This window comes from Hyperoodon ampullatus, assembly GCF_949752795.1.
Source record: "Hyperoodon ampullatus genome assembly, chromosome: 6".
In the NCBI taxonomy this organism is placed as follows: domain Eukaryota; kingdom Metazoa; phylum Chordata; class Mammalia; order Artiodactyla; family Ziphiidae; genus Hyperoodon; species Hyperoodon ampullatus.
In genome coordinates, this window is record NC_136919.1 from 82,097,229 (window position 1) to 82,385,586 (window position 288,358).

The 288,358-nt window shown below is 39.0% G+C and overlaps 2 protein-coding genes and 1 long non-coding RNA gene across 4 annotated transcripts; 1 reads left to right on the forward strand and 2 right to left on the reverse strand.

Moving 5' to 3' along the window:
• Positions 1-3,457: 3,457 nt before the first annotated feature.
• On the forward strand, positions 3,458-66,554 carry RORB (RAR related orphan receptor B; the record flags this gene model as incomplete). The annotated part of the gene is made up of 10 exons (XM_079706113.1): positions 3,458-3,497; positions 15,810-15,895; positions 20,109-20,250; positions 29,162-29,563; positions 46,395-46,516; positions 47,901-48,033; positions 50,769-50,876; positions 52,390-52,500; positions 55,461-55,573; positions 66,399-66,554. 10 exons carry the CDS (start codon positions 3,458-3,460, stop codon positions 66,552-66,554), a joined length of 1,413 nt encoding a protein of 470 aa, XP_079562239.1.
• Positions 66,555-68,289: 1,735 nt separating this feature from the next.
• Positions 68,290-93,875, reverse strand: LOC307054392. The gene is made up of 3 exons (XR_013810936.1): positions 93,808-93,875; positions 93,046-93,104; positions 68,290-68,404 (listed from the first exon to the last, which is right to left on the reverse strand). It is a non-coding gene; the product is annotated as an uncharacterized lncRNA (long non-coding RNA).
• Positions 93,876-102,578: 8,703 nt separating this feature from the next.
• On the reverse strand, positions 102,579-241,857 carry TRPM6 (transient receptor potential cation channel subfamily M member 6; the record flags this gene model as incomplete). Of its 2 annotated transcripts, none has more annotated exons than XM_079706381.1 (39): positions 102,579-103,050; positions 105,600-105,706; positions 110,181-110,232; positions 116,999-117,204; positions 117,961-118,043; positions 119,923-120,206; positions 122,446-122,511; positions 124,443-124,493; positions 127,344-127,369; positions 129,211-129,269; positions 130,595-130,686; positions 133,591-133,714; positions 137,485-137,597; positions 137,743-138,875; positions 146,596-146,728; positions 149,086-149,279; positions 152,991-153,105; positions 153,310-153,484; positions 155,384-155,635; positions 156,939-157,067; positions 160,435-160,581; positions 165,455-165,607; positions 169,964-170,192; positions 171,734-172,014; positions 173,808-173,942; positions 176,431-176,571; positions 178,382-178,435; positions 179,513-179,647; positions 182,659-182,759; positions 182,879-182,951; positions 184,998-185,121; positions 186,148-186,316; positions 190,862-191,033; positions 195,660-195,784; positions 201,020-201,233; positions 212,252-212,429; positions 219,374-219,412; positions 221,564-221,643; positions 241,825-241,857. In XM_079706381.1, 39 exons carry the CDS (start codon positions 241,855-241,857, stop codon positions 102,917-102,919), a joined length of 6,111 nt encoding a protein of 2,036 aa, XP_079562507.1. In that variant the 3' UTR covers positions 102,579-102,916. The 2 variants fall into 2 exon arrangements, with proteins under 2 accessions (XP_079562507.1, XP_079562506.1); XM_079706380.1 differs by lacking the exon at positions 241,825-241,857 and adding an exon at positions 241,243-241,572.
• Between the last annotated feature and the right edge of the window lie 46,501 nt (positions 241,858-288,358).

A 288,358-nucleotide genomic window follows, 5' to 3' on the forward strand; every position in this document is an offset into this window, starting at 1 on the left:
ATAGTTGCTGCCTACAGTGGAGTGGGGTGAAGGGAGAGCCATCCAGGAGGAGAGATCAACACCCTCTTGCCTCCAGTGATAATACTCCTAACCAGAGAAAAAGAAATCCAAACAGGACAAAGAAGGGACCTACACCAATGGAAGAAAACTCCAAAGTGGCAATTAAATGCCTGACATAGGGGATGAAGGGAAAGGTAGTAGATTACAGGAGAACAGGAAATCAAGAGAAGTTTCTTGGTTCAACATCCTTGTTCCTACACTAAAAGCCAATTATGATTAAATAAAGGGCAAAAAGAGGTAAGAGATATTTTTCTTAACCTGCTCTCATCTCTGCTAAGTAGCAGCAAGCAAATAAGTCAACATGCCCCAAAGATGAGCTATCAAAGTGAAACATGAGTTAAAGGAAATGGTGGGAGTAGGCGGTGAGAATTATATATGGTCCCCCAGTGCCACAGTCAATCAGCAGGAATACACTCACCCACTAACGGACTCCATACGTTTTATTGAATCTCTAGGAGACGTGGAGAGAAACACAAAGAGAGGGTTTTATCCCTAAGGAGCTTACAGTCAACGTGAAAGGTGAACAAATAAACAGGATTAATGAAGAACACCAGGACCAAATGATAGGGTAATCACTATGATTGGAGTGGGCAGGGGATGCTTTGCAGAGGTGATGGGTGTTGAGCTGGGTCTTCAAGAATAGGTCAGGTGTGGGTAGTTGGAGCGCAGTAGAGAGAGGCCCTCAGCAGCGTCGAGGAGGAGAGAGGAGTGTCATGGAAGAGGCTGAGAAGTGAGGAGTTTGGGGCAGACTTTCAAGGTAGATGGATGGATTTGGCCCTGGATCACAGGGTAAGTACCTGAACACAGGGCTGACCCAGGCTTCGAAAAGCCAGACTAAAGAGGAGAATGGGTTTGTGTTGTGGGCCCTGGAGGGCTGGAAAGTTTTTGATAAGGAGAGTGGTGTGATAACACTATAACTCTAGGTAAATTCCAACCATTTCTTCCTTTCTTTCCTGACCATACGTCCCGTATTCAGGCTGGATTCCCCCCTCGTGCACATGCTTCTATCTCCAATCCTGACCTTTGTTTGTGGGGCATGGGCATGCTCTGTGCATCAAGGTGCCATTGAGTCTGTTTCAGCGTTGTTTGGTACTAATTTCCTGGCTCGCCAGAGCAGGAGCTGGATTTTTTTTCAAGGCTCAGGAGGCATGAGGAGGTATAAGTTTCTAACCCAGGATTTGGCTTCCAGCATCCTATGAATGGTGCCTATAAATTTCGTTCCACGCAAGGTAGCATTTACTAACCTTTAAGTAGTTCACAGAGAACAATTCAGCCTCCCCATTCAAATGGTAACACATGAAACATTTGGTATCCCCCAAGTCTGTTTACTTTCTGGCTTAAAAAAAATAGTTCTGAGCTTCCCTGGTGGCACAGTGGTTGGGAATCCACCTGCCGATGCAGGGGACACAGGTTCGTGCCCCGGTCTGGGAAGATCCCACATGCCGCGGGGCGGCTGGGCCCGTGAGCCATGGCCGCTGAGCCTGCGTGTCCGGAGCCTGTGCTCCGCAGCGGGAGAAGCCACAACAGTGAGAGGCCCGCGTACCGCAAAAAAAAAAAAAAAAAAAAAGTGGTTCTAAATAGCTTTCTTACCTATCCTCATTACCAACAGGTCTTCTAAAGGCATTATTCCTGCTATTATATAGAAAATGACAATTATAATGGAAGAATTTAAATAGGATTAAACCCAAGGTTGTTTTTTTTGTTGTTCTTTCCTTTCTCTTTTTTTTCTTGGCTGCACAGTGTGGCATGTGGGGTCTTAGTTTCCCACCAGGGATCAAACCCGTGCCTGCTGCACTGGGAGCGTGGAGTCTTAACCACTGAACCGCCAGGGAAGACCCTAAACCCATAGGTTTTAAATACACACTGGAGTGCGAACTCCATCTTATTTGTTTCCCAGTGTCTAGTACAAATAATATTAATTATTAATTAATATGTATTGGCTGAATGAACAAATAATAACCAGAGTCAACAGCCAAAATGCATGTCTTGGAGATAAGCAAAGGCAAGAAGATTCATTTTCAAATATATTTGCTGAATTTCCAATATGTACCAGACACAGTGCTAAGGACTTTCACATTTCCTCCTCATACAACTCAAGTGGGCAGATGTTATGATCTTATGTTAGAGATATGTAACCTGAGGCACAGAAAAAGTTTAGTAACTTACCCAAGAATCCCAAACCAGATGTTCTAATTCAAATCTAATTCAAACTTCAAGCTTCTGTCCTTCAGTTTTTCCCACATGTATCTAATTATAGCAAATACCTGAGTGCTTACTACTCTAGCTTCTTCAAGTTCTCCTCAGAAGGTTCTGACTCAGTAGTTGGTGGGGGTCAGGAATCTATGGCTCTGGTGATTCTGAGAAACATTTCAGGGGTCTTCAGTCCCAGCTGCCCATTGGAATCATGTTGGCAATGTTTAAAAAGTCCACATGCCTTGGCCCTGCTCTAAACAAATCAACGGGAAGTAAGAGAGAAATCCCTAGGCCTCGATATTTTTTAATTCTCCAGATCATTCCAGTGGGCATCCAGAGCTGAGAACCACTGGGGTCAGCTCTGCTAGACTGACAATAATATTTAAGGGGTTTACCCAGCCTCCTCTAAGCACCTCTCCACCCCTTGCCTTTCTTCCCATATAGTGTGGGCCAGGAAAAAGCCGAGATACTTAAATGAAGAGAGGAACAGAAGGGAAGGAGATCAAGAAACCATTTGTGACAAGTGATTAGGGGAAAAAAATGAGAGCTGTCAAAAGTGGTAGGGGGAGGTGAGGGGTGAAGAGAAAGGTTTGAGATTCATCACTGAAACAATTTACTAACTCTAAGCAAAAGTTACATAAAGCTGACACTCATGTGAGCATATTGCTCTCAACTAAAGATCATGCTCTTTTCTATGGAAGTCAAAGCAATTTTTACAAACTCATATATTTATCCTTCCTCGTGACAAGGCTTGAAGATCAGAAATTCTGTCTGGGGACTTCCCTGGTGGCACAGTCGTTAAGAATCCTCCTGCCAATGCAGGGGACACGGGTTCGATCCCTGGTCTGGGAAGATCCCACATGCCGTGGAGTGGCTGGGCCCGTGGGCCATGGCCGCTGAGCCTGCGCGTCCAGAGCCTGTGCTCCGCAGCGGCAGAGGCCACAACAGTGAGAGGCCCGCGTACAGCGAAAAAAAAAAAAAAAAAAGTAAAACCAGTGTTCTCCCTCCTGCCTTCCTCGCCTGGGCAGCCCTTCACCCTCACTTAATGAAACGGAACAGGTGATGCCTTTAACTCCTCTTTCGTTTAATCTCATTAATGCAGTCTGTTGGGATTCTCATTGTAGGGTAACATAGGGACAGACGCGTTAGACCTCTAATGAAAAGTGCGATATTTTTCGATTAGACTTTTAATTGCTACGTCAAAATGTGTGAGGATGAGCTCAAAACCAAAGCTGAGGCCACTGGTGAGTTTTGCATTTTCTTCTTTCTTCTGACACTTAGCTGTACGAACTATCCTTCAGGCAAGACAGTAAGCGTTTATAAGCTCTCGGCAAAATAAAGTGATGGCTAAGTGCGGGAACAATAAAATATTTTCTGACTTGAGCATGTATATAATAAATAAGTCACTCAGGTTTTATTTTACACTGGAGAACATATTTGTATATAAATATTATTATATCCTAGAGCAAATTACCAAGCGCATAAGTTTTGAGACTGAATTCATGTGGTCGTCTGCCCATTACACTAACATGAGGTTAACAGTGTGAACATCCATGTCATAATTTTGTCGCTTTGATTTTAGCTATTGCCATTACTATTGTTAAGATCATTTTACTTTTGTAATTTTTTAAAAAAATTTCTTTATCAATATATTATGGCAGGCACTTTCTCATATGTAAGAAATCTGTTTTCAAAAAAATTCTATTTGGTTGAATGATTATTAACAGTCAGGTGAATTATGTTTGAGTTTTTCTTCTAAATTTTTTGTAAGTAAAGTAGTACATAGTTCCCTAAACACACATTATCTCATAACATAGAGAGATTTTTGAGCATTCACTTTAAAAATATTTCAGGTCAATATGGTGCATGATTTATTGCCATTTTTTTTGTTAGTACTAGAACAACAGTTGGAAATCTTAACATGTAAATTGATATAATTGTTCGTTTCAAATCATATAAGCCTAAAAGTTCAAAAAAAGTTACTAAGCAAATTAAAACTCCTAAAATATTATATTAACTCAGAAGTACATTTTCGCACAATGCTAGAGCTTCCTAGTGCCTGTGTTTTTAGAAAAGAATAGATATTGTTTCAAGGCAATTATTCACTGATTCCAAAATATATATAAAGACTTTATTCATGAAATAAGCCATTACCAGCAGATTGCAGTTCTGACATCAATGGAATCTTTAAACAACGATTTATCCTTCCTCTTGACAGATTTACTCAGGATATTGTTGCTATTGTTGTTTAGAAATTAATAACACTGGACGTATTAATGTCTATGTACTTAATCCTCTTTGGGTCTGAATTACAATTAGCAGAGGCTGACAGGTAAACTTAAATGTTCTGAAATTTCTCCCTTGATTTGGTGTTAAAAAAACAAACATGAATTTGTCTTCTATTGTAAAGTTACATAGAACACTTTAATTTTAGGAGCTTATACGTGTATGTGCACATACACACACACACACCCCTCATTTTTTAAATGAACTGTATGAACAAACGTGCCTTTACATTTTAAAGAGAACCAGATATTTTACTTTCCTCTTAAATTTTAGTGGAATTAAAAGAAATATTCCAGATTAAAGCTGCAGCTTTTTTTCAAGTTACTACGGTAGAAATTTTAGTGCTGTGCTTAGCAACTGGTTTTCACCAGTCTTTTTCCTCTATTATTTCCCCCAAAATAAATATTTCTGCTGCTTTGAAGTAATTCAAGCCTCTAAAGAAAATACTCAGAAAAACTCCACTTTTTCCTACCAATTTAGACCACCTGGTAGCATCAAAATGCCTTTGGTAGAAATTAATGTATAAGAAACACAGCTAACGAATGGAGCAGCCATAAACATCTCCATGCAAATGTTGTTATAAACTATCAAGCAATGATTATGAATTTGCTGCTTGTAGAAAAACAGTTCAAACGAAACTTGTGAAAATGAAAATTGAAAATCAGGGTATCTGTTCTTAGTACTTGGTCATCGTTGTTCACAGAACTCCCTCACCAGCTTACGTAAACACTGAATAAAGCTGTTAGGGATTACGTGCAGCATGATGGATCTGATGAGCTCAAAAATAAGATAGCTTGGGTCCTATAATGTTTAGGATTATGCTGGTAATCTCTTTAGGGAAAGTGTGCAGTATCAGCAGAAAGGCACTTTAGTCTTCAAGGGAGCCAGGCACTCATAATTCTATATTTGTTGGGTGGCTAAGCCTTTGCCTACCTTGATATAGGGCCTTTGTGATGTTTGGAATAGGGTGAAATTATAAGAAAGGGCTTACTGGAGTGACATCCCAAGTTATCATTTTACCCCTAAAATAATTTCTGGTGCTGCATACAGGTGAGAATATATTCGTTTAAATTCTAAGTGTCTCCTTTTTTGAAAAAGGCTGTCTATATAAGGATGAACTAAACCCAAACGTGCCTTTCTCCAACCTCTGAACTTGTTCTTGTCTCTAGAGATAAAATAAAAATTATGATTGTCTTTTCAATTCTATAATTTCTTTTCAAAATTCAATTCAGAAACAATGGAGACTGAGTTGCAAGTTTGCTAGAACATAAATGATATAAAAATGTAATTCTCAATGCAGATACTTACAATATATTTTTCTATTGTAGCACTATGTTAAAAACAGAATCAAATCTCTTGCAGTTAATCCAAAAAATGAGTTCCTAAAATCTGAGTTCTTATAGAATGATCACTGGTATCCAGGTGTTCTCCCATAAGTGAAAGATCTCTCATGTCATGTTGGAGTGCCCATTCAAATGAATTTTTCCCTACGTCAACCCTCTGATGGCAAAGAAAGTCTTTGGGGATAATGGTAGTGACTGTTCTTTTTCCATTTCATTCTCTCTCTCTCTCTCTGACACACACAAAACTGGTGTAAATATCTCACCTATGTTCTAAAGTTTGTTTATGTAATTATTTGCTGCATCCATGGCTAAGGGCATGTTTAAAAAACAGAAGCGTTTGTAAATATGTAAGAGGGATAAATTATAATACTGTTCAGTTTTTGACCATCCAAGCAGACTGTAGGACATTGTGAGCCAGTTAAATCAAGCTCTTATTACATTAGGAAGAAAAATGTTAACATGGTGCCAACATTCTGATCTTATATGGACGTCGTCCTCATGTGGGACAAGAATCCACCCAAGTATCTCATGCAAAGATGAGATGCCACGTCTATTTCACTAGGTTTCTCTTTTCAAGAACGAAGGCGTTGAAATTGGATTCTGATCACTGTATCTTAGACTATGTCCTTATCTTTGCCCCTGTAGTCTTGGTTTGTCTCTTTTTTAACACACTTCAAGAGATTTGGTCTTTCTTTACCACTAAGCAGGAAGAGACTTTTTTTTTTTCTCTTATTTTCAAGTTCTCTGAAAAACTTCTGAGAACTTCAGGAATGGTCTCTACCACATCTATCAATAGAAAGAGAGAAATAGTACTGTGTCCTTTCCACCCCACACTTCAGTTGCTTAGGGTTTTCTTGGTGTGTATGGGGGGCGGGGGAGTGTTAATTAGTCTTCCTGTTTCAACCTTTGAATTGTTTACCTTCAAATATATAATTTAGTGGCTTTATTTTTATATTTCTCAACCATGTCCCTGTTAATTGGCCTTTTCAAGTACTCTTGAAAATAATGTAATATAGGAACCACATCTTAGTGCACAGTGAACAGTGAAACTGGGTTGAACCACATGAAATCGCCAACGTTGACTATCTCCTTGCACAAAAGGGTGGCAAATTCATATGGTTCAATATGACATATGTGACTACAGATAAAAGCATGATTGTTTGATAACTCTAAAAGAATTCTGCTACTATTTATTTTTCATTTAACCCCATTAACTACCCTGTTTACTCTCTAAGACCCAGCTCAAAAGCCACCTCATCCATCAAATCTTGCCAGCTTTCCCCAGTTGAAATCAATATACTTCTTCCAGGTTTATTTTAGCATTCATCTCAGCCTGCCCTGTGTCGAGATTATGTAGACCTGTGTGGGGTTGTACAATCATTGTATTCACTTTGGAGACAGAAACTTGGTTTTGCACATATCTGTGGCCTAAAACAAATGCTTGCTCAATTGCCTTTGCTGGGGCTGTCTCAGAGGATTTTCACTACCTCCATCAAAAGAAGCACTTTGAGTAATTCAATTATTTCTAATAGTTAATAGAATTTTTAGTACAGTGTTAGATTTACAAAGTAATTGAGCAGAGTTCCATATATCCACCCACCCTCTCACATACAATTTCCTCTATTATTAATAGCTTGCATTAGTGTGATATATTAATGAACTAATTAGAATTAATTAGTGAACCAATACTGACACATTATTATTTACTGTAGTCCTTAGTTTACATTAAGGTTCACTCTTTGTGTGGTACTGCTCTGTGGATTTCTGTGAGTTTCAACAAATGCATAGACATGTATCCATCATTACAGTATCGTACAGCACAGTTTCACTACCCTAACAATTCTCTGTGTTTCACCTATTTATCCCCCAAACCTGGGACAACCACTGTTTTTTTTTTTTTTTTTTAACTGACTCCAGAGTTTTGCCATTTCCAGACTGTGATATAGTTGGAATCATACCATATGTAGACTGTTCAGACTGTCTTCTTTCACTTAGCGACATACATATAAGGTTCCTCCATATCTTGTCATGGCTTGATAGCCCATTTCTTGTCAGCACTGAATAATAACCCATTGTCTGGATGTGCCATAGTGGGTTTAGCCACTCATTTATTGAAGGATGTCTTGTTTGTTTCCAGTTTGGGGTGATTATGAATAAACTTGCCATAAACATCCATTTGCAGGTTTTTGTGTAGACATAAGTTTTCAGCTCACTTGGTAAATACGTAGCAGCACAATTGCCGAGTCATATGGTAACACCATGTGGCTGTGTAAGAAACTGCTAAACTGTCTTCCAAAGGGACTGTACTATTTTGCATTCCCACCAGCAACGAATTCCCTTTGTTCTGCATCCTCGCCAGCATTTGGTATTGTCAGTTTTTTTTAGATTTCAGTCATTCTAACAAGTGTGTTGTTTTAATTTGTAATTCCCTAATATAATATGACATTGAGCATCTTTTCATATGCTTATTTGCTGTCCATATATCTTCTTTGGTGAGGTGTCAGTTTTGATCTTTTGCCCAGTTTTTGAAGTTTAAGAGCTCTTTGAATATTTTGCATACAAGTCCTTTATCAGATACGTGTTTTACAATATTTTCTCTCAGTCTGTGACTTGTCTCTTCATTCTCTTAATGCAATTAGATTTTTAACATAGAAAAGCTGTATTTTTTCATCTTCTGAAAAGAGGCTTTTTTACTCTTTTGAATTTTTCTCCAGAGAATTAACTCTGCCTGGTCACTCTGAATCATCTGTGTGACCTGGTGCGTGGAGTTTCTCCATCCCTGCCCTCCTTCAGTGAAGGTGGTGCTGCATAAACTAGAATTTCCTATTGAAGTTTTCAGCTAAATGGAGACTAGAGAAAGGGGTTCAGAAACAAATTAAGGAACTAAAGAGAGACAAGTTTTTTCACTGCAGCACAATGACTGCTGTTTTCTTCTTTTTATAACTGGAAGAATTATCTATCAAAGAGGATGCATGTCTTTTTTTCTTATATAAAGTTCTCTTCACAGAGAGTTGGAGCTTGAGGGTAGATACCCTGAGAGTTAAATTGTAGAAGGTCTTTCCTTTCTCTCTTCCAGAACTTCTCAAATTTTACTCTGCATATGTATCACAGAGGTTCTCTTACAGTGCAGATTCTGATTATGTTGGTCTAGGGTAGGACCTAAGTGCCCACATTTCTGTCAAGCACCCAAGCCATGCCAGTGCTGCTGGTCAGGGACCACACTTTGAGTAGCAGATCTCAAGACAGCACTATGATAGAGGAGAGGAATGTGATGAGTATCCATCATTACTATTGAACTCTATGTTAACTAATCTGTTTTCGTGAGATGGGGCAGCATTCCAAATGTTTCATTTCCAGAATTACCATGGCTAGCTGAAATGAGTTCATTTCTGTTTCAAACACCGTTTGACCTTCTTACATTTAACAAAAGAAGTAAACTTGGTGCAATTCCACTTTTAAAATAGAAAAACTGTTTTTTAATCTTCTCAAGAGAGGCTTTTTCACACTGAGGATCCAGAGAGTGAGCTAGCATCCAGAACCCCAAGAGGGAGTCCACAGAAGAGGGGGGACACACTACCATGCAGTGTTGTAACATGAAGAAGATGTAGGCACAGCTGACAACCGTTAAATCTGCAAAGGAAACCGGTACACTGGATGTTCATTACAGTAACGCAAGATGTTTCTGGGAATACTCTGCCTTCTCTCTCTTCTGCCCTGGCAATTAATGACCAGAGTTTTTTATAACTAACCCTTCAATCGTCTTACTGCCTTTTGAACAAAAGAGAAATGCCTAAAAGACAATAGCAGAATGTGCTTTTCCAGAATCCTGTAAAGTTTTTAATTTCCCGTAATGCCAGCACAATTAAAAATTCCATCAATTCTCATAGTAGCTAAAACTGTAATTACCTGGACATCATAGAACATTTCTTTTCAAATTTGAATACTGCCCTGGGAGCTTGTTACAAAGCAAATTCTGATGCAGTTGGCTTGGGCAAGTCTTGATAGTCTGCATTTCTAACATGCTCACAGGTCTTGCCGATGCAACTGGTGTACAGATCACACTGTGAGTGGTCATGGGAGACATTAACTGCTTTCAACCTGAATGATGTCAGGTCCTACACACACATTATCTCATTATAATGAACACTTTGACAGGACAAGATGTACTTAATGGGAATTAATTCAAACATTATGAGTTTAAAACCAGGACGACTTACAAAAGTGTTTTGCTTTGCTTCCAAGGGGGATATTTAACTTATTATCAGTAATGCTACTAATGATAATACTAATTTCTGTCATTGTTCTCTGTTGGTCTTTGTTGGTCTCATTCTCTGTTGTTTCACTCTTCTGGGGAGTCAGAGTAAGCAAGCAACTCTTTAGGGGTAAATGCTAATATGCAAAAGATAAATCAACTCCCTTCGTGATAATCCTACCAATTATGCCTTTGGAAAAAATCATTTTTTGCCATTATCTTATGATAGTAATTTTTTTCTTACTGTAGCTTCCAATGATATACAGTGTAGCGAATTATAGTGATATAAAAATAAATGGTATCTTTAGATCATTCAGAAGCTGTCTATCAACTGAATAGAAAAGAAAGTTCACACAGACCACCACCCTGAATACTACAGAGAAGAGCTTGAGAAGAAAGGGTGACCCCAAATACTGATAGATGTGAGGGCATTCCAGTAGGAATTAGAGTACACTGAATTTCATGCACTATATTTGGTATTTAAGCAGGATGCTGGGATTAAGATACTCTGTGCCCTGATGAGATAAACGAGAACACAAACCTGATCCAATATCTGGAATCTTTTCAAATTACCACATAACATGGTATAAGGGCAAAGGCTCAAAGACTTTTACTTTTTTCCTGAGGGTCTCATTTTTCCACACTTTCATTCCACCCCAATCTTGGAGCTATTTTCTGATAAATCAAAGTTACAGTGGAACCAGATTTCAAGAATACCTGCTTTATCTTTTGGGGCTGTTGCTATGTGATATCACAGAGTTTTGTACCTAATAAAGGTAGATACTTAATCTGCCAGTGAGAGAGGAAAAGAGTACAGACAGGGATTTTAATTCAGATTTGCCACAGATGATACATGAGATACAATCTAAGTAGGAGATACAACTTGGGCTACTGAGACCATCTGCAAAAAGATTTTTAACCAAAATAGTCATCTGTATTGGAAATTTTTACATATGCAAATTGTGCTTCACTCAGACATTAAGAGTTCTTCCTGCACTGCCCACTTTTAGCATAACTGTAAAATTCTGGGAAGGAGGAACTGGCGGGCAAACCCAGTGTCCAGGAATGGGAGTTATCCTGGTTATGGGTAGATGCTTCATATTTCCCTTAAGAAAACAAAAGCCAGGAAATATAGAGAGAACTACTGGTCACTCCTTAGTATTTTCAGATTCTGGCCTTATCCCAGGATCTTATTTCCTTTGCAGTGGCTTACATGCTACAGAGAATTCCTTGTTAATAATTTGATTCATTTAATTCTCAATGGGAGCCTTTTATCATATAAGAATCACCAGGGGGCCTTTTTCAAAATACATATCCACTCCAGTCTTGAGATTTTGATTTCTTCTCCTCACCCCAAATATGGAAAATCAGTATCACTTAAAGCCTCTTTCGTAAAAGGGAGGGTCATATCTTTTGGTTGTACTGAAAGAAAAAAAATTAGGACTATTGCTTTAAGGAGTTATAAGAATTCTCTTTCAGGCTCCATAGAAAATATTTTAAAAGAAGTATGACCTGGACTCTGTCCTCAATGGATTTAAAATGGCCAGAATATAAAAACGGCCGGGTTGAGGTATAAGAGTTGGAATGGTAGGAAAGGAGAGCCATAGGAGCTCACACAGTAAAAAAATGTTCCCACCAACCAGAAAGTACGTAAAAGGTCCATTATTACTACCATTCCTTACGGACGCTTTTAACAGTTAAGGTATTTTGATGAATCAAAGTGATTCATTTTCTAGTTAACGCACTAGCCCGGATTAGTTTATTTAACCTTGATACCTGGTGTCACAGCTGGGGCTTCTGAAGGAGTAGAACTAAAGATATGTATGTTTTGAGAAGCAGGGAGAATGAAAAGCGTGGTGGCTTTGTGTGATGCTGTGTTAAGGGCCCCTCAGCAAGGAAGGGCCTTCAGGAGTACTCCAGGGTGAGAACTGCCATCTTCAAAGAGGGAGACAAATTTGGATTACTACTCTGCAATCGTTGAGTAGGACCTGCCTGCCAAATCAGGGGATATTAAGTTAGTTGTACTTCATGAATTATTCTAATATGAAGTTAAACATCAAATTATTTTAAATCTTCCCTGACACTCTTTGATGCTGTAAGAATATCGTTTCCAAATAAACAATATATGATTGCTTTTATAAACAAGAAAATTTAATTGGTAAATAAAAATTAACTACAGTCTCCACAGAGGCTTACCAATAGAAAAATGTAAGTGAAAGGACGATATAAGAAATTGAAAACCTGATAAATGAGCACATCTCAAGCCATCTCTCAGGGCATTGCAGCCCATCTAAATTTGTCTCACAGAGGCTATTGTTGGATTAATCTATGAGTCCAGCAAAAGTATGGAAGTTGAACTCCCTCCTCAGCCTCTATCACCTTCATTGTCACAGCTGGTGAGGTCCAAGCCACCAAATCCTCCCTAGATGTTCAGTTTGAAACCACGATAAATAGCTTGTCTCTAGATCTGCAGTCACCGAAAGACAATCGCACAGGAAACAATGACTGGTGTAATGGCAAACATTGGAGCAATAATGTGATGTGTTGTTGTAATTAGTGTCTGAAATACCCTCCTTGAAGATGTGCTTTATAAAATATATAGTGTGAACTGTGAATCTGTAGCTCAGAAGCAGTTTATTTTAAATGAGAGAAAAGGAAAAGGATTCGTACTTTAACTTATTTAAATTTATATTCACCTATAATAAACCTCAGATGATCTGTTCTGTCATAGTAGGTAAAAATGGTCATAGGTTTTCCAAACTGATAACCCCTTCCCACACAACAGGCTTACACATATATACTTTTAAGTGACTTCTTTCTCTTTAAAAATATTGTTAAAATGTTTATGGCTCTTCAGGATTACATGTTGAGCTAGAATTATAAATATGTATAAATATGCAGATGCTCTATCGAATCATTCCTTATCCCATTTGTATTTCCGAAGTTGTGTAAGATAACCTTTGTGGCTTTCCAGAACATCTTCTCACACCCCAGGGGGCAAATTACCTCTATTTTCACTTCCTTTAGACTTAGATTATTTTATAATTAAGAACTTATTGAAGCAGATTCTCCCCATGTGTAAGTTACTCCCTGGGGAGTAATTTATGCAAAGAGCACCTCTGACTTAATATCATATAAACCTAACAACTATACAATGGATACCTGGGATTTTTAGTCAATTTTGCAATCATTGTAAAAAATCCACAGTTGGAAAGGTTACACTGGAAAAAAAAAAAAAAAAGACAAAACCTGGTACAAAAAGCTTATAGTGTCATTTGTTTGGGTTTTTTAATGATTAGATTTTTTAATAAAGGAATAATAATGTGGCTTGTCATATTTTTTGTCCAGAAACATCAGAAATAATGATGTTTTTGATGGTGATGATGAAGATTGACATTTTGTAGCTCTTTACTATTTGCAGGGTACTTCCACATAAAATATCTCATTTAATCCTCACACCTCTATGAAGTCTGTCAGCTAAGCTTTACAAACCAGAAAACAAGATCAGAGATTTTTTTCTTGGTCATGGGCCCAATCATTAACAGATTAGGGACTAGAATCCAGGGGGACATAACAGAATAGAGTGACATCAAATCTCACATTTTTTTCATATCCCAAAATTTTGAAAACAAATCCTAGTTCATATATAAAATCAGAAGCAAATAGAAACACTTAGTCTAATAAGTATTTTAGTTGAATTTGTCTCTTCTCCTGATATTTTTATCATTATCTCTTTAACTGGTGCTATTGGAATAATATAGGAATTCAGAATTGTATTTGTATTTTATCTTTGTGAGAAGCAGAGAAAGGGTTACTGAATGAAATCTCAGGAAAATCAGCTAATTTCCCATCATCATTTCCCGAGTCACCTCAAGGGCATCATTAACCACCTAGATCCTCAGTTTTCTCATATGAAAAATAGGGACATAACTGAATTTTTTGCTTATAAAGATGATTTGAACTTACTGCGAAATATTTAATTTAAAAAAATTTAATGTGCTCCCCTAAAGCTAAGTATTATTTTTTTTAATGAAAACAATAAGAAAAAGAGGGTTATGTCTTGCATTTATTTGTTTTGTATATTCAAGGGTGAGAAACTGTAGAAAAGCATCCAAGTGGCAGATTGATGTATAAAGTATTTTGAAGCATATTTTGCATAATTATTTTAAATTGGGAGCAAGAATAGCAGATCTTCCTACTGTGTATAATTTTAACAACACTGAGAATACTATCAGTGACGTAGGAATTACTACATTCTAAATAAAGTTTATATCATGGATTCATCCATAACCTCAAAGCTGATGGCTTAAAATCATCTTTCCAAGAGGCTCTATACATGGGTGTCTACAAGACATGACACCAAATTGCACACATGCAAAATGGAAATCCCATGCCCCACCATATTCCACAAAGGAATTACCTTACCAACCAACCATGTATGTCAAACCTACTATTTAATCTTACACCCAAGGCTAGGAAGCTAGAAGTCACCTTTGATTCTTCATCAGTTTCCACCTCTGCATCCTGTCTTTCTTTTATCTTCTCACCTCTTCCATTGAGCTGTCTTTCTATTTGCTTCTTCCTCTCCATTTATCCTGCCACCGATGTAATTCACGCCTTCAGTTCCTAACACCCAGGTTAGGAATAGCCTTTTTTTAGTTAGTCTTCCATTTGTGTCTGGTTAACCTACCAAACTCACCTTTCTAAAGTACCCAAACCATCACTTTCATCATTTCTTCATTCATTTCTTTGATTCCTTATGGCCAGTGATGTCAGGTGAAAATTCCTCTGCCTAACTCCCAAGAGCTTGATAATCTGACATCATTCCCTCTATCCAACCCTATGGCCCAAGTTTCCATTAGAACCAAGTTGCTTGTCTCAGTGATCACAAGCCACAATCATTCGGGGCCTCCTTCATTCCATTCTGCTTGCAGAAATGCCTTTTGCCTTGTACTTCCTACACAATCTTCAAAATCAAAATGTCTTCATCTCCAATGAAATTATTTCAGTTCCTTTTGAAGTGATAGTACCCATATGCTTTATCATTTTTTCCCCTGATATCTCCATGTATTCATTTTGTTTTATTGATTAAATTATTAGCATCATTAGTATATCTTATCTTGTGTCAACAACCTTTATTATTTTAGTGGATATATAGATGCTTAATAAATATTGAACTGATTCATCATTGGCATTTTCACAAGTAATCATCCAACCACTTAATGTGTAAAGTCACCTCCACCCCTTCCAGTTTCCCTTATTTACTTATGTAAAATAATATTGAAATAAGGCAATGTGATCATTCTCAGTGACTTAATGTTTGAAGTGCAAAATAAGAAAACCAAAGCCACAGGTTCAAGGGATTTTTAAGTCACACTACATAAAGGTCAAGTTCAAACAAAGGAGAAAACTGTGAAAGCAAAAGTTTAGAAAACTTCTGGTCCCTGGTTATATTTTTAGTTTGAGGAAAACGAAACAAACAATGGTAAATGGATGCCCTTTACTTAGAAGAAGCAGCTGGGGGCCGTTCAAATAGAAGTGGGTGATCTCACAGGCCCACCCCCATCCTGGTGTCTTCAAACACTGAGCCATGGCGGGGAAAGGTGGGAAGGGAGATCTGAGGGCGAAAAGAAAACAACTCCGTAAGCTCAAAAATGTCTGTTTTCCCCTTTCAGCACAAATTGAAGTGATACCGTGCAAAATTTGTGGCGATAAATCCTCTGGGATCCACTACGGAGTCATCACGTGTGAAGGCTGCAAGGTATGGGACTTTAACTCAGTACTGCCAACAGCATCCACATTTGCCTCAGGCATCTGTGTACTTCACAGTGCAAGAGGTGACACCTTTTGAAAGGCCTGCTAAAGGATTCTTGTGCCTGCTGCGGACACTCAGGAATTCTTGCTTGGTGGGTGGGTGGGTTGATTTTCTGTTCTTTGGCCTTTTACGTTTTTGTCATTGTCTAACTCATCAGCAGGTGCTTAAAAATGGATTAATATTTAAAAGCTTCAATTATTCACATTTACAGAGATATAAATACTGATTTGCTGTTTTAACAGTTTTGTGTCCAGTAAACTCCAGCACATTTATATCAATATGAAAGGTTAAAATAAAGATTATAAGCTAATGGCCCTGTATTTATTTATCTCCTTGAGAAAGCCATCGAGATAGCAGTTGCAATATGCATGTGACCATCCTTTATTCTCATGTTCCAGAAAAATAAAAGAAAACTGGAAGCATGGACATGTTAAAAGTGGAGCAGATAATCTCTGATCAGTTAAAAATCATCTGCCCCAACTTCATCAATGAGGTCCTGAGGTCTAAACAAGATTATGTCATATGGCCAATGTCACTAATCTAGTTAGTGAGAGAACATGGCCAAAAGCATGTTTCTTTGTTTGTTTTTCATTCTCAGTCTGGTGTTCTCCTCCACAACAAATCCAACCAATTCTTCCAAAGACAAACTAATTCCTATGAGCAAGTTGATTTTTAAAACACAAAGCTGGAGGAATAGCAGTTAACATAGACTTAATCTGAAATAAGAGAAATTTGAAACTTAAGAGTAAATGTTTAAATTTAATCCTTAGAAGGAAAGAAAGGGTGAGAGACTAAATATCAAGGGGGAAATGAAAACAGTCCTGCAATTTTAAAGGGCAGTATGTAACCAGAACAAATGAAATGCAGCCATAGTCCAGGAGGGGAAAGTGATAGACTGGCAAAGTTATTGGCAAAAGCAATTATATTTTTGATCAAAGATGCAAGCAAAGTGAATCATTAATTTAAGGTCAGTAAACTGAAGGAGATGTGGCACAATCAAAAATTCTAAGAACCAACTTTAATCTTATAAGACATTCAGATATAAATGAAACAAAACGTACTGTAACTCAAATAGTCATGCTATGTGAAAAATTGGCAGTGTCTTCATAATAGTCTCAAAAATTATGATTCCTGGAATTGAAACTGGAGGGAAGAAAAGAAAAAGGACTAAATGAGAATAAAGTAGGGGAGGGATGCAGAGGGGGCCGAATAACATGAAATGTCCTAACCCGTCAACATACTGACTGGCTTTAGAGGTGATTAGCAATAATCCATCTTTGAACATCATGAGATGTGCCTTGTATTCTGTTCTTCTGCAGACCTATAATTAAGAATTGCATGTTATTCACCTTAATGCAAATTTTCAACTTATCACAAGAAACGTTAAAGCAAAATTATGAATCAGCAATTTTTTACCCTCCTAGAATAAGTTATTACTTCCTCTGGGCAGATAGACAAACAGTTTTCTTCATAAACACTAATAATTTTGTTTTCTTTTTTTTAACTTATTTTTAGATTGTTTTGGCCATGCCACGTGGCGTGCAGGATCTTATTCCCCCAACCAGGGATTGAACCCATGCCCCCTGCAGTGGAAACAGAGTCTTAACAACTGGACCATCAGGGAATTCCCCTAAATACTAATAATTTTGGAATCAGACACCTCTCCAGTGAAATCACTTCCACCGTGTTGGTTTATTATGCAATTTTAAGAGCTCTGGTCTAGTTTACACAGTACCCATGAAAAAAATGTTTTGTAGCTCAATGTCAAAGTGGAAATGTTTTGTGTTTCATTGTATAAAGCTGTATTTAGAAAATGTCTGATTTCAAAATATGAGGCTATGGTCATGTTAAGGAACTAAACATTTTAAGCAGTGATTTCCAAAAAAGATTTAACTACTGAACAAATATATTCCAACAGGTCAATAGCCAAGAACGAGTATTTAGGCTCCTGTCATCTTTTCTATTTAAAGAAGGAATCCAGGATTAAAGAACTTATGCTGTTATTTTGAAGCATATTCAGAGGTTTTAGTCAAAATGACACTGTACACCACACAACTTTTTTTTTTTCATGGAAAAACCCACATTTGTAAATATGCTACATTTTTCTCCAAATAGCAAACTCAAGAAATTCTGCTCAGAATAAGATATCAATGTCAGCACATTTAGTATCAACCTCTGAATTTTCATAATACTGTTTTCAGATCAACATAAACAACCCATTTTAAATAACATCATTTCCGCTTGTGCACTTATTCAAATTCCTTTTCATCCAATAAAAATTTAAAACAAAATTTCTTTTTCATGCCAGAAACTTCATTTGCAGTAATGAGCAACAGATAAGCAAGAAATGTCTCACAATTAATGTCAAATTGGCCTTAAATTAGGGCTGTAGCTGTGACTTCAAAAAAGTCTTTTCTGTCAACTCCTTTGCTAAGTGGCACTAAGAGTATCCATAGGTAAAAACCACACAATTCTTTTGTAAAATGTAAATCCCAAGTCATCTTCAGTCAAGACCGATGAGCTGAGGTTATGCCTTCTGACAGCTTTCACAGTATATGAAGTACATAATTTCAACCTCTGGGGGCTTAGATGTGATCTCTTGTTTAAGGGCTCCATGAGTTCATGCGAACTGGCCAATTGGATATCTTATTTTGCCACCACTGGTTCATTAAATAAATAATATGCATGTATCTGTGGGGGCAAAACTAGCTCTTGTTGTTGAATGGCTTGAGGATTACAACCACAAAACCAACTGGCACTCCTCTCTAAGGAGGTACTTGGCCACTCATCCTTTTCTGAGGCTTTTCATAAGGTTGGCCAAGCTCTGTTACAGTGCCTTGCCAAGCCATATGGAAGCCTGAGGCAAAAGGAAAATTGATAATTTTAATTCTGTTTTTATGTAAACTTTTGGGGAGTTTGCATTAATGTTGATTTTTAACATGTAAAATCAGTGTTAAAATGTTTATCCTGAGTACCACATCTTTTGGCAACCCTTAAATGTGTGACCAAGGTGATTGCCTCACCAGTCTCACCCTAGTCGCAGCCCTGCACTATCCTCCCATTGATAGTTGAGGAAACTGTTTGACAGAAGTCAGGTGACCTCTTCCAGGCCTCTGAGCGAGATGGGCATTGCGTGACCATCCTGGACCTTTTCTAGGCTTCCTCCTTCCGAGAGATGATAGTACAGGATATCTTTTCCTAAAATTTCTCTTGGTAAATCTATTTGTAGATCACTGCTTTGTTTGTAGCGCTTTGCACTTTTGCTGTATTGTAATTCAAGGACAAGGAGTGATGAGGGAAACTAATTAAATGGGTGAATGAATGGGTGAAGGATACTTTCATATCTCTGGAGAAAATGTTTATTTACCCCAGTAGGATTTTTGGTAAGATAACTAAGGTGGGTGGTATCCAAAGAATTTAAAAAAATAATAGACTCAGCTGTGGGTTTATTTATAAGGGTGATGTATGGTCCAAGGCAGTTCATTTTGTACCAGAAGGACCTAAACGTACTTGCATGAAGACCTCCTAGATCGCTACAGCCTGAGGCCAAGCAGAGAGCATTCATTCAGCTTTTACTTATTGTCTGTTTTCTACTGAGCAGTTTTTATACCATACTTCCTTTATTCAAAGATGTGGTTGACTCTAAGGTACATCACTGGTTAGAAAAACAACCTTCCAGATACATTCTGGCCAAATACAAAAATTTCCAAATGGATAAAAATGCATCTTAGAAACTAGGAAGATAGTGGCGCATATTGAACCCACACTACTCAGTACCCAGAGTTCCTCACTCCCACAGCACTTGACACACGCCTTTGTTATTGTCCCCATGAAGTTTTGTCATACGTGACACTCTCCTCTGCCACTCCCTTCCCACTGCTCTCTGGGGGGGCAGGAACTCTGTTCTGTTTTACTTTGCATAGAACAGCACAGATGTCTTTAGTACACATTGATTGAATGAATGATACCTTCATATCTCTGCAGAGAGTCCAAATTTTCCCCAGTAGAAACATTTGTAAGCAGTCCAAGGAGAGGTAGCCAAAGAATTTTAAAAAGTGAACTCAGTTAACGACGTTCACTGTAGAAAATGTAGCTATCATCTCTGTTAATGGTCGCTTCTTATAAATTTATCTCCCTCCCATTCTCTTTCTCCCTCTAGGGATTCTTTAGAAGGAGCCAGCAGAACAATGCCTCTTACTCCTGCCCGAGGCAGAGAAACTGTTTAATTGACAGAACCAACAGAAACCGTTGCCAACACTGCCGACTGCAGAAGTGTCTTGCCCTAGGAATGTCGAGAGATGGTAAGGCATCACCTTCCTACTTCTTACTTAAAGGCTTTCAAAATAGAGAGCTAGTGGGAAGCAGCCGCATAGCATGGGGAGATCAGCTCAGTGCTTTGTGACCACCTAGAGGGGTGGGATAGGGAGGGTGGGAGGGAAACGCAAGAGGGAGGGGATCTGGGGATATATGTATACGTATAGCTGATTCACTTTGTTATACAGCAGAAACTAACACAACACTGTAAAGCAATTATACTCCAGTAAAGATGTAAAAGAAAAAAAAAAGGCTTTCAAATGTATGCTTTTTTTTTCATTCAAAATTATTTAATTACAAGGCTGGATAACTGAAAAAGAATTTTCCATTAAAAACAATTTCAGAGCTAGAAAGTATAAATAGTATACTGGCTGACACGTATATGTCACTCTAGGGCAGTGACATGATTAAACAGAAATGGCTTGAATCTTATGGATGCATCAAATGGATGCTTTGCTGGAGTCTGTTTAAGCTGCTGGAAGAATTCTAGACAAAGGGATAAGAAGAAAAGAAAACCACATGCTGGCAGTGTATTAAGAGGAAAAGTAAGAGCAAATAAATATATAGTATTGCCTATAACATAGGAAGAAAGGAAAGACTTTTCTGTAGCTCATGGAGCAACCTGTGCTAACTAGGTTAGGTGGAAGCCACATAGTCCTAGATCTAAAGGTGACCACTTGTCCAAGTTTGCCTGTGAATGAGGGACTTCCTGGGATGTGAGATTTTCTGAGCTAAAACTGGAAAGTCCCAGGCAGACCTGGACCACTTGGTCACTGGGTAAGTCTGACTGGTGCACAAGTTGCTTGGTATGTGGAGATGCTAAGGAACAGACCTTGCTTCTGTAGGAAGCCCAGAAGCTCAATTAATGGATGTGGACTATTCAGAGGCATGATGAAGGTCAAAAAAGCTGTAGCAGAGCTCCATGTCTTAGAAGGGTTCTGTAGATGGTGTCCTTTGCAGAATAGACTTGAGTGTGTACTCCACCTTCACGCCCAATCCAAATGGGTGGCTTGGCACCCCAACTGAACTTCTTAGATTAATGAAAGAGGACAAATAAACTCACACAAAGAATTTCATCTGGCTTTATGTCCTTTTTTTTTTTTTTTTTTTGCGGTACGCGGGCCCCTCACTGTTGTGGCCTCTCCCGTTGCGGAGCACAGGCTCCAGATACACAGGCTCAGTGGCCATGGCTCATGGGCCCAGCTGCTCTGTGGCATGTGGGATCCTCCCGGACCGGGGCACAAACCCGTGTCCCCTGCATCGGCAGGCAGACTCTCAACCACTGCGCCACCAGGGAAGCCCTTTGTGTCCATTTTTAAGTTTTCATCTAAACGAATTCTTTCCCCACTGACGTTGGCCGTAGCACTCCTGTATTCGATTATGAGCAGCCCTGTGCCCTGGGGCCATTTCTGTCTTGTTCCCACTGTATCCTCAGGGTCTTGTTAAACGCAGGCACCTAAGTGTTGGTTGAATGAATCATGGAATTCTCTTTTACCTAGAGCCCGAGACACAGGCAAAGCCCCTGATACTCATTCTCTTTACATGAATCACTGTGGATTATGTGTCTCTGGTCACACTCCCTGTAATGAAGTTCAAGGTAGTGTGGACCAAAAAAGGAAAAAAAAAAAAAGAAATACTTCTAGATTTTAAAGAAATATAGAAAATTGGCATGCACTGTCTCTTGGTATAAAGGGATTTTATGAGTTATTGAATTAAATGCGGGCCTTTTAGTCATTTGGATAAATTTAGCTCTGCATAGATGGTATCTAAACATATACACTGTTTACTTCTTAGCTTGCATTCTCCAGATAGTTGCATCTTGAATTTTTGTTTACCATTTCTCTAATTTCCAGCCCACATAAACTTGTCTTGCACAAAAGTATACCAATGAGATATATTTAACCCCCAAAATAAAAAGAATCTGACGTTGAGCCTTCCAGTTTATAGGTGGCTTCTAAAGCTACAAGATGTAGGTTTCCAAAACTTTTCTATGTATTAGCTGATTTTGTTTGTTTGTTTTTCTAGATTTGCTAATCACATACATTTACTCTTAGGGTAAATTGTAGCCCTGTGTACTTGCACATAACTAAAGTGAAGAAAGTGGAGGGTGGAGGTTAAATGGTTTTCAGAATTTCTTTAGTGAAATTCTGTGGGAATTTGAGTTGATAATTTTGCACTTCATTTCTGTAATATGGAGGCAGCATAATAATTGACAGTATCTGAAAAGTTTCATTAATAATTCTACAGAGAGACTAAGCCATTGAGTATTTGCCTTTGTTGCTTCTTCCTACAATAAAAGGAAGTATCTATTTGGAAAGAGAGATCATGTGGGTCTGTGCTGGTGAACAAAATCATGAGCAAGGGATGGGCATATGGTCCAAGGCAGATTCAGTGACGTCAGCCCACAAAATCTAAGAGGTTGTCTGAATCTCATGACATAAAAGAAATATATTGTCGGGGTGGGGGTGGGGGCGGGGGTGGGGGCATGAGGATCATTTATGGATAGAGCCGCAGTCTATTCTCAAGGGGGAAGAAATTTACTACAGCATAAACTTCTGTGCAAGAAAAAGCAAGATAGTATCTAAGGATGCTGAGGATTAAGGATAATGATCCATCTTAATTTTAGGTCCAGAGACAATCTTGAGGCTTCCAGGGACATCTTTCAAAATGCCTCCTAAGCATGGCTTGTGTCAAATTAATGGTGAGGAGAAATGCTCAGGAGTGATAGCAGGGGCTGGGAATGAGGAGAAGAGGCTTCAGCAGAAGAAAAACATGATTCTCTCTAAGGGAAAACAAATTCTTCTTTACTGTTTATATAGAGGAAGTTTGTTATAAGCCTTGAATATATAGGGTACTTTAAACTAAACAAGTCACACTAATACCTGGGAAGCTAAACAGGTTTTATCTCCTGTTGATAAGTAATGCCTAGTATGTGGTATCAAAGGATTATGAAGCCCTGAGGTTATGGTTAATTACCTATGTCTAGTAAGGGCTCAAGAATAAGAGGTAGTATGTGTCCTGCCACTAATTTATTATACCTACCTTCTACTGAGGAAGTAGATATTTTCAAAGTGCTCTAGCAGTAGTACCAGTAGCCAAGGTTAAGATGCCCTCACACCTAACTTCTATATACACACCACCCAGCTTCCCTCTGACATAAAGTAGCATCTTCATTTTAATATTTGCATTTGTTTTCTGTCAGCTATGCCTGGCTCCAAGAATATTTACTTCACCATACCTGGTCACTAAAACAATATGACTGCTAGTAGATTGCTTGATATAACTGTTGACTCCGCTGGACTTTCATTCTCTCCTGAATTTCAGCTTCTATAGTGGTGTATTAGTCATGGGAGATATATGAGTAGACAACAAACTCAGCAGTAACAAATTTGTTCGAATTTAGCATTGGCAAAGAATCAAAAGTCAGATCCACTTGGAATACATTATGTGTATAAAAAGGTGAAGGTATTGCATGTATATGTGTGTGTGAAGTGACAGCATACATATGTGCACTGAATCTTCTCCACCATTGTATTTATTTCTTTCTTTAACTGGACCCTTCACAAATGTTACTTGCCGGAATCTTCAGTGTCATTTTATTAGCACTACCAAAAAAAACCCAGAAAATATTTCGGCATCAATAGGAAGATATTGCACCCCAAAGAAAAATCATTATACTCACCTTGCAGTAATGAAGTATGTGTCCTCCTAAGTGACATGCCTGTATGAAAAAATGGAAGCTGCCCTACATGGGCAGGTGTCACAGATTTAGCTTTCTTGTTATCCAGAATGGCATTGTCCAGTATGGTATCCACATGTTGCTATTTAAATTTAAGTTTAGATTTATTACAATTAAATAAAATTTAAAATTTAGTTCTTCAGTCACACTAGCTATATTTCAAGTGCTCAAAGCCACATGTGCCTTGTGGCTACCATATTGGAAAGTGCAGGAAGCATTCCATAATCACAGGAAGTTCTGTTGGAGAAGTGAAGGGGAAGAGAGAGAATATTTTAAAATTATGAATAGGGTTGGGTAGACTGAATCAGATTTTTTTCTACAAATCTTAAAGCACTATAAAAAGGCATAGCCTTGAAATTGTAAAGTTAAATTAAGACTAGTTTCCTTGATAAGTAGTGAGATATAAACATAAAGAATTTCACAGCCAAAGATAGTAAGATAAAATAATTTCCAAAAGGACTATGGAAAGTCATAGATGATAGTTCTACAACGGGGTTCCTCTTGACACCAAAAACATGGGTCTAGTTGTCATGTGGTAGGAAGCAGAAATCTTTGAAGAAGCATCATCTTTGTTTTATAGTTACTCCAAAAACTTCCATTCCATTTAGAATCCCACAATTCAAATAGATATGAAAAGATTTACAATACTTTTGCGTAAAATGGTTCTTTGCTAGTGTGGGATCAAAATTAGGGTTAAGAGCATATCATGAGCAAATACTATCATCACTGAATATTTATAAAGCACTTGCAATGTATACAAATTGTGCTAGTTTCTTTGAGAGCTAGCAGTTTAACAAGAGGCTGTCTCCATACTCAAGTGAATCTCGTTAACAGAATAATTCAAGTTTGAGAGGGTCAAACACTTAAAATATGTGCCATTCTAATTAATGGGTAGTGGTAAGAAGAATGCAAATACTTGAAAATATAATAGTAATATAGCCTTTGTTAAAATAGGCTCATGAAGTCATTTGTAGAGACATGGATGGACCTAGAGACTGTCATACAGAGTGAAGTTAAGTCAGAAAGAGAAAAACAAATATCATATATTAACGCATATATGTGGAATCTAGAAAAATGGTACAGATGAACCGGTTTGCAAGGTAGAAATTGAGACACAGATGTAGAGTACAAAGGTATGGACACCAAGGGGGGAAAGTGGGGCTGGGGGGTGGGATGAATTGGGAGATTGGGATTGACATATATACACTAATATGTATAAAATAGATAAGTAATAAGAACCTGCTGTATAAAAAACAAATTAAATTAAATGAAATTAAAAACATATGGGCTTCCCTGGTGGCGCAGTGGTTGAGAGTCCGCCTGCCGATGCAGGGGACACAGGTTCGTGCCCCGGTCCGGGAAGATCCCACATGCCACGGAGCGGCTGGGCCTGTGAGCCATGGCCGCTGAGCCTGCGCGTCCGGAGCCTGTGCTCCACAACGGGAGAGGCCACAACAGTGAGAGGCCCACATACCGCAAAAAAAAAAAACAAACCATAGGCCCATGAATACAATAAATGTATTTACAAATAGTGACAAGAAATTATTTTTATATCAGGAAAGTTCAGTAACTTTATTTTGCCAAGTACTATAATTTTTTCCCAAATATGTCACCACTTTTATTACAGGAAGGGGCATAAAACTGAAACACTGGCTCATCAGTGTTTCTGAAATGAATGGAAAATTGATTCTAAAATAGTATTATAGTCATTGTCAGCAAAGTCCTTGATTTAGGATGAAGCCTGATAATTCCAAAATGTTGTGGAGCTTTAAGTTTTTTCTCTGAAAATATTTAAATTGCTCAGTGACTTGATAAGTCAATGTTTTTTGGAAGAGACCTAGCTATTCACCATTGAGTGGGTTTTTGGGTGTTTACAGGGCAAAGAGCTTGGCAGCATCCTTATTTGACACTGTTAGCTTTGATTGTGAGGTCTTATGGTTAACAGCAGAATTCTGAACCTAAAATTGTTCAGTATAGGGTCTTGACTGGGCTCATTTCCATATCTGCTGTCAGCTACAGGTCAGTTCTACAGCTCTCCTGATTGTAGCTGGCCTTGCCTGAGATGGTTCTGCTCTGTTTCACATATCTTATCCTTCAGCAAACTAATGTAGGCATGTCCTTTTCATGGTGGGGCACTCAATCACACAAGCGCTTTTTAAGCCTCTGTTTGTGTCACATATGTCAATATCCCATTGGTCCAGAGCAGATCACATGACCCTGAGTCAAGGGGATGGAGCAGGATGCCTGCACAGAATGAAGGGGCACTGCAAATTTACATGGGGTAGAGCAGGCAAATAGGCAAGAAGCATCAGGGTTATTAACGCAGTCAACCTACTACAATGTGTATTTCACCTAAAGTGTATAGAAATCTAAAGCAAGGTTTAGGTTTGGAAAAAAGTTTAAAAAGAGCCACTACATTTTTGTCTCCATGTCAGAAGAGTTCCTCATTCTTAATTTTTTCTCCCTATAAATTTCAAATGAATAAATGCAAAACTATTCTACTAAAGTAAGTCAGAAAGTAGGTCTACTCCAGCCAAAACAAAAATCTTAACCTACAGCAGTAGACATAAATTTTGGATTCACCTCTCTGTCTCTGTCACAAAGAGCTGTTCCAAATCTACAGGAATGCAAAGGACAGGGGGTGAGCGAATGGAGAAGCATGTGACATTTCTTGGGGGGAAAAAGTTTTTTCTGAACCAAAACTTACCATGATTTATTTTTTTCGTATACTAAAAGGGTTTTTTCCCCCCTAGAGAATGATATAGAGTAAATTATTTGGAATGATAAAGATAGAAAGCTTTCTCTAAAAGCAACTACAGAATTCTGTCCATGGACAAGCTGAAAATACCACTGCAGTTAGGAAGCAAATATATTTGTCTCTGAGAAACAGAATTTAATGCCCTGTCTCTACAAAGTTAAACACAGTGATTCAAAATGCTATAAATTCCATACATATGTGTTAGCATAGTTATTTGTTTTTCTCTTTCTGACTTACTTCACTCTGTATGACAGACTCTAGGTCCATCCACCTCACTACAAATAACTCAATTTTGTTTCTTTTTATGGCTGAGTAATATTCCATTCTATACATGTGCCACATCTTCTTTATCCGTAGCCACATAGCACAGGGAGATCAGCTCGGTGCTTTGTGACCACCTAGAGGGGTGGGATAGGGAGGGTGGGAGGGAGACGCAAGAGGGAAGAGATATGGGGACATATGTATATGTATAACTGATTCACTTTGTTATAAAGCAGAAACTGACACACCATTGTAAAGCAATTATACTCCAGTAAAGATGTTAAAAAAAAAGAAAAAAAAAGAAATAAAGGAACAAAATCATTTAAAAAAATACCTATAAAAATGACAACTGAGGTGGAATGGGGAGTTTGGTCTGTATTAACCCAATTCCTTGTCTTTATTCAGAAAAATTAGTGGATAATTGACACTTGGTTTTCCTACTTAGGCAGTGTCAGAAAGCCAGAACACAGGTTTTTAAAGATTAAGGAGATAGGAAGAGTTTGGGCTGCTCTAAATCCATCCCTCACATCCACAATCCAGCAGGCAGAAAGGAGGAAAATGGCGAGCCTCAGGACACACACCTGCATGCAGCGCTTCCATCTACTCCTGTTATCCAGAGCTTCATCACAGAGACACACCTGGCAGTGAGGGAGGTTGGGAAATGTGGTCTCCATTCTGAACAGCCTATGCTCAGATAAACTTTGGTAGCTCTATAACCACTGGAAAGAGAAAATGAATATTGGAGGCATATTGGGAGGTAAAACGGCAGCTGTTTCACAACAAGAATCTCTTCTGTGGGCCCTTGGTGCTGGAGAGTTCTTAAGCACTTCACCATTTAGTCATTCTCAGAAGTTATTCTCATCAACTCTACTGACTGAGTCCAGAAATTGGACCTATTTCTACTCTCCATTTTCTTCTTCCCACATTCTCTGAGCTCCCACCACCAGCCAGTGACGGGAACAGTGTCACAAAAGAAAAGAAAGCAGAATCTCAAAAGGGGACCTCTAAGTTGACCATAGCCCCTACCATTAACATGAGCCGAACGACATCATGCTTGATGATTCAGATAAGGTGGCCCCTCGCCTCCGGACGCGCACAGTCTTAAATGGGAGTTGACAGCATGTGAGGAAAAATGTCTCGATCCGCAACAGTTCAGGAGGTTAAGCTCTATAAGAAACAATGAATTCAGATCAAAGCATCTTTGTATTACTCTATGACCACTGACAGAGCCTCTTTCTCCTTCTTCCTCAGGATGGTTAAGGATTTTTCCAGAAGAGGGGGGCAGTATAAAACCTGGGGACGGGGGCTTCCCTGGTGGCGCAGTGGTTGAGAGTCCGCCTGCCGATACAGGGGACACGGGTTCGTGCCCCGGTCCGGGAGGATCCCACATGCCGCGGAGCGGCTGGGCCCGTGAGCCATGGCCGCGGAGCCTGTGCTCCACAATGGGAGAGGCCACAACAGTGAGAGGCCCGCGTACCGCAAAAAAAAAAAAAAAAAAAAACCTGGGGACGGTAGAGTAAGAAAGGAAGGGTTACCATTGTCTCACTAGCTGGGTATCGTATTCACAAAATTGCTGTTTTCCAAAGATTGTTTTCATTTGATCCCAAAATCCAATCGAAGGCAAATGATGTGGTTTCCTTGAAATTGTGTTTCTCACTCTGCTTCACACCCTTGGTCTTACCCAGCATGCTATTTAGAAAATAGTGAAATAATAGGGTCCTATCTGGCAATGTAGAAATCCTAATGCTTAGGAGGGAAGCTAATAATGAGTGTTGGTCTACATTTGAATAGGTACTATGTGGTAGTTTGGGGTTTTTGTGAATTCTTCTTTTTCCCGCAAGTAAGAAAGAACGAGGAAATATGCCTTCTAACTTCGTGTCAATGAGAAATACATCTATAAGTTTGTACATTTCTTCCTCGCTTAGATTTAGTTCTCACTATGCACATAAACCAGTACAGACACCCGTGAATATAGCCTTTTATCAAATGTGGAGTGCAAACGAATGGACTCTTGGGCTATGGTACTGGGACTTGGTGCATTTTATGTTGAGGGGACAGCCGTCCATGAGCCCTTGGACTTGAGGTGGTTAATGCAAATGAGAAGCTCAAGCGCTGTTTTCTGCTTTTGTCTCCCACCCAGCTGTGAAGTTTGGGAGGATGTCCAAGAAGCAGAGGGACAGCCTGTATGCTGAGGTGCAGAAGCACCAGCAACGGCTGCAGGAGCAGCGGCAGCAGCAGAGTGGGGAGGCAGAAGCCCTCGCCAGGGTGTACAGCAGCAGCATCAGCAATGGCCTCAGCAACCCGAACAACGAGGCCAGTGGCACTTATGCCAACGGACACGTCATGGACCTTCCCAAGTCCGAGGGTTATTACAACGTGGATTCCGGCCAGCCGTCCCCTGATCAGTCAGGACTTGACATGACTGGAATCAAACAGATTAAGCAAGAACCCATCTATGACCTCACATCCGTACCCAACTTGTTTACCTATACTTCTTTCAACAATGGGCAGTTAGCACCAGGGATAACGATGACGGAAATCGGTAAGTGGAAATCTCCTTCCAGCTCATTTTTGGAAATTCTACTTTGAAATTGCCTTGGTCCTATTTAGTAAGATCATTTTCTTAGGTCTACGTTGAATTACTTGCATTTATGGCTTCTAGCGAGGAAACGAATTGATTTTAAAATATAGTCTAATAACTGTCACTGTTCCCATGGCCCATAAAAGTTTATTTCAAGCAAAGGAAGAAAGAAAAAATCATAAATAGAAAGATGCTATCTGTAAGGAACAGATGCTATCTGTTGAATTTGGGTTCATCACTGAAGGAAAAATGTTATTGGTATAAACAAGAAAATTTCAGCAAGTGTTCAAAGTGATGCTATTAAAAGTGAAATAGGACTTCCCACGTGGCACAGTGGTTGAGAGTCCGCCTGCCGATGCAGGGGACACGGGTTCGTGCCCTGGTCCGGGGAGATCCCACATGCCGCGGAGCGGCTAAGCCCGTGAGCCATGGCCACTGAGCCTGCACGTCCGGAGCCTGTGCTCCGCAACGGGAGAGGCCACAACAGTGAGAGGCCCACATACCGCAAAAAAAAAAAAAGTGATATAGCTAAGGGATATAGAAGCAGTATGTAGTAACTGAATGAACAGGGCTCCAACTCTCCATCTAAGATAACTGGGGACAAACCTCAGTTTCCTTCTGTGTAAAGGCAGAGGGGTAGACCAGAAGACCTCTAAGCCTCTTGTAAATCTGAATTCAAGAATTCTACATGGGAATAGAGTCTGAATGACTGGCAATAAAAAGAGTGTAGTCTGGAATGTTACAGAAGGACAACAAATAAGCCCCTCTGAGCAGGGCAAGTCCCAGGCACAGTTGCATCGGTTGCAGACCCTCCTGCTTCTGCAACGTCCTTCTTAAGGAGTGGTCTTCAAGAGTGCACTCTCTCTTCTGACCTGTCGCAGCTTTGTTTTACCCTGTTAAGCTTAGGAGTCTATTAACCGTCTAATCAGTTGATTTTATTAACTAATTGCCATAAAAATATGGATGTAGGTTTAACACATTACCCTCCTGGGTAACAGAGCTGTATGTTAACAGTAGCCCGGAGGAGCTAGCAGGCAGTGGCTACAGCAGGCTTCATGCAGTACTTAGTGCACAGGGAAAGCAGTGTGGAGCTCGGGAGTCTTTGAGGCTTCTTCACATCTTGCCCTGAGCAGAAAATAGTGGTTAAGAACCAGGCTACCTGAATTCAAATCCTGGATCTGTCGCCTGTTGTTTCTCAATCCTGGTTTGCTCATCTGTTTGTTTTTTTTTTCCCTCAAAAAACGTTAGCTCACAGATCACACCATTGTTGTAAGAATTAAATGAGTCAATACTTGTAAAACAGAGCCATGTTTGGCACTCCACAAGCGCTCAGTAACTCTGAGCTGTTCTCACTTGTTCACCACGTGTTCAATCACCTTCTCTGTCTAAACTGTGAGTAGGAGCCTAAAGCCTACGAGTGTTTTAAATAAAGTTGATGTGAACACATAACGAAGGACACGCCATATGTATCTTGGCTACTTCTACCATCTGGTTGAGGAAGAAGTGACGTGACACAGTTATAAAACCTGAAACGCTATTTTTCTCTCTTAGCAATTCAGCCTGTGGCAGGGAGTAAAGAAGTGGTTGACATAGCACCTGTGACGACATCCACAACTGAGAGACACAGAAAACTACACATCAGCTCTAATAACAAAAATATTCATTACGTTGCTCTCCTTAACCTGTGACTATGTCGCAGGCACTTCACACACATTTAATTTTCACAAGCATCTTATATGATAAGTAAAACTTACTCCCACTTTACAGATGTGGAAACAGAGGCTCAGAGATGTCTCATGACCTGCCCAGGGTCCTTTGGTTACTAAATGATAGAGCCAACTTCCATCCCAGGCTGTCTGATTCTGGAGTCCTTGTGCTTATCCATTATCCTGCTACTTGCTATGGGTTTAATATTCACAAACTGCATTGTCATTCGATAGGGGACCATCTGTTTAAGTGGAGTCACTAGATCTTTCCAAAAGGACATGTTAAAAGGAAAAGGAAATAGGCACCATTTTTTGCTTTTATCCTACTTAGTATCTAAGTTCCTGAGTTTGCTATTGATTGGGAACACATGTTTAAAACATACTGAAACAAAAACAATTGTTGGATGATCTGATCCATACCCAAAAAGGAAAGACTTCTAAGAATGCAGAAATCACAATTTCTTTGTGATTTAGAATCAGTAGGAGGTATTACAGAAAGAAAACTACTGCCAGAAACATCAAGTTCAAGTAACCCTACCCAGGTCATTCTCCTCCTGGCCTTGAGTCTATTCCTCTATGAACTAGAGAAACTCCAAATTCATCCAGATTTTCTACACAGACATTGACCCCAAAATGAACTAGCATTTATTTTTCTTACTTATTTCAAGATACTATTAGTCTTTAGAGATCTCTAGATCCGCCTTAAATTTCAGAGGTTTCTTCCATCAGACTTTCAGGGATGCAATTAGGTTGTCCTCCTAGGGCTCTCAAATTTAGCAGGCTCCGAAGCCTAAGTATTGCCTTGGTTCCCATTTTGTTAAAACGGCAATGCCATCTAGTGGACACAAACTCCTTCGAGTGTCGAATGGAGGCACCTATAAGAGCCACAGCAATGTGATGCACTGTGCTTTCCTGCACCATCCAAAAAACTGCCACTCATTTCACTAAAGCACTAAGTCCATAACAGTCTAACTGGGCAGGAGGGCATTAGTGGTGTAGTACAGCAGTTAAGAACTTTGGTTCTGGAGTCGGGCTGCCTGAGGTCAAAAGCTCATTGTTCCTTTTCCCTCAGGCAGTTAACCCAACCTGAGTCTCAGTTGTAAACCTGAGATAATAATAATCCCTACCTGTGTGTGTGGATTAAATGAGTTAATATTTGAAAATTCTTAGAACAGCTTCTGTCATGCATAAGCCTCATTATTATTATTATTATCAATATAATTGATATTATAATGGTATTAATCTCATTATTACTTAATAACATTATTGGTCATTACCTAATTACCTGTTATTGAGCCCCTAATGGTGCCTAGCAATATTCAACTCTTATAACAACCCTATTATGCCTGTTATATAATTGTTCGTATATCCATTTTACAGAGGAAAACATTGAGGCTCAGAAGTTACAAAACTTGTTAAAAGCAAAGTAAGCATGTGAACCCAGGTCAAAGTAACATCAAAACTATATCAGTTAAAATAGTTAAAAACTATTTTAACTATGTTTCTTCCCAGCAAACAAAGGGAGCCCCTCCCAAGTTAATGGCATTCCCACAACAAGACCTGCTTGGTGTTTGCTGCCTACCTGACGTCCTACTGGGGGCGCTACAAAGGAGCTTACAGAGGGTGCATGCTGACATTTTGACTTGAGTTGATTAACAAGGATCTATACTAATCTGGCTGGTGACAAGTTGTCATAGAAAGAAGCCTGTGCTGACAAAAAAAAAAAAAATAGAAAATGTGGGGAATTCCCTGGCGGTCAGTGGTTAGCACTTGGTGCTTTCTCTGCCAGAGCCCAGGTTCAATCCCTGGTCAGGGAACTAAGATCCTGCAAGCCACACTGTGCGACCAAAAACAATAAGGGAAAAAAGAAAATGTGATTTTAGCCACATTCTGACTGGGTGAATTGAGGCTATATCACACGAGATAATTTTTTAACCTCACTCTTGGCTGCTTCCTCTCGTTTCTGAGAGAACAATGAAATTGTACAACCAGATCATGATTCTGATTGGGCCATTGTAAAAGCAGATTTAAAAAAAAAAAAAAAAAACAGTTTTTGGATTAGCCCACAGAGAATACAGTCTTACAGTTTTGAAATTTTAATAAAAATCCATGTTTAAGAACCATAAAACATTACTAGCAACAGCATGCAGATCCCAAAAAGGCAATTAGTTGAGTGTTATGAGTCAGGAATATTCCCCCTGAAAAACCAAACTTGTCTTTCTAAAAGTGCACCAGAGGAACTACAGACTTCTAGGTTCAGGAACCCTAATAATAATACCTTATGGATAGACAGAAAATGCCTTCATGCACATTAGCCAATTTAAGCCTCCTACCAGTGCCTTCAGGTGGGAAGTGAAGAAATCATCCCATTGCTCAGATGAAGAAATTAAGGGTCAGAAAGAGTGAGTGATTTTCCCAGGCACAGAGTTAGTTAAGTGGTAAAACTTAAGTTCTTATGTAGCTCATTCTACTACTCTACACTTCCAGGCATTCTTTCAAAAACATATTCTTTTTTTTTTTTAACATGTTTATTGGAGTATAATTGCTTTACAATGGTGTGTTAGTTTCTGCTTTGTAACAAAGTGAATCAGCTATACGTATACATATATCCCTATATCTCCTCCCTCTTGCATCTCCCTCCCACCCTCCCTATCCCACCCCTCTAGGTGGTCACAAAGCACTGAGCTGATCTCCCTGTGCTATGCAGCTGCTTCCCACTAGCTATCTATTTTACATTTGGTAGTGTGTGCCAGGCACTCAAGGCAAGGAGAACATGGTTCCTGTCCTCACCGTCTAGGAGGCAGGCATGAAAATAAGTAGCTGCAGTTCAACACCATGTATTCTAAATACTGAGCATGATGATACCACAAACTCTCCTGCAGGTGAAGAAGACGGGGTGGGGGGGGTATTGCTTACTCTGTGCCATAGCTCTTATCAGGAATGTTTTATTCCCGTAGTCTTGGGACTCGAAAAGAAAATGTGGGTAAGCAAGGAGAAAAACATGAAACATTTCCAGAATAATATGCTTGGGTTTCTCAAAATCCCATAGGACAAAACACCATAAAATAAGAGAAGGGCAAAAGTAAGCTGCAAATTAATATTTAGGCATCAGGTTTAACTGGGTTTAGCAGGAATTTTACTTCAAGCTGGCATGGTGGAGGTGTTATATCTTTGCAAATAAAATTTTGCAGTGGTTGGTCGCAGGGAAGGGAAGCTGGCTATAGGAGGACTGGCAAACAAGCAGAGAGAGAAAATGGAAGGTCGTGTTTTTGCTCCCCCACTATAGCCCTCAGATGGGTTGGAGGATTCTGCAGGACTAATACTCTTAATGAAAGCTCATTTAAGCTCAAAGATGATTGACAGTGTATCCATGAGGTACCAGACAACAAGACAATTCAACCAGCCAAACAACATGCTTTTAAAAACAGGGGAAAAATCCATCAAATTAGTTTCAGCGTTAAGGGGATAGATTGCCTTTTACAAACATTATCTGAGTTTGCTGTTCAGTAATTTTCTCTCCAGATAAAGACAATGAAATCAATGAATTCATTGATCCCTCCTGGGTAATCTTAAATGTAGATTTATTTTCATATTCCTTTTGTGGTCTATTTATGGAGCCTGGAATTTTAAACACCAAAAATAGAAATAAACCTCTTTTTTTTAGCAAATTCATCTATTACAGAAGCTGAGTATTAATAGAGGAGATTACAAAAAGGGATTGGCCTAAAGGTGATGTAATCCCTGTAATGTACTATTTTTTTCATCAAGGCTACGTGGATACATAGAAGGTATTTCTAGTGCTGTTTTATTGGGGGAAATTCTGTAAAAGTTGATGGTGTTTCAGTTGTTATTTATTATTTATTAAGAACCCCAAGCAGGTGCTATGGTCATAAGACAGCAGCTTCAATGACATAGGCTTTTACAGGTAAATATTTTACAGCTGCCTAAACCTATTAAGCATATTCAACTACTCATTCAGAAATGGTACAGAGAATAAAATTTAACTCCAGCTATGTATTTCCTATGTCCTCTGGTGGCACCTTTATCAAATACAGGTAGGCATTCAATTTAGGAGCAAGTACCTAGTAAGTCATTAGACTAAACTAATGAGAAAAAGCATACAAGCAGTAAGGGACATGAAAATCCAGTGTCTTCTTTCTTTCTTGCCTTGAGGGAAGACATCTTGTGAACTTCCATCATCATCTGACACCCCTGTCACCTTCACCCAAACACAGGTCCTATGCAGGCAGTTTAGGGAAGGGACATTGAAATTGGGGCTCCTGATGGCTAGATCACATACTAGCCATGTGAACTTGTTCAAAATTAGTTCAGCTTTCTGGAGCTCTGTCTCTTCATCTGAAAAATAAGGCAGATGGGCTCAATGACATTGAAGGATTATGGTTCTCCCAACTCCTGGTGGGAGCTTTGGCCATGTGCACAAATATTCCCTTTGTTACAGCCACTTCCCAAGGAGAAGGGTAGGGTGGTGGAGAGGAGGGGAGGGGACTTACAGGCAACTAGGCAATCCTGACCGATGCTGAAACAGTTGTCTCAAGGAGTAGGACCACACTTGGCAATTTCCATGGGGTGGAATGACCCTGTCAGCTATAAAGTTAATAACCACAGTCACATCAGAAGTGTGCACCAGTCTCTTCTCTTCATCCACACTCTTAAAAAAAAAAAAATTAACATCAAGGACAGCCAGGAGCTGATCAATGAGAGGCTGGTGGCCAGTCTCAAACCATCCCTAGTTCACGTACAAAGTAAAGAGTGAGCCGCTGTATGGATACTTCAGGGCAAATCAACCTGTCCTCTCTGGCCCACTTCAACCTGACCACCTCCCCAAACCCCTCTTGAAAGAAAAAGGGGGACAAAACAATAAATATATGGTCTTGACTGAGCCCCAGGCCTACCCAGATCACCTTGGTCACTTGAGAGGGATTTACTTGACTCCTCTGAAATTTTCATACTACCTTGTTCTCTGCTTCCCATAGACTACATCCCAAGAGGCTGCTTATTTCCAGAATCGTGTCTTCTATCTCAAAAAAAAAAAGGAATTGCCCGAGTGTGGGGACTGGGCTAATCAATTCAATTTGTCACATTTCTGGGATCTTTACCATGGTCACAACTATAGTATTAACTAGTCCATGGCCATGAATTATTCTGGAGCATCCTGGGACAGAGGACACTGTAGTTCTTCCCTAGAGTCATTCAAATCCATATCTTTCTAGATATCCTTTAACAACTTGAAAAAGATGTCTTAACTCACCTAGTAATATGTTGTAGTCACTCTGCTGTCGTGCTCAGTGCAATGATTCTCCACAACTGGAATAAATGGCATAATGTATACAAAAGCACTTTGGGACCAGCAAGGCTCTAAACATATATAAACATGATTTACATTATAAGCAATACACGCATATATGCTCAGTTGAAGTACTTATAAACCTGCATATCTATTTATAGTAGCTGTATGCAGATTAACCACTACATGCTTGTACCTCTGTCAGTACAGCTTTCCTTATGTGCTAGCATTCACTGGATTAGGTAAATCTTTTAAATCACCTTTTCTATTTTGAGTTGAAATTATGCAAAACTGATCTTCCTCAGTAGACTTCCCCTGGAGATACTAGTTTGGGATTAATTTTTGACTCAGAATTCAGAACTTCCTAAGAAGATTCTAAAATCCACCAACCAAAAAAAAAAAAAAATGCTATTGGGAAGCTATTGGAAAACCAATTCCAATTTATGCACTCAGTTTCAAAAGCCATAGTAGATATGAAATATTCTGCAGTAAGGAAGAGGGAAGGAGATTTCATGAGGTTCTACCTATGACTTATTGAAGGAGGGAATGTTTATGCTTGTAAGACAATCTCTGAAGCAGCCCCACTGTTGACTAGTATTTCCCGCATTGCAAGCTTGACACTCACTCTTAGAAAGAGCTCTGAATCACTTTTCCCTTGCCTGGGATGAATAGGTACTGCTTTAGCCACATTTTCAAACACCTATTTTGGGAACAGCTGGTTGGGGTTAAAATGCCACATAGGCCATGGGACACAGAAATGTCAATTGATGGCCAGGTTGATGGAGCTTGATACACTTTGGTTTTCATTACCATGGTATACAACCAACTTAACAGGCTCTCTCTGCCAACCAGTACAGGATTTATTTCTGTGATATTTACAAATGTGGGGAAACCTGTTGGAAATGTTTCTAGCTGGAAAGACTTTTTGTTTATTTTATTTTAGGATGTAAGCTACAGATAAGGATATATGACGATATACCCTTACTACTGAGAAGAAATTTATTATTTAAATCTGAGCCCTATTTATGCAGACTATTGTGGAACTGCTATTTGGTTTTCAGACAGGTTTGCTCCAGGAACATTTGGTGCTAGACTATTTAGAAAACACTTATTTTAAAGCATTAGTCAATTAAATGTATTATTTCAGCAATCATTACTTTTAAAAATTTAGATTAAATGTTTGAAAATGTAAAAATTGCCTCCAAAGATTTCTCCTGAATTAGTTCTTCCTAAAGGTCAGAATTATATTGGCTACATTTCCAAAGGGGGGTAAGGTTGGGGAGGGATTGCTTCTGTTTAAATTAACGGTCAATCCATATGTCAACAAAATCCAAATAGTAAAGGTCAATCCTAATGATGGCCGTGAGCAATTTCTGTAATTAGGTTTTCATCATCTGTGACCCGCTAAGTGTCCTTTGGGTAATGTGTGGAGGTGTACTTTTTATTTTTTATTTTTTTATTTTTTTGCGGTACACGGGCCTCTCACTGTTGTGGCCTCTCCCGTTGCGGAGCACAGGCTCCGGACACGCAGGCTCAGCGGCCATGGCTCACGGGCCTAGCCGCTCCACGGCATGTGGGATCTTCCCGGACCAGGGCACGAACCCGTGTCCCCTGCATCGGCAGGTGGACTCTCAACCACTGCGCCACCAGGGAAGCCCAAAGGGGTGTACTTTTTAAAAGAGAGTAGGGAAATATTTTCGTGGGCTCTAGATTATCTTGTTTTTGTTTGTTCTAAGACACTTCAAGTACTTTTAAGACTGTGAGCTGTACTCCCACCTTCTGTAATTTGAAAGACTCTCCCTTGTGAGTCAAAAGAAAGAGACATTCCTATTTAGCCCCTTAGACTCAAGTTGCCGTGCTTTTACACAGCCCTTAGAAAGTATCACTGCTGCCAAATCTTTCTATGGATAGAAAATCAAACCCAAAGAAACTAAGACTTTAAAATGTTAAGTGACTTCCCAAAGGGCGTGAAGTAAAAGGCTCAATGGGTTCATATTGGCTTCCTCCATCCTACAAGCTGCTTTCCTTAAAACTCACCAATTCTAGGGCGTTGAAGTACGTTGATCTTTTCTGATTGTTCTGTGAGGGAGGTCTTTTACTATGAAAGTTAGCTTCAAAAGGTAATGTTTTTATACTATATTCTTAATTTCCTTAGCTAGTTTGAAGAAAGGGAACTGTAATTTCCCCAAAACTAGACATGCACTATTGCAATGAAACAAAACACTTGTGATCCAAGACAGCTTTCCATTATTAAATTATTAAGAAGGCACCCTCGTAGATAATTTGTTTTGCTGTGTATGATGTTTTTTCCTTTGGATATACTCTGCTTAAATACAAATGCCCTATGGATTCTTTCAGTTTTTTTCTTTCTGCTTTAGTTTCAGTTTTCTTACTTCCTATTAAAATGCTCTCACCTGAACTTCCTGAAATTTGATAAAATTTTAACCATTTTATTTATTAATCTGTTCATTCAGTCCTTTCCCAGATATTATTACTTGTAGTATTAATCTGATTTTTTTCACTGTTTTTCTCTGTTCATATTTTACTGAGTTGTGTTTTATCACATTTTCATCATTTTTATAGTTAGTAACAATCTTATATTTTGTTAATATATTTTTCTGAAGCACTTTTTTTTTTTTTTTTTTTTTTTTTTTTTTTTTTTTTTTTTTTTTTTTTTTTGCGGTACGCGGGCCTTTCACTGTTGTGGCCTCTCCCGTTGCGGAGCACAGGCTCCAGACGCGCAGGCTCAGCGGCCATGGCTCATGGGCCCAGCCGCTCCGCAGCATGTGGGATCTTCCCAGACCGGGGCACGAACCCATGTCCCCTGCATCGGTAGGCGGACTCTCAACCACTGCGCCACCAGGGAAGCCCCTGAAGCACTTTAAGAACATTTTGGTTCACATCTACATGAAGTAAAAATCAGCTATGCCATTCTCTGATGTAATAATTGGGAATAGAATTTGTTTGAAAATTTGAAGCTTTCCTAATTCACTGGTAAAAGAGCAATGAGTGGTTGGACATTGAAACGGAGCCAACAAATAAGTTATGGGTTATTTATGCCCCTAAATTCTTCTTTAAAAGATTTGAAGAACTTAAACGCTGAAAATATTACCTCCCTATTGAGGCTATGGATCACTAATAGATGGCTGTTTTAAGCTTAAATATTGATGTTTTTATGCTGGTAGCACAATTCTATTTATGCCCCCAAAATAATCGTCTCTAAATAGAGATTAGAAAAATCAGAAAGGTCTCGAAAGTAACATTGTCCTCTCTGACACTCATCTATTACACACTAACCAGCAGACTTGTTCTATTTAATGACCAAAAACTTATAAAACTGGTAGTCTGTTGTCAAAAAGACAAAATGCACACTTGGTTAAATGTTTCACCTTTAAACCAGTTGTTCTAATATATTAGAGTTACTGCCTCAGAGTGTGGATTCTGAGGAATCTTGATATTCTGAAAACCTAATGCAGGCACTTAAAACTTGCCTTGAGCAAGTCCATAGAGATATCCTGCCATTAATTCAAAGCAAATCCCCTAAGAATTCCCCTTTCACACTAGTAGTATAAACTAAACAGAGAATTGAGCAGTTCTCTAGATCCTTAAGGCAAGTGATAAATTAAAAATTCATTAATCATTTTGATTGAGGCTGAGATATAGTATTATAAGAAGAATACTTCCAAGTTTAAAAAAAAATCCCTTATGGAGGAAAATGAATAGGGGGTATAGTTCACCAAGAAGAAACCGTCCTTTCTCATGAAGAAAAAAAAAAAAAGGAGGGGGAGGAGAAAGAATTAGGGACTTCAGATGCAGCCCCCTCTAGTGCTATATATAGCTTTGAGTCTCAGCTTTCTCGCCTTGATACAGTTGGGCCACGGGTGCTCTTGGTAATAACACTGAAAGCAGCAGTTTTTAAAGATACACTCAACTTTCCCCGCTCCCAGGATGTGGGATTCTAATGAAACCACCCGTGCAATCCATGTCTGAGACACTGTAGCCTTTGGAGAGCGCCATTTGCTGAAATGTCTAGTGAGAGCTAAAATAAGCCCCTTTGGTGGAAAAAACCCGCTGAGTGGTTGAAATCAGAGCTGCAGAAGGTCACTTGCTATTTTAGTAGCTGCAAGCTGGTCCACATTTTATAACATTACAGTTATAAACAAGAAATTGTCACCTTACTTGTCAGTTTACTTACTTTTCACCAAAATAAGCAGATGTAACCTTTTGTCTACATAGTACTAGGCAATTTAGATGACTTCTTTCCAGACTTTGCTTTTCTATATGAATTAAGACTTAACAAAATTTATTTTTCATATATTTCTTTAATATTACTTCAAAATATTATTTTTACACAATTAATTTACACAAAATATTATTAACATTTACACATATCATGCACATCTCAACCACCTGTAAATACCTTAAGGAGGGATTTCCTTCCTACTTCTTTGATTTATTCCACAGATCACAGTGATGATTGATGAGGATCACAGTGCGGGGGAGGGAGCCAAAGTTGCAGAGAGAGACAGGAGACCCAACTAATTTCTGGAATTATTTAGATACAGTCCATTTGGAAATGAAGGAAGGAGGTTAGTTCCAGCCCCAGGGTTCTACAATTTTTGCACACACTATTGAGAATTACCATCAATTTTATTCTAGTTTTCCCTTCAAAAATTTAATTTCTCTCTTCTTATTGCCTGTCATAAGTGGATTTAAGATTACCCCTAAAGCTTCTAGGGAAGTCTAACAATTTTAACAATATTTTTCAATATTTTTCATCAAAAATGATAAAGTATATTTGCCTATATCAATTATTTTTTAAACCTCTTTATTGAGATATAATCCACATACAAAAATCTGTCTGTATTTAATGTCTACAACTTAATGAGTTTGGAGATAAGTATACACTCATGAAACCATCACCACAACCTATGCCAAAAACATATCTCTATATCAATTATTTTAAAGATTTCTAGGATTATTCTTTCATTTGAATCACATGTTGTCATTTCTATCTCATAAAGTTACTTAATACCTGAAGTTACAAATTCTATTAATTAGTTATAAGTCTTGGGTTCCAATAAGCCTTCCTTCAAGAATAGTATAAGGGTCAAAGTCTAAAAATAAAACAGCAATTTTATGGGGAAAAAAAGAGATGCAAGAGAAAGTGAGAGCAGGATATTTTTCATGAAATTAACAAATAGAAAATAAGGATCATGGACTTACTATTAACCTATAATTACACACCCAGTTTTCCCTTGCCAGCATCAGTGTTTACATTTCCCCTCATCATGACTGAAAAGGAATGACTGGACTGAGCATATACAATTGTTTTTCTCATTCCTTGTTGTTGTTTTATTAACTATCAAACAGCCCACATACTCTTAGTGAAATGGACAAAGCTCTGTCTCACTGATACATACAGAATCTTAACTACTGAGAAGATACAGCTGCATTTTCAGGTCCACTTAAGAAATCTCTAGCCTCATCCCTGGTCTCAGAAAAAGGAGAGTGTAGAGTCCATGGGCGTCACCTCTGAAGGTGGTTGAATTTCCCATTATTCAGTCATTATTCAGTCATATTTCTGTTGCACCCATTATCCCAGCACAGTGCGTGCTGACTCCTTCTTCAACATGTGCTTTCTGCAGCCCAAGCTGGTTAAAGGATCTGAAACTGGGCTCTGAGAAGCAACAGCAATCCAAATCAGGGAAACGGATGAAGGGTGTGCAATTGCCCAGAAAGATTCCATATCCCCTGCTCTTTTACCTCAGTCTTTTTGTCTGGACTTTCTCATGTGGTTGGTCCCTAGAGATGACAGCGTTTACTATTACCTTTTCTATTTTTCCAGGCAAGGACTCTTGAAAGTTCCTTTGGCTCCCAGCAGGAACTCTGCATACTGTATTCATTGTCTCTCCCTTTTGTCCCTTCTTTTTAAATCCTTCTCCCCTTTTCACAACTGCAGACTCTCAGTCCAAGCAGACCATCTCCTCTGATGTTCATGCATCTTTCTAATCGACAGAATGAGCCTTCAGGCCTCGCTCCCGAGGGACCAAGTCTAGCTTTACTGTGTGGTTTATTGACCCCCCAGCCTGAGCCTTGAGAGGGTCAAGCCAGTTTTTGCACGTGGCTCACCTTTGCACTGCAGACCCATGAAAGGAAGTGGAGAAGGATCACTCCTGCTACTGCTGCTACTGTGCCTTAGCTTTCATTGATATATGTCTTATGTCAAAAAGAGATTTGCCTTTTACTTCTCCCCACAAGGGTATGGGAAATAATTGCCCATGTTTAATGTTAAAGCCATCATGAGTGCTTAGGCTTTAAGATCATCAAACAAAGGGTCAGTCTCAGCTTTCTAAAATCCTTTGTCAAAGCAGAAAACGAGGGGACGAATGGATGGATGGATATTTTCAACATTATCTTTACTAACTCAACATTGGCTGAGTACCTACTATATTTAATTCTCTCTCTCTCTCTCTCTCTCACACACACACACACACACACACACACACACACACACACACACACCCTGCTGGTCCTATGCATCCTCCTTCAGAATTCTCCTGAATCTAGCCCCTCCACTCTGTCTCTGTCATTCTCACCTGTTCTAGAAGCTCCTCATATCTTGTATTTTTCACAACAGCCTGATTAATCTCACTTACTCCTTAATGCCATCTCATCTTCTTTGCCATGGCCAGTATCACCCTTTTAAAACAAAAAACTGACCATGTCACTCTCCTGCTTCACAGCTTCCACCAGCTCTTAATCGCCTACAGGGTAAAATCCAAACTCCGTGGCCATGCTTACGCAGCTGTTCCATCTCCAGTCAGTGTCTGTCCGTAGTCTCTTTCTCCCCATCTCTTCAATGCACTCTGTATTGCAAACACTACAGACTTTCTGCTGGAAAAGACATAGCTGATTTCAACACCATTTGTTAGCTCTGTAAAAATGGGTCTAAAGTCACTCACTCTTTCTGAACCTCACTTTTTTCCTCAGTCAAAGGGAAATTGTTTGTAAAAAGTAAGGATTGTAAAGATGTAAAGTTTAATGTCAGCAGTTATCTAGCTCAGAGCTAGTTTTCTCTCTGTGCCTTTCCATCATCCCCTCTACCTGAGGTCCGTCTTTCTCTTCATGTGACAAATTCCTGCCCAGACCCAGGTCAACAGGCATCTTCTCTGTGGATATTTTTCTGCCTTCTTCAGACTGAGTTAGTTACTTTCTTCTTTGGGCTTCCACAATAACTCAGGGCATTTGTTACATCATGATATGACATGATATTATTATAAGATCCTTTTAAAAAAAGAAAATGTCTTTTTTTAAACTCTGTACCTTAACTTGGTATATAATAGCTTCTCAAAAAGTATTTGTGAACATGTGAATGAATATATGAAGGCACTGTGCTGGGTTCTGCAGTCCATCTCTTGAAGAACTCACAATCTTGAAGGGTGTAGAAACATCCATTCAAATAAGCACAGTGGGAGTCTGACTGGAATAAAGGTTCAGTTGGGGGGTGGAATTAAAGTGTAATGGCAGCTGGCCCTTCTACGTGAGGACACTGGGAAGCAGGGAAACCTTCTAGAGGAATGGCCATCTGAGCTGAGTCCTAAAGCATCCATGTGGATTTAACTTTCAATTTTGCTTAATCTGCCCACATGTTTATTATGCCCACTCCTCATACCCCATAGAACCCTAAACTTTGGTGGCAGAAGGCCAGGGAATTCTTAAACCTTGGCCAGCAATTCTCAGGAGATATTGTAAAGGAACAGATAAAAAGTTTTTCATAGTGCAATTTTGAGTGCAATTGTAATTTTGCTTATAAACCCTGAAGCCTGTAAATTACTGACAAATCGGTGTATCTTTGAAAATGAAAACAGACACCAAGAAGATAAAGGTTTGAAAACTATAGAGCCATAAAAATCTTATGTTTTCATTATATACCTACTGAGGAATAGATATGTTTTTTTAAGAGTCTAAGTAATTAGACTGCCCAAATGAAATTGAAAGATGATGAACCATGACATACCAATCTATTTTAATATGTATAGAATATTTCCTGCCCTTTTTTACAACATAGGAGGATGTTCAATAAATTTTTGAATATAGGATTTTTTTAAAGAAAGGAGTTTTATAGCATGATAAGCAATGAAAGTCTAGAAATGCTCAATGCTGAATCCAATAGAGCATAGACATAATCATAAGTTAGCATTTTGTAGCATCTTCTACATCCATCAGTTTATAGTTCTGATTGAACAACTTTAATAAATATCAAAATATCTTCCTTCAGTAGCACTGATTCCAAAATTAAATAGCTCTGTTTCATCTCCACTGGGTGGTCAGATTCCTTCTCTGATGAAAAACTATGTAGAATGTCCTAATAATGACAATCGTGGCTACCATTTGTTCAGTGTTTATAATGTGCCAGGCAATGGATATATGAGATTTTTTTATTTCAAAGGTTCATTAGAAGCTTAAGCTTACATTTTTTATTCTCTACATTACTAAAACTCAATTTATTTCACTCCATATATACCAGAAGCTTAGCAAGGTAAAAAAAGAAAATGGTACCTACGTACTGCTTTGAGAATTATCCTGGAGAAATGAAATATTGCTATTTAGAAAGAACAGAAATTGCATTTAAAATGGCACCACCTGAAACACAAGAAAAACTCCATTTCTGTATGAGCCAAGAACAGTTACCAGGCAGAAAATTTGGTCATCTTTATTCTACTCACATCCCACTTACAGAATTCCTAAGTGCAGAATTCCAAGATGTCACCTTCACATGTTCAAATAGCAGAGGGGGGATTATGAGGGGACCTTCTGCCAGCTCTATCCAACTTCGGGGGACTCACTGCCGGTTGTTAAGGAGAGTTCTTATGTCTGGTTCTATTACTCAACTTCCATACCTCAAAACCCAAAATAATCGATATTTAAGATATAATGCTAAATACAACCCATTTGGAATAAATGGCCCCCCAAAACTGATTGTGTTTATTTATACTTTTTTTATGAATAAAACCATTTCCTCTTTTTTAGCTTTTTCAGGGAAATATTTTATCTTATGAAAAATTTGAAAGAAGAATATAAGGGCCCTCATGACCCAGCTTCAAAATTATCACCTCATGAGTCCATATAATTTCATCTCCCTCTCACATTATTTATGGAAGATATCTACATGGTTCCAAAGTCAAATCTACAAAAATAATACCATCAGAGAAGTCTGGCTTCTATCCCTGTGCCCCCATTCTCTTCTCTTTCCTCTATAGAAAACTATTTTTTTAGATTATTGTTTAATCCTCCCTTTTTAAAATATAAGCAACACATTTATATTTCAATTCCTCCTTTCTGAGAAAAACACTGAGGATCTAGTGATTTTCCAAATATTTTAAAGTTTTTGGAGTTTACACTGACTGTTACAGTGTGACAGGTGTCACAAGACTGTGAGTGGACTTTCAGGCCAAATATCAAGAAACATGGTATATGGTAATTTGTATTTATTTTAAAAATAAATATCTATTTGAACACTTTACAACTTTAAGACCCCAGTTTTGTGACCAAAAAGAAGAGGAAAAGGCAGTTAATTTTGATTAAAAGGCTGAAAATTGAAAAAAAGCAATAAAGAGTTTGTCTGGAGATTTTTAAATAGATAGTAATGTTAAAGACATGCTCATACAATTGGAGTATCTCCAAAAGGCATTCCTACAGGAAACACATCAACATCAGGTTTCTTTCCGCAAAGTGGGATTTTATTCACAAACCCTCAAATTGATATTCTTTCTCATAGATCGAATTGCGCAGAACATCATTAAGTCCCATCTGGAGACATGTCAATACACCATGGAGGAGCTACACCAGCTGGCGTGGCAGATCCACACGTATGAAGAAATTAAAGCGTATCAAAGCAAGGTACTCTGGGAAACTACAGGAAGGTTTTTCTGTGATTTCTCTGTTTCTGGCTTTTCCAACCTCTGCCCTGTTGACATTTCAGACTGGACAATTCTTTGTTGTAAGGATTGTCCTGCACATTGTAGGATGTTTAGCATCATCCTTGGTCTCCACCCACGAGGTGCCAGTAGCATCCCCTCACCCATAGTTGTGACAACCCAGATGTCTCCAGATGTTGCCAAATGTTCCCTGGGGGGCAAAACGACCCCGATTGAAAATCACTGCCCTATTTGAGTGACGGGGGAGACTGTGCCCACATCAGGTGATTTTAGGACATCTCATAGTGGTTTCTTGCAGCCAGGCAAGGAATAGAAGCAATTGAAAAAGTCACAGCAGGAATAATAGCTGCAAACTTACACTACAAAGATATGCAACAAAGCATTCTGAATGTTTTTTCTTGCCCTACATGTTTAAAAAGGACCAAAGGAAAAAGGGACAACTCACCCTACATTTTTACTGTTATTATTTTGATTATTTTGTGTCCATTAGAGAAGGTTTTAAGAGAAGGAATTTGTTGCTGTTTTTGTTGTTGCTGTTTTGACTCACATTAATTTTCTACAGGATTGAGATCCATAATCACAAAACCTACCGGTAAATGAAATTTTAATAAAATATATAAATGTGTCTATATATAAATATATGACTACAACATACTGATTTTTCCTCCAGTGGAATAATTAAATCTTGCCACTTTTATATGAATAAGGAGACAAAAGCATAGGTATTGTTATGGTCAATAAGAAACAGAATTAACACATCACTTGGATTTATGTTTCCCATTCCAAAGAAAATAACCCAAGGATCAAAATACATTTCCGGGGTTCTATATTACTTAAGAGAGTGATCTGATTTGATGCCTTTTCCCTTGAAATTTTTTTTGTACCAAAAAGCAGTCTCCCTAAGTTCTGGGAAAAGAACACAACATAAAAATATTACAGATTTAGTGTCTGTCAGGTACACGTGGAAATAATTTTGTGGAAGCCTGTGAGTGAAATTGCTATTCCTCAGTGTAAGAGTTTGATTTTACAAAATAGACTAAGAGCTTGAGTTTGTTTAGGTGAGGAGAAGGAGGCAGAATAATCAAGAAACTATAAATGTCTATCTTTTTGTACTATTGCACCATTTCCATTATTGTAGCCTCATTACTTTGATAATTGTGGTGTATCAAGGTTCAAAGAGGTCAAAGCAGTATCTTAGACAATACTGCCTCTCCTCTAAAGGTGGGTGAATTCCTACCATGGACCCCAGGTGACAGGTAAGCGCCAGTTAGGGCGACCTTGAGTATTTCACCGAGTCTCCAAGTTGTTCTCTGCTCCATGTACATTCTGTGTTTTCTCTCTTGAAGTCCAGGGAAGCACTGTGGCAGCAATGTGCCATCCAGATCACTCACGCCATCCAATATGTGGTAGAGTTTGCAAAGCGAATAACAGGCTTCATGGAACTCTGTCAGAATGATCAAATCCTGCTTCTGAAGTCAGGTAAGCAAGAAAATTCATGGGGGGCCTATTTTAGACCAGGTTGTGGTTGACCCTTAGCCTGCTGTTAGTTCTAGAAAATCCTCCATCCAACATGTAGCTCATTTTTACCACCCACGCTGTCAGCCAACTCCCAAAGGAAACTCTCAATAATAAAAATGCCCTGATAGTCATTCAGTTCCCCTTTGAAGTCAAATACAATTTTGCTTATTGAAAGTGGAGCTATTAATTGTGGAGGTTGAGATACCCAGCTTGACAGGCAGTGCTAGTAATTAGCGTGTCAAGGTGGCCGAATTGCTGAGCTGGCTCTAAAATGTACTACTTGCCTTCTGTTGGGGGGAAAAAAATCCAGGCTAGCTGAGCTCTGCCTCTGTGGTCATTTCCAGTCATTTTAATGAGGATAGCCTGCAGCCAGAATACACCGGGAGAAACTCACTCTGCTCTAATCCTTCCCCCCACTTCTCCCTCACACTCTGACACACACACACTGTCACTTACGAAGCAACTCAGGAAACTTTGCACATGATTGACTTTGCAGCTGCCATTATCCAAACAGGAAAAAAATAATGTATTTGTCTTTTTTGGCCCCCTTTGAAAATAGAAAATAAGAACCACTATGGTGTTCATGTGAACCTTCATGGTCCTGGGCTATAGCAAATAATAATAACATAATTTATATATATGCAATAATATATATATATATGTTTATGTTTACCTGTGACATCTCTTTTAATCTTGTGTGCTCAGTAATTATTTCCATTGTATAGAAGAGGAAGTAAAGATTCAGAGAAGTGAAGGGCTGTGTTCAATACCACATAGCCAGTATCTGGCAAAGCTGGCTTATTTTTTTAAATTAATTTTTATTGGAGTATAGTTGCTTTACAATGTTGTGTTAGTTTCTACTGTACAAAAAGAGGTGTGGAGAAAAGCTGCCTTTTGAACTTGAGCCAAATAATTATTCTAAGTTGCTGCTGCTTCTTTACCAGATGATTAAAGTTGGTGCAAATCTTGACTCAAACATTAACTTGATGTATTAGTTGCTGGATAAAAACAATCCCAAAACTTAGTTCAAACAACGATAATCATTTATTTTGCTTCCAAAGCTACAGTTTGAGCAGGGCTTAGCAAGGGACGGCTTGTGGTGTTCACTGAGGCAACTTGACTGAGGGCAGGAGGACCCACTTGCATACTGGCTCATGTACATGGCTGGCAGTTTGTGCTGGTTGACAGCCCAGAGTTCAGTCAAGGCTTTGGGCTCAGGGGGGCCTCAGTTCCTATCCTCCACAGACTGCTTGGACTTTCTCACAGCATGGTTGCTAGGTTTCAAAAGTTAGCATTTCAAGAGAGCCAGGCAGAAGTGTGTAGCATTTTTCTGGACTTAGCTTCAGAAGTCCCATAGGGTTACTTCCACTGCACCTGTTAGTCAAGGCAGTCATGTAGGCCCACCTGGGTTTAAGGGTAGGAGATATGGAATGCAGAAGAATGTAAGGGGTCAAGGGAAGTGCCTTCCATATTGTAGATAGTGAATAAATGGTACCTATTATTGTTTTTCTCAGAAAAGCATTATTTCAATTAATATTTGCAGATTCCTTCTTATGCGTAAGCCCCTATGCTAAGGTGACATATGAGGGAAAGCAGATACATCAGCAAAACAAAGAAGTAAAACACAGATATAAATATACATGGAGGCATTAAGAAAGGCACCAGGGGTACAGTTGGGTACAACATGGGTGTAGCCAAATCATCTATACGATGTTCTCATGCAAATTTCTGACTTCTGAGCCTGGGTGTCACCTTCCAACACACTGTGGGGCAAAAGCCCATTTCTCCAAAATGTGGAGAAACTTTGCAGTACTTGCTCAGGATGTCAGTAAATGTTCAGAAGGAAAAACAAAGGTAGTGAACTAATTCATTTAATAAATATTTATTAAGCACCTACTCTGTGCCAGAGACTTTTCTAGGTGATGGAGATATAACAGTGAATACAATAACCACAATTGCCTATGGCTGCAGATGAAGGTCCTGCCACCATTGGGCTAACAGAGAACTCAGAAATGTTAGGTCCATCAGGGTTGAACAAACTCCTTCATGTTGGGACTTCAACAGCCTTTGACCTGTGATTGTTGATTATAACTCCCTGGAGTGGATAATGTTCAGCCTTTTGCCAAAACTTATTTGACCAAGAAACCCTCATTTCAAAGATACCAGGACATAAATGGTACCCTCAAGAAACATCCTGAAGGTGTCCGTATTGAAGTCATTGTATGCAGAAATATATATGGAGTGTGTTAAAAACTGAAGGAGAGAACAGGTTACCCCAACAGCAAAACTTCTACAGAAGTTAACAGACTGAACTTACCTGCTGCAAATCTCCTTTCTGGGCCACTTACGATCACCAGTGAATTCAAGAGTTGCAACTAACCATTATCAGTCAAAAATTGGGGGGGGGGGGATGTATGCTTCTGAAGAAAATGTTTTTGCCCTTCATTTTAGTCACCTTTAAAGTATATTTTATCTTTAATTCTTCACGTAGACTGCAAGAGAGCTTTATATCTAACATAATTCTTTTTTACTTGGGAAGGAATCTTGAGGTGTTTCTGAATGTGTGTGTTTATGTGTCTATGTGTGTGTTTTAAAGTTTTTTAAAGTCTCTTGACCTATATGCAGTAGTAACCTCTCTCTCTCTCTCTCTCTATATATATATATATATATACACATTTGAAATTTTTTTCTCATAGGTTGCTTGGAAGTGGTTTTAGTGAGAATGTGCCGTGCCTTCAACCCATTAAACAACACTGTTCTGTTTGAAGGAAAATATGGAGGAATGCAAATGTTCAAGGCCTTAGGTGAGTTCACCTTTGATGATGACACAATTTTATTAACTACCATCAGTTTCTCCACTATAAGAAATGCCTTGATTCTCTAACATGACATAGTATCTCATTATTCAATAAGGGTTGGACTAGGGGAGCCTCCAGTGTTTCATCTAACTCCTCTGATTTTATAGTTGTGCCTCCAAATATAAAAGGAAGGAAAGAAACGTGGACCCTGTTGACACCAACATGCTTTATTCAGAAATCAACAAAAACTGATTCTAAAGAACTGGGATGCATTCTAGGCATTCTTTGTAGGATCAGCTTTTCTTTTACCTTCTAGCTTACTGCTTCACAAAGTATATTATGTAGACCACTGGTGGTCCATGGGTGACCTCTTAAGTTTCTTATGCAAACTTATAATCATTAGTTAAGATGCTTAAAAGAGGGGCTCTTTCATTTGTTTCGCACCCAGGGTAGTGACTTTCTCCCTGTTAATTCATGAAGTTCTGGGAGCCCAGATAGCGTGGCTGCCAACCAGCCCAAAATGATCCCCAGACCATTCTTGTGGGAGGGCAGGACAGAGTCAGTCTCTGGAAGTGTGTCATTCACATCCAGTCGTCAGTGCACGGCATGGAAGAACGTTAGCAAAGATGGGCTGGTGCCAGGAAAGGTTTTAACAATTGACAGTGCCATTTGTTCCATATCCTGCCCACGGACATCAAAGAAGGCCACTGTCCTTTCACCTTTTGTGCTGTCAGTTGATATGGTAGCCAATGGCAAATCCATCGGGGCTGGCAGTGTTTCCCTCCTGCAGCTGATATACCTCCATGTCATCTCCAAGGCTAGATTTTCAAGAAAGGAGGGAAAACCTTGGCAAGCAACTTGGGTATATTTCCAGCTTCATAAAATAAACATTTACCAAGGATCCGTGTAGGGATGAAGCATTATTTTGCCAGAATTCACAATGGCTAAGCAACTGACCTGCGAGTCATTCATTAGAAGGTAAACATAAATGAATGTTTGCTTCTCAATCGAATTTCCAGGAAATTACCAAATTGAAAGTCACCTCATCTCCATTCGCTTAGCTTGAGGCCCCTGGACATCCTACATTGCCAGTGACATCCTATAAGTGCCACTAAGACTGACAGCCCATGGCCCATTATACATGTTTAGGTTTTCTATGAATGCTATGTCTGTGCTAAAGGATCCCCAAATCACTAATATAAAATTTTTTAGTCGAAGCGTATTTCAAATTTACAAGATTAGATTGGGGTTATATATTCCCAGTTGGATATTACAATGGGTGCAAACCATTTCTATCTGCCTCTCATTGGTGATGTTGACTTTCATTACCTGGTCAAGATGTTGCCCAATTTTCTCATTCTATAATTACCACTAAATCATTTGTTATGGTCAGGAACTTAGAAATATTTTTTCTGTGTGCCTAATATGCAAATCCTTGAATAACTTCTTGATTATGGACTTTTCTTACTATTGTCCCATTCTGTTCAAGTATTTTCATTTAATTTGCCTTCTTTTATAGGTTCTGATGACCTAGTGAATGAAGCATTTGACTTTGCAAAGAATTTGTGTTCCTTGCAGCTGACTGAAGAAGAGATTGCTTTGTTCTCATCTGCTGTTCTGATATCTCCAGGTAGGGAGGTCTGAGGTCCTTACCTTTTTTTAAAAAAAAAAACTGTTTGTTTTGCTGTCTTTAACATGAATTGCATCTACCTAAGCCAAGGTGCTCTGAAGAAACTTTAAAGAACTATATTTTCTTTAGCAAGCTTGTGATATTTTTGGACAAGTCAAAGAAAAGTATCCTCAGGTTAATTTAAATATCAGTTTTGTCCCAAATGCAAGAGTAGGATGTGTGGTAAGGGTGACTCCAGATTCAGAAAAGCATAATCATTTCTTAACAGATAAATGAAGACAAATAGTGGCCTGAGCTATAACTAAGTTCTATTTTGATTTTAAGAATAAAGGACATAGACAAAAATGTCCAGTTAGGTGAGACTTAGTAGAAGTATACCTGAGTGTACAAGCCAGCATAGAGACTAAAAAAAGTAAAACATGTATTTTCTCCTCTTTAAATATCTCTGTCATCGGTTTTTCTATCCATATTAATGTTGGCGTTCTCACTTCAGGCAAATGCCTCTTTTTTTTAATGCAATATTAGAAGCTTTAAAAGGAGGTAAGGACAGCAGAGGAAAAAAATGGCTCTTACTAAAGACTGGTAAAGGAAGAATCTCCGATGTGGTGGTAGACGTTCTAGGACAGGCTCTGTCACCAGGTATCTGTGTGACCTTAAACACTTGACCCCTCAGAGCCTCAGTTTCCTCACCTGTAAAGTAAGAGGGTTGAGCTTCATAATAATAAACACCTCGTCTAGCTCTGAAATGCAGTAAACAGCAAAAAGTTTTCAAAGAAGGTATGGTATGACATTTATAGATCAAATAGCACTATAGCCATTGAAATTCTTTTTAAAAGTATATGCTGGCTTGAAACTGTATGGAATCCTAATAAATGCATGGTTCAACCAGAATGAAAAGTCAGAGTTGTTCATTCAGTCATCTGTTCAGTTAGATTTGGGGTCAGGGAATAGCGGTTTTATTGACAGTTCTCTATGAAAAGAAAGACACATTCCTGGTCATTTTTATGGTCAAGAGACTCATTCCTTCTATAGCCCGTTTATCTCTAGAGACTTGATCTTTTCTTATACCTAACATATTTTTCAGTGAGGCTGGAAGAAATTAATCTTCCCTGTGATGGGCCCTGTTGACATGTCTAGCTATGTCTACCCATAATACGGCCTTTACACTTTGTATCTGTTAGGCTTTATTTACTTATTTTATGAGGATTTTTATGAGGATAAATCTTATGAGGATTTTTTTAATCTGCTTCTGTTTTTTATTTAACTATTTTATCAAAAATAGAAATTAGTTATCAATTGGCATATCATTACTAACAGTTTCTTTTGTGGCTCTGTCTAAAATCAAGCTGTTCCTCCAGGCTTTTTCCTTTTTTTTTTTTTTTAAACCCTAGAAAGTTTCCCAGACTTGGCAGCACAAAGATAAATGGAAGAAGTGACAAGCAATATTTATTTCTGGTAGCAACCACCTGCCAAATAATTTTCCTCCTACCGTTTTCTCATTGCATTTGATTGCTCCCATTGATTATAGTTCAGGTGAAGATTAGTTCTAAACCTTTGAGTCCATGATGAGGGAGCTGGTTTCAGTCTGGTTCCTGCTTAATCAAAGGAAGCATTACAAAAGTCACTGTCCTCGTAGGTATGCGTGTGACAAGTCAGTAAATTCCCAGCAGCAAATATTTAAGACATGGTATATCAAATCTAAACAATCCATGAAGATATGCCCCAGTTGGACAGCAAGCCTGCTTCTTATGAGTTAGAAATCAGCTGAACTATGAGCCTTTTTCTAGGAAGAAATGCTAAAGCCATCAAACTCCACGGAGTTTGGAAGCATGATATTTAGCTTATTCTACCCAGTGGGGAACAGACCCACACTCAGAGGCTTCTGCAACTCCAAGATACCTTGTTTGCCACCCTGGCCTAGTGCCATATTCAAAAAGAGAGGAAAGACAGTATTCCAGCCTGTGTAGGCTCCATCGCATGCCAGACCCCACCCTTCCGCCCAAGTTCTTGCCATAATAGTTACTGTCTGTTCAGCTCCAGATAGTTTAGGGAAGGGAGAGGCAGGGGAACTTAATGTATTCTGATTGACAATTGTCACTGAAGGCTTTTGTGCTCACTTACGTAAGGGTTTGCTTAACTGTTGGCTAGACTTGTCCTGGCCCTGTCTAGGATTACAGAATCGAGTTTCTCAACTGACCTGAACTGTGTTCAGAAGGATCATGTCCAAGTTCTTTTCCATGAGTATTTGTTCAGCATTTGGAGACTCTAGGTGTCTCTTCATTGAAGTTTCAACCTTAGGCGTTGACACCGGGCTGAATTTTGTCACCATGGTATAAAGCGTCTAGGAAGAAAGGAAGGACGGAAGCAGGGAACAAAGAGAGGGAGGGAGGGAGGAAAGAAAAAAGAAAGGAAAGTGGGAAAGGCTAAAGGGAAGGAGGGATTATCCTATCTATTATTTAAACATTCAATATAGAAAAAGAGGACTCAGGATTAAATTTTTTAACTGATTCATGTTGATGCTATATAAATTATAACTTAGCTTATAAAAGGGAAGGGAGATTCTGAATTCCAAAAACACTCCTTTACAATAGGTTTTCTTCACTTCTGTAATTAATTCATTTCTTCACAAATCATTAACGTAAACTTTGAAAGAAAATTTAAGCATATGTCCAGAGAAAGAGTAAGAGATGTAAATTGTCACAGACAGTAAGACACATGGAGTTTCTTTGAACCATTGTGTCTTTACCTCCACCCTGATTCTGTATGTCAATGTATTATACATTACTGTCATCATAGAATTGCTTATAAAATATTTGTTTTAGAAGAATAATTACATGTCTTCAGAAGCAATTTGGAACTAATTTGAAATGGGCCTGGTACTCAGCACTTATATACATGTAGGTGAAATACAGCGAAGCTTACATTCTATCCCCTCCTTACCCATTCTTTCCCTTTGTCAGACCGAGCCTGGCTGATAGAACCAAGGAAGGTCCAGAAGCTTCAGGAAAAAATTTATTTTGCACTTCAACATGTGATTCAGAAGAATCACCTGGATGATGAGACCTTGGCAAAGGTAGGTCCTCAGGCCCAATGTCACTGAAAGAGCCCAGTGAGCTGAAGAGGGCTAGTCACATAAAGCAAGGGACATTTCTCAGCAGCAACAATTTCTGAAGATTACCAAAGGCTGCATAAATTTTGAGGTACACATTTTAAAAGGGAGACTAGGAAATTATAACAGATTGAGAGGACAATGACTTTCGTAGGGAAGGATGATACTGATGGCTCCGAACCACAGGTAGAGGAGGACAAATCAAAGACAAATCTTTTGTTTTGAAGAACAAAACCTTGAAGCAAGGAAACAAGTCTTCAAAAATCATATGTGGGGGCTTCCCTGGTGGCGCAGTGGTTGAGAGTCCGCCTGCCGATGCAGGGGACGTGGGTTCGTGCCCTGGTCTGGGAAGATCCCATATGCTGCGGAGCGGCTGGGCCCGTGAGCCATGGCTGCTCACAAAAAAAAAAAAAAAAACGTGAAGAAAGAGGAGACTTTGTGTCACTTGGGAGTCAGGTCCAGGCAAAAGAATGGGTAGATTTTTATTCAAAATGAGGAAGAACTATAAAATGACGAGAATTGGAGAACAGAGGGTAGACCACTGTGTGAAGAAGTGAGGTCCCTGTCATTGGTCGTATTCTTATAGATACTGCCTGGTTTCCTTTCAGGTATGTTGTAAATGACAGTCCTACCCAGAATCAAAGATTAGACTGATGTCTTGTAAATTTCCCTTCAACTCTAATCTCTTCAACTCTACTCTAGGATTCTTTCAAAATGAAGTATCTCAGGGGCAAAATGCATGGACCATGCTATCCATTTCGTGATTCAACTTAATTAAAAATAGTGATCTTTAAGAAGAATACTGAGAAAAGTTGTTTACCAAAGTAAAATGATCATAAGAGGACAAAGGAATTTTCTAATGATATTCAGTGTTATTTTTAGATTCTAAAGTATCTTAAATTTCTTAAGAATTGGAATTTTTTTAGAGGTTAAACAACTAGGAAATGGAGCCTATCCTTAGTTAAAGATGATAGGAATCCTACTCTTTATATTTTTATCATTAAAACCCTCCCACTCTGCTCTTGAAGTTCTTTATTTTAAAAAAGGGGGAAGACTCTGTTAGAGATACTATCAGATTTTACTTTGCACATACAGAGTACTGCTATAAAAAACCTCCATGAGTTAAATATGCTGCTTCATTATGGTAACATTTTGTTAAAATTAACACATCACTAGGAAGAACATTTCTACACTGTAGAGTGATAGTTCTCTTTGGTGCAACTTTTCACTTACCATGTGGGCAAGGACAAATCTCCTGCTCTCCACACCTCAGTTTTCTCCCAGGTAAGAGCAAAACTTCTATATACATAAGCAAAACTTCAGATACACTGGGCAGAAAACACAGTAATGTGGATATACGCATCTGTCTCTGTAATTGCTCCATAGCATATATGCATAAATACATCTGGTTAGTTAATGTGGGCAGGGAGGATGTTTCCTGCATTTGGGATCTCCCAAAGACTTTGGTTCCTATATTTACCACCCTAAAAATTAAGAACTTAATAAAATCCAGAGTTAGACAAAAGTTGTTGCTATTCTGCTTAAGGGGATCATCTTCTTGTCAGAAAACCGTGGTTTCATCATCTCTAAAAGGAAGATCATAATTTCTTACTGCTATAGAGATGTGTAGGTTCAAATGAAATATTTCCACTGCATAAATTCTAACACACTGTGACATGGTGATTATTACACTTCCCAAGAGAAGAACCCTCATGCTTATACCATTTTCTACCACCTGGTATCCTGGTGGTGGTCTGAGGTATTTGGGGTAGAAAGGGGAGAGAGAAATTGAAGATGAAAGATATTTAATAGCAAGAAAAAAAATTAAAACACCAAGTGAAGTCAGCTTAACTCTCTTTTCTCCATCCTTAGTGGGAAAAGTATACAATTCTTTTCTTTAAGTTTTTTAAAAGTTTTTTTTTAAGTATAATTAACATACATTCTTTAGCCTTAGGTGTACATCATAATGATTCAATATTTGTATATATTGTGAAATGAACACCACAGTAAGTCTAGTTAACATCCATTCAATTCTTTTCTTATGGAAAGAGAATGTTGCAAAGCTGGGAATCAGAGAAAGCATTAGGATTATTTCTTACATAAAACTCACTGGAGCCAGATGACAAAGCATTGCTTCCACTGATCATGTGTGGATATTGAGTTTTTGTGGGGACCCTTCGCTGTAACAGTCATCATTTTGATAGGATGTTCTGTGAACTAATGTGGAGGGACCATGAAAAGGAATGAGAACTGGATTCTCATTTATCCCAGCTCTGGACCGTGTGGTTTTGCATAAGTCACTCCATTTGTCTAAGTCTCAGATTCAACTGTCATGTCCTGAGGAAGGGAAGAGGGTGAGACAAGTCTCTTGAGTTCTGACTGCTTTAATACTTTAAGGACAAAGGTGCCATTGACATATAGGGACACCCTCTCACCAAACCCACACTCCCCAGAAGGAATAAATAGCTTTATTTAAACCTAAGAAAAACTATGCTACCCTCCCACAGATTCTTTTCATCTTTTCAGAAATTTCTTCTTTTCCTTCATAGTCCTGGAGCTCTTCTGCCTCCACAACGCCTCTAAAACAGTGACCCCTCTGGGGAATCTGGCGAACATCATGAAACTTATCTCTAGAAAAATGTGCACATACCCAACTGTTGTATTCAAGTCCAGCGGTTCAGGTTACATCCCCAGTAGGTGGGTAGATCTGCCTTCTGTGCAGTGTGCAAAGAGTGTTTATGCCACCGACCAGTTTGACCCTGAACAGGTGGAGCAGACTTAGGTGAGGTGCAGGGTTCAGACATAGTCATTATATTTCATCCTAAAAAAACTGTCTCCAATACACTTTCTGCATGCCCACTTCCTGAAATTAAAGTTCAAGTAGCAGTGCCTTATACTTTTGACCAAACCTGGACCTAGGGAAGATTTGAAATTCAGGAATTCTTATCCATTAACTAGAAGGAAGGTCTCAACCCCTATATGTTAATCAGTTTGTTTGTTTGTTTGGGGTAGGAAAAAAAACCCTATTAAAGAGTTTAGTTTCCTCTCCTCATGACCATAATAATAACATGTAGCATATTTATAATAAACCATCAGAACCACTGGCTGCTTAGTCACCTTGGACAAGGGACTTAACCTCTCTGTGCCTCAGTTTCCTTATTTGTAAAATGTGATTAAAGATAGTATCAATGTCATATGGTTATTTTAAGGACTAAATGAGATCAAATATAAGCAAGCTGCATGGTTCATCACAGATAGTATGTAAGTGCTGTTGTTGTAGTTGCTGTGGACAGAAGAAATTTTGTTTCGGCAGGGAAATATTTATCCAAGAAATGGGTATATTTGAGCTAATCACTGAAGAATGATAACTATTTCAAAAGATGGAAGTTAGGGGCTTAGGGAGGTGGAGTATGACATTCCAAGAGATGGGGGCAATGATATAGATGTAAGAAAGTATAAGGTATAGGCAGGCTATGAATAATAGTTAGATTTGGGTGGATCCTGGATTTAAGAAGTGAGGAAATGAGGTCACACTGGTCACTTTCACTAAAGCTCGTGGAAAAAAATACATATACATGTAATATGTATAGAATGTATGTGTATATGTATATGCATGTATACATATATATTTTTAAGCCATATGACTGGGGGAGGCAGCCCATCTGTTTTCTGGGCTTCAGTTTTCTTGTCTCTGAAATGAGGAGGTGGGACTGGCTGGTCGTTAAGTTCCCTTCAGTATAATATTCTTTGACTCTAAAAGAGAAAAATAAAGGTTCCTTCTGATGTCTTCTCCTGCCTTCCAGTGCTCTGTCCCGTGCGACAGTTTTAAGGACTCTTTAGATGTTCTGCCGCAACTCTAAGTGAATAAATAGAAGGATTTCTACAAGTCTTGCAGATTCAATTAGTTCTATGGTAATTGAATTTAGGGTGATATTCCAATCCCAAAGCTGTGAAGCATACACTGTTTATAAAGCCTGCGTCCAGGGGTCAGCATTCCCATCAGGCTTTCCGTTTCTAGCATAACAATAACAAAACTATATCATCAACAAGGGGAATTTGTCTTTCTACTGTAACAGTACCAGGTTACTAAATAAAAGCTTAGGGCTTCCCTGGTGGCGCAGTGGTTGAGAGTCCGCCTGCCGATGCAGGGGACACGGGTTCGTGCCCCGGTCCGGGAAGATCCCACATGCCGCGGAGCGGCTGGGCCCGTGAGCCATGGCCGCTGAGCCTGCGCGTCCGGAGCCTGTGCTCCGCAACGGGAGAGGCCACAACAGTGAGAGGCCCAATTAGCTAAAAAAAAAAAAAAAAAAAAAAAAAAAAAAAGCTTAGAAGAGGGAAGGCTTACACAGCCCTATTTTACACGTTAATAATTGAAATATTACCTGAAAGAAATCACTCCTGGTCACTCTCACTTTACTAGTGCTATTAAGATACAGATTTAGAAAAAAAAAAAAAAGCCATATTGACTCATAGATAGGGTCTATGGAGCGAGCACGGATTGAGAGATTAGTGAAAACTGCCAAGGGTCATTTACATTGATTTTCATTGCTTGCTCAGTGAGATCTAAAGAGACTATGTCATGATTAATAATGGGATGTTTTTGCCTGAAGCCTACTTATTCTTCGTTCAGGACACTAGGTGTCACATTAGAATTCCTAGTAGGTGGGCCTAGGGATTCATCAGTTTAATCTTAAACAACAGTCTGTCCAGTCAGCACTTAAGGGGTCCTAGTTCAGATGATGTGGCCTTGTGGTCTGAGCCTCCTTGTTCCCCTTCATATTTGGTTAGGAATTTGTTTTATATTTAAATTTTCTATACTTTCTTAAAGTATAACATACATGCTGGAAGTTCTTAAATCCTAAGTGTTTAGTTCAGTGAATCATCACAAAGTTAACATACCTGTGTAACCACTGCCCATGTAAAACTGGGCACTCCGGGAGCCCTGCTCAGGTTTCCTCACATGGTATATACACTGTAAAATAATGCAAGAGTCAAAATTATAAAAAAAACAGTTCAATAGATCATCCAAGTTTTAAAATTCCAAATCGATACTCAAGAAACACAGCTTTCTCATGGAATAGTTTTCTACTTCAACCTACATGTATATTGAGCATGTACTGTATGCCAGATGCAGAGAAGGGAAAGGCAAATAACACATGGTCTTGGCCCTTTAGCGGTTTCCTTGAGGGATTCCTGTGAGAGACCAGATTATTTCAATCCATTTTAGCCATTTATAGTTTGCTGGTATACACTACAGGTCCAACACCCAGAAATTTCAAGGGTTGTCCATCGGACTAATGGTCTATAATAAGAAGAGAGGTTTTGATGTTCCTCCTCACTCATCAAGTTGCAAGTCGATGTATTAGTTAGGACTCTTGGGTTACACATAACAGGAACCAGCTCACACCAGGTAAAGCAAAGAGAAAATAATAAACTAATGGAGAGAAATCTCATCTAAGGTAAAAAAATTCAGCCCCCATTCAGGAAACACTAGGACAAGGAATTAGGAAGCCTTCAGAATTCTCCATCTCACAAGTTTCTCTCTCTTTATGTATATCTACTTTATTCTTCTCCCTCTCTGAACACCAGTTTTCTCTGCTTCCCTGAAATATGGGTAGCTCTTAGCTCCAGCTCCTTAGGTCACTCATAGTTTCTGCTACATTTAGAAAGTAACTTGCTGGCTCACCGTCTGATTCCAAATTCCAACCCCAGTTAAACCAAATGTCCACTTCCACTTTAGTCAGCCATTCCCTGAGAAAACATGCCATACAGTGTGGATGCCAGCATGGAGTAAGGATGGTAAGAGAGGGCTGTGACCTGAACAGATACCTCCAATTTGGTATTAGAAATCTAGGCCAAGTGTCTAGGTTTAGCTGAACCCAAAAACCCAAAAAAGAAGTGAGTGGGGAATTTCCTGGCAGTCCAGTGGTTAGGACTCTATGCTTCCACTGCAGGGGGCACGGGTTCGACCCCTGGTCGGGGAACTAAAATCCCGCATGCCGCACAGCCAAAAACAAACAAAGAAAGAAGTGAGTGGACAAGAGAAATGGACGTATGTAACCTCACCTTAATGTGTCCTGTCTTTATCGGTGCTTCTGAAGTTTCTTCCACTTTGATCAAGCCATTGTTCACTTCCTGCTTCAGGTTGGAGGGCATCTTGATGGCCTGGAAGCCCACATGAACACAATCCTTAGTTTTCACCTCTGCATGTTCCATTCTTCCAACATCAAATGTACCAGCTATAAAATTGTGGATTTTCTCATAAAACCACCCTCTGGAAAGAAGCATAGGATTATTATCTCTTCTCCAACAGCTGCCTTTTCTTCTTGTAGACCCCTGTAGGTATAAGCTAAAGCTTCCTTCTTACAAGAAATGTTTATAAGAGAGAGATGAGTGTGAAAATGCCTTTTTATAGACCGTCTGTCTACTCCTGCTATGGAGATTATTTAAACATGAAGAAATTTCATGATGATTTGAAATCGACTGCCCCCTCCATCTCCAAGTGCTTCTGGATCACCACCCCAGCTGTTTAAAAAGTTGTTGAGCCATTAACTGCTGCTGAGGTGAGCTCCCTTTGACTTGGGGGTCCCCCAGCTGCAGTATATAATATTAATGAGCAGTAAGTGACTGCCTGATGCTTCCTCCACCAGGCCCTTCTGGGCTCTGACAAGTGCTACCGCTGCTTCCTCATGGCCTCATGGCCTCCTGGCCATGGTGCCTCCAGAGTGATGGATGCCCCTGGCAGCACTTCTATTCCCACAGCTAATTGGATGCCTTGAAATCAGCCCCTCCTGAGAGCACAGAGGTTGGGGAAGCTCTTTGTCTTTTTCGGTGTTCTTTGCTCAAGTGGTCCCAGTGCTCTATAACAAAAAGCATTTGTCACCATTCAACCCATTCTACAGATGAGCAACAGGATAGGATTGAAATCCCCTAAAAGAGGGAACTAGATCCTGAACCAGACTTTCTTAAACCTAGTTTTGGGAAGGAAAGAAGCAGGAGTCCATATTTACTTTCCCAAACCAAACCCGTGGTTAAATATTTCCAATAAATGAACAACGGTGGAATGATTTTGGCCATCCTCTTATACATTTAATTTTTCAACCACCCATTCTCTAAAGGAGCAGAAAACTGCTTTAAGAATTGTAATACATAGAATTCTACTTTATGAATCACAGTTTACTAAATGAGCAACTTACTTTAATTGCTACAAGAAAATAAAAATCAATATGATGTTGCTTTTCATTTCAATAAAAGTAAATGGCTGATTTTCCCCATGCATTAACCCACAATATACAGAGACTCAGTTTTGGGTGCTTGGTTAGCGGCTAAGCTGGTTTCTTGCCCTCCATGTTATTTGGCTGAACAAGCATGACCTTGACCATTTCTCTCCTTGAGGGAAGCATTATGTGGGAATGACACATGACATCTAACACAGATATTGCCAGGATGGGCCAGGCACTCCATAGATAGTTTGTGTTGACTCATTTAACCCTTACAACAACCCTCCGAGATAGGGACTGTCATAATGGACATATGACAGATAAGGAAGCTGAGAGGTTAAGTGACTTGCCCAAGATCACACAGCTGTAAATAGCAAGTCTGGGATTCAGACCCAGACAGTCAGGCTTGAAAGCCCATATTTTTATCACTAGACTAATTCTCTTTATGTAGTATTTGTGTCTCATAGGGAACTCAGGAAATTTCATTATTTGTCTCTCACCAAACTAACAGAACCAAACAAATGAAACCTTCCCTCCATGGCTCACGGGCCCAACCGCTCTGCGGCATGTGGGATCTTCCCGGACCGGGGCATGAACCCGTGTCCCCTGCATCGGCAGGCGGACTCTCAAGCACTGCGCCACCAGGGAAGCCTATGATAACTTTTTTATCGGCCTCCTGAAAAGAAGCTAACTTGACACCCCGTTACCGGGACTATTTCTAATATGATAAAGAATTTACTCATCAAAGAATTTACTTTGAAAAACAGTTGTAAATTTATGAGATTTGAACCTCTTAAACAGTATTTCTCAAAGTCTGTTCTATGGACCCAGTGCACCAGCATCCTCAGGATATTTGTTTCAAACATGAAATCTGAGCTCCACACCTAGACTTCGTGAAACAGAATCCCTAGGAGTGGATCCCGTAATCTGCATTTTTAGGAAGCACTCCAATGGTTCTGTGCACACCAAAGACTGACAAGCATTATAGAGTTGCATCTGGATGTTTTAGGAGCTCCACACATCATCAATTCAACTGCAGATGATTATAGAAAGCTTTCAAAGGCTCTCTGCGTTCAGTAGCTATTTCAGGGAGAATTGTAATGTGCAAGAAGTGTTCCGAAATTGTTGCAGTCTCCTTCTGTGTGAACCAGCTGGTTAAGAAAGCTTGAATAATTTCCCAAGGGACTCTAGTTAAAGTGGACACTTGTACACTCTTTACCTATGAAAATATAGAAAAGACATGGCTTTCCACCCTGGACTCAAAGGGAATCTTTCAGAATGGGATTCTGATAATTTTTCTTAAAACCCTTCGAAAGACCTTAGCAGAGACTATGAGACCTAGCATAATCTGACCAAGCAGCCTCCGCAGCTTTATCCTTGAACATGCTCACCCACAATGAACTTCCTTCAGTTCTAATAGCACCAATGATCCTGGAACATATTATGTACCCCCAGCCCCAGCATCTAGTTATCTATTCCTCTCCCTTCAGAGCCCAGCTTAAATGGTCCTTTCTCAGAAGTGCCTGCCTTGAAGCAGTCAGAGCATTCTATTATCTACCACTTGTCCTAGCATCATTCCTCCATGGCACTCACCAGTTTTTCGGTCTGCTTTTGACTGTGTGGTCACTTTATTCATCTGTCTTCCCCTATAGACGATAAGCAAAAACAGTACGGTTTTGTGAATTCTGGTGTCTAGTAGAAGTGTCTGCTACCAGTTTAAATACCTCATAATGTTGGAGAGAAAGTCCTGATTCTCAGTCTAAAATTTAACATCCATTCTATAAAGATTTCATGATTTTTTTTTCATTTCTATCCCTATCATTAAATAGCAGTGGAACTAGAAAGTCTGAACCCCAGGGCTTCCCTGGTGGCGCAGTGGTTGAGAATCTGCCTGCCAATGCAGGGGACACGGGTTCGAGCCCTGGTCTGGGAAGATCTCACATGCCGCGGAGCAACTAGCCCCAGGAGCCACAATTACTGAGCCTGCGCCTCTGGAGCCTGTGCTCCGCAACAAGAGAGGCTGCGATAGTGAGAGGCCCGCGCACCGCAATGAGGAGTGGCCCCCACTTGCCGCAACTAGAGAAAGCCCTCGCACAGAAACGAAGACCCAACACAGCCATAAATAAATTAAATAAATAAATAAATAAATAAATAGAATTAAAAAAAAGAAAGTCTGAACCCCAGACTTCTTTATGTGTTCTAGATCCCTTTAATGAATATGTCAACAAGTCTAATCCTGATGCTATTTTTAAAGTTGCTTATAGTGTGGTTATATAGTCATTAGTTGTTAAAAGGAAAGTTAATAAAAGAGTGGAAATTTCTGATTTTGAAAAGCCACAAAGTAACTAATTATCTGTTTCCTCCTTTACTTCAAAGGCTGAAATGGTTTCTTATTATTGAATAGGGTAGGGAGCCAGTGAGCCTAATTGGTGATTAGATGGGTTTTTACTTAATTTTATCATCACTTTCAAGTGTACCCTTGGTCAGCTGTATGAACTATCAAGTTTATTGTTTGTAAAAGTATTATCTATATGAGAACATTTCTTATTCCCACAGTAATTTGATCACAATGACATTTGGTCTTAAGCAATTTTGACACTGAATGATGGATTCTAAGTGTTCCAAAATTATAAATGTGTCAAAAGCTAGAATTGTTCAGAACCTAAGACCTAACAGCATTTAACAAACTGTGGATATTTTAAATTATTAAAACAGTCTTCTGGGTATTTAAACTCAAAAAATTACATTCTACATGATACTTATATATCAAAACCTAACAATTATAAGTGGATATTCTCCCATGAGTTTTTGAAACACCTCCTTAAGGAAGCTGAGTGCCAGTGACTTCCCAAATTCTCCCTTGATTAAATATAGGTTTCATTTTACTCATTACGGTGGGAAAGGATTAGAGAGCTACCGGCAAGCTAGTGACCTTGACAGAAAAGCAGTCCAGATCATTGTGAGTTACATGTCGTATGATTTAGGTTACACCTTCCAAAACTAAACAATCTGATATTCACATTATTAAAAAATCTATGGGAAATGATAGATAATAATATTAGCTAACAATTGTATTTCATGCCTACAGTATTCTTAACACTTTCACACGAATTTCCTCACTCAGTTTACACAACGACGCGATGAAGTACGTGCTACAAGTAAGCCCATTTTACAAACGAGAAAACTGAGACATAGAGGATGTCACAGCCACACGGCCATTTAGCTATTTTAGAACCAGGATTCCAACTCAGTCAGCCTGCCGAGAGAGCACCCCTCCTAACGATTAAACTAAACTACCTCCCATACCTACTTTATATAAGAACAGTGAATTAGGAAGCTTGGTCCTGCTTTCTTTCCCTCTCTTTATTTTCTCGTTAGAGAGTCAGGGAGGGAGGTGTTTTGTTTTGTTTTGTTCTAAAGGAGAAGCTGAAAGTGAGCCTTCTTTCTTTTTGAACATCTTTTTCCAAAGCCAGTTCCCTTCATCTGAGGCCAGGAAGGACACTGATTCAGGAGACAGAGCACTAATGAGCTTCCCCCTTTGTCTCCTTCCCTGTCTCTCCACTCTGCAGTTAATAGCCAAGATACCAACCATCACGGCAGTTTGCAACTTGCACGGGGAGAAACTGCAGGTATTTAAGCAATCGCATCCAGACATAGTGAATACACTCTTTCCTCCGTTATACAAGGAGCTCTTTAATCCTGACTGTGCCACCGTCTGCAAGTGAAGGTGACGAGCGAACTGTCTCATAGTCATGGAATGCAGCACCATTAAGACAAAAGCAATGTGTTCATGAAGACTTAAGGAAAATGTCACTACTGCAACATTAGGAATGTCCTGCACTTAATACAATTATTTTTCACCGCTACAGTTTGAAGAATGTAAATATGCACCTGAGTGGGGCTCTTTTATTTGTTTGTTTGTTTTTGAAATGACCATAAATATACAAATATAGGACACTGGGTGTTATCTTTTTTTTAATGTTATTCAGGTATGTCTGGGGAGACAACTGTTTATAGAATTTTATTGTAGATATATACGAGAACAGAGCAGTACTTTACATGATTACTTTTCCTGTTGATTGTTCAAATATAATTTAAGAAAATTCCACTTAATAGGCTTAACGATTTCTATGTTTTTAGATAGTTGATGCATGTATAAATTTGTAGCTGTCTTGGAAAGCACTGTGCATGTATGTAATGAGTATATAATATCTGAGAATATTATATATGACTATTACTTATACATGCACATGCACTGTGGCTTAAAATACCATACCTACTAGCAAAGGAGGTTCAGTCAGGCACGATTATGTTATTTACCTTGTGTTATATGTTACCTTTATGTTAGACAATCAGGATTTTGTTTTCCCAGCCAGAGTTTTCATCTACAGTTAATAGCAGAATGGTACCAATTCAGAAATGTCTACAAAGGAATAAATATAATGCATGACCTCTGTATAAAAACTCTGTTTCGATCAATGACATCAAAGCCTTGTCAAGATGGTACATATTGAGAAAAAAAAATAAGTATTTGGAGCCATTTTCCTGTTTTAAGAATTAGGCCACAGATAACATTGTGGAGTCCAGGGCTTTTCTGACCAAACAATAGATATTTCCACCAGGACACATAAAACAGTTTTTTTTCCTTTGGATTTCAAAGTTGTGAAAGAACCTTCATTTTGGTGCTTATTGTATCTTTAACAGAGAAATACAGTCTGTAGATTATGACCACCAGCAATTTTTGCTAATAAAATTAGAGGAAAAGAGTAGGTCAGAGCCCAGGGTCCTAATGCCATTTCATGTAAACATTTTTCTCTCTAACCATTTTTTTTCAAAGAAGAGGAAGAAAGAGAATATACAGAGTAAAGAAGTAGTTCTTTATGTTCATTCTCTTTAATAAGTTTGTTAGAAAAAGCAGCAATAAAGGGGGAGGCAGGACTTTCTATGTCCTTCTAGTCTGGGGTCTCTAATTTTTTCAACTCCAAAATGCTGTATTATAAAAATATAGCAAAACCTTGATAGATTAGAATAAAAGATCTGGGTTTTCTACAGAACTAATACACCTCAAAGCCAAAACTATTTCCTGTGCCGTTTGAAATTGCACCATCCATCTAGCCGGGGATTATTTTTTTAGCAACTTTTAAAAGTACAGAATGCAAGAGGTGAGATCAGGATTAGACAATTTGGATTTCCTAGTACTTCCTCACTTCTCCACTTGCTGACCAATCAGAGTGATCACCAGAAAAGCATAAATTCCAGGGAGTTTGTTCTGCCTGTGTTCTGGAGGCCTTATGCCTTTGGTCTCATTTGATCCAAAATAAGATTTTTTAAAAGGGAGCTAGAGAAGAGCTTAGTGTATAAGACAATGAAAATTATGATCTCCTGTAAGTGTAGCCTGGCCATCAACTCATGAAGACCTGCCCTTTTCTCCTTGTCCAACACACACACACAAATGCATACCTGCTTTGTGAAGTTTCCATCAGTGGAAATTTTGATTTTTTTTTTTTTTGATCTCTTATGCTCTCCTGAAGTTAGATGGTTGAGAGCCATCTCCATGATGCCACAGAACTGCAAACTGATGATCAAACAGTAGTGTTAGTCTTTGCTTTTAGAAAACAAGAGTCTTTGCCCACATCATGATTGATGAATTCCAAACCAATAGGGAAAAACAAAAAGGCTTTAAAATAATGAATCTTTCTCAACTACCGTTATATTCAATTAATTTAACTACATTGAACCAAATTACCTTCAGTGTCTAAGAAGACAGCTGTAGACTGCTTATTATGCTGCTACAGGGACTCAATTCTTTTTGGTGTAAATGTCACTCCTGCTAGCTCTTTGTATAAAGAATTAATTCCAAGAGTCATATTTCCTTCTAATGGAAAGATTACTTTACTGATTGCTAGGAAAACAGGGTAATGGAAGGCACTCAATTAAACCAAACCGTTTCCAAATGCAATGTATGTTTTATGATTGGCTTGTGATAGGCGATGCTTAATGTGTCTACTTGGTGTTCCCCTTTGAGCTTTGAACTTATGTCAAACTTTGTTTTCATTGTTCTGTTGGCCTAGTGTTTCCAATTGTCAGCCTGTAATTCCTGCTCAGTTGCAAAGGGAACCATTTGTTTCCTCCAGTTTACCTTAGAGGATTTAAATTGGCTCAATTGATGAAGTGGCTGAGAATTTCTCCTCCCCTGTCCCATGGGTGATATAGGAAAAAGATTGTTCCCCACATTTGCCTCAGGAGGTACTGGATTTGAATGTGTGTCGTTTCCACTAGTGCAAGCATTTCACTGGGACGGCATGAACCTTTTGAAGCTAGGGGACGGGAAACAGCTAGCAACTGAACCAGAACAAAATAGTGGAAACCAGTACACACTCAGCCCCGTTCAGTTGAGAAAAAAGATTTCCATTTTTCGCCACAGTTGCCAAATCTGTCCCTTGAAAGAGAGCCAAGTCATGTTTTCAGTGGTAACAAAGCACCTTTAAAAGCTGCCCTTTGAACATCTCCTGTGACTGCATCTCGAGGTATTTTGAAATTTCAGTTAAGAACAACTTTCTTTACCACACGCAATCTTTGTCCCTGCCCCATGAAGACTCATGAGTGGTTGCAACACATTCATGATAAAATGTGCACTGGAAGAAAGGACCCAGGATCTGTACTTTTCACTTCAAACTTCGTAAATGACAATCACTGCTTGATGCAGATGTTGCACTGTATTCACTCAGGGATGTTTTGTTTTTTTAAAAAAAAAAAAAAAAAGAAGAAGAAGAAAAAAAAGTACACCAAGAAGGAAGGAAAAAAAAAAAAAAAACAGGAAAATGACAACAAAATGTAAATGGCATGAATTAAATATGCCAGTGAGAGAACCTCTCTGACAAGGCTTTCAGACCAACGAGCAGTAACTTCATGTTGTAAGCTGAATTTACTTTCACTATTTGGACTTGCTGAAAAGTTGCTCATGAGTAGGAATAATTTAGTCTCATTTTCTAAAATCTGCTGAGAGCCAAATGATCCAGCTGACCCATCTATAGGAATATGTATCTCCCAGAGAACCCAAGCTTCCTATACAAGTCCTGAGCAAGCCATCTCAGTAGCATTCAATGAACCTGACAATGGAGGTGACCTGTGGTCTGTAAAAAGAAAGGCAAATTTTGGAGGCAATATAGGAGAATAAGGGATTCCACATCTGGCTTAACATCTCACATCTGCCCCAACTCTCCATGACTCAGGTCCTCTTTGTATTCCTTTTTCTGCAGCTCTTTTATCCCCAAAGACTGAAAGCTGAGGGTGGAGATGTATTCGACAAACATACCCTTTCTGGATTTCCCTTGTTTTAATAGTGTCTTCAGGGCTCTGGACTAAAGGACCACTGAGTAGGTGAAAACAGAGGATATAGTGGTCTCTTGGGTAGACTTCTTTGATAGAATCTAAGAGACTCTGGATATTAACAGTAGGTGCCAGGGAGGCATCAGTTCATTTCCTATCGTAGCTGCCTGTTCAACACATAACTTCATAGCAGTCAAGCTCAACTGCTTGGAGGAAACCTCACACATGGATAGTCAACTCAGGCTCACTTTCTACAGTCCCATGGGTACCAGACTTGACTGCAAAAGCAATTCTTGTGTCCCAAGGACGCAACTTAACAGCTTTTTCAAAAACATCAGTCAGCTGCAAATGATGTCAGTTTTGTTCCATGTTCTTTGTTTCCATTTATTACAGAAGCAAGGAAGAATTCTACTGCTATTGGAAATTAGAAGAAATAACTTTTTCACAATTCTTTTTTCTCTGTAAACTTTAGTTTCCAGTCGGTTACTATGATTGACAGTAAATTCAGGCAAGGATGTCTGTGCCCAGACAGAACCACCATTCAAGAGAACAGCAATAACTTTGAAGTGTGCATCTGTAGTCAAACTTTGCACAAAGTCCCTCTAAACAGAGGGGAAGGCTCACCATCTGCTTTAGGTGAAGTGGTATTTGATTTTCTGTTCCCAACTGCTAGTGCAAGCAGCAACCTGATATGGGAAACCACGTGGGTCTTTAGACAAGAGTTGCAAATACAACCATTTGGGGTTGGTGGTAGGGGAGTGTCTCAGGACACCAGAGGTACATGTTCATTTAAAGCAAAGGTTAAAAATTCCAAAGTCTAAAAGGGCCAGGGAGTTGATGCAAATGAGCTTGCCACTAGCAGACGGGTGGCAAGCTAGCAAGGAAATGCCCCAATGAAAAGGGGCATCCAACAGTCAGTTAAAGCTGAGGTATTGCTAAAGTTTCTAACTCTTATGCAGTCTCTTGAGTTGTAAATGTCAGTTGATTCAGAGCTTAGTGCAGACCAAACAAATATGTCTCTGGGCAGAAGGCGGTCCATGATTTGCAACCCCTGGTTTAAAGCAAAATCCAATCTAGGGGCCTGTTTGGCTGGAGCAAGTCTGTCCAGATACAACTCTGGATGATATCAGTCAGGGGTTAGGGGTCAGGAGATCTTGCTCTTCTGATTCTCAATTTCGTTTTCATATTTCACCATCACTGCTAGAATATATAGTAAGAGGTCATCTTTAAAAATGGCAAACAGTCTAAAAATGAAGATAATTTAATGATGGCTTATAAACGACACTTCCATCCGTTCTGCCCAAACTCCCAGCTTCATAGAGCCAGGTGGTCAGATTTCTTGCCACTTTTCTTCTGAAAGTCCAATGCACGATTTTTATGCTTTTGAGTCTCAGTGTGTTTCTTTAGATGTGTGGCTTCATTATCTACGAGTTCTTACTTTTCCCTTGGTTGTAGCTAAAGAATTCATTCGATAATCACAATAGCATAGTCCTCCATTGTTAGTAAGAGCAGGACCATGGACCCCTTTGCAGTGGATGGGGGTTGTCTGTTGGTGCACTTTTTTCCCAAGCTGCTGAAATTCCTCCAAAGTGAACCGGCCATAGTAATCTTTGCCTCCTGCATGACTGTAAGCACAACCTCCAGTGGATCAGACAGAGCAGCTCAGTGATTGTTCTTATGGCCAAAAATAAAGCACAAGTTTACCGGCATTGAATAAGCCCAGTTGAGGGAAGCCAGGGAATGTGCATCCCTGCTGGGCAGCATGATCCTTCTAGTAAACCATGCTCTTCGGGCAGCGGCTGGAGGGCATTTGCCCGCCTGGGTCACGATCAGATGCAGACACACATTAGGTATGTCTGAGAAGCTCCAGATCCCATCTCCAAGCACAGTACTGTCTGCTTCATCTGATTAACACACACACACAGAAATGAAAACTACACCTATAGAAAACTGAGTATGTATTGTAGAAATGTAGAGGAAAAATAAAAATATTTTTTCAAATGTAATTACTTTTAATATATGCTTGTGGAAGGTCTAATACAATGTATGCTGTCTCTGTAATTTTTTCTGTAAATAACCAGAGACAGTGAATACACTGATTTTTCTATGTCTCTGTTTAAGCATAAGACTTTGTAACGATTTTTTTAGAGGGGGAAAAACCAACAAAGAGCAAATATGTACTTGCTTCCTTTCTGCGTGTTACGTACTTCTCAGAAACTGGTTGTAACAGTTTAAGCATCTTGACTGGTCATTGGTGTTAAGTGTATACTTCTTTTTATAAGACAGCTGAGAAAGGGACAGGGCTGTCAATTAAATCTGCTCCAAAGAATCTGTATTGAAGATTGGCCTAAGACCTGCAAACTCTATCTGAACTAGACAACATGAAAAAGGAAAGTTTTTAAAAAATGTTGCCTAAGTCCTCTTTCCTCGTAGCAAATGGCTTAGTCCATATCCCTTCTGCATGGAATAGCTTAAGGAAAACAAACTCTGCTTTCTGATGAACAAAATATTTTTGTACACATTTATTTCGTATTAATAACCCCAAGGTCAGACCACTCATTCGCTGAAGCCATAACTGACCTTTACCAAATAAATGTTGTCAAGAACCTGGGGGAGGGCTGGGGAGAGACTGAGAGGGAGGCAAATTGAAGGTGTCATGAGCTGTAACAACACAGGCAGGAGCAAGTCTGATGAACCTGATGCTTTTCCTGCATCCCAAATACGAGTTTAAAAGGCTAGTATTTTATGATGACCGATTTATAATTTAAAAAAAAGATATTTAGATTTAAATGAGACTTTCCAATATTTTTGAAATCCCTGACAATAATTCCTTGCTTTTAGGGTTGAGAGAAATGATTTTCTTATACTTCCAACATTCAGAGATTTAATGTTTTTACCTTAGCTCCAGCTTACGCATGTAAAGTGGAGAGCAGCGCTGCGTGCTCCAGCGTTGAAACCATGTGCTGTTTGGGGCTTAGCTGTACCTACCGACCACTACTGCACCTTGAATGTGCAGCTTGTGTCTCTTGCTAGCATGCACGTCATTGCTGGCAGCGCGCACCAGGTGCATTGCCAGACGTATGTAAAATAAAAGTATGCACTCTAAAAAGCATAATAATTATTCTTTTTTAAAGGAATAATGCCTCCTATAGTCTTTGATTTTTCTGGAGCTTAATTACATTATTACATGTATTATTATTGGCCTACAGAGGCAAAAGGCAAACTACAAATAAACCCAGTGACATATATAGTTTTAAAATCTACAATTTTCTGATCTCTCTCTCCTTGTTTAATATGTAAGGCCTAATTTCTGTGTACGTGAGTAAAACTGCAGCCTGAGTCATTTAGGAAGTAAGCATTGAATTTTTTTATTATAAATATGCTAGAATAAAACAGCACTCCCTAACAATTAAAAACAGAGTTTTATATTACTTTAGAATGTAATAGGTTTTTGTCCTTATTTTATGTCCTGTAAATTATTAGTTGAATACTGTTAGCATTCCCTGATAATGCACACATGATTTCTGAATGTTTTCTGTAAATGACAATCAATGTTTATGAAGTTCCCTCCTTTAATGCTGAACAAAATTAAAAGAAGGAAAAGAAAGAAAGTCTTGCCTCGTTTTCTTTTTCTTACACAGGAAACAAGGAGGCTGTGAAGAAGATAGATTTGGCTTTGAAAACATTATTCCATGGGTTCCAACTCTCAGAGTTGCCCTTTTTCTAGTAAATACTGGGTAATTTTTTTCTGGAAATTCTTGTGTCCTCATGGACTTGGCCTGAGTTAGAAATGCTCATTGAGAAAAGACCCAGGCTTCATTCTAGCCAAAGAGCTTACCAAGTTGCAATTAAAATGAGAGCAACACTCTCAAAGATAATAAGTAAAATAAAGCTAATAGCCCTCCTTTCCTAGAACTTTCACAAAACAAAGCCCCTGCTAGCAGAATCATAAGCAACTCCTCTGCTGTTGAAGTACGTTACAGCAGGTTTGAAATACATCAGAGTTTTCAGATAATAATTAATGATTAAGTCTCTAGATCTGATTTTTTTTAAAACAAATCATCACCAAGCTGCTGCAACACCAGAATCAATGCTCACCAACATACGAATGCTCTGAGTCTTATTTGAAGCTGTAGTCAGAAGCGATTGAAGATAATCACAGACTCACAGTGATGTTTTAAAAAAAGCAGTTCTAAGAGGTGATGGCAATTTTTCAGGTGCTTGGTAGTTGTTGCAGGTTGGGGTTCCTAGAGCTGAGATGTTCTAAGAAAAGTAGTTTAAAGCAAGATTTAATAGATTTTAAAACTAAAACCACTGGCCCATATGACAGGATGAGCATCAGAAAGCTTTCTGTACAGTCTCTCCCAACTTTATTCTTTGGAACCAGTAGAAACCCTTGCAGTACGTATGTTTCAAGCAACTTCTCAGCTCAAAACATCCAGATCCCCTGTGGACCTGAAGCAGAACTGCACTGATGTTTCTGTTAGAGCACCACTTGTGTCCCTTGGTTTCTAAGATGGTCTTCAAGTGACCAGAGACATCAAGTACATCAACACAACCTATCCCAGGCTCGTGTGAATTGTCACCAATAGGTCATAGAACTCTTTACTATAAAATCATCTAAACTTTTTTCAGAAACCTAGATTTAAGCAGCATTGAAACTGAAAATGAAATTTACCATTTTTAAAATTTAGGTTGAACCACATAAGATGACAATTATTAACCTTTGATAGTGTTACCAAAATTATGAATTAAGCCCTTTTTGTGCACAAAGCTTTGTTTCATTCATAGATCCTCTTCTTTATTTAAGAGTAAGAACTGGTAACATGTTCCCATAATCACACTAGGCTCATGTGCATGAGGCATTTCAGGTATCAAAGGAGTAGCCAGGGTTTGGCCTCATACTCCAGTGGCAGCAGCTCCTTGACCAAAATAAAGGTGAGGTAGAAGTGAAGCAAACCCTCTAATGCCATCTTGGTAGGAAGGTGCCTCAGATTACCAAGCCACCATACTATAAAAGTTTTCTCTGTTTTCCAAACTTGAACTTGCTAAGCTTAAGTGGTTGAATAAAGATTATTCTAAGAGACTACAGAATTCTTGATGGCTATGCCTCACAGATCTTAAATCTCCCAAGTTCGTGGAGTAGGGCATGGCATAGTGCAAGCATACAACAAATGTGGCAACTATGTATTGGGGTCCATTCTCCTTTTGTAATTTTAGCTTCCCTACTATCTATTCCCTGTCATCTCACTGGTTTTGCCCTTGAGCAAATCATCCTCCAGCAGAGGCACCACATATAGACATGCTTTTTACACTGGCAAAGGGCATTGGAGAAATGCTCTTTCCCTTCCTTTCTCCAAAGATTTAACCAAAAGCAATAAGGGAAGGAGCCTGAGTGGCTAAAAAGCCTGGACTTGCCATGTCCCTCTCAAATCTCCCAGTCTGGTTACATCAGATGACAAAGTTTCAGTCGAAAAGAAGAGAATCTGGAGAACTGATTAATTCTTGAGCTATATCACTGCACAAGTAAGAAATTTTAGAGAAGGTACTACTTTTTAAGAGATGGAACTCATTATAGCTGTGACCATGTGTTCCTGTTGCCGCAGTCATAACAGTGGGCCAAATGTCATCTTAGTCACTGGATACTTTGCATGTGGCCAGAGATGAGGGAACCAAGAGAGAGCTTGCAGGATTACACAGTAGGTTTGGATGGGCCAGGCCTACCCACATTCCATGAGTAGGAATTAATCCCACAGAACCACATAACAGTAAAGGTTGGGAAATGTAGTCCACTTGCCTGCCCATGGGAAAGGGAAACCAGGTTGGGAACCAGTTAGCAGTCCTGACACAAATGTGAAAGGAGTCCAAGAAAACCTCTAATCTGATTTCCTATCAGATACTACAACAAACATTTATCAACAAATATTTATTTCCACTAATATATGCCAGACACTATGTACTGGGAATACAATTGTGAAGTATGACAGATACAGACTCTGCCCTTACGGAATCTAGGCTCTAGGTCCAAGAATGGTGGGTATACAAAAGGGTGAAAACTAAAACAAATAACTAGAAAAGATAAACTTTATTACAACTGTTACACTAGCTACAAAAAAAATTACACGGTGTTCATACAGGTGGTCACTTATTCTCTATTTAATTCTACTCTTGAACTCATTATCACCCATCATAGCCCATTCTGGTGTTTTCTGTTTTATTTTTTACAATGTTAATTATTTTATTAATTCCTTAATGGTGAGATAAAAATCTTCCTTCTCTTATCTTTTATCCCCAATTATAGCTAGCTCTGCTCATTAAGACTAAGCAAAGCAAGTGTATGTCTAGACCTATTTTGGCATATCAACACCTTAAATAAAATAGATATATCTTTCACTCCTCACTCCCAGTCTTCTTTTTTGCACATCAAAAATTATCTGTTACCCAAACATTCCCCACAATGTAATCTGCTCATAAAGACAAGTGTTGTTCACTTGAAGAACCTCATCAGAACAACCAATAACACAAATCAGTGACATGAGAATCAATCGGACATCCTGTATATATCAGTGATGTCAGTCATATCTGCATTTAGAACGTGGCTTTTACAGACACTTATGTTTTAAAATGTAGGGGTTTTAACTACTATTACTATTACTACTACTACTACTACTACTACTACCACTATGATGATGATGATGATGCAGGTATGATGAAGCAGGTTTGTTACTGACAGTTCCCAATTAGAGAAAAAAGAATGCACAAATAGACACACTTCTTCCTCTTATATAGTGTGCATTCCAATGATATTTTGTAATTTCCCACCTATTCAATGAGATGCTGACACTAAATTGATTTCAAGAAAATGAAGGTATTCCTCGAACATCTGTATATGAAGACAAGTCACACAATTTGTTCCTAATGCAAAGAAAAGGGGTCAAAGTAGCATCAGAAAATAACAGGGCACAGAGAAGAGAGAAAGTCATTTGAAGAAAGCTGTAAGAGGCATCTGAGAGGTAAATGGATTCAGTGGGAATTCTGGGATTCAAATATGGCTGCAATCCCAAACATACCTTCATCCTTCCATGCACTTTTCCCAGGGGCCAATGACCCACTTATGTATTAAACATGAAATAAGAGAATTTACAACACGTTCTCATAGCCAGCTAAAAATATTTGACCAGGAGGATGGAGAATAGAATTAATAATCACTTTATAGCTCCAAGTAGCAACAGAAGGGATTTGCCAAATGGCAGGGAAGTTTTACCTGGAGCTATGATCCATACCAAGCTACCATGTAGTATCGTTGAGAATTTGTTAACAACTTCTGTGTACTTCCCATCCTTGCCACACTTTACAAACAAACCTAAAGCCCTGCAGTTCTCTAACATGTTCAGGTAAAATGCCGCTTGCCCTTTCCCCTTTGGAAACAAAACATTTTAAGGTGGGATGGAGCTGATTAAGTGTTAGGGGTAGGTTAGTGGGGAAAGCGAAGTCGGGAAAGACTTTCCCCAAATAAATAGTAACTCTGATGACCTTCAGTCTGCAGAAACTTCAAATCCCACATCCACATCATTAGTCAGGGAATTCTTGTTCATTACGCAATGAAATTCCCTGTGCACAACCAGACAGATGATTAGATAAAAACATGACATGCGTAGAAACTTGATTTTTTTTTTTTTGGAGGGGAGGGGTGTCTTGTGCTTAAAGCCATTGAGCCCTAGGTGTTTCTAGTTTTTGGAAGAAAAGTTCATAAAAAATATTAGCTATTAAAATAATTCCCTCCCCCCAAATAACCTTTTGGCACACATCTTAATTCTACATCATCCAACTGAAAGAAGATCTTCATCTTTATTGATTTTTTAAGTTAAAAGTAACTATTTCAGGATAATAAAAAAGGGGAGGTCTCTCTAAATTCTCCTTTCCAAAGCACTGTTCTTCCCTGAAATTAGGAATTAAATTCTTAAAAGTAATTTTGTGTGAACTTGTGGAGACTCAACTCTCAGGTAGCTAAATGGCACCATTCTGTGGGAAATATTCTTGTATTCCTTAGCAAAATTTAAAGCTCTTATCTGGACAGGTTCAAGGTAGCAGTCAGATTGCTCTTTCTAATTCCCATTCCAGAGAGGAGTCCCAGATGCTATCTAGACAGTTCCATCCAACTTCCAGCTTTTACCTCACTTACACCTTCACCTGCCCACCCAATTGCCCTCAATGGACTGTGCAGTAAAAGATTTTTTTTTTTTTTTTTTGCGGTACGCGGGCCTCTCACTGTCGTGGCCTCTCCCGTTGCGGAGCACAGGCTCGGGACGCGCAGGCTCAGCGGCCATGGCTCACGGCCCCAGCTGCTCCGCGGCATGTGGGATCTTCCCGGACTGGGGCACGAACCCGTGTCCCCTGCATCGGCAGGTGGACTCTCAACCACTGCGCCACCAGGGAAGCCCATAAAACACTTTTTAAAAATAGACTCTTCAAAGAAAGAGCCCAGATGTTTGCTCAAAACAACCAGTAAATTTTTTCACACTAGTTTTTTTCATTAGTTTTTCACAAAGATTGTATTCGCTGTTTTTCTATTTGTCCCCAAAGGTCAGGGATAACAATTTCTAAAGGCAAGGCATTGTGATCAAGTGTAAAAGAAAAATCTGAGAGGTAAAGCAGAAAGGAGAGCTGAGCTCAGGCCCCACATCCCAAAATCATGTCTCTTTCCCTCATCCATTCAACAAACATTAATACTTATGTGCTAAGTATTATACCAGAAGCAAAGGATAAAAAGATGGCTAACATGGTCCCTGTCCTTGAGATTTTTCATAGTGTAGCAAGGGTGGCAGACCAGCAAACAAAGGCAGTGACACACATCACAAGAGGTGTTTAGAGAGAGGATTCTGGTACCTGTAAAGGGGGTGCAATTAAATCTACTTGGAAATAGTTGTGGGAGCAAAATGGGAAAACCTAGAGAAACAGTGCCATTTGAAATGAGCCCTGAAGGATGACAAGATGTTCTTCCTAATAAAGAGTATTTCTAGTAGTGGAAGAAGCATATACAAAGAGAGAGAGAGAGAGAGGAGGCTAGAATATGAAGCAACTGGCAGCTGCATTCCAAATATTACCCTCACATGTTTTGTTTGGCTTATAGTTAATTAGGAAATTCCATATAAAATTGGACTTTCCAGATTCTTTTATTAAAAAAATTAGAAGATCTGGCAATAATATTCTCATATGGAAAAACTGTTCCTTTTAGGACATGTTTTCTCCAGTTTGGCTCTTTACTCATATTTTACCAGCCTGGCTCCTTAGATGACTGAGTACATGGTGAACAATGATGAAAGATCAATGGAGAAAGGATAAAAGTAGGCTAGTTACGAAGGCTCTGGAATCCTGCCCGAAAAGCTTTCTGAAAAGCATATCTTTAACTCGGTGTTGCTATGACTATGCCCTCATAGAACTGGTCATCCACAAGCTGGGTTTTCCTTATAAGTCTTTTTTAAACATTGGGACTGGTTGCCACTCATCTACGTTGATGTACTGGGAAAAAATATGTTATTTATTATCATCGCAACTACCTGCTCTGAAAGACAATTTCTGTTAAGTAGAAAACTCTCCATTCTATTGAGACTTAAGAGTTTTGGATTTACAAGTTTTGGAGAAGAATTCAAAGTTCCCAAGGCTCTCCAAGAGGAAGGAAGTATATGGGGAAACAGGGGGAGAAGACACCAAGAAAGGAGCCAATGAGATCATGAAACTTAGGTACAGATGGGCCAAAGGATCCATGAGAAAGTCTCAGTGGCAGGATTTTAAGAACAGGGATGGTAAATGTATGGTTTTAGATTGTTTTCTGCTTGGTGAACAATATGGCACCACCACCTCCACCATGACCGCACCCCCCCGCAACAGACTCCTCATTTTCGGTAAAGTCAACCTCAAAATGGTTTATGTGACCTTGACGATTCAAATACCCAGAAACTCACAGAAATATTCAGAAGATGCTTAGATTTCTTTAGCTAGATGTTAGATGGAGCATGGAATTGTGTGCTTAATCTAGATCTCATAAAACAAGAAAGCACTACCCAATATTAAGTTTATACTGGAACTTAATAACTGATGAAATAATATTTAAAAGAAAATTTGCTTATTAAATTATTTTATGACTAATCTTAATATCTGATAATAATGTATTCTTTTTCTGTAAGGAGCAACATGACTCCCAGGAGCTCTGACACCTGAACACATGTGATGAGCATGAAGCAAGAGACTTTCTGAGGCTCTCCACTTCCCTAATTGGGAAATGATCCATGGAACTCAACCTAGGAGAAACCAGAGGGTACTTCCTCCAAGCCTCCCCCTGCCTTGTGGGGAGGTAGTGCCCTTGTAGGCAAAGGCCCTGGCGAGCTCTATACCAGCTTGCCTGACTGCCCTTCGTTAATGAGCACAGCTCTACCTGCAGTGGAACTGAATTGCAAGGTCTCACCAGCTGGTGAAACAGCTTTGGTCTATAATTCACCTCCTGGCTCCTGGTTCTTATATCTGATGAATGCAAATCCCCAAGCTTCTCATTCTGAATGGTGCCTATAGTAAAGCTTGGGTCTCACAGTAAATCATCAACTCATAATCCTGCCTTCAGCTGGAATTAAATGTGCCCCTCAGATTTCCCAGTCTGGAGACTCTTGCCAAGACAACAAAGGAAGCATCTGCTCAGCTTCGTGTTTGACCAAAATGACCACTGGGGCACAAGTGAACCAAACCTTATGAAGCTGACAACCTAATTGGGGTAGGGGTGGGGAGAAGACAATAATCCAATAAAGCAAAGAACTGTATCTTATACCTAGAATCATCACAATAAATATTTACTGAATTCATTAATTAATCCTAGAAGATAAAACAATGCACCTTTGAGACACAAAAATTACATTGACTTTTGCAACCATCAATGCTAGAAGACAATAAAATGCTATTTACCAGCTTTCAGGGAAAAAAATTAAAATATATTATCCAAGAATCCTACACTCCACCAATTTCTTCTTCCTATGTGAAGATGCAAAACAATCATATTCAAATATGCAAAATTACAAGAGAATAGTATCTATATACCTTTCCTGGATAAAGAAGAAGAGACTTTTCTAAGACGTTTACCAAAACACTGAAAGATGAGCCAAACACAAAAAAGAAAATAGTAAGAGTTAATAGTGCTTACTATATGCTAGGCACTCTCCTGGGTGCTTATAGTAGTTCATTTAAATCTTTTTGTGAAAATCAATTAAGTTACTATTATTATTATTCCCCATTTCCAGTGAGGAAGATGACACGTAGAGAAGTTCACTTTCCTGCTCAAAACTGTACAGCCAACAAGAGGTGGCACCAGAATTTGAACCCAGGCATTCTGGCTCCAAATTTCACACTCTTAGTCTTTACACTATACTGCTTTTTTTTTTTTTTAACATCTTTATTGGAGTATAATTGCTTTACAATGGTGTGTTAGTTTCTGCTTTATAACAAAGTGAATCAGTTATACATACACATATGTTCCCATATCACTTCCTTCTTGCGTCTCCCTCCCTCCCACCCTCCGTATCCCACCCCTCTAGGTGGTCACAAACCACCTAGCTGATCTCCCTGTACTATGCAGCTACTTCCCACTAGCTATCTATTTTACATTTGGTAGTGTATATACATCCATGCCACTCTCTCACTTTGTCACAGCTTACCCTTCCCCCTCCCCATAACCTCAAGTCCCTGCTCTAGTAGGTCTGTGTCTTTATTCCCGTCTTACCCCTAGGTCCTTCATGATGTTATTTTTGTTTGTTTTTGTTTTCTTAGATTCCATATATATGTGTTAGCATACGGTATTTGTTTTTCTCTTTCTGACTTACTTCACTCTGTATGACAGACTCTAGGTCCATCCACCTCACTACAAATAACTCAATTTTGTTTCTTTTTATGGCTGAGTAATATTCCATTGTATATATGTGCCACATCTTCTTTATCCATTCATCTGTTGATGGACACTTAGGTTGCTTCCATGTCCTGGCTATTGTAAATAGAGCTGCAATGAACATTTTGGTACATGACTCTTTTTGAATTATGGTTTTCTCAGGGTATATGCCCAGTAGTGGGATTGCAATCCAAAAATGGGCAGAAGACCTAAATAGACGTTTCTCCAAAGAAGATATACAGACTGCCAACAAACACATGAAAGAATGCTCAACATCATTAATCATTAGAGAAATGCAAATCAAAACTACAATGAGATGTTATCTCACACCAGTCAGAATGGCCATCATCAAAAAAATCTAGAAACAATAAATGCTGGACAGGGTGTGGAGAAAAGGGAACACTCTTGCACTGTTGGTGGGAATGTAAATTGATACAGCCACTATGGAGAACATTATGGAGGTTCCTTAAAAAAACTATACTGTTTTTAATAAACCTTTAAACATAATTACAAAAGTTAATTGATAACTTTAAATAATTACTTCACTTATTATTACAAAACTAAACACTAAAAAAAAAGTTTTTGTTTCAAATAATACAATGCAGAACCCGAGAGATAATAAATGATGATTTAAATGTAGAGAATTTCAAAGCAAAAATACTAAACTCATTGCCTATAAAGCAGAATTGAAATTAATTGTTTTGATTTTGATATGATGATTAGATATATAGGCTTAAGAATGTTCTTTAAAAAGAGCTTTAGGGGATTCCCTGGTGGCGCAGTGGTTGAGAGTCCGCCTGCCGATGCAGGCGACACGGGTTCGTGCCCCGGTCCGGGAAGATCCCACATGCCGCGGAGCGGCTGGGCCCGTGAGCCATGGCCGCTGAGCCTGCGTGTCCAGAGCCTGTGCTCCACAATGGGAGAGGCCACAATGGTGAGAGGCCCGTGTACCACAAAAAAAAAAAAAAAAGCTTTAATATAACCACTAATAACATATTTAAAAGAATGTTTAGCTTTGAGTCAAATCAAACTTCCATGGAAGGCATCTAAAAATTTTAGATAGCTGGCAGGGCAGGAGCCTCAGGGCAGCAGAAGCAGCCCCTTGGCCCAAGACACCTGGAACACCAGCCTGTCCTGCCTGTCCCCTTCCCTGGCCTCTAGTGAAGTAGAAAAGACTCATAAAAACAAATCACTTGGAGTTCTGGTCAAAGATGGTGATATAGGAGGCTACTGAACTCCCTTCCTCCCATGGACACACCAAATGTACAGGTACATGTGGAGCAATTCCCTCTAAGATAAATTCATAAACTAGCTGAGCAACACCTACACATCGGGCAAATGAGAAGATACCCACATCAAAACGGGGGCTGATCCTCATCCTCCCTGGAGACCAGGGAATCCAGAGGATGCCTCCTCCACTTTCTCCTCTAGCCCACCACAGATCACCAGTATCTTCCTGGAAGGAGCTTGAACTCACATCTGTGCTCCAGTTTTTGCAGCTGCCATCCAAGGGATGGGCCCCTGGATCTTCTGCTTCTGATAGCCAACGGGGCTTGCATTTACGAATCCCACAGGATGGTAGAAAACAAAGAATCAGTTCTTAACAGATGCAGAATCACCCCACACACACAGCTATACACCCAAGCCAAGTACAGAGGGCACAGGCAAAACTGAACACCTCCCGGTTTCTCTCTGGAATGTGCTCAACTTCATACTTCCCAGATGCCACCTGAGGGCCCAGCTGCCAATCAACCTGCATGTAGGTGCTGACTGCCAACCTCCCCCTTAGGACACTGACAGGTCTTGGCACACCCTCAACTACTGGGAGGAACCAAGAACAAAGAAGGTGGCTTGGACACTTACAAAGCTTTGAGAGACAGCTAAGCGCTCAGGCCAGGCTGATTGACAAGGTTCATCTCCTACATGAGATCATTCTGTCAAGACTGGGAGAGGGCATATAACCAGAGAAAATAATTCAAAAAGACACAGGCACCCCAATGTTCACTGCAACACTATTTACAATAGCCAGGTCATGGAAGCAACCTAAATGCCCATCAACAGATGAATGGATAAAGAAGATATGGTACATATGTACAATGGAATGTTACTCAGCCACAAAAAGGAATGAAATTGGGTCATTTGTAGAGACGTGGATGGACCTAAAGACTGTCATACAGAGTGAAGTAAGTCAGAAAGAGAAAAACAAGTATCATATATTAACGCATATATGTGGAACCTAGAAAAATGGTACAGATGAACCAGTTTGCAGGGCAGAAATAGAGACACAGATGTAGAGAACAAACATATGGACACCAAGGGGAGAAGCAGGGGGTGGGATGAATTGGGAGATTGGGATTGACATGTATACACCAATATGTATAAAATAGATAACTAATAAGAACCTGCTATATAAAAATAAATAAAAACAAAACAAACAAACAAACAAAAAGACTGGGAGAGGTGGCTGCTTTACCTAATGCATAGAAACAAATACAGGAGAAAATGAAGAAACAGAGGAATATAAATAACAAGATAAAATTCCAGAAACAGACCTTAATGAAATAGAGATAAGTGGTTAACCTGATACAGAGTTCAAAATAATGGTCATTAAGATGCTCACTGAGATCAGAAGAACAATACATGAACAAAGTGAGAATTTCATTGAAGAGAAAATATTTTTAAAGTACCAAACAGAGGAAATTCCCTGGCGGTCTAGTGGTTAGGACTTCGCACTTTTAACTGCTGAGGGCCCGGATTGGATCCCTGGTCGGGGAAGTAGGATTCCCACAAGCCGCGTGGCAAGGCCAAAAAAAGCCAGTACCAAACAGAAATCACAGAGTTGAAGAATACAATAATTGAACTGAAAAATTCAATAGAGGGGTTCAACAACAGTTCAAGCTGAAGAAAAGATCAGGAAACTCAAAGATAGGACATTGAAATCCCTCCACTCAGAAGAGAAAAAAAAAAAAAGAGTAAAAAAGAGTGAAGATAGCTTAAAGGATTTATGGGACCATAAATTTGATCAATATACACATTATAGGAATCCAGAAAGAAAAGAGAGAAAGGAGTAGAAAACTTATTCAGAAAAATAAACAGATATCCAGATCCAGGAATCTCAGAGTTCCAAATAATATGAATCCAAAGAGACCCACTCTGAGACACATTATAATTACATTGTTAAAATTAAAGACAAGGAATTTCAAAAGCAACAAGAGAAAAGCAACTTGTTATATACAAGGGAACCCCTCATAAGACTATCAGAATATTTTTCAGCAGAAATTTGCAAGCCAGAAGGGGAGTGGTGTGATATATTCAAAGTGCTGAAAGGAAAAACTGCCTACCAAAAAAATTCTAGCCAGCAAAGTTGTCCTACAGAATTGAAGGAGAGATAAAGAATCTTCCAGACAAGTGAAAATGCTAGATAAAAGATGTAAGATCTTTATTCCTAGGTATTTTATTCTTTTTGTTGCAATGGTAAATGGGAGTGTTTCCTTAATTTCTCTTTCAGATTTTTCATCATTAGTGTATAGGATTGCAGCATTAGAGATTTCTGTTCATTAATTTTGTATCCTGCTACTTTACCAAATTCATTGATTAGCTATAATAGTTTTCTGATAGAGTATTTAGGATTCTCTATGTATAGTATCATGTCATCTGCTACCTAAGGAGACAAAAGACCTGTATGCAGAAAACTACAAGACACTGATTCAAGAAATTAAAGATTATACAAACAGATGGAGAGATATACCATGTTCTTGAATTGGAAGCATCAACATTGTGAAGATGACTATACTACCCAAAGCAATCTACAGATTCAATGCAATCCCGATCCAACTACCAATGGCATTTTTCACAGAACTAGAACAAAAATTTTCACAATTTGTATGGAAACACAAAAGACCCCGAATAGCCAAAGCAATCTTGAGAAAGAAAAATGGAGCTGGAGGAATCAAGCTCCCGGGCTTCAGACTATACTACAAAGCTACAGTAATCAAGACAGTATGGTACTGGCACAAAAACAGAAATATATATATCAATGGAACAGGATAGAAAACCCAGAGATAAACCCACATACATATAGTCACCTTATTTTTGATAAAGGAAGCAAGAATATACAATGGAGAAAAGACAGCTTCTTCAATAAGTGGTGCCGGGAAAACTGGACAGCTACATGTAAAAGAATGAAATTAGAACACTCCCTAACACCATACACAAAAATAAACTCAAAATGGATTAAAGACCTAAATGTAAGGCCAGACACTATAAAAATCTTAGAAGAAAACATAGGCAGAACACTCTATGACATACATCACAGCAAGATCCTTTTTGACCCACCTCTTAGAGAAATGGAAATAAAAACGAAAATAAACAAATGAGACCTAATGAAACTTAAAAGCTTTTGCACAGCAAAGGAAACCATAAACAAGAAGAAAAGACAACCCTCAGAATGGGAGAAAATATTTGCAAATGAAGCAACTGACAAAGGATTAATCTCCAAAATTTACAAGTAACTCATGCAGCTCAATATGAAAAAAACAAACAACCCAATCCAAAAATGCGCAGAAGACCTAAATAGACATTTCTCCAAAGAAGATATACAGATAGCCAACAAACACATGAAAGAATGCCCAACATCACTAATCATTACAGAAATGCAAATCAAAACTACAATGAGGTATCACCTCACACCAGTCAGAATGGCCATCATCAAAAAATCTACAAACAGTAAATGCTGGAGAGGGTGTGGAGAAAAAGGAACCCTCTTGCACTGTTGGTAGGAATGTAAATTGATACAGCCACTATGGAGAACAGTATGGAGGTTCCTTAAAAAACTAAAAATAGAACTACCATATGACCCAGCAATCCCATTACTGGGCATATACCCTGAGGAAACCATAATTCAAAAAGAATCATGTACCACAATGTTCATTGCAGCTCTATTTACAATAGCCAGGACATGGAAGCAACCTAAGTGTCCATCGACAGATGAATGGATAAAGAAGATGTGGCACATATATACAATGGAATATTATTCAGCCATAAAAGGAAAGAAATTGAGTTATTTGTAGTGAGGTGGATGGACCTAGAGTCTGTCATACAGAGTGAAGTAAGTCAGAAAGAGAAAAACAAATACCGTATGCTAACACATATATATGGAATCTAAAAAAAAAAAAAAAAGGTTCTGAAGAACCTAGTTAAAGGACAGGAATAAAGATGCACACGTAGAGAATGGACTTGAGGACACGGCGAGGGGGAAGGGTAAGCTGAGACGAAGTGAGAGAGTGACATTGACCTATATACACCACCAAATGTAAAATAGCTAGCTAGTGGGAAGCAGCCACATAGCACAGGGAGGTCAGCTCAGTGCTTTGTGTCCACCTAGAGGGGTGGGATAGGGAGGATGGGAGGGAGACGCAAGAGGGAGGGGATATGGGGATATATGTATACGTATAGCTGGTTCACTTTGTTATACAGCAGCAACTAACACAACATTGTAAAGCAATTATACTCCAATAAAGATGTTAAAAAAAAAAAGATGTAAGATGAAATACAAGAATATCTAGCTAACAAATTCTGGCTCAAGATAAATAGGACCAAAAGAAAGCTATATCAAATGACATAGAAAGAAAATATAAAATTATAGAAATCATTCAACGTAAGAATTTTTTGTGGCAATAAATATAACGAGTTTAAATTCCCCCATCAAGAGTCACCACAGACTGAGTTTTTAAAAACACACCCCCACCTCCACCAAAGATGGGCTTAAAAACAGAAGAAGAATGGAAGTAGATATTTAAGGAAAACACAAATAAAAAGAAGTGCTATCCTTATGAGTCAAAACATTCGGTAACGACAAAACGTTAGCAAAATAAAATTAGAGATGAGGCATCTAATTCAGTCTTATTTGGGGAAGCTGGTAAAGTTTCCCAAAGAAAGTCATGATGTTTATTTTGTTTGCTCACCCACTACCTCAATTCGTTTTCCATCCTTCACTGTGCTCAGTGAGTGCCTCCATTAATTGAAATTTAAATCAATTGCTTTCAAACCCTTTTCAAACTCTCTTCACAGGTGATACTGCTACCAATACACACACACTCGCGCACGCATGCTCGTACAAATAACTGAAAAAAAGTTTCACAAAACGATGCTTATCTTTACCATGTATGAATCCCTCTGACAGTTTCTAATATAATTTATCCTATTTCTTCTTTTTCCTTTTTCTCTTAAGGTATCTAACATTATTAGGCACCAGGGAAATACAAATTAAAACTATGAGATACCACTACATACACTATTCATGTCTAGTAATAAAAAGAATGAAATCCTTATACACACAGTCACATGGATAAATCTCAAACACATGTTAAGCAAAACAAGTCAGACACAAAAGGGTGATTCCATTTATAAAAAATTCAAGAACAGGCAAAAGACAATCTACAGTTATAGAAATCAGTATCTTGGTAAGGGCTGGAGAATGACTGGAAAGAAGCATGAGAAAACTTTCTGGGATGATGGAAATGTTCTCTATCATGATCTAGATGATGTCTGTGTATATGTATTTGTCAAAATTTATCAGTCTGTATGATTAATATTTGTGCATTTGATTATACATAAATTATACATCAATAAAGGAATATTAGCATTTTTAAGAGGCTAAATAAGATTTAGTCATCAAAGAGAAAGTGGGGTAAAAAGACTCCAAGTACAAGTGGCAGCACAGCAAAGGCAAGATGAAATATAAGGCAAAGAATACCATGACCTACATCTGGAGAGATAGAGGGCACGTGTACGCCACATTTGGAAGTTTGGACATTATTATATGTGCCATGGAAACCCTCTTGTGGAAGAATGACGTTAATAATATTGTCAGATTTGCATACATGATGTCAATTTTCTATCAGTGTGGAAGATGTAGACAGGCACAAGGGAGGCCATCTGGGTGTCTTAAATATGTTTGTTGGAGGAGGTAAGGAGGGTGGGTTTTGGGAGAGACTGGCTATTTACTGTAGCTGAAGCATGGAATACTTAGTGAGGAGGTAGAGGTGTCTAGCTTAAAGAAGATGGGTCACAATTGTAGAGGCCTTATATGCCACAGGAAGGAGTTTGACATTATCCCAGTTGAATGAATGAGAGGAAACACGAAAATGAACAGTTACAGAGCACAGACTGTGTGCCAGACTGTTGCTACTTCGTGTGAATTCTCTTCATCTGCATGAGAGCCCCAGGATGTAGATATCATTAGCCCACTTTACAGATGAAGAAACCAAGAGACTCAGAAAGAAAGAATGAATTTTCTAAGGCCACACAGCTAGTAACCCTCACAACTATAATGCAAACCCAGGACTATCTAGATTTAAGTATCTGCTCTTTCCAAAATACCCCACTGTCACCATATTTTTGAAAAACATAAAAGCATATGACAATCCTAAAATGTAGATTTTCATCCAAATTGCATGCGGGAGTCAGGAGGACCAATATGAAGGTTATTGCAATGATCCAGGAGAGCAACAATGGTACTAAAGATGGTGAGGTGTGATCCTGTTCTGAATATATTTTGTAGGTAGAGCTGAGAGGATTTGTGAATAAACTGGATATGGGGTGAAAAAAACAAGAACAATCAGGGATGGCTCCAAAATTGGGGGCCTTAGCAACCAAAAGTTTGCACTGCATTAACTGAGATGGGAGAGATTGTGGGAGAAGTAGATTTGGAGGGACATCAGGTGCTCAGGTATTGAATCAACTGAGATGTCTGCTAGACTTCGAGTCTACCGGTCAATGCCAAACAAGCATGTGGACATAAGGAACTGATATTCCAGGGAGTTTTTGTTTAAGTGTGTGTGTGTGTGTGTGTGTGTGTGTGTGTGTGTGTGTGTGTGTGTGTGTGTGTGTGTGTGTGTTTTCCTTTCATATAAATGGGATCACACTGCACATACTGTCTTAACAACACAGATTTGCTTATAGATACAAAATGAATAAATGAAGCAATCAATCAGTGTACACTTACAAAGAGAGATGTCTGGATAAAGTTTTAATAATAGGGATCTCTAAGTGGTAAGACAGTGTGTGGCATGTATTTTGGGTTCTTCACTGCATTTTTTGAATTTTTTACAGTGAACATTGGATTGGCCTACCAAATACAGTAACACGATTTTCAAAAGATATTAGAGGAAATTTACTTTACACATAATAAATCCCGAAAGTGAAGATGTCCTCTAACACAGAAAGTATACAATAACCACACCTTAGCACTTGTCTTCTGTTTCACACAAAGAGCTAAAATGAGTATGTACTGACATGAGTTTTAAACATTATGAATAACTCAATTTCACGTCATTTTGACTGGACCAGATGCCCTTTTGTATATTGATGATACTAGTTGAGCTTGAGCCTGTCTGTGGAGCAGGAGTATATGTGTATTTTATATGTAAGCTTATACAAATGTGTGTCTGCAATCTGTATTAGGACTTGGCAGGTGCCTTCCTCACCAGTTCTATAAGACTCCTTGCAAAAGAACCCTGCCTTTTAATGAGTTTACCATTAAAAAAAAAATGGGACACTGCCTGGTTCCACAGTGTTAAATGAAAATAACATTCAGAGTTGAGTTAATCTGATTGCATAGGATCTACTTTCCCCCTTGCTGCAAATCAGAGCAGTTTTCAGCTAACAAGAATGGGTGCCCTACTTGAGCGGGCAGGGGTACTGCTGCTAGTCAGAGCGGCATTTAGCATGGCATTGCCATCATTACATCCCCAGGTTCGAGGCAATGAAACTCCAGGAGCGGCAAAGTCAAATCAGTTCAATTGTCTGATTGTTCATACTCATAAAGTGGGGAAGCTGGCAGGGGTCCGGCATAAAACTTGGAGTTCTGCACTGGAGCTCCTTTAAGGTAATTCATTGCCCTCTGCAGTAGCTTAAATCAGAAGGGCCAGCACAGTCACAGTAAATGCAGTTCCCCACACTGCTTGAGAGCAATATCGCAGATAGCCGGCTGCTATGCCAGATGTCAAAGGTGCACTAAAAGCACTTGTTTTTGATCTACCCCATTCCCGAGAAGTACAATGGATGGGCCTTTAAGCACTGCCATAAAAAAAGATTGTGATTAATGAAGCAGCACAACTTAATAAACCAAGTTGACTCCCGCTTCCTTCTCCTAGGCATTTTCACTGTCCACAAAGCCTTTCTTTTACTTAGCAGCAGGGACATGTAAAATGTTAATCATCAATCTGTGGGCCATTAAAGAAGTTGCTTTCCCTTTCTCAACTTGAAAACCAAGGGGGAATGATAATAGGTTTGGTTAACAGAGCCATTCACATAATGGAGATGTGTGGAGGAAAGCTTTGATAGAGTCAGCGTGGGAGCCTTGAGCACTAATCCATCCTGCTCTCTGGGACCAGGAGTTCAGAGCCTAGCTGAGGCTGGGAGGCTCAGGATGGAGACTGGGGGGAATGCCTTGATCCGGCTGGACCAACAGGAGGTTACTGCACCTGAGTGAGGCCCAAAATAAGATGAGAAGGCATGGAAGCTTTCTGTGCCAGAAGAGCTGGACAAGGGCTGTAGGTATTGCCTGACCTTATCTGGCCTTTTTCCTCACAGAATAGAGGACCACAGCAGCCTTCCCACGTAGGCAATGGCTGTGTTCCCTCCACCAGGTAAACTCTGGGTCATCCTCTGTGACCAATAGAACCATCCCTTGTCCAGAGAGCAACAGAGTTTTCAGCTAATTCTCCAAAACCCAATGAAATACATTCTTTGCTGGAGTCAAAGGTATATCAGTCAGAGATACACAACTTAAAATTTTACCCATGATTTAGGAATTGCTTTGGCAGGGGCAGGAGTCAGAGACACAGGGATCGGGCACATGGTCCACAAATGTTTGATATAGTCAATCAGTTAATTTTGGCAGGAAAAAGAAAAACTACTGGAAGACGGTATCAGGACATTTTGAAATGTCCATGGTTAGGAAAGGTGATGCTAAAATTAAGAACAGTTCACTGCATCTCTTTTCACTCCTTTAGGGAAACTCTTGGTCTTGTCTTGCCTTGGTAAAGAAAGCTTAGACTGCAAGCATGAGGAGATGCCTCCTGCTCCTAGAGAGAGTGTGTGCCTGATGACCCCAATGAGAGGCGGGCCGAGAGCCCATGGCATTTTGAGAAACTCTATCTGGTCAGCAAAGTGCTATTTCCCTGCTAGAACCTTTACCTTTCAGATAGAGGAAACTTCCATCAACCATATCACAGATCATAATGATATTATTGGTGATATGAAGTGAATTTGGAAGGTATGAGCAGTTAGAGCCCTTCCCAAAAAACGCTTAGAGCCAATTCTACTGATTGTAATCACTCACCGAACTCTTAAGTTCCTGTGGGCAGTGTCTACATCATAGTCAGTGTTCTAAGGCCAAGCAGGTTATACTCAGTGGATGATTAATAAATGTCTGCTGAATTAATTAATTAACCCAGAATTGATTATGTTTAAAGCATTTCCTAACTTCCTTAGCCTGCATAATAAAACTCATTTGCTAAAATTACATGAAAGGCTTTTATCAAATTTACCCATTTTTCTCAGATTTATCTCATGCTACCTCCTACTATATCCCAATATGTACCTAGTTTCTAGGTATCCCAATACCTAGAAACTAGCTATACAACTATTCACCATTCCCCAAACATCTCTCCCAGCTGCTGTTCCCTCCACCAGGGAAACTCTGTGTCATTCTCTGTGAAGCCTTCCCTTCCCTCTTGAGAAAGGGAGTCCCTCTTTCACTGGAATTCAGAAGCATTTTGCAAATGCCTCAAGTTTAGCTTCTGGTGCAGTGAGGTTGTTTTACATGTCTGCCTTCTCACAGACCTGTGAGTACCCACCTTCCTAATCATGGCAAACACTAGGCACTTAGTGAGTCTTAGTTAAGTCAATAAATCAATGACTGAACCACTAAAGTAATGGAGCAGACACTGGGGACTTACCCCAAAATCACATGTTCTGTCTAGTCCACCTATGCGCTGTCAGCCGTGGCTCTAGGGGACTGAGAAATGAACAGATCATAAATTTTCACAATAGTACTCTAAAAATGCCCTCAATTTAAAAATTTGATAAAGTGAAATGTTTCATGAAAATGTTTCAATTCCCCACCCACTGCCCTTCAAGAAATGGTCCAAGATGACTCTTAAAAATCATTTTCAAGCTTATGAAACCAAGCTTTAAAGTCAGAGCACTGCTTAAGGTCTTCTGCTTTGTGGGAAAAGTATATGATAATTAACTCTCTTCATAAAATTTAGTTAATTTCCCATCTCTTATGTATATCCAAGTTTTCCACCTCCATCTTAGCTCTTGCCACAGTGAAAATTTACCGTGATCATGGCCATTCAGTGTAGAAAATTAATTAACATTCTCCACAGGACCCTCATTTGTATAGTATATTAATAGGCTCCTTATGTAAATTTCTACTCTTACCTCACTGCTTATATGCCTGCTAGCTGGTTGTATGCAATTTAGAAATGAGGGCAAGAAATTTTTGATTTCACGTGATGCCGCTTAGAGGGATGGTGAGAAGGGAAATGGATGGAGGTCAAGCAGTGAGAGGAAAGTCACAATGGACATATTTTATAGCTGTCACTAAACTAACAGTGCTCAATAAAGCTAACTCTCATTCCAAGTAGATTTTACTTTTTGTGTCCAGTAGATTTTGCCATTATAAGTAAATTATGGGAAAACAAAAGGGAATATACCTGATGATATTGTGAAGATGCCTGGTGTGAGAAGATATGGAGTGTTAGTCAGAAGTGGTCCACGTCCTAAATAAGGAGAACTTTGTATTAAACATTTCTGTAGAAAGAAAAAAACACACTCTCCAAAGTCCTACCAAAGAACACTCCACCTTCCAGAGCCACACTCAATCAAGTGAAAAATTGGACCAGAATAAATAATCCTTAATGTGACACATCATGTTAGCTGTCCATCAAACCCCTTTCTCTCTTTTTCTTGGATGCACTGCTACACTGAAGTTGCTAGCCTCTTTTGTAGGTAGGCAGGACTGTGTGATTGAGTTCTAGCTGATGGGATGTGAACAAAAGGATGTGTGCCCCTTCTAGGGCTGACCCATAAAACCTCCCATGTGTTCTCTTCCCTTTCATGTCATTCTCCCCTTGGTGCCCGTCTGTTAAAGATGATAGAACCACTTGTCAACCTGGGTCCCAGAAAGATTGTGTGGAACAGAGAACTCAACCACTCGCCACAGTCTGTCCTGGAATGTTAAGTGAGAAATAAATGTCTATTGTGTCAAGTCATCACATTTTTGTGCCTATTTACTGTTGTTGCCCAGTCTCCCCTAATATAGAATCATTTCAATGCTAGCATTCTAGGATCAATGTCATAAACTATTAGCCTTTTGTTTGAAAAGAGAAGCAGATGGGGGAGGTTATGCATGTGTGGGGGCAGATAGTATAAGGGCAATCTCTGTACCTTTTGTTCAGTTTTGCTGTGAACCTAAAATTGGTCATTTAAAAAAGTCTATTTTTTAAAAAGAGAGAAGCATCTCCAGCTCCACCAATCCTGGGTGGGAAACTGTTTTGGTGATAAAATAAGAATATCTTAAATAATAATGATTAACAACTTCCCAGCATGACTATTGTGTGCCAGACACTGTACTAAGTGTTCCATGTACATTATCTCTAATTCTCAGACTACTCCTGCTTGGTAGACAATAGGTTACACAGATGAATTTGCTCTACAACATTTAGGTACAAGAAATGGCACATTACCTTATTTTCCTAAATCTAGAGAGAGGTCCGCTCTCTGCAAAAAGATAAAAGAGTTAGTCTCAGTCATATTTCGGGATTCCAAAACATGTAAGAACAAAAGCAGTTCACTGGGTGCTTGAAAAACAGAGAAGGACTTCTAACCTTGGCCATCAGGCCCACAGGCCCATGGGATCCATTCACAGGCAGGTGGCTCCATTTGATCCATGACTAGCATGGACATGTATTGTTCCCTGTGACTTCTCAGGCCATAGCTCTTAGTCAGTCCTGATATCCATGAACTGGCCCTTCACAAGCCCTACGCTTCTTATGCAAAACACCATCATCTTCCCTGACTCCAGGAGTGAGTCTCTCTTCTCTTCTCAGGGTAGGCTTCCTCTGCCTCACCAGCTCCAAGTTCCAGCCCCCATCAATTTTCCAGATGTCTTGGTGAGAGGCTGTCATATTGGGACCTGCAACTTATGCAGTAAGCCATTACGGTCCTGAGGCAAGGGCATCCACCTACCTTCTTGGGATGGAGAGTAGCAAGAAGAAAGATAAGTCAGTATATTAACAGATCATCGTACCATATTCGTATGATAAGCTGGGTTCAGAGAGGTTAATCAAGTTGCCCAAGGTAACAAATTATTCAGTGGCAGAGCTTCAGTTCAAACCTAAGTCCACCTGGTTTCAGGGTTTAGAGAATTTTCTACTATTCCATGAAGCCCCTTCTGGGACAATTCAAGGCATGCCACAGGCCTAAGTGGCCTTTTATGACAATAGGAAATAATCACAAATCATCCTAAATAAAATGAAATATCTGAAAGACTCATTGAAATCCAAGTCTTACAGAGTCCTTTCACTGAAATCTCAACAGTCGCCCAAGCCTGGTATTCAAATAGCTACTTTCTGCTTATACAAACACACATATTATATACACACATACAAAAAAGCAAAGTGAAATATTAAAATCATTAGTCATTAATTTGCAATATCATTTTGCAACTAGAATTTTAAAATCAGATATCTAATGAATTATCCTCTTTGAAAAGCATAGACAAGTAAATCTTATTTGACCCATCTGATGACAGCCTTATAAAGACTTCCTAGTTAAAAACTTATTCACACACAGAAACATCTGAATATTTTTTAAGAAAACAGAGAAGAAGTTTAATACAACAAGAGAACATTATTTGCCTTAACTCAAATTCAGTCATTATTAAGAAAAATGGTGATGACTTAGAAGGTCTGAGTTCTAGTCCCTCCTCGGACAATATAGTTATATTAACTTTGAGTGAAACACAATCTCTTTAAATCTCATTATTTTCATCTATCCTTTTAGTTCTCTCTCTTTTTTTTTCCTAATTCTACATTTCTGGAAAAATAGGTACCTCACTTAGGTAAAATTAATGATGTTTCTTGGTTCATATTTGCAGCTAGTGTAGTATAAAAAGATGTAACAGAAATAGGAAGTCAGAGAAAGGAAAATGAAGAGAAGAAGCAAGGAAGCATGGAAGGAAGCAAGGAAGAGAGGGAGGGAGGGAGGATGGTGAGAAAAAAAATTCTCATTATCATCCATATTTCCCAAGGCTGGTCACTTTCAGTTCTTTGGAATCAGTCTGGAATATTGCAGACTTTGGGTATTCCACTCCCACTGGAAGGCCCATACCTCTGGAGAAGATGGGATGAAACAGGATGTCTTAGCCTGACACCATTAAATATGTGATTTATCTAACTCTGTTCTGATTCCATGCACTTCATGCAACCCTTTGATTATAATCCAGCTTCCAAGGCCTCCAGGAACACAGTGTGATGGTCAGACTGATAAAGGTTTTGTCGTTTGCACAGATTCTATTTTTCACTATAAATTGATAAACTGGACTGTCACTAGATACTATCAAATAGTTAGCTGTTGTATTGACCAACAAATATCTAATTTTTTTAGGAAGACATAAAAAGAGGACAGAAATGCAAGTGGAAACAGAAAAATTCATTGGCAGACACAGTGCCAGACTCAAAAGAACCCACTCATCATCTTGCACTTACCTTCTGATGACGTCAAGAGGGAGTGGCTCTACCATGGACTCACACTCTATAAATGGCTATTTACTGTGCAGCAAAGATTTCCTTGACAATGACATGTACAGAGAGGATACAAGGTAACATTCCACAAATGCCAGTTTGGATTTTCTCAGCCAGTGGCCTAAGTTAGGTCTGACTTCCAAATCTGTGTTTCAAACCATCATAGGGATTCAGGCTCTAGTAATTCTAAGTGTGCTGGTTAGTATTGCCTAGCCATCTATGTCATTGATTTGATTGAGCTTTAAATCCTGGCTCCTCCTTGGGTAGCTGACTTAATTAAGTTGCCTACCGTATAAGGAGCCTTTTCAAATCTTGGTAATGGGCATTTAGCACAATGCCTAGAACATAATGAGTGCTCAACACACATTGCCTATTGCCTATAATAATAAAAATATTAAAAAGTTATCATTATAATCATTATCATTGCTGGGCAATGACAAATCAGTATACTGTAAACTCCTTATTTGTTTTGGAGAGCCTTGAAGACAGAAATGTATCTTATCTCATAGGTCTAACCTTAGGGTCAGGACATAACACATGGTAAAGCTCAATGAGTACTTCTTAAATAGGATATATACGGAAGTTGTACAAAACTAAGGACTACACTGTACATCATCACCATACCTCTCTTCCAATCCCCAGAAGCCCTTCAGCAGTAGGCAAACATCCCATGTCATGAAGCCCAGACCGTGTTTGTTTTCCTCTGTAACACTCAGGTGATCTCCAGAACACATCACTCTCTACTCTCTCAATAAAATAAATCACCAGTCCTGCCGCCATCCGTGATATCCTCTGTCCTCTCCCACAGCAGATACATGCAACCAACGGTCATTTCTTCTCCTCCTCTCTTTTGTTGTTGCCAGCATCTCTGCTCCCCAAGTCCCTTTCTACAAAATTCCAGGGGCAAGTAGGAAATCCCATGGCAACACACTGTAACAGTTTTCTGGGACTGCCATAACAAAGCAGCACAGACTGGGTGACTTAAACAAGAGAAATTTCTTTCCTCCAGGTCTGGAAGTTGGGAGTCCAAGACGTCAGTGTGTCTGGTTTCTTCCGAGGCCTCTCTCCTTGGCTTGGAGGTGGCTGCGTTCTCTCGGCCTTCACGTGATCATCACTTTCAGTGTGTCTGTGTCCTAATCTCCTCTTCTTATAGGGGCCCACACTAATGACCTGATTTAAACTTAAGTACCTCTGTAAATACCTTATTTCCAAATGCAATCATATTCCGAGGTACTGGGGGTTAGGATTTCAACACGATTCAGCCCATAACACACCAAGGATTTCTTTTGGTTACCAAAGCATCCTGAGGGTCTGTGACTTCTTACTGGTTACCAATATGATATACAGAAAAAGATTCATTAGAAGCCAAAGTGCAATCACATGACCCCACTGATGATTCCCCCAAATCCCTCCAGTGAAAGGCAATTATTATGTCCACATGTGGACAGTCATTAGCCAAAGGGTTTCTACCATAACAATTGTAAGGACTTTCTGACTAATATAGCAGGTGGAATTTCTAAAGGTTCAAAATGAAAATAAAAAACAAACGAACAAAAACCACTAGGGGAAGATGAGAATTCTGAAGGAAGTTAGTTACTAAAAGACACTGGCAAGCCATAGGAAGAATTTTCTTATTATTAAACAGCACTACACTGACAAAATCTAAATCAGCATTAATTAAATTTTTTGTAAAACATCAACCTTTACAAATATCAAGATTCTAAACCTGCTCTTTTTTCATTCCTAAAAATATCACCAATGATGGTGTCAGATTTGGGCTTTACCTATCCTGGAAGGCTTTCTTTGGGCAGAAGGTAGCAAAAGATGTTAGCTGTGTAAACCTAAATCCATCAATAAACAAAATAAGTAGGAGACACTGTAAAATGGTGAACATCCTGATTTTGAACTACTTTAATTAAGTTTCAAAACAAAAAGGGGGCAATGAGCTTTTTCCCCTTGGAAAGAGAGAAACAGCAGAAACCACTTTTGTGGTTATACTGAAACAAGTCCACTGAGCATCCTCTGTAAACATGAAATAATGGTCACATAATATGAAAAATGAAAACCCCTTATTACTTATTGAACTGGATCCCATGCTCACAAGAAGCCTTTTAAATGAGATTCTCAAAGGACCTTATAAATGCTCTCTCATTATTGTTTGCCTTGGTTTGAAAAGGTAAGGCAAGTTACCTCATCTCATTGCAGAGTTAGGGTTTAAGACAAAGGTTAAAAGTATTATATAAAGTTAAACCAAATCGGCCAATGATAGAGACCAAGGGTTGTTATCTCTTGAGGACTGAAAGTTTCTTTTTGAAAAATTAAGCAACTTAACTAATTATTTTTAGGAGAGCATTTCATTATCTGTATATCAAGGTCCAGGAAGAAAAATCACAAAATAATAACTATGCTAAATAAAAAAATCAGTGTGGTTTCCAGAACCCTTTCTATTCTGTGTACCCATCCATGTGGCTGGAGATCTGAAATGCTATTTAAGTCTCATTTTCCTTCAGAAGCTAACCTCTGTGGAATAAAATGCTGCTAAGGGAGAAAAAAATCTTTTCTGTCATTTGACTTTAACTTATGATAAATTAGCTTCAACTAGTTTCTTAGAAAATTGCCCAAGAAATGACTACAGAAAATTAAATACCAAGACTTCAAAGAGGCAAACACACAGCCTTCAAATTCCGACCTCAGAGAATAATCCTCCCTTTCTCATGCTTTGGAGAGATGTGAGTAAAGAAATCGTACTAGGGCATGGTAATGAACCATCTTTCAAATGACTTTTCTATCAATCTTCTTTTCAAACGGTAATAAAGTGATGATTATTTCTAGGCAGTTTCTGGGAAGTTATCATCTCATTTCAATAGTCACCAGTAAGAAGGACGGTACTCTGGTATTATCGCCACAACGATAAGGGCAAGAACTGGTTGAGAATTCAACAGACAAGGTGTAGGTTGTTAAAAGCTATTTCCTGGAAAATTAAAACAGAGAGAGATCAAAAGAATTGTGTTGGGTCTTAAGGAATTGGTAATCATTCCCTTCTAGATTAAAAATGCAAATCTGACTTATTAACTAGTGAATGAAATCCATTATCATGTGAGGGTTTTATTATTTCTTTCAACAAATAATGTTGAAACCTTATTATGTGCCACACTTCGTGCTAGATGCCGGTGACTGATGGAGAAAGGTAACAAGCCATGGCAGGAGCATCTGTGTCATGACTTCTAGAACATGAGTGATCCATCTCAACTCAAACAGTAACAACAAAAATATATTTTTTTCAATTTTTGATTAAATGGTTGGTAGGGAAGTTTTAGTCACCCAGTACTTGTTCTGCAAAGCTACAGAAAATAACGGGGTAAGAAACACCCAAAACTATATCTGATCTCATTCCCCAGAGTTGTTAGAAGCTTTAAGATGTCATGGGGCAGAAGTCACTCCAGGAATGTACAGCCCCATGGAGGGGAATACCCGTGCACAGGATGCCTTCAGGAAGGACTCCCAGGAACCTGGCTGCTTCTCTGGTCCCCAGATTCAGATTTCCATCTGTGAGATTGGCTAAGGGCTCATACAAGGATTATGCAATCCATTTTTCCTCAGTGGTTCCTACAACCAGCCCCATCTATGTCTTTTTATTTGCCCTAATTCTCTTATTCCAGTCTGAACCTATTGCCCACTGGCAGATAGGGTATGGAATACATCTCTGGATTCAACATTTGCCCAGAAGTCAAGTTTTTTAGCACTCACCAGAAATCCAAACTTGTAACAACAACCAAAAAAGAAAGAAACATGAGATATAACACTTTCTGAGGGCAAAGAAATGTTATGCTCATTGCACCCTCATCACTTACACACCACAGGGAAGGCACTTAATAAATATCTGTTGAATAAAATTAACCAAATGGATGAATTCATTCATTTGTGGTCATGAATCAAAGTCATGATTGTCACATTGGTATTTGCATGCAAGCTATCCCACAGTCACCTTTGCCCAGCAGCTGGTTCATCTTTTTAAAATGTTATTCTGGTGATTTTTCTTAAAAAGAGAGTGAGAAAATCATAACACCGAAAATTAAAATCAAAATGTGTTTTTTCAAGTTCCATTCCAGGTAACAAATATTTGACCAATGAAGTAATGCTTTTAGTTTGGCTTGGATAGGCAAATTGCCTCCTTCCATAGTTGAACATGGCTCTGAAGTGGGCACAAAGAGATCCCTTATTGATTTGCAGAACAGGATAAAGCAGTTAAGCTCTGAAAAAAGCATTAACATTTTATCCTCATTGCCAATCAAGAAATCACCCAAATTTCCCACCTCCCACCACCCCAAAGACCAAAGTAAAAAGGCTATAAATCAGCCCTTGCGCATCTCACAAGAGCCAGACACTATCTTTGGCAAATCAAATCCTTGGCTTTCCATCCCCCTATGCCTGGGCAACATTTCCCCGAAGTATAACCTGAGAAGGCAGGAGTGTTGATTTAAAAAGCAAGCCAGCTAATGTAAGGGCTAACGATAAAGGTAAGTTGAAAATTTCAAATCCAGGAGGTCTATTGCTGGTAGATTGGAACACTTTATAATGAGGAAAGGAGATGCAGGAAGAGTGGGGAGAAGATTCCCAGCCTTCCAACTCCTCCTTGTGTGAACAATTGGTGCTTGTTCTGAGGTAGGGTGACCCTGATAAGTGCGAAAGAGGGATGACTGATCCCCCAAACATGCTGTACAGCAGCGGTCCCCGACCCCCGGGGCCACGGACCAGTAACGGTCTGCGGCCTGTCAGGAACCAGGCCGCACGGGAGGAAGTGAGCAGCGAGTGAGCAAAGTTTCATCTTCCGCTCCCCATCACTGGCATTACTGCCTGAACCATCAGCCCCCCACCATCCCCCACCCCCTGCAACCGGGTCCGTAGAAAACCTGTCTTCCACGAAACTGGTCCCTCGTGCCAAAAAGGGTGGGGACCACTGCTGTACAGTGTGGCTTCCAGGGACCCTTTCTTCAGGCCACTGAAACTGATCACATGTGCTCAGGCCATACTTAAAATATACACTCCAGCACTCGTTAAGCCACCAGAAATCTGTATTTCAACCAGGCAATTACCTGCGAAACATGTTTTCATTGAAAAATCCCACCTTTCCTCATAGGACCTGACATAAAGTAATTTAGCTTGTAATATTATATACCCAGGTTTGAAAAAGGGAGTAATACTTTAGAGGTTGGCTTAGTCAACTCTCTAACCAATAGTGTCCCTGAGCATAAGGGAAAGGAAAACATTTCTTAATAATTTCTAGTTTTATATATCCTTGTTCCCTTAAAAAAAAAAAAAAAGGGATGCAAGGGCGTTTGTTTTAGATTTCCCTTTCCTCTCTTCCAGAGAAACCTGAAATGCTCGGTTATCATACGATTCACTGACAATATTGAAACCCATCTAGATTTCACCAGGATGCTAACATTTTACTGGTTAGTTTGTACAGGAGGGTGCTCCAGCCTGTGCAAATACACCCTTACTCCATTGTTTTCCTTTGTGTCGCTATTCAAAGCCCTGTGCTGCTGGAAAGGAGAGGAGGGAGTCAAGTGACTTTTTTATGTACATATATACATAAATACAATAAGTGGGTGAGGTGATGAATAGTAGTGGAGGTTAGAGTCTGCACACATAGTAAGAAAATAAATTAAATTTATCTGCCTGGTTCTTTAGTGCCCAGCATTCTGCACCAAGGAATGAGGTATGAAGGAGCAGCATTCCTGGCTGAGTCATCTGTCTTCTTGTGCAACTTGAGGATGACGAACACACACAAAGCACCCTGCACACAGGTCAATATCTAGGAGAACCCATTCATCATACACCAGTGAGGTCCTTGGGGAGGGGAGACATGAGGCTCAGAAGGCATGTCCCAGGAGGCCCTCAGGGTAAGGCCATCCTGGCAGAGGCTCTGACATAACCAGTGTTACATCAATCAATCTATGTTACCATAGAGTTCATAGAAGGGAGGGCAAGGGCTGTCATCTTCTTACTTCTCCCTTTTTTACAATCGTGTGAGGTCTTCTGGAGGATTATGACCCTCTTCCTCTGCTGGAGTCTCCTCAGCTGGTTCAGTTTTGATTTCAAGTCCAAAGGCGGAATTTATCCTTCCGGGGGAATAGTCATTTCTTTTTAAATCTGCAAGGAAGACAATTAAGACAGTTATAGAGAATCCTTAAGAACATAATATTCACACAGATAGATTGGACTTCAGGACTTTAGGCCAAGTGCTCAGAGAGGACTCTGCTCCCTTGGGCCACTGATATGTGAAACTCAAACCCTCAACCATGTCCAAACTACACCCCACCATGCCCATGTGTGACTCTAACTCCCCAGGGCTGTGTTCACTGGGGCAGGGGAGGCAAGCTTTGGTTGCTTGACTCAATACACGGTGCCCTATAAGTCATGACCTGCCCAGAGTTAAGTGAGGCCAAACTGGAAACAGGGCATTTTCACTTGTTGAATGATGGCAGAGCCAGAGAGTGCAGCCAAAATGGTGGACTCGGGATGTCAGTGGTCAGTTTTCTGCAACAAAGCTGTACCTCAGGTTTGGCTGCACCTATAAAGACTTCACCCAATTATCAGACCTTATGCTTCCTGAAGCCTCCTTCTTTAATTTCACAGGGAAATTATCAAAAGAAATCATTAATAAAGGTAACCCTTGGGGAGAAACTTATGGAGGAGAGTGACCTTTAAATGTTTGTAAACTATTGTATGCTGTGTTGATTAAATTTGTTAATCTTAAACATGCATTCCTTGTATTATTTTTTAATGTTGAATGGGGATTATCTGGACATAAAACTAATACACATTATAGTTTAATAATAACCAACAGTTATTACATTACTTCAACCCTCACGCCAACTTTATGAGATAGGTGCTATTATCCCCAGCTTACAGATAAGAATGAGGGCCAAGGTCACAAAACTAGCAAAAAGCATTTCTGGGATGTGAGCTCAACCTATGAATCCCATGCTCTTATACTACCCTAAACTGCCTCTCTTTAAAAGAAAAAAAGAAAATTAAAAAAAAGTAAAACATAAACAAAAAGAAAAATCACCCCAATCCTGTTTTCCGAGCTAAACTTTTTAAAATTCAAATTACCAAATGTTCAAGTAAATGAGGATATTTTTTATCTCCATTTAAATGTGTTAACTAAGGTTTTGAAAGGAAGCAAGGATTAGGTCCAGAAATGGAGGAATTATTGAATTACTCAAAAGCCACCACAGTAGGGAAAGAAAGAAAGGAAGAAAGGAAGGGAGGGAGGGAGGAAATCGTAATCATACAGAAGAGCTAACTGGATGGAAGCAGTGAGTTATGCCTCAAGGCCCCCTTTCTCCTGGCTGATGAGATACAGTCCTTGATCAGGAATGAGAAGCTGCCCTGCCCAGGAAACAATGAATCAGTCCTGGGAAGAGGTCAGCGCCTGAGGATGCTGAGTTAATGGGCTGGACTCCAGCCCGCAATCACGGGATGGAGATATGTGTCAGCTCCTGCCTCCCACAGGGCCCTTACCTGGGGATCTGGATGCCACTCAGCCCAGCCCCCTCTCCTTCCTGGGCTCCTTCTGACCAGAGGAGGCCAGTGGGCAGCTTGGCCAATATGCTATGGACTGATCTCTTTGCCCAGTTTTTCTGGGTGGTTTGTGAGAAGGAGTCCTGGGCAGCTCCAAGAAGACATCGAGACCCCTCCTGTCTGTACTGCTCCAGTCTGATGTCCCCACCGCCACCACCCCTGGCTAATAAGCTATTTCCCACAGGAACTGGAATCTGCTCCACATCCCAGTCTTCTGCTACCTCGTGCCCACAAGGGCAACTCCTACCTCTAACTCCAACAAGATTAGAAAGTGCCTTTCTTTGTTGTAAATTTACACCTACTCCATCCCAGGTTACAATGGATGTTGATCTTTTACTGATTTCCAATTCAGGGTTTGATCATTTATGATAAGGCTGGAAGGGCTACTCAGCTTAAAAGACGTGAAATTCCATTCTAAGGGCAAGTGTGGCGCAACCTTAGAAAAATAGTGAGCAAGCTGAGACAGACATAAAGCATCCCTTCTGAGATAAAAGGAAAAAATGCAGCAGAGCTGGGGCTGCCAATCTGGGGGACACAGACCTCCAGCCACTTACTTTTATGTTAGAAATATTTTTCTGTGCTAACTCTATTAGTTTCAGAGAAAGTGTGCCATATTATCTCATCAGATTTTTAAAATATACCTTGTGATGTATGTTGAAAGTGGCAGGTTTTCATAGTGAAAAGCACTACTTTAATTGATAGCTGTTGTTTCCCTCCATGCCACACCCTCCCAAGTGTCCAATGAGTAAATAAGAATAGAATAGAAACTCTGTGGGCACCACTCAAGACCCAAAGGGGAGGGGGCGGGGCAGGGAACAGAGACCTGCCTCTGTCCAATTTTGCCCCAATTAAGTAGGAGGAACTTTTCCCTTGGAGAGACTGTGACAAGTATTGGGCCCAATGTTGTTTTATCACATTTTGGCAGAACCTGAAGTAAATCCCTGTCCTTTTAATCCCTTTAGAGACTTGAAAAATTTGCAGTCAGAAAGTCAGGCCTCAACTGCGAATGAGATAAAAATGTGATTAAGATTTTCTACTCTATCCCAGGTTACAATGGATGTTGTTCAATGAGAGATTTACTTAGAGAAAAATAGAATTGTTTGGGGGCATACCCGGGAGTTTGAGCTTCCGGCAGCAGGAGTTGCAACGATGTTTTGCAATGAAGTTTCTAATTGCATCTTCCCCTAAATTGGCTGGGCCAAACACCATTCCTCTTGATCTAGAGGAAATATCAGAATATCAATTAGATCACAGCTCAGAAAAAGGAGCTCAACTAGGATTCTCTGAGATACCGAACAGTATCCCATAGTAACCCAGTAAACTTGAAGGAGCCAACAAAGAACAGAGCACTTTGGGGAAGCAACACTGTTAGGTTTGCAAATTTAAAATTCAAATGCACTTCAATCTTTGGACCCAACTCCAAGACCTACTGTGAAACTCATTTCCACGCTAATCTGATAGAAGAGTGAATTTTCTATGTACCACATTAAAACAGAATACAGTGAGACCCTTTTTAATGCATATGAGGTGAGAGAATGACATTCATTACCAACTGTTCTACTAGAATACCCGAAAGGTAAGTATAAAGTAAAATAAACTTGGTATTGGAACACCCCTTCTGAAAAAATTGATATGCATTGTTTCAAACCCAAATACTTTTCTGAAAATAACCAATGTCCTCAAACACAAAAGCCCGACAAAACCCGACGCCCAGTATTCATGGCTCTTTTGATAGCTACTTCTACCCTGCAAACTGCTATAGCTGGGCTCTTTGTGAAAAGACAAGACAACCAGGAGATGATGATTTTGTGGAAGTAAGTCAGTATATCTTAGGCACATTTTTAACACTCTATAATTATAATAGATTCTTAGCAGATTTTAGGATCAACGTTCATCCATTATTTGATCATTCACAACCATTATTCTTCGGCTGACACTCTACACACCAAGGAATAGAGCACACCAGAAACACTTCCAAAGAAACTTTATGAAAGCTAATATTTTATTTTAATGACATGCAGAGTGGGAAACAGCACATTTTAAAATCTGAACTCAATTACCGCTCTTAAATACCACGTCTTAAGAAAAAAGAAAAGCAAACTATCACAAAAGGAAACAATAAATTTCGCTTCTAAGGAATGCGGTTTTTCAAAAGGGATGTGGTGTAAAAATGGACTTTTCCATCTGAGTATTGAAACATTTATCTCAATTTCCACTTCCTTTTGGCAGAATAACAGTAGCTGCTCTGAAGATGTGCCAAGCTCAGAATGAGGGTTGATGTCAGTTTGATCTCAGATTGCCTCTTTGCTCTGAGGAGAGTAGGTGGAGGAAATCTCTTGGGAAGACAATGTGAACAGACACCCAGGATTAACTTTCCTGGTCACTCAATCGCCCTTACAAAATACGGCTCTGGTGGTATTTACCAGGCTGCATAAGCTGCCTCTGTTAACTATTCCTCTTTCAATCCAGCTGGTAAGGAACCACTTCTATAAGGTGAAACCAAATATGGCAAAGAGATAGAATCACTCAATATTTAGTACTGGAACTCTATGATGCTGATAAAGTGAAAAATGAAGGCGTTACTTTAGTAATTAAAACTGAAGCATTCCTTTTATAGTCTCTCTGGCATGACCCTGTTGGAATATTTCACTCGTTTGCATTCCACACTGCCATTTCCTTCCCAATAAAGCATGAAAGTTCCCAACTTAAAAGTGTAACATTGATTCTCAGATAAAAGCTACAAGCAAAATTGTTTCCCTCTATGAGCTTCGTTAAAGTTAAGACAAAAGAATCAAAATTACTATAATATGTATGTATCGGGCGTTCGACCACTCCCTGTGCAGGGGAGAGTGAAGGAGGGCTGTAGGGACATTCATACGCCATGCCTACAGCCTTGCAGTCTCAGATAACAACGTTTGAAAAAATATACAACTGTTTTCCAGATTTTTCACAGCACAGGAAAGCAGGAGGTAGCTTGGTTCCACCTTCAAGGAAATGCTAATTAGTGTCATGTACACAGAGATTTACTAAAGAACATCTCATCATCATCATCATCATTATCATTTCATACTTGTCAAATGCCCAAAACCATCAAGGCAGTAAGTGAAAAAAAAGGTGCAATCCCAAACTACCAATAACACTGAGGCAGCCTCCACTGAAGGTCAATGACCTGAGGAACCAAGTTAAGTGGCCAGAAGGGATTTGGGGGAGCAGGTCTGATGACTTTGTCTTCATGTGCAAAAGGTTGGGGAAAGTTAAGAGACAAGAGGCATTAGAGACAGTATCAGAATTTGCCCCACAAAACATCTTTCCTTTTGGTAGAGGATCATTCCCTTTCATTGACCCCCTTCTCCTCATTGCCATCTCCACTGAGCTTCAGTTTTCTCATTTGTGAAGTGGGATTGAAGACACTTCCTTCCAAGGTTGTTGTTAAGAATAAAACATGTGAAAGCACTTGCTTCTCAACCTTTAATTTATACCAAAACACCTGAAGATCTTATGAAAATTGAGATTCTATTCAGGAAGTCTAGGGAGGGTCTTGAGAGTCTGTGTTTCTAACAATCTCCCGGGTGATGCTGATGCTATTGGTTCATGGCCGGTGCTTTGTGTAGCAAAAGTTTAACAAATAGACGGCATCCCAAAATGCCGACTCATTGAACTGATTAGATGTACTTCACCACATTGTGAGAAAATAATACTTATTATCTTCACCATGAAGACCAACTGCACCCAAAATTAGGTGACCCCACAAAACCAGGCAGGCTACAGTGATACCAATCTATCAGCTTCCAAAGTTTATGACATCCTCAAGTCATAAAAAATAAAGTTTGACATAAGACAGAGGCTCCCAACCCTGACTGCCCATTAGAATCACATGGGGAACTTCTGAAAAATACAGACATCAGGGTCCTATACTCTGAGATTCTAACTTGATGCTAATTCTGAGCAGCATTTTTTTTTAAGTTCCCTAGGTGACCCTAATAGAAATTGAGACCCACTGGCCTATAGAATGCAGTTAAATACTCAACTGTCAAGAGGAATAATATAATCTTCTTAGAATTCTAAAAGTTGGAAATATTCAGGTCATATTACATATATATACCAAGGTCAAAATTTAATAAATGATAGAGTATACATCAACTTGATCCATTTTATATGCAAAAAAAATTTCACTGCAAAATTATAAAGGAAGTACTTGTAATACAGGTTCCTACTAAAAACCCTTGGGCACACTGGGCTGCTGAAGAAATAATATGTATTTTTAGCCAAAAACACTTCAACTCTGCTAAAGTGAAAAATAACAAAGGCTTTATCTGTACCCTAAGGATTACAACATGAACTCCATGGTCAAATATCATGGGATTTGGATTCACAGGAGCAACATGGCTCACCTTTATCTTCTCTAGCTCTCTTAGTTCACAGGAGTAGCTAATACACTTTTAGATGTACCTCTTTGCATAGACGCCTACAAATGGTACCATATTTAGATTAAATTGTTCAGTAAAAGAACAGAGCATTAAAGCAGTGAATATTTACAATATGAGTCCAACAGGAGGGAAGTGAAAGTTTCAGATTTCATCATATATGAATTGCCCACTTATATAATTATATATGTGTGTGTGTGTGATTTACAACTCAGGGGCCAAGTATAGACACTTAGGACAACTAAGAAATTAGAATTTTGTATGCTAGCAGTTCTCAAAGTGTGGGCACTAGGCCAGCAGAATTAGAATCATCTGGGAACTTGTTACATTGTTTGGACCCATCCCAAACCCACTGAATCAGAAACCGGGGTAATCAAAGGCTGGGGGTAGGGGGCAGCAATCTGTGTTTTAACAAGCTCTCCTGGTGATTATGATGAAAGCTCATGTTTGAAAACCACTGTCATCTGCCATGTTGATCCTCCCTTAATCATCACCATCTCTTCTTTTTACTCCACCTTTAACAGAAGAATACCACCTCCTCTACTACCAAGTCTTCCCAAAAGCCTGCTTATGGGATAAAATGCCCATGGGAATTCAAAGGCTAGGCAGATGGCTCATCCTTCTATATAATTTACACTTCAGTCCTGAATTAACAATCTGATGGCTCCATATTTAAGCCCCACTGTTTTGTCCTCTCATAGATTTGCTGTTACTGAATACCACACTTCATGCCCTCAGCTTTCATTTTATAGGCATGTAATGGAAGACAGTGCCCATGATAAGATGCAATGACTCCACTGTGATGACAACAAAGGAAACTGTGCTACTCCTATGACATTAATTGTTTTCATGTCAAAGCTAGGGAGGCTGAATTTACCCATATTTCTCTTTTGTCTGGGCCACTAGAAAACTCAGAGTCAAATTTGCAACAAAGTTCTGACCACTGCATTGGTCTTTATACATAGTTTCCATTTTTGTGTACTAACAACTCCAGATTTAATCTTATTTTACTTCCTTATTTTCTTTTTGCCCCTATTTCCTAATCTATGCATTCTTTAAAATCTTATTGTATTTTAAATCTTATTGTATTTTATTGTATTGTATTTGGATGTAGATATTTTTGGATATAGATATAGATACAGATATAGATAAAAGGGACATCAAAACCTTTCTAGGATCTAGGCAAGATATAGAAATGTTTAAAAATTATTTTTAAGAAACCATGTACAATGTGTTAAATGCAATTTTCTAAATGATAAATTAACTTACTGTTTTTCTTCAGGTTTTATAACAGATGGATCTGTCAAATTTTCTCCAACACCTCCAAAGAAAAAGAAAATTCATTTACCAAATGGGGAATTTCATTTTCTCAGAAATTCAAGAAAATAATAACCAAATTTAAAATTCTTTCTTATACCTACCTTCTTTCCACCCTGTAGTAAACTCAACATCATGTGAATTAACTCTACTATTAACTAGACACCCACCCTGTAGTAAACTCAACATCATGTGAATTAACTCTACTAAACTGTCCAGGCAAGTCTGAAAACTTTAGTTGATGCCCTGTCTCCCGCAACCCCCTCTATTATGCTGCAATAAACCTCTAGGCTACAAAAAGTGTTTTTGTGATGTGTTCACAGTTCCTGATAATAGCATCCATCATTCATTTACCACTTGTACATACTAGACATTCTAATTTTATTTTTTCTAATTTTATTTTTTCTAATTCTTGGCAATCGTGAAAGAAAAGTATTGGCATCCTCACAGCCTCATTTTACCAATGAGTACATTGATGTTCAAAGAGATTTAGCAACTTGTCAGAGGTTGCACAGACCACAAGAGGTCGTAACAGGATTGAAGCTAAGCCAAAGCTTGTGTCCTTCCCCCTAGTCCGTGGTCTCCTTAGATGGAGTCCATCAGTGCTCAGAAAGGTGCAAGGTGCTGTGTGGTTCTGCAGGTATCACCTCCACTCCATCAAAGACACATATCAAATGCCATATATATATATATATATATATATATATATAGCATTTATAAACAGAAGAATACAAACACCGCACATGCTTGATCTGGGTGCTGGTTACACACACGTGTTCAGTTGTGGAAATTCTTTGAGATGTACACTCATGCTGTGTGTAATTTCCTGAATGTATGTGATTCTTCAATAAATTTTACTTCTTAAAAAACGGCACCAATGCATAAAAGGATAACGTGTCATATAAAACTAACATTTATCAAAACAGGGATCAACACCAAAGTGAATCTGTTATAAAATGCGAATGGTGGTGAGACTGACTTCCAAAGGCAGCATTTCACAGGTGAGCCAGTCAGACAGGTGAATGCACCATGTGGGATTGTCCTCTAATCAGCACTGGTCCTCTTGCCTTGGAAGAGACCAACCTTGGGGGAAATTTATTTAAAAATCAAATAAAATGTATAACATTATTGTATATTTCTATTTGTTAAAAAAAACACATTTTCTAACCACTACTTTAAAAGAGAAAGATTTTTACTATGTTCTGTATGTTTTACCATATGTTAAACCTTTCACAAGAAAATGTAATCCTTATAGTTTATAGACCATTCCCCTGAGAAACTGACTTCCTTAGGAAAATAACCTAAGTAGGGAGTTTTCAACCTTTTTTGGGTCATGACCCTTTTGGCAGTCTGATGAAGCTAAGGGATGCCCTTCTCAGAATAATGTTTTTAAATGCATAGTTTGAATACATAAGATTACAAAGGAAACCAAATGATACTGAAATACAGTGATCAAAATATTTTTTAAATTGTATTGCAATACACGTGCTTCTTTATTAGTATGTTAAATAACAGGATCAAGCACAAGTCTAATAACACTATAACATCCAACAAGTAATAAATACAACCAGTATTTTGAGATATCTGCCAACACTGCAATGTGCTATGTTAATACCTGTAATTGCTATTGCAAACAGTCACGGGTACTGCTAATGCCACTGTGATCTGTCGTCTCCGTTATAACTCAAGGAAATGATGAATTTCAGCTATAGGTTAATGAAATAAAGGTGTAATTTTATTTTTTAAATAAATGTATTTATTTATTGGCTGCATTGGGTCTTCGTTGCTGTGCACAGGCTTTCTCTAGTTGCAGCGAGCAGGGGCTGCCCTTTGTTGCGGTGTGCGGGCTTCTCACTGCGGTGGCTTCTCTTTGTTGCAGAGCACAGGCTCTAGGCACACGGGCTGCAGTAGTTGTGGCACATGGGCTCAGTAGCTGTGGCTCACGGGCTTAGTTGCTCCACGGCATGAGGGATCTTCCCGGACCTGGGCTCGAACCCGTGTCCCCTGCATTGGCAGGCGGATTGCTAACCACTGCGCCACCAGGGAAGTCCCAAGGTATAATTTTAATTTGTTTTTTCATCAAAGTACACAGATCCTCTGAATTCTACCCAGAGCCCATTTCAGAACCCTTGGCTTAGAATCTCTTTGTACACTGATTTTGAATAGGGAAAGGGAAAATAAGTCTGAAACACAGGCTCAAGGGGCAGTATGCAAAATGTGCTTTGTTTTTTAAAGAAAAAGTCATATGAATAGGCTGGGTTCTTTATGCTTTTCTCATTACAGATATAAAAAGGAACAGCCTGGGCTTCCCTGGTGGCGCAGTGGTTGAGAGTCCGCCTGCCGATGCAGGGGACACAGGTTCGTGCCCCGGTCCGGGAAGATCCCACATGCTGCGGAGCGGCTGGGCCCGTGAGCCATGGCCGCTGAGCCTGTGCGTCTGGAGCCTGTGCTCCGCAACGGGAGAGGCCACAGCGGTGAGAGGCCCGCGTACCGCAAAAAAAAAAAAAAAAAAAAAGGAACAGCCTAACAAGACCCTAACTATACAGCAAGCATGTAGCAAATAAACAGAACAACTATGTTTAACTATGTAGTAAATAAACAACAAACAGACAGCCCATGTACCACCAATAGAGAGACTAAAGGCTACAAATCCTTCACACATTTAAGCTCAGACCTGACTTTATGCCTACAATTCCCAGCAGTGATGAAAGCTTTAGGCTGACGTCTGAGTAAACTGTAAATTTAAGCTGAAATACGCACAATACCTAAAGAATTGTGGAAAAGGAGGTTTTATAGGGGAAAAAAAGTCTATCAAAATCACATCAGCTCCCATTTACTTTCAATCTTGTAGCCTGTTAAATAGGCAGAAGTCAAAGGATCTGGGTCCCACTCACAGCCCCATCACTCCCTAGTTGTGTGATCTGGACACCTTCTTTAATCTCTCTGAGTCTCAACTGTATCACCTGAAAGTGTGGATAATCATGGGCCTTATCCTATAGGGTTACTGAGAGGATTACATGAACTAGCATATACAAACTGCTTAGTGAAATGTCTGATCCAGAAGAAGCTGAAACATGTCAACTGCTATTTTTGTCTTTATTCTATCAAGAGCTCTTGTGAAGTAAAACTCTATTTTCTTACCACTGGTAAAATCATGTTCTGATTATCTCACTTTCCTAAAGTACTATTTCCTAATGAATAGAACCTCCTATAAGACTGAGAGTAAAGGGTTTCTACAAACCTTTATATCCCTAAAACCAATCTGACAGCTCAAAGCTTAACTACTAAAAACATCTTTTGGGACCCTTGAATGGCAGAAGGGGCATTCCAAAGAGTTAAAAAAAGAAAGCAATTCAGAGAACCAATCATGCTGCACCACCACACCCACTACTACCACCCCAGCCTCTCCCGGCTACACAGGAGACACCCAATTGGCAAACTTTAACATAGGTGCCCATCCTACCCACATACGTAGATATTTGGAAGACATGAAAGACAATAAGACATTTTAAGATCTAAAAATTCCAGTGCTATCTCTTTACTGGCATTAACAGAGTAAATGCCCATGAACAGGCAATACATAGCACATCCTTATGAGAAACTCAGAGACCTACATTCTGATTCCAATCACCTTGGGATGCATCAATGAACTTCTACATCAATGGAAAGAAGTCACCTTCCTTGTAGCAGCAGAATGCACCATGCTGATGCTGATGCTAATGCTGACTTATACTGGAAACTGTTTTGTTGAATAAAAAATTAATATCTCCAAAAGTTATTTGAAAAAAAATAGTGAGCTTAAAAAAAAAACATGCCACAGACCACTGTAATTTGAAATACAATTGTTTTTCATTCCTATTGCTGGAAACTAAATACTGGATTTCATGTATAAGGATGACGATTCAGGCTCTCACGTGTAAGATTTTTAAATGGAAGGAGACTGGAAGACTATAGTATAATTACAAGTGATCAGAAATTAGTCAAGCCTCTCCCTAGAGTTCAGCTTCCTGGCCTGATGTGGTAGCTCCTGGGTTAATGACTGGCACTCCCTTGGAAGAAAGTAAAGAGAAGAAAAGAAGAAACTGAAAGAATAAACTGCCGGAGTGTTTCTCATTCCTTCTTTCCCTCAAAGCAATAGGGAGCCACAGCAAGCTGATCAGGGCTTCACTCTCCAGAGGCCAAAGCTGGGATCTCCCTCAAGTATCACCAGGACCACACAGCTAAGAGTAGACTACCCACAACTGAAGATTAACTTCCATTTTAACAAGCCACACAGAGACTAATACTAACAACAATAACATTCACTGTGTCGGGAACTTGCTTAGTTTCAGCCCCTTAACAACACTCTGAGTTAAGCGCATAACGTTATTGACATTATTACAAATGAGGGAAGTGGGACTCAAGGTGGTTGCCCCCTGGTCATGCAGCTAATTCAGGTGGAGTCAGGAGTCAGCCCCCAGGACCGTGATGACAGGGCCTCTCCTAACTGCAGCTAACTCATCTTTCAGTCTCCACTCCCTGCCACCCAGACAAAGCACATCATCTCTCCAAAGACTAAAAATACTAATCAATTAAACGTAAAACATAACTGAACTGAAAACTATTACGATATTTTAAGAATACATTATATTCTCCCATTTTTCCTTTCCAACCTGGTTTGGATTAAACATATTAATGCACATAAGCCTTTAACGGAGTGACTGACACAAAGTAACTATTTAGTAAATGTTAGCTAGTAGCAGTAGTAATATAACTGCTTGTAATTACTATTATAGGATTCACATTCTTCCATAAATTCAGGGCTAACCAATCAGCAAAACTCTCCGATAAGTATCTCAATTTCTTCATGTTCATTCTATGATGTCCACTCTTCCCTCCTTTGAAGGTCAATGTTTTGACATAGTTTATTTGGAGTGGTCTATTTCTGCAATTCACATAATTGCCCAGTAAAAAAATAATGTTAATTCCTTTTTCCCCCAAGACTATCAATGCAGTGTTTGTTCTGTTTAATGTCACTTTGGATTACTAAGAGACATAAAAATCCCCAAATATAAACATCATTAAACAAAAACACACTGAAGAGTCATCATTAATTCCTTAAAGTTTTTCTTTGTTTTTTTGTTTGTTTTTTACTTTTTAAACATCTCCACCCAAAACTCAAAGCACAGACACTCAAGTATAGATGAAAACAATCAACCTTTCCCCAACATGAGCTACAAAAGCAGCCTTGGGCATCAGTGTGCTGGGTTTACATGGATCATACTGTACTTGCTGGTTTAAAAGCTGAATCACCTTGACTGTTTTAACTTTGTTTATATTGCTTCCTAAAATATTGTGTTTGAGGGTTAGAAATATAATTCACACCTGTGAACAGCATAGATCTGAAAGGACAGAGGGACTTATGTATAGTTTGAAAAGTATATATGTATACATCCTTAAGCGTGTGACAGAAATTTCAATCAAAATGGGTTTGCAGTCTTAGTGTACATTGCTCACGATGTCCCAGGATTGCCTGTTCATCTCGACTGTCTCCATCCTCCAAGCCTGGCTTTCAGCACAGAACACCGGGTGTGGAGAGATGGGAAAGTCAGAGAGGACAAGGAAAAGGCCCTATCATTTTAAATGAACCAGAACATGGTAATGCCCTATGGCTATGAAACTTATAGAGAAATAAAAGACAGAACGGTGAAAAGGAGAGAACATGGAGGGTCAAACCAGCTTAAGTCTGCACCTTGGCTTCCGCTGAAGCCACTGTGCAACCTTGGGCAAGTTATTTAAACTTTCTGGGCCTAAAGTCCCCATAATATCTACCTCAAGGTGCTGCTTCTGGGATTAAATGAGATAACTTCTATGAAAGTGCCTGGGCTAAATCCCTTATTTAAAACCAAAGCCCCAGTCAGTGAGCCCAGGGACTAAACTTTGACCTTAATACATATTTCGTTCTGTCCCTGCAAGGAAAGCCTGCTAGAGATACTCTGTTTTGTGCTGCAGGATTATAAGTCACATGTGAGGTGTTGATAGTAGAAAGATGCATTGATCAAAGGCTTCCATTAAATAAAAGTGCACTGAGTTGCCTTTCACAGACTGAGTTTATACTTTTGTGAACTCTTATATCAAGGTACACAGCAAAGAGAACAAGCTAAACTATAAACTGCTAAAATACTGAGCTCAAAATCATGAAAAATGAGCAGAATTTAAACTTACCTGTGTGTATAAATGCATGCCTAAGTGTTACTGTGAACGTAAGTTCAAAGAAAAGCCATAAAACTGGAAAATTGGGTATAAAACTCATTCCCCATTTAGATTAACATTTTAGATAACTTTAAATTCTGGGCAGCTAATCATCTGCTTATATTTTTTCTCTTGATCTAGGTGAGAAACAGCACAGTAGGTGCTCATGATCATCATTGTACAATGTCTCTGAAATAAATGGTGCCACCTCCCTTCAGAGCTAGATGGGGCAACTCCATACATTACCCATCCTGGTTCTTGCATGATCTCTCGGGACACCTGTCTGGTTCCTCCCACTTAGAACAGTTCCACAAACAACAAATAAATTCAGAAAACAGATACCATCTCCTGTTTAAAAAAAAAAAAAAGTACACACTGCCAAGGAATGTCTCCACTGAAAAGACCTTAACTATGGCTTTGAGTAAAGAAAGAGCTGGGGTCAAATGTAGGTGACAATGACATTGAGAAAGCAATCCCTGGTCACTGTTTCCTGAACTTTGCCTCATGCCTGTTGTATCAAATCCTCAGCTATCAATCACCTTGCAGATCTAAAACCAGCAGCTCTCCCCGAGTATACTCATAGGTCCAGTGAGAGAAAGCCAACATCAGCTCCTCCAAGGTGTTGCTGGGGGCAATTTCATCACCGTTGTTGTTGTTGTACTTCCGGAACTCCCCAGTCATATACTTCTCAATGGTCAACCACTGCTTGGCTGAATGGCAGTAGATTAAGAAAACTTCCAGGAACCTATGTCAAGGGAAGGTGGGAAGAGGCCATTGATTCCCCGAAAGGCAGCAAAGGTGGGACTTATATTACTAAACAGAGAGCACCAGGGGAGATGACCTAACTCTAGTCCCAGCAGCCTCAATGCACATGCCTTTGCCTTTCTACTGAAAGAATGGAATGCAAAGACTGGGAGTTTTCCCCACGTTTACCCACCTCCCTTCTTTCTGAGGAACTCTCTTATAAAGAGTACTGGATTCAACTTTTCTTGTCTTGCTCTATGAAGTTCCTTGTAAATGAGACAGTAAAAGTTTACTGTAAGTCCTCAGCACCAAACTATGATCTGTCTTGCTAAATGAATACAAGAGCATGGAAACACTCAAGTGAAAGTAACAAGAGTTCACTCCTTTAAAGTTCCTAATTTCTGTAAGATAACAGAAGAAACTATGCTTAAAATAGAAGTGTTTTTCTACCATAATGTTTCTGGACATTAGTAACTACACCGGGATCTGCCTGCTTTCGTAATTGAGAGGTTAGTCATGGCCTCTGCTTGATCTTCTCTTTTCCACTCACATAAATTCAGCAATTTCAGCCAAAACATACCTAGGATGTCTAATTCTCTTTTTACTGTCTCCGAGAACTATGTAAGGAGGAAACCAAAGTTAAGGTCATGGGGAACTTCCCCGTGGGTCTGGTATTTCTCGTGACTAACAGGGGTGAGAAGAAATTGACAGAAATTCCTACATAAGATGAAGGGCCAGGGTGCCAATATTTCCTCACCTTGGAGTGTAGGGAATGGTTTGTGGTTTCACTTGGTTGAAGGTATAGATCAGTTTTTGAGCAGCTCTTTGTTGTTGAATTTCCTGCAAAATAGGGAAAATTGATAAAAATATTGGTTTACTATCAGATGCCTACTGATTAATGATCACAGAATTACTAGAGGCCTCCCAAGTGTGATTTTCAGCCTTATTCAGCTTCCACCACTACCCACTCCGAAAGCTAAAGCCAAAAATAACAATATACCACCACCTCCAAAAAAGAATAGGCTATCCTTTGGGTTGAAGCTAATGGCCTCCATCTAAAAAAAAACAGTACTGATGAATCTAGTGGCAGGGCAGGAATAAAGAGGCAGATGTAGAGAACGGACCTACGGACAAAGTGGGGGAAGGGTAGGTAAGCTGGGACAAAGTGAGAGAGTAGCATTGACATATATACACTACCAAACGTAAAATAGATAGCTAGTGGGAAGCAGCTGCATAGCACAGGGAGATCAGCTCGATGCTTTGTGATGACCTAGAGGGGTGGGATAGGGAGGGTGGGAGGGAGGGAGATGCAAGAGGGAGGAGATATGGGGATATATGTATATGTACAGCTGATTCACTTTGTTGTACAGCAGAAACTAACACAACATTGTAAAGCAATTATACTCCAATAAAGATATTTAAAAAATTAAAAAGGCATACTCAGAGAAGTGTCCTCTTTCCCCTATTTTTTCCATCTTAATCTCCTCTTCCCTCCTGCCTTCCACCTCCACACCCCTTTAGGCAATCTATTTCACTGCTTTCTGGTTTAACCTTCCTATGTTTCCTTTTGCGAGAGTAAGCAGATACATGTACGTATGTTTTATTTTTTCCCTTTCTTTCTAAGTAGGTGTCTAGTTCCAGAAAAAAAAAGAAAAGTTTATTGGGATTTTTGTTGGGATTATTTTAAATTGAAGTATAGTTGATTTACAACACTGAACTAGTTTCAGGTGTATAACAAAGTGATTCAATTATACACATATATATTCTTTTTAATATTCTTTTCCACTATGGCTTATTATAGGATATTGAATATACTTCCCTGTGCTATACAGTAGAACTTTGTTTATCTATTTTATATATAGTAGTTTGTATCTGCTAATCTTTATTGGGATAATATTAAATTTATAAATTAACTTCAAGAGAACTTATATTTTGATGATGTTGGAACATCCTAATCAAGATTAAGGATTGTCTTTCTCTTTGTACAAATTTAGTTTTATATCTTTCAGCAGTGATTTTTCCTCATATAGATTTTAAATATTTCACATCCCACTTACTTCTAAGCATTTTCAATTTCTTGCTATTGTAAACAGGGTTTTCTTTTCCAAAATATCTTCTACTAGTTATTATTTGCTTATATGAAAGTTATTAATTTTGGTGTGTTAATTTTATTAACCTTGCCACCTTGCTGATTTCTTTTATTGCTTGAGTTGTTTTTATCACTAGTTCTTCAGGCTTTCTAGTATTACTATCATATCATCTGCAAGCAGAGTTAGTTTTCATTCTTTTTCTGTTCCAGTTTTTATACTTTTGCTTTCTCTTGTCTAACTGAGTTGGTTAATACCTCCAGTAATGTGCTGAATAGTGGTGGAGATGGTGGGCATTCTCGCTTTGTTCTGACCTTGATGGGTGTGCCTCTGTTTTCACATTAGGTAAAATATTGGCTTTATAGATGAATGTGCGTGAATATATACATACATATGTATATAAACATATACATATATATGTGTGTATATACATCAATATGAGTGTATATCTACCCTAATCATATCAATGGTATTTGACACTTCTTAATCAATGATCTGTGATATATGAATATTATACATAAAGGAAGTATTCACCAGAAAAAAAAAAAAAAGAAGATAATGGCCTTTGACCAGGATAGAGACAGATCTCCTTTCTTCAACCTGTCCATCTGGGCTCTGGGTCTCTGACTTACCCTGAGGCAGAGATGAAGCACAGTACTCTCCTGGAAGATTTTGTGCCATGCCTGCACAACCTCAGAAAGAAAGGACTTCACAATGAAAACGTGCCCCGGCTTGAGGACGTCATCCTCAGACCAGGTACTAATGACTCTCATGGCTTTGCGGAGGCCACCATCCATCTCCTCTTGGGACAACACCTGGATCATTGCAGATCTCCCTCGCTGGGACCAAGAAGACATGCTTTTATCCAGATTCAAAGGGGAACTCTCCTCCAGCCTGTAGACAGTTACTTCTTCTCCTGCGGCAAAGAGAAGTGCAGGGGAGGGGTTCAATGAGATCCATGTCTGTGACATGAACGGCGTCCTAAATATCAACTCAGAATCAGTTCAGTTTCTCAAAGGATCAGAGGGGAATGGGAATTTCATCTGTTCAGAGGCAAGTACAGACATCTGGCCATGTTATAGTCCAGTAAAGAGGGAGGGGGAGAATGAACAAAGCATCAGATGTCACATAAATATTAAGTTGTTCTTATTATAAATTATAAATAGAAAAAATAAAATCAGAGTAGCAAGGCTATGCTTCTTTTGTTAAAGACAAGTACTTTTTTTTTTAAAACATCTTTATTGGAATATAATTGCTTTACAATGGTGTGTTAGTTTCTGCTTTATAACAAAGTGAATCAGCTCTACATATACATATGTCCCCATATCTCCTCCCTCTTGCGTCTTCCTCCCACCCTCCCTATCCCACCCCTCTAGGTGGACACAAACCACTGAGCTGATCTCCCTGTGCTATGCTGCTGCTTCTTCCCACTAGCTATCTATTTTATGTTTGGTAGTGTATATATGTCCATGCCACTCTCTTGCTTTGTCACAGCTTACCCTTCTCCCTCCCCGTGTCCTCAAGTCCATTCTCTAGTAGGTCTGCATCTTTATTCCTGTCTTACCCCTAGGTTCTTCTGACCATTTTCTTTTTTTCTTTTTCTTTTAGATTCCATATGTATGTGTTAGCATACTTTTAAAGAGATAGTTTAACCCAGTTTAACCCTGTGTTTATTATCATCCCCCTTAGGAGCTGTTTTAGACTTTTTTTCCTAATTGCCCCTTCCCTGACATTGTAATACCAAAGATATACTGTTTATGTTTATGTACTCTGTGTGTGTGTGTGTGTGTGTGTGTATGTGCTTTACACATAAAAATAAAAAGATGTTTTTGCTCTCTTGGGGGTGATATTACCCCACTGAGAACGTATGTTTTAACCCAGTTAAAGTTAAAACCAAAGTCACACCCCAGAGCCTTTCTCTCTTTCCTTTGTGCCTTTGGACAAGTTACTTAAAGCCTCACTTTCCTTATCAGTAAAATGGAAGTGAAAATAACATTCTCTTCACTGGGTTGTTGTAAAGATTAGATATGTTAACCTGGCTAATGTGAAGTAGACCCTTGGAGACAAACCTAATCCCACTTCAAAGATTTTACACACAAATGTTCTTTAACTGCTCTACAGCTTCCACTTTTAGGCTGTTGAACAGCGAGCCATTCTTATTCAACCTAGAGTCCACCTAATATATTGTGCAATGCTTCCTAACAAAAGTGACATATTCTATACAACTTCTGTTCAGCCTGTATTTAATTTTCTCCTTACACCTCAGCTTCAAATGGCTTTTCTTATAAACACTGTACTGGTTTACCAAGAAAAGAATCTATTCGCTCACTCTTGCATTTAATTGCTTACCAAAGAACATGTCTAGGTAATGCTTAGTAACATGTTTTGAAATATGTATTCTTGGTGCCAGATAAATGCCACTTTAGAGTTCTAATTACCTAGAGGATCTGAAACAGAGCTACCGAGTTGTAAAACCAGCTATGGAGCCAAGTGGAAGGAGAAGGCATTTGCATCGATGATCAGAAGCCACCTCATCTGTCCCCATGTGAAGGGTTTCAGGAGAAGCAAGATCTGGGACAGTGTGGCGACCCTTGTTATTTCGTCAATTGGCAGGACAGAGAAATGCCGGTAGCCTTGGCTATTGCGAGCTTGTTTTTCCTTACTATTCCAGCCTTTAAAAATTACATTTGCTCTCTGAGTTAAGAGCAATTAGTTTACATGAAACAAAACAAACAAAAACAAAACAAACAAATAAAAAGCGATATACAAAGCATTTCTCTTTAGATGTCTATTAGCTTCTACTGTATTGACGTTTAATGCTTTCTTCTGTATTTATTACGTATGGTTGGTTGGTTCTTTTCTTTTCTACTTACTTCCAGCCTTAAATCAGTGAATGCCAGGTGCAACGTTGTTGCTTTTTCCCCAACTGCTGCTCATTATAGGTCCCATCCCCATAGTATATCAGATTTTGACTCTAGATACCAGCCGGGCAGTTAACAAGACTTTCCATTTTAGGAAATTAATATCACTAAACTGCAACCATGGGCAAAAGAAAATTTGCAGCTAAAATTATGCAAAATTGTTTCTCCTATGATTCACTCAGATGTTATGCCTTTGCCCTGGCACAACCTCAAGAAGGTAGAAATGGCACTCACCAAAGAGTTGGATTGGTGTAAATGGTATGGTCTGAGAAAGCCTCATTAAATTGTTCCTTTCAATGGCTGCAAACAAAAGCAGATTTACTAGTTTAAGTATGCATCAGTGGGCTGAATTTACAGAAAGCCTCCCCCACATCAATATACTCATATAATGCTAAAATATTTTATTTCAAAGACACTTTATTTTTTTCTTTTATCAAAAATATTATCTATAGGGACTTCCCTGGAAGTCCAGTGGTTAAGACTTCGCCTCCCAATGCAGGGGGTGCAGGTTCAATCCCTAGTCGGGGAACTAAGATCCCACATGCCTCGGGGCCAAAAAACCAAAACATAAAACAGAAGCAATATTGTAACAAATTCAAAAAAGACTTTAAAAATAGTCCACATCAAAAACAAAAAAAAATCTTGGGGCTTCCCTGGTGGTGCCGTGGTTGAGAATCCGCCTGCCAATGCAGGGGACACGGGTTCGAGCCCTGGTCTGGGAAGATCCCACACGCTGCAGAGCAACTAGGCCCATGAGCCACAACTACTGATCCTGTGCATCTGGAGCCTGTGCTCCGCAACAGGAGAGGCCTGTGGGCTGCACTAGAGAAAGCCCTCACACAGAAACGAAGACCCAACACAACCAAAAATAAATAAATTTTTTTTAAAAATCTTAAAAAAAATATTATCTATAATACAGTATTTAAAATAAACTATGCCTTAAACAGGAAGGATATCCCAGTCTTAGGAATAGATTATATGAGATTATATAATATGTTCTGAGGTAGCGCTATTACCTCCACTCTCCTGAATACCAAATACCACACTAATCCATTCAGATGTGGAACTTGCTTTTAAAGAGCATTTTAATCTGTGGTCTTTCTGGTTTTTCTTTTCCAGATCAAATCTAATGCACAGCGGACTGTGGGGACATCTACTGTTGATTTTGCAGAGTTCATCTTCTTTTCCCAGAGAGAGCTAAAGACCAGTTTTAATTAGAAGCAAGTGATCTGCATTTTCCTGTTAAGAGCTGTATCTTAACAAATCAGAGTCGATGTGAGTTACAGTGTTCCTCACCAGATACTTTCTTCAGTTGACAGCTGGAGTCAAAATAACGGATTACTGCTGAGCTGAAAGACCCAGTTACAAGAGCCTGGAATGTGGAGTCTGAAATCCACAGAAACACTATTCACTACAGAGGAGAATTCAGGATAAGGTAGCCTATTACTGGACCCTGAGCACATGATCTTGATATAATAATAACGAAAATTATCACACCAATACATTTGTACTCTTGTACTGAGCTTCAGATTATATAAAAAGCTTGCTCATGTATTATCTAATCCAATACTGAGAGCAACGATGCCCAAAAGACCACCCAATGGCACGAGTCCAGTTGGTTGTTATACTGCTTTGCATTTCAAAGTGTTTCCCTCTTTATTCTCAACTAGCCCTTTGGCAGATTTTTCCTCAGGAAGGGCAAGTACAATTATTCCCACTTTGAAAGAAAGACAACTGAATCACTGTGAAGTGATGTTGCTTAAGAGAGTCAAGACCCTTGACATCTTGTTTAATAACATCCCTTAAGGTGTCTTTGTTGAATTTACCCTGTGGGGTTGGCATTCACTCAGTGGTTACCCTCACTGAGGGCCCAGTGAGGGTGCAAAATCCTTCCTCAGAGGACTAGCCTCAGGCCTGTCTCCCCCCCAGTCCAAAATGCAAAGATCTCTGGCTTTTGAAGTCATAAGGTATTTTTCAGATCTCACGGTCATCTTTCCTCTTTACAATTTGGAACTTACCAATACACACATTTTTTTTAAAATCCAAATTCTCTTAAATCCTAAAAACTTGTTTTCCCAAGTTAAGAAATCTGAATGTTCTCTCATCAGAGTAAACAACAACTTTTCAAGTTGGAGCCATATCAACACCACAAATTCACCAGTGTTTGTTTCCAAATGCAGAATCACAGACGTTTAGCTCCGTTGACATGTCTATGTACACAGGCATCCTACCTGAATAATGATGGTGAGACTCTTGAGGGCTTTTTAAGGAGGTTGAGATTTCTGAAATTACAGAGAAGACTGGCATTTTAATTACCTGGCTGGAGATAAATACATGCTTATGAATATATTGCCTTCAAAGTTATTATTGAACGGGTTAATCAGAATGGCTTCTCGGTTTTCGAAAAAGACTGCCTAATATTCTTTAACCACATTATTGTGCATGGTATCCTGACAGCTTCCAATCATCAATGCAATGTCTCCAAACATATTTATATAGGGAATTGAAGAAAGACAGGTAATATTAGCCTCAAAGATGTATTTCCTTTGAACCAATTACACCTCTGTGTTGCAGAAGGCACTCGGCTGCCCATCACATTGCACGACATCCCAGAAGCACAATTCTCTGAGCTCCCTACCAAGATGCAGTACCCACATAAAGACATTATTAATACCAAGTTATTAGCACACTACTTCACTGACTTAAAATGACAACAAAATGATGAAAACACATTAAGAGGAATATAAGAGAAACAAAGAAGGAGGCAGAGAATGTGACAGCAAGGGATTTGTTTGGTTACAGACGGACTGTGTGTTGGGAACACCTCTTGCAAGTTTAACTGGTTCTCTTCTACCTGCTCAAGTCCTAAATTACAAGCCTCAAGAGAAATCCTTTGCAACAGTTTTGCCATTTCATAAAATCAAAATTAAAGTCGAGAACTTTAGTCTCATGGTGGGAACTACTTTATACCTTGTAGAGGAAGCAGCATCATGAGCCCAATTTCACAGATGTCTCTGGCTTCTTGTTGCTGGATAAGGAAGGGAAGAAACTCCCTCCCTTTGGGGGTGCTGAGTAAAAGGTAAGATCATCAAAAAAGACTGTTCCGGGCTTCCCTGGTGGCGCAGTGGTTGAGAGTCTGCCTGCCGATGCAGGGGACGCGGGTTCGTGCCCTGGTCCGGAAGGATCCCACATGCCGCAGAGCGGCTGGGCCCGTGAGCCATGGCTGCTGGGCCTGCACGTCCAGAGCCTGTGCTCCGCAACGGGAGAGGCCACAACAGTGAGAGGCCCGCGTACCGCAAAAAAAAAAAAAAAAAAAAAAAGACTGTTCCTTTCTAAGTTCGATTCAATAATTTAAAAAAAAAAAAAAGTATTTAGCTCCCACTAAGGGTCGTGCTAGGCATGAGAGATGTGAATAAGATGTGGCTCCCACCTTAGAGAAAAGCAAATATGAAATACATGTAAACTATAATCACAATACAGTTTGCTAAATAATATAATAGAGGTGTAAATAGAGGCTTAGGGAACCTTCATAGACAAACAATGTGAAATAGAGTATGGGCATCTGAGTCTGACAAAACTGAGTTTCAATCCTGGCTGTGAGATCTTGTTCACATTCATTCAGCATATACTTACTGACCTACTATGTGCCAGGTATTAGTCTATCCTCGAGAGAAAGAGCAGTAATGAAAACAGATAAAGCCTACATTGTAGGAAAGGGAAATAGGAAATACATAAGTAAATATATAATATTAGAGTATATTACATACATATTGAGAGAGTTAGGAAGCGTGGGAGACAGGGAGATTACTATTCTATATTATATAGGTTGGTTAGGAAAGACCTCTCTGATAAGGTGAAATGTGAGCAAAGACCCGAAGGAAGAGAGGGGGTGAGTCATATGGATAAATGAAGAGTATTCCAGGCAGAAGTAATGGCAAGTGCAAACATCCTGAGGCAGGACCATACTTGCTGTGTTAAGGAGGAGAGAGTGACCAGAGTGGACTGTGCTGAGAGCAAAGGAGAGGGGAGAGTTGAAGGGGGGGGAGCAGATCAGCAGGGCCTTGTAGATGGTGTTTGGACTTTGCTTTTACAGAATGAGCTGGAACACCATTTGAACAGAAGAGTGACTCAATATGACTTTGAGTTTAAAAGTGTTATTCCAGCTGCTCTCTGGAAATAGAGCGACGGTTTGGAGGCCATCCTGTAATGCAGAGAAGAGGTGAAAAGTGATATGTGGGGGTAGCAAAGTGATCAGCTTCTCAATATATTTTGAAAGACTTACTGATGGGTTGGCTGTGGGCATGTGAGAAAATGGGAGTCAAGTATGATTGCAAGACTTTGGCCTCAGCAACGGGAAGGATAAAGTTGTCATTTCCTGAGATGGCAGAGAAGGGAGGTGGAACATTTTGTTCCACATTTGAAGATGCCTTCTAGATACCATGTGGAGAGGGTAATAGGTAGGTGGTCACATTCTTCATGGAAGAAATATTGCATAAAAGGGCTCATTCATGAGCCTGGAAATTTGGACTGGGGCCAGACTCTCAAGAGCATTGAGAAAGAGTAAGGGGTTTGCAGCCCCTCCTATAGGTAATGGGAAGGCACTGAAGGTTTCACATAAGTGATGAAGGTGCCCAGTCTATATCGAGGGGTCAGGAAGATGGAAAGGTACAGGTTGTGATGAAATTTGAAAGTAGCTAATGAGAGTGGCTTCACCAGGGAGGTGTCTCACCGAAGTACGCTTGGTCCTACTTAGCCACTTGGGGTATGGAGTCCCACTGAAGACATATCGGAAAGGAGATCCACATACAATCTTATGAATGGTTCTTAAATAACAATGTGTTAAACGATGACAGTAAGAGTTGTTGAACAGTCTAAATGAGCTCAGTGGCTATACCCTCACTCACAGAGACAACTAGAAAATCACAGTCACAAACAGGTAACAAAAATTTTTAAACCAGACATCACTCCTGATTTATCTGGAGAAAGACATTCAACTTTCTACTTTTCTACCGAACTTGCTACTTTGTAAACAAAAATCATAAATAGGATTTCAAGAACTATAAAAGTCTGAGACAGCAGGAGAGTAAACCCCACCACTGATAAGATGAAAAAATAAAAATATAAAAACTTACTGTTAACTCCATTTGAACTTCTCAACCTGTTTGAAAAATTAAAGTTGTTTAGATAATGCTTCAAAATTTTCAGTGATCAAAGAAAGGAAAAGTGTGTGAAACAGTAATAATACAGTCTATAAGTATATATGTATATACATGTGTATATATTACTTTGAAGGAAGGGTATCAGTTACATTTGACCCCTACCTTTAGAGAAACAGTTTACAACCCTACAATTGTTTTCATAGAAGAATGAGCACCAGATATACATGTAATTGATTTACTGAGTAGGCCCTAAGCTAACTGAAAAGCAGTTGTTGGTTTTGTTTTTAATTAGTTACGTGATCACACAACATATATAAGATTTAACTGTGCTTGTGTTGTTCTGGATCAATTAAACTAAAGGCTTCCTGAACTATGCAAAGCAGATGCCTACAAAAGAGTCTGTGAATATCTCTGGACAAGCCAACAAATCAGTTTCATTAGCCCACATGGCCCCTAAATGTTCACAGGCTGAAATTAGCTCTCTTTAAATTGTTACATGCCCTGCTCAAGTGCACAAGTGGCCATGGGCAAGTCGGAATAAATACATTCGAAGAATATCTCCAGTATTTAAGGTCCTTGGGGAAGCAAGTACAATTACAATTATTGTTTAATTTCATGCTGCAATAACCCACTACTCTGCATGAGCACAAACTACTGAACCTTTGGGAGAAGAAATTCATGTGCACATTAAGGCTAGAGGCAGGCTTGCACAGAGAGACCTTGAGAGCTCCAGAGAAAAGGCCATCTCAAACAGAGCTGACTGCAAACTGACTGCCATATTCCACCTGCCTGGCATCAACGGGCCCTTTGTAGAGTACAGATGCTTTTGAATTCTGCTCCTATAACTCTAAGAATGGTTAATTTGATGACGTAACTGGAAAAGTCCATAAAACACTACAAACAGAAAAATCTTTGCTTGGTTGGTTTTCAAATTTTCTCTGAATAAATAAAAGTCTAGGAGGAACCTCAAGTCTATAAAAAGGTGAGTTCTCTATCTCCTCTCTCTAGCCCTGTCTTCCTTTCTCTCTGTCTCAATCCTTCTCAACTTGTTACTGCTTTGACAAACACTTAGGATGTTAAGGAGAAACCAAAAAGATCCATCTTATAAACTAAAAGGAAAATTTTGAAAAAAAAACTAAAAAAATTATTTAGTTTTCATTCTAAGTCTTTTTATTTTCAGTCAAGACAAATTTATTCCTACTTTTTAATGCAAATTTCACTCTTATCTATCAGAAAATATATGATACTCATTATTTCATGTGTGCTTTTTTGACACTAGAAAGACAAATGGTTAGGGACTTCCCTGGTGGTGCAGTGGTTAAGAATCCTCCTGCCAATGCAGGGGACACAGGCTCGAGCCCAGGTCCGGGAAGATCCCACAGGCCACGGAGCAACTAAGCCAGTGCGCCACAACTACTGAAGCCCGTGAGCCTAGAGCCTGTGCTCCGCAACAAGAGAAGCCACCGCAATGAGAAGCCCGTGAACCACAACGAAGATTAGCCCCCGCTCGCTGCAACTAGGGAAAGCCCACGTGCAGCAACGAAGACCCAACGCAGCCAAAAATAAAATTAAATTAAAAAAAAAGACAAATGGTTAATTTGCTACAGTAGTACATGTATCATTATATTCTTAAAAGGCACTAAGGTGAGATCTTGTTGCCAGAAACAGGAAAACTAGGAGAATGAATAATTTTCATTCTTGCTAACACAAGAAAAATACTGTCATTGGACACACACTTTTTTTTTTCTCCTTTTCTTACCCAATTAAACCTTTATTCCCAATCCAGTTAAAAAAAAAAAAAGCCAAAGATGCTTAAAGACAGACATTTAGAAATACTCACTGAGAGTTCCTATTGACCTTGGCGCTCCTTGAATTCCACAAAGAGTTTTTGCTTAGATCCTGGGCAGAAGGGAAAGGTCATTACATGTTCACCCAACTCTCTCCACCCCAAGCTTCCAGTAATACATTTGCAGAACACACTCCTTGGAGGGTATAGTTCTTTTTTTCCCTTCCTCTAGGCTCAATATTTCTCTTACTAAACATGCAAGACTCAAGCTAGAAAGCTGCATAATCTTAGCACAATATATGAGTAACTCAATGTGGTGACTGACCTTAACAGAAAGAATTACTTTTATGGGGACATCAAAGAGAAAATGTAATACATAACGGTTTTTACAAAAATGAGAGTGAACATATAACATCAGTTAATGACATGAAAGAAGAAAAGAAGGTCAAAGTTGACAGGAAACACTGACCATTACATTATTATATCCTATCATCAGATTATTGTTTCAGTTGATGATTATTTAGAATGTCACTTTGAATATATCTCATTCTATTTCTATACTCCAAGCATTACTCTAGGCATTTTCATCGGTGTTATTTCTGTTATCCACTATCAGTCTCGTAAGGATGGCATTAACCCCATTTTAGAGATACAGGTAATGAAGCTCACAGGTTAATTGATGTATATAGCTTTGAAACCTAGGAAGTGACAGAGCCAGGATTTGACAGGGCAGACAGGTCCCTGCCTCCAATTACCTTCAAGTAGTCTTATATTTTACTTTCACAGATTGCATTCCTACAAGAACATCTGAGGTTGTTAGTATACATTCATATAGTTTCCAAGGTCATAGAGGTAATATTCAAACCAAGGCCAAGATTAGATTTTGGGGGCTAGTCTAACTAGATCACACTTCCCTCATGGTGGATGGCAATAAAACAGGCACATATTTGCAAATGGTAAGAAAAAAAGACTGCAAAATCAGTGGTAGAGAAACACTGGAAGTCCTTTACCCTGCAATGTCCAAATCCCTTCCAACACATCTGCAAAGATGTTTGCTTTGCCTGTTTAATTAACCACACTAAGTGAGGCACTTACAACTTCAAGAAATAAACCATTCCATCCTTGGAAAGCTCCAACTGCTAAAAATTCCTTCTCAAATCAGGCTGAAATCTGTCTCCCAGTAGAGTCTATATGTTGATGTTAGCTCTACCTCTTAAAAGTGTATTGAAAATATCTTATTTTTCTTCCACATGGAAACTTTTATATATGCAAAAACAGTTTCAAAAATTCCTAAATTCTTTCTATTTCATGATAAAAATACCCAGGATAAATTACTGGGTGGATAAATTGCATAAAGGCGAACAACAAGGAAAGAATAAAGTGGGGGGACAAAGGGTGAGAAACTGAGCTTTTAAAATATCAAATAAAATGTTTTTACCTCTTGAGACTGCCTTACATAATCACTGACTTGTACAGAATGCCGTTCAGTTTCTCTACTTTTCATTTTCTGATATATGTAAGATTCTAGACCTTGTTAAAAGGAAGGAAAAAAAATAGAGAATACGTGAAAATATGTTACACTTGAATCACAGTTCCAAATAAAAGATCTGAACACCATGCATTCATCCAAATTGGAATATAGGGTTTTCTTTCTCTTTTTAGCAAGTTTTACCAAGATTCCTTTGTCCTTTTTGAGCTTTACTCAAGTGGCTGAAAGCTATATACCCTATTTCTATTCTTCAATAGTTACCTTTACATTTATAACAATTTATACTTCTCTATCAAAGAATTAAGTTATCCATAACCTGCCCTCCTATTAAACACCTTTAGTAATTTTTGCACACTTACCTTCCCCTGCACCCTATCATCCATGCTTTATTTAAAAATACATGAAATTTGAGGTCCAAATTGTTAGGAATTCTTCCTTAACAACTGCATCAGGCATTACAGTAGGCTACTTAAAAAAGAAAACAAAACAAAAACAAAAGAAAGATAGAAAAGAATGCCAGCCAATAGTTTAAATTTTTATCCTTTTCTTTAAAAAATCTTGACAAGGATCATTACTGTTATTATTTTTTATACCTGGTACTTACAGAGTCACTGGCATATAGCAGGTGCCCAATAATAATTTAATAAATATTTGGTTGGATTAATTCTGAGAATAATACTTATTAAGAGTCCCTGGCTAAGGACATGGAAGCAACCTAAATGTCCATCAGCAGATGAATGGATAAAGAAGATGTGGCACACATATACGATGGAATATTACTCCACCATAAAAAGGAACAAAACTGACACTAATGCATATATATGGAATCTAAAAAAACGGTACTGATGAACCTAGTGGCAGGGCAGGAATAAAGATGCAGATGTAGAGAACAGACTTGAGGACACAGCAGGGGAAGGGGAAGCTGGGACGAAGTGAGAGAGTAGCATTGACATATGTACACTACCAAATGTAAAATGGATGGCTAGTGGGAAGCTGCTGAATAGCACAGGCAGATCAACTGGATACTTTGTGACTACCTAGCGGGGTGGGATGGGGAGGATGGGAGAGAGGCTCAAAAGGGAGGGGATATGGGGATATATGTATATAGCTGATTCACTTTGTTGTACAGCAGAAACTAACACAACATTGTAAAGCAATTATACTCCAATAAAAATGTGGAAAAAAAAAGTTCCTGGCTAAATGTAGGAAATAACCATTTATTTTTTTTCCTACTGTTTTATGCTAAAAAAAAAAAGTATAAAGGAAATGCAAAAAAGCTACTGGAAAAGAAAAATAAAAAAATTTCATGTATGATATTTTTTGTAACATCATAAAATTATGATAAATATGATTTCAATGATAGCACAGTATTATAATTAAAATTAAACAAACTATGCTTTCCTTTTCTTTCCTTTTCATAGTTGATTTCCTCAGAACTTTACTTTTTGTCTTTAGAAAGATCTACCTGACAGGGCACCTCCCCACCCTCAAAATTTTATTTTTTTAAAATTCTTTTTAAATTAATTCTTAACTCAGACAAGTTTTTAAAAACTAAAATTCTCAACCCAGGATGTGGTTCAAGTTGATTAGCCAGGTGCCTGGAGTCAGCCTAACTCCCTAAATCTTCTCTTCCTTTCTGATCATCAGGTTTACATGAGATTCTTTGCCAGAACCCTCCTGCCACACCCATCTTTCTCAGTTTGAAATTTTTTGGAAAGAACTTAAATAATTTGGGGGATGGGAGGGTGAGAGAGATGAGTGAAGATGGTCAAAAGGTACAAACTCCAGCTATAAAATAAATAAATACCTGGGGAGGTAATGTACAGCATGGTGACTGCAGTTAACAATACTGTATTGTATATTTGAAAGTTGCTAAGACAATAGATCTTAAAAGTTCTCATCACAAGAAAAAATAATTGTTAACTATGTGATGGATGTTAACTTATTGTGGTAATCATTTTCAACATATACATATATCAAACCATTATGTTGTACACCTAAAAATAATACAATATTATATCAACTATATCTTTTATATATTTTTAAAAAACATAAATAATGTAAAAATGACTCCAAGAGCAACTGCCCCTCCTTCAGTTGTGACAACGAAAAATGTCTTACGATGTCTTCAGACATTGTTGGTTGGGGAGGGGGAATCACCCCTTGGTTGAAAACCAGTGACCATAGAGCAAACAAAGTTTTAAAGAAGCATAGTAACATAGATTTCAATACAATATATATTTGTACCTTAAGTTTAGTATTTCAAATAATTTTAAATATTTATGACTCCTTAATCACATAGTCCCCTCTGTTTAAAAATGAGTAAAGTTCTCTTATTATCAAATGCAAGAAGTTCAATGTTCAGTGCATTGCTCTCAATTCATAATCTGCCCTCATATATCCAGGCTTATTTCACATTCTATGCCTAGCTCACAGTCTTCGTTCTAGCTCATTGATCTGTCTTCTGTCCTCTACAAACATCATTACGATTAAGCTTAAGGGATATTTGCCAATGGAACAAACACTATATGTAAGCAGTAGTAAATAACCAACTACAACTCAATCCACTGAATTCTGTGTAAAGGCTCATATCAATGTCACTTGAACTTTAAAGAATTTGTAAAATTAGACAACCCCACCCATAAATCAGACTAAATGAATACTCTCTAATCCAGATTCAACAGCTCTGAATATGAGATTATCTAAATTTTAATTAATTTAAATTTTTCTTTTCTAAATTCTGAAAACGATTCCATTAAACAAGTGGAAATTGCATCCCTTTCATAAAAACTAAAAGCAGAAAAGAGCTATTTTCCTAAGAGAGTGTGGTCATTCTCTCATCTCCCACTTGAAAGAACAGGAGGGACCACCACTGGTCTAAAGATCATACCCTGAGAAAACACTACCAGAATTTTTGGGATTCAAGAGTGTAGACTGTTACATACTTATCTGACTAAATTTGGACACCGGAATCCAGTTCTTGCTGCAGTTCTGTTCTTCTGAGATCTTATTTTCTCCTGGCTCTGGGTTCAGTTGGTCACTTTGAGAGCAGGTGTTGACTGTTATGACCTGGAGAGAAAAACACTCGTTGGAACACAGTGACATTAATCTGAATACGTTTTGAATCACATTAATAGAGGTACTATGTTGAAGAGGAGTGGTTGTTAACATTGGCTGCACATTAAAATCACCTTGAAGCTTTGAACTTCCATCACTCATGCTGGCAGGACCCAAGCATCCATGTGACTTTTCTATCTGCAGTCATGATTGAGAACCAGGGTGGGGAGCAGTTCTTAAACTTGAGTGTGCATCAGAATCACCCAGGACTGTGTTAAACCACAGATCACTGAGTCCCACCCTCAGGATCTGTGATTCAGTAGGTTTGGGGCAGAGGGAGAATTTGTATGTCTAGTATGTTTCCAGGTGGTGCTAAAGCTGATGGGAGACCACAGTTTGAGAACTACTGGTAGAGAGCAAAACAACAAAAACGTAAAGGTTGGATCCAAAAGAACTTGTTAGAATTCTAGCTCTGTCACTTAGAAGCTATATGAACTGGGCAAATCATGTAATGTCTATGAGCTCCATTCCCTTCATCCTTAAAATAATAGATAGCCAATAATAGTGGCTGCCTTATGTCCTTCCCAGGGGCAGAGAAGAAATGAGATAAATTGACAAACTACAGGACAACAACCAAATGCAAGTTATTAGTACTTGAGCTCAGTTATTTCTAGTTTAACTCTGGCCATTTTAACTATTTCTAAAATAACTCTATTTAAATTCATATTTTATGGGGTCCCAGCAATTCGTGGCATTTTCCCTGAAAGAAGAGTCTTTATCAAAGCTAAGTCTCTCCTCCAAAAGGTGATTTTACATAATTGATTCAATATTTATCTTTTTGCTTCTGCTTCTCATTCTAAAGAGAGTTGAGGTGCTTTGAAAAATGCACACATGTTATTATATGTAAAAATACATGTAGAACAGAAAAATGAAGCAGGGCATTAAGATCATGAAAAGTGAAGTCCTGCAGAATTGTCAACTCAGATCTAAGGCTTCCTAACAATAAACAAAAAGATTTACTGAATGCAAATGAAAACATAACATATCAGAATTTGTAGGATATAGCTAGAACAATGATTAGAAGGAATTTTATAGCATTAAATGCCTATACTAGAAAAGAAGGAAGTCTCAAATCAACAACCAAGGCTTCTACCTTAACAAACTAGCAAAAACAAAAACAAAAACAAAAAAGGAGCTAATTAAACCCAAAGTAAACAGAACAAAGGAAATAATAAGGAGCAGAAATCAATGAAATAGAATTCAAAGAAAAATCAATGAACCAAGAGCTGGTTCTGTGAAAAGATCAATAAAGCAGATAAACCTGTAGCCAGACTAATCATAAAACAAAAAGATAAAACACAAATATAAAATATTAGGAAAGAGAGAAGTGAGAAGTGATGTCACCACAGATCTCGCAGACAATAAAAGGATAATAAGATAATATTATAAAAACTTTATGCCAATAAATTTAAAAACTTAAATGGACAGGTTCCTCAAAAGACACAAAGCACACTCAAGAAGAATCACATAAACTGAATAGCCCTATATCTATTACAGAAATTGAATCTGTAGTTAAAACTTTCCCACAAAGATTGTTTCACTGTTGGTTCTACCAAATAAGTAAGATTTAAATAATGTCTATTCAAACTCACCCAGAAAAATGAAGAAGAAACACTTCCCAACTCAGTCAATAAGCCCAGCATCACCCTGATACCAAAACCAGACAAAGATATTACAAGGAGAGAGATCTAAAGATAAATATTTTTCAAGAAAAGAGATGCAAAACAATTGTATCAAGATGTTAGCAAAATGAATACAGCATCTGAAAAAGATAATACATCATGACCAGTTGTGGTTCATCCCAGCAAGGCTGATTTAATATTCTAAACATTACTTCTAACATTATAAAATTAATTAATATAATTCATCATATTAACATAATAAAAATGAAAAACCATCTGACCATATAGTTTAACACAGAAAAAGCATTTGACAAATGTCAATATCTATTAATAATAAAAATTCTCAGAAGAGTAAGAATAGAAGACAAATTCTTCAACCTGATAAAGGGCATCCACATAAAAACCCTACAGCTAACATCATACTTACTGCTAAAAGACTAAATCCTTTCCGCCTAAAGAGAAGAAACAAGGAAAGGCTACCTGTTTTCACCACTTCTATTCAGTATTGTACTAGAGGTACTAGCCAATGTAACTGGGCAAGAAAAAGGAATAAAATACATCCAGATTTGAAAGGAAAAAGTAATAGTATTTTCATTTGTAGATAACATGATCATTTATATAGAACATTCTAAAGAAGTAACAAAAAAAACCCTACTCAAACAAATAAGTAAGTTTAGCAAGGTTGTAGGATACAAAATCAATATTTTAAAAATTATATTTCTATATACCACCAACAAATAATCAGAACTTAACCTAAATATAGACCTAAATATAAAATTCCTAGGAGAAAACGTAAGAGAAACTCTTAGTGATGTTGGGTTTGGCAAAATTTCTTAAATATGATATGAAAAGCATAGTCATGAAAGAAAAAAATCAAATATTGGACTTCATCAAAATAAAAGTGTCCTATGTTTCCAAGGACATTTATGAAAAATAAAAGGCAAGCCACCAACTGAGAGGAAATATTTGTAAAACATATATCCAACAACGGGCTTATATCTAGAATAAGAAAAAAAAAAAAACTCTTGCAACCTAACGACAAACAACCCAATTTTATTTATTTATTTGTTTGTTTGTTTATTTATTTATGGCTGTGTTGGGTCTTTGTTGCTGTGCACGGGCTTTCTCTAGTTGCGAGTGGGGGCTACTCTTCGTTGCAGTGCACAGGCTTCTCACTGTGGTGGTTTCCTGTTGCAGAGCACAGGCTCTAGGCACACAGGCTTCAGTAGATGCAGCACATGGACTCAGTAGTTGCAGCACATGGGCCCTAGAGCGCATGGCCTTCAGTAGTTGCAGCGCATGGGTTCTAGAGCTCGCAGGCTTCAGTAGTTGTGGTGTGCAGGCTCAGTAGTTGTGGCTCGTGGGCTCTAGAGCGCAAGCTCAGTAGTTGTAGTGCACGGGCTTAGCTGCTCCGCAGCATGTAGGATCTTCCTGGACCAGGGATCGCACCCGTGTCCCCTGCATTGCCAGGTGGATTCTTAACCACTGCACCACCAGGGAAGTCCCACAACCCAATTTTTTAAATGAACAAAAGATTTGAATGGATATTTCACCAAAAAAGATACACAGATGGAATATAAGCACATGAAAAGATACCTAGCAGCACTAGTCACTATGGAAATGCAAACGAAACAACTGTGAGATACCACTACACACCCACTAATATGCTAAAATTAAAAAGACTGAGCATACTAAGGATTGGTGAGGATGTGGACCACTGGAACTCTCAAACTACTACTCATAAGCTGGTGGGGATGTATGTTTCTTCTAAAATTAAACAAATACTTACTATAAGACTCTAGCATTCCATTCCTAAATATTTACCAAAGAGAAATTAAAATGTATGTCCACACAAAGACTTGTACACAAATGTTCATAACAGCTTTGTTTGGAATAGCCCAAAGCTGAAAATAACACAAATGTCCTTCAACATATGAGGTGACAAATTAATTGTGGCAAATCCACTTTGCTGACTCTTAAATTTGCATCTTCATTCCTTCCAGGACAATGCTATTTTGTGTACGTGGCACTTTAGAATAGAGAAAAACCAAGCTAGGTTAGTATACTACCTCAATTGCCAAAAACACAAAAGACACTTACTGGCACCTGTAGTCCTTGTGTTTTCTTCTTTTTCTTTGACAATTTCCTATCCTTGGTTAGCATTTTTGTTTTGATCCATTTTGACTGTCCTATCTCTGAGGATTTTGAAAGATCTGTAAGGGAAATGATTTACATGAGAAAGTGTAAGATGGTAGGCGGAACCATTTTGTTTCACAGAAAGGACTGACAGAATGGGGAGAATGAGAATGGTAGCAATGCAAAAATTTAATACTGGTTGTAAAAATGTTTACTTCTTACTTTTAATCTTACAGATCTTCAATTTCTCCTCTTTGTGCAATCTCAAACTCTGACTTCTAATGAAGGGCCTGTCTCTACGAAGGGGACTGATCCGAAGGGATGTGTTTTGCTGAAGCCATGGTCCCACCTCTGAGCAATCCCTCTGGGCCAATCTTGTTGAGTTATCAGATAGGGATCTGTCCCGGATCTGCCTCTGACATTGTTCACTCTGTTTGGAGTCACAGTTACAAGTGGAGGCCAAGCAGGTTTGCCATTGTTTCTCGGTACTAAACACACCAGTTTCATCGCCTTCTGAAAATGCCCAGTTCACATATCCACCTCCAGTTTGCATGCTCGTGACTTGGGAAGGGAGGGAGGTCACTTTAATGGCTGCAGGTGTGCAAATCAATGTGGGTAGCACTTGCTCCCCCTTGTCTTGTCTGGCTGGTAACTGAGCAAGTGACTCATACTGCTCCTTGGTTTCCACCACTGAGCCCTGGGCTGAGACAACCGGGGTCTGCCACGTCAGATGAACAGGGACCTCACTCTGGGTGACATGTTCAGTTGCCAGCACATCTGTACCTGCTTCCAAAGATGGTCTGGACAGAGGCAAGTTGGTTTCTGCACAATAAGGAACTTGCTCTAGATGAGAAGGGACCAGGAGAAATTGGCCATACTTTGGGTGTGCTTGCCTGTTCAGGGACACCCCAGCAGCAACTATACTATTTTCTGTTTCTTGCTTTTCCTGGTCATCTCCTACATTTGAAAACTTTCTGTCTGTACTCTCAAGAAAGGGCCCTGTCTGCACTCCTGGGGGATGCCAGCCTCTGGCCAGGCTCCGCAGCAAAGAAGGGGGCATGCTATAACACTGGTATTTCTTCTTCTCAGAGATCTCCAGGCTGCCTAGAACCTCTGCACAGATGACATTGCTCCAGCTGTGGGGAAGTTTTCTGCAAGTAGAATGCTTTCTGTTGGCCAGGAGGGCCTCATCCTCTTGTAAGGTGTCAACAGCAGAAAGGACTTTTAAGGTATCCACTGTCAGGACAGAGAGGTCCTGCAGGTGTCCCACCTGGCTGTCCAAAGACAATAAGGAGTCCCTTATGAAAGACACCTTTTCATTCATTTCTTTCAGTTGGAAGCACATTTCTGTAACCCTAAGGGAAAAAGGGAGGGGGAAAACCAATAAACACAGTAAGCCAATAAACACAGTACGTGGGAACTTGCCTTACTCTCTTCCTGTCCTGCTTCCATCCTTAGGTGGCTCCTCAGCCTAAGCCACTTCCCAAAGTTAGGTCTGTCTCCTGCCTTCTTCTCTATCCAACACACTCTCATCCCAGGTGATCTCACCCACTCCTGTAATTCCCACTATCACCTTAATAAGGAAAATTACAAATTGTATTTCTATCCCTTATTTCTCTCCAATATTTCAGAGCCACATTTCCAGCTTCCTGCTAGTTATCCCTTCAGTCATCTCATCAATCAGCCCATTTGTATTCATTAATATATTCATTAATTTACAAGGCAAACATTTTAATATCTCTTATTGTCCAGCACTGTGCTATTTTGGTAGAGAAAGGAAATCCTGAGGAAGAAACTAGAATGATAAGAACAGAATCAATAATCAAATACATAATTAGAAAAAAAAATTAGAGCTCTTTTAGAATAATATTCCAAGTCTACAGTACAACCAGGCATCCCAACTTTCAAACAAAACCCATTTTAAGAGACCTACATTCAGAGAAAGCCCGACGCAAATTTTTAAATGACTTTGAATACTTTAACCCAAAATTATGATGTCTAGCCATTGATTCATGTAAAAGCAACACAAGGCACTTTCAGCTATGCAAGTACAAAAGTAAATTGCAAGTAGAGTCAAATTAAATGTAACAATTGATTTCATTTAGAGAATTAGAAAGAACAAAGAAAATATATCTGTATATATCTCTGTAAATACCTCTGTATGGGGATAGGTTTTGTTTTGTGTCCTCCCCACCGCCCCAAAAGGTATGTTGAAGTCCTAACCCCCAGTACTCCTAGAATGTGACTTTATTTGAAAGTAGGGTCTTTACAGAGGTAATCAAGTTAAAATAAGATCATTAAGGTGTGCCATAAGCCTATACAACTCATATCCTTATAAAAAAGGGAAATTTGGACAGAGAGGGAAGACAGTGTGACGATACACAGGGAGAAGACCACCTTATGACTGGAGTGATGCATCTACAAGCCAAGGAACACCAAGAAGTGTCAGCAAACACCAGAAGCTAGAAGAGGCGAGGAAAGATTTCTTCCCTAGAGCCATCAGAGAAAACATGGACCTGCCAACATCGTAATTTCGGACTTCTAGCCTCCAGAACTGTGAGATAACAAATTTCTGTTGTTGTAAGACACCCAGTTTTCTGTTATTGTAAGACACCCAGTAAACACCCAGTTTACTTTATTATGGTAGCCCTAGGAAATTAATACAGTTATCTAAGCTTAACAATCAATAAAATAAATTACAAAATACATATTTTGTGGTTACATAAAATGAAACTCATACACATAAAAATAAAACACAAAATTTTAAAACAAAAAATAAACAGGAAATTATTCTAACAAATACAGTGAGGTGTTTGTATCCCTTAAGTAGTCAAAAGTTTTTACAAATTGTTGAGAAAAAAATATATAAAGACCCCAAAGGACATGAATAGATAATTCACAAAAGATAATGAAACATGGTAAAATATCCAATCTCATTAGGTAAGCAGAGAAATTATCAATAAAAATAAGACAACAATGAGTTCGTCTACACTGTAACATTTTTTTAACCTAGCAAATTTTTAAAAAGAGATTTAGTGACTCAAGGTTGGCAGGGATGCAACACTGGAACGTTCAAATAGCCAAGACAAATAAAGAGGCAGGAATTTTACTATGCTAAGGCAGACAGATGAGATAGAATATTATGCAGCCATTAAAAATCATACTTACATTGTTAATAGTCATTTTCTTTGCCTATTTCTGATGGCAGGGGTGGGGATGTGGATGTCTGTTGTGTTCTGCATTATATACTTTTAAATTTGGTAAAAAAACTTTGTAAGTCAAGAAACAATAAAAATTAAAATATGTTTACAAGGAATATTTAATTATTTGGAGAAATGTTTTTGATGTGTAAGGTGGGTAGGGGGACAAAATGCAAACCTGTATAATTTTAACTAAAAATATATGGAAGACTAAACGGAAAAAGACCAAATTTTTCACAGTGGACTCTAGCTTATGACATTTTTTTCTTTCTTTTCTCCCTGTTTCATTCTTTTATTTGGAGGAAGGAGTATACTTTCCAATTTCCCAATAATGAAAATCTTTGATAAACAGAATAAAGTGAAAAATTGCAAGGGAGGAAACCAACAGTTTCATGGCTAACATGACTGTATGCAGAAATAACAAATTGCCCCCAGTCTTATTTGAGGGCTGGGAAAAGCAGTAATTATACCATGAAGAGCTTAGCACTCAGCTGTAGCAAGCACTTCCCAAAATAGTGTTAGACATTCCCTCTCTAGAATATATCTCAAGTCACATGTATTGAGAAATCTTCCACTTCTTCCTGGAAGCTTTGTAGATAGGAGTTAAAGAATAAAGAGGATGGTATAATTTTGATTATCACCTATGTGGGTGGAACCCTCTCTTTCTTGCTTCAACTTCTATAACTCAGTAGAGCCTTAGTAAAGGCTTCTTGACTTTCTGGAACCTATAAAACTAGAATTGGCAAGGATGATGAAGGAAAGAGAACAAAATATATGTATATTCCCTTCCAAATATGCTTAATTAGAGCCTCTCCATCTAGTGCACTGTTTCAACTAATTCAAAAATTGTACAGTCCAAACAGCAGTAATGGAGTCTCATTAAGTTCCATTAGCAGCAGTCACATGGAAGGGATACAATAGACACCAGCAACTATTCACAGCAACAGGTAACACTGCTACAATAGAGAGACAAATAACCGGGTCACTCTCAAATCAGGTCCTCTTGCTTTCATAGGCACTTCTTTTCTAAAGCTCAATGTCCTATGAAATATATTTTAATTATATTCCTCAGCCACCATCTACATTAATTTAATCTAGTCTTTTAGTCATTCTGACATGTAAAAGAAATTCTCGTAATTTTAGTTTCCTCTGTGCAAGGTTTGAGGGTGGCGGGAAAACCAGCATGGTTATTATTTCATTGTGGGTCTCTGGACCAGATATTGTAAAATGAAATTATAACAAGTATAATCATAATCATCATGATAATCATAATATTCACTGAGCACTCATTATGTGCCAGGCATTTTACATTATTTTATTTAATCCACATGACCACCCTACTATCCCTTCATAAAAAGAGGTCACATGGCCAGTCACATGGTCAATGACAAGGTGAGGCTTCAAAGCCAGAGAGTGTGACTCCATATTCAATGGCATTAACCACTGCACTCCAGCACCTCTCAGCAACTCAGCAGGGATCCAGGCAAAGTTCTATTGGGGTCCTAGAGTCCCATGAAGGGGTAAATGAATTGCACCCACATTTTCCATGCTGGGAGTTGTTCACAAAGGTTTCTCAGTAAGGTTTCATGGAGAAATGATTATAGGACCAGCTCAAACTGTAACTCTACTGTCACAATGCCCGTTATGATAAAGTGTTTAAACTTTTTAAAAATGTAGTATTTCCCAAATATGACGTACCCAAACACGCTTAATATGGAAAAATACCTAGTTAACATCTTACTCCATAGAACAGAGAGAGGAAATACACTAGCTTACGTTACTAGGGACAAAAAGTAGCTGGCGTTCCAAATAGAGAAAGTAAGATATGAAACAGCCTTAATATATTATCCTTCCACTTTTACAATTCACCTAACTCTGTAAGGATATAGGTAATCTCTTCTTCAGAGATAGGCAAACATGCAAGTATCTTCCTAACTTCCTTTCGCTCCCTCTTGAAACTACTGCTCAGTTACCACTGGAAAATATTCTTCCCTCTCTCCCATACTTCATTTACAAGTTCCCCAGAATGACCTCAACAAGGACAACCATGTAAAAAGAGGGCTGGTGAGATAGCTCTATCAAGAAGGAAAATTGATCGACTGTGTTTTGAAGTTAAATTAGGGCTTCATAATCAAATACTAGAGCCCTTGAAAGCATCTAGAATATTTTTCAGAAGCTACATAACCATCTATCATCTAATCCTTCTCTACTCAAATCCCAAGAAAAAGATTCAAGATAAATGTGATAGCATACGATGATTACTGGTATTCAGTTTACTATTATTATTATTATTATTAATTATTATTATTGAATTACTTTTTTAAATGTCTGGTTCTCAAGTTTTTACTCTGCATTCACTTGACTCGTGATACTACCTTCTCCTGGTTTTCCTTATACTCTTCTGATCAATTCTTTTTAGTCTTCATGAGTTCCTCTTCCTCGGTCCATTATACAGGTGTTGACACCTCTCAGGGTGAGACCCTCAACCCACTGAGTCTCCTCTCTCCACTTGCTTCCTGAGCATAAGCGCTTCCTCTGTCATAATTTTATTTTCCTAGAATAGGCAGGTGACTCCCAAATTTCTTTGTCCAGTTCATATTTTGCCCTAGGGCTTCAGATTCACGTATGTAAAGCCTTCCAGACATCTCTGGATAAACGCACCACCAGAATCTCAGGCTCAACAAAATCTAAACCTCATTGCTCTCCTCCACACCCTCCCTGCCATGCATTTTGTACTCTTTATCTTTTAGTGCCACCTTTCACCTAATTACCCTGCTACAGATATGAGTTATCCTGGACTTCATCCTCTCCCTTATTGCCACAGCCAATCCTTAACTCACCTCTTGAATTGTCCTCTCTAAATATGCCTTTATCCTCTTTGCTATGGCCTAAATGTTTGTGTCCCCACCTAAAATTCACGTTGAAATCCTAACCCTCAACAGTGACGGTATTAGTAGGTGGGGCCTTTGGGAGGTGATTAGGTCATAACAGTGGAGCCCTCACGAACGGGATCAGTGCTCTACTTTTTATAAAAGAGACCCCAACAGAGCTCCTTAGCCCCTTCCACCATGTAAGGACACAATGAGAAGTTTGTATCCCAAAGAGGGCCTTCACCTGACCATCCTTGCACCCTAATCTCAGTCTTCCAGCCTCCAGAACTGTGAGCAGTAACTTTCTGCTGCTTATAAGCCACTCAGTCTATGGTATTTTGTTACAGCAGACCAAATGGACTACGATACCTTCTTTCAATGCTACTACCAATTTGGCTAGTCCTTGGGCGTCATCTGTCTCCTGTATCAATCTCTCGAGTGGTCTCCCTAGTTCCAATTCTGACTCCTCAAATCCATATGCTAACAACCTAGAAGGTAAATCTGTTTGACCACCTAAAATTTTTCCTTAGTTTATAGTGTAAAGTGAAGGGCTCTCCATGACCTTGTTCCAGTGCATAATACTGGGGGGCGGAGGTGCCTATCTTTGACCCATCTTATCTATTTACATCCCTTTTCTTAAGGTTTGGAAGGGTATATGTATTTTAGAAGAAACTATACTCACAAAATTGGAGCCTAATTTTATATAATAATAGATAACTTTCACTGCTCCCTTACTATCCATTAGCACACTGCCACACAGTTCATCTATATTATCCCATGGAATCCTCACAACAACTCTAAAAGGTAGGTCTATTTTTGTGTCCATTTTACAGAGAAGAAAACAAGGCCCAGAGTAAACTTGCCCAAGTACACATAGCTAGAAGCAGGACTTCATGCCGGCTCTGTAAACTCCTATCTGGGTACATGTTTCATACAAAGCAGAACCAAGCTGGCCCACAGGACTCAATGAGCATAGCTACAAAGGAGGCAGAACGTGTGGAAAGGGGAAAGGGAAAGAAGGAAGCTCACAGAGTTTTGGCCTAAAGATATTATTTAAGTAAAACAGAATGTTGTGGGTTCACAAATTGTTATTTGATACTCAATTTTTCCTCAATATTAAAATTTGATCTGAAATTCAATCAGCTACCTAAAATGTATTTACAAAAATATGGTATTAACCTTAAAAGTTCAGAAATAAGTCATATGCCCAAGGTGACCATTTAGAAAGTTCTTAATGTGATTCAATTTCAAATAAAGCCGTATTTAAGGATTCACTATCTATCTATTTGGACATCAGAAAATATATATGCATAATTAGGTATAACATTTTATAGTCAGGTCCGTGTGTATTCAAAAGTAAGAGAACACATTTAACTTCTGCCAATTTGCTTCCAATTAAGAAAGCAATGCTGCGTTTTAAAAAATGCATATAATCACGGGGACTTAGTTAATAATACTGTATTGTACATTCGAACGTTGCTAAGAGAGTAGACCTTGAACACTTCATCACAAGAAAAAAATTGTATGGTGATGGTCGTTAATGAGACTCACTGTGGTGATCATTTCACAATATACAAATATCGAATCATTATGTTGTGTACTTGAAACTAATATAATGTTATATGTCAATTATTTCTAAATTTTTAAAATGCATACAACCACATGCAGTCCATATTTTGATCCAGTGCTGTGTAGCTGCAATTAGTGGCACATGTACAGCAGCTTTGACCTACGAGCTTCTACGTTTGTCCACTTTCTCCAACACGCCTCCTCTTTCCTCAAGCCTCTGAATGGCACCCCCAAATCACACACACCCACAGACACCCTCAGCTGATGACTGCCGTGAGAACCGTGTTCCCGCAGCCTGGCTGCATCCTCTGGAGCACTCTCCATATTCTCTCCTGGCCCCCACTGTTAACTGCCCTTCCTGAGGACTTCACTCAGCAAATCACCTCCTCCCTCTGGCTCCTGCAGTTTCTCCCTTGCCGGTAGATCTTTTCCAGTAACAAATATATTACTTTTATTATCTCCACATGAAACATAACAAAAGAACCGCACCATGTCCCCATACCCCTCTTTACCTCCCTTCAGAGAAAACTTCTTAGAAAATCTGCCTCTAATCACTGTCTCTACTTCTAATCACTCTCCACATGCTTCAGTGAATCTGCCCTCAACTCCACTGCACAAGTGCTAGTCAGGCACCCCGAGACTATGACTCCATGATACCCAGTGCAACCAGCACCCTGCTGCTCCTGGACTCACCTGCATCTACGTTTGCTGCTCCATCCCACCTCCCTCAAGTCTCTCCTCCTCAGCTGCCTCAGAGCCACCTTCCTGCACCAGGCTCCCAAAGCGGTCCAACCCAACCCCCAACTCCAGCAGACCCTTCACCACGATCCATCTCTATTCCCTTATACTACTTTTTTCCCCCTTCATTGTTCATTTACTGCTGACATTAAATTACATGTATCTTTTTTGTCCTTCACTCCACCCCCACCCCTCCACATGCACGCACTAGAATGTGAATGCTATGAAGGAAGGGACCCTGCTCTCTTATTCACCGTTTATCTCCACTAACTTAGAAGACTGCCTGGAACACAGTAGATGCTCAATAAATGTGCACTGATTGCATGAATATTATACGATACTAGAGGAAATTTTAGAAAATCAAAACCTCTGGGTTTTTTTTTTTTTTTTTTTTTTTTTTTGCAGTACGTGGGCCTCTTACTGTTGTGGCCTCTCCTGTTGAGGAGCACAGGCTCCGGACGCACAGGCCCAGCGGCCATGGCTCACGGGCCCAGCCGCTCCGCGGCATGTGGGATCCTCCGGACCGGGGCACGAACCCGTGTCCCCTGTATCGGCAGGCAGACTCCCAACCACTGCGCCACCAGGGCAGCCCAAATCTCTGGGTTTTAAAAGTAGACCTTTCTACTTTTTTCAGGCATTCTAGTAGAATCAGGTTTAGGTAGCAGTTTAGAGGGTGAAAATACATATATAACTTTTACCTTTCTGACGTCACTCGGATTCGTTCCTCACAACTACAATTCAGACCTTCCATCTTCTCATGGAAGTATTTTTCCACACACTGTTCTTCAAAACTGTGAAGTTTTTTCAGATCATCCTTACTCAGGTAGAGTCCTATGGAAATAAGTATAGTGCATAAAAAGAATCATTATTCATCCTCCATAGGAAGCTGAAACAGTGTCTGAGTGACTTTTCTTCCACTGGTGTTAAAAATGGATAAAACCATAGCTTGCATGATAATAGTTTGCTGCCTTGTCACACTGTATTCCTAATATTAATTGGGAAGCACTATGGTAGAAATAACTGGAAACACAAGGCTGGGTCTTTCCTTTTTGTCCTATAAACAGATGTGGGAATTTGAATGTGACTCGTGGAACACTTTATCTTCAGTATTTTCTTAAATTAGAATACTTTTACACATAAAAATTCACCACATTTATATGCATATGGAAGTTCCCCCACCAACTGGTTTATCAGTCAAAATGACAATAAGTAACCTACAGGTTAAAATCAAGGTTAGAAGAAGTCAAAGTCTGTTGAAATTAATCCAGTAGGTAAAAGAAAGTTTTACCTTGTTGCACTGAGTTTATATATACACTGAGTTTCTATATACTAAGTTCTTCTACTGAAGAAAGAGACATTATGACCAGTCAAAGGCCTATCAAGGCTATACTTCTTCCTTGACAATTACAATTAATTCATTAAAAGACACGTCATTTCATGATGTTATGAAACTAATACAATTCTACATCAAACTCAGCAATCACATTTGGTCTACCACCTTGACTCTTACTCTGACCTAGCAGAAAAATGCATTATCTTTTGAGCAAGTTTCTAATACTTGTTAAATATAAAAATGCTGTTGCAAAAAGGGTAAAATTGGAATATCCTCTTCCTTCAATCATTTCACCTAAATTAGGAAAAAAAAAGAACCATCAAAGTTCTCCAGAATTTATTAGAAAGGCAAATGTTCTGTAATTTTCCAATAAAATGAGAGACAAAAATATTCATTTTAAAAGAAAATATTCATGTAAAAGAAAATACTCAGCCATAAAAGGTGTTCACAACTCAAAGGTACAATGTTTTCTGATTTTTATGGCTTGGAAGCATCTTTCAGACACCAAAAAAATCCCCATCCCCACTCAACTCTAAATGTGTGTTTGCATTAAAGAATCTTGTATGAGTAAGGAACTTTAGAATTGTATGATTTGAGCCTTCTGTGGATTCCTGAGAGCAAACAACCCACAGAGCAGTTCCAATGACAGGTGCAGCTTGCAGTATGTGGCACGTTCTTGTGACTGTCCACCAGGTGGCACTGCTGCCCCATGTGCAAAAGTCTTGATCCTCAATACAGAGAATCAAAGACAATCTCACAAAAATTTAAGAATTTCCCAGAGTTCAGGGTGAATGTACCTCTGTCCATCAGAATATTTCCTCGAGTTTTATACCAGAATGAAGTAAAATCCCTAGTTGTAGCTAGGGCAATACCCTGAAATCAAACACATCATTTCTGCAGCAAAAATCAATGAATATCCATACTACAAGGGATAAAGAGGATAAATGGCTTACATTAGTCCCGTTAGCCTCTTCTGTCCAAATGAGTCTTTCTCTAACTTATGAAGAAAAAGACTTTCCATTTTCAAATGTATTTTGAATTTAGGGATTGAGATAAAGGATTATAAATTTATGCTATCCATTTCCTCTATATCTAGGAGTTATCTAGAAATGGGCCTAGTACCAGCGGGCCTAGAGGAACTACAAAAGATCTCTGAACCACAAGAAGGAATGTTCTCTTATGACAATTAGTATGACAGTCATATCATGCTATATATGGATAAGTAAAATGAACTAGGAAAATCTCAAAATATGTCGAGTTAAACTTTGCAAAAAAAAAAAAGAGAGAGAGAGAATCCACATTTCTGCATCCTGAGTTGAAGTTCTTGAAAATATGAAACATCTATAAAGAATCACCTCCATATTCAGTAGATTAGAGAACCAGAGAGCCATGATTCTGGTGAATAAATTAAGCAAAGTCTGGTTTATCTATTTCCCTTAGTCCACAAGACCTTCTGTATCCTTTCGATTTGGATTCCATCTTCAACAACAGGGAAATAAGTATGGGTCACTCTGACTACTCTCTAGGAGTTATTCTGACGTCTTCCCAGCTAAGCAGAGTAAAAACACGGGGTTTTCCAGGTGACAAAAAGCCTTTACACATCCAAGCAGAGATTCTGTTCCTACCTATTCCTTTCTTTCAAAGTATCAGCTACTTTTAGCGAAAGGTACTACAACCACGTAATGAGATCCATGTATTTACTTAGACCCAGGTGCTCAGCTGATACTCTTTTGTCAGTTAACTCCCAGAGCCTTCCATCCTGTGCCCTGAATTTAATCGACAACGTTCCAGGTGTCTTCACCTTGGATCTCCACTCTTGCACTCTCTTCCTCCTGTCCCACCAATGAAAACTTACTTAATCCAACATCACCCTCTTCTTGGTCATTTGGAGCTTGGTGATGGCAAAGACGGCGAAGGAGGAGACCAATGTGACTCAGCAGGATAAAAGGCGGGGGCAGCCAAGGCTTCTTGTGGTAGGTCATGATGTAGCGATAGCGATTGTATTTCCACAGGTTATTTGAAATGGATTTCAGATCTATGTAAACGTTACTGTAAGTTGTAGTAAGAGAGGGACAGTGTTTTAATATGGAATCCTGAAACATAACAGTTAGACTATTGCTTTATTTTCCAACTTTTATGATTGGTTCGCCTGACATGGACGGTAGTTAGCCAATAAAAATAATATCCATTGCATTTACGATTCTTCTTCCACCAAACAACATACATTAATCACCTTCTACATTAAAATATACTCATCAGAATAAGCAAAAGGTAGAAATTACAATCAGAGAGAAGAAAATGCCAACAGTTTAAATGCAATGAACAGAAACTGTCCTCTGGAAGTAACATTATTCTTGATTCACCATCTCTTCTCACATAAGAAGGTCTTTTCAGTCCATAATTCATCATTCATGGTAAACAGCTTTAATGTCCCTCTATATCACCAACCTTATGAAGAGATTCTCCTAATGTCAAATGTGAGAAGTGCTAGAATAATCCTAGTTAAAACATTCAAACGAAAGAATATTAATGAAGAAGAAGAGATGGAAGAAAAATCAATTCATCCTAAAATAAGTCAATAAGCAGAGCTTCGATTCAGCAGCTAGATCAATTATTTAGATTAACCTTACAATAAAAGTGACTCCTTATTGGTAGGCCACCTTGGGATTTTTCTCCCTTTAATTATAATATGCAGCTAGTGCAGTAAATATGTTGATATTATAGAACTTGTAATAGAAGTTGTGGTGAGTGGTACAAATTCTCAAACAACGTATCACCCTTAACTATTTAACTTTAAGTCTATAACATGATATGGGTGGGGAGGACACAATGGAATATCCATCTTAATATTTTGCTTAGGCTAATATGTAATTTATTTTCTTTAGAGAAAGATGGCAGAGAAGTACTTGAGAAGGGCAGCCACATTTGGCAAATAAAAATGCAGGTAACCCTAAACTGCATTAATGATAAAGAGAAGGAACCCAAACTATCCTGAAGAAAGCCAGCTTAGGATAAGAGGAGGAGTGAAGTTTCAGAGTTCATAAAGTAGATGAAGGAAACATTGACAACTGACTGAGTTTAACAGTAGTTCTCAAAGTGCAGTCACTGAGCCAGCAGCACTGCATCACCTGAGAACAGGTCAGGAATGCAAATTCTTAGGTCCTATCCCAGAATGACCTAATTAGCGATCTGTGTCTCAGTGAGTCCTCCAGGTAATTCTCCTGCACAGTCAAGTTTGAGGGCCACCAAAATTACATGTTACTCCCACTCCAAGTGTGATTACAGCCTGCCCACCAGCAGGTGGCGATTTTCACAGTGTATTTCAGGTTCTTTATAATTACAGAATCTGGAAAGGGGCCTTTGGACAAGTAGTCCGATCAGGGGTTGCTCAGCTTGTGTGGTCCTCAGTGTATTCATCTCAGTGAGAAGACTGGCCTGTGGGAGGATTTGTCAGCCTCCCTTTTGACACCTGCCGTTTTTGAGAAACAAAAATCTCATACCCACTCTTAATCTTATTTGAAATGTCAAAAAAATAGCTACAGTAATTAAAACACCAGCAAATGTTACAAGTGCATAAAATGGTGAGGCTAAAGGGAGATGATAGCTATCATATAATCTTGTAACAAGCAAAAAAGTATGTTTTCCCCATATATACCCAACAACAGTCCTTTTTGTGTGTGTTCTGATTTATTTTGCTTGACTTCAGCCTTTATCTCCTCTACTTTCTTTACTTAACTTCTATGCATTGATTTCCCTTTTCTTATCTATCTCTCTTCAGTGAGATAATTAATGAATAAAATACCTAGTACAGTGCCTGGCATAAAAGAGGCATTCAGAAAATACTAGTTTCTTCCCATCACTTCACTTGATTTCTTTCATCCATTAAACAAATATGTGCCAGGCACTCTTTTCAGTGCCTGGGATAAACTCATGGGCAAAAAAGGCCAAAAAAAAAACCCCAAAAGGGCTTCCCTGGTGGCGCAGTGGTAGAGAGTCCTCCTGCCGATGCAGGGGACACGGGTTCGTGCCCCGGTCTGGGAAGATCCCACATGCCGCGGAGTGGCTAGGCCCGTGAGCCATGGCTGCTGAGCCTGCACGTCCGGAGCCTGTGCTCTGCCACGGGAGAGGCCACAACAGTGAGAGGCCTGTGTACCGCAAAAAACAAAACAAAACAAAAAAAAACCCAAAAAACAAACTTGTTCCTGTGGAGCTTATATTCCAATATAAGAGATAAATGGGGGGAAAAACACAATATAGAGATAAATCATAAAATATATTTGTACATATAAGTGGGTAGTATAAAGAAAGAAGAGTAAGGGGGATCAGGCATGCCAAGGAGATGGTCGATGGAAAGGCGGCTGCATTTTTAAGTAATATCCTTAGGTTAGGGCTAATTAAAGAGGGGACATTTGAGCAAAGGCTTGAAGGAGGTGAGGGAATGGACCACACTGATATCTGGGGGAAGAGCATTCCAGGCAGAGGGAACAGCAACTGCAAACACCCCTGTGTTGTTTGAAAAACGGTGAGGGGCCAGTGTGGCTGGAGAGGCATGGATTCGGGGAACAGTAGTGTGATGGGTGATTGGAGAAGTAGCAGGGAAGCTAGGTCATTGTAGAAACTTTGACTTTTATCCAGAAGGAAATGGGGAACCTTGAATGGTTTGGAGCAGATGAGTGACATCATCTGACATATGTTTTAAAGGTCATTAGGGAATAGAGTGATTAATTAATTAAGTAATTTTAAGAAGTTAAGTGTCATTAGGGCTACTGTATTGAGAACAGAATATAGGGGCCAAAGACAGAAGCAGAGAAATAAATAAGGAGGCTTTGTGGTAGTAGCAGTGGGGTGGTGAGAGGCGGTTGGACTGATGATCTATTTGAAGATGGAGTCAACAGGTATTCCTGACAGTCTAGAGCTAGAAATATGAGACGCATTAAGAATGCCAAGGTTTTTGGTCCGAACAATGGGAAAGACGAAGCTTTCACAGAAACATGTGGTCTTCCTTATAGATTTGGGAAAGACTATAAGCAGAATAAGTGTATGTTGGGAAAGAGGGGAGATCAAGAATTTGGACATTTGAAAGTTCAGACATCTATTGGGTTGGCCAAAAAGTTCACTCGGGTTTATCCGTACGAGGTTATGGGAAAACCCAAACGAACTTTTCGGCCAACCCATTATACATCTGACTGGTAATGGAACAGGAGAGCTGGATCTACAGGACTGAAGTTCAAGAAAGAGATCTAGGCTGAAGATATAAGTGGGGATTTGTCAGTATATAGATACAGGAAACTGAACAAGATCACCAAAATGTAAACAAAAGGTCTGGGCCCAGGTACATTCCAATGTTAAAAGGTTGAAGAGAATATGATGATCCAGAAAAGAAGACTGAGAAGAAGTGAAAAGTGATATACAAGAAAACAGAGAATGAGATATACTGAGAGCCAATGAAGGAAAGTTATCAAGGATCCTTTAACCAACTTTCAGCCTCGTCAATTGTTACTCTCCATGATTCCAAATTATTGCTTAATTACAGTGTATGATCTCCTTTCAGTCTGCTTTTATTACACTCTCTATTTATTGTTTTTTCTCTTCTCATACTCTGCTGCCTTCCTGCCAGTAGTTCCATGCCCATATTTTAAAACCATAGTAATTAAACATGAAACACACAAAAAACAACAAAGCTTACATGTGAATCTTTCAAAATACCTGCACCCATTTTTGATTCACACAAAATAACTGTATTTGATTAAAATAACCTACTTGAAGAAAGCAATCAACAGGTTCACCATGATGATATATTGCACGAAGAGGTAGACAGCTTGCAGGAATGGAGTAAGAAAAGAACCAGGAGGGCAGGACGGCTGGCTTGAACAAACTACAAATAAAGAATTTAAAAGAATGAGAGATAAGGTGAATCATAGTCCTATGACTCTAGACAAATATTTAGCATATTGACTTAGCAGAATACCACAAACCCTTGACATTTTTAAGATTCAGGTGGTTGTTTTCCAGGGTTCTTTATTACTCTGAGTATCTACAAAGGCTCAATTGCTGCACGGTGGCGGAATCCCCTACGTACCATCTATCTCTGAAGCATAGACTTCTCCATAGATCATCCAGTATGGCTCAAACACGATATCTCGAGCAAGGCTCCAGGACGGAGGCTCCTTTGGTGAAAGGATGGCCTTGCGTGCCACTCCAAAGCTCAGCAGGACGATGGCCATGATGATTACAATGTAGAACATGTTTGCAGTCTGCAAAAAAGCACAGCACAGCCAGAAGTTTACTACAGATTTGAAATTTAAAACAAGTCAAACACCTGCAGCCATCATAATTATACCTGCCAATAATAAGACTGTCTAGTCATTGACCAAAATGCCTAGTCCATGAATAGCTGGATTTCCTTTGGCTAAAACATTTTGTTTTCTCTGCACAGTATATGTTTCAGGTCAATGTAGTCTATGGAGTAATTTAAGTGTGCTAACTGTAGAGGATCTGTGCTTCTTTTTTTAAGATGTGATGAAATATGAATAGCTTTTGATTAGCTAATATCTAACTTTTCATCAGAGGTTAGGAAAAGAAAAAAAATAGGGATATTCAAATTAGTAAAATGGCTCCTATTCCCAGGATTATCTTCAGGAGTTAGAGTCTGAGAAATTGATCAGGCCAAGAATCTGCTCCAAGGTACTGAACTCCAAGATACTGAACATCCTAATGAAGTGAAGAATTTTTTTTTTAAAGATGCAAAAACAACTGTAAAACGATGTTTGTTAAATCCAGTGGTTCATTAACTCCCAAACACGTAGTCTTTGCATTCAAAGTAAGCCTGATTGTTATAATGAACAATGGAGCACATACAGTACACACATGTACTATACACACATGTATATATAGCACATGTACTGTAATTTTCTAAAGGCTCTTTTAAATAATTCATTTCAATTACTAAATGTACATCAGTTCAACCCACTTGTTCCCTGTGGCAGAGACATACTCCGTGAATATTCAATGAGCTTCCCTTCCATGAGGCAGGAGCCACCTGACCTATTCCTGGCCAATGGGCTGTGGAGTAGCAATGATTTGAGTAACTTTCCATCCAGAGCAGTTAAAAGCTGTTAGATTTTGTCCATCCCTCTTATCCCCTGTCATAGGAAACCTCAGAAGCCACATGTTGACACAGCTATGTCCCAAGATGGAACGATTTGGGATCCCTGAGTCACTGGGTAGAGGGCGGCCTCCATGAGCATACATCAATCTTTGTATCAGGGAGAAATAAACTTGTGCTAAGTCACTGAGATACAGTGATTACCTCAGCATAACCTACTGAATTAATACCAATGTCACCAAGACCAGAGAAAATATTGCTGGTCTAAGAGAAAAGTATAAAATAAAAAAAATCTATCTTCGGAATCCTGGAGGTTCTCCCTTTTCCGTCTTCTTCCTTTGTTTCAACACTACCTTTCCTTCTCAAGAACTTGCCCCTTCCCTGCCAGTGAGTATTCCAGAAGAAAAAGCAAAGATGATCTTGAGATACTGTCCTTCTTAGGTCCTGTGCAAAGCCAGTTGGACAGGGCTAATACAAGTGCACAGTGAGCTCAGATGGCAGACAGAGCCAGGTGGCCCAGATTTGAATCCTGGCTCCCCAACTTATGCCTTTGGGAAATTCATCTGAACTCCATTTCCTTGAACGTAAAATGTGGATAATAATAGTACCTATGTCATAAAGTTGTTTTGAAGATTAAATGAGTTAATACATACAAAGTACTTAGAACAATGTGTGGCCCACAGTAATCACTATTTAAGAGTTGGCTGGGGGTGGAGAGATAAGACGACAAATCAATATTTCAGCAGAAAATATTATTGGTGGTAGCCTCACATAAATCTAGCCCTCAGGAATTACTGTGCTCAGAGACAAATATGATTCAACCCCTCATCATCTGGCCCTAACGAAAAGGGTAAGCTGAGTATTGGAATCAACTACCCAATATGCTATCCAAGGACATTTGTTAAATATGAGTTTATGGTTATAAGGAAAGTGGGGATGAAGTGTGTGCTTCTTTAAATAATTTCAAAAGTTAAACCAATGTATGTGAACCATGAAATTAAGTAGAACTGTTAAAAGAACACCAGATTATACAGCAGACTGTACTCACCATTTTTGCAATCATGGTCACATAGGGACCAGCATGTTGATTCACAGCAAAGAAGTCCAGGAGCCGTGAGAACCAGAATATGATGTCGATGCAGTATATTAGTCTTCCCGCCGTGTAAAAAGGAGGGTCACCCCACCGAAGGCCAAAACCCACCAAAAACAGGCCAATAGCCACAGTTTCCATCAGATTCCAGTACTCACTAATCCATACCTTCACCTTTTGAGTAAACTTCCCAGGTTCTGAAATATAGATCTAAAAGATGAAAGAAAGAGGGAAACTTAGAGAATGGGTTATAACCTAAGATCAATATGATCTTTAATGCATCAACTGTTCTTTTAAGGAGTATTTTGAATCATGCCAAACCTTAGATCATAAGGGGATTTTGGAGATGTAAGTTATCTTTGGGGAATGAATTATTTAAACAATTCTATAAATGTAGTTTAATCTCACTGTTAGTACTGGCCAGCTATTTAAAAATGAACCAGAATTTTTTTTTAAAAAAGAAAAGTTTTTCTAGCTTTCCTTAATCCTAAACTAACATAGGGAAACACCAAGACGTTTAAAACTCAATACTGCAATGGAATATAGCTGCAATTCCATTTCATGACGTATAGCCTAGTGCAAAGAAACCAAAGAATCCTGTAATCTGGCCCCACTACTGCTATCTAGTGAGTAGTTAGCAAATTACTCAGAACATGATATTAGAATTCACTACTATAAGAAATTACCCCTGCAACAGAATATCAGACAAACTGCAATGTAAAACAGTAAAAAGCCATTTTCTCTGAAGCATAATAAAAATGGTAGAATTTGGAAAACATTTTTCTGCTAAATTGTTTTCTACATGTATACAAGGTTGGTCATATTAGCTCTAGGACAAAATCATTGTATGTAAATGCACAGAGGTAGAGAGAGATACATATACAATGATATCTAAAACAGCCTAAGTCATACGGTATGTGATTTCAGTTATAACTGGATAGGAATATTCATTCCTTTTCTTTTGTTTTAAGTGACTCATTGCAAACTAAAAATGAAAAGTTTGCTTTGTTTTGTTTCTTGGACTACTTGCCCCAGAGGGATTTTTATCTTAAATGTTCAAAAATGTTTAGTAGGAACTTTCAAAAACTATAAATGAATTCTTTACACATTGCACAACTTTAGCCATTTATGTGCCACTCTGTGACATGAAAGCAATAATATGCAAGTAATGTTAGGCTATAAAAAAAACATCAACTTTATAAAAAAACACTTTTGGGAAATCAAATAGTTGGAGGGTCTAAAAACAACTAGACACCATCACTCTAGAACTGATAAACGCACTAAGATGTCCTCTAAAATAACTGCTTTCAAAGAGCAGCAACCAACAGAAAGTATGTGGCAACAATAAAAGGTTGAGATCAGAAATTTCCCCCCTAATTACCTTTCCTGTAGCATACAAATCAAGATCGTTGCCTGACTCACCCTCATACTTGACCTCTCCATTTTCATCACCCAAGCGCAGAACACGTCTAGCAGAGGTATGCAGAAGACAAAGGTAGAAGGGATTACTCACCTCCCTGACTTTCTCAATGGCATTGGTGAAGATGTAAATGATAACGAGCCACTCTTGCACAGTGGGCTGGGGTTGCATCTCCACCAACACGGTGTAAGTGAACAGCATGAGGAATGCCAAATACACCATCTGTGAGGGGGACATGGATTCCCTGGACATGAGTGAGAGTCATAATGGAGGATGCCAAGCAGACACAGACCCAAATGAACAGAAACACACAAATGAACTTCACCATGATAGCATGAAAATATAACTGGGACCACCCTCTGATTATTGATGACATAATTATCAAAGAAGGCATAAGAATCTACAGTTTTCTATTCTAGGAATTTGTGGAAGGAAAGAAGATCACTGTTCTCAAATGCATGGAAATGGGCATGGTCACATCTTGTTGACTCCTGACCACAATTTTCAGAACCCTGCACATTCCGGCATGGACACAGTCAGGCCAACAGCAAGCCAAGAGAGAATCACACACCTTCCCCTCCATTTAAAAAGAAAACGTGTGTCCCAAGAATGCCAAAGGAGCAGTGTTAGTAGGCGCCTATTTTCAAATATAATAAATTGTGATATTTACTACTGCTAGGAGTTTTATTTTATGCTGATTAAAATATTCTGGTTACCACTTATGGTCTGGGTTCACGTCTTCTAACACATGACTCACTGGGCCTAGGCAGATTACAGAACTTAGCCAGGCAGCTGTTTCACAGTCCTGAGCTTTCCATAAATGAGGAGTTCCCAAAACAGTCTATGCCACCTAGAGGCTGCTCTGCCCAGAGCATTCAACCTAGACCTGCAGGAAAATGCCTCACTAATGCCACTTGCCAGGCTGGTGGAGTGTGATGTCTGACGCAGGCCGATGCCACTGCATGCAGAGTATGATAACTTCCATAATGCAAGTCTACTAAAGGCATGACAGGAATGCAGAAGATGAAGCTGGATTTGAGACTTGGAGAAAGAGGTATATCAGTTGAGTCTTGTAGGATGAACACCATTTCCAGATAAGCAGATAAAGGAGGAAACAGTTTTCCATTTGGAAGTGGCAGAACAGAAATAAAAAAAGCTTAAAGACTGGAGGTTAAAGAGCCAGAAAAGTATACATTTGTATAATAGAAGGAGAAAGAAGACAAGATACAAAAGGGAATTTTTACATAAACTGCACATCCATGAGATACAGATATGTAAAAGATAGAAGCGCATTTATAAACATTAAGCATAATCCTTCTAGTGAATTTTAAGCATTTGTGATAAACTGTTAAGTTAAAATGGTTTAAAACTGCTGTGTACACTATGATCTCACTTGTGAAAAAATTTGAAAATATTTGGATAGAAAAAAGTTGAAAGCAGATGTTAAGAATTGCTATCTCTGGATGCTAAAAATATAATAAAATTTGATTCTGTTTTTTTCTTAAAAAAAAAATTCTGGTTACTGGAAACGTATTGTCCAATTGTGAGTCTCTGTAGTTAAAGACTGTTGACGTTTTTATCTACAGCACTTACGCACTCAGCCTGACACATGATAGACATTCAAAAAATGTATGTTTAATTACTGTGTATATTAAACCTAGATTTCCAGTCTATTCAAAGAATTAATACACGGTAAACATGTACACACAGATACACAGTGATTAATAGCTTTGTGATCTTATCTAACATTCTTATCTTCTTACAATTCCCAGAAGTAGAATAACTACACACACATTTAAAACTGTGACACATATTGCTAAGTTGCCTGCCAGAAAGGCTTTATCAGTTTCCACAATCACCAACAATGCATGAGACGGTGCAGTCTTTTCAATAGCTTCAGAGACAATGCACAGTGCTAGCTAATAAACACGTATTAAAAATCCCAGATCAACAGAGAGAAAAGTGCCTATGTGTGTATTCCTTCTCACAAGAATCATATTATTTTAACCTGGATCCCTATTTCTCATATCTTTTTGAGCTCTACCTAAGTTTGATAGGTCTTCTTCTAAGCTTAGTTCTACATAGAGAATGGCTGAAATCACTTCTGACTATACCATTTGATATTATATACAATAGGTGATACTTCAGGCAGGCATAATGGGTATTAGCATTGCCTATGAGTTAAGAAGCTTAGTAGAGAAGCATATAAAAAAGTTAAAGTAAATTCTATTAATTCTGTACTTCTCTAGGTCTATGTTTCAAGGGTCAATATATTTGATGACCCCTTAGGAACATAATTTAAATAAATTTAAATGATTAAGCAGTCATTTTTTACATTGTTTTTATGGTGGCCAGGCACTAAAACACTGTAGATATTGGTGGTATTGCTTCTGACTCTTCTTTTTTTTCTTTCCAATTCTTAAAAAGATATCCAAAAATGTTTACATTTCTTTTTCATCATAGCATTTATAACAAGACACTGCTTCAATAAAGCACACGTACCATAACCTAGCAATGTAATAGCCATGACTAAAAATGCCTGTGTGCACTGCTAACACCATCCTTAGCTATTTTTGTAGTTGTTGTTGTTCCATTTGCTTAGCTTTACTACTGTCTCTAAGAGTTCATAAGCTAGAAATTCCTAAGGAAAGAAATAGCTGAATACTCTTTACCCAGTGATGTGACTATGGTTAAATTCTCTCGAAGCTACTATCAGAGTCTCTAGGATTTTCTGTATTCACAAAATACAGAAAATACAGTATTTCCATATTCACAAAAATGGTGAAATCTCATCATCTGAATGAAGATTTTATTTTTGAAAACAGATAAAAGTTATTCTGAGCTATGTACTTATTGAGTATATGAAGTAAGTGTGTGGTTGGGCAAGTAAATATTTTGAAATATAACACATTTAGACAAATATCCTTTTGTAATTACTTCAAAATGTTTTAGAAATATACAATCTTGAGCAATTTAACTAACTATAGGTTAGCATTAGAAAAATAAATACTGTTAAATAAATGTGAAAAGCACTCAATACATTTAGTTGTTTTCTCTGTATCTCTCCCATCCATGATAGATTTAGTATTTGTTTACACAATTCAACTTCTAAAATTTTTCTTGTCCTCTACATATTTAGAAGCATTTGCAACTGAAGACAAAAAACAAACACTTGAATTTTTTGGTCTATATGACACATTATTCCTACAAAGAAAAAATCAATTCAACTGCTGATTTTTTGCCGAAGATGGGAAAAGAATCCACTCCCATCACTTAATTCCACAACCATATTGTTCATTCTATTGTTCCACACAGTTTCAGATTCTGAGTCCCAGCTGTGTTAACTGGAAGCACTCAAAAAGCGAAGAATGCTTGTGCCTTCACTCCCAAAGTAGGAGAGATCTGCTCTCACCTTTTCTCACTTCCCTCCAATCTTCTTCCCTGCCTCTTTTGTCATTCCTCCCTTTTTTTTAAAGTGCACTTTTTACATTTTTATTACAAGTTGGTAAATCAGGCATATCATTATCAACATTATCATTAGCAATTAATCATCCTGAATACTATATATAATTTTTGAAATGAGACCAACCGTATAAAACCAAAACTTGACAATTGGAGCACTGTAGAACTCATAGACTTTCCTGGTCCATGGGAGGCTTTGGGGCCCACTCTTTAAATCAAAGTGCTGATTTTCATCTGGTTTCTCATCGGGGCCACTTTCCAAATCATACTCTTTCTGTAAAATGAGCAAACAATCATTTATTGTCAGAGGCGTAACTAAAATACTGACATTTACAAGTATCTAAAATATTATATATTTCATAAATACATAAATATAATAAAAATATTAGAAATTAACTGGGCACCCACCTGACAAATTACAATCTTAGACTTGAATGGAAGGAAAACTACATGTACTGTATCAGTCTTTGACAGGGTAAGGAGAACAGGGTATTTCTGAAAAGCAAGCTGAGTCTCCCATAGGAAAACCTAGTCAAACTGAGTAGTTCCAAGCATTTAAAAATGGTCCCTCTTCCTGTTCTTTTTAATCTCCTTTATCAGTAATTTTGAAACCTAAGGATATTAATAAAATCCTTGTGAAATCAATAACAGAGAATAGAATTATGTCCATAATACAGGAGGACAAAATAGACACATAATGCTGAAACATCTTTCCCAAATTATAGGGAAGTCAGGCATAGTGTTAGTTTGAGGATTCTGTCTTTGATAGCTTCTCCACTCATTTATAACAGAGGTTTTACCTGAAGCTCACGGACTCTCTGAGCTTCTGGAGTTCCTTGAACCTCCTGCAATTATATGCAAGTATTTGTGTTGTGCAAGCATTTTTCTAGGGAAAGCATCTTCCATCAGTTTCTCAAAAGTTATGGGCCAGCCTAAAGGTGTTAACAGTTGTAGGTGGTGAGAAATGAGTATCTCTGTGACAAGGAAGTGGTTGCATAAATGTGACTACAGAGGTGTCTACATAGAAGAGCTGTTAGAAAGAGAGAAAAAAGAAAGGAAAAGAAAGGAAAACAAAAAAGCACTTGCAGCCTGGTTGCTTTCAAGAAGAGGGAACTTAGGGATGATGAAAGAGAAGAAAAAGAGATATCTCTTTTTTTTCCTGTGTGGTTTTAATCTTTTAACAGGAAATGTGGGCTTCCCTGGTGGTACAGTGGTTAAGAATCCGCCTGCAAATGCAGGGGACACGGGTTCCAGCCCTGGTCTGGGAAGATCCCACATGCCGCGGAGCAACTAAGCCCGTGCGGCACAGCTACTGAGCCTGTGCTCTGGAACCCACAAGCCACAACTACTGAGTTGGTGCGCCTGAACTTCTGAAGCCTGTGCTCCACAACACGAGAAGCCACCGCAATGAGAAGCCCACACACCAAAACGAAGAGTAGCCCTTGCTCACTGCAACTAGAGAAAGCCTGCGTGCAGCAACGAGGACCCAATGCAGCCATAAATAAATAAATAAATAAAGTTTGGTTTTTTTTTTAAAAAAGAATTTTTTTGGGAATTCAAAACTCCTAAAGACAAGCATGCTAAAGGCACACCAAATGACTACAAGAAATTGAAGCCTTGTTGTGTTGGACTTTTGGAAAATGGTATGAGAGTCAATTGAACAACAGGCTGATAGTTTCAAAGCAACACATTTTAACCTTGAAACTGAGTAGAAGAATAACTATCCTCGCCTGCAAGAACCTGACCGGAAAAAACTATTTGAAAAAACTAAAAATGAAATCCTCAATGAAGTTATCAGTCTGAGCCACGTTACACCAAAACATTGGGAGGAAATTGTTCAGCAGTCTTTATGGGAAAGAGTATCAACTCATGTGATTGAAAACATCCATCTTCCAGCTACACAGACCATGAATTCAGGGACTTTTAATTCTACAGTGGATATCAAGCTTAAACAGTGAATTGATAAACAGCTTCTTAATAAAGCAATCGAGGTTGCTTGGGAGACCCTACAGGAAGAATTTTCCCACTTCATGACAGAACCAAAAGGAAAAGAGCATGATAACATATTTGATAAACTGAAAGAGGCTGTTAAGGAAGAAACTATTAAACACCAGAAGTGGAATCATTTTGCGGAGGACAGCTTGAGAGTTATTCAACACAATGCTTTAGAAGACCAGTCCATGTCTGATAAACAGCAGTGAGATGCAGCTATTTATTTTATGGAAGAGGTTCTTCGGGCTCATCTTAAGGATACTGAAAATGCAACTGAAATATGGAAGGTCCAGATTGGGAAAAGAGGTGGTTACACTGGAAGAATCAGACCCAAGAACAGTGTGTTCACAATGAAACCAAGAATGAACTGGAGAAGATGCTGAAATGTAATGAGGAACACCCAGCTTATCTTGAAGTGATGAGATAACTACAGTCTAAAAGAACCTTGAATCCCAAGGAGCAGAAGTAGATCCGAGCTTGATTAACAATACCTGGCACCACGTTTATAGAAGACATTTCTTAAAAACAGCTCTAAATCATTGTAACCTTTGTTGAAGAGGCTTTCATTCCTAACAATGGCATTTTGTAGATTCTGAGTAGGAATGCAATGATGTTGTCCTACTTTGTCAAATACAATGCATGCTTGCTGTCACCACAAATACTTTAGTGCATCAACTTAGAAACCCTGAAGTCAGGCAATTAGAGAAAAATGTCAAAGAGGTACTAGAAGATTTTGCTGAAGATAGCGAGAAGAAAGTTAAATCGCTTACTGCTAAACAAGTTCAAATGGCTGAGGACCTCAAGAAAGTTAGAGAAACTCAAGGAAAACTTGATGCATTTATTGAAGCCCTTCATCAAGAAAAATAAATTGTAATAAAATCCTACTCATATTATAATCAGCTCTGCATACATACAAGAAAACTCCAAAGTCTTTGTCCTCCATTTTTTTCTTCTGCTATTCCACCTTTCTGAACATAAAATAATCATAAAAATTTTAAATAAATAAAAAATAATTTTTAAAAAAGAATAATGGCTTTCATTCTATTACCAGTGCTTTCATCATATTTATTATCACACTATTACCATGACTACAAAGCACAAAGACACCTAAAAGAGCATCTATGTCCCTCCTGTCTTCGGCTTTCCCCCAAAATACATAATGCCAATTGTGTTCCTCAACTAATCAAGTACATTATACTTAATGAGCATTATGAAAACTTGTATGTCCCACCAAATGCTGCCTCTGCCCCTTATTCTCTGATTAACAAAATTTTAAACACAAAGCAGATAATCCGAAACTGTTGCTTTAGTTAAATTCAAAGATAAAAGAACATTGTTACTATGATTATAATCCATTCATAACAGACCAGATTTGAAACACTTTTTCAATAAATGCTTTAAATTGAATAATGGTGAGGTATCATGGATAGTCTGTCTGATTATAGGCTCCATAGTAGCATGGGCCGCATCTGCCTTAGTTAATGAAATGCCCCCAGAACTTGTCTGGCTCATGGAAGGTAGCTATTAGATATTCGTTGAATTATTAATTGATGTGGCCATGTCCAAACCACCAGGTGAGCAATTGCTGTAAGAGAACCACTATATTACAGACAAAATTTAATTTTTCAGGGCACTGTGAGGGCTTACTATCATTTTTGAATGTTAAGAGCACATTTAATTGCCATTCAAGGAAGGAGTTCTTTCCCTAAGAGTCTCCACTTTAAGAAGAACTGCTTAGTGGAATGCTCCAGCTATCTGCAATGCCTTCAGTTTCAGTGAAAGCTTATCTTTCTATGAAACCTCTAAGAGCCAAAAGTGAAGTTACATCCACTTCCAAAGCACTACTTGCAACCAAGTGCCAACATATTTACATATTTGTTTGTAGACAGATGATAAACAGTTTCCTTCATTGTTTACTTCAACAAGCTAATTAAACTTAATGTGAACACTGAAGTAGTATAAAGGCAAACATATATATGTGAATGTCTCACATATAATGATTGCCTTCTATTTCTAATGGGGTTAGGCAAGCACTACATTTCTTCTCTTTCCTTAAAAAAAAAAATTGAAATGGTCTAAACTTAGTAACCACATAATCTAACCAGTACAATCACAATTATGACAACTTGACTAACCCAGCTTTGCAAAGGAGAACTCACACACTCTATTGAGTTTAGAATGTACCTGCCATCTTGGACTCTGAGAACCCCAAATGGAACTATCAGGCTTAGAAAAGTGGGAAGGAGAGGGGAGGGGAGGGGAGGGGAGGGGAGGGGAGGGGAGGGGAGGGGAGGGGAGGGGAGGGGAGGGGAGGAGAGGAACACACATATACCCAAACAGGCACGATAGTAAAAATATTTAACAACTGATCTGGTTAACTGTTCTGGCATTAACCAATCAGAATAAAGGCTCAACCAATCACAGCAGATGCCAGCCATACAAACTAATTATAATTATTTTTCATTTAACATTTATCAAATATGTTTTTAATATTATGACAAATACCTCATAAGTACAAAAGCACATCAGACAAGATGATAGCTAAAGATGCCTCACTGAAGTATTAAGTACCAAAAAGATGTTTACTACATCTCACAGTAAATGACAACTTTATCAGCAGTGATCCAAGTTGAATCATAAAATTCAAGAAATATATGCCCAGACAGCATATTGGAGACTCTCCAGTGAAGATGGGTTGCAGTAGAAGCAGCTCAAGTTGCCCATGAAAGACTATACATCTAGGAACTCAAGTAAAACTATTCAAACTCATTGGATATAACAAATGAAAAAACTATGGTGTGAAACAGTGAAGATCAATGCACATTTTAAACCAGCATCTTTTTAAATAAAGATTTTTAAGGATATGAGGCATCCCTTATTGTAGCTTTAGAGAAACAGTAAGTCTATTTATTCCACTAGTCACAAAGGAAAATGAAAAGTTAAGCAGCTTTCAAGACATAATAAAGTCTTTGATTTTGGCAGAAATAGGATATTTTGCTTAATAATATATGGGGGTTAATTAGAACCATCATACACGCTATACCTGACCTTACTATAATATGATTAAGATCGTTAAATAAATAAGCTTTGTGTCTGTGTATGTTTGCGTGCAGTCAATGCCATGAAAACCTAGTTCATTATGATATTGCACTAACCAGACAAGCACTTTCTTTGGGAGCGCTGCCATTCTGGTCACCGTTATACCACGTAAACTGGGAGTCCTGGGACTGGGGAACATGTGACATCTCTGCTTTGCTTTTAAATTCCAATGTCAAAATGGTGGGTGGGAAAAGAATACTGATGATGATCTTTAAAAGAAAAGAAAACAAAGTAAGTAGTGAGGGTTATACAAGGCACAAGTATGATCCAAATAAAGTTAAGATTTGTGTGTATATAAAATGTCAGATCCATCCCCAATTCAGTGGATATCCTGATTGTATACATACTTTCCGACTTGAGAATTCCAATTCTAGAAGTGTCTCCCTCAGAAATACTCATGAATCCAAGCATGTGTAGATAGGGATGTTCTTTGCATGGCTATTTGTAATAGCAAAAAATTAGTGTCAACCTGAATGTCCATCTATATAGGGAGAGCTGATGTGAGACAACCTAACAGTGGAATACAGTCAGCCCTCATATCCGTGGGTTTCGCATCCACAGACGCAACCAGGTGTGGATTAAAAAAAAATTCCAGACAGTTCCAAAAAGCAAACATGAATTTCCCAATCATTGGCACCTACTTACATAGCATTTATATTGTATTAGATAGTATAAGTAATCTAGATGCAAAAGTTATATGTAAATACTACACCATTTTATATAAGGGATTTGAGCATCCACGGATTTTGGTATCCTGAGGGGTCCTCGAACCAATCCCTTGTGGATATTGAGAGACAACTGTACTATGAATCATTGAAAAGACAAAAGCAATTCTGAATATAATGAAAGTTACATTGTTAAGTCTAAAAAGAGCAAGTTATAAAATAATATGCACAGTGTAATCCCATTTTAAAAAATTAAAAATTAAAAAATACGATGCATATACATATATGCATTTGAAAGTTTAAAATACATATACCACACTGTTATATGTTATAATACCCAGAGGCATGGCAGTGAGAAGTATTCTTTTTCAATGAGCATATTGCTTGAATAATTCTTTAAAGCCACTAAGTAGTTACTATCATATAAAACACATGAAAATTTATTCATATTATAAAATCAAGAATATAAAAACATACCAAGTCACCTTCTGTTAGATGCATCTCCCATCACACATATATTTTCTCTGCCAGTAAAACCCAACAGATAGAAATCTAGACATCCATAATTTTTTCATTCTATTGCTCACATTCATGAATTTATTTATAGTCTATTCGAAAGAATTTTTATGTTCAACTTGTATTGGCCTTTCAGGGTAAAGAGTTTAGAAGATTTACTAAATATTGTGACAATCATCTTGGTGAACGTTATCTCTTTCGAGCTAAAATTAGGCCTAGTATTCTGGGATTCAGTGAATAAAGGTAAGATTAACCCAGACTATATGCCACTCATGATTAAAGAAATTAAAGTCATGTCCTTGTCGACTTCATTTTTTTTATGCTGAAATGACCTTTTGTTGTTTTGTTTTGTTTTTTTATAACATCTTTATTGGAGTATAATTGCTTTACAATGGTGTGTTAGTTTCTGCTTTATAACAAAGTGAATCAGTTATACATATACATATGTTCCCATATCTCTTCCCTCTTGCATCTCCCTCCCTCCCACCCTCCCTATCCCACCCCTCTAGGTGGTCACAAAGCACCGAGCTGATCTCCCTGTGCTATGCGGCTGCTTCCCACTAGCTATCTATTTTACGTTTGGTAGTGTATATATGTCCATGACACTCTCTCACTTTGTCACGGCTTACCCTTCCCCCTCCCCATATCCTCAAGTCCATTCTCTAGTAGGTCTGGGTCTTTATTCCCATCTTACCCCTAGGTTCTTCATGACCGTTTTTTTTTTTCTTAGATTCCATATATATGTGTTAGTATACAGTATTTGTTTTTCTCTTTCTCACTTCACTCTGTATGACAGACTCTAGGTCCATCCACCTCACTACAAATAACTCAATTTCGTTTCTTTTTATGGCTGAGTAATATTCCATTGTATATATGTGCCACATCTTCTTTATCCATTCATCCGATGATGGACACTTAGGTTGCTTCCATCTCCTGGCTATTGTAAATACAGCTGCAGTGAACATTTTGGTACATGACTCTTTTTGAATTATGGTTTTCTCAGGGTATATGCCCAGTAGTGGGATTGCTGGGTCATATGGTAGTTCTATTTGTAGTTTTTTAAGGAACCTCCATACCGTTCTCCATAGTGGCTGTATCAATTTACATTCCCACCAGCAGTGCAAGAGGGTTCTCTTTTCTCCACACCCTCTCCAGCATTTGTTTCTAGATTTTTTGATGATGGCCATTCTGACCAGTGTGAGATGATATCTCATTGTAGTTTTGTTTTGCATTTCTCTAATTATTAATGATGTTGAGCATTCTTTCATGTGTTTGTTGGCAATCTGTATATCTTCTTTGGAGAAATGTCTATTTGTTGTTTTGTTTTAAAGCTTGATTTCCTGTGAAGGTTCTCTGGACTTTTCCCAGTCTGATTGGATTGGTTTGTTTGTGTGTTTGTTTTCTTTTCGGATGTAGAACCCAAAATACATGCAATCTTCCAGGTCTGGAAACACCACAGTTTGCAGACACAATGATATTACACTAATTAATTCCTAACCCACTTCCTGAAAAGGCTCCACATTCTTTTGCCCTTGACCATTGCAGAACAACTGGCTTGTGAAACAGTATTCAATGAAATCAATATTCCATTTCCAAGGAACAGGTCAGTCTGTTCTCCAGAAGCACTTAAATGAGTTTTCCCTTCCACATAAAACTCTACAAGGTCTTCCTCCAGTCTTCATCCACATGGAATTAGTCTGACCAGGACTTTTACATTTGCAAAAGTGTTCCCAAAACTCACAAGCCAAGCACTGAGGAATTAGGATCCAGGCATGGAGAGCAATATGGTCTACTGCAACTCAAAGATTTTAAGTAGCTAATCAGTCTTCTTTGTCAACTCACTATGTTTGGGGGCAAAAACATTTAGTCTTGCTTCAATTAAGCCTCTTTGTTGATATAAAAATAAAGTATACGAGGAGCAAAAAGTTATTAAGTTCTCAGTAACAAGGATTTCTATTCAACTAAAGTATGTACAGGACAGAACCATGGAGAAAGTTATTCCTCAAAATCCCAGCTATCTATACCCCCATCTCACTCTCTGCACATTTAAAAAGAGTTATTGCCAGCACTTGTGTAGCTAGAGGTGGACCCATTTACATCTCTGCTTCATCATTTCCAAGGCTGAAATCGAAATAGATCAAAGGAGAACTTCTTCTAGAAACAATTGTTGTTTCTCCAATATTTTGTTAAAGAGGAATCTATGTGAAATGATTTCTGGTTGACATTTCTCTTGTTTCCACAATCTCATTAGTGGAATTAAAATGTACAAGCTCTTTTATATATTTTATGTCATATCTTTTATTTGTTTATGTTTTCTATAGTTTGCCCACCAAAAAAAATGTTTTTAAAAACAGTCATTCTGGGCTTCCCTGGTGGCACAGTGGTTGAGAATCCGCCTGCCGATGCAGGGGATGCGGGTTCATGCCCCGGTCCGGGAGGATCCCACATGCTGCGGAGCGGCTGGGCCCGTGAGCCATGGCCGCTGAGCCTGCGCGTCCGGAGCCTGTGCTCCGCAACGGGAGAGGCTACAATAGTGAGAGGCCCGCGTACCGCAAAAAAAAAAAAAAAAAAAAAAAAAAAAAATTAAAAAAAACAGTCATTCTATTTGGGACACATCGTACTTTTAAGAGCTCTAAGAAGAATAAAATTAAAATATAAATTATAACCTTGTGTAGCTCTTAATGATCATGCTTCATCCCCTTTTTTTCTGTTTCATAAGCTATGTAATTCTTAAGCATGACCATAACCTAGAGCTTTTTAGGCTTAGGTTTGATGTCAAAAATTAAATGCCTTTAATAATTAACTAAATTACTCTTGATAATTCAAGGTGAAAGATGAGGCTAAACCATAATGGAATAGAAAAATTTGGAGATAGTTAGTGGTGTGAACAAATGTGCTTGAGGGCAGCTTTATAAAATAGCCATTTATTTCCTGAAACATCACATTAGATGAACACAACAGAAATTGCTAATTTTATTTAGTTTATCATGAGTTAGTATTTTTAAGCTGAGAAAATTTTCACTAAAAAGTCTCATTTACTTCTGTTATAATTATCAGAGGCAATGGTGTTTACTAATAACGAAATCTTGTTTATGTTTGTACATGCTTTTAACTTCTTCTAACCAGCTTCTCATGAGTATGCCTTTGTGATGGATGGAGCTGGCACAATTATGCCCATTTTTTAAAAGAAACTGTGGTAGTGGGAGATAACGTAATTGTCAGAGGTTCCACTGTGAAGATCTCAGCTCATCTGTGAGAATCAAAGACATTAACGAGTTTTCCTGAAGGTAATCTTATGGAGCAAGGGAAAAATGAACTCAAGAGTATAGACCTCAAGAGTATAGACTAAACTAACGTTAAACTCTATAAAGCAAGTAAATATACCTTTAACCAAGAGTTTTTCCTCATTTTCAGACGCCCCATCCACATATCTGTCAGTAGCATTTGGGTACAAGTATGTGAAACAAAGGGCCTCAACCCTCCAGAAACAGCCAGTTTTAAACAGGTAGAATTGCTCCAGTTCTTGAGTTCATAGGTCAACAGTTTCATGGCCATTCTTTCATTCTGTTTGAATGCCTTCTCCAACACATCCAGGGCAAGCTGGCCAAACTGTCTGCAATGACACAGTGGTGAGTGGCAAAAATAAATGCAGGTGAGAGCCCCAGAAACATTAAAAACGATTAGATATGAGACTCAGAAAAGACCAAGACGAAAGAGGGAACAGTAAAATGCAGAAGCTGTTTAAAAGGGATTGCTGCTCAGGAAATGGATTGTTCTCCCTTTCTTAAAAGAACACAACTAGAGGGTTTCCACCAGGAGTGCCTGAGCTATCCATGGGGAGAAGCGAATCCACACCACAAAGCAAGCTGTGTATGGCTTGATGTGGGGCTCCCTGATAGTACCTAATAAAGAATGTTTTGACAGAAAAGATTGTTCAAAAACTGAACTAGCATTTAAGGAAAAACTGTGGAAACTCCCTCCGCCACTCCTTTTTTTTAAAAAGATTTTAGGGGGCTTCCCTGGTGGCGCAGTGGTTAAGAGTCCGCCTGCTGATGCAGGGGACACGGGTTCGTGCCCCAGTCCGGGAAGATCCCACATGCCATGGAGCGGCTGGGCCCGTGAGCCATGGCCGCTGGCTGCGTCCGGGGCCTGTGCTCCGCAATGGGAGAGGCCACGTCAGTGAGAGGCCCGCGTATCCGAGAAAAAAAAAAAAAAAAAAAAGAAAGATTTTAGGGACTTCCCTGGTGGCGCATTGGTTAAGAATCTGCCTGCCAATGCAGGCTCAAACAGGTTTGAGCCCTGGATCGGGAAGATCCCACATGCCACAGAGCAACTAAGCCCGTGCGCCACAACGACTGAGCCCGCATGACAACTACTGAAGCCTGCGCGCCTAGAGCCCGCGCACCACAACGAAGAGTAGCCCCCGCTCACGGCAACTAGAGAATGCCCGTGAACAGCAACAAACACCCAACACAGCCAATAAATAAATAAATAAATAAATTTAAAGATTTTACAAAATACACAGATGACTTAAGTAAGAAACTAGAACTGGAGACACCCCCAGGTGATCTTCTTGGAGGTTGTTTTCTCTAAAAAGTAGACACTGTCATTCTCTGGAATTTTTTAAATCAAAATGATAAATTAGTTTCTATTAACTCTAGCTTGCTTTCTTTCCCTACTACTATAATGCTTTAGTAAATCAAAAAACCAAAACATTTCTAACTTTTCTATCTTCTACCATCACTCTCTGGTAATTTAATACATAATATATTTATTTGTTTTCCTGCCTGAGCTGCACTTAAAGAACAAATTTTAATATAACTTAGTATCAAAGAGTTTGAGAGTTAGGAGGGACTTCCAAAATCATTCATTGAACATTTTATAGTTAAGAAACTAAAGTCCCGAAATCTGGTCAAGTGATTTGACAATTAGTAAAGAGCTGGACTAGGACTAGAACCCAAGTCTCCTGACTTGAATGCCACCTCTCTTCCTTTTAGTCCTTAAAATACCTCAAGACCCTTATTTATGGGAGAGTCCATGAAACACACGGCTATAAGTCCACTCATCTTACAAGTTCTAAGCTGAGGGAGATAAATGTGTCTAACTATTCTAAGAACTGTCGATGTTAATATTAGGTAAAGGGAGAACTCCTACTTTGAGTAATTTTTCAGCTCTTCTGAGGCATCATCAACCATGTTGCTCTCCTTGGCTTCCCGGGCCATTGCTCGGTAGAGTATACAAGCAATTACTGCCTTGACTGTGGCCTCCTCTCCGTGCTGCCAGAAGAACATGGCCATCTTCTGCCTTTTCATTAGCACAGCCCAAACCAGCAGGTCGTTATAAGGATAAATAAAGCCAGTAGAGTCAGGGTCATCTGATATATTTTGTTCTTCTTTTGACTTCTTCCTTGATTTATGAAGGGCTACAGACTTTTCCTGTTAGAATACAAAATAGGAATGGGTGTCCAAATACTCAAATGCATGATGTTCTACCTGACAAAACACATCGGGTATCTTAAAAATATTTTTAAATCACCAAAAAGAGATGGAAATAATAATAGAATTTTATAAATCAGAAACCAAAATTTTGGCCTTTTTTAATCCATTTCTTGTTGCATCTAATAATTCCAGGGTCCCTAGGCTGAGATACCTTAAGTGCACTTAACACAACTTAAAACACTATACCTTTGGAATAGAGCCACTAGCTATACAACAATTTTCAATTTATCAAGGAAATGGGCTGAAATAACATATTAGATAAATGATAACTATTAAAAAAAAACAAAACTCTAACCTCACCTTACAAATAGATTATCTTCCTCTTAGAAATATGGCACTAGTGTTGCCAACATTCATACAAATAGATTGGTTTTAATTTTGCTTTCCTTTATTCTGACTATATTCCCCTAGTGATGGTAATAAGTAATAATGAAATACTATTCTCTACCTGGTAAAACCACCTTTTACAGCTCATCTCAAAAACCATTCTCTAACCCCCATAGTCTTCTATATCACTTTGTATGTATCTCTCTCTCGATGCTCATCATACTGCACTGTGGTTATTACTTTGGGAGGGAGGGTGGGACCATTTCTCAGTCATAATTACATCTTCTCCAACACACCTGCATCTCAAATTCAACCAAGTGCCCAAAATACTGCCTGGCAAATAACAAGATTCAATAATTATTCTTTTTTTTTTTTAACATCTTTATTGGAGTATAATTGCTTTACAATGGTGTGTTAGTTTCTGCTTTATAACAAAGTGAATCAGCTATACATATACATACATCCCCATATCTCTTCCCTCTTGTGTCTCCCTCCCACCCTCCCTATCCCACCCCTCTAGGTGGTCATAAAGCACTGAGCTGATCTCTGTGTGCTATGCGGCTGCTTCCCACTAGCTATCTATTTTACATTTGGTAGCATATATATGTCAATGCCACTCTCTCACTTCGTCCCAGCTTATTCTTTTTAATTAAAGGAGATCATAGCAAAAATAGTAACAAGCTTCCTCTATTTCTATAAATGAAGGGAATTTATGTTCATTGATTATGACCAATGGTAATTTTATGAAGTATCTTTTCATTTTAAGAGCTATAAAAAGCAAACCTCTTTCAGCCAACATAGGAACCATTTATATGGAAACTCTTAAACAAAAGCATCCACCCCCAGAGGAAAGTGGGATTGAGGTAGTAAAGGGAGGGGGGCATAATACTGCTCACACACGCTCACATGCACACACACAGTCATAAATACATTATCATTGTCATACTGTAACATTAGGCCAAAATTATTTTTTAGAAAGCTTCAAAAGGGAAAAAAGAAGATGCAAGAGGACAGTGTCAGAGAAAAGAAAGCAGAAGGAAACAGTCACCTCCAATTAGCCTTGGGGAAAAGAGGAGGAGGGTGCAATGTTGGGCTAATGATTCTATTTTTTAGTACCATCCCATGGACTGCCTTCCTGAGTCAACATCTGGACATGGTAGAGGTAGGAACAAGGAAGGCAGCCTAAGGTGCCAGCCCCGGCAAATCATTTAGTTGCTTGTCCTGGGCGTTTGCTCACCACTGTTAGAGAACACCTGTATTATGCTTTTGACTTGTGCCATCTGTTTATAGTACCTGTAAATGATCCCTCTATTTGTATCCCCCATTCTCAAACTTTAAATGAAGAAAAGATCTCAGTCTTTAAGGACAATTTTCTTTTCAAATCTAAAATAAGTAACTGGTACCTTGACTTTGTAAGGTTGGGCAGTTCTAATGAACTGGTAATGCAGTGTGCTTTCTGCAGATTCATTTCTATTTCCTGAGCGGCATCTTCGGTGAAGAGGGGGCTGGGGAGGGCTTTGAGCAAAAGTGGTCACTTGCTGGAATATGTTATTTTATTTTTAAAATAAAACAAAAAGGGAAAAAGATGATTATAGTGGTAACAATTAACATTTTATTTCTAGACAACAATAAAACCAAATATAATATTGTGTCCTATCAAATAACCAATGGTTCTGTCTCTCATCCAAGATTAGTAATTAATTACTCCTCCAACAAGAGCTTCTCAGGATCCCCTTCTTACTAAGCACACTCTTATTTCCTAACATCTTAGAGAACGTGTCCTTTTGCTCCCTATCATATATCTGCATTCCTTTTCTCTGTGGAAATTCCATTAGAATCAATCGATGTTCTATACCTGAAACAAGTTCAGAATAGGCAATAAAGATTCACAGTTCTGATAAGAAAAAGTTCCCATTCACAAACAGCTCCAAGGTTAAGCTTCAGTTAGAAAGTTACGGAATTTTTCCAGGTGTTATATCACTACTGGAATTCCAGTGGCTAGGCCCAATAACAACATAATTAATTGCTTGGCAGCATGAAGCTTTCATCAATGAAAAACAAAAACCAACGAGAGCATTCTTAAAGGGACTGACATAAAATTTCCAATACAAACCGTATTGGGAACTTTGAACTTTATTTTACTTATTTATTAATATTTATTTATTTATTTTATTTGTACTTTATTTATTTATTTATTTTTAGTTTGTGTTTTACAGATATAAATTAGATGTAGAAGTAATGGGGTCCAACTTTTTAAAGAAACTACTCAAATTATTATCATTATTATTACTGTGATATAGAATTAATAGTATCACTAGTTATAATCATAATGACTATTAGTATTAAGCTACTCTATACCCTCTATGTACCAGGAATATGGGTTTTCCTGGGTATTCTAGGTATTATTTTATTTAATCCTTTTGATAAATTTATGAAAGGGGTATTATATTATTCCCATTTTAAAGATAAGGAAACTGACACACAGAGAGGTTAAGTTTCTCACTCGAGATTACACAGTTACTAATGAACAAAACTAAGATTCAGTCCCAGATCTCTCCGACTCCAAACCATGTATTTGTTAACTGCTACGATCTAATTTACTAGGAAACACAATAAACTCTGTACTCCTTCACTAGAAAATAATTAGAGAAATGGGCAATTTCCTACCCATTTCCAGAAAGGGCATTAGAGGAACCTGCCTAGCATGCTCCCCACTGGGCTGCACCAAGGTCACAGTCAGTCCTATACCTGCCACTGGTAATCTCATAGCAAGGCATATTTTGTTTACATGAAGGCATTGATACCTCAAGTGTATCCTTATGCCTGTGAAATGCCAATAAAGAACATTTTCTCTTTGAGAGCTAGGTTTCTTTTGTTTTGTTTTCTCATCCCTTAAAGCCAAGTTGGGTTTTCACTTCACCTCATTCTTTAAAAATAAAGGTCAAAAGTATCTTGAGGGCTTCCCTGATGGCGCAGTGGTTGAGAGTCCGCCTGCCGGTGCAGGGGACACGGGCTCGTGCTCCGGTCCGGGAAGATCCCACATGCCACGGAGCGGCTGGGCCCGTGAGCCATGGCCGCTGAGCCTGCGTGTCCGGAGCCTGTGCTCCGCAACAGGAGAGGCCACAACGGTGAGAGGCCCGTGTACCGCAAAAAAAAAAAAAAAAAAAAAAAAAAGTAGCTTGATATTCTAGACTCTTCATGTGATCTTATCCCAAAGTATCTTTCCAGTGTCATCCCTCACAACCTTCTGGCACTCGTCCAGTGACAAAGGTCTTCTTGTCACGGCAAAACCATACCATGGTGTCCACAGCACTGTGCCTTTAACTGTTCCCGCTCTTCTCTCAGCCAAAAATGCCCCAAACTACCTTTTCTAACACTTTCATTACCCCCTAATAAGAACTAGGCTCTTCAGTGTACTGATCTGTACTGGCAATTTTAAGAAACAAGCAATGTTTTCTCTGCTAATTAACTAACCAGCAACTCTAATTTTACATTCCTAGACTTTCAAAAATATGATGGAAAATAAAATACGTATAATATGTATTTTCACATGGTACATTCTGCATGCATCTTCCAATATAACCCCTAGAGACTTGTTCCAAGTTTGTCATCTCCAGGCTATGTGCTATTATGAGTTATAGATATAATCCTATTAAGCTTTCCACTTCTGTATTTTCAAAAGATAAAGAAAGATAAGGAAAGAACCGGTCATCTCTCCCTCTAACCCTTCTCACCACATACTTCTGTGTCAATACGGCACATATTATATCTTGTTTTGTACTGTGGCTAGTTATTCATAAATCTGTTTCCTCTAAAAGTTTCTAAACTCCTGATCTTTATATCCATCCCAGGCCAGCATGCCGGCACTTAGCACAGTAATTTACATGCAGCAGACATTCAATAAATGTCGATAAATAGCATGTCCATTTTGGAAGCTCTTCCCATCTAAACATCCCGAGCCATTTTTCTAAAAGTATAACTCCTAGGAATCCTTAATTTTACTAGGGTACTTTTCAATTATGCTACCTTATGTTTTCTGTAGAGGTTGCTGTAGAGGGCTCTGAAATTTTTTCTGGTATAGCTGCTGCGATATGCTCTACCAATAAGGTATTCTATCACCAGTCCAATGTCAATCAGCGTTATTCTGTAGCCTGAGAGAAGGGCATGCTGAAACAAAAACATGTAACACGTAACTGTCAGTTCTCTTTTTCTATCTCTTTTGCCATGTCACTAGAACATAACCAAATAAACTGCAAAGAGGGAGACTCACACTCTTCAGCCCTAGAACAATGCTTAAGACTCACAAATGAGTTATCACTAATAACTAAAAGAAGAACAAAAACAACTGATCACTTAATATGGCAGCTACTGATACAACCTGGTTGTTCAAATGGGAAAAAATTCTTAGCCTTAAGATGTTTTTAGTTTCATAGACATGGAATGTCTGCTTTTAAGAGCTCATTTCCTCTCTTTTTCTCTCTCATGCATATACACACTTTAGAATAAAATACATTTAAAGAGAGTACAAAAGACTGTTTTTAGCTGGAAATGACAGAACCACTACATCAAAACTATAATCACTGGAGGATATGCTGGAGGGTCCAAAAGTAACACTAAGTTAAATCTTAAGCTTCTCTATTGAAATGGCTGTAACACTTTGCACCGTGTTGACCAAATCATACACAAAACAAGAATAGGAAAGGAAGTAGAACAAATAGAAATAAGGAACATGAAGCAGCAGAGCAAAATGAGATTTCAAAATTCGAGGCTGTACCAAGACCAGCGTCATGGCTGGTTGGGGCCTGAGTAGCAGGTTTCCAAGCACATGGGCCTAGGCCAAATGAAAACTGCTCTGACCCCTTAAAGGCCACCACAGTGCCTCTTCATAAGTGTTACTTCTGAGCTGCCATTCATAGCACACTTTTAAAGGCACAGAGCGCTGAACAAGATCTTTGAAATGAGCAGATTGTGAACAATGTTCCCAAAGCTTTGAACAACAAATAAGGTTACAGATATAAATAAATGCAAATAATTTAATTTCTCTTTTTCACATTCATAATTCACTTTTTCCAAGGAACACAAATCATGCTCTCATTTTGCTGCTAGTTAAACACATATCTAACTATTTCACTCCTTTTTCTTCAGTTTATCATGACAGAATCAGAGTTTAAGGAGATAATCTAAGGAACATCATTTGACCCAACATAAATCAATGCAAGGTAAATTTACGTTGGCATGGACACTTTTGCTTACTGCTAATCTGCCAACTAAATGTCCTCCTCCAGTCCTTTTACTCCCACCAAATCAACATAATCAGAAAGCCCACACTCTCTCCATCAAGATATTAGACTTCAGAATTAAGGCAAAAAAGTCTGTTAAATTGGAAAGTTCTGGTAACTAATGGGGGATCAGAGATGATTTTAAGTCTGACTTAACTCAAAGTTCAATGAGAATACCATGAGCAAAATATTAGCAAAGGTATAGACCAGTAGGATCCATCTTGGTTCCCTAGAACAATGCTTAGTCTCACCAAGGAAGTGAGAGCCCCAGAGTTATCACTAATAGACAAAACAAGAACAAAAACAATGGAATCACATACCAGTCCTTCAATAAAGATAACAGAACCAGGAAGTTTCTCTATTTTCAGCAGGTATTATTATCATCATTGGCAATATTGTTGTATCATGTTAAGCTGAAATTCTGCTTGGAAGTTTCTATGTCTCCAATTCATGTTTTATAAGAGAAAATAATTATTAGCTAATGCCACTTACTTGGTGGGTCAAATCTTTTAAAACACAAATTACAAGAAAAAATATGAGTGTGGTTTGGTGATGAAATTGTTCGGTCACAGGTAAAGAAGGTAGGTAATTCGCTAGAAAATCCAAGTCTACATTTTACAAAGCAAAATCTGGTAACACTTCACCACAAAGCTAAGACAATACCAGAAGAAATTTGTACACCTTCATAATTAGGTTACCTGTTTTACATCTTGGACAAGATGATGCAAGAGCATATTGGTTGGTCCTTGTTTCTGTAATAAAGAACAAAAGGAAGAATTTTAATTACCTTTTAATTACCATGTGCTAGGGAGAAATAAAAAACCTTTATTTCAGAATTCATAAATAATCCAGAATACTGAAAACTTTCTTCAACATCTTTAGTAATGAAACTTAAGCCAAATTAATTCTAAGGAAGGTATTTCCCAAGAGAAGATGTGATTAGATTGAAATATTTTTCAATGCAAGATGTATATATCTAGGAAGTAAGGCCTTAATTAACTTTGTGTGGCAAGAGGCAGAAATAAATTTTAACTAATCTGTAACTAACCTTTATTATATATAAATCACACAATTACAAATTTCATCACACAATTATATTCTACCAACGAATATTTATTGAACACTTACTACATTCATTCAAGCTACTGAGGGATTCAATGAAGAATAGAAGTACTTTCTTCATAGAATTTTTACAATCTAATAGAAGAGAGTGGGACTTACACTAAAAATAACCAACAATAATGAAGATAGGTATGTTCAAAAGAGTGGCAAATAATCTGTATTATAGGGGCACTATAATATGTGAATTGGAATAATCAAGAAGATAGGACTTGAACAGGGCTTTAAAGAAAGGGTAAGATTCAAAGGCAAGGAAGGACATCTCAAGAAGGGTGCTTGGCTTAAGCAACTGGTGTCTTTACAAGGAATAAGCCAGTCTCGTTTCAATAAAAGGTTTACATAGGAAAATTGCAGGAACAAAATTTTAAGTGTCCTTAGGTTGAAATGCTTCTAATTACTCAATAAAAGCAATTTGTTCTTATTCACATCTTTGGCTTTAATTATGGTCTTACTATTCTATTTTCTTAAATTAGTTTATGCTTCTGTTCTGTATAATTAATTAAAATGGGAAACACAGAAATGACTATAGGATACAATGGATTTGGTAAGAAAGTTTCTTCTTTGGTTGAAAAGTCTGTCTCTCTATAAGTTATCTTTGTACATGAACGTTGAAGGAGACTTGATCATTCAAGATATAGTTTAAGCTAAGTGTTAAGCTAATTAATAAATAAATCTTAAGGAGGTGACTAATGAAATGTTCCAGTACTCACTGTATTATAGAGCTCTTCCAGTCGGGAGATGGTAAGAAAGCGATGGAGGTTCATGCCATATTCTATTAAGAGCTTCACGAAATCCACTCGATCCATCACCAAAGCATCTAACATTGCTTGTTCTAGCGAGCCAGGCTTCAGAGGGCAGAAATAAGTAAGAGATACAGAGAAATTAAGAAAGTAGAAATAACTAAAGAATTACATGTATTTGAACTCAAAACTATACAGACAAAATAATCATAAAATACAATCTTACTAAGAAATGTTCAGGACCTAAGTGAAGAAATAACAAATGGTAAACTGAAGGCATTAAAAGACCTCTTGAATAAATGTGTTCTTGGATGAGAAGATTGACTGTGGTAAAGATCTCAATGCTTCCCAAATTAATGTTTGAATTTAATGCAATTCTAATAAAAATCCAAGGTTTCTTTCCCTTCCTTCTTTTCCTTCTGCTTCTTTTTCTTTCTTTTTTTTTTTTTTTTTTTTGGTAACTTGGCATGTTCCCATTTAAACTATACCCGACTTCTGGGTATAATGGCAAATTAAACACACTCATCTACTTTTACTCCTACCTAAAACCCCACTAAAATTATAGTAAAGGGTTTTTTTTGTCTTTTTGTGTTTTTTTTTAAAGAAATGAATCCACAAGAACAAGGAGGTCAAGAGTGAAACATTTTAGAAGTTGAAAAGCAGATGGTCAAATGGTAATTGATTTAGCAGTCTCCAGAAAGCCAAAAAATGGAAGTCCCTAGAAATTGGAAAAAAGTCAAGAACCAAACAAAATCTATGCCACAGAATTCTGACAGCATAAATTGCTAACATTGGGACCTTCCCACTCATCTTCCCCTATTGATTTCCGTAACAATAGGAACAAGGCTTTACCTTCTAAGCAGGAGATTGGAGGATTTCTCTCTGATATTGTGATGAATACAAAAGAAAATATATGAACATGCTAACACTTCAGGTTCCCCAACAAATGGGGACAGCCAGATCACCCTACTGTGAAGCCCAAATCTACAGGCTCAGAATTTCTAATGAGCTTTCTTTCCTCCACACTTAAACAAAGAGTCCAGGACAAACAGACCAAAAAACGTCAACCACGAGGAATCAGACAATACAGGAAGAAGAAAACTTCAAAAGAACTATCATTAATAGCTTAAAAAAAACAAAAGAACATACTATATTCAGGATGCTAAGACCTAGGGTCTGTCATACAGAGTGAAGTAAGTCAGAAAGAGAAAAACAAATACCATATGCTAACGCATATATATGGAATTTAAAAACAAACGATGGTACTGATGAACCTAGTTGCAGAGCAGGAATAAAGAGGTAGACATAGAAAATGGACTTGAGGACACGGGGTGGGAGGGCGAAGCTGGGGCGAAGTGAGAGTAGCATCGACATATATACACTACCAAATGGAAAATAGTTGGCTGGTGGGAAGCAGCCGAGTAGCACAGGGAGACCAGCTTGGTGCTTTGCGATAACCTAGAGGGGTGGGATAGGGAGGGTGGGAGGGAGGCTCAAGAGGGAGGGGATATGGGGGCATGTATATGCATATGGCTGGTTCGCTTTGTTGTGCAACAGAAACTAACACAGTATTGAGAAGCAATTATACTCCAATAAAGATCTATTTAAAAAAAAGGTACATGTACACCTTCCCTATGACCCAGCAATTCACTTGTAGAGAAATAAAAACATATGTCCACAAAAAGAAAATAAATAAATAAAAATTAAAAAATAAAAAGACAACAAATTTGCTCTCAGGAATTAATAATATGCTACCAGAAACAAAAAGCTACATACAAGGCGTGAAAAATTAAACTTGAGGAAATCTACCAAAGAAAAGATATAGAAGATAAGAGGAAAAGATAAGATTAGAGGAACAGTCCATAGGTCTAACATTTAAATGGGAAAATTCCTGAATGAGAGCAGAGAAAACAGGGGAGGAAACTCCCCAGAAAGGAAACACATGATTGCCAAGTTGAAAGCAAGTGCCCAGTGTAATGGATATAAAGACTCCTAACGACGCACATCATTGTGAAATCTCAGAACACTGGAACAAGAGAAGATTTTTTTAAACTCCCGGAGAAGAAAGAAATGGTCATAAACAAAGGATCAGAAAACAGAACGATTTTTACTTCTCAACAGTACTGCTGGGTGCTGGAAGCTAAGCATTCAAAATTCTCTAGGAAAATTAGTTCCATCTTGAATTAAAATATATCCAAACATATAAGGCCTCAAAATTTTTATCTCCCATACTCCCTTTCTCAGGAAGTTACTGCAAGATACACATCATCAAATAAAGGAGTAAACCAAGAAAGAGGAAAACAGGGGATACAGAAAACAGGCGTTCTAACAAAGGAGGGAATCTCCAAGATGATGAAGGATGACAGCTCAGCACCACGAATAGCAGGCAACCAGTCCAGATTGCAGCAGGGAGGGCACAGACAGAAATGTTAAGAGCTCTCCAAAATTAATCAGAAAACAGCAATATGACTTATTATTTAGAAATATGGAAATTTATAAATGTCAGAACAGTCCAAAAATGTCAAAAGTGCTTGGCTCTAGTGATTAGCAGGGCAGGGAACTACTGTCTTTTTGGTAGCTTTTTAGTACCATTTGATGTTTTAAACAATGTGCACAAATTAGTTCAACCCCAAACTAATAAACCTATGGTCTGGTCACAACTGTAATTTTTTAAAAATGAAATGTTAACGTTGATTAGCATTAACACTAAGAGTAATCTTTCTTCTTCCTGCTTTTCTCTGTTTTCACTCATTCCTATTGTGAGCATGCATTACACTTTAATGCAAAAAAAAATAAGATAAACTTTAAGTTTTGAATAACAATATAAAAATCTGCCCATTCAAAAAGTAAATTAAAAATCCTTCCATCTGTCTTTCCCCCAACTTCCTTTGTCAGCTTCAATTAGGCTGCAGAGCCAGAGGAAAAAATGTTTTCAGGGAGGCAAAGTAGATGAGAGAAATGTCTTAGCAATGGTGTGTACCCAGCATCAGAGATGCCACCCTACCCCCACATCCATCCCCAAAGCAACCTATCTCTCCTCCAATTCTCTCTTTTGTCCCTCCCTTACAAACCAACACACGACACAGGTCTTCCAAATAACTTCATTTTCATTATACCTTCCAATGTTGTCCATAAATTAGGATATGTTTCTTGGCAATGTCCATCCTGTCCCAAGCCATTGCCAGATTTAATTGTTCTGATGCTGATAAATTTGTGCCTAGGGTAAAAGAAAGGAATCACATATTCTGTTTACGATATCAACATAAAAAGCACAAAGTGCCACAGAATGTGAAAAGAGGGAAGGAGGAACAATTGTAACCTTATTTAGACACTCACCCTTTAGCAGAGCTGTTAGGATTGCTAAATCAAGGTCCTGTGACTCCTCAGAATCAGCATCAAAAATGGTAATCTGTAACAGTTGAAAAACAGAAAGCCATACATTTTGGGGACTAGCAAAGAAATGCTTTCAAAAGTACCCACAAGATTTGCTCTTGAGCTAATGAATTAAGTGAAACATTCATCATTAATGTCAAAAATCACACAGAGTTAAAAAAATTCTTTTTTTTTTTTTTTTTCTAATAAGAGAGAAAACTTTTAAGTAGGGTAATGGTGAATTGTACACATTCAGGGGATTAAAAAAAACTGAAAAATTCCAAGTATCTTAGAGGAAACATGCATGAAAGAACATTACTACATTAATTTACTATTCACATGCTATAATGGAAAGAAACTCAGTGTCAATTCCTCATGTAAAGAAAACCATTCCTCATTTTGAAAGAATACGAAATGAGATCCTTCTGTTCACCTAGCTTTAGAAACTAAGACTTTTGCTTTTTAATGAGAAATGAATCCTCAAGGATTTGTCATAAAATAAGTGAGGCAATTACAATGCACCCAGTGAGCAAGTACAATGGACAGTGAAGAAAGCCTTCACAACATCAAAGCCTCCAGTGCATCCTGGCATGTGACTGATTTTTTTAAGATAAATAAGGACATTATTTATGATTATAAAAGGTCTTCTCCTGTTAAGGAATGTATCTCAATCTTTGCAGATGAAAATATATAGTAAAGGGACCTGTTCAACAAAAAAGAGCCAAGATTGCCAAGTTCTAGCCCCAGATATGCCACTAACTAGTCAGTCTTGGGTAAATATCTTAAAACCACTGCATCTCAGGTTCCTCACCCACAAGATGAGAGGAACCCACTAAATAATCTCTAAGGTCTCATAAAGATAGAATTCTTCTACAATTCACGCTAATAGCCCCTCTACCTAACAGCACCCCCCATGTGCCTGAATAAAATCAACGCTCAACTGTGCAGGAGTTGAGAACCTTTCTGTAACATGTGAACCCTTAGCTGCCTTCTCTAGTTCCCTCTTGATTATTACACCGCTCCTTGGTTACTCTCCTTGATGACAGAAGGAGACAAATATAAGGGTGATCCCTTTAATATATCCTTTTCTTAAACTACTGACTGTTGTGGGGAACATAACATGTAGTAGACCATGCACAAGATTTCAACTCTGAGCTCCAGTTTTAGTTCTACTATTTCATAACTGCATGACTCTGGGCAAATCACTTAAATTCTCTTGGCTTCAGCTTCGTTATCTCTGAAACTGAAATAAACAATCACTGCCATATTGAACTCACTCATGGGGCTATTTCACATGAAAAAATATATTGGAAAGCACACTGTTAATTGTAGACATGGTTGTTATTTTCGTTGTTACTAGGTCAACCAAAATCCCAAAGGGTTTTTCACATCTGTTTAGCCATGCTTAGTCTAGACTGAACTTGTTCAATTGGTTTTTTGAGGGAAGGTGCTTTAATATTACCAAAATCTTGTATGATTTGGTCCAGCCTTCAAATTCTGGAAAGATCACTATGATATGACATATCTGCATATTTAATGTAACTGTCAGCTATATACTATCCAAATCACTGATAAAAATTTTGATCAAAGTACCCTAAAACACTAAAATCTTTTCCTGAATCTATATTATGTTCATAGTCCAAAGTTCGTGGCCTCTATTTTCCATCTGAGAGTTTATTCACATATTTCCATTGTCCAGTGCATCCCCAATGATCTCCTATAGGACATACTGAGGATACTGTGATAGAGTCATCTAAGCCAGCAGACTTGAGTTTATTTAAGACATGGAGCTGTTCCTTTACCCTCTGAAAATATTTACATGTAATTTTCACTAAATTCAATCACTTTTCTGTAATACTGTTATATTGTCTAAGTGCTTTTTCCCAGGTACGGTCAGGAATATGAAGCATGGTTGGAGGGCGGGAGGAAACAAGAAGTCACGTTTACTCAACTTAAAGGTCAAGTTCTGTAGAGCTATATATAATCAAGTAAGAAATGAAAAAAAAATTGTGAAAATAAATATCACAATTGTTGAACATTAGCATTTTTTAAGTCAGTTGAGTCATCAACCCATCATACTCACAGAATCCCTGTGCACCATACACTCCATCAGAATTTGAAAAAGGTGCTTGGACTGCTTAAGACTAAAGTTGAAAGTGTTCTGAATCATGCAGATGATTTCCTCCTTCACTTGAGGACGCAGGGTCCTGGGAGAGAGAAATGGTCGTGACTTGACACAGTGCAGAGAAGGGGACAAGCCAGAAACATCAGTACAAGTACAACATCCCTGAGTCTGTCCCATGTGATGGAGAAGGTTTCTAAGGACAGTACTGCCAAGAGATAAATGAATGGGAAGGAAAGTGAAGCAGCAGCACCAGGAGAAGGCTGAATTGAAAGAGAGAATGGACTCATCTGCCATGCTCCTGGGAAGAATGCACTTGGGGCAGGGTTCTCGAGCTGATAGATTTCCAAGGGGCTGTGAATCTCCAGAAATTACGGGCATAATATTCTTAAAGAATCTGACACTGCAAAACGAAAGAGAGAGGTGTAATAGAAGAGGAAGGGGGTACGGGGTGGAAGCAGGGCTGAAAGGGGAGAGAAACTATAAGAGAAGAGTTGTCAGAGAGAAATAATAAGCAGTGAATGAATATTTATTAAGTAAATGAGTGGGGTCCACCTTTCAGTTTGTACGCACTGTATTTACTCACCTGGCAGAAATATCACGCTTTTGAAATTTGAAGAATCACAATGTGTATAGGGATGGATAGAGAAAAACTACCATCTTGTTTAAAAAGGAGAAAGAGTTAAAACTTCAACTAAGTACAACATATGCAACAAAAATGTCAGGATGTTGATTTCCCCAATTTCTGCTATTTTTACTAACAGCAATTGAATTTAAAGGTGATCTGGGGCCACAGTGGTCTCCTCCCTCACTCCCCCTGGAAATCCTTTTTTCCTAAGCTCAGACAGGGCTCAAGGTCCTTGTTAGAGGCCGGACATTCTTCAGCTAAGCTAATAGCAACTTGCATCACTGGAGGGCATTTTGGTGTTGCTTAATAAATACAAAAACCACTGAAAAATGAATTCCAGTCTCAACCTCTGTCCTCTAAGATATCCAGAGAATTCCAGTCTCTGTCCTCTAAGGATATCCGGCCTACATGAAAGCAGAAATTAAAGAACTAAAATGGAAGAATAAAGAGCATACTTTCAGAAATGAAGACTCAACAACTCACCCTTCATCTGCAAAGTGTTTGTGGGTGAAGGCCAGGATGTCGGCAGCCCTGCCTGTGCCTTCACACACCACCACTGGATCTTTGTCTTTCACAATCTCCCACACTGAGAGGATGACATTGGGACCACCTTCCACCACCAGCCCCACCACGGGCACTCCTTGTCTTGAGCCTATTTCAGATGACAAACAATATCAAATTGTTACAAAGGAACCCCATCAGCAATTCTGATTACCAGACACAAGTCTTTCAATTACCACATACATTTGTTACTTGCACTAGCCATTCTCTCTTCTTTGACTCAGGCTTGCTTAGTTCAAGGTCAAGCCAGAAGCTTGGACTTTAAATAAAAGTAACACAAATATGGTGAGAGCATCTTCTCCCAGTTAAAAAGTTACCTAAAGGCTTTTGGTAATTAAAAAATAATAATAAGTAGTAGTCTTCAAGAAACTAACTTTTTATCTTGGAAATTTTCCAACATATCTAAAAGAAAACAGAATGATATAATGGATCCCAATGTGTCCATCACTCATCTCCAAAAATGATCAAACTTTTGCCAGTTCAATCAACTTTGAATAGTGGTTATTTCTAAGAACAAGATGGGATGGGTAAACCTCAAAGACTTTTATATTTCAATTTATTCCATTTTTCACTATTTGGCTTTCTTATAAGACTACATATTACTTTATTAAAGTGAGGAAGACAAAAAAAGGAAAGACCATGGAGTCATTCTTTTTAAAAAGATATTAAGTGAACAAAGTTACAGAATGATATGCCCAGTATGATCCTATTTAAAATCCTATTTAAAAATTTAAAACCACATATATGGGTATATATTTTATATATACATATGCACATATCTATAACATGTTACATAAATAACCAGAAAACTCTGGAAGGATATATATCAAATTATTAATAGTAAAGAAGAGGGGAGGATTTGGGGAAATGTTGACTGTTTATTCTATAGATTTATTACTTGATTTAATTTTTACACCACATGTGTATTGATATATTTAAATCAATTTTTTTTTTTTCCCAAGAGAAGGAGAATTGGCAGGCAACACCATGCTCACACCTGAGCGACAGAGGACTTTACTCTGGGCCCCATGTTCTACAGCGCCCTCCTCTGGCCATGTCCTTCCCCTCACAGTGAGGAGTCTATAGGGTCAAGGTCCAAGGAAAGCCTGTGCTCCCTCTCCTACTTATTAGATTGCCCAGGACCCCAAAATTCTTGCTTCCAGGGGCTGCTTGAACCTCTGCCCCAGGAATATACTTGTCAAAGTCAGAGGCAGCTTTGGGGAGTAGAAGAGAAGTGGATAGAGCTTGGACATATAGGCTGGGGTGTCCAGTTGACAACGTGTGTGAAGACTGGCCATCGTGAGATTGAGCCAAAGGTGGGAAGAGAAGCAGAGAGTGACCTGTAGGCCAGGGGCCAAGGTGCTAGTTCTGTTTCATCTCCACGTTCTGGCTCAGTACTCCAAAAAATCCAGGACTCTGACCTCAAACCTGGCCTTCCTGCTACATGTACAAAAGTAAAAGGATTGAACATTACTCTCTTGTTGTTTTTGCTGGTTAGCTTGATTTAAAGCTTTTAAATATTTAAACAAATAGTATGTGGGCTTCCATGTGTAACCTTTGTCCTGACTCCACAAATGTTAAGGGTGGGCCTCTTAGCAGGCACCCAAATATCTCATTCAGTCTATTTAATGGCTTTGACATTATACCTCTTTCCTTTTCCACATATCTCCACTTCCTTATTATTTTCTCCCTATCACTAAAAATCAGACGTAAGATACACCAATTGATAGTCATAGGGTTCTTTTAACAACATTGTCCTATAAAAGCCAAAAGAAATGGTGACGATGGTTTATTAAGGCATAAAAGTAATAGAAGAAAATTTAGATGAAAATGTCACTAATTATAGAATTATTGAAACGGATGGAAAAAAAAATTTTTAAGAGAATCTCATATCCTATATAATGATATACTATGCAGTCATTAAATATGTGCTCAATTATGCTTACTGATATGGAAATACATCCATGTTTAGTGGAAGAGGAGGGAAGGCTACAAAAGATATTATATGATCCCAGTGTTCATTTTTAAATGTTGCTCTGTGTGTACATAGAAAATTTCTGAAAGCATACAGGTGAAAAAGTTAACAATGGTTATTTTTTATAGTAAGATTACAGAAAGCTATCCCTTCCTTCTCTTCTGTGTTTTCTTTCTTTATCTGAATATGAGAGTATGTAACACTTTTATCATCAGAAAAAGAAATCAGTAAGGGTATTCTGCAGGAGAGGGGAAAATAATTCAATTTCTGTTAGATACATCTTTTTTAAAGCAATAACTAATCCTCACAAAAGTAAATATAAATATATTTATGATTGTTTTCTACAAAAAGGATCTTACTGATGCTACTAATTAAATTTGTTTTTAAAAAATCGTGAAGTTCTTTGCTGACAAATCTCATGAGAGAGCTGCCTCTACTCCTGGCTCCCAGTTTAGGCAGGAATACAACATTACAGCTCCAATGAAAGGCTCTTAGAATAGGCATCCCAGGAGAGGGCTCTCTTCTCCATTAAGACTTGGATTATGAAGACATACAGAGCTGATCCTATTCTTTCCATCCTCAGAGGCTTACAGAACAGGAACTGACATTGGCCACATTTCAAAGGGATTTCTACAGCAACTTTATGAAGTCATCCTTTTTTTTTTCTTATTTTTGGTAAGTGCTTTCTGCGAACATCAAGGATTTGCCAGGGACTCCAAGAAGCCCGGTTGAAAAGAAATGAAAGAAATCAAAAAAATATTTAATTATTGTCATTCCATCCAAGTAAATCCATTTATAACCGCATCAAAGACAAACACAAATATGGCAGAAAGCCTCCCTAGTGAGCACAGGAGGTATGAAGATCAGCTTTGATATGTAAGAATTTTGGGCTTGGTGGGATCTGTTTTCATTTGTCTTTCCTTTCTCTCTTTTATTCTTCCTTTCTTCTTTCCTTCCTTCCTCCCTTCCTTCTTTCTTTCCTTCTTGTGTGTGTGCATGCATGCGTGTGTGTATGTGTGTGCGCGTGTGTAAGTGGTTTATTGTTTTTGCTGCTTTCCTGTCAGTTCTCCATAGAATAATAAATATTACCAATCTACTGAAATTGACTCTACATTCTCTCTCCATGGACAGCAAAACTCTCCAAATAAATCCTAAATTTTAAGGACTTTGAAAGTAGAAATATAGAATGGCATATGGCGATATGCAAGCTCGGGGCTCTTTTCATTCATCAGGGCTGTTTTCACAAATGGAGAATCAGCAGGAAATAAGAAAGACTAAGAAAGACTTTGCTCTCCTGGGACACACATCGTAGTGCTGCACAGAATCCCTGAGCACAGGTGGTGAGCCCAGGTCATCAGAGGCAACAGGACATTTCAGAGCCCTGCAGGGCCCTCGCTTCAGGGATTCTCCTTCAGGGCAATCTCTGACCTGCCCTCCTTCTCCGCTTCTCTGTGGGTCTCCCTCCCCACTAGCCACCCCCACCCTGTAGAGGGCCACATACCTGCTCCTCTCTCCCCCTTCCTGACCTAAATGAGCCTCCAAACTTCATTCACACTAAGCTCTAAATGACTGGCAACAATTCCCAGAGTCCCTCTTCTACCCCCACCCCAACCAGCAGACGACCCCCTGTACCAAAGGAGAATAAAAGGAAAGAAAGAAACACATTTGTTGAGAACCTGTTATGTACCCAATACTATTCTGAGCACACCTAACATATTTTATCTTCTCTAATTCTCAAAACAAAAGTTACAGGTAGACAGTTTCTTCTGTCTTGTATTAAGAGAACAATTTGACAGTCGTTAATTTCATTGCCCAAGGTCACAGGCAGTAAATAGGGCTTTGATCCATCTGACCTCACTACATCTGCTGCTTCAGGGAATCTGGGCCAAAAACTCAAAGGATGTTCAGCATTTTCCAGCCCAAAGTCAAAGGTTTGAAGAAGACCGAGCCTCCTGAGAATCTTCCTATTCCCTGGCATGTCCACTTAAAGGGCAGGAGTAGTCTGTGGAAGAGTTAACTCACCAAAAGAGGCAGGGGCCACCTTCTGCTGCCCTGGAGACAGAGTCTCCATTTCTCCAGGCAGCATCCAGCCCTCTTCCTCCCTTTAAGGATTCCCACCTCTCCACCCAAGGACACTCACTGATTTTGCCCCCGACTCCTCCTCCTTAGCCACTACCAAAGCACCACTGCCAGCATGTCACAACAAACCTTCAAAGGTCCCTATTTCTAAAAGTCCTGATTTCAACCCCTTCCCTGACTGAAGCCGCCACACCCACATAGAAATATCTTCCCTGACTATCCAGGCTCATAGCCCGCTCTTCTCAGGCTAGTCTCTTCTTGGCTTTTCAGCCATCCACATTCCCAAATCAATTCTTTCTCTACTTTTTCCCTCTATCCATCCAAGCCTAAGGACTCCCAGAGACTCTGCTAAAGTCTCCACTCTGACACCTCCCCTCTGCTGTCCCGCAAGATCCCTTCCTCTCTTCTGACTGTCACCCACAATTTCATACCCTGCTTTCTTCTCACTGAGGGTTCACAGGTGTTAACTTAAGGCATGGGCCACCTTGGACCTCTCTACCCTGTACAGATGGCAATGGAGCACCTTGCTCCACAGCAAGGCCCCCAGCCAGGACCTGCTGGTTGAGCCCCTGTGGTACTCACGGCTGTGTATTTTCTGCAGAGAGAGGTACTTTTCCAGGTTCCTCCTGAGCTTCATCTCATTGCCATACTTGCCCACGGTGCCATCATCGGACAGGATGAAGTGGGAGTGCATGCAGTTGAGTGTGGTGAGTTTGCTGAGGGGGTTGCCCAGAGTCTGGTACAGGCACACCACCTGCGAGACAGTGAGGACAAGAGACGGACAGAGCTTGAGATCCTTGCCGGGCCGACTGCTCCAAAGGCCTGTTTATGTACTACAGAGTTCCTGTCCAGGTCAAAAAGTAGTACTTGCTACCAAGAGCAGTGCTTCTCAAGCTATCTGCAGTGAAGAATCAATTTGAGTTTTCTTATTTCTTATTTTTTTATGGACAGATAGGTAGTCCCCTAACGCATGACTAGTATGTGACTTGTACTACATGAGACTCACAAGTTCAACAACACTCACACACACAGCAAGATAAGCATGCTTACCATATGCTTGGATGTCACAGCACCGTCACCTAGCTAAAAATGGTTCCATATATTTATTTTCAATTTCTGAACTTACCTTGTCTCAGATCATTAAAAAACAGTTCAAGGATCTGCATTGGTATATAGACTGCATCACTATCCAGAAACTATGCCTTTTAATAGATCTATTCCAGAATAATATTTGGACACTGACTTTTTTTTCTCGTATTCCAAATGAAGTGAAAAGTAAATGGAGATGCATTCATTCAATATAAAATATCCAGATCTTCATTAATATTTGCTCATTCTTCTATAAGCTACTCCAATTCTCATTTGTTTTTAGAGAGGAGAGAACAGTACAGTCATTGGTACCTGTGGGGGATTAGTTCCAGGACCACTCGCAGATACCACAATCCACGGATGCTCTAGTCTCTTATATAAAATGGTGCAGTATAGTCAGCCCTCAGTATCCCCTGGATCCATGGTCGGCTGAATCCTTAGGATCCACTGTCAGTTGACTCCTCAGATGCGGAATCCACAAATAGGGAAGGCCAACTGTGTTTGGAGTCAAAGGGCCCAAGTTTAAGGCTAGGCTCTTCTACTTTCTAACTTTAACTCTGGGTAACATCTGCTTCCTTTCTCAGGCTTATTTTCCTCACGTATAAGTGATGATAATAATTCCTATAGCAGACGGTTGCTGTGAGGCTTTAAATAAATAACGGGGGTTTCCCTGGTGGCGCAGTGGTTAAGAATCCGCCTGCCAATGCAGGGGACACGGGTTTAAGCCCTGGTCTTAGAAGATCCCACATGCTGTGGAGCAACTCAGCCCGTGCGCCACAACTACTGAAGCCTGCACACCTAGAGCCCATGCTCTGCACGGGTGGCTCTGAAGCCACCGCAATGAGAAGCCCATGCACGGCAACAAAGAGTAGCCCCACTCGCCACAACTAGAGAAAGTCCGCATGCAGCAACGAAGGCCCAACACAGCCAAAAAAAAAAAAAGAAAGAAAGAAAGAAATTTTGAAAAAAGAAGAAGAAATAATGGATGTAAAAAGCACTACAAACGTTACAAACATTAGTATTTAAAAGTTACCTTTATAATCCCTAAGCATGACACTGAGGCCAGAAACCAAAAAGAAAATGATTGATAGATTTAACACATATTTTTTACACATGGAAAGATGTTCATAAATGATACAAATTAAAATCTGGGAAATGCAGCACACATGGCAAACAAAAATGTTAATAGAATGAATTATAATACCAAAGGTCTTTCAAAATATAAAAACTATGCTTAAAAATGCATAAAAACATGGAAAGATGTTGAATCTCACTAGTAATCAGAGAAACGTACATAAGAAAAATTAGGTGTTATTTTATACCTATCAGAATGGCAAAGTTTAAAAAAAGCCAGAATACCCAAAGCTGGAAATGGTACAGGGAAATGGGCACCCTCATACCCTGTTGGTAGGAATGTAAATTGTTACCACCTTTCTGGAAGACAATTAGTCACATTTTAAAAGTTACATACCAACTGGTCCAAACATTCTACTTTGAGAGTAACTTCTAAGGAAATAAACGTTTTCAGCTAGTTTCAAAAATATATGTGTCTTATCACAATTAATATCATTTTTCGTAAAAGTTAAAAATAGAAAACATAAATGGACAGTATAGAGGGATGGTTAAATAAATTATGGTACTTTAGTACAATAGAACTTTATCAGGCATGAAAAATAAAAATGCACCCTTGGCTCTCAGAATGTGGTCTCTTTTTTTTTTTTTTTTTTTTTTTTTTTTTTTTTTTTTTTTGTGGTACGCGGGCCTCTCACTGTTGTGGCCTCTCCCGTTGCGGAGCACAGGCTCCGGACGCGCAGGCTCAGCAGCCATGGCTCACGGGCCCAGCCGCTCCGCGGCATATGGGATCCTCCCAGACCGGGGCACGAACCCGTATCCCCTGCATCGGCAGGCGGACTCCCAACCACTGCGCCACCAGGGAGGCCCAGAATGTGGTCTCTTAATACTATTTCCCACTAAAAGCAACCAGCCATTTCTCTAGGAGCAAAAATTAGATATAATGAGCCAAGAACATTTTTTTTCATACTAAAACACAAGGAAGCAATGATAAATGACTAGAATTGTGTTGAAAGGACTCAGGAGACAACTTGAAATGCTCCACTGGCCACAATGGGACAATATGAGCATGATAAAGAATAGTAACTATATTAGAATAATGGATTAAAATATACCAAATATGTTTAACTTCATGAATCAGAAAAAAAAAACCTCACTGTTCACCTTGGGGGATGGTAGATAACCAACTCAATGCTTTGAAAACTGGCAAATAAAGAAAAAGAATCAAATATTTATTCTACCCTTTCCCATACAACTGTACCACAAGGTAAACCAAGCAATTGAGGAGAAAATGTTTCTCTTTATAGAGTATTTAAGCTAATAAAGGAAGAAAGAACACTATAATTAAATATTAGCATTTTTGCAATCCTGTTGAAATAATAAATCTAGGCAATGACATCATAAAAAGAGAGAGGATGTTATGTCACAAGGGAAGGACACATCTCCTCCTAGGGCATAAACCTGTACAAAAAGAACCTGAGTCTGATCATACCTTTGGATCAAACTACCAATTTACAAGAAAGACAAAAGACAGAGAAATAGGCTAAATGCTACTACAAGAGCTTAAATCTTCAAAATCCAAACTGTGGGAAACTCTTTTGGAATGACCCAGTTTCTTCAACAAATACATTGAAACAAACAAACAGAAAACAGAAAAGGAGATGGAGGGAAAATCCAGAGATCAAAAGCGACTCAAGGAAAAAAACTAAGTGACCAAAGAGACAAATCAACCCATCACAATGTAGGGAAATTTTTTGGATAATGAAATCAAACAACTGAAATATTGAGATAATCAGAAACTTGAACACAGACTGGATATTTGATGATATTCAGAAATTATTGTGAATTTTTTAGGTACAAATATGGCAATGTGGTTATATTTTTTAATTGTCCATATACTTTAGAAATAACTACTAAAATATTTACCAATGAAATTATTTGATGTCTGGAATTTACTTCAAAATAATGGAGGGAGGAGATGGAGAATGGATGAGGGACTAAACTAAACAAAATTGGCTATGAGTTCATAACTGTTGAAACCGGGAGAAGGGTATGAAGGAGATGATTATTCTAATCTCTCTACTCTTTAATGTGTTCGAAATTTTCCAAAATGAAAGTTAAAACAAACCATAAGCATGTCTATATTAACTGACAGAGAATTAATTATGTTAAATAGTTAAGCTGAAAAACAGATGCACAACAATAGGTTTCTGTTGTTACTTTTTTAACACAAAAACTTTTTTTTTTTTACTATACATACGTACACATACATAGAAAAAAATTCTGGAATGATACACACCAAAATATTAACAGTGGTTATCTTTCTTCTTCATACCTTTTGTAATACTTGAGATACCTACCAAAAATATACATTAGTCTTATAAACAAACTTAGACAAGTCCATCCCTTTAGAATCATTCTTGCTACTGTGTTGGGATCAGACCTTAATAAGAGACATGGATGAGAGTAGGGAAGGCTATTACAATCATCCAGGTGACAGAAAATAGTGGCTTAAACCTGCTCAGTAACAGTGGAGGTAATAAGAAGAGGTCAGATTCCGGATAGATATATATATATTTTTTTTAATAAATTTATTTATTTTATTTATTTTTATTTTTGGCTGTGTTAGGCCTTCGTTGCTGCGTGTGGGCTTTCTCTAGTTGCGGTGAGCGGGGCTACTCTTCATTGCGGTGTGCGGGCTTCTTCTCATTGTAGTGGCTTTTCTTGTTGCGGAGCACGGGCTCTAGGCATGTGGGCTTCAGTAGTTGTGCCACACAGGCTCAGTAGTTGTGGCTCGCAGGCTCTAGAGTGCAGGCTCAGTAGTTGTGGCGCACGGGCTTAGTTGCTCCACAGCATGTGTGATCCTCCCGGACCAGGGCTCAAACCCATGTCCCCTGCATTGGCAGGCGTATTCTTAACCACTGCGCCACCAATGAAGCCCCCAGATATATTTTTTTAAGTGAAACTGAGATGATAATTTACTGGTGGATCGGGTTTGAGGCACGAGGCGATCATTCCAGGATAAGTTCAGGGTTTGGGCTTGAGAACTGCAGGACAAGACTGTCACTTTCTAAGATAGGGTAAGGGAGGCAGCAGGAAGTCAGGAGTTTATTTGGGGTATATTACATTCAAGGTGTCTACTAGATATCCGGATATAGTGCTAAGCTGGCAACTGGATACATATTTATCTCCTTTTGTTGTGAAAGGATTGTCTACTTACATCTCTTCCAATGAGATCTTTCTGGTTCTCAATGATACCCCACGGAGGGATTCCAACTGTCCAGATTTTTCTCAAGGACTGGGAGGAATGGGCTTTCAGGGCATCCCCAACATGTTTGGACACACCTATGAACAATCAGTTTAGAAGTCAAACTTTAACTCACAAATCATGCAAAACACTGCGACTGCCGGAAAGAGACAAGGAGGCAAGCATATGCAAAAGACCGTTATCAGGGAGAGTTGCTGGCACAGTGGAATTAATTTCTGATACTTTGACTTGCTCTACTCCCTCTTGACACCTCCTTCTCCTATCACTAACCTTTCTACCTGAACAATTCTCCTCCCCTTTGAGAAATTTCTGCTTACAACTTCAGTTCTGCCCGTATTGTTGCCTGAGCAGAACATCCTGTAAACCCACCCCTGACATCATGAATGTTCTAAGTGTTTTTTTCTCTAAACTTCTTGACTGTCCCAGTAAAACATCTTGAAGATCCTTGCTTCATTGAGGCAAATTAATTTAACAGCTTTATATTCATAAATATTCCAGAACTAATACATTAATGTTTGCCTTTCTGGGACTAATAATAATAACAATAATAGCCAACACTGAACTCTTAACTACACACCAGGTGCTTTTTTAAGTTTTACATGCATTTACACTTTAAGTAGGAATTTTTTTAGTCTATTTTATAGGCAAAAATTGAGGCACAAGGAAGTTAAATAATTTGCCCAAGGTTATAGAGCTGGTAGTTTGTACAGTTTGGATTCCAATCCAGGATCTGACTTTTCTTTTTTCAATAGACTTTACTTTTTTTTAAATTTAATTTTATTATTTTCTTATACAGCAGGTTCTTATTAGCTATCTATTTTATACACATCCGTGTATACATGTCAATCCCAATCGCCCAGTTCATCACACCACCACCACCACCACCACCCCGCCGTTTTCCCCCCTTGATGTCCATAAGTTTGTTCTCTACATCTGTGTCTCTATTTCTGCCCTGCAAACTGGTTCATCTGTACCATTTTTCTAGGTTCCATGTGTATGCATTAATATACTATATTTGTTTTTCTCTTTCTGACTTACTTCACTCTGTATGACAGTCTCTAGATCCATCCACGTCTCTACAAATGGCCCAATTTTGAATGGATAAAGAAGATGTGGCACATATATACAATGGAATATTACTCAGCCATAAAAAGGAACGAAAATAGACTTTACTTTTTAGAGCAGTTTTAGATTCACAGCAAAATTGAGCCAAAGGTATAGAGATTGCCCATATACCCTCTTCCCTACACACTTACAACCTCCCCACTGTCAACATCCCCTACCAAAGTGGAACATTTGTTACAACTGATGAACCTACACTGACACATCATAATCATCCGAAGTCCACCGTTTACATTATACTAGAGTTCACTCTTGGTGGTGTACATTCTATGGGTTTGGACAAATGTATAATAACATGTATGCACCATTACAGCATCATACAGAATAGTTTCACCACCCTAAAAGTCCTCTGTGCTCTGTCTATTCATCCCTCATTCACCCAATCCTTGATAACCACTGATCTTTTTATTATCTCTACAGTTTTGCCTTTTCCAGAATGTCATATAGTTGGAATTATGCAATATGTAGCCTTTTGAGATTGGCTTAATCTGCCTTTTAGCAGAAATAGAGTCATAGACATAGAGGACAAACTTATGGTTACCAAGGCGGGAGGTGGTGGGTGGGATGAATTGGGAGATTGGGACTGACACACATACACTACTGTATAAAATAGATAACTGATGAGAACCTACTGTATAGCACAGGGAACTCTACTCAATGCTCTGTGGCAACCTAGATGGGAAGGAAAGCTAAAATAGAGTGGATATATGTATACGTATGACTGATTCACTTTGCTGTACAGCAAGAAACCAACATAACATTGTAAAGTGACTCTACTCCAATAAAAATTAATTTAAAAAAATTTGCCTTCTAATCACAAACACTACATTACATCACTTACTCTTTCTATGTACAGTCTGACTCTGTATGTGTCATTAGCACAGGAAAAAAAAAAAAAACAAAGCCCTGCATATTGCATGCATCTAATGCATAGCACCTAAATCATTTCCTTCTCTCTGGAATCCTCCTCTCCAGCCATCTTTTGCACTTTTCTCAGTCATTTTCTAAAATTGGGGTTCTGGACCACAGAACACACATCAATGCCAATAGAGATTCAGATCCATAGGTTTGGCATGCGTTACCAGCATGTGGTGGTGATCGTCTGTCAGCAGCCCACATGTGATCTTAATACATATTATCTGCTAAGACTCTCTGTAAAACCAGATCTGACAATATCATTCCCTATTCATTCTTCTGTTCAAAATCCTTTGAGGGCTCCCTGCTACATAGAGAATAAAACCTCAGCCCAAATAACATGGTACCCAATCTGGCTCCAGTCTCCCTTGCTGTCCCTGTCCTCTGCCACATGGCACATCCAGCTAGCAGCCTTATCACCTCCTTCTACACATGCCTTAGTCTCCAGCTGTGTACCTTGCCCTGAACTGCCACCCCTGCCTAGAATGCTTTTTCCTACCCTTCTCTCAAGGCCAACATTAAATGCTATATCCTTCACCAAGCTTTCTTCTCAGGTTCCCTCAGTTGGAACCGGAATTTGTTTTCCTCTTCCTCTTCCTTTTACTCCCAAACACTTTGTATCTCAACTATGACCCATTCAGCATCGATTTTTGCTTAGTTGCTTACTCTCTGTTTGTTACAGTTACCCACCCCATCACTAAACCCGGGGTCCATATCTTACTCATCTTTCATCCACAGCATCTAACCAAATGCTTTATACACAATAGATTCTTAAAGGCTTCTGGCATTCAATTTAAATAAATGTAAAAAATTCATGCCAAATAATGTTCAACTACAGCTGAGAAGCATCTCAAGCATAGGTTGAAGCTGGTAAGCAAAGCTTCTCAAATTTAAATGTGCATAAGAATCACCTGGGGATGTCATCAAAATGCAGATTTTGATCCCACCGGTCTGAGGAGCCCGATATCTGCATTCCCAACAAGCTCCTAGGTGATGCTGATGTTGCTGGTGCAGGGACCACTTCTTGAGTAGTCAGGACCTAAGGAGCCGAGGCTGAATCAGGTCAGACCCTGATTATTGTTTAAGGAAGCTCCAAGTATATCTCATTTCTCATTTCTTTTGTTCATATGAACTATTTCAATAGTCTTCACACTATTATATTTGTGTTCTTTAACTGGCCCTAATCTAAAATATTTTTTTTCTTAAAAAAGCAATAAGTAAAATAAAGCATGTAACACAATTAGTTATTCAAAGAAAAAAACCATGCCCAAGTTCACCTTTTTCTGAACTCTACAAAACTTCCCCATCCACCCTCTTTTTTTTTTACTGGAAATAAAATAAGTACTACACATTGGACTTAGAACTCTGCAACCTTTGTTTTTTTCTAAGAATGTGAAACAGTAATTATCTCAATGAAATGTACCAGAGGAACTACCAGGTTACCCATTAGTGACAAGACGAATCCCTTGGTTTTATTTTTATTTTGTTTTTTCAATCACTTGCTTCCTTCATTCCTTTTTAATCAAAAGAAATTATTCATTACATTAGTACCTGTTGCTCAGTTCTTAGACATATGTATAGGCCCTAGCCTCTACCTCACAATCAGGTAGACTCATCCTAACCTAACCTGTAAGGCAAAACATAAACGTGCTACAAGTGCTACAGGCAATAAACGCTATAGAAATTAAGAAACAAGAGCAAGTTGAGATAAAGAATGCTTCCTGTGTATGTTGGCATCTAATGTAGATCCTAAAGGTCAAGCAGAACTTAATAGGACATTGGCTAGGATATCCCAAATCAAAAGAGGAAGAAGTAAAGGGAAGATGGAAAGCCACAGGTGTGATAATGTGACTTATAATAATATATATTTGGTCTGTTAGTGACACAGAGCTCCTTAAAACCTTGGAATTTCCTAAGTGGTGAGAGTGACAGAGGTGCCTTCTGTTATGTTAATGAGGCGACTTTTGGACCTACTGATGGGGGCTGGTTGCCAAGGGAACCAACCAACCACGTGATTAGAGGGTAGGAATTTTCAGTCTCACCCTCAACCATTGGGGAGGGGAGAGGAACTGGAGATTGAGTTCAATTATCAATAGCCAATGGCTTAATCAATCGTGCCCATGTAATGAGGCCTCCACAAAAAAAAAAAAAAACAAACAGGGTTCAGAGAGCTTCCAAGTCGGTAAACACGTGGAAATGGGAGGAGGGCATGAAAGCTCTGTGCCCCTTCCCACATGCCTTGCCCTATGCATCTCTTCAATCTACCTGTTCCTGAGTTACATCCTTTTATAATAAACTGGTAATCTAGTGAGTAAACTGGTTTCCTGCATTCTGTGAGCTGCTCTAGCAAATTCATCAAACCCAGGGAGGGGATGGTGGGAACCTCTGATTTATAGTCAGCCAGTCAGATTGTGGGACTGAGCCCTTAACCTGTGGAATCCGTCGCTATTTCCTGGTAGACAGTAATTCAGAATTGAGTTGAACTGTAAGACACTCAGCTGGTGCTGGAGAACTGTAGTGTGTTGGCAAAGAACCCACACATGAGAACTGGTGTCAGAACTGTAACATATCAGTAACAGATTAGTAAGAGAGGAGTTTGTGAAGTCAGTAATCCTCAACCCTGACTGCATATTAGATACCCTTCAGAAGTTTCACCCTGAAAAACTCTAATTAATCTGGGGTAGAACTTGTGCATCTGTATTTCTCCAAAGCCCCCAGATGATTCTCTAACATGCATACAGTTCATAAACACTGATGCAAAAGAGTAGGGTTAGAGGTTCAGGGGCTACTAAATGAAGTTCTTGAATGTCAGATTTCAAGAAGTATGAAAGAGTCAGTGACAGAAACAAGTGAGTGAAATGCCAGTTATGTAGTTAATTATCTCCTCATGCCCCATAAACTCAATGCAGTTGTTGCACATGTCACTGATTTCCAATTCCTGAGAACCTGACCGTGGTGAGTTTAGCTCACGTCTACGCCCACACACTACCACACCACAGTCCAAAGCTCATGAAAACCTATTTTCTTTGCCAGACGTTTACCCAAAGTTATATTAAAATAGCATATTTTAACAATGGTAAAAATACATTCCAGGAAAGGTCTAGGATTCTTCTGCATTTCTTTTCCAGTCACTACACTTCCAGTCTTTCTCACGCTACCACATCTACTGGGAGCACTGCAGAGCAGAGGTTAGGTGCTATACTGCCTGATTCACAGTTTAAAAAAAGGAATGAAAAAAAAAAAAAAAACAGACTGAAACAGGGAATGTGCCTTACCGGTATTAATGCCTTCAGTTATTATCCACGCTCCCGTTGTCTCTGCAGCTTTGACCAAACCTTGGCTGAAGATCTCTTTAAGTTTGGAGGGCATCTTGAAGTTTTGGATGCCCCCGTGGACAGAGATCACCAGCTTTGGCAGTTCCATCTTCCACTCTTTCAACATTAAATGTAACAGATGATCCAACTTTGTGTCATAAGAAGTTCTAATATACTGGAAGATACGCATATATACATATACATAAAATAGTGGAAAATACCTGCCACGTCACAGTAAGCACACAGCAGGGCAACTGAAATGCCAAAACTTGAAAGAAAATGTCTAGGATCTCTTTAAAAGTTCATCTTCATATAATGGAAATATTTACTTTGAAAAGATCCCACACCCCCTTTAAGTTCCTTCTGAGAATTACAAGTCACCACAGGAAGGCTTCCTCTGGTTTTCAGGGTTAGTCTACCAACGTTCTCTAGAAGGTCTGAGGTAAGGCAGAAATACTTCAAACTGGCAAAAATCACTATGCCAGCAAACCCATTTAAAAAAAAGTTTTAGAAATAAGTGTAATGAGGTTTTCTCATAAATGCTATGGCTTTTAATTTACTGGACCATTTCACATATTTGCATAATTTAAGTTAAGATCCAGAAGCATGTTCATTCATTTTAAATTTTACATTCTAACCATTTCCTATATATATCATCTCTCTAAAAACTTCTTTTCCAAAATAAATACTTTTCATAAGAGAGTCAATGTAACCAAAAGAAAAGACGGAAATCAGGCAGCTCCAGAATCATTCTGCGTTTTGCCCAAGATTATAGTGTATGGCTGGCTTTCTTTTCCCAGCCAATGCAGCCACATACAGACTGGTAAAATCATATTGAGATGAGCGTGAGCCAACCAACAGCAAGAATAAGTCGGATTTATAGGATAAGGACCATAGGAAACCATGAGTTTATAAAACTATAGCAAAAATAACCACAGGTAGAGATCGCCATAGATATGCAAATAGGAAATATCACATTGTCCTCCAGAATGTGACAGTGATTTAAAACAATTGTCTTCATCTTTGAAATTCTTAAAACATAATCCTTTTATTTCATAATTAAAATATTAGAATTTCTGACATGAGGATGGTGCAGCCATCACAGGACGTAGTAGAAAGAATCTAAGGGTAACTAGGATTCAGTTTACAAGTGAGAAAACTGAGTTGCCACAGCTTTATCACATATTCCAAGAGTAGGAAAAATACAAGTTGACCTTTGTGAAAGGGTTCATGTTGCCCCGAATGATGAATAAGGGCAGAGGAGGCAGCTCTGGTTTAGTTCTCCTTCTCTCTCTCTCTCAGTTCTTTCTCAGGTAGCCCTCCCTTTCAGTTATAAGTCCTTTTAGTCCTAGAAGATACTTCACCTTGAGATTTCAGGATAACACCTTGATCAACTAAATTATCAGCACTAGAGTCTTTTCTTCCAAAGGCCAACTGAAGACGGTGCTAAGGTTTTATGACACTCTCTCTCCCCTCCTCCTCCTTTATTGTAACTCACCTCCAAACCTCTGTGGAAGGAGGTGGGAGGGATAACAACTAGGAAGGGAAACGCAGCAGAGGGGATGAGTAAGCAGCTCTCACAAGCTCTTCTGCTGTGCATGCTATATTTCCAGGCTGAAATATAAGGGTAGCCTCTTCTGAGAGATCAAATAAAATGCATTCAGGCACAGAGGATGTAACAGGCGCCTAATGCTAAGCATAAAACGTATCAGTGATCAGATCTGTCTAAGCATGTTTTCAGTTTTCCTAAATGTACCATATTCCCCCTTGGCCTTCCCACAAGCTATTCCTCACGCCTACAGTGGTCTTACCCTTCTGTCTCACCAGACACCAAACACCTCACTCATCTTTGCCATCTCAGCTTAGCCACCCTACTCTCAGATGGCTTCCTTGACACATGCACACCACCCCAGAAAAACAGGAGGAGTTCCCTTTTCATTCTCTCAAAGAACCCTGTATTCCCCTTTCCTAGCATCCCCACCATCTGGGGTAATTCTATATTTATTTCCTGTTTCCCTCACTAGACTGTAAGCAATGTTAGTACACAGAACATATTCTCTTTGGGGCATAGCAAAGTATGGGCAACTGATAAAGATCTGTTGAATGGATAAAACAATGAGTAAATGAAGATGATTATGAACAAACATATAAGCAAAAGGAAGAAGACGAACAATTAAGGGAAAAATTACATAAAGAGTTCTATGAGAGTCAGCTTCCAAAAAGGATTAGAGGACAGTTTTCTTGCCAACTAAAACAAACAAACAAAAATCAATGCACACAGTTAGATGCAAGTGGATTAGTAATCAGAAATGTAGATTACTATACAATTATATTATGAAACCTTATTATGATTGCACTATTAAGAACAGTTTTTCAAATCCTTTTAACTGATGATGCATTGCAGGACAAAACTGATTCTGAGCTTCCCTGAGGTAGGCTCCCCCTGTATTTTCCCCAAGGAAAGCTGCCTCTAATATAGCAGTGTACATTTAACAGGGTCAATAGAAAACAGCTGAGAGACACCTGACCTGTCAATACTATGTGAATCCCATGTAAAATTACTATATTAGGGACAGGAGAAAAACTGGCCTGTAAAGCCCAGCACTATCATTCAGGGGGTACAGAAATTTCTCCATTTTCTTCCTGAGAAAAGGCTCTCACAAGGGCATAGCAGGCATCAACAGCCACAGGTTAAGTTACTGGGAATTGCTATGGCCGTGATTCAGGTGAAGTCTGTTCTTCGGTAGTAACTTCTGTACATTCCTTAAGAAAAGGGAAGCCGTTTGGCAACTGCCTCATGAGCAATAAGCCATTCTCTTCTGCAGAGGGCATAACCTGGCTGAAAGAAGTCAATCAAAGAGCTGGCCACACCACACCTGGGAAAGGTATCATGCCCCTCAGACATAAAAGAAAAAGAAGAGTCAGGTCATTTTTGTCAACAGGTGAGTAACATGAATTGCCTTTGCAATAAAACCTGGTCATCTGATCATCTACACTTAGAAATACAATTTGGAGATATATTTGGAGGTTACAGCCTCTGTTAAAAATCAGCAAAATAGGAGACCTTCAAGATGGTGGAGGAGTAAGACGTGAAGATCACCTTCTTCCCCACAAATACATCAGAAATACATCTACATGTGGAACAACTCCTACGGAACACCTACTGAATGCAGGCAGAAGGCCTCAGACTTCCCAAAAGCCAAGAAACTCCCCACATACCTGGGTAGGGCAAAAGAAAAAACAGAGACAAAAGAATAAGGACGGGACCTGCACCTCTGGGAGGGAGCTGTGAAGTTTCCACACACTAGGGAGCCCCTTCACTGGCGGATATGGGGGGGTGGCGGTGGGGAAGCTTCCGAGCCACGGAGGAGAGCACAACAGGGGTGCGGAGGGCAAAGCGGAGAGATTCCCGCACAGAGGATCGGTGCCGACCAGCACTCACCAGCCAGAGAGGCTTGTCTGCTCACCGGCCGGGGCAGGTGGGGGCTGGGAGCTGAGGCGCAGGCTTCGGAGGTCAGATCCCAGGGAGAGGACTGGGGTTGGCTGAGTGAACACAGCCTGAAGGGGCTAGTGCGCCACAGCTAGCCGCGAAGGAGTCCGGGAAAAAGTCCGGACCTGCCTAAGAGGTAAGAGACCATTATTTCGGGGTGTGCGAGGAGAGGGATTCAGAGTACCACCTAAAGGAGCTCCAGAGATGGGCGCGAGCCACGGCTATCAGCGTGGACCCCAGAGACGGTCATGAGAGGCTAAGGCTGCCGCTGCCGCCACCAAGAAGGCTGTGTGCGAGCACAGGTCACTATCCACACCTCCCCTCCCAGGAGCCTGTGCAGCCCGCCACTGCCAGGGTCCCGGGATCCAGGAACAACTTCCCCAGGAGAACACACAGCACGCCTCAGGCTGGTGCAATGTCACTCTGACCTCTGCCACCGCAGGCTCGCCTCGCATTCCGTACCCCTCCCTCCCCAACCCCGGGCTGAGTGAGCCAGAGCCCCTGAAGCAGCTGCTCCTTTAACCCCGTCCTGTCTCAGCGGGAACAGGCGCACTCAGGAGACCTACACGTAGAGGCGAGGACAAATCCAAAGCGGAGACCCAGGAGCTGTGCGAACAAAGAAGAGAAAGGGAAATTTCTCCCAGCAGCCTCAGGAGCAGTGGATTAAATCTCCACAATCAACTTGATGTACCTACATCTGTGGAATACCTGAAAAGACAGCAAATCATCCCAAAATTGAGGGGGTGGACTTTGGGAGCAACTATAGACTTGGGATTTGCTTTCTGCATCTAATTTGTTTTTGGTTTTATGTTTATCTTAGTTTAGTATTTAGAGTTTATTATCAATGGTAGATTTGTTTATTGATTTGGCTGCTTGCTTCCTTTTTCATATACATATAGATTTTTTAATTCCTTTTTCTCTTTCTGTGAGTGTGTATGTGTATGCTTCTTTGTGTCATTTTGTCTGTATAGCTTTGCTTTTACCATTTGTCCTAGGGTTCTGTCTGTCTGGTTTTTTTTTTAGTACAGTTTTTTTTTCCTTTTTTCTTTATTTTTGGCTGCCTCGGGTGTTCGTTGTTGCACGCAGGCTTTCTCTAGTTGCGGCGAACGGGGGCTACTCTTTGTCACGGTGACTACTTCAGCCCGTGCGCCTAGAGCCCACGCTCCACAACAAGAGAAGCCACCGCAATGAGAAGTCCGCACTCATTGCGGTGGCTTCTCTTGTTGTGGAGCATGGGCTCTAGGCGCACGGGCTGAAGTAGTTGTGGCATGAAGGCTCAGTAGTTGTGGCTCACAGGCTCTACAGCGCAGGCTCAATAGTTGTGGTACACGGGCTTAGTTGCTCCATGGCATGTGGGATCTTCCTGGACCAGGGTTTGAACCCATGTCCCTTGCATTGGCAGGTGGATTCTTAACCACAGCACCACCAGGGAAGCCCTCTAGTATAGTTTTTAGTGCTGGTTACCATTGGTAGATTTGTTTTTTGGTTTGATTGCTGTCTTCTTTCTTTCGTTCTTTATTTTTTTATTACTTTTAACTTTTTTTATTTTAAATATATATGTTTATTTTTTATTTTAATAACTGTATTCTATTTTTTTCTTTATTTCTTTCTTTCTCCCTTTACTTCTGAGCGGTGTGGCTGACAGGGACTTCGGGCTCGGGCCGGGTGTCAGGCCTGGGCCTCTGACGTGGGAGAGCTGAGTTCAGGACATTGGCCCACCAGAGACCTCCCAGCTCCATGTAATATCAAAAGGCGAAAGCTCTCCCAGAGATCTCCATCTCAACGCTAAGACCCAGCTCCACTCAACAACCAGCAAGGTACAGTGTTGGACACCCTATGCGAAAAAACTAACAAGACAGGAACACAACCCCACCCATTAGCAGAGACACTGTCTAAAATCATAATAAAGTCGCAGACACCCCAAAAGACACGACTGGATGCGGTTTTGCCCACCAGAAAGACAAGACCCAGGCTTATCCACCACAACACAGGCACCAGTCCCCTCCACCAGGAAGCCTACACAACCCATTGACCCAACCTTAGCCACTGGGGGCAGACACCAAAAACAATAGGAACTACGAACCTACAGCCTGTAAAAAGGTGACCTCAAACACAGTAAGGTAAGCAAAATGAGAAGACAGAGAAACACACAGCACACGAAGGAGCAAGGTAAAAACCCACAAGACCAAACAAATGAAGAGGAAATAGGCAGTCCACCTGAAAAAGAATTCAGAGTAATGATAGTAAAGATGATCTAAAATCTTGGATATAGAATGGAGAAAATACAAGAAATGTTTAACAAGGACCTAGAAGACCTAGAGAGCAAACAACAAATGATTAACAACACAATAAATGAAATTAAAAATTCTCTAGAAGGAATCAATAGGAGAATAACTGAGGCAGAAGAACGGATAAGTGACCGGGAAGATAAAATAGTGGAAATAACTACCACAGAGCAGAATGAACAAAAAGGAATGAAAAGAATTGAGGACAGTCTCAGAAACCTCTGGGACAACATTAAACGCACCAACATTCAAATTATAGGGGTCCGAGAAGAAGAAGAGAAAAAGAAAGGGACTGAGAAAATATTTGAAGAAATTAGTGTTGAAAACTGACCTAATATAGGAAAAGAAAGTCAATCAAGTCCAGGAAGCACAGAGAGTCCCATACAGGATAAACCAAAGGGGAAACATGCCAAGACATATATTAATCAAACTATCAAAAATTAAATACAAACAAAAACATTAAAAGCAGCAAGGGAAAAACAACAAATAACATAGAAGGGAATCCCCATAAGGTTAACAGCTGATCTTTCAGGAAAATCTCTGCAAGCCAGAAGGGAGTGGCAGGACATATTTAAAGTGATGAAAAGGAAAACCTACAAACAAGATTACTCTACCCAGCAAGGATCTTATTCAGATTCGAGGGAGAAATTAAAACATTTACAGATAAGCAAGAGCTAAGAGAATTCAGCACCACAAAACCAGCTTTATGACAAATGCTAAGGGAATTTCTCTAGGCAGGAAATACAAGAGAAGGAAAAGACCTACAATAACAAACTCAAAACAATTTAGAAAATGGTAACAGGAACACACATAGCAAAAACTACCTTAAATGTAATTGGATTAAATGCTCCAACCAAAAGACATAGACTGGCTGAATGGATACAAAAGCAAGACCAGTATAGATGCTGTCTACAACAGACCCACTTCAGACCTAGGGACACATACAGACTGAAAGTGAGGGGATGGAAAAAGATATTCCATACAAATGGAAATCAAAAGAGAGCTGGAGTAGCAAATTCTCTCATCAGACAAAATAGACTTTAAAATAAAGACTACTGGGGGCTTCCCTGGTGGCGCAGTGGTTGAGAGTCTGCCTGCCGATGCAGGGAACACGGGTTCGTGCCCCGGTCCGGGAAGATCCCACATGCCACGGAGCGGCTGGGCCCGTGAGCCATGGCCGCTGAGCCTGCAGGTCCAGAGCCTGTGCTCCGCAACGGGAGAGGCCACAACAGTGAGAGCCCCGCGTACAGCAAAAAATAAAAATAAAAATAAAAAATAAAGACTACTACAAGAGACAAAGAAGGACACTACATAATGATCAAGTGATCAATCCAAGAAGAAGATATAACAATTGTAAATATTTATGCACCCAACATAGAAGCACCTCAATACATAGGCGAATGCTAACAGCCATAAAAGGGGAAATCGACAGTAACACAATCATAGTAGAGGACTTTAACATCCCACTTTCACCAATGGACAGATCATCCAAAATGAAAATAAATAAGGAAACAAAAGCTTTAAAAGATACATTAAACAACATGGACTTAATTGATATTTATAGGGAATTCCATCCAAAAACAACAGAATACACTTTCTTCTCAAGTGCTCATGGAACATTCTCCAGGATAGATCATATCTTGGGTCACAAATCAGGCCTTGGTAAATTTAAGAAAATTAAAATCATATAAAGTATCTTTTCCGACCACAACACTATGAGACTAGATATCAATTACAGGAAAACATCTGTAAAAAATACAAACACATGGAGGCTAAACAATACACTAGTAAATAACCAAGAGATTACTGAAGAAATCAGAGGAAATTAAAAAATACCAAGAAACAAATGACAATGAAAACACGAGGACCCAAAACCTATGGGATTCAGCAAAAGCAGTTCTAAGAGGGAAGTTTATAGCAATACAATCCTACCTCAAGAAACAAGAAACATCTCAAATAAACAACCTAAACTTAAACCTAAAGCAATTATAGAAAGAAGAAAAAAAAACCCCAAAGTTAGCAGAAGGAAAGGAATCATAAAGATCATATCAGAAATAAAGGAAAAAGAAATGAAGGAAACGATAGATAGCAAAGATCAATAAAACTGGGGCTTCCCTGGTGGCGCAGTGGTTGGGAGTCCACCTGCCGATGCAGGGGGCGCAGGTTCGTGTCCCGGTCCGGGAGGATCCCACATGCCGTGGAGCGGCTGGGCCCTCGAGCTGTGGCCACTGGGCCTGCTTGTCCGGAGCCTGTGCTCTGTGGCGGGAGAGGCCACAGTGGTGGGAGGCGCGTGTACCACAAAAAAAAAAGATCAATAAAACTAAAAGCTGGTTCTTTGAGAAGATAAACAAAATTGATAAACCATTAGCCAGACTCATCAAGAAAAAAAGGGAGAAGACTCAAATTGACAGAATTAGAAATGAAAAAGAACAGCTGACACTGCAGAAATACAAAGGATCATGAGAGATTACTACAAGCAAATATATGCCAATAAAATGGACAACCTGGAAGAAATGGACAAATTTTTAAAAAAGCACAACTTCCCAAGACTGAGCCAGGAAGAAATAGAAAATATAAACAGACCAATCACAAGCACTGAAGTTGAGACTGTGATTAAAAATCTTCCAACAAACAAAAGACCAGGACCAGATGGCTTCACAGGTGAATTCTATGAAACATTTGGAGAAAAGCTAACACTTATCCTACTCAAACTCTTCCAAAATATACCAGAGGGAGGAACACTCCCAAACTCATTCTACAAGGCCACCATCATCCTGATACCAAAACTGGACAAAGATGTCACAAAGACAGAAAACTACAGGCCAATATCACTGATGAACAAAGCTGCAAAAATCCTCAACAAAATACTAGCATACAGAATCCAACAGCACGTTAAAAGGATCATACACCATGATCAAGTGGGGTTTATCCCAGGAAGGCAAGGATTCTTCAATATATGCAAATCAATCAATGTGATACACCACATAAACAAATTGAGGGAGAAAAAAACATATGATCATCTCAATAGATGCAGAAAAAGCTTTCAACAAAATTCAACACCCATTTAAAATAAAAACCCTCCAGAAAGTAGGCACAGAGGGAACTTACCTCAACACAACAGAGGCCATATATGACAAACCCATAGCCAACATCGTTCTCAATGGTGAAAAACTGAAACCATTTCCTCTAACTTCAGGAACAAGACAAGGTTGTCCACTCTCACCACTATTATTCAACATACTGTTGGAAGTTCTAGCCATTGCAATCAGAGAAGAAAAAGAAAGAAAAGGAATCTAAATCGGAAAAGAGGAAAAGCTGTCACTGTTTGCAGATGACATGATACTATATACAGAGAATCCTAAAGAAGCTACCAAAAAAACACTAGAGCTAATCAATGAATTTGGTAAAGTAGGAGGATACAAAGAAATCTCTTGCATTCCTATACACTAATGATGAAAAATCTGGAAGAGAAATTAAGGAAACACTCCCATTTACCATTGCAATAAAAAGAATAAAATACCTAGGAATAAACGTACCTAAGGAGACAAAAGACCTGTATGCAGAAAACTATAAGACACTGATGAAAGAAATTAAAGATGACACAAACAGGTGGAGAGATATCCCATGTTCTTCGATCAGAAGAATTAACATTGTGAAAATGACTATACTACCCAAAGCAATCTACAGATTCAGTGCAGTCCCTATCAAACTACCAATGGCATTTTTCACAGAACTAGAACAAAAAATTTCAAAATTTGTGTGGAAACACAAAAACCCCGAACAGCCAAAGCAATCTTGAGAAAGAAAAACGGAGCTGGAGGAATCAGGCTCCCAGACTTCAGTCTATTCTACAAAGCTACAGTAATCAAGACAGTATTGTACTGTCACAAAAACAGAAATATAGATCAATGGAATGGTATACAAAGCCCAGAGATAAACCCACACACCTATGGTCACCTTATTTTTGATAAAGGAGGCAAGAATATACAATGGAGAAAAGACAGCCTCTTCAATAAGTGGTGCTGGGAAAACTGGACAGCTACATATAAAAGAATGAAATTAGAACACTCCCTAACACCATACCCCAAAATAAACTCAAAATGGATTAAAGACCTAAATGTAAGACCAGACACTATAAAACTCTTAGAGGAAAACATCGGCAGAACACTTAGACATAAATCACAGCAAGATCCTTTTGACCCACCTCCTAGAAAAATGCAAATAAAAACAAAAATAAACAAATGGCACCTAATGAAACTTAAAAGCTTTTGCACAGTAAAGGAAACCATAAACAAGACAGAAAGACAACCCTCAGTATGGGAGGAAACATTTGCAAATGAAGCAACTGACAAAGGATTAATCTCCAAAATCTACAAGCAGCTCATGCAGCTCAATATCAAAAAAACAACCCAATCCAAAAAATGGGTAGAAGACCTAAATAGATATTTCTCCAAAGAAGATATACAGATTGCCAACAAACATATGAAAGGATGCTCAACATCACTAATCGTTAGAGAAATGCAAATCAAAACTACAATGAGGTATCACCTCACACCAGTTAGAATCAAAAAATCTACAAACAATAAATCCTGGAGAGGGTGTGGAGAAAAGCGAACCCTCTTGCGGTATTGGTGGGAATGTAAATTGATACAGCCACTATGGAGAACAATATGGAGGTTCCTTAAAAAACTTAAAAATAGAACTACCATATGACCCAGAAATCCCACTACTTGGCATATACCCTGAGAAAACCATAATTCATAAAGAGTCATGTACCACAATGTTCACTGCAGCTCTATTTACAATAGCCAGGACAGGGAAGCAACCTAAGTGTCCATTGACAGATGAATGAATAGAGAAGATGTGACACATATATACAGTGGAATATTACTCTGCCATAAAAAGAAGCAAAACTGAATTATTTGTATTGAGGTGTATGGACCTAGAGTCTGTCATACAGAGTGAAGTAAGTCAGAAAGAGAAAAACAAATACTGTATGCTAACACATATATATGGAATCTAAAAAAAAAAATAGTTCTGAAGAACCTGTGGGCAGGACAGGAATAAAGACACGGACGTACAGGAGGGGCCTGAGTACACGGAGTGGGGGAAGGGTAAGCTGAGACGAAGTGAGAGAGTGGCATGGACATATATACACTATCAAATGTAAAATAGATAGCTAGTGGGAAGCAGCTGCATAGCACAGGGGGATGAACTCGGTACTTTGTGCCCATCTAGAGGGGTGGGATAGGGAGGGTGGGAGGGAGACGTAAGAGGGTGGAGATATGGGGATATATGTATATGTATAGTTGATTTACTTTGTTATAAAGCAGAAACTAACACACCATTGTAAAGCAATTATACTCCAATAAAAATATTTTTTAAAAATCAGCAAAATAATGTAGGTTATTAGCAAACCTTAGAGTGGTGGGTGTGCTCTCCATCTTGGAAGTTAATCGTGCCAAAGGTATCTGTAGAGCTTTTCGTTGTGTGCTTTTCAACAGACCATTGTTCATTTTCACTACCGTTGGCAGCTGAGATGGTCCAGGCATAATCTATCCCATAATGGTCTCTAATCAATCGCCCACAGTAACACCTTAAATTTGGGATAAATACCAATTTCAAAATAGAAAACACACAATTTCAGAATAGAAAATAGATGTAATGTTTCTACATGTTCCTAGAGTAATATATAGACGACATATATTAACAATTTTTAAAACTTCACACTGAGATTTATATTTGATTTCCAACACTGGGTTGTTTTCTAAGTTTAAAAACATACTCACTGGTTCTCTTCCATGGCTACATATTAGAATCATTTTTGGAATGTTTTAAGAAAACACTAAAAATCTCTTAAACACCCATGTTCATAGCAGTGTTATTCACAACAGCCAAGAGGTAGAAGCAACCCATGTATTCATCAATATATGAATGGATGAACAAAATGTAGTATACACATTCAATTTTGCAAGATAAAAAGTTCTGGAGATCCACAACACAACAATGTGAATATACTTAACACTATTGAACTGTACTGTTAAAAATGATTAAAATAATAAAGAAAAAAAAAACAAACATCAAATTGTATATTTTAAATATGTGCAGTTTATGTCAATTACACCTCAAAAACTGTTTTTAAAAAATAATCTTGTGAACAATCATTGACAGGAAGACACTGGAACTCACCAAAAAAGATACCACACATCCAAAGACAAAGGAGAACCCACAATGAGATGGTAGGAGGGGCGCAGTCACAATCAAATCAAATCCCGTAATTGCTGGGTGAGTGACTCACAAACTGGAGAACACTTATACCACAGAAGTCCACCCACCGGAGTGAAGGTTCTGAGCCCCACGTCAGGCTTCCCAAACTTGGGGTCTGGCAATGTAAGAAGGAATTCCTAGAGAATCAGACTTTGAAGGCTAGTGGGATTTGACTGCAGGACTTCGACAGGACTGGGTGAAACAGAGACTCCACTCTTGGAGGGCAAACACAAAGTAGTGTGCACATCGGGACCCAGGGGAAGGAGCAGTGACTCCATGGGAGACTGAACCAGACCTACCTGCTAGTGTTGGAGGGTCTCCTGCAGAGGTGGCGGGTGGCTGTGGCTCACCATGAGGACAAGGACACTGGGAGCAGAAGTTCTGGGAAGTACTCCTTGGTGTGAGCCCTCCCAGAGTCTGCCATTAGCCCCCCCCAAAGAGCCGGTAGGCTCCAGTGTTGGGTCACCTCAGGCCTGTTTGATTGTTTACCAACAGGGAGGGAACCCAGCCCCACCCATGAGCAGACAAGCTGATTAAAGTTTTACTGAACTCTGCCCACCAGAGCAACACCCAGCTCTACCCACCACCAGTCCCTCCCATCAGGAAACTTGCACAAGCCTCTTAGATAGCCTCATCCACCAGAGGGTCAATAGCAGAAGCAAGAAGAACTACAATCCTGCAGCCTGTGGAACAAAAACCGCATTCACATAGAGACAGACAAGATGAAAAGGCAGAGGGCTATGTACCAGATGAAGAAACAAGACAAAACCCCAGAAAAGCAACTAAATGATGTGAAGATAGGCAACCTTCCAGAAAAAGAATTCAGAATAATGATAGTGAACATGATCCAGGACCTCAGAAAAAGAATGGAGGCAAAGATCAAGAAGATACAAGACATGTTTTACAAAGACCTAGAAGAATTAAAGAACAAACAAACAGAGATGAACAATAAATAACTAAAATGAAAAATACACTAGAAGGAATCAATAGCAGAATAACTGAGGCAGAAGAACAGATAAGTGACCTGGAAGACATAGTGGTGGAATTCACTGCCGTGGAACAGAATAAAGAAAAAAGAATGAAAAGAAATGAAGACAGCCTAAGAGACCTCTGGGACAACATTAAATGCAACAACATTCACATTAGGGGTCCCAGAAGGAGAAGAGAGAGAGAAAGGACCTGAGAAAATATTTGAAGAGATTACAGTCGAAAACTTCCCTAACATGGGAAATAGCCACCCAAGTCCAGGAAGCGCAGAGAGTCCCATACAGGATAAACTCAAGGAGAAACACACCAAGACACATAGTAATCAAATTGACAAAAATTAAAGACAAAGAAAAATTACTGAAAGCAACTAGGGAAAAACGACAAATAACATACAAGGGAACTCCCACAAGGTTAATAGCTGATTTCTCAGCAGAAACTCTACAAGCCAGAAGGAAGTGGCATGATATATTTAAAGTGATGAAAGGGAAGAACCTACAACCAAGATTACTCTACCCAGCAAGGACCTCATTCAGATTCGATGGAGAAATCAAAGGCTTTACAGACAAGCAAACGCTAAGAGAATTCAGCACCACCAAACCAGCTTTACAACAAATGCTAAAGGAACTTCTCTAAGTGGGAAACACAAGAGAAGAAAAAGACCTACAAAAACAGACCCATAACAATTAAGAAAATGGGAATAGGAACATACATATCAATAAGTACCTTAAACGTGAATGGATTAAAAGCTCCAACCAAGAGATACAGGCTCACTGAATGGATACAAAAACAAAACCCATATGTATGCTTTCTAAAAGAGATCCACTTCAGAACTAGGGACACATACAGACTGAAAGTGAGGGGATGGAATAAGGTATTCCATGCAAATGGAAATCAAAAGAAAGCTGGAGTAGCAGTACTCATATCATATAAAATAGACTTTAAAATAAAGAATGTTACAAGAGGCAAGGAAGGACACTGCATAATGATCAAGGGATTAATCCAGGAAGAAGACATAACAATTATAATATGCACCCAACACAGGAGCACCTCAATACATAAGGCAATGGCTAACAGCACTAAAAGAGGAAATCGACAGCAACACAATAATAGTGGGGGACTTTAAAGCCTCACTTACACCAATGGAAAGATCATCCAAACAGAAAATTAATAAGGAAACACAAGCTTTAAATGACACAATACCAGATAGATTTAATTGTTATTTATAGGACATTCCATCCAAAAACAGCAGATTACACTTTCTTTTCAAGTGCACATGGAACATTCTCCAGGATAGATCACATCTTGGGTCAAAAGTCAAGCCTCAGTAAATTTAAGAAAAGTGAATTCATATCAAGCATCTTTTCTGACCACAATGCTATGAGATTAGAAATCAATTCCAGGGAAAAAAAACGTAAAAAAACACTAACACATGGAGGCTAAACATTACTAAATAACCAAGAGATCACTGAAGAAATCAAAGAGGAAATCAAAAAATACCTAGAGACAAATGACAATGAAAACACGACAATCCAAAACCTACGGGATGCAGCAAAAGCAGTTCTAAGAGGGAAGTTTATAGCAATACAAGCCTACCTAAAGAAACAAGAAAAATCTCAAATAAACAATCTAAACTTACACTGAAAAAACCTAGAGAAAGAAGAACAAACAAAACCCAAAGTTAGTAGAAGGAAAGAAATGATAAAGATCAGAGGAGAAATAAATGAAACAGAAACAAAGAAAACAGTAGCAATGATCAATAAAACTAAAAGCTGGTTCTTAGAGAAGATAAACAAAATTGATAAACCATTGGCCAAACTCATCAAGAAAAAGAGGGAGGGGCTTCCCTGGTGGCGCAGTGGTTCAGAGTCCGCCTGCCGATGCAGGGGATACGGGTTCATGTCCCGGTCCGGGAAGATCCCACATGCCGCGGAGTGGCTGGGCCCGTGAGCCATGGCCGCTGAGCCTGTGCGTCCGGAGCCTGTGCTCTGGGAGAGGCCACAGCAGTGAGAGGCCCGCGTACCGTAAAAAAAAAAAAAAAAAGAAAAAGAGGGAGAGGACTCAAATCAATAAAATTAGAAATGAAAAAGGAAAAGTTACAACAGACACCGCAGTAATACAAAGCATCCTAAGAGACTACCACAAGCAACTCTATGCCAATATAATGGACAACCTGGAAGAAATGGACAAATTCTTAAAAAAGCACAACTTTCCAAGACTGAACCAGGAAGAAATAGAAAATATAAACAGACCAATCACAAGCACTGAAATTGAAACTGTGATTAAAAATCTTCCAACAAACAAAAGTCCAGGACCAGATGGCTTCACAGGTGAATTCTATCAAATATTTAGAGAAGAGCTAACACCCATCCTTCTCAAACTCTTCCAGAAAACTGCAGAGGAAGGAACACTCCCAAACTCATTCTGTGAGGCCACCATCACCCTGACGCCAAAACCAGACAAAGATACTATAAAAAAAGAAAATTACAGACCAATATCACTGATGAATATAGGTGCAAAAATCCTCAACAAAATACCAGCAAACAGAATCCAACAACACATTAAAAGAATTATACACCATGATCAAGTGGGATTTATCCCAGGGACGCAAGGATTCTTCAATAAACTCAAATTAATCAACGTGATACACTGTATTAACAAATTGAAGAATAAAAACCATATGATCATCTCAATAGATGTAGAAAAAGCTTTTGACAAAATTCAACACCTATTTATGATAAAAGCTCTCCAGAAAGTGGACATAGAGGGAACCTCCCTCAACATAATAAAGGCCATATATGACAAACCCACAGCAAACATCATCCTCAGTGGTGGAAAACTGAAACCATTTCCTCTAAGATCAGGAACAAGACAAGGATGTCCACTTTCGCCACTCTTATTCAACATAGTTTTGGAAGTCCTAGCCACAGCAAGCAGAGAAGAAAAAGAAATAAAAGGAATACAAATTGGAAAAGAAGAAGAAAAACTGTCACTGTTTGCAGAGGACATGATACTATACATAGAAAATCCTGGGCTTCCCTGGTGGCGCAGTGGTTGAGAGTCCGCCTGCCGATGCAGGGGACGCGGGTTCGTGCCCCGATCCGGGAGGATCCCACATGCTGCGGAGCGTCTGGGTCCGTGAGCCATGGCCGCTGAGCCTGCGCGTCCGGAGCCCGTGCTCCGCAACGGGAGAGGCCACAACAGTGAGGGGCCCGCGTAAAAGCAAAAAAAAAAAAAAAAAAAAAAGAAAATCCTAAAGATGCCACCAGAAAACTATTAGAGCTAATCAATGAATTTGGTAAAGTTGCAGGATACAAAATTAATGAACAGGAATCTCTTGCATTCCTATACACTAATGATGAAAAATCTGAAAGAGAAATTAAGGACACACTCCCATTTACCACTGCAACAAAAAGAATAAAAAACGTAGGAATACACCTCCCTAAGGAGACAAAATACCTGTATGCAGAAAACTATAAGACACTGATGAAAGAAATTAAAGATGATACCAACAGATGGAGAGATATACCATGTTCTTGGACTGGAAGAATCAATATTGTGAAAATGACTATACTACCCAAAGCAATCTACAGATTCAGTGCAATCCTTATCAACTTACCAATGACATTTTTTACAGAACTAGAACAAAAAATCTTAAAATTTGTATGGAGACACAAAAGACCCCAAATAGCCAATGCAGTCTTCAGGGAAAAAAACGGAGCTGGAGGAATCAGACTCCCTGACTTCAGACTATACTGCAAAGCTATAGTAATCAAGACAATATGGTACTAGCACAAAAATAGAAATATAGATCAATGGAATAGCATAGAAAGCCCAGAGATAAACCCATGCACCTATGGTCAACTAATCTATGAGAAAGGAGGCAAGGATATACAATGGAGAAAAGACAGTCTCTTCAATAAGTGGTGCTGGGAAAACTGGACAGCTACATGTAAAAGAATGAAATTAGAACACTCCCTAACACCATATACAAAAATAAACTCAAAATGGATTAGAGACTGAAATGTAAGACTGGACACTATAAAACTCTTAGAGGAAAACATAGGAAGAACACTCTTTGACATAAATAACAGCAAGATTTTTTTTGATCCACCTCCTAGAGTAATGGAAATAAAAACAAAAATAAACAAATGGGACCTAATGAAACTTAAAAGCTTTTGCAAAGCAAAGGAACCTACAAACAAGATGAAAAGACAACCCTCAGAATGGGAGAAAATAATTGCAAATGAACAATGGACAAAGGATTAATCTCCAAAATATATAAACAGCTCATGCAGCTCAGTATTAAATAAAACAACCCAATCCAAAAATGGGCAGAAGACCTAAATAGACATTCCTCCAAAGAAGACTTACAGATGGCCAAGAAGCACATGAAAAGCTGCTCAACATCACTAATTATTAGAGAAATGCACATCTAAACTACAATGAGGTATCACCTCACACCAGTTAGAATGGGCATTATCAGAAAATGTACAAACAACAAGTGCTGGAGAGGGTGTGGAGAGAAGGGAACCCTCTTGCACTGTTGGTGGGAATGTAAATTGATACAGCTACTATGGAGAACAGCATGGAGGTTCCTTAAAAAACTAAAAATAGAATTACCATATGACCCATCAATCCCACTACTGGTCATATACCCAGAGAAAACCATAATTCAAAAAGACACATGCACCCCAATGCTCATTGCAGCTCTTTTTAAAATATCCAGGTCATGGAAGCAACCTAAATGCCAATCAACAGATGAATGGATAAAGAAGATGTGGTACATATATACAATAGAATATTACTCAGCCATAAAAAGGAATGAAATTGGGTCATTTGTAGAGACGTGGAGGGATCTAGAGTCTGTCATACAGAGTGAAATAAGTCAGAAAGAGAAAAACAAATATCATAAATTAACGCATATACGTGAAACCTAGAAAAATGGTGCAGATGAACTGGTTTGCAGGGCAGAAATAGAGACACAGATGTAGAGAACAAATGTATGGACACCAAGGGGGGAAAGTGGGGTGTGGTGTGGTGGTGGTGGGATGAATTGGGAGATTGGGATTGACATGTATTCACTAATATGTATAAAAGAGATAACTAATAAGAACCTGCTGTATAAGAAATAAATAAAATAAAATTTTAAAAAATCTTAATACTTAAGGAGATTAAGAAAAATCCTCATGTAAGATGCACATCAAAAGGAAGGATTGTTAATTAATGCAAAAAAATAGATGCAACTTCAGAGAAATATAGAAGCATAGAACTGTTTATCTGTCTTACCTGATTAAATTCTGACAAACCTGGCATCCTGCAGTACATCTAAATTAAAGAAATAAAACCTCTGTTAGTTTTTTAATATATTTGAAAACATATTTAATGCTTATACAGTAAATATCTGTTAATCTTCCATAATCTGGAAATCAGGGTTTACTGAGTACTCATACATCATCTCCCAAATATCCCCATATGTCATTTACCATATATAATTACACTACAGCAACTATGATCTAATTAACAGAATACTGAGTTTGGAACCAAAATATCTGGATTTAAATCTCAATGATTTAACAATTCCTCTAAGCCCCAGTTTTCACATCTGAAAATAATATCTGACCCATACAGTTATTAAAAGGATTAAGGGTGATAATATACATAAAGTGTCTTATAGTATCTGGTACATTGCAGGATGTATAATAATGGTGGCTATTATTATTATACTATGAACATAACACAGAATTCCTGAGAATTAAGTAAGAAAACATACATATACAATTTTAAAACCCTAAAACACTATCAAACTGAGGAACAGTTGGCATGATTATAATAATTATCTTTATTAATCTCTTTTTTATGATTCAAAAAGCCTTCTGGATTTGGGAGTTAGCATTATGATCATCAATGATCATATTTTAAGTGTGAAGAAGTTTTAACTAGAAGAGAAATCTAGGTAAAATAATGGAAGAAATGGTAGTGTTCATAGAATCAATCATTCTAAATTATTCAGAGATGAATATTCAGGTCTTTCACTTCTTCCTGTCCCCAGCCTTTTAGAAATCTTTTTTCTCAGAAGCTTCACTTCAACAAGTTCCAAATGAGAAAGAAAAAGACGTTGTAATCAAGTCTATCAGATTTGTTTCTTATTAGGAGCTACAAAAAGAATCAGTAAAAGACAAACCTTTATCTAAATTTAAAATAGTGAACTACCACTCTTTTGCTGTGCACCATAAGGAAGAAAACTGCATGAAAGCCACAGTTTTGAGAATCTTACTAGGATCTAAGAAAAAGGCTGGCATGGAAGGAATAGCCATAGTCATCCATCCATTTTTTACAATCACAAAATGAGAGACTGCTTTTTTCCCATAAACAGTAGTATATCTTCAACCATTCATGGAATTATGATCACTGATACTCTTCTTGAGTCTGTGGGCTAATGACCTACAGTTTACCACTTTTCATGAGGTTCAAGGTGACTGTGAAGATGATTTTCCATTTACAGAGCAGTGGAAGCCACCTGAGCTCAATGTGCCTTCTACTGCAGCCACTATCATATTATAAAATCTCATAAAAGATGAAGGGAAAAAACAAGGTTACCCTGCCTTTTTATTCTGTAAACATTTTATAAGCAGGTAAAATGAGGATTTCCAATCACGCGGCTTACAAGCCACAGGTAACTCAAAGAGGGTGGGACTAGTAAATATTTAACAAAGGCAAAGAACACTCTTTTAGTCATCATCCCCAAAGAACTAGAATTTCAGTGGCCTCACCGTGCTACCTTTCATGAGCATACAGCTGTGATTTCTAAACTTCAAATGAATGTAAGGCCAAATGCTCAGCAGAATCTAAAAATAGAGTGGTCCCCCTAATTAAAATACTGCTCTCTTATTTTCCTTTCCTTTTAATTCTTTTCCCCCAGGGCAATGCTACCCAATCTTAATTTCATGGACCCGATTACCCTGGGGAATTTTCCATAGACCTCTCTTCCTCTATCTTTCACTGGCTGCTGTTTTGAACTTTGTTCTACAAGTAGAACTTCCAAAGGGTTGTCAAGAACTCAGAATAATCAAACTCAAATCATTCCATTCTGCTGCCCATTATCTGCTCAAGCAAAAAGCCTACAGGAGGAAAAAATTAACTGTTTGCATAATCTGAGCATGGAGTCCTGAAATATCCCAGTTACTATATTCACAGACACTTGGGGATAAGGAAGTCACACTATCTTGAATACTCAATACTCAAAAATTGTAAATTTTTTATCCAAACCCGGTGGAATGGACGTAGCACTAGATATTTCCCTGGTATCTATCCTCCCAGGAAGAGGAACAGGAGCATCAAAGATAAAGCAGCAGAGTGAAATCTACCACAATATTAACAGTGGCTCCATCAGGGTAAACAAGTCATACCTCTAAATTTCAGTAAACAGTCCTCCAAGTACTGTTGCTTTAAAAAGAAAAATGTAATTAAAAATTGTACCTGTGAGGGTCTTTTGAGCTGGGTATGATTTTGTTACATTCTCTCTTGTCGAACACTCCTTCAATCCAGGATTTCTGGGACTGAATAGAAAAATGTCATTATTTTCATAGTCTCATTAAATGAGAACACAGTATAACCACAGTAGTCCAGGTAGGCAAGATATACTTAAATATAATAGATCCTAATTAAAATGCCAAGACCAGCCCCAAAACCCTAAGCATTTATTAATTTCTATTACAGACAACATAGACACAAATAAGCCAATGTGAACACAAAAATATTCACAAAGTTAATTGGTCCACAACCTCATTTTAAGTGAAAGATCCCTAAATGCACAAAACTCTACCAAGGAAGTAAAGATATAGCAGAAGCATTCTCTTAATTCTGCCAAAAGTCACTTTTAAATCTTGTACCATAACCCTACAGAGTGAGTATTAAGCTCTCAAACTTCAGAATTCTCACTTATAAAGTCCCACTTTGGCTAAGATTTGACAGGAAGCTGGAAAGAGTGTCAGAGGAGATATGTAACCTCAGCAAGATTCTGTAAAAGAGTTCAATCTAAAACAAATCTGGAGGATATGTAATGGAGAACATCACACGTGTGCCCTCAGAAGGGAACTTAGAACTGAGAAACTGATTTCCCATAAATGCCTGATTCATAGAAGACGAGACTTATTTCCTGACCAATAACCATATGCCAAGAATCTCTCCCCATCCTCAAGACAATGAATTTACTGCTTAGACACTGGCTGGACGTCTCCCTCTTTGCACTCCCTGCCCCAAACCCTCAACAGACTCGCCTGTAGCTTGCTACAGCATGCATTTCCCAAATTGCAATTCCTCTGCTATTCCTGAATAAACTCAATTTCTGATCATTCAAGCTTGCCTCAGTTTACCTCTTTATTTAGGTTGACAATTTGATACACATTGTATAAGCATGGCTTACCATTGGCTGAATTTCAAAATATCTGATTTCATTCAACAAATATTTTAAAATAGGCCTCCATATGGCATGCTGGGAATTCTATGGCAAATAAGACAAAGTTCTTACTCTGAAGGAACTTAGAATAAAAAGAAGGAAACGGATAACAAATTGATATCATTAAACTTCATGTGTAACATTTACCTATTAAAAATGGCTCCAGGGGGCTTCCCTGGTGGCACAGTGGTTGAGAGTCTGCCTGCTGATGCAGGGGACACGAGTTCGTGCCCCTGTCCAGGAAGGTCCCACATGCCGCGGAGCGGCTGGGCCCGTGAGCCATGGTCGCTGAGCCTACGCGTCCGGAGCCTGTTTTCCGCAACAGGAGAGGTCACAACAGTGAGAGGCCCGTGTACCACAAAAAAAAAAAAAAAGGCTCCAGGGACTTCCATGGTGGTCCAGTGGGTAAGACTCCACACTCGCAATGCAGGGGGCCCAGGTTCAATCCCTGGTTAGGGAACCAGATCCTGCATGCGTGTTGCAACTAAGAGTCCCCATGCCACAACTGAGTCCGCATGCCGCAACTAAGACCTGGCGCAGCCATAATTAATTAATTAATTTTAAAAAAACAACTCCAAAAAGGGTCCCTAATTTAGCAGCCTATGTATACAAATTAAGCAAGCTATGCTCAACCACTCCCTTCTTTTAAAAGGCTAGACAGCTGAGTCTAGTAGAACGATGTGGGCAAATTACTTTCTTCAGACCTGTTTTCCCGTCTATTAAAAAGGAGATAATAATAACAGTAATACCTCATTGGGCTACTGAAAGGAATTAAGGCTTAGATTTCTCCCTGGGACTTACTCGGGCTCAGTAAAGCTTAGTTATTATTAATAGTAATATCAAAGGTAAAAATTCACTTTTTGGTTGGTAGCATGGGAACTTAACTTTGATGTATTTTTTTCATAGAAAAATACTTCCTGACCTCCAAATCTCCCTCCTAGGTCCTCTCATATTACAAACGAATGACTTTTATGGGTCCATTTTCCCCCACTAGACTCCAACTCCTACAGGCCCCATGCCAGTCATTTCTGTTGCCCGGGGCCCAACCCAATGATTGTTGAATGAGCAACAAAATGCACACACTTAAAACAGAACTTCAAGAATCCATGTATACAATTTTCTCTCCAAGGGTATAAACAGGAAACCTGTGCCATAACAAGAACATGGAAACTTTCCTCCTGCAACTCCCATATCTTATCTCCAAACTACAGAAAAAGAAAAGCAGGCTTAATTTGCAAGTGTTTCAAACAATTCTCAATTTAGAACTTTACTTTTTCCCCCTACCTCATAATGGTAGCCTTTGCAATATACTCTTCAGCACATATGGAAGAGGTCCCCTCATGTTCAGTTCAACAGAGAACTATTAGGAACCATGTTTGTTAGCTCTGATTCAATAGCCCAAATCTATTGAGGCCAAATACTCAACATGTGTTTGCCACTTGGAGCAGCACATTGTCATTGACGGCAGAGAATACGTCATTTCTGCAACTATCATGACAGTCTTCAGAGACTGGGTGTTTTTTATATACTGGGGCAGGAGAGTTGTGTTTTAACTGTGGTTGTTATTTGGGGAAGGGAAAGGCAGAGGATAAAGAAGGGAAATAGTGCTGGTCTCAGGCTGTGTTGGCACAAACAGTTTGCCTTACCCTAAAATATAATCAGATTTTACACACAAGCCCAGGACTGGGGAATAGCAAAGAAATGTCCAAAGACTAATCCTCTAATGGTAGCTATACATGAATTAATTCCTGATGTCACTGAAAGTATTTCTACACTGGGGCTTTTTAGGGTTTCCAGATAACAAATTCTTTCTCAGGGGACTCTCTGAGAAGGAATAGTCTTACAGGCATTCCTTGATTTAAAAAAAAAAAATCCTTCTAAATGTGCATGGATTTTTTTTTTTTTTTTTTAACATTCAGGGGACTGTGTGATTGGGGGTTGAAGGGCACACAGCTAACAAGTAATTTATTTTCTTTTTTAAAACTTTTTCATACTTAAAAAAAAATCTAACATTTAAAAAATACTTTTCCAGGTGAAACTGACTACTTCCTTTTTATAGCCCCCACTCTATCTTATATACACCACAGCACTCACAATGCTTAACTGCACCTACTCAGTTGTTTTTTTCTTAACATTATTGTAATCTACTTCAAGATTAAGCATTAGTTTATTTATCATGGAATCTATAGCATGCAGGGAAGCACCAGAATGGATCAAATAGAGAAAATATTTTCAGACTCCAGACTGACATCTTTTATTTTCTCTACACAGTCCCTCCCTTGGAGCAAGGACCTTTTCAAACTGAGTGCCAGGCAGATGGATTTCCACAGTGCACGATCTGTTGGCTGGGGAAACTCATCAGTGCAAAGCCAGCCTGTATACTTTGAAGACTCAGCTCAGGGTCTCCTACAGGGTTTTGTCCACAATCTAAGGGATACCTTGGGGGACTCACTTGATCCAAGATTAAGAGTCTCAGGCAAAGGGTATCCAAACCTAAAATAACCCAAACCCAAGGATCTGGCTCGCCAACACTGCCACAAGTTGACCTCACTGGTTTTCTGGTAAATAATCTTTCCAGAAGGCAGCATTTAGGAGTACTTCATAAAGAACACAAAATACCCTTACATATTTTCTTCTTTTGGGTAGTTAGAGGGCACTATTTGCTGGTAATGATTTCTTTTTTCTTTTTTTTTTTTCTTTTGTAACATCTTTATAGAATGTCAACTAAATAACTCACAGTTCCCTAAAATGCCACTTCTCCTGTTTAGGTGAGAAATTTATATGAAATTTTCATATACTGCCTTGTTGAGCAAAAGCATTTAGAACTTCAGAATGACTGTTTAGATTATATAAACTCATGAGTACATGAGTAAAACATTTATGAATTCTCCACAGAGTCTAATGGGGAATTAGAAGAACTCAACAGTAACCTACTTAGTAGAGCATATCATAAAAGTTCAAACTAAAATGTCATACCCCGGGCTTCCCTGGTGGCGCAGTGGTTGAGAGTCCGCCTGCCGATGCAGGGGACGCAGGTTCGTGCCCCGGTCTGGGAAGATCCCACATGCCGCAGAGCGGCTGGGCCCGTGAGCCATGGCCACTGAGCCTGCGCATCCGGAGCCTGTGCTCCGCAATGGGAGAGGCCACAACAGTGAGAGGCCCGCGTACCACAAAATAAATAAATAAATAAATAAAATAAAAATGTCATACCCCATCCCTCCACTCCCCAGATTGGTGAAAGCCCTCGTTATGTTAGTCCAAAATCACAGTTTCAAATGGCAATGAGAAGACATCCTTTCCTCTGTTTGTCACACATGCTTCAGCCTTATTCAGCATCCTAGGGAATTAAACTTGCAAACAAGATGTTTATAATTTCAGATCATGTGAAATCATTTTGATAAGAAGGGAAAAGGAAATGGGAGGTTTCCCTTATGGGTGTTCTTTACAACTGCCCGTGGAAAGTGAAATAGAGAGTTTAACTGAATGCTGGGCCTATTTGTTGTATAACCACTCTAATCTATTAAGGTTTCCAAGTTAGATATACTCAATTTCCAATTTCCACCCAGCAAAATATCCACAAATATGCTATCCAAGTACACAGATGGTCTTCATTTATGCTACAAATATCTTGTTAAATTACCCAAAACTTTACTAGGACTACATCCAAGTGAACTACATAGTTAAAAAACAATTTCTTGGAGTGAAGCTTCACTATTGGTGGAGTTATACTCAAATAACTGACTTTTAGAAAACCCACCATCCTCTGAGACAATAAAGCCTTTATTAAGAATTACAGGTTAAAGGCAATTTCATTTATGTCATCCATAGTAAGGTTTATTTGTATAACGAAGATTACTTGTTTCATTTTCTAAGTGTAACACGGCAGAAAGAACAATGCTTCTTGAAATTCCATGCAGACACATGCCACGTATTTAACTTGGACAAATTCAAAATCTTTGCTAAAAGACTAAGAGAGGGCTTATCATATTGAGTTAAGTCAGTCAGACAAAGACAAATGTTATATGATATCACTTATATGGAGAATCTAAAAAAGATAGAAATGAATTTTTTTACAAAATATAAATAGACTAACAGACATAGAAAACAAACTTATGGCTACCAAAGGGGATAGCGGGGATTGGGGGGAGGTGGGGAGGGATAAATTAGGAGTTTGGGATTAACAGACACACACTACTATATATAAAATAGGTAAATAACAGGGACCTACTATATAGCACAGGGAACTGTACTCAGTATCTTGTAATAATCTATAATGGAAAAGAATCTGAAAAAGAATACATGCATATATGTATATGTGTGTGTGTATATATATATATATATATATATATAGCTGAATCACTTTGCTGTACAGTTGAAACTAATACAGCATTGTAAACCAACTATACTTCAATTTTTAAAAAGTGGAAAATAAAAAAGAATGAAAGAGGACTAGAAGAAGAAAGGTGAGAAGAAGATATAAAATGCTGAAGTATGGACAATATCAATGCCATTCCACATTCAGGAGTGTAGTATGCCCAAGAGCAGCAGTTCTCAAGCTTTTGGGGTTTAGGACTCCTTCACAGTCATTAAATTTACCAAGGACCTCCAGAAAGCTTTCACTTACAGAGTATAGCTACCAATATTTACATATTCAAAATTAGAACTGGGACTTTTTAAAGTATTTACCCATTAATTAATTTAAAAATAATTATGGTAAACCTATTACATGTTAAAATAAGTAACATATTTTTCATGAAAAATATTTTTAAAAGGTTTATGAAAAGAGCATTGTATTTTTTTTTTTTTTTTTTTTTTTTTTTTGCGGTATGCAGGCTTCTCACTGCCGTGGCCTCTCCCGTTGCAGAGCACAGGCTCCAGACGCGCAGGCTCAGCGGCCATGGCTCACGGGCCCAGCCGCTCCGCGGCATGTGGGATCTTCCCAGACCGGGGCACGAACCCGTGTCCCCTGCATCAGCAGGCGGACTCTCAACCACTGCGCCACCAGGGAAGCCCCGAGCATTGTATTTTTGTCTGGTTTAAGACAGCTGGATTCTCATATCTGCTTCTGCATTCAATCTGTTACAAAGTGTTTTTGGTTGAAGTATATAAAAAGAATTGGCCTCACATAGACATGGAGTTGGAAAAAGGAAATAGTATTTTAATAGCCTTTTTAGATATTATGGATTTGTCATGTAACATCAGGAAAACTCCACTGTATGCTCATGATAGAATGAGTAAAACAGGGAAATAATGTACTGTTATAAAAATAATTTGGGGGGACTTCCCTGGTGGCACAGTTGTTAAGAATCTGCCTGCCAGTGCAGGGGACACAGGTTCGATCCCTGGTCCAGGAAGATCCCACATGCCGTGAAGCAACTAAGCCCGTGCGCCACAGCTATGAGCCTGCACTCTAGAGCCCGTGAGCCACAACTACTGAGCCCGCATTCCTAGAGTCTGAGCTCCTCAACAAGAGAAGCCACCGCAATGAGAAGCCCTCGCACGGCAACGAAGGGTAGCCCCCGCTCGCTGCAACTAGAGAAAGCCCATACACAGCAATGAGGACCCAATGCAGCCAAAAGAAAAACAATAATAATAATTTGGGGACTTCCCTGGTAGTCCAGTGGGTAAGTCTCCGCACTCCCAATGCAGGGTGCCTGGGTTTGATCTCTGATCGGGGAACTAGATCCCGCGTGCATGCCGCAACTAAGAGTCCACGTGCTGCAACTGAGTCTGCGTGAGGCAACTAAGAAGTCTGCATGCTGCAACGAAGATCCTGCATGCTGCAACTAAGACCCGGCACAGCCAAAAATAAATAAATAAATAAATACTTTTTTTAAAGTAATCATTTTGATTTTGAGGACCTCTGAAGGGGTCTCAAAGATCCCAAGGAGTCCCTGGGGATACCACACATGAAAGGCCACTGCCCCAAAGTGACCTCATAGGCAGTAGGGTTGAGTGTGAGTGAGAGACAGGACCTACTGTTTCCTGGTTGGACTCAGGTCCCACATGCATGTCTTAAGTCTGCCCATCTCATCGCAATGATTGCACTGTAGTATTTCAACATCCCCTATTTAATCTGGTGCTCAACTGAAGAAAGTTCCAACATAGAGAAAAAGCAATTAGAGATCAAATCTTCACATACTTCTCTTTCTAAGCAATGTAAGGGACTTTTGAAGGATAATTTTGACTGCATTCATTTTTAACTTAACAGCTGACTTTAGTACCTACCACATCCCTCCTCCCAAAGATGTCATTGAAGCATGATGAGTGTGGTTACCAGCCCTCCAGAACCCATAGGCAGCATATATTCTATCAGCTTACCCACCCTTCCTTTAAAATGTTGATACCGCTATGAATAATAGCTTCATTCATTCATTCATTCAAAATACTTTGATGGGCATATCATATGATTGTAATAAAAATAAATAAAATTGTGTCCCAAAGACCAACACCAAAAGAGAAGAAACTATGTTTACTAATAGATACCAAGTATGGCACAAGAGCAAGCTGTGGGATTCCTTGGAAGTAGAAATCCCTTCTGTCTGCCAGTATTTGGGGAGTTTTCATGGAGGACACAAAACTTAGGAAAGTCCTTGAAAGATGACAAAGGTTTTGAAAGGTGGTTGATGAAATTTGGTGGTGGTTAGAAATGCGGAGATTTAGGCCTGGGGGAGGATTCAGAGGACAACGATGTTAAGGTATGGCAAAAGCCACAGAGTCACTGGGGAGCAGAGAACAGAGAAGATAAAAGAGCCAGGAACCTCTGGGAGCATCTAAGCATAGCGTGTAGAAGAGTTCAGGGAATAAAAACAGAGAGTTACTAATCAGGATGGTAACATGATACCTGAAGTTAAGAAGGGAGAAAGTTTTTCTCTTTAATAAAAATGTTTGCATTATTACAAAAATAGGTAGTTTCAAAGAAAAACTGAGAAGTGTTTAATATTGAAAACAAAGTAAGGAGGACATTTTTTGTCCATGACAAACAAATAGATTGAGAGAGAGTCAGGAAATAGGTTGTAAAACAGAGAGGAAAGTGAGTGTAAGATATCCTTGGGAGAAAGAAATGAAAACAGCCACTAGATCAACAAAGTAAAGCAAAAGCCAACATTAACGTAGACTTTCATATATGCCAAGGGCTGGGCTAAATGCTTTATGCGCTAGCTAAAGTAATATTCACAACTGTGAGATAAATACAGTGATTATCACCTCTACAGAGGAGGAGCAGTTTCTATCAAATACCAGCACCAGCATTCTTTTACACTATGTTTAATAGGCAAAGTTGAAAGAAAGTTTATCTTATGTTAAGAAAGTTTGAACCTTGTATGTAGATAAAAGAAAGTGAAGATGCAAGAGAGAATAAAAATGACTTGAGACTTTGGGGGTGGGGAGCAGGGGAAAAAAATGGTATGAATAGCCAAGGAGGAAGGCTCAGCCTTGAAGAAAATGCTTCCTCTTCTGACAGACGCAAGGAGTGGAGTGGCAAACTTTCCCTTCTTGGTAGTTTTGCCCCAGACCCTATAATCAATGTCCTATAGAAAGTCATAGACCATTTAGCTCAGACGGCTGCAAATCTCAGCATTCTCCTTTGCTCATCTTAACCAGAGAGAAAGGAAGGCAGGAGATACGCATGCAGTCACAGTGCCCCTTTCTATTACCAGTTCTCTACAGTACAACATCAGTACAGTACAGTATGTATACTATGAACCACAAAGCATATGAAATGCTCTCTCAGTGGAGGATCCACTAAACTTAAAAGATAGACGGAGAACACCAGTAGTATCCCACTGATCACCCTATGGAGAAACTGCCACACAATATTCCAGGAATGTCCCTCATATACTAACCAAAAAATGTGTGCCCCAGGTTATGGGGGTCTGCAGACAATTAAACTGAGGCAGTAGGAATTTAGAGTAAAAAATAAGAGTAAATGTAATTGGAGATTAATGGGCAGTCAGGGCAAGGTATAATGAAAGGAAAGGAAGTGGGGAGCAAGAGCAAGGTGAGTGTGTTTTCTTCTCTAGTCTGTAAGAAATCTCTATCAGCAAACTGGAGAAATACTGTTCTTCCTGGGTAATTCACCCCAGGGGTTGTTAAAATAATTTCCAGCCATCCAGTTGTGCAGCTGTAAATTTTCATGAGCATTCCTCTAGCTACATTTAGGTACTCCACTTCCATTAAAAAAAATTAATTATAATTACTTTAGGTAAACATTTTACAACTGTGTGCCTAATTGCTACATAGCAAAAAACAAACAAAACATATTTGCTATAATCTTATAATTGTTCAAATGCCGCTCTTATTTCTTCTACTCTAAGCCTGTACTCTATCATTCATGGAACATGTAAGCCAGGCCCCAGTAACTTTTTCTTAACAGGGAATTTTGAAAATGGTATAAAAGCTACCACTACAACAGATAAGAAAGAAGAAAATGTTTTCTGCTCATACAAGCACATGGAAGTATTATGACTCTCCAGAACAGATAAACTATCCATTGTTTCCCTAAATATATTAAATCAAGGATCATCTTTGAGGATATCACACACTTGTTTCCACAGGATGCAATTTTGATAAATTCTTTTCCAAGAGTTTTCTACCAGTTATCAACTAAGAATATTCCCTCCCCTAAATCTTATATCTTAATATAAGATTTTTACCTTTATCTTTAGGATTTTTTAACTTAATTTAAAAAAAAATCTTTGAGATGTTTAACTTAATTAATTAATTTTTTTTTTTAGATGTTGGGGGTAGGAGTTTATTAATTTATTAACTTATTTATTTTTGCTGTGTTGGGTCTTCGTTTCTGTGCGAGGGCTTTCTCTAGTTGTGGTAAGCGGGGGCCACTCTTCATCGCAGTGCGCGGGCCTCTCACTATTGCGGCCTCTCTTGTTGCGGAGCACAGGCTCCAGACGCGCAGGCTCAGCAGCCGTGGCTCACGGGCCCAGCCGCCCCGCGGCATGTGGGATCCTCCCAGCCCAGGGCCCGAACCCGTGTCCCCTGCATTAGCAGGCAGACTCTCAACCACTGCGCCACCAGGGAAGCCCCTAACTTAATTTAAAAGATAGAAATCGTAAAGATTTTTATCTTAATTTAAGCTGAGAGATTTAGGGTAGGGTACAAATCAGGTTGGTTTTTTTCTTTGTCTCAAAAAAAAAAAAAAAATCACATCCAGAACAAACAATTCCCCTAAAATTCAAGGAGGAAAAAGATGTTTTAATGGAATGAGGGTAGTCCAGTAAGTTGAGAATCAGAAGTCTGTCAGTGGGGTACCAAGAATTCTGTAACAGTTGTTGGCAGATAGGAAATCTCATTTGCTAGGAAAAAATTTCCCAACTTCTGCTTCTGGCTGTTATACTTGATTTTCAAAGTTCCAGTGTTGTTGTTTAGAAACTCACTGTACTTTTGATGCAATTCAGGAAGGAAAAGGGAACATAGCTACTGCACAATGCCTTTCTCTAAGTCATTGAGAAGCCAAACGACACAACAGGTTTTCATTTTCACTGGGTTTTGATTATTAAGACATTTCTTCTGCATTTAATTTCTTCTGCTATTTTAAGATGAGAAGAAATATACTCTATCCATAAGGAAGAGACCTTGAAATGACCTAAAATGGCAATTCTAAAAGAGTGATTAAACAAAAGAAAAGCAGCTTTTTTCTTTAAAGAATGTGTTGCTCAAATGCTCACCTATTTTGTGATTGATTGTATTATAAAGAAGAATGTTCTACCTTAGTCACCTCCAGCTGCAAACTGAGTAAGACTCTATCCCTTGACCAAACTTGAGTCAGGCTCTTTCTGACTTGAGTCCTCTTTCTAACTAGGCCCCAAACTTGGGCTCTGTCCTTGGCCCACTTAGTCCATTTTTATCAAGAATTCTGCTGAGTTAATTTAGCAAAAATCTCCCACGCTTGCTATCTGATCACTCTACTCTGGCTCTCCTTCAGCAAGAATCCTGTTGAGTTGGTTTAGCAAGAATCCCCCTAGCCTTGATGTTTCCTCTTGACCCTTCTCCATCCACTGACCCCATCTTGCTCCTTGGCAATAAATCTCCACTTTCCTCACAATTGGAGTTGAGCCTAATCTCTCTTCCCTCCTGCAAAACCCACATTGCAGTCATTTTTTCTTGACTGGTCTTCCTTGCTATCTTTAACAATGTCATGAAAAAATTGTCTTTAACAAAATCCACAGGTCACACACACATACACACACACACACGAATCATTATCTGTGGGTCAAAGAATAAAACTGACAAAATATTGGGATTCCAATAATTCTCAGAAACTCTCTCCTGGCCTGAACCTTACAGAACTCTTCCCTTCATTTAAACTGAAATGAAAGACTCTGACATCAAGGAGACCCCACAGAGAAGGGCCTCAGAGGTCCTGCTCTGGGTAAATGGCTCCTATTCCTTCATCTATCACCCTGCTTTTCACACTCAGTATTTGCTGAACCCAAACACCAGCCAGCAAGATGCACTTTCCATCTTAAATGTCTCCACTAAAAGAGCTGTTTCTCAAAATGTGGTTTCTCTTTCAAAGGTTGTGGCTGTAAGGGACTTCCCTAGCGGTCCAGTGGTTAAGACTCCACACTTCCAATGCAGGAGACGTAGGTTTGATCCCTGGAGAGGGAACTAAGATCCCACAGGCCGTGCGGTGTGGCCAAAAAAAAAAAAAAAGGTAGCGTCTATAAGCAGCTCAAGAAACCAAAACATGAGCCGGGGAGGCTTGCCTCCTTATTTCATCCAAGAACAAAGATCCAATCCGTAAAGACTTATGTCAATTCACTGACTCCCTCCTAGTTTGCCTTTCTTAAGACTGTCTTAGGGGATTCCCTGGCGGTCCAGTGGTTAAGACTCCACACTCTCACTGCCCCGAGAGGGCCTGGGTTCAATCCCTGGTCGGGGAACTAAGATCCTGCAAGCCATGCGGTGTAGCCAAAAAAAAAAAGACTGCCCTAAAGACTCTAGCTAATACTATAAAGCGTTTAAATCTTAAGACTTTGAACCCTCTTTGTTTCAATCCAACAATATCACTCACTTGACCTGATCACAGAGCAAAACTGCCTACTTGGAACCTGAGTTTCTCTAGGCCAGATAAGGACAAAGATTGTTTTTTGTTTGTTTGTTTTAAATCACTTTAAAGCAGACACTAACAGTGGTGACAAAGATTAGACAGGATTAACTGATCCAGCCTAAGGATCTGTAAAGTACCCTCTGGACTTAAATCCTTCTAGGAGGAAAATTCTCTTTCCAAAGATTACAGATTCATTTTACAAAAAAACTCTTGGCTCTTTAAAAGATCAGTAGAGGAAAACTATTTTTTCCAGAAAGATGAAAGCTGTTTTCATATGCAAAGACCAACCTGCTCCACTATAAGCTAATAACCTGTTCTGTTCTATAAGATAATATAAATAGTGGGTAGCTTAGTCAGTTGGGCTACTGTAACAGAATACCATTGGCTGGGTGGCTTACACCACAAACATTTATTTCTCAACGTTCTAGAGGCTGGAAGTCCAAGATCAGGGTGCCCTCATGGTTGAGATCTGGTAAGAACCCTCTTCCTGGTTTACAAAGGCCACCTTCTTACTGTATCTCCACATAGCAGAGGGCACTCATCTCTCTTGTGTTTCTTCTTATAAGGACACTAATCCCATTCATGAGGGCTCCTCTCTCAAGACCTAATTACCTCCCAAAGGTTTCACCTCCAAATAGCATCACATTGTAGATTGGAACTTCAACATATGAACTTTGGCGGGGGGCACAAACATTTAGTCCACAGTAGCAACTTAAGAATTCATTCAGCACTTTCTACACACCCACCTGCCCAATGCAAAGCACATTGTTTATATTAACTCTGCCCAAGAGCATGTGGGAAGTAGGTGCAGTTATTATCTCCGTTTTACAAATGAGGACACGGAATCAGAGAGGTTGAATAATTTTTCCAAGAACACAATAGCTCATAAAAATAACACTAGGATTCAAACATAGGCAGTCAGATTCAAGTTCACGCCCTTAACTTCATTTCACCATCATTTACCCCCAGGATTTGCACCTGTATTAATCCTTGAAGCTGAATAGTGTTTTGGGCTTTACAAATCACATTCCTGAACACCTGATCCTCATACAAATCCCATGAGGTCCTTAATAGATAATAATGAGCAAGATCAAGCAAATGAAGTGCCCAGAAAAATCTTCACTTTATACCACATCCTCTGTGGGTAGCCTTAGACCCATAGAGAGATATCAAGAGGGTCAGAAATCCCTAGAAACTGGATAACAACTTTTGTGTGGATATGAAGATGGGCATTTCTCATAAGAAAATCTCAAGAGCTGGATCAAAAATAAGTGCCACACAAAGGGTCTGAATACACTCTTCTCCAAAGAAGGTATACAAATGACCAGTGAATACAGGAAAAGATTCTCAACATCGTTAGTCATTAATCATTTAGATGCAAATCTAAACCACAATGAGATACCTCTTCTCACCTACTAGGATGGCTATAATCAAAAGTTCAGACAATACAAAGTATTGGCTAGGATGGGGAGAAATTGGAACTCTCATAGATTGCTGGTGGGGATGTAAAATGGTGCAGCTGCTGTGGAAAACAGTCTGGAGGTCCCTCAAAAGGCTAAATATAGAATTACCATATGATCCAGCAAGTCCATTTCTAGGTGTCTACCCAAGAGAAATGAAAACATATGTCCACACAAAAACCTGTAAACAAATGTTCATAGCAGTATAGACAAAGAAGCAAAAACAACAAAAATATCCATCAACTGATGAATGGACAAATAAGATGTGAGGTACCCACACAATGGAATATTATTCAGCAATACAAAGGAATGATGTACTGATACATGCTATAACACGTACCAGTACTTGAAAATGTTATGCTAAGTGAAAGAAATCAGTCACAAAGGCATACATATTGTATGAGTCTATTTATATAAAATGCCCAGAATAGGGAAATCTATAGAGGCAGAAAGTACATCAGTGGTTGCCTAGGGTTAGTGGAGATGGAGGGATTAGGGATTAACAGCTAAGGAGTGTGAGGGATGATGAGTATGTTCTAAAATTGACTGTGGTGATGGATGCACAACTCTGTGAAGATAATAAAGTCATTAAATTGTATACTTTAAGCGGGTAATTATATGATATGTGAATATATCTCAATAAACCCGCTAAAAAAATTTTAAGGGGGAGTGGCACAGACAGAAAGAAAGAGAGAAAAGCCCAAAAATAAACCCATAAATAATTTGGGTTTAACCATAGTAGAAAACGAAATACAGATATACTTCTGCCCACAGGCAGAAAGCAGGCCACAAATGTGTTTTGTTCAGTCCATAAAAGTGTTTTCAAAAATCTTTGAAGCAACTAGTAAAATGTAAAAACCCAGGGGTTTCACATTCAAGAAAGAATCTACACATCTGCATTTTCCTCAACAAGGAAAGTTTAAAAAATAAAATTTAATTTAAAAATAAATAACCAGAATCTGGCAATACTAGGCTTGCCTTCCAACTTTGCAACAATCTGCTAAGGCCAAGGGTGGGCAGCCATTTTTAGACAGAGCTTACACTGACCAGTAAGCCTGAGTGCCCAGCAGGTCAGGTTTCCACTCTACTTTGAGTTTTTGAGTCGATTATCTATTGCTTTTATCAGATTGTCAAAGGAATCTCTAACTCAAAGCACATTCAGAGCCCTTAGAAAGAAGTGGCCGGCAAATAGTGGCCATTTGCTTTACAGATAAGGAAACCGACCTAACTTGCCCGAGGCCAGGAGAGTGCTGCAAGCAGCAGTAAAACTACTTTTTCTGACTCTTGGTTTCTTTCATTACTCTTCTGGCCTCCCTGCTGATATTTCTAGAGAGTCTACAATTACCATATCCTGTTCCTTTTTCTGCAGCAACTGAGGGAAATTAGTGAGAAAGGAAAGAACTTGCTAGACATTCCAAAATGGCATATGATTTTCAGGCTCTATGACCTTCTAATCACAAGCAAATTTTGCCTGGACTTAAATCTCTCTGGTTTGTGTGGGCAACCTGAGCGGTCCTCCTGGCCCATAGCCCAAGGAAGATAAAGAGAATGTTAAACTCTCAAGACAGGCAAAGACTCCCAAGACTGTGTTTTCTCCAAGGTTACCAGTAGTCCTGCTACAGAAAGCGCAGGTTGCTAATAAACAGGAATGGTTCTTCCCCTGGGCCAGGTGGTTTGCTCATGTCAAAAATGACTATTTACAAGAAGCTCCGAGTGCACAATAGGCTAAGTGAGAACTTTGGTTGTTCATAGTTATTCACCCCACTGAGCTTTGAGTCTGCCTGGAAAGAAATTCTATATGATGCCCACATATAGCTGGGAGAGGTGGAAGAATAAAGAACCCAATTCACCAGGCTGATCTCTCCAATCAAAACTCATAGCATATTTGCAATCCCGGGATATCTGACCCTTATCCAATCTTGGAGTGCTTCAATATCCAGAGCCAGCAAATGGCAGAGGATCACTGCACATCAGGCCAGGGCTGGAAAGCAAATGCCAGCTGGGAAAATGCAGGAAAACCAGGGCTAAGGAAGGTACCTGTCTGTGCCATGGAGTAAAAGTCGTCTTTTCCAATCAAAACAGACCAAAAGGTTCTTGCAAAGGCACGTGCTTGCAAAGGCACGTGCTTACAAAGCCTGAGAAAGAATGAAATCTCTAAGGCAAACAAAATGACCACTTCTCACTGTTCCCAATTGTGTAACTCTGAAATAGTCTCAAAGTTTATCTGTGCTATAAACAACTTAGGAACCTTTCCCCAGAGATATGGAAATGCCAACACTCGTGGAAAAAGGAAAAGCAACATTGGGCTGCCCCCAACAAGGGGACAAGCTAAAGGTTCTGGTGCCAAGTCCATCAGAAGAGTTTCCAGGGCAGTGCATTGTTACCCACTCCCCAAGCCCTGGAAAAACCATGATTTCAGGCAAAAGCTGAACCCAGCTGAAAGCAGATTCAATCATGAATTCAAAGTATAGGACATATCCCACTGTGGAGTTTGAGTCAAAATTTTCTTATTTTTCTTTAAATTGTGGTAAAATACACATCATGTACAACTTACTATCTTAGCCATTTTATAGTGTGCATTTTAGTATTACTAATTGTATTTTTATTTTTGTGCAATCAATCTCCAGAACTTTTTCATCTTGCAAAAATGGAACTTTATACCCATTAAACAACTTCTCATTTCCATGTCTGCTCAGGCTCTAGCAACCATCATACTACTTCTTCTTTCTGTGCATTGAACTACTTTAGACACCTCATATAAATAGAACAATTCAATATTTGTCTTTTCATGACCAGCCATTTCATTTTGCATAATGTCCTCAAGGTGTATCCATGATGTTGCATGTAACAGGATTTCCTTCCTTTTTAAGGCTGAATAATATTCCATTGTATGTATGTATCACATTTGTTTATTCATAAAATCTATTTCTATATCTCAGGGATATGATTCTGTTGCTCTGGTGGTACACAAGTTATGGAGTTCAATTTGTAATGGTCATGATTTTATACAGAGAAAGAGACAGACAGACAGACAGACTTGATTGAATGATGTTTATACTCCAGCAGAGGAAAAACAAGCTAACTAAAGCTGCAGCTGAGCTCAGTTATCATCTAGAACCATCTCACTATCCCTCTTTACCTCAAAAATAAGTTTTGTTAACTGTATATTCCCAGGTCCTGGGAACAGGACTTAGCATACAGTTGACACTCAGTAAATATTTGTTGGCTGAGTGAATCTAGAAGAGTGATTGCTCAGAAAATGCTATATGCTTGATCTTGATTGATCCAGCTCATCTGAACATATGAGCCAAGAAAGGATCAATATGTATTCACATGGAAAGATGTCCAAGAACTATTTTTAAAGGAATCAGGTTGCATATCAATAAACAGTATAATTCCCTTTACGTAAAAGCAAATGCACAAATCAAAACAATAAATACATACGTATATATAATATACCTAAATAATATGCTACAAACCCAACGGTTTGATTACCTCTGGACTGAAGGGCAATGAGGACAAAGGATAGAAAGGGAACTTTCTGTCTGAATTTCTATTTGTAGTGTTTTAATTATTTACCAAAAGAACTTATTTTTGTATTGTTAGTGGAACTTTTTTAAGGAAAAAAAAATCTGGAAGGATAATATGTCATAAGAATACATTGATTCATTCTCATGACATATATAGCACAGGTAACTCTGCTCAATGTTATCTGGAAGCCTGGATGCGAGTGGAGTTTGGGGGAGAATGGATACATGTATATGTATGTCTGAGTTGCTTTGCTATGCACCTGAAACTATCACAACACTGTTAATCAGCTATACTCCAATATAAAATTTAAAAAAAATTTTTTTAAAGAATATGTTGATTCAGTTTACCTTACATGTACCCTTTCTCAAAGACCTACTGGAGAATGTGCTCCACCAAAACAATGGGAAATAATCAAGAAAGGAGAAGACATGGGATACAAGAAACAGGATCCAGCATAAGAGAGAGGCAAAGGGAATCTCCAAAATGATGGTAAAAAGAGAAGTAACAGCTGTGTATCCAACATCAAGGGCTACCATTTTGGACAGGTGAAGCAGGTTAAAGAGCAGTATTCAACAAGATAAAATTGACTGAAATAGCTGTTGCACTGGAAGATCTTGAGAGGAGATTTAGACAACTGGCAAAGAACCTGTGGTTAAATTAGTGAAAACTCCATAGAAAATTCTGCAAACACACACAGAATGACAGCTCTAGGGGAAAACAATAGTAAGGAAGGGAAAGTAATCATGTAGTACATAATCTGGTTCTTAATAGTGGATAGGAAGGCATAGTAATGTTGACTGAACTAAATGTTGACCTAAATAAAAATTATGAGTTAGCTATATTCTGAAGATAGATGGAAAGAACAGGAAGGATGCATATGAGTGGTAGGTGAAGGAACTCAAAAGAAAGCTAAATACTAATATTCCACGCTGGAAAGACAGTACATGATGACCAAACCTGAAAAATCAAGAGGAAGCAGTATAAGCATTATTTAGAGACCAAAGAAGTCAATCAAAGAAGTCAAGTTGGCTTTTAGCCAACTAGCTAAAAGAGATGAACATGACTGCTCTTTCTGAAAAGAAGAAAATGATAGAGGTTCTGCTGTTTTTAGTAATGAACCTTATGGAATTATTTGTCTCTGAACTATGTGTGTATACAACTTCAGTCAAACTAAGAAGTAAAAAAGAGAAAAATCACAACTGAGACCCACATCACAATACCTTACCTAACCGTTTTTTTGTTTTTGTTTTTTTAAACAGGGAAATAGTTGCTGTGTAGATTTCTGATGTGACACAAAGAAATAACAGTTACAGGTAGGATGGCCACTTTCAGTTCCAATACTGGATGATTCTACCAGAAGTGTGAAGAGAATCATTCTGAAAACGGTTGGGCTTTCCAGCCTATATGGAAAACCCATGATAAAAAACCCAGGGCGAAAGGAAAAGAGGCAAGACATATTTCAGGTCCAATATTTACCAAATGCTTGAGTTTTGGCATAGAAGTCCTGCCAAAAAAACTTAGCTATGATAGAGAATTGTAAATGGGCAAGATAAGACCAAAATTTGTGGCAAATCACCAATATTCTGCCTGGGTCTTTCCCTCTCCTCTGGGGTACAATCAACTCAACATGTTGTTCACACCCTTGTCTATTAAAGCAAGTCTAATACTTTCTGAGGGTACTAATCCCCAATTTTGGCCCCAGAAAGTAGGTTCCTGCTGGGTTCCACCTCAAATGATTTTCAATCCCCCCGACCCCGTGGTGGTGGTGGTGAGGGATACCTAAGAAACAGTCAGATTCTCACCAAACCCAGGTGTCAGTCAGGCCAGAGTATCTAATGCTTTATCAGTTATGGAAGAATCCAAAGCAAATGAAACACCAAAATTTGTACATAGGGAGAAAGAAATTGAAAAACTCAGTTCCCACATTGGTAGTTAATAATGAACCACCCTCTCCCTAGGAACAAATGCTCAAAATCCTGCGTATGATATCCATATTCTTAGTGTTTTAAAGCACTTGCCCAGGTTCCAATTCTAACTCCGTTCTTCTCCCTCAGCTTCATTTTCCTTTACTGTTAACCGGTGGGGTGGGAGTGGGTGGGTGGTGATACTTAGATCTCACAGGATTATTGCCTGGATGAAATAATAACAACCAAACTTTTGCAATCTGCTAAATATGTTACACATTATTCTAAGTGCATGGCATATATAGCATCTCATTTAATATTCAAATTATAACTTTTATCCCATTTTCCAGATGAGGAAGCCAAAGCACAGAGGTTCAGTAACTTGCTCAAGATCGTAGCTAGTGGTGGAGCAAGGAGGCTAATTAAGGTGATCTGGCTCCAAAGAAAGTACCAACAACCGGACTATGCCGAAATGCAAGAAATAAAATGTGCACCATAAATGGTACTTACTCACACACCATGTGTTCCAGTCCAAAAAATAGGTTAAGTGACAGGCAGTTTGAGGCTTGGCAGCCTTACAAGAGACCAAGGCATGACCAGGGCCTCCACTCCTCTCCCTAACTCCCCAGGCTCCCCAGAACTTCCCATCGCGCTTGGGACTTAGGGCTTCGAGGCTGCGAGTCCTGGTGGCTGGAGGTAGAGGGTGGAGCGGAGGCGGTTGGGACGCCGGCGTTTACCTTGACCTGCACTCTCATCGCTCCGGGAGTCCGGGGTGCGGGGACGCGCAGAGGCGCAGACAGCGGCCTGGGCACTTCTCCCGCCGCCACCGAGAGCCGCGACGACGTCCCGTCCCCTAGATTTCCGCCGCCCAGATGTGGCGCTCCGCTTCGGACCGAGCCTTCTCTCCTACCCGCAGCCGACTCACGCCACGTCCGGTCTCTTCCGCCACCGACCCAGAGCGGAACCACAGAGCTGCCTCCTCTCCCGGGACGTGTCCCCACCGCCCTAAGCAGAATCCCCCGCCCCGTTAGGTTTCCGCTCGGATACCACCTCCGCGCTGGCCCCATTCCAGCTCCGGCAACCGGGCTGTGGGGCGTGCCCTTAAGTAAGTGTCCTACGGTAGCCGAACCCTCAGATATGTTAATCAGACCCGCGTGGAGACCACAGGACTTGAGCGCAGGTATTTCGTAAATCCCAGCTATGCCAGATCCTAGTTAGATATCTTGTGGCTGGCCCCACCTAAAGCACCCAGGGCCCTGGGCTCAGATCTGGTAAACCGCCTAAGACGCTTTGCCCCGCCGGCTGGCAGCCCACCATACCTGTAAGCGCTCCTCCGCAGAGCGAGCTGTCATCCTGGACTTGCAGGCCCGCCGCCAAAGCCTCGTCTGAGCTTCTGACTTACGGAGTCAGATCTGGGCTCCACCTCCGCACGCTGCCTTTTACAGCCCTACGGATTTGTCACAATACCTTTTGGCCTCAGTTACCTCCCGTGTAGAAAAGAGGTGATTCCGACCTTACCTGGATCAAAGAGTAGAGGAAAGGTCAAATGGGATTTTCATCATCATCACACATGTATTTAATTGTGCTGTTATTGTTGAGTCAGTGTGGTGCGGGAGGACACAGGAGGTTTAACCTAACAACCAGCAGTTTACTAACTGGGAGTTACTGGCTGTTAGGTGACCCCTCTGGGCCTGGGTTTATCTACACAATGGGAAGGATAGCGAATAAATCCCCTTTCCTCAGAGGCTATACTGAAATCCATAAAATACAATCAAAAGCTTTGTGATTTCTGTTATTTTCGGTGGGCTGCTCTGGCTAGTCGGTCTTGATTAAGGCTGTGGTCAGTTACTACAGGTGAATCCCAGTATGTTGGCACAGGTGATGCTCACTTACTACGAGTGTTGTAATTAACAATGCTAGCCATTCATCCCTAACTGACTTCAAATTAGAACCACCTATCCTCTTAGTCCATTCTGGGCTTCTGCCCAGTGAGCTCACATTTGCTGACACTTTTTTCAGCCTGATTTCTTAATGTGGTTTTTTGTTAGAAAACTTGAACATCTCATATATGTATTAACATTTTGTTGTTGTTTGTTTTTCTATTAATGCATTTAATCTCATTCTCCTTGACCCAGCTCCCTCAAAATGTTAATGATCTGTGAGCAGTTAACAGATTCAGAAGCCCCCCTAAGGCAAGTAAGCACCTCTTGATTGGTGTTTCTCCATACATCTCCCGTGTTAGGTCTGTCCCAGCACTAGAGACTGGGAGTTCTCAGAAATCTGCAGACCCACCAAGAAGACTAGACGTTTGGAACTCAAGATTCTTAAGAGTGTTGGTGCACTGTAATTACCATCTTCCAATTTAAACTCTTTGGTAAATTTACATGTTAGGATGGTCACATATTCTTTTCAGATCAAGCTTCAAGGCAGAGAGTCTAAAATATCAGGACAATTCCAGGGCTTTAGGTATCTGGTGTGCTAGTTTGGAAGCTGCCTTTGGTTCCCAGGCTGTATCAGAAACACCTGAGGCATGTGTTAAAAGTGCAGATTCCCTAGCCCCACCCCACCCCACCTAGACCATCTGTACCAGAATGTCTAGGGTGGGGCCCAGGAGTCTGTATCTTTCACAGGCACCTCACACAACTTGAAAGCTTGCGTAAAAAAATCTCCTGGCCACAAATATACCTTTGCCAAGCAGCTAGCAATGAAATTTAAATTTTAGGCTGTTCATTAGTAGTCTAGTGTGGTTTAATTCAAGCCAACAAATATTTCCTGAACACAGACTGTTTGTCAGGCATCCTGCTGGGTGCTGGGAAAACAAAGATGAATACAACATTGTCCAGTCTGCAAGGAGGTCGAGTTTATAGAGGGAGGAGGGACAATCAAAAGTGAAACCGTACCTGGGGCACCATTGGTAACACTCATCAACATAAACAGATGTTCTCACTTGTTTGCCCTCCCTGATCCCCTTCTCCCTCTTCCCATTCTTTTCTCCTATGTTTTCTTCTTTATCAGATCTTCGTTTTTACCCTGAACATTGTAAATGTTTTATTCCTGATCTAACGTGGTTTTAAGACACTACTCTAACTTTTAAAGTCAACCTAGTGATTTCAAAATGGAGGGAAACAGCTGATTTTTCAGCAGAGAAAAATGGGTATGAGAACATTTTTTTTATATGTGAAGATCTTTTTTGTTCGTTTTTGTTTTTGTTTTTTGCTGTGTCGCATGGCTTGCAGGGTCTTAGTTCCCCGACCAGGGATTGAACCCATGCCCTCACAGTGAAAGCACATAGTCTTAACCACTGGACCAGCAGGTAATTCCCTATATGTGAACATCTTGATGAGTCCCAGTTACTGGAGACTACTAAGGAATAGTTTCTAATATATGCACTCTTCTCCTAAAGAAAATTGTTAGAAGCTTGGATTTGGTTTTGGTTCATTTTCATTTATTTGGATGGGGCTGAGGGTTGTTGGGGGATTTGCACAGTAATACTTCCCAGCCTCTCTGGACAGCCCAGGGGGAGAAAACTGAGCAATAAATAACTCTATTTCTGGGACTTCCCTGGTGGTGCAGTGGTTAAGAATCCGCCTGCTAATGCAGGGGACATGGGTTCGAGCCCTGGTCCGGAAAGATCCCATATGCCGCAGAGCAACTAAGCCTGTGTGCCACAACTACTGAGCCTGCGCTCTAGAGCCTGCATGCTACAGCTTCTGAAGCCCCCGCACCTAGAGCCCGTGCTCCACAACAAGAGAAGCCACTGCAATGAGAATCCCACGCACCACAACAAAGAGTAGCCCCCACTCGCTGCACTCGCCGCAACTAGAGAAAGCCCACTCGCAGCAACGAAAACCCAATGCAGCCAAAAATAAATAAAATTTTTTTTAAAAATTACTAACTGCATTAAAAAACAAACAAACAAACAAAAACAACTCTATTTCTTTGCACCAAGAAGAAAGAGTACCATGGGAAACTCTTGCCCAATGCATCATGGTATATTATTATCTCGTGTTCATGGTTTTCACTGTGGGTGGCCACCACCACTTTCAGAAGCATAAAGGAAACAAAATAAATGCAGTGTCATTCTAAAGTAGGTAATGGAAATGATGATAAAGCTAGAGGGCATTCCACAAGTGGGGGAAGTTTAAAGTTATGGGTTATTAATTTAAGATAAAGGTATACTGTCAATAAGGATGGAGGAAATCCAGCCCTCCGATCCATTCGTGTGTGACTGTTTCTGTTTTCAGACCTTCCCATTCAAACCCAAGGTACTGAGTTTGAATTCCATCCATTCATTCTCCTAAACTGCTACAAATCAAATTTCCTTTTGAAAGGTAGCAATATATTTCCTATGCCTACTGAATAAATGTTTTTCTAATTCAGTGCTTCTATGGGAGTATGCTCCCAATTTGCTATGAAAATGGATCATTTATCCTGTCACATAAGCAAAGATTAAAATACTCATGGTTGGCAAGGGGAGAAATAGGAACCCTCAAATACTTTTGGTAAGAGTTTAAAATGATATCCTTTTTGGAGGTATTTTAGCCATCTGGATTCAAGGCATAACCTTTTCCATCACAATTCCAGTACTAGGACTTCATACTTCAGAGATACACTAAGATATATGTATAAGGATATACATAGTAGCACCCTTTGTAATGAAGAAAGATTGCCAATAATCCAAACAGCCATTAGCAGGTGCTTAAATAAATAAACTGTGGTGTGTGCATACCATAAAACACCATGCAGCTTTTAAAAGAATGAGTTAGATCTAAATGTACAGATATGGAAAAGGAAAATAGCAACTAGTAAAAGTAACTTTGATTCTATATTTTGAAATTTATATGTGTAAGTTGGATTATTCACAGGAAAGTTCTAGAAGACTATATGCCAAACTGTTAACAAGAGAAGACATACTTATACTAAAAAACTATTTGTTGCTTATTTGAAATTCAAATTTAACTGGGAGTCTTATCACACAAGATTGTTACACAAGCCTACGCTGGTGGCTTCAGGTAGCTATGGGTGCTGTTTGAAAGTGTGTATTACAAACATTGACACCAATCCTAGCCTCCTTTAGAACTGTGTCTTCACATGCAACTTTGAATGATTCTTAAAGAGAGGAAAGGAGGAAGATGAAGACTGACTATAACAAAAATGCCAGGCACGCTGATAGATGGCATCATTTGAAGCTTCCTGAAAACAAGCACAGCAGATACTATAACTGATTTACTGACCCTCTCATCCCAGCAGCATACCTCTTTGCAAGGTGATTTTGCAATAACCTCCCATGTAAAGGCCCAGTCTCTTCTTCACACCATTAATCTGAGCTGGACTTCTGGCCAGTAAAATGTGGCCAAAGTGAACATGGTTCAAGTTCCTGAGCCTAGGCCTCTAGTGGCCCTGCAGCTTCAGCCTTCACCCTGTTGTAACGCTGCCCTGAGAACACCATCCTGGAAGAAAGACCACTTGGAGAGACCAGCCAACCCTCAGAATCATGAGAAATAATGAACTGATGGTATTTTAAGCCACTAAATTTGGTGGTTACGTGTTGTGCCACAATAGATAACTCAGTTTCTTTCCTCATTGTTTTCCTCATTTTTTTCTGCACGAAATCTCTGTGAGGTTTCACTGAGGGTCAGAAATCTTCATCATGAATATCACCAGTCTCACAGCTACATGTAAAAGAATGAAATTAGAACACTCCCTAACACCATATACAAAAATAAACTCAAAACGGATTAAAGACCTAAATGTAAGGCCAGACACTATAAAACTCTTAGAGCAAAACACAGGCACAACACTCTATGACATACATCACAACAAGATCCTTTTTGACCCACCTCCTAGAGAAATGGAAATAAAAACAAAAATAAACAAATGGACCTAATGAAACTTAAAAGCTTTTGCACAGCAATGGAAAACATAAACAAGATGAAAAGACAACCCCCAGAATGGGAGAAAATTTTTGCAAATGAAGCAACTGACAAAGGGTTAATCTCCAAAATTTACAAGGAGCTCATACAGTTTAAGATCAAAAAAACAAACAACTCAAACCAAAAATGGGCAGAAGACCTAAATAGACATTTCTCCAGAGAAGATATACAGATTGCCAACAAGCACATGAAAGGATGCTCAACATCACTAATCATTAGAGAAATGCAAATCAGAACTAAAATGAGGTATCACCTCACACCAGTCAGATTGGCCATCATCAAAAAATCTGCAAGTAACACAATCATAGTAGGGGACTTTAACACCCCACTTTCACCAATGGACAGATCATCCAAAATGAAAATAAATAAGGAAACACAAGCTTTAAATGATACATTAAACAAGATGGACTTAATTGATATTTATAGGACATTCCATCCAAAAACAACAGAATACACATTTTTCTCAAGTGCTCATGGAACATTCTCCAGGATAGATCATATCTTGGGTCACAAATCAAGCCTTGGTAAATTTAAGAAAATTGAAATTGTATCAAGTATCTTTTCCGACCACAATGCTATGAGACTAGATATCAATTACAGGAAAAGAGCTATAAAAAATACAAACACATGGAGGCTAAACAATACATTACTTAATAACGAAGTGATCACTGAAGAAATCAAAGAGGAAATAAAAAAATACCTAGAAACAAATGACAATGGAGACACGACGACCCAAAACCTATGGGATGCAGCAAAAGCAGTTCTAAGAGGGAAGTTTATAGCAATACAATCCCACCTTAAGAAACAGGAAATATCTCGACTAAACAACCTAACCTTGCACCTAAAGCAATTAGAGAAAGAAGAACAAAAACATCCCAAAGTTAGCAGAAGGAAAGAAATCATAAAAATCAGATCAGAAATAAATGAAAAAGAAATGAAGGAAACAATAGCAAAGATCAATAAAACTAAAAGCTGGTTCTTTGAGAAGATAAACAAAATTGATAAACCATTAGCCAGACTCATCAAGAAAAAAAGGGAGAAGACTCAAATCAATAGAATTAGAAATGAAAAAGGAGAAGTAACAACTGACACTGCAGAAATACAAAAGATCGTGAGAGATTACTATAAGCAACTCTATGCCAATAAAATGGACAACCTGGAAGAAATGGACAAATTCTTAGAAATGCACAACCTGCCAAGACTGAATCAGGAAGAAATAGAACATATGAACAGACCAATCACAAGCACTGAAATTGAAACTGTGATAAAAAATCTTCCAACAAACAAAAGCCCAGGACCAGATGGCTTCACAGGCGAATTCTATCAAGCATTTAGAGAAGAGCTAACGCCTATCCTCCTCAAACTCTTCCAAAATATAGCAGAGGGAGGAACACTCCCAAACTCATTCTACGAGGCCACCATCACCTTGATACCAAAACCAGACAAGGATGTCACAAAGAAAGAAAACTACAGGCCAATATCACTGATGAACATAGATGCAAAAATCCTCAACAAAATACTAGCAAACAGAATCCAACAGCACATTAAAAGGATCATACACCATGATCAAGTGGGGTTTATCCCAGGAATGCAAGGATTCTTCAATATACGCAAATCAATCAACGTGATACACCATATTAACAAATTGAAGGAGAAAAACCATATGATCATCTCAATAGATGCAGAGAAAGCTTTCGACAAAATTCAACACCCATTCATGATAAAAACCCTGCAGAAAGTAGGCATAGAGGGAACTTTCCTCAACATAATAAAGGCCATATATGACAAACCCACAGCCAGCATCGTCCTCAATGGTGAAAAACTGAAACCATTTCCACTAAGATCAGGAACAAGACAAGGTTGCCCACTCTCACCACTCTTATTCAACATAGTTTTGGAAGTTTTAGCCACAGCAATCAGAGAAGAAAAGCAAATAAAAGGAATCCAAATTGGAAAAGAAGAAGTAAAGCTGTCACTGTTTGCAGATGACATGATACTATACATAGAGAATCCTAAAGATGCTACCAGAAAACTACTAGAGCTAATCAATGAATTTGGTAAAGTTGCAGGATACAAAATTAATGCACAGAAATCTCTGGCATTCCTATATACTAATGATGAAAAATCTGAAAGTGAAATCAAGGAAACACTCCCATTTACCATTGCAACAAAAAGAATAAAATATCTAGGAATAAACCTACCTAAGGAGACAAAAGACCTGTATGCAGAAAATTATAAGACACTGATGAAAGAAATTAAAGATGATACAAATAGATGGAGAGATGTACCATGTTCTTGGATTGGAAGAATCAACATTGTGAAAATGACTCTACTACCCAAAGCAATCTACAGATTCAATGCAATCCCTATCAAAATACCACTGGCATTTTTCACAGAACTAGAACAAAAAATTTCACAATTTGTATGGAAACACAAAAGACCCCGAATAGCCAAAGCAATCTTGAGAACGAAAAATGGAGCTGGAGGAATCAGGCTCCCTGACTTCAGACTATACTACAAAGCTGCAGTAATCAAGACAGTATGGTACTGGCACAGAAACAGAAAGATAGATCAATGGAACAGGATAGAAAGCCCAGAGATAAACCCACGGACATATGGTCACCTTATCTTTGATAAAGGAGGCAGGAATGTACAGTGGAGAAAGGACAGTCTCTTCAATAAGTGGTGTTGGGAAAACTGGACAGGGACATGTAAAAGTATGAGATTCGATCACTCCCTAACACCATACACAAAAATAAGCTCAAAATGGATTAAAGACCTAAATGTAAGGCCAGACACTATCAAACTCTTAGAGGACAACATAGGCAGAACACTCTATGACATAAATCACAGCAAGATCCTTTTTGACCCACCTCCTAGAGAAATGGAAATAAAGACAAAAATAAACACATGGGACCTAATGAAACTTAAAAGCTTTTGCACAGCAAAGGAAACCATAAACAAGACCAAAAGACAACCCTCAGAATGGGAGAAAATATTTGCAAATGAAGCAACTGACAAAGGATTAATCTCCAAAATTTATAAGCAGCTCATGCAGCTCAATAACAAAAAAACAAACAACCCAATCCAAAAATGGGCAGAAGACCTAAATAGACATTTCTCCACAGAAGATATACAGACTGCCAACAAACACATGAAAGGATGCTCAACATCTTTACTAATTAGAGAAATGCAAATCAAAACTACAATGAGATATCATCTCACACCAGTCAGAATGGCCATCATCAAAAAATCTAGAAACAATAAATGCTGGAGAGGGTGTGGAAAAAAGGGAACACTCTTGCACTGCTGGTGGGAATGTGAATTGGTACAGCCACTATGGAGAACGGTATGGAGGTTCCTTAAAAAACTACAAATAGAACTACCATATGACCCTGCAATCCCACTACTGGGCATATACCCTGAGAAAACCATAATTCAAAAAGAGACATGTACCAAAATGTTCATAGCAGCCCTATTTACAATAGCCCGGAGATGGAAACAACCTAAGTGTCCATCATTGGATGAATGGGTAAAGAAGATGTGGCACATACATACAATGGAATATTACTCAGCCATAAAAAGAAATGAAATTGAACTATTTGTAATGAGGTGGGTGGACCTAGAGTCTGTCATACAGAGTGAAGTAAGTCAGAAAGAGAAAGACAAATACTGTATGCTGACACATATATATGGAATTTAAGAAAAAAAAAGGTCATGAAGAACATAGGGGTAAGACAGGAATAAAGACACAGACCTACTAGAGAATGGACTTGAGGATATGGGGAGGGGGAAGGGTAAGCTGTGACAAAGTGAAAGAGCGGCATGGACATATATACACTACCAAACGTAAGGTAGATAGCTAGTGGGAAGCAGCCGCATAGCACAGGGAGATCAGCTCGGTGCTTTGTGACCGCCTGGAGGGGTGGGATAGGGAGGGTGGGAGGGAGACGCAAAAGGGAGGGGATATGGGAACATATGTATACATATAACTGATTAAATTTGTGATAAAGCAAAAAATAAAAAATAAAAAAAAAAAAAAAATCTGCAAACAACAAATGCTGGAGAGGGTGTGGAGAAAAGGGAACCCTCTTGCACTGTTGGTAGGAATGTAAATTGATACAGCCACTATGGAGAACAGTATGGAGTTTTCTTAAAAAACTAAAAACAGAACTACCATATGACCCAGCAATCCCACTACTGGGCATATACCCTGAGAAAACCATAATTCAAAAAGAGTCATGTACCACAATGTTCATTGCAGCTCTTTTTACAATAGCCAGGACATGGAAGCAACCTAAGTGTCCATCAACAGATGAATGGATAAAGAAGATGTGGCACCTAAATACAATGGAATATTACTCAGCCATTAAAAGAAACAAAATTGAATTATTTGTAGTGAGGTGGATGGACCTAGAGTTTGTCATACAGAGTGAAGTAAGTCAGAAAGAGAAAAACAAATACTGTATGCTAACACGTATATATGGAACCTAAAAAAAAAAAATGGTTCTGAAGAACCTAGGGGCAGGACAGGAACAGAGACGCAGATGTAGAGAATGGACTTGAGGACACGGGGAGGGGGAAGGGTAAGCTGGGATGAAGTGAGAGAGTGGCATGGACATATATACACTACCAAACGTAAAATAGATCGCTAGTGGGAAGCAGCCACATAGCACAGGGAGATTAGCTCAGTGTTTTGTGACCACCTAGAGGGGTGGGGTAGGGAGGGTGGGAGGGAGATGCAAGAGGGAGGGGATATGGGGATATATGTATATGTATAGCTGATTCACTTTGTTATAAAGCAGAAACTAACACACCATTGTAAAGCAATTACACTCAAATAAAGATGTTAAGAATATATATATATATCACCAGTCTCACAGCTAATTAGGTGTGAAGCCAACAAAAATTTGAAAACAGATGTGTGTGGCTGTAAAAGTCCATTGTTTTCTGTACTCACACCTTGAACATAATGAGTATTCATTAAAACTTTAGTTGGATGACTGTCTGAATCAGAACTTGTTTTTTTGTTTTTGTTTTTGTTTTATTAATTAATTATTTATTTGGCTGTGCCAGGTCTTAGTTGTGGCATGCTGGATCTTTGTTGCCTCGTGCCAGCTCTTTTAGTTGCAGCATGTGAACTCTTAGTTGCGGCATGCAGGATCTAGTTCCCTGACAAGGGATCAAACCCAGGCATTGGGACCTGGAGTCTTAACCACTGGACCACCAGGAAAGTCCCAGAACTTGATTTTTATTGCTTGTATGTATCAGAATTAAGAATATATTTATTGGGACTTCCCTGGTGGCGCAGTGGTTGAGAATCTGTGCTCCCAATGCAGTGGGCTCGGGTTCGATCTCTGGTGAAGGAACTAGATCCCACATGCATGCCACAACTAAGAGTTCGCATGCCACAACTAAGGAGCCTGTGTGCCCCAACTAAAGGAGCCTGCCTGCCTCAACTAAGACCCAGAGCAAGCAAAAAAAAAAAGAATATATTTATTCAACAAGACATGTCTACTAGTAAGAAATTTTTAACCCTTAGTCCTTTTCTCTTGATTAAATTACTTGAAAGGAAACAGTATTCAGCCTATTATGTTCTCCCTAAAATGTGAACCACAATTGTTCATCCTTGGAGTAAGTACTCGAGTAGCTTAGGAATTGTGTTTCTCCATTTCAGGTGAGAAACTGACAGACAGAAAAAATAAATGACTTAACCAGAAGGAACCAACTAATTGAACCCTCTTTGCCTGACTCATTTACCTAATAATGTCTTTTTTATTTTTCTTAACTTTTTATTTTTTTAAATTTTATTATTATTATTTTGGCCACGCAGAGTGGCATGTGGAACTTCCCCCGCCAGGGATCGAACCCATGACCCTGCAGTGGAAGCACTGGACAACCAGGGAAGTCCAACTTTTTATTTTTAAATGAATATAGTACAGCCTCACAGAAAGTTGCAAAACTCATTTATAGAGTCCCTTGAACTAAAATGAGAGTCTTTTTAAGTAGTTTATTTAATTAATTTATTTATTTAACTTTATTTATTTTTTGGCTGTGTTGGGTCTTTGTTGCTGCACACGGGTTTTCTCTAGTTGCAGCGAGTGGGGGCTACTCTTCGTTGCAATGCGTGGGCTTCTCATTGCGGTGGGGGCTTCTCTTGTTGCGGAGCACGGGTTCTAGGCACGCAGGCTTTCAGTAGTTGTGGTGCACAGGCTTCGTTGCTCCGCGGCATGTGGGATCTTCCTGGCCCAGGGCTCAAACCCGTGTCCCCTGCATTGACAGGCAGGTTCTTAACCACTGTGCCACCAGGGAAGTCCCTTTTTAATTATTTTAAATTATATATTTCCTCCTGAAATATTCTTTACATTTTCAGTGTGAGCCATGAATAAAGGAGGGAAGAAATATTACTAATTAGTAATAAATGGGCACTCACTGTAGACTAGGCAATTTGATATATGCCTTATTTCTATTTAATACATTATTAACCACCATTTTATACAATCTGAGTTTCTGAAAAGCCAAAACTTGTCCAGAGTCAGAGGCTGAATAAGTGACAGAGCTGCAATTCCAAAGACAGTTTGTCTGACTCCAGGGCCCATGGTGTTTCCATCCTGTCAGAGTTCCTATCCAAAATAATTTCAACTTTCATTTACTAGTGAGGTTTTATTTTGTGATTATTTAATTTTTTTTAAATGTTACTTTGGTAAAAGTATTTATAAACCCTGGGCAAAGTCTTATTTCTTTTCCAACTCTCAGTGCAGTAGCATGTCTGCATAGCAAAACAATCTGCACACTTCCATTACTGATGAGATCTTTCTATTACATCTTTCTCTAAACAAACTGCATGTGATTTACTTGATGATAAAGATGCCCAGACAGAGAAAACAAATTTTTTTAAAGAAAAAATATTTTAATTAATAAAAAAAGATGCCCAAGCATTTCTGTAAATCCTTGAAGGTATAATAATTCAAACTTCCTTAAGACAAGGTCATTATCAGACTTCCCTGGTGGCACAGTGGTTAAGAATCCTCCTGCCAATGCAGGGGACACGGGTTTGAGCCCTGGGCCAGGAAGATCCCACACGCCGCAGAGCAACTAAGCCCACGTGCCACAACTACCGAGCCTGCGCTCTAGAGCCACAACTACTGAGTCCGCGTGCCACAACTACTGAAGCCCATGCACCTAGAGCCCGTGCTCCGCAACAAGTGAAGCCACCGCGATGAGAAGCCCGCACACCACAACGAAGAGTAGCCCCCGCTCACTGAAACTAGAGAAAACCCGCGTGCAGCAATGAAGACTCAATGAAACCAAAGATAAAATAAATAAATAAATGTAAATAAATATATATTTTTTAAAAAGGCAAGGTCATTATGCTTAGATATTAAATTCAGAATTGCTGTGATCCAACCACGAAATTTATTTAGTCATTTTAGGCTCTGATAAAATGGAGACTATCTTACTGACCTAAGAATAAAGTGCTGTCATAAAAGGCCTCATAACTCTATGACCCAGAAAGATCACATCTCCTGCCCAAAAAACCCTAATATGATGAAAATTTACATATTAGATATTTATATCAAAATTATATAACATAATACATTAGGGATTTGTTAAAGTCTATTATTTGAGAAGTAATTAAGTAAGCTATCAGATGGGCAATTATATAACTGTTAAAAAATGCTAACCATGAAGAGTATGCAAAGCCAAAAAGGGAGCTAGAACATTGTATGTACTGTATGAGTACAACTATGTCAAAGACCATATAGAAAAAAATTAGGAAGAAATGACTCCTTTTCGTTTTTCCAAGTATTCTGTAATGAGACCTTATATTGAAAATAATTTTTTTAATTAATTTAAAATTAAAATCCTACATATCTTGGAATGACTTACAGGATTAGTGTGTCTGAAATTCCAATATTACCCTTTTACTGATCACTTATTCTTCCTGACTTAATAAAACATGCATTTCCCTCACTTCCCAGGCCCTTTGAGCCCACAAGTTAAGGACCAAGGCTATTTTTATTTTCTTTTAATGTTTTATGATTTGTGTATTACACTGACTAACCTGGTGCTTCTTTTTTGTTTTTTTTTAAAGCCTGGTGCTTCCTAACCACATAGTCTAGGATAATTTTGTTTTAGCTACAGCTGTTTAACTGAACACATAACAGTGATATGCCAATTTCTGTGTGTACCACTATTTTATCTATACTTATGAAGATCAAGATAAATGAAGAAAGTGTAACATAAGAATAAGACCAATCCTATGTGAATTTCAGCATGGAATCTACGTGTCATCATAATGTATGAAGTTTCTCATTGACCTTTCACGGTAATGACACAAGAACACAGATTGCATTCTGCAAGCATGTAAAGGCCTAATGTTCCTATATCTAAGCCACTAACATGTGAGCCAAACAAAATGTATATTTCTCTCCCTAACTTTTTGTCTGCCTGCTATTCAATATTTTGAAAGTATAAGTGATCAGTTTTATATGCAATTTCACGAACATGCCCAAAGGCCAAAAACCTTTGTCACTATAACCACTTTGAACTAACTCAAGATCATTCCTCCACAGAGCTCAGAATTCATCACATTTATTATTCTGTGAATCATAAAATCCCTGTGGAGATGGAGAAAGGAAAAAATAGCTTTAATTTCATAAGTAAAGTCAGATCTCATAGTAGAGAATTATCAACTAATGTGGTAAAAATTGACCAGTCTATTTGTGGCACCTCCCAGACATGGCATCCCGTAGCTCCACATGCTCTAGTCAACTGCCACTTGAACATCCTCTGCCACCAGTGTCCAGTCTTTATTGCCCAATGGAAAGAGGAATTGTGGAACACTAATAATCCCCCAAAATAAAAGTTTCTATCTCTCTAATCATCCTCCATTCTGTTTATTCTCCCCACCCATCTTACCTTATTAAAGCCTATTATAGAATTGCCTCCTGATCATGATGTATACTAAGAAGATAGTGCCCACTAGCCATCCAGATGTAACATCTCTTCTATCGTGGTGCTCTTGTCAAGTTCATACCATCCTTCCTGTTATTAGTTAAATCATGCCCCCCACCAAACAAAGATATATTAGTGTACTAATCCCCAGTACTTCAGAATATGACCTTATCTGGAGATATGGTCTTTATGGAGGCAATCAAGATAAATGAGGTCATTAGGATGGACTCTAAGCCAATGTGACTAGTGTCCTTATAAAAAGGGGAAATTTGGACATAGAGACATGCAGAGAGGGGAGATGATGTGAAGATACAGGAAAAAGACAACCTTCTTCAGCCACGGACAGAGGTCTGGAACAGATCTTTCCCTCACAGTCTTCAGAAAGAAGTGACCCTGCTGACACCTTGATTTTGGACTTCTAACTTCCAAAACTGCAAGACAATAAAATTTCCATTGTTTAAGCCACCCTTTTGTGGCAGCCCTTGCAAACAAATACACTTCCCTACCATTTATATTCATGGAAGTTCTCCTAAATCCTTTTTTTTTTTTTTTTTTTTTGCGGTACGCGGGCCTCTCACTGTTGTGGCCTCTCCCGTTGCGGAGCACAGGCTCCGGACGCGCAGGCTCAGCGGCCATGGCTCACAGGCCCAGCCGCTCCGCGGCATGTGGGATCCTCCCAGACTGGGGCACAAACCCGTGTCCCCTGCATCGGCAGGCGGACTCTCAACCACTGCGCCACCAGGGAAGCCCCAAATCCATTTTTTTAACGAAGGGCATCATGACTCCCCGTTAGCCTAAAATAGACTAAGATTGTGCCTCTTGCATAAATATTAGTAGCACCTTTTTTATTCTCAAAAGTGCCCAGGCTTATATAGTCATCCTACCTCTCATGCCACCCACAATCCTTCCTACACCCCACTTCCATTCAGCCAGGAGGTTCTTCACAATCACTTTAGTATCTCTGATTATTACAGACATACTTTGGTACAATGATAAAAGGGATATTCATTTAAAAGCTTTCATCAATTTTTGTTTTGACTAGATTGTACACCCTGTAAAGATAGGAACTGCTTCTTTCTCACTTTTGCTTCACTTAGCATTGACATGGTCCAGCATGCAAGAAATGTTTATACAACAAAATTAAATTGAAGTAGGAACTTTATTATCTTTACTAAAATATCATATTTGTTCCAAATTAACCTCTCAAAGTTATCAAGAAATAGATGCAAATTGCTAAGTATCTCTATTTTATGGGACTGAGGAATTCTCATTTTTTTAAAAGCATGAAGAATAAACAAGTTGAAGCATTTTAGCTTTTTATGGCATTAGTATGCTTAGGCCAGCATGATTGTATCTACAGGGAGAAACCAAATATATTGCACATGCATTAGTATCATGTTCCCATAAATATTCTACAAAGTTGTAACAGCATAATGGAAATCAAAAACTACAAAAGCAGATGATTACTGCAAGTAATGCAATCATCACTGAGATAAGGAGAGATTAGAAGACAAATATTTCATGTGGGCTTGTAGACCATATTTAAAGGGCATGGCATAAGTATTTATAAGTATCTATAGACTTAAAGTCCCATCTAGGACAGCATAGAGAGGACCTAAGAAGCCTAAACACTGCTGCTTGACGCTCTGGGCAGAAATGGAAAACGATCTGTGAACATACCTTAACATGCATGGTTTTCAGTATAACTTCTTCCAGAATGGTGATGTAAACCCAGGGCGTAAAGGACTTATGGCTCAGTAGCAATCAGGCTCCTTTCTTGACTCTGTCAGGACCCTGCCCAAAGGTGTCAATGGTAGCTTTGTATTTCATTGCAGGAACCAAGGAAAGGATAGCATCTGTGCATTCCCAGAGTAAACCTCTCCTCTGTAAAGTCCTGAATTGTGTACATGCCTGTGCCCACTCAGAAGGTTCCTACCTTTCCAGGTACCTGTTACTGTACTTGGAAACCACCTTTGCTTCTACCTTGTGGAGCACATTGCTCCATATTCTACCTCCTCTCCTGCCAACCATATTGGGAACTGCTTGAAAAACCTGCATGCACCTCTTTCATTCCAGAGCACTCTAATTTTTGTGGTTATAAAAGCAACGCATCTCAGTTGTAGAGGATTTGGAAAATTCAAAAAGATACAAAAGAAACAGAGAGAGTGAGGATGAGGGAGAGGGAGAGAGAGAAAGAGAGAAAATATGAAGAATGAATCACTGGTAATTCCACCTCTCAGAGACAATCACTGTATTATTCTGGCGTATTTCTTTTAAGGAGCTCTCTTTTCAGTATTTCTCTGCCTAGTTCTCCTAACAGCTCCCTTGTCTGCACTTCCTCTGTCACCTCTTACAGGACTGATAGTTAAGTGGGTGAATACTTGAATTAGGAAAGATTTTATTTTTTGTGTAATTAAAAGTATAAAAAAAGGGGGTTTTCCTTTAATATTACCCATTGTATGCAGTGGGAGTTTGTAGCAAGAGAACTCCTATTAAGATAGGAGCCCATCTGACACAGCAGAAAATCCTCCTCCTTAACTCTCAGAAACCCAACCACTACCACCATGTACAGAAATGATCAGTATTGTTCTGTAAAGAGATTAGTTACATTTTGAGTTACATGGCCCAGAGATACGCCAGGGAACCCATAATCTATGTACCTCTGTTTCCATGAGAAAATCTGTTCTGGGTTCCAACTACTTATTTACAAACTAGCTCACAGAAAACAAATGGTTTCTAGGAGGGAGACTGCCTATGTTTGGATCACTGGAATAAGAGAACAGGAGTGACAGATGAATGGATAAAGAAGATGTGGTACATATACACAATGGAATACTACTCAGCCATAAAAAGAGCAAAATAATGCCATTTGCAGCAACATGGATGCAACAGAGATTATCATACTAAGTGAAGTAAGTCAGAAAGCGAAAGACAAACCATATGATATCACTTATATGTAGACTCTAAAATATAACACAAATGAACCTATCTATGAAACAGAAACAGAATCACAGACATAGAACAGACTGCTGGTTGCCAGTGGGGAGAGGGCTGGTGGAGGGATGGAGTGGGAGGTTGTGGGGTAGCAGACTTAAGCTTTTATATATAGAATGGATAAACAACACGGTCCTACTGTATAGCACAGAGAACAATATTCAATATCCTATGATAAACCATAATGGAAAAGAATATTTTTTAAAAAGAGCATGTATATATATAACTGAATCATTTTGTTGTTCAGCAGTAATTAACACAACATTGTAAATCAACTATACTTCAATTAAAAAAAAAGAGAGAGAGGGCTTCCCTGGTGGCGCAGTGGTTGAGAGTCCGCCTGCCGATGCAGGGGACACGGGTTCGTGCCCCGGTCCGGGAAGATCCCACATGCCGCAGAGCGGCTGGGCCCGTGAGCCATGGCCGCTGAGCCTGCGCGTCCGGAGCCTGGGCTCCGCAGCGGGAGAGGCCACAACAGTGAGAGGCCCGTGTACCGCAAAAAAAAAAAAAAAAAAAAAAAGTTAAACCACTTGACCAAGTTTTTTTTTTTTAAACAATATAGTTTGGTGCCCAGGAAACATTTGCTAGTCCAAGATTAGAGTTTAAAGGCTGTAGAAGCCTGTACCTCTGTCTCCTTTAATCTTGGTTATCACCATAAACAGGCAGTTATCAGCTGAGAAGCACAAAGGTTAGTCACAGGTGCGTTGTTTTAACACTTGCCATAAAACCTCTGTGAGTTCATTGAAGGAAATGCTGCAGAAGCACTTTGCTAACTCCAGAATCCACCCTTCCCTAGGTAATCTTGTCTGAATCAAAGGGTGAACAGGTTTGTTTAAGCTGAAAAGTTGGGTGAAAAAAACAAACAGGTAAATTTTAAACTTTATGAAAAATGTGTACCTTCAAAATCAATATGAACGGTATCTCCACACTGAGAAATTAGAAACGTATCTGCTGACTTAATAGAGAATATTCTTAGAAAAGTTACCTTCTGATTTAAACTGCTATTTACAGGCTAAAATATATGGGTTGTCGCCTAGAAATAGGAACTGACTTTATACAGTTGACCATTGAACAATATGGGTTTGAACAGTGTGGGTTCACTTATACGCAGATATTTTTCAATAAATACAATATAATTTTTTAAAATATTTTTGACAATTTGAAAAAATGTGCAGATGAAATGTGTGGTCTAAAATATTGAAAAAATTAAGAAAAAGGCATGTCATGAATGAGTAAAAAGTATGTAGATACTAGTCTTCCTACATAGGCATAAGGTGAGTGACATTTAATATAAAATTAATAATGTGTTCGTTTTCTTACTGTTTCATAAGCTTTCAAAGAATTACATTACTATACAGGATGCCTCTCTCTCCTGTACTTGGAGAAACTGCATATCAGCCTGTTATCACAGGTAAGTGGTTTTTTAAAAATGTAATAATGTTTCCAATACTGTGTTATAAATAAGACTGTAATACTACATGCCACAAAAATTTTATAATGATTTATTCATTAGTATATAGGCTACTCTACCATGAAGCAATCTTATTGATTACACAAAGCTACCATTAAAGCAAACACATTGCTGCTTCTTTGTTATCAAAGCATGAATCGTTTTATCTGTTAAAAAATATGAATTTCTTTTTCACATTACCTTTTCATTTTTGACGTCTAGTGTTAGTAACATGTATAACATCTACAGTGTTTTGTATTACATACAATATTAATGTAGGTACTGACAAGTAACTCACCTTGTAAACAGAGGACATAAACTTAAGTATAGTACTGTAAATGTATTTTCCCCTCCTATGATTTTCTTAACAACATTTTTTAATCTAGCTTACTTTATTGTAAGAAAACAGTATATAATACTTATACAAAATATGTCTTAACCGAGTGTTAATGTTACTGGTAAGGCTTCCAGTTAGGTTTTTGAGGAGTCAAAAGTTATATGTGATTTTCGACTGTGAAGGGAATCAGCACACCTAACCTCCATGTTGTTTAAGGGCACTATGTGATAGTAGATATATTATCCACAAAATAAAATATTTAGTGAAATAAACAAAGATCAGAATATGTGTATGGTATTCTTTTTTTTAAGTTTATTTTGTATTTTAATAACTTTTTATAATAAAGTAAAAGCCACATAATTTTGAATATTTAGAAAATATGGCAATGTAAAGAGAAAAAATCATTTTTAATTGAAGTATAATTGATTTACAACATCGTGTTAGTTTCAGGTGTACAGCAAAGTGATTCAGTTATTTTTTTTTCAGATTATATTCCACTATAGGTAGGATATTGAATATAATTCCCTGTTGTGCATGGTATTCTAATTCTACCACTTATACTTTTAAATGAGAGGACATTTTATACACATTTATATTTATATATACATACATATATACATATACACATACATACATGTATGTGTGTGATTTTATATGCATGAGATCTCTCTGGATAGATACACAAGAAGCAGGTGACAACGGCTACTTCTAGGGAAGAAAATTACTAGTAGACGAGTTGGGAAGATTGATTTTTCACTATATAAAATTTTCCACTGTTTTGAGTATTTTACTACATGGATGTATTATCTTTAGAGATGTTTTATCTTTTTATTGTAAAATAAAACACAGGTAGAGAAAAACCACATGAAACAAATTAATGTCTCAGTAAATTATTAAAAGGTAAACACTTTCATTTACCTTGACACCAGGTCAAGAAATAAAACTTTGTCAGCCACCCAGAAGCCTCTCCATGTGCCTCATCTCAATCACAGACTGTCCCCACCCTTTCCAAAAGTAACTACTATCTTGGCTTTTAAAGTAATCATTTACTTCCACTATCCTGCTTTGATAACTTCCCTTGCACTTCTTTATAATTTTATCAATCGTGTATCCCTAGCTTCTATATTTAGTCTTGCCCATTTTTTTAAATTGGTCTTTTACGTCTCTTGTAAGGTGTAGTTTTCTAAATTTTTTCTACTGTGAACTCATGGACTTACACGTATCTAATGGGTTTCAGATTGTGGGAGCCAGAGTCCAGGATGGCCCCCTGTGATCCCTGCCTTCTGGTATTCATACCTTTATATGGCCCCTCCCATATTGGACAAGGGTTGGTCTGTGTAACCAATAAATTACAGGCATACCTCAGAGATATTGCAGGTCGGGTTCCAGACCACCACAATAATAAGAATATTGCAATGAAGTGAGTCACAGGAGCTTTTTGGTTTCCCAGTACCTATAAGTTATATTTATACTATACTGCAGTCTATTAAGTGTGCAATGGCATTGTCTAAAATAATGTACATATCTTAATTTTAAAATACTTTATTGCTAAAAATTTCTAACCATTATCTAAGGCTTTAGCGAGCCCTAATCTTTTGCTGGTGGAGGGTCTTGCCTCGATGTTGATGACTGCTGACTAATCAGGGTGTTGGTTGCCGAAGATTGGGGTAGCTTTGGTCAACCCAACCCATTTCTTAAAATAAGACAACAATGAACGTTGCTGTGTTGATTGACTCTTCCTTTCATGAACAATTTCTCTGTAGCATGCATTGATCTTTGATAGCATTTTACCATAGTAGAACTTCTTTCAAAATTGAAGTCAGTCCTCTCAAACCCTGCTGCTGCTTTATCAACTAAGTTTATGTAATATTCTAAATCCTTTGTTGTCATTTCAACAATCTTCACAGCACCTTCACCAGGAGTAGATTCCATCTCAAGAAACCAATTTCTTTGCTCATCCATAAGATGCAACTCATTGTTTAAAGTTTTATCATGAGATTGCAGCAATTCAGTCACATCTTCAGGCTCCAATTCTAATTCTAGGTCTCTTGCTATTTCCACCACACCTACAGTTACTTCCTCAACTGAAGTCCTGAACCCCTCAAAATTATCCATGAGGGTCAGAATCACTTCTTCCAAATTCCCGTTAATGTTGATATTTTGACCTCTTCCCATGAATCACAAATGTTCTTAACGGCATCTAGAATGGTGAATCCTTTCCAGAGGTTTTCAATTTACTTTGCCCTCCATCAGAGGAATCACTATCTATGGGAGCTATAGCCTCATGAAGTATATTTCTTCAATAATAAGACTTGAAAGTCAAAGTGACTCCTTGATCCATGGGCTGTAGTATGAATGTTGTGTTAACAGGCATGAAAACAACATTAATCTCATTGTACATCTCCATCAGAGCTCTTCGGTGACCAGGTACATTGTCAATGGGCAGTAACATTTTGAAAGGAATCTTTCCTTTCTGAGCAATAGGTCTCCACAGTGGCTTTAAAATATTCAACTTAAAGTCACCAGCTACATAAGCCCCAAACAAGAGAGTCACCCCATCCTTTGAAGACTTGAAGCCAGGCATTGATTTCTCCTCTCTAGTTTTAAAAGTCCTAGATGGCATCTTCTTCCAATATAAGTCTGTTTTGTCTACACTGAAAATCTCTTGTTTAGTGTAGCTACCTTCATTAATTATCTTAACTATATCTTCTGGATAACTTGCTGCAGCTTCTACATCACCTTGCTGCTTCATCTTCTACTTTTATGTTATGGAGATGGCTTCTTTCCTTAAACCTCATGAACCAGCCTCTGCTAGCTTCAGACTTTTCTTCTGAAGCTTCCTCATCTCTCTCAGCCTTCCTAGAATTGAAGACAGTTAGGGCCTTGCTTTGAATTAAGGGAATTTTGTGGCTGGTTTGCTCTTCTATCCTGATCACTCAAACTTTCTCCATATCAGTAATAAGGCTGTTTCACTTTCTTATCATTTGTGTGTTCACTGGAGTAGCACTTTTAATTTCCTTTAAGAACTTTTCCTTTGCATTCACAACTTGGTTAACTGTTTAGCACAAGAGGCCTAGCTTTCTGCCTATGTCTTTTGACATACCTTCTTCACTACACTTAATCATTTCTGGCTTTTGATTTAAAGTGAGAGAGAGCATTGAGTAGCGTTCCCTGTGCTATAAAGGAGGTTCTCATTAGTTATCTATTTTATACATAGTATCAAAAGTGTAAAAATGTCAATCCCAATCTCCCAATTCATCCCACCTCCCCTTACCCTCTTGGTAGCCATATGTTAAAAATTTTTAACATAGGTCAGTGAGAGGAGAGACCTTCAAGATGGCGAAAGAGTCAAACGTGGAGATCACCTTCCTCCCCACAAATACATCAAAAATACATCTACACGTGGAACAATTCCTACAGAACACCTACTGAACGTTGGCAGAAGAACTCAGACTTCCCAAAAGGCAAGAAACTCCCCACGTACCTGGGTAGGGCAAAGGAAAAAAGAATAAACAGAGACAAAAGGATAGGGAAGGGACCTGCACCTGTGGGAGGGAGCCGTGAAGGAGGAAAGGTTTCCACACACTAGGAAGCCCCTTCACGGGCGGAGACTGCGGGTGGCGGAGGGGGAAAGCTTCCGAGCCGTGGAGGAGAGCGCAGCAACAGGGGTGCAGAGGGAAAAGCGGAGAGATTCCCGCCCAAAGATCAGTGCCGACCAGCACTCACCAGCCCGAGAGGCTTGTCTGCTCACCCGCTGGGGCGAGCAGGGGCTGGGAGCTGAGGCTAGGGCTTTGGAGGTCAGACCCCAGGGAGAGGACTGGGGTTGGCTGAGTGAACACAGCCTGAGGGGGGGCTAGTGTGCCACAGCTAGCCAGGAGGGAGTCCAGGGAAAACTCTGGACCTGCCTAAGAGGCAAAACATCATTGTTTCGGGGTGCGCGAGGAGAGGGGGGTCAGAGCACAGCCTAAAGGAGCTCCAGAGACGGCACGAGCCATGGCTATCAGCACGGACACCAGAGACGGGTATGAGACGCTAAGGCTGCTGCTGCAGCCACCAAGAAGCCTGTCTGCAAGCACAGGTCACTGTCCACACCTCCCCTCCTGGGAGCCTGTGCAGACCACCACTGCCAAGGCCCCATGACCCAGGGACAAATTCCCTGGGAGAACACACAGCATGCCTCAGGCTGGTGCAACGTCACACCGGACTCTGCCGCCGCAGGCTCCCCCCACATTCCATACCCCTCCCTACCCTCAGCCTGAGTGAGCCAGAGCCCCCTAATCAGCTGCTCCTTTAACCCCATCCTGTCTGGGCAAAGAACAGACGCCCTCAGGCGACCTACACACAGAGGCGGGGCCAGATCCAAAGCTGAAGCCCAGGAGCTGTGCAAACAAAGAAGAGAAAGGGAAATTTCAACCAGCAGCCACAGGAGCAGTGGATTAAATCTCCACAATCAACCTGATATACCCTGCATCTCTGAAATACCTGAATAGACAACAAATCATCCCAAAACTGAGGCAGTGGACATTGGGAGCAATTGTAGACTTCGGGTTAGCTTTCTGCATCGAATTTGTTTCCGGTTTTATGTTTATCTTATTATCATTAGTAGATTTATTGATTTGGTTGCTCTCTTCCTTCTTTTTATATATATATATATATAGATATAGATATTTTTTCCTTTTTCTCTTTCTGTGAGTGTGTATGTGTATGCTTCTTTGTGTGATTTTGTCTGTATAGCTTTGTTTTTACCATTTGTCCTAGGGTTCTGTCTGTTCTTTTTTTTTTGTTGTTGTTGTTTTAGTATAGTTATTAGCACTTGCTATCATTGGTGGATTTGTTTTTTGGTTTGGTTACTCTCTTCTTTCTTTCTTTTTTTTTCTTTTTATTACTTCTTAATTTTTTATTTTTAATAACTTATTTGTATTTTTTTATTTTAATAACTTTATTTTTTTTTTCTTTCCTTCTCTCTTTTTTTCTCCCTTTCCTTCTGAGCCTTGTGGCTGACAGGGTCTTGGTGCTCCAGCTGGGTGTCAGACCTCTGCCTCTGACATGGGAGAGCTGAGTTCAGGACATTGGTCTCCCAGAGACCTCCCAGCTCCACATAATATCAAACGGTGAAAGCTCTCACAGAGATCTCCATCTCCACACTAAGCCCCAGCTACACACAAAGACCAGCAAGCTATAGTGCTGGATACCCTATGCCAAGCAACTAGCAAGACAGGAACACGGGCTTCCCTGGTGGCACAATGGTTCAGAGTCCGCCTGCCGATGCAGGGGACATGGGTTCGTGCCCTGGTCCGGGAAGATCCCACATGCCGTGGAGTGGCTGGGCCCGTGAGCCATGGCCGCTGAGCCTGAGCGTCTGGAGCCTGTGCTCTGCAACGGGAGAGGCCATTATAGTGAGAGCCCGCGTACCGCAAAAAACAAACCAAAAAAAGACAGGAACACAACCCCACGCATTAGCAGAGACACTGCCTAAAAGCATAATAAGGTCACAGACACCCCAAAACACACCACTGGACGTGGTCCTGCCCACCAGAAAGACAAGATCCAGCCTCATCCAGCACAACACAGGCACCAGTCCCCTCCACCAAGAAGCCTACACAACCCACTGACCCAACCTTAGCCACTGGGGACAGACACCAAAAACAATGGGAACTATGAACCTACAGCCTGCAAAAAGCTGACCCCAAACACAGTAAGTTAAGCAAAATGAGAAGACAGAGAAAAACACAGCAGATGAAGGAGCAAGGAAACAAACCACCAGACCAAACAAATGAAGAGGAAATAGGCAGTCTACTTGAAAAAGAATTCAGAGTAATGATAGTAAAGAGGATCCAAAATCTTGGAAATAGAATGGAGAAAATACAAGAAACATTTAACAAGGACCTAGAAGAACTAAAGAGTAAACAATGATGAAAAACACAATAAATGAAATTAAAAATTCTCTAGAAGGACTCAATAGCAGAATAACTGAGGCAGAAGAACGGATGAGTGACCTGGAAGATAAAATAGTGGAAATAACTACCACAGAGCAGAATAAACAAAAAAGAATGAAAAGAACTGAGGACACTCTCAGAGATCTCAGGGACAACATTAAATGCACCAACATTCAAATTATAGGAGTCCCAGAAGAGGAAGAGAAAAAGAAAGGGACCGAGAAAATATTTGAAGAGATTATAGTTGAAAACTTCCCTAGTATGGGAAAGGAAAGAGTCAATCAAGTCCAGGAAGGGCAGAGAGTTCCATGCCGGATAAATCCAAGGAGAAACAGGCAAAGACACATATTAATCAAACTATCAGAAAATAAATACAAAGAAAAAATATTAAAAGCAACAAGGGAGAAACAACAAATAACATACAAAGGAATCCTCATAAGGTTAACAGCTGATCGTTCAGCAGAAACTCTGCAAGCCAGAAGGGAGTGGCAGGACATATTTAAAGTGATGAAAGGGAAAAACCTACAACCAAGATTACTCTACCCAGCAAAGATATCATTCAGATTCAATGGAGAAATTAAAACATTTACAGATAAGCAAGAGCTAAGAGAATTCAGCACCACCAAACCAGCTTTACAACAAATGTTAAAGGAACTTCTCTAGACATGAAACACAAGAGAAAGAAAAGACCTACAATAACAAACCCAAAGCAATTAAGAAAATGGTAACAGGAACATACATAGTGATAATTACCTTAAATGTAAATGGATTAAATGCTCCAACCAAAAGACATAGACTAGCTGAATGGATAGAAAAACAAGACCCGTATAGATGCTGTCTACAAGAGACCCACTTCAGACCCGGGAACACATACAGACTGAAAGTGAGGGGATGGAAAAAGATATTCCATGCAAATGGAAATCAAAAGAAAGCTGGAGTAGCAATTCTCATACCAGACAAAACAGACTTTAAAATAAAGACAATTACAAGAGACAAAGAAGGAGACTACATAATGATCAAGGGATCAATCCAAGAAGAAGATATAACAATTGTAAATATTTATGCACCAAACATAGGAGCACCTAAATACATAGGCAAATTCTAACAGCCAGAAAAGGGGAAATCGACAGTAACACAATCATAGTAAGGGGACTTTAACACCCCACTTTCACCAATGGATAGATCATCCAAAATGAAAATACATAAGGAAACACAAGCCTTAAATGATACATTAAACAACATGGACTTAATTGATATTTATAGGACATTCCATCCAAAAACAACAGAATACACTTTCTTCTCAAGTACCCATAGACCATTCTCCAGTATAGATCATATCTTGGGTCACAAATCAAGCCTTCGTAAATTTAAGAAAATTAAAATCATATCAAGTATCTTTTCCGACCACACGCTATGAGACTAGATATCAATTAGAGGAAAAGATCTGTAAAAAATACAAACACATAGAGGCTAAACAATACACTGGTAAATAACCAAGAGATCACTGAAGAAATCAAAGAGGAAATCAAAAAATACCTAGAAACAAATGACAATGAAAACACGATGACCCAAATCCTATGGGATGCAGCAAAAGCAGTTCTAAGGGGGAAGTTTATAGCAATACAATCCTACCTCAAGAAACAAGAAACATCTCAAACAACCTCACCTTACACGTAAAGAAATTAGAGAAAGAAGAACAAAAAACCCCCAAAGTTAGCAGAAGGAAAGGAATCATAAAGATCATATCAGAAATAAATGAAAAAGAAAGGAATGAAACGATAGCAAAGATCAATAAAACTAAAGGCTGGTTCTTTGAGAAGATAAACAAAATTGATAAACCATTAGCCAGACTCATCAAGAAAAAAAGGGAGAGGACTCAAATCAATAGAATTAGAAATGAAAAAGGAGAAGTAACAACAGACACTGCAGATATACAAAGGATCATGAGAGATTACTACAAGCAACTATATGCCAATAAAATGGACAACCTGGAAGAAATGGACAAATTCTTAGAAAAGCAAAACTTTCCAAGACTGAACCAGGAAGAAACTGAAAATATAAACAGACTAATCAGAAGCACTGAAATTGAGACTGTGATTAAAAATCTTCCAACAAACAAAAGACCAGGACTAGATGGCTTCACAGGAGACTTTTTTCAAACATTTAGAGAAGAGCTAATACCTATCCTTCTCAAACTCTTCCAAAATATAGCAGAGGGAAGAACACTCCCAAACTCATTCTACAAGGTGACCAACACCCTGATACCAAAACCAGACAAAGATGTCACAAAGACAGAAAACTACAGGCCAATATCACTGATGAACATAGATGCAAAAATCCTCAACAAAATAGTAGCAAACAGAATCCAACAGCACATTAAAAGGATTATACACCATGATCAAGTGGGGTTTATCCCAGGAATGCAAGCATTATTCAATATATGCAAATCAATCAATGTGATAAACCATATCAACAAATTGAAGGAGAAAAACCATATGATCATCTCAATAGATGCAGAGAAAGCTTTCGACAAAATTCAACACCCATTTATGATAAAAACCCTCCAGAAAGTAGGCATAGAGGGAACTTACCTCAACATAATAAAGGCCATAAATGACAAACCCACAGCCAACATCGTTCTCAATGGTGAAAAACTGAAACCATTTCCACTAAGATCAGGAACAAGACAAGGTTGCCCACTCTCACCACTATTATTCAACATAGTTTTGGAAGTTTTACCCACAGCAATCAGAGAAGACTAAGAAATAAGAGGAATCCAAATTGGAAAAGAAGTAAAGCTGTCACTGATTGCAGATGCCATGATACTGCATGTACACAGAGAATCCTAAAGACTCTACCAGAAAACTACTAGAGCTAATCAATGAATTTGGTAAAGTAGCAGGATACAAAATTAACGCACAGAAATCTCCTGCATTCCTGTACACTAATGATGAAACATCTGAAAGAGAAATTAAGGAAACGCTCCCATTTACCATTGCAACAAAAAGAATAAAATACCTAGGAATAGGGCTTCCCTGGTGGCGCAGTGGTTGAGAGTCCGCCTGCCGATGCAGGGGACACGGGTTCATGCCCCAGTCTGGGAAGATCCCACATGCTGCGGAGCAGCTATGCCCGTGAGCCATGGCCACTGAGTCTGCGCGTCTGGAGCCTGTGCTCCGCAACAGGAGAGGCCACAACAGTGAGAGGCCCGCGTACCGCAAAAAAAAAAAAAAAAAAAATTAGCTATTTCTCCAAGAAGTTCTGGTTTATTTTATTCAGAATGGTCTTGAAAAAGACCACAGTCTGGGTGCCATGGGTGCTTGGTTGGTCATTATTTCTAGATCTTTTCAGTAAAGAGATAAAATATTTATCTAGTGAGTTCATACTTAAATTTCCAATTGATATTCAGGATTAAAGATTTTTAATTAAGTCCTTTTATATTAAATCTGATTCTTTTCAACTACATGAAGAATCCTAGTCCTCAAAGACAGAGACAACAAAATTAAATATCCATTAATTAGTCATTTGCTTTATTCCACATAAACACACAACAGTCTCAGAAAACAACTCCAATACTATAACCAATCATTATGATTTCTGAAAACCATTTGAAAAACTTTTGCATATGCTACCATACTTTTCTCCTCTTTAAATACTTGTACCATGTCTACATTCTATGATCAGGTAGTCATTTTTAATGATTAAACCTTTTTAATATTCACATGTTAGTTCTAGAACTAACCATACAGTATATTTGATGCCTACCACCAGTACAATGATATGATAGGGTCTTTCATATCATTTTGGTTGGTAAGTTGTTCTTTAGTAGATTACTCAGGGAAAGCTCAGGAAAACAATATTCTCTAAATCCTTGCATGTTGCTAACAGTTTATGCCCTTCATACTTGATGGTCAATTTTGTTGGATATAAAAGCCTCAGTTCACATTTTCTTTCACTGAATATCTAAAATGTGTTACTTAATTTCCTTCGGAATAGATTATTGTGGTCAAAATGTCTGATGATAATATGATTTTCTTTCTCTTATACATCACATGCTATTTTTTTTCCTAGATGACAAATTTTTTTCTTTATTTTTTTAATTTTTAAAAAATATTTATTTATTTATCTCTGGCTGCATTGGGTCTTCGTTGCTGCACGCAGGCTTTCTCTAGTCACGGCGATCAGGGGCTACTCTTCCTTGTGGTGCATGGGCTTCTCATTGTGGTGGCTTCTCTTGTTGCAGAGCACGGGCTCTAGACGCACAGGCTTCAGTAGTTGTGGCATGCAAGCTCAGTAGTTGTGGCTTGTGGGCTCTAGAGTGCAGGGTCAGTAGTTGTGGCACATGGGCTTAGTTGCTCCATGGCATGTGGGATCCTCCTGGACCAGGGCTTGAACCCATGTTCCCTGCATTGGCAGGCGGATTCTTAACCACTGTGCCACCAGGGAAGCCCTTGTTCTTTAAACTTCAGCAATTTTACCAGAATATGACTTGGTCATAGTTATTCTAAGTCAGTGTTCTCAGATATTCAATGTACTCTTTCAATACTTATTTCAAATATTTTTATTTCAGGAAATATTATAAAAATTATTCCTTTTACTATTTGCTCTGTTCTCTTAGGTTTTCTTCTTCAGGGACTCCTATGACCCACATGTTGAAACATCTTTGCCTATCTTCAATACTTATGGGTTTTTCTCAAATACTTTTACCCCTTTTTCTTCTCCTTTTTCTATTTTTTTTTAAATTTCCATTATTAGATTTTTATTAAGGCATTATTTGCTGTGTTTATTTACTCTTTTGCCTCTTCTAGTTTAGTCATTTTTTTTCTTTTATTCTTTCTTGAGTTCTGTCACCTGACTTCTGAATTTTTCTATTTCTGTTTCATATTGCTCATTTGTGTATTTTATCATATCCCTATTGTCTATTAATTTGTTGAGATAGTTATGATTTTAAATCATTACATTATTTTTAATCATGTTTACATGATTACATTATTTTAATCATGTTTTTCTGATTAAATGCTTTCATTTTCTATAAGGATATTACTCTGATCCTTATTCTCTTTTTTTGCATATAGTAATTTTGTGTGAGACTTGAATACTTTTCTGTTACTCATTTTATGTAAAATTAAGTCTCCTGAGATTTTAGAAGGAGAGGAAGTTCAGGATAGTTGGGGTTTTTTGGGGTGTTTTTGTCTTTGTTTTTGTCTTCACAGAGCTCCCTCTTTTATAGGTTTTCATGTAGTGTGTAGAAATATGGTGTCTCACTTTCTGAGGTTTCCTGGCTCTACTCCATCTCCCACTTGTATCTGGACCTTCTCTTTCCTCTTCCTCTGTTTTCCCCTCTTGCTCAATTTTGTTTTCACTCCCAGCAGGTTTTCCCGTTTGAGGTCTTCTGGGAAGAAACCCTAGAGGGTCCATTTCAAGAGTTGATAGGGGTGGACTCACTATTCCTTTATGCTTTATCACAAGGCCACCTGCCCTAATTCACTGGGAGTAGTGTCCAAGTAGTGACACTGAGTAGCATCAGCTGATGTTCTCAAAGTGCCCACCACACTTTTCAGTGATTACCTGTTGGTTCCTTTGAGTTTCTCCTGTTCTCAGTCCATCTGCCACTCCATTGCTTCTGTCTGCTATCTCCCACATAGATAATAATAACATACAAAATCTGGTTGTTGATGATTTCTCTCTACCTGGTTGTAGTTGGGGGTTCCTACAGTTGTCACTTAGTTTGGTATTTATTCTTCTCGGTGTTCTCTGAGCTTCTGGATCTGTGGTTTGGTGTTTATCATTAATTTTGGGAAATTCCTAGTCATTTTTTCTTCAAATATTTCTGTGCTCCTCCCTTTCTTCTCTTTCTGGTATTCCCATTGCACGTATGTTACACATTTTCTAATTGTCCCACAGAATTGAATACCTGTTCTGTCTTTTTCATTCTCTTTGTCTCTTTGCATTTCAGTTTTAGAAGTTTCTATCAACATTTCTTCAAAGAAGAGTTGTTGGGTTTCAGTTTGTTCAGCTTTTTTCTTGTTGTGGCACTGGGAGAGAAAACTTCTAATCTCCTTACATGCCAGACTAGAAACTGAAGTCTATTTAGATCTGTTGTAAATTTTGTTCATGGGTTTTTTGTTTTGCCATATATTTTGTATGTGGGGGTTTAGGAGGGTCAAAAAATATATACAGACACTGCTATCCTCTCAAAATCAGAAATAATGTTTAATAATAATAAAGTAAGAGGCATTGGAACAAAGTAATTCAATGTTACAACTTCAGCTAACTTTCTTGGTTTAAAAATGATTTAATAAACATTTAATTATAAATTAACAAGCAGAGACTTCCCTGGTGGTCCAGTGGTAAAGAATCCACCTTCCAATGCAGGCGACGTGGGTTCAATCCCTGGTCGGGGAACTAAGATCCCACATGCCATGCGGCAACTAAGCCCACGTGCCACACTACTGAGCTTGTGTGCCTCAACTAGAGAGCCCACGTGCCACAAACTACAGAGCCCACGCTCTCTGGAGCCCGTACCACAACTAGAGAGAAGCCTGCGCCCCGCAACAAAGAGCCCTCGTGCCACAACTAAGACCCGACACAGCCAAAAATAAATAAATAAAAATAAATTTAATAAATAACTACTATTTTTTAAAATTCTGAAAAAGTTTAAAAAAATAAATTAACAAGCAAAAGACAAGAATTCCCTTAGTAAAAAACAGAAAATATATTTACAATCAGGCAATTTATAGAAGAAAGTGAAATAAACATGAAGATTTTGAAACTCATTAGTAAACAATCGAACACCTATTAGAACAACAATGAAATGTCAATTTTAACACTGTTAGTCTAGCAAAAATTAGAAAACTGGGTAATACTAAGTGCTGATAGGGTTGTAGTTTATAGAAACCCTGACACAGAGCCTGGAAAGGTTTTGTTTTGTTTTGTTTTTATTTATTTTTGGCTGTGTTGGGTCTTCGTTGCTGTGCACGGGCTTTCTCTAGCTGCAGCGAGCAGGGGCTACTCTTTGTTGCAGTGTGTGGGCGTCTCATTGCAGTGGCTTCTCTTGTTGCAGACCACGGGCTTTAGGCATGTGGGCTTCAGTACTTGTGGCTCATGGGCTTAGTTGCTCCCCGGCATGTGGGATCTTAGTTCCCTGACCAGGGCTCGAACCCGTGTCCCTTGCATTGGCAGGTGGATTCTTTTTTTTTTTTTTTTTTTTTTTGCGGTACGCGGGCCTCTCACTGTTGTGGCCTCTCCCGTGGCGGAGCACAGGCTCTGGACGCGCAGGCTCAGTGGCCATGGCTCACGGGCCCAGCCGCTCCGCGGCATGTGGGATCTTCCCGGACCGGGGCACGAACCCGTGTCCCCTGCATCGGCAGGCGGACTCTCAACCACTGCGCCACCAGGGAAGCCCAGCAGGTGGATTCTTAACCACTGCGCCACCTGGGAAGTCCCCTGGAAAGGTTCTTACAGGCAGACTTTTTTTTTTTTAAGTGAAAGAGACTTTATGGGGGGGAGGTGGGGGAGAGGCAATGTGTGCATAAACTAATGCCACCATTCTGCAGTGAAATCTGGTACTTCTTAGTCAAATTAAATAGATATATATCCTGTGATCCAGCAATGTCATTCCAGGAGATACATCCCAAATAAACTCTCAGACTAGATGTATGAAGAAACAATATGAGATTGTGCTATTGGTTTCCATCACTGGAGATGTAAATAGGTGAAACGTGGTGAATTCACATCATGACGTCTTACGTAGCAATTAGAAACAACAGATCTATAGCAATATGCATAGATCTTTAAAACCTGAACACTTAGTGAAAAAGATAAGAACCCAAATTGAGACCCATAATGCATTACAGCATATATAAATGTTTTAAACACATGCTAAAAAAAATACACATTTTACAAAAACTGATACGAAAAGAGAACATACATTAACCAAATTAGAATGGCTGCTGTGACAGTAATGACAATAGTAATGGAGATAAAGAGGAACACAATAAATAAATAGATTTTTTTTAAAAGAGCAAGATCTTATCAATGATGATAAATTTCCTTAAACTGAGAAATATATCAACTCATTTCTCCACATCTGAATTTCCATAATGTTTTAAAGTAAACTTAAATATTGTCTCTCAAAACCTGTACTTCTTGAGAATACCTCAAACCACAAAGTACTATTTATTTTCCTTGTCCTATAAGCATCTCCTCTAATTATTTTCCATTCTTTGACTTCCTTTTTTAGCAGCATTTCTAACCTCATAACTTTTTATTCATCTGACTCATTCATTTATTTACTCAATAAGTATCTAAGTGGCTACTCAAATATTAAGTGTACATAAAGTGTTGTTGGGCACTAAGAGGATATTTGGGAAATGTCTTATGATCCCTTTTTCCGGAACGTTTATTCTAATGGTGGGTGTAAAGCATTAACCCATGAAACAGCTCAAAACAGTCCAAGGCAGTACTGATTTAGTGTCTAAAAATGAGAGGTGAATGTTAACATGTGATGGGATGCAGAGAGGAGATCAGTGAGGATTGGAGTAGATGAGAAAAATCTGTCGAAAGCGTCAAGGTGCAGGACTTCCCTGGCACTCCAGTGGTTAAGACTCCAAGCTTCCACTGCAGGGGGCATGGATTCGATCCCTGGTCAGGGAACTAAGATCCTGCATGCCGTGCGAGGTGCAACAAAAAAGAAAAAAAGAAAGAGTCTAGGTGCATTGGATGTTTTTTGTTTTTTTGTTTTTTTTGGCTGCGTTGGGTCTTCGTTGCTGAGTGCGGACTTTCCCTAGTTCTCCATTGTGGTGCGCAAGCTTCTCTTAGCAGTGGCTTCTCTTGCTGCAGAGCACAGGCTCTAGGCACCCAGGCTTCAGTAGTCGTGGCACGCAGGCTCAGTAGTTGTGGCTCGCAGGCTGTGGAGCGCAGGCTCAGTAGTTGTTGTACATGGGCTTAGTTTTTCTGAGGCATGTGGGATCTTCCCGGACCAGGGCTTGAACCCATTTCCCCTGCATTGGCAGGCAGATTCTTAACCACTGCACCACCAAGGAAGTCCTGTGCACTGGGTCTTATATAATAAGTAGGGGGGAGAGAGAGAGAGAGAGAGAGAGAGAGAGACAGAAATAGAGAAGAGCATTCCAAGCAGGGATATGTCTTTTTACAAGGCACAAAGTTAAGACTGAATAAAGCATAATCAGAAAGCATAAAACTAGAGGGTAGGAACTGAGGTAAGGAACATTAAGGGCAATAAGATCAAACCAGGGGCTTCCCTGATGGCTCAGTGGTTAAGAATCTGCCTGCCAATGCAAGGGACACGGGTTCGAGCCCTGGTCTGGGAAGATCCCACATGCCGTGGAGCAACTAAGCCCGTGCGCCACAACTACTGAGCCCGCAAGCCACAACTACTGAGCCCACGCGCCACAACTACTGAAGCCTGCACACCTAGAGCCCGTGCTCTGCAACAAGAGAAACCACGACAATGAGAAGCCCATGCACCACAACAAAGAGTAGCCCCAGCTCGCCGCAACTAGAGAAAGCCTGCAAACAGCACTGAAGACCCAACACAGCCATAAATAAATAAATAAATTTATAAATTTATAAAAAAGAAAAAGAAAAGATTAAGCCAGCAGAGGACAAATTACAGAGAACTTGAAGGTCTAACCTAGTAATCTTGATTTTATACTGTAGGTAGAAGGAAGCTTCTGGAGGTTTTTTGATTTGGGAACTGAATAGATTTTTCTGTTTTATTATCACATGAAATCTTTCACCAAATACTGCTCAGGATCATAGCTCTCTTTCTGTCCAGTCCCACAATGACAGACCTTGTCCAAGATCGGTCCAGTGAACTACTACAACCCCTTCATTGCTCCCCTCCCTCCCTGACTTGCTGCCTTTTTTCCTTCACTTCTTCCACTTCTTCAGCTTCATAACTTGACCTCTTTCCATCAGAATTTGGGTTAGGTGTGTTTCCCTGGCATCCTATGCTTGCCTCTACCACATTAACTGATCATTATTTTATTCATCAAATATTTAGTGACCCCCTATGCCTTCTAGGCTGAACCCACAGTGATGAGCAAAAACAGAACCAAACCCTGCCCTCACGTAGCCTAGAAGCAGAGAGAGAAGCTATCATATTTTGGAATCTGATTTTTCACCGTAGAATGTATTGCACTGCATTTCAACTGAGCTCAGAGTGTCCCTCACTTTGTAGATGCTCAATAAATGTTTACTGAATGAACGAATGCGAAGATACTTGGAGAATCCTACTCATACGGCCACAAGCATTATCATCAGTCTTGGATTGATAATGGCAATCTCATCCCTTCTCAGAACTGCTTATCACATAAAAACGTAAACTCTAGGTCAAAGGTCGGCAAACTTTTTCTGTAAAGTGCTAGCTAGTAAATATTTTAGGCTTTATAAGCCATATAGTGTCTGTCACAACTACTCAGCTCTTCCATGGTTGTGCAAAAGCAGCCATAGGCAATATGTAAACAAATGAATGTGGCTGGTTCCAGTAAAATATTATTTATAAAAACAGGTGGTGGTCTGGATTTGGCACACAGGCCCTTGTTTGCCACCCTGTGCTGTAGATCAGAGGTCCCCAACCCCGGGGCTGTGCACTGGTATGGGACCACGGCCTGTTAGGAGCGGGGGCTGTACAGCAGGAGGTGAGCAGCAGGCGAGCAAGCAAGCAAGTGAAGCTTCATCTGCCACTCCCCATCGCTCCCCGACGCTCGCATTGCCGCCTGAACCATCCCCCCTCATCCCCATCTGTGGAAGAACTGTCTTCCATGAATCCGGTCCCTGGTGTCAAAAAGGCTGGGGACTGTTGCTGTAGATGATGGCACTTCTGTCAATTTTTCAGGACCGCCTTCATGCCTAGTCCATACTCTGTTCTTTAGTCAGGTAAATTTACTTGCTACACGCAACAGCTGAGTTCCCCCTTAAACTCATGTCTGACACCTGTAATTGTGGTACTGTTGAAAGAGTATATAATTTGGAGCTTAAAAGACCTGCTTTATTTATTGATTGACCTTTTGCCAAGTTACTTTAGCATTATTGAACCTTTATTTCCTCACAGTAAATGGAGTTTGGGTTTTTTTTTTAATCCTGACTATGAAGATCAAGTGTGAAATGTATATTGAGAACTGAACATGATGCTTACACAGAGTAGACAGTTCACAAATATGCCCCACCATATCTTTGCCCAGTTATGTTCTTTTCCTCTTTTAAATCAAGTCATCAGATATTTATGGAGGATCTACTATATCCAAGGTACAGTTTCGGGTGCCTTTAAAACTATTCTAAATCCTCCCTGATATCTCTCTTGACCACTGGGTCTCCAAATTGCATATAACACAATACACCTGGGAGCCTAAAAGTACCAATGCTTGAGACCCAACACTAGGTATTCTGATACAAGTGTTATAAAGAGTGACCTGAGCATCAGAATTACCCACAGATAATTTCAGTATAGAGCAAATTTGAGAGTCACTGCTCCAGATAGGACTCTGGGTTCAATCAATTCAGAAGCTCTCTTCTTCCATCTTTCCAACTGCCTTCTCTTTAACAGTTAGTACCTGTACACACATCCTTATAGAGTTAGAATTGATTGAGTTCTGCCAGCGATTAATTACTCATATTTGGATATATTTATGTTAAGGAGAGAGGAAAAAAGAGAATCAAGTAATTCTCTTACCTTGCATTTGACATTTGTGGTTTAATTATCAGGCATCCATTCCCCTTTCTTGTGGCAACAACCTTGATTTTTATTTGGGGATCCTCCTCTCCCCACTCTCAGTTCACTTGGCCTGCTTGAGGCTTTATCCCTGGCCCCTAGAAGCTCATGAAACCAGTACACTAACATCCTGGTTTCAGTTACTGTTGGTCCACTCTGAGCAACTGTCATGGTTTAGTTTTCTAGGATTGCTGAAAGACACTCACTTCTTTTCTGCTGGATTGGAATCTGAAAGAATATGGTTCTTGGAGATTCTGGCAGCTATTTTATAACCTCAAATAGAAAGCCGGTCTGAGAACAGAATAAGAGAAAGAGAGACAAGACACACAAAGAGAGAGATATCACTTTGTGTCACAGTGTCTAGCTATTTCTCAAGCCAGGTGCACCATTAAACTGCTATATGAGCCAATAAATCACCTTTGCTTCCGCTTCTGCTTCTGCCAATTTTAGTCAGGCATTCTATCACTGGCAACCAAAAGAATCCCAAACTGATACAGCCTCCTCTCATCTCCCTCAGAACCCAATTTACCAGCCATACACACAGAGATTACATGCCAGAGTCAATCACCAATCATTCGTTCAGTAAGTGTACTGAGTGCCTATTGTATACGATGCTCAGCCTAGGAGGAGGGATTATAGTAGTATGCCATCATTAAGAACTGCACAAAAGTTTGGGGAAAGAATACTCAACAACAATGCCATCCTACTGTGTGTGAGGCCCTGTGCTAGGTATTGAGGACAGAAAGGATCATAAGACAGGGTCTGTATTCTCCAGGGTTTGCCATCAAATTGGAAAGATGGCACGCACATAAAAAGCTAAGCACCAATCTGGGATGTTAGATGCACGGATTCCTGAAGATGGATGTCAAACGCAAAGTAAGATGCCTCGGCAGAAAATCTTAAATAAGCACAGGCACCATGACATTTTCATTTCCCTTTGAACCAAAATTAGCTAGAAAAGGGAAGGAAGTTGTTACAAAAAGTAGAAAAGAAGAAGAGGTAACATGAAGGGAAGAGAGATTAGAGGCTTTGAAAGTTGTTCTAAATATTTTTTAATTAAAACAATAAGTCATTTTGTGGATTTTATCTGCTTGAAAATCAACTGTGCTAAATTTTTAAAAATGTAAATATTACGTAAATCTCTTCATTCATTTATTCGACACTATCATGTGCCTGTTACGTGCCAGACACTATTATATACACTGAGGTTTTAGTAGTAAATTTAAAAAGTCCCTACCAGTTACATTCTAATATCTACAAGGTAGAAAATAGGCTTTCTCATTCAATCCCCAAAAATGGCGACTCTAAATGATTCGGTAAATACACATACAGACATTGTAAATGTAGATACTGGTTTATTTGTTTTTACCAAAAAATGAGAATACTGTACACTATACCTACTAACTCACTATTGTTTTTGAAACTTGCTTTTTGAAAAAAATAACTTAGAAATATTATTTGGACTGCCTTCATGTTAATAAATATAGATTCACCTCATTCTTTTTTACAGGTTATGTAGTATGACATTGTCTTTAACCGCTGTTCTGTTCATTAACATTTAGTTCTTTCCAGGTTTTCACAGTGATGAGCAATGTTGTTGTAAAAAACAGGTGGCATTTTCTATAATTTTTCAAACACTCAGAAGAAAAGTATTGATTACAGTTCTCCAAAATGCAAAGGTTTGGTTCATAGTGGGAAAGAGGTGAATTAAATTCCTTTCAGATAAAGACCCTTTTCTATTTCCTTTTTAATTCATCATTGACATATTGAGTACTGAATAAAGTTTTACACAAGTGACTAGAAGATATCTTCTAAAATCCATTAATGTAAGTTCAGACTTAAAAATAAATAATCAATAACTAATTCCACAAAGTCTTCTATGTGCCCAGGACTATTCTAGGCCTCAAAAAAGAGAAATTCTGTATTTTGCTTGAAATGAAAGGTCACCACAATTGAAATGGGCAAGAACAGAGTCTTGCCCAGTACTTTTCTAATGAAAGCACTTCTATTATACTCAAATATCATTTTCCTTTTCCAGAAAGACAATAATTGAAATATCATTATAGGTTTAATTTATAAAATTGTTATGACTACTTCAAACAGATATCAAGAAACAAGAAAAAAATCATCTTGCTAAATAAAAACACACAGCTAATATATTTCTATTAGAATTACTTGACATTTGAAGTTTGCCTCCAGATGTTCCATCCAGTTCCTACCTTGGCTATTTCCAATAATCAAAATTATTTATGTCTTTTTGTTCACAAAAAATTGTTTCCAGTCTATTTACTGAACAGTCCAACATTCCATTAATGCAGAAAGACATTTCAATAACAGTTTAATTAATTAAATAAACTGTATAATTAATAGAAATGATTTTTTTAGGAGGAAAATGAAACAATTTTGTTTGGCATGTATGCCTAATGTATGTTTTAAATTCTTGGTTTTGGCCTGTGATCACTTAAAAACAACCTCCAAACACATCTAAATGGTTAACTATAAATGCAAGATTATGCCTTTTGCATTTTATTGTGTATAAAATCTAGCATAAGAGAAAATAAACCCAAAGAGGTCCAGTCACTTACCCTCTTCATAACCACAGCCAGGGTAAACTTCACTCAGCCTTCAGCCATTGAATTTTATCCTGAGGTTTCCATCTACCACACAATCAGATAAACCCCAATTTGTGGGAGCAACTAATGGAAATTGTGATGTAAAAAGAATTGCCAAACGAATTTCCATGTGCTTAACCCGAAAGGGAGAAACCGCAAAGTGAACTGAGTAAAATGTTTTTTAGCTGCTTTTAAACCCAAGGGGCTGATTTCACTTTTAGTGAACTTGTGACTAAGATTGCCTGGTTGGGAAATGATTAACACTCCTGTTGTCGTCATCTGCTTGAGCTCTCCAGCTGCAGGAAACTGGCTGAGGGAACCTTATCAATCCTGGGAATGTGTGCTGTGAATACACTGTCCTCCTGAGCTGGCATTTAGTTATTTTAAATAAAAATGTATTTAGAACCTCTACCAACTTCATTAGTGGTTATTTTATTAAAACTATTATTATAAAACATTTTATTTTTATTTTTCATTTCCTTACCACCCCCTTAAAGGAAAGATCATCACTTAGATCCTTTTTCTTTAAATTCCAAAGTTTTATAAGTAACATTAGCAATACCTCTGTGTTCTCTCAGCCTTGTTTCTCTTCCCAGACATGCTTGTGTCTAAAGCTTCAGTGTCCTTTTGAACTGCCAGTTTTCAACTCATCTGGAAAACAGGGGCATGAAAAAATGAGGAGTTAATAGGTGTACATAATTTGGAGGCATTAGATAGCCATCAAAGGATTTTTTATTCTTTAAAATGATTGTCATGAATAGCATCTACTACCTGATGAGTCCTTCATAAATATTTGTAGAAGAAAAGAAAAATCTCATCCAAATATGAGAAAGAAATGGCAGAGATTTATTTAGATAAACTTCTGTGCAGTATTTGTGAATAGGAGTCTGAGATGATATTGCAAATGCATGGCTTCTCTCAGGAGGGCTTTCACTCCAACAACAGGGAGAAGTAAATGGTGCATTTCAGGTCAAATGGCCAAGGAAAGTTGAAACTGGGTTTCAAATACAGTGCTGAGTAAAGAGTTTAAGAACTAGTTGTCAGTTGTGTTTATTACACTATAAACTTCATTTTCCTCATAGCCTTAGATTGCTGATTTAGGAGTAGATTGATGACTCAAGAGTTCATATCACCCTTCCTGAGGTATTTCCCATGAATTGTCAAGTTCCTTTTAGGAACTCAGTTGCATCACCACCAAAGAAAGCAAGTTTGAACTGTTTCAATGCTATAAAACAATTCCAAACAAACTCAACTAGTTTTTCCCTTTGCACCTTTATATTGCTTTTGTCTCTGAAAAATAACAAGCACTCTGAGTTTCAAATATTCTTTGCATGCCTGCATGCTGAGCACTTTACAGTCCTAACTACCACACCTTCACTTGATTTTGCTGGGCCACAAGAAACAGATAGTAAGTTGAAGGAAAATGCCTCCTCCCCCTGCCCCCACCCCAAGCTTTAAGCCATCTTAGTTGCTTATCATTATAACAGTGCCTGGATCATAATAAGCACTGAATAATCATTTGTCATTATTATTCAGTTGTACAAAAGAATAGTGTCCACAAGCATACGAAAAAAGCAAAAACAAACAAACAACAACAAAAACAAATCTTCCAGAACTGAAGTTCTTAACCTAGATTTTAAGGGAACCAGAGGTTCTGGGAACACCCTGAACTATATGTAAAATTTACAATTGTGTGCATTTTTCTGGGGAAAACATGGTTAGGATTCATCAGATCCTTAACTGAATGAGTCAATAACACACATAGAAAAGGGCAAGAAACACCACCTCAGAGAAATATTAAAAATATGTAGTCTCAAAAGAGAGAGGACCAAAATAAGAGGAGAAATTATAACTAACATCACAGAGATTAAAAAAAAAAAACATGAGAATACTACCATCAGTTATATACCAACAAGCTAGACAACCTAGAAGAAATGGATAAATTTCTAGAAACATACAATCTTCCAAGATTGAATCAGGAAGAAATAGGGAATCTGAACAGAACAATCACTAGTAGTGAAACTGAGTTAGTAATCAAAAACCTCCCAGTAATCAAAAACCTCCCAGCAAACAAAAGTCCAGGACCAGACAGCATCACAGGGAAATTCTACCAAACACATAAATAAGAGCTAATATCTATCTTTCTCAAACTATACCAAAAAAATGGAAGAGGACGGAATATGCTCAGATTCATTCTATGAGGCCACCATTACCCTGATACCAAAACCAGACAAAGACTCTACAAAAAAAAGAAAATTACAGGCCAGTATCTCTGGTAAACATAGATGCAAAAAAACTCATCTAAATATTAGCAAATCAAATCCAACAATATATAAAAAGGATTAGGGACTTCCCTGGTGGCACAGTGGTTAAGAATCCACCTGCCAATGCAGGGGACGTGGGTTCGATTCCTGGTCCAGGAAGATCCCACATGCCGTGGAGCAGCTAAGCCCATGCGCCACAACTACTGAGCCTGTGCTCTAGAGCCCGCTAGCCACAACTACTGAACCCATGCACCACAACTACTGAAGCCCATGCGCCCTAGTGCCCGTGCACCGCAACTACTGAGCCCACGTGCTGCAACTACTGAAGCCCGCAGGCCTAGAGCCCATGCTCTGCAACAAGAGAAGCCACGGCAATGAGAAGCCAGCGCACCACAACGAAGAGTAGCCCCCGCTCACCCCAACTAGAGAAAGTCTGTGCACAGCAAAAAAGACCCAATGCAGCCAAAAATAAATAAATAATAAATAAATAAACAAATTTATTAAAAAAAAAGAAAGTTTCAGGGGAGGATTATATTATCTCCATAATATGGCAAAGCCCAATATTAGCTATTTTGAGTGACATACAATATCACTACCTATCTTTACTATGACTATTATGAGGTTACTATAATTAAAGCATAATAAACACCCATGAACAGGTGATCACAGTTCATGCTCCTTTGACTCTCAGAGTCAGTTAATGATAGCCATACTCATGATGTTACAAAGTAATTAGACCTAAATGATAAGAAAATGCAAGCTCCTGAAACCAGCATTACTTTTACGTGATCAAAGCAAATATCTCTCTTCATGCTTTAATTTGATATAGTTGCAGTAACGCTAATGCCAGCATTAGGCATCATCCTAAGATGCTACTTGTGTCCTGCCTGAGATGATTTCATCCTCACCCAGACTGGGGAGTTGGTGCTGGGTTGCAGAGAAGTCCCTAAGTAATGTACTCTTCATATCTGACATTTGAGCAGAGAGAAGGAATCCCATCTGGGTTCAAAAGAAACAGGGAAGGCAGGACACCAGGACAGGGAATGAAACCTAGAGCTGGAAACTGAACTCAAGCAGGAAATATCTCAGACTGGAAGAACATACACTGCTCCATCTACCCTCATAGCTACTGGGAAACTCACAGATCATGTGGTAACTCAGTCTCTGGAGGATGGTAGACACCACTCCTTCTCCTATATTTTCCCACCCTTCCTAGAAAGATGCCATCAGGTTTATCAACTTCTATCCCCTCAAAATTCCTTCCAAAGGAGAGAAGTACATTCCTCCCCAATAAATGCTTTGGAGGAGAGAGCGTGTGTGAGGAACCCAACCACCATCATTTATTGAGTACCCATTAAACACTGGGTGCTTGCTTTACATTCATTTTCTTATTTATTCTTCACAGCAACTTTATATGGTAGGCACTATAATTATTCCTATTTAACAGACCAATCCTTCTCAGGCTCAAAGTAGTATAATTTAGAAAGCAGTATGCCAGAACTCTCTAATTTTCATTACAATGTTTTATCTATAATCTTCTCATTTTATTCTCATTTGGTATAAACCTTTACATCTTCATTTCTGAACCACTAGACTTGCTGCCTACCTGGTGTCTTATCCTCCAGAGTCTATGTCCAATTCATTCTGCACAGTGTCATATTAGCATGCACACACATGTGCATGTGCACACACACACAAACACACACACACAGCCCCTCAAGCATAAATGAGCCAGTCTAGAGTCCTCACCACTGCAAGGGGATGGAGTAGACAATAATAAACACTTTTCTGGCTTCACAGAAAAAAGTAGAATTGTGAACACTTTAATATTCATGCTTCTTTCATATTTTCAGTGACATTTTCAGGTTTTTTTTAAAAGATGTATTTGGGTGTATTTAATCTTTAGAAGCCATTGACCAGAACACTGTCAAATATTAGAGTAAATAAAATCTATTGACTATGATTCTGATATAATGAAACACATGAGTGACGTTTCCAACTGCAAAGGCAGCTTGAAGCATTATTTTGACTTGGCATCACTGAGTGACATTTGGCCCAAGGAGGCCATAGTTCTCGGCCACTTGATGGTCATTTGCACAAGGCTGATTGTTTCATAGCGCCATTAGTACTCTATGGCAATGGAGTCATAGTTGGATTAACACTTGATAAGCAGCAAAGATGAGCTAAAAAAAAAAAAAGGTCTCTTACACTAAGTGAACCGCAATTAAAAAAATAAGATTCATAGCAAAATTGCGTACAGGTCAGAAAAAAAATGTGACAAAGAAAATTCTAATGAGCCTTTGCAAAAAGACCAAAAAGGAATATATCTTGTCTCAAATTTGACTTTCACTTAGAGCTTTGCAAATCCTAGAACCATATGTATTATCTATATAAAATGTTGATGGGTTACCCACCCTAAAACTAATATGAATCATATATATATAAGTATGCAGTTGTCAACAAGTGCATGCTCTCAGATAATTACTTAATGGGGTTATCTTGTCTACCTTTCTGGTGGTTGGGACATCTCTGAGGGTAAGGATCATGGTTCCTGACCACTCTCTATAAGCCTCTGGCTTTGAGTCTTCGAAAATAATTATTTGAAATACATCAATAGTTTGATTTGACTTCTGCTAAGATCCATCTTCTTTGATTTCTCCTAACCACCATGGCACCTGCCAAATAGAAACCCCTCTCCCCATCCTTGGTTTGAGAGATGCTACACTCTCTTCCCCTGTCTCTGACTGCCCTTTCTTCTGCCTCCTACCCTTTCTATAGTTTTAAAGAGGCAGTGGTCCTAGGTATGTGGCCAGAGTCTTCTTCCTGTCTTCTCCCTCAGTATCTCAATTACTCCTTTTGCTTCAATGGGCACCTCCAGGCAAATGACTCTGAAATCTAGTACTTCAGCCCCAAGTCTCCTCCAGCTTGAGATTTCCTGACTACCTGCTGAACATTTGCAGCCGCCGCCAAGTTCAGTTCAACAATACTAAACTGGCCTTGCACTCCTCACAATTCCCATTCTTACTTCTCTATTTCTAGCAGTGGTCCATTATTGTCTCTCTTACCAAAGTCTGAAACTTCAGTGTCATGTTTTATTTAACTCTCTCTCTGTCTCAGGGTCCTTTCCCACTCACTAGTATATCTAATCATTGCCTAAGTTTTATGGGGTTTTTTCCTTCATTAGAAAAACTCTTGGGGGAGGGACTTCCCTGGTGGTCTAGCAGGTAAGACTCCACGCTCCCAATGCAGGGGACCCAGGTTCAATCCCTGGTCGGGGAACTAAGATCCCACATGCATGCCACAACTAAGAAGCCCACAGGCCACAACTAAGAGAAGTCTGCATGCTGCAACTAAAAGATCCTGCATGCCACAAGGAAGATCCCACGTGCCACAACTAAGACCCAGCACAGCCAAAATAAACAAATAAAAATAAATGATATAAATAAAATAAATATTAAAAAAAAAACCTCTTGGGGGAATTCCCTGGCGGTCCAGTGGTTAGGGCTCTGTGCTTCCACTGCAGGGGGCATGGGTTCGATCCTTGGTCAGGGAACTAAGATCCCCCACACTGTGCATGGTGCGGCCAACAAAACAAAACAAAAAACTCTTGGGAGGGAGAGGGAAAAACTGAAGATGCTGGAGACAAAAAAAAAAGTCAAAGGAGGAGATGAGAAGGAGGGGATCAAGGATTTGGAGGGAAGTATTAGTCTTAAACAAGAAGGGCAATGCTTAAGATCGGAGAACATAGATAAACAAAGACAAGTATAGGTATGAATAAGTGTATGGGGGTATGTGGGAAAAGAATGAGTACTGAAGGACAACATACATTGTAGCCTAGGAAGAGAATGGTTATGAAGAATTAAGGACATGGGAATTTCAAGATGAAATAATTAATAGCATATTTTGGCACAAAGATGCCAAGGAACATGAAGAATGATAGAGGATCACTAGATTTGCAAAACCATCCATTGGTGTCATACAGGAGTGTATTTTTAGGAGAATGGTGATGATAGAAGCCTGATTATAAGGGTGAAAAAAGAAAAGAGATATAAAGACAAATAAAGGGATATAAATAACAGGAAAACAAAACAAAACTCCGGAATTCCCTGGCAGTCCAGTGGTTAGGACTTGGCACTTTCACTACTGTGGCCCAGGTTCAATCCCTGATCAGGGAACTAAAATCTAAGATCTCGCAAGCTGCTCAGCCGAAGACAAAAACAAAAAAACTCTTGCCTCCATTCCTTCTTTTTTTAAATTATTTTTCACTCCTACTGTCATTATCCTACTTCAGCCATTCAGCCCCAAACTTCTGGGTAATTGGGGTTATTGTAATTTCCTCCTGGTTGGTATCCTTCTCTCTTCTCTCTTTGCTACCAAATAAAATTTCCACAGAGCATCACTTCAGTAGTATCCTTCCCCTGATCAATAAGCTTCAACAACAGTATTTCATAGTTTAGATGAGGGTTCCTCCTCAAATTTCAGTGTGCACATGAATCACCTGGGGCTCTTTCTAAAATGCAGATTGAGATTCAATTGGTCTGGAGTGAGGCCTGAGACTGCATTTCTAGGTCCCAGGTGATGTGGCTGCTCCTGGTCCATGGACCACATGTTGAAGGTTTATGACCTTGGTCATGTCCAAGTTACATTCTCCTCATCTATCACATGGGAAGACTAATAGCTAATAACAGGTCACGCTGCCCTCACCTTTGTCCCATTCAGTCTATTCTCAATAAAGCAGAACGATTTTATTATATGTAAGTCTGATCATGTCACTCCTCTGATCAAGATTCCAATGCCTTCCTTCTCAGGCAAAAAGAAAGTCCTCACAATGGCCTGCAAGGCCTACATGATCTCACCCACCCTTTGCCCACCTGACTGCATCTCCCTGCACTCTCCTTCTTGTTCACTCTATTCCAGCCACACTGCTTTTCTTGTTTTTAGAACACAAGCTCCTTCCTCTAGGCTCTCATCTTTTCTTCTGCCTAGAATGCTTTTCCTCCAGACAGTTGGACAGCTTGATCCTTCACTTCCTTTAAGCTTGGACTCAAAGGTCATTCTCTCACTGATATCTTCCTCAGCCCACTATCTAAAACTGCAAACATCTCTCCTTCATCACCATTTCCTCACATCCCCTTCCTTGCTCTATTTTTCTAAGCAACATTTATCCATATCTAGTATACCAAATATTTTCCCTATATAATGTAAGCTCCAGAAAGGTACTGATTCTAGTCTGCTTCATTTAACTATTCATAGATTTCTGTTTCTTTTAGTTGATTCCCCAACACCTAGAAAACTGCCTGGAACATAATAGGTATATTAATAAATATTTGTTAATTGAATGAGGAATGAATGTATGAATGATAGTATCCACTTCTAGGATTATTATGAGGATAAATAAGATAACACACATAAAGCATTTAACACAGTACTTGACCAATTTCACAGAAACAGAATAAAATGGTTGCCAGGTACTGGGGAGGGAGAGGAAAATGGGTGATATAGATTAAATGGGCACACATTTTCAGTTCTGAGAAGTATGAGGATCTAATGTACAGCATGGTGACTACAGTTATTAATATGATATTATGTATCTAAAACTTGCTGAGGGTAGATCTTAACTATTCTCACCACACAC